General features: G+C 38.1%; 19 protein-coding genes and 1 long non-coding RNA gene across 53 annotated transcripts; 14 read left to right on the forward strand and 6 right to left on the reverse strand.

The window, feature by feature from the left end:
* Window positions 1-4,650: 4,650 nt before the first annotated feature.
* On the forward strand, window positions 4,651-36,984 carry lamb2 (laminin, beta 2 (laminin S)). Of its 3 annotated transcripts, none has more exons than XM_083569983.1 (35): window positions 4,651-4,788; window positions 4,908-4,988; window positions 14,082-14,251; window positions 14,363-14,498; window positions 20,363-20,436; window positions 20,525-20,713; window positions 20,837-20,900; window positions 22,609-22,811; window positions 22,975-23,095; window positions 23,273-23,461; window positions 23,540-23,719; window positions 24,461-24,573; window positions 24,890-24,969; window positions 25,050-25,185; window positions 25,314-25,472; window positions 25,557-25,684; window positions 25,837-25,966; window positions 26,047-26,239; window positions 26,344-26,487; window positions 26,564-26,795; window positions 29,669-29,832; window positions 30,073-30,108; window positions 31,713-31,937; window positions 32,158-32,375; window positions 32,465-32,561; window positions 32,729-33,101; window positions 33,233-33,417; window positions 33,602-33,843; window positions 33,917-34,117; window positions 34,885-35,029; window positions 35,122-35,329; window positions 35,463-35,604; window positions 35,684-35,860; window positions 35,942-36,101; window positions 36,705-36,984. In XM_083569983.1, exons 2-35 carry the CDS (start codon window positions 4,958-4,960, stop codon window positions 36,839-36,841), a joined length of 5,382 nt encoding a protein of 1,793 aa, XP_083426109.1. In that variant the 5' UTR covers window positions 4,651-4,788; window positions 4,908-4,957; the 3' UTR covers window positions 36,842-36,984. The 3 variants fall into 3 exon arrangements, with proteins under 3 accessions (XP_083426109.1, XP_083426110.1, XP_083426111.1); XM_083569984.1 differs by having other exon boundaries at window positions 4,927-4,988; XM_083569985.1 differs by lacking the exon at window positions 30,073-30,108.
* A 3,698-nt stretch (window positions 36,985-40,682) lies between these two features.
* On the forward strand, window positions 40,683-65,355 carry usp19 (ubiquitin specific peptidase 19). 15 transcript variants are annotated; one of them, XM_083570003.1, is made up of 27 exons: window positions 40,683-40,792; window positions 40,876-40,946; window positions 42,996-43,315; window positions 47,701-47,829; window positions 47,975-48,111; window positions 48,211-48,711; window positions 48,841-49,195; window positions 49,552-49,708; window positions 50,986-51,057; window positions 51,165-51,280; window positions 54,895-55,118; window positions 55,650-55,842; window positions 56,012-56,145; window positions 56,290-56,448; window positions 56,646-56,756; window positions 57,007-57,117; window positions 57,214-57,315; window positions 57,836-57,976; window positions 58,069-58,187; window positions 58,283-58,426; window positions 58,523-58,845; window positions 58,945-59,055; window positions 59,148-59,364; window positions 59,494-59,646; window positions 59,755-59,921; window positions 60,148-60,323; window positions 64,607-65,355. In XM_083570003.1, the coding sequence occupies exons 3-27, from the start codon at window positions 43,150-43,152 to the stop codon at window positions 64,745-64,747; spliced, it is 4,359 nt and encodes a 1,452-aa protein (XP_083426129.1). In that variant the 5' UTR covers window positions 40,683-40,792; window positions 40,876-40,946; window positions 42,996-43,149; the 3' UTR covers window positions 64,748-65,355. The 15 variants fall into 15 exon arrangements, with proteins under 15 accessions (XP_083426129.1, XP_083426117.1, XP_083426120.1 ...); XM_083569991.1 differs by having other exon boundaries at window positions 40,692-40,792; window positions 58,948-59,055; XM_083569994.1 differs by having other exon boundaries at window positions 40,692-40,792; window positions 54,901-55,118.
* A 4,888-nt stretch (window positions 65,356-70,243) lies between these two features.
* Window positions 70,244-73,761, forward strand: LOC310741780 (uncharacterized protein). Its single transcript, XM_083570029.1, has 6 exons — window positions 70,244-70,857; window positions 71,110-71,504; window positions 71,590-71,750; window positions 72,087-72,219; window positions 72,314-73,579; window positions 73,661-73,761. The coding sequence occupies exons 1-5, from the start codon at window positions 70,593-70,595 to the stop codon at window positions 72,488-72,490; spliced, it is 1,131 nt and encodes a 376-aa protein (XP_083426155.1). The 5' UTR covers window positions 70,244-70,592; the 3' UTR covers window positions 72,491-73,579; window positions 73,661-73,761.
* Window positions 73,762-74,981: 1,220 nt separating this feature from the next.
* lrrc23 (leucine rich repeat containing 23) lies at window positions 74,982-78,374 on the forward strand. Of its 2 annotated transcripts, none has more exons than XM_083570027.1 (8): window positions 74,982-75,035; window positions 75,174-75,316; window positions 76,470-76,579; window positions 76,686-76,948; window positions 77,296-77,426; window positions 77,505-77,641; window positions 77,921-78,125; window positions 78,246-78,374. In XM_083570027.1, exons 2-8 carry the CDS (start codon window positions 75,206-75,208, stop codon window positions 78,273-78,275), a joined length of 987 nt encoding a protein of 328 aa, XP_083426153.1. In that variant the 5' UTR covers window positions 74,982-75,035; window positions 75,174-75,205; the 3' UTR covers window positions 78,276-78,374. The 2 variants fall into 2 exon arrangements, with proteins under 2 accessions (XP_083426153.1, XP_083426154.1); XM_083570028.1 differs by having other exon boundaries at window positions 75,001-75,073.
* Window positions 78,375-79,736: 1,362 nt separating this feature from the next.
* Window positions 79,737-87,600, forward strand: tktb (transketolase b). Its single transcript, XM_083570019.1, has 14 exons — window positions 79,737-79,974; window positions 81,779-81,896; window positions 82,050-82,163; window positions 82,303-82,400; window positions 82,484-82,675; window positions 83,131-83,258; window positions 83,357-83,553; window positions 83,643-83,807; window positions 84,137-84,293; window positions 84,432-84,562; window positions 84,950-85,033; window positions 86,260-86,356; window positions 86,533-86,652; window positions 86,785-87,600. The coding sequence occupies exons 1-14, from the start codon at window positions 79,868-79,870 to the stop codon at window positions 86,955-86,957; spliced, it is 1,881 nt and encodes a 626-aa protein (XP_083426145.1). The 5' UTR covers window positions 79,737-79,867; the 3' UTR covers window positions 86,958-87,600.
* On the reverse strand, window positions 87,257-90,535 carry tnnc1b (troponin C type 1b (slow)). The gene is made up of 6 exons (XM_083570031.1): window positions 90,373-90,535; window positions 89,001-89,031; window positions 88,703-88,849; window positions 88,391-88,505; window positions 88,180-88,316; window positions 87,257-88,075 (listed from the first exon to the last, which is right to left on the reverse strand). The coding sequence occupies exons 1-6, from the start codon at window positions 90,394-90,396 to the stop codon at window positions 88,044-88,046; spliced, it is 486 nt and encodes a 161-aa protein (XP_083426157.1). The 5' UTR covers window positions 90,397-90,535; the 3' UTR covers window positions 87,257-88,043.
* Window positions 90,536-93,912: 3,377 nt separating this feature from the next.
* Window positions 93,913-106,629, forward strand: LOC310714809 (extracellular matrix protein 2). 2 transcript variants are annotated; one of them, XM_083520729.1, is made up of 9 exons: window positions 93,913-94,162; window positions 96,119-96,171; window positions 96,531-97,020; window positions 97,144-97,259; window positions 98,058-98,190; window positions 98,640-98,797; window positions 98,893-99,032; window positions 104,445-104,771; window positions 106,113-106,629. In XM_083520729.1, the coding sequence occupies exons 1-9, from the start codon at window positions 94,003-94,005 to the stop codon at window positions 106,288-106,290; spliced, it is 1,755 nt and encodes a 584-aa protein (XP_083376855.1). In that variant the 5' UTR covers window positions 93,913-94,002; the 3' UTR covers window positions 106,291-106,629. The 2 variants fall into 2 exon arrangements, with proteins under 2 accessions (XP_083376855.1, XP_083376856.1); XM_083520730.1 differs by having other exon boundaries at window positions 93,919-94,162; window positions 96,534-97,020.
* Window positions 106,630-113,033: 6,404 nt separating this feature from the next.
* Window positions 113,034-128,627, forward strand: bgnb (biglycan b). Of its 3 annotated transcripts, XM_083569577.1 has the most exons (9): window positions 114,908-115,100; window positions 120,813-120,882; window positions 121,952-122,241; window positions 125,365-125,477; window positions 126,185-126,398; window positions 126,535-126,645; window positions 126,855-126,948; window positions 127,292-127,430; window positions 127,667-128,627. In XM_083569577.1, the coding sequence occupies exons 3-9, from the start codon at window positions 121,992-121,994 to the stop codon at window positions 127,862-127,864; spliced, it is 1,119 nt and encodes a 372-aa protein (XP_083425703.1). In that variant the 5' UTR covers window positions 114,908-115,100; window positions 120,813-120,882; window positions 121,952-121,991; the 3' UTR covers window positions 127,865-128,627. The 3 variants fall into 3 exon arrangements, with proteins under 3 accessions (XP_083425704.1, XP_083425702.1, XP_083425703.1); XM_083569578.1 differs by lacking the exons at window positions 114,908-115,100; window positions 120,813-120,882 and adding an exon at window positions 113,034-113,054; XM_083569576.1 differs by lacking the exon at window positions 120,813-120,882 and having other exon boundaries at window positions 114,828-115,100.
* Window positions 128,628-131,010: 2,383 nt separating this feature from the next.
* Window positions 131,011-138,133, forward strand: b4galt3 (UDP-Gal:betaGlcNAc beta 1,4- galactosyltransferase, polypeptide 3). Its single transcript, XM_083570051.1, has 9 exons — window positions 131,011-131,378; window positions 131,477-131,602; window positions 131,813-131,885; window positions 132,243-132,514; window positions 132,600-132,835; window positions 132,954-133,144; window positions 133,223-133,345; window positions 135,066-135,170; window positions 135,599-138,133. Exons 4-9 carry the CDS (start codon window positions 132,250-132,252, stop codon window positions 135,918-135,920), a joined length of 1,242 nt encoding a protein of 413 aa, XP_083426177.1. The 5' UTR covers window positions 131,011-131,378; window positions 131,477-131,602; window positions 131,813-131,885; window positions 132,243-132,249; the 3' UTR covers window positions 135,921-138,133.
* LOC310741801 lies at window positions 133,874-134,121 on the forward strand. The gene is made up of 2 exons (XR_014538061.1): window positions 133,874-133,996; window positions 134,050-134,121. It is a non-coding gene; the product is annotated as an uncharacterized lncRNA (long non-coding RNA).
* Window positions 136,816-140,506, reverse strand: cfap126 (cilia and flagella associated protein 126). The gene is made up of 5 exons (XM_083570060.1): window positions 140,217-140,506; window positions 140,030-140,092; window positions 139,555-139,626; window positions 138,758-138,955; window positions 136,816-138,662 (listed from the first exon to the last, which is right to left on the reverse strand). Exons 1-5 carry the CDS (start codon window positions 140,241-140,243, stop codon window positions 138,429-138,431), a joined length of 594 nt encoding a protein of 197 aa, XP_083426186.1. The 5' UTR covers window positions 140,244-140,506; the 3' UTR covers window positions 136,816-138,428.
* Window positions 140,507-140,649: 143 nt separating this feature from the next.
* On the forward strand, window positions 140,650-149,780 carry ccnq (cyclin Q). Of its 3 annotated transcripts, none has more exons than XM_083570056.1 (6): window positions 140,650-140,667; window positions 141,251-141,390; window positions 143,093-143,276; window positions 143,965-144,097; window positions 144,223-144,441; window positions 147,167-147,372. In XM_083570056.1, the coding sequence occupies exons 2-6, from the start codon at window positions 141,270-141,272 to the stop codon at window positions 147,254-147,256; spliced, it is 747 nt and encodes a 248-aa protein (XP_083426182.1). In that variant the 5' UTR covers window positions 140,650-140,667; window positions 141,251-141,269; the 3' UTR covers window positions 147,257-147,372. The 3 variants fall into 3 exon arrangements, with proteins under 3 accessions (XP_083426182.1, XP_083426183.1, XP_083426184.1); XM_083570057.1 differs by lacking the exon at window positions 140,650-140,667 and adding an exon at window positions 141,095-141,113; XM_083570058.1 differs by lacking the exon at window positions 140,650-140,667 and having other exon boundaries at window positions 141,121-141,390; window positions 147,167-147,283; window positions 147,331-149,780.
* Window positions 149,781-155,323: 5,543 nt separating this feature from the next.
* Window positions 155,324-197,803, forward strand: atp2b3b (ATPase plasma membrane Ca2+ transporting 3b). Of its 7 annotated transcripts, XM_083570046.1 has the most exons (23): window positions 155,324-155,926; window positions 164,978-165,661; window positions 170,719-170,916; window positions 171,139-171,396; window positions 171,524-171,649; window positions 172,023-172,148; window positions 174,581-174,622; window positions 175,202-175,366; window positions 175,724-175,938; window positions 176,074-176,316; window positions 176,909-177,150; window positions 177,367-177,601; window positions 178,294-178,473; window positions 179,168-179,255; window positions 179,432-179,538; window positions 180,896-181,087; window positions 181,481-181,694; window positions 181,973-182,184; window positions 182,334-182,441; window positions 183,851-184,033; window positions 188,343-188,496; window positions 191,693-191,710; window positions 193,812-195,017. In XM_083570046.1, the coding sequence occupies exons 2-23, from the start codon at window positions 165,436-165,438 to the stop codon at window positions 193,835-193,837; spliced, it is 3,558 nt and encodes a 1,185-aa protein (XP_083426172.1). In that variant the 5' UTR covers window positions 155,324-155,926; window positions 164,978-165,435; the 3' UTR covers window positions 193,838-195,017. The 7 variants fall into 7 exon arrangements, with proteins under 7 accessions (XP_083426172.1, XP_083426173.1, XP_083426176.1 ...); XM_083570047.1 differs by lacking the exon at window positions 191,693-191,710 and having other exon boundaries at window positions 193,812-197,803; XM_083570050.1 differs by lacking the exon at window positions 191,693-191,710 and having other exon boundaries at window positions 188,343-188,429.
* Window positions 197,804-199,674: 1,871 nt separating this feature from the next.
* Window positions 199,675-204,245, forward strand: haus7 (HAUS augmin-like complex, subunit 7). Its single transcript, XM_083570052.1, has 10 exons — window positions 199,675-199,810; window positions 200,154-200,269; window positions 200,360-200,427; window positions 200,509-200,570; window positions 200,780-200,859; window positions 201,988-202,179; window positions 203,060-203,168; window positions 203,290-203,505; window positions 203,672-203,783; window positions 204,020-204,245. Exons 1-10 carry the CDS (start codon window positions 199,754-199,756, stop codon window positions 204,076-204,078), a joined length of 1,071 nt encoding a protein of 356 aa, XP_083426178.1. The 5' UTR covers window positions 199,675-199,753; the 3' UTR covers window positions 204,079-204,245.
* A 1,865-nt stretch (window positions 204,246-206,110) lies between these two features.
* emd (emerin) lies at window positions 206,111-211,020 on the reverse strand. Of its 3 annotated transcripts, none has more exons than XM_083570061.1 (7): window positions 210,567-210,897; window positions 210,367-210,438; window positions 208,843-208,931; window positions 207,485-207,577; window positions 207,345-207,379; window positions 207,231-207,256; window positions 206,111-206,731 (listed from the first exon to the last, which is right to left on the reverse strand). In XM_083570061.1, exons 3-7 carry the CDS (start codon window positions 208,922-208,924, stop codon window positions 206,485-206,487), a joined length of 483 nt encoding a protein of 160 aa, XP_083426187.1. In that variant the 5' UTR covers window positions 208,925-208,931; window positions 210,367-210,438; window positions 210,567-210,897; the 3' UTR covers window positions 206,111-206,484. The 3 variants fall into 3 exon arrangements, with proteins under 3 accessions (XP_083426187.1, XP_083426188.1, XP_083426189.1); XM_083570062.1 differs by having other exon boundaries at window positions 210,361-210,438; window positions 210,567-210,707; XM_083570063.1 differs by lacking the exon at window positions 210,367-210,438 and having other exon boundaries at window positions 210,567-211,020.
* A 2,489-nt stretch (window positions 211,021-213,509) lies between these two features.
* Window positions 213,510-242,347, reverse strand: flna (filamin A, alpha (actin binding protein 280)). Of its 4 annotated transcripts, XM_083570040.1 has the most exons (47): window positions 241,993-242,347; window positions 238,297-238,769; window positions 230,761-231,012; window positions 230,302-230,399; window positions 229,501-229,648; window positions 229,185-229,381; window positions 228,931-229,093; window positions 228,578-228,778; window positions 227,757-227,894; window positions 227,544-227,670; window positions 227,283-227,419; window positions 226,980-227,176; window positions 226,774-226,887; window positions 226,553-226,696; window positions 226,312-226,435; window positions 226,056-226,216; window positions 225,887-225,977; window positions 225,631-225,800; window positions 225,403-225,520; window positions 225,022-225,284; window positions 224,601-224,919; window positions 224,268-224,441; window positions 223,983-224,145; window positions 223,743-223,903; window positions 223,461-223,628; window positions 223,258-223,381; window positions 222,799-222,955; window positions 222,528-222,717; window positions 221,888-221,911; window positions 220,822-221,069; window positions 220,375-220,461; window positions 219,533-219,632; window positions 219,294-219,434; window positions 219,082-219,210; window positions 218,830-219,003; window positions 218,567-218,728; window positions 218,187-218,390; window positions 217,939-218,091; window positions 217,720-217,842; window positions 217,191-217,457; window positions 216,640-216,777; window positions 216,371-216,486; window positions 215,486-215,618; window positions 215,039-215,215; window positions 214,727-214,945; window positions 214,354-214,560; window positions 213,510-214,241 (listed from the first exon to the last, which is right to left on the reverse strand). In XM_083570040.1, exons 2-47 carry the CDS (start codon window positions 238,670-238,672, stop codon window positions 214,057-214,059), a joined length of 7,662 nt encoding a protein of 2,553 aa, XP_083426166.1. In that variant the 5' UTR covers window positions 238,673-238,769; window positions 241,993-242,347; the 3' UTR covers window positions 213,510-214,056. The 4 variants fall into 4 exon arrangements, with proteins under 4 accessions (XP_083426166.1, XP_083426167.1, XP_083426168.1 ...); XM_083570041.1 differs by lacking the exon at window positions 221,888-221,911; XM_083570042.1 differs by lacking the exon at window positions 220,375-220,461.
* Window positions 242,348-264,214: 21,867 nt separating this feature from the next.
* rpl10 (ribosomal protein L10) lies at window positions 264,215-266,423 on the forward strand. The gene is made up of 6 exons (XM_083570059.1): window positions 264,215-264,379; window positions 264,757-264,815; window positions 265,290-265,397; window positions 265,512-265,650; window positions 265,886-266,048; window positions 266,197-266,423. Exons 1-6 carry the CDS (start codon window positions 264,357-264,359, stop codon window positions 266,350-266,352), a joined length of 648 nt encoding a protein of 215 aa, XP_083426185.1. The 5' UTR covers window positions 264,215-264,356; the 3' UTR covers window positions 266,353-266,423.
* A 153-nt stretch (window positions 266,424-266,576) lies between these two features.
* Window positions 266,577-274,461, reverse strand: dnase1l1 (deoxyribonuclease I-like 1). The gene is made up of 9 exons (XM_083570053.1): window positions 274,323-274,461; window positions 271,183-271,332; window positions 270,815-270,903; window positions 270,503-270,592; window positions 270,262-270,374; window positions 269,620-269,732; window positions 269,382-269,536; window positions 267,822-267,918; window positions 266,577-267,541 (listed from the first exon to the last, which is right to left on the reverse strand). The coding sequence occupies exons 2-9, from the start codon at window positions 271,324-271,326 to the stop codon at window positions 267,416-267,418; spliced, it is 927 nt and encodes a 308-aa protein (XP_083426179.1). The 5' UTR covers window positions 271,327-271,332; window positions 274,323-274,461; the 3' UTR covers window positions 266,577-267,415.
* A 4,575-nt stretch (window positions 274,462-279,036) lies between these two features.
* On the forward strand, window positions 279,037-282,910 carry ognb (osteoglycin, paralog b). The gene is made up of 6 exons (XM_083570055.1): window positions 279,037-279,261; window positions 279,657-279,738; window positions 279,831-279,995; window positions 280,289-280,491; window positions 280,598-280,690; window positions 282,306-282,910. Exons 1-6 carry the CDS (start codon window positions 279,109-279,111, stop codon window positions 282,474-282,476), a joined length of 867 nt encoding a protein of 288 aa, XP_083426181.1. The 5' UTR covers window positions 279,037-279,108; the 3' UTR covers window positions 282,477-282,910.
* A 112-nt stretch (window positions 282,911-283,022) lies between these two features.
* uqcc5 (ubiquinol-cytochrome c reductase complex assembly factor 5) lies at window positions 283,023-283,616 on the reverse strand. The gene is made up of 2 exons (XM_083570064.1): window positions 283,337-283,616; window positions 283,023-283,133 (listed from the first exon to the last, which is right to left on the reverse strand). Exons 1-2 carry the CDS (start codon window positions 283,488-283,490, stop codon window positions 283,075-283,077), a joined length of 213 nt encoding a protein of 70 aa, XP_083426190.1. The 5' UTR covers window positions 283,491-283,616; the 3' UTR covers window positions 283,023-283,074.
* Between the last annotated feature and the right edge of the window lie 2,518 nt (window positions 283,617-286,134).

Genomic DNA, 286,134 nt, shown 5'->3' on the forward strand with positions numbered 1-286,134 from the left:
TTTATAATTCTTATGTTACTTATATCTGGAAATGTTTCTCCAAACCCTGGTCCATTTAATGATTGTGATCCTACTTTTAAAGTTCCGGCTGATTTTAGATCTAGATCAGGCCTGGGTTTTATTCATATGAATGTGAGAAGTCTGCTCCCCAAGTTGGATATGGTGCGTATTTGGGCAATGAATACAAGCCCTGATGTTTTGGTAATATCTGAAACCTGGCTCAATAGGACGGTTTCAGATAAAATCATAGGTATAGATGGTTATACTGTTTATAGGGCTGATAGACCAAAGAGGGGAGGGGGGGGTGGCAGTTTATGTTAAGGATAGATTTGAAGTCTCACTGTTGAGTCAGTAGTAAACACATACGAATTTTTTGCTTTAAATCTTATTGTTTCTAAAACCTTGCATCTTACTATAGTTGGATGTTATAGACCTCCATCAGCTAGTAATGATGCTATTGCCTCCTTAATGCATACATTGGCTTCTTTGAATTATAAGGAGTTAGTACTTATGGGTGATTTTAATGTGAACTGGTTACAGCCGGCATCTGATAGTTTCAAAACAATCTGTGATACTTTGAATCTCTTTCAGTTAGTAGAGACTCCTACCAGACCAAATTTGAAGGATCCTAAAAAGTCCACATTAATTGATCTAATTTTTAGCAACACTCCCCATAAGTACTCTTTGGCCTCAGTATTTGCTAATGATGTTAGTGACCATTGCATCATTGCTACAGTTAGGGATACAAAGTTACCGAAGTATAAGCCTCGTATTATTACAAGGCGATGTTTGGGGCATTTTACTGAGCAAGGTTTTCTCTTTGATATAGCACTGTATGACTGGGACAGGATTTTCCTTATTCCCGATGTTGAGTCTGCTTGGAATTTTTTTTATGAAGGTTTAATATCGTCTATCAATAAGCACGCCCCGTTTAAAAAATTCAGAGTTAAAGGTAGAAATAACCTTTGGTTTTCTGAAACTCTATCTGCTCTTATTCGTGAGCGTGATGTTGCGTGGGCAATAGCTAGACAATCCAATTAATGCTCAGATTGGATCTGTTTCAGGCAGCTTCGAAATCGATGTACAGCTGCTATTAGAAAAGCTAAGGCTGATTATTTTATTGCAAATACTGCTAACTCAAATAATCCAAAGAAATTTTGGCAGAATATAAAACAGCTTAGAGGAAGTAAGATTAGCTCTAGTTTTCCTACATGTATAAATATGGATTCCTCTAGTATTTCAGATAAAGAGCAGATGCTCAATTGTTTTAACAATCATTTTGTTGTATCTGGTGCTTTGTTTGACAAAATATTACATGTCTGGATTGTAATTTAGACTTTAGGAATGCAGAAAGTCATTTAAAAAAGGAGGAGTTCAGGTTTAAACAAATCAAGAACTCAGATGTTTAAAAAGCACTCAGATCACTGGACACAAATAAGTCACCAGGCCCTGATCATGTGGATCCCTTATATCTGAAATTAGCTGCAGATATTATTACTTCCCCATTAACTTACATTTTTAATCTCTCACTAAATACTGGTGTTGTTCCGGAAATATGGAAATCAGCTTTTGTATTACCTCTGTTAAAAGGGGGAGATCCTGTGGAGATAGATAACTACAGACCAATTTCAAAGCTTTGTGTTTTAACTAAGATTTTAGACCGTTTTGTTAGTGAACAGCTTACTTGTTATTTGAATACAAACAAAGTGTTGTCTATAAATCAATCTGGATTCCGCAAAAATCATAGTACCACTACAGCTGTTTTGAAAGTTTTAAATTACATAGTGGGGTCAATTGATAAAGATAATTTCTGTGCCTCTCTTTTTATTGATTTATCTAAGGCTTTTGACACGGTGGACCATGACATACTGTTGCATAGATTGAAAAGTGTTGGTTTATCAAGTTACGTAATTTCTTGGTTTAAAAATTATTTAAGTCGAAGAACTCAATGTGTCCAATTTGAAAGATGTTTATCTAGTTCATTAGTTACTGCTAAAGGTGTTCCCCAAGGATCTGTGTTGGGGCCCCTTTTATTCACTATTTATATTAACAGTCTTGATCATGCAATACAAGATGTTAATCTCCATTTTTATGCAGACGACACTGTCCTGTACTGTAGTGCTTCCTCTGTGCAGTTAGCTTTTAATGTCATTCAGTCACGGCTTTCTAATTTAAAGCTTGTTTTAAATAGTGATAAAAGTAAATATATGGTGTTCTCGGGTTCAAAGAAACTCGAAGGTAATTTGATTTCTCTTCAGACACTACAAGGTTCAATGATTAAATTAGTCAAAGAGTACAAATACCTTGGCATCATTGTCGATGATGCTTTTTCATTTGGCTCTCATATTACTCAACTGAAGAAAAAATAAAAAATTAGGCTTGGGTTTTATTTTAGGAACAAGTTTTGTTGGTCATTTAATGCGTGAAAGAAATTGATTTCTGCTACTTTTTTTTATCTGTACTTGATTATGGTGATGTAGTATATCAGTTTCAATCTCTATTCTCTCTACCTTAGATGCTGTTTATCATGGTGCCCTAAGGTTTATATTAAATTGTAAATCTTCTGTGCATCATTGTACCTTGTATAAAAGCGTGGGCTGGCCCTCTCTGTTCAGTAGGAGAAAAATTCACTGGTACATAATTATTTATAAAGCTATCTTGGGGATGTTACCTTCGTACCTTTGCAGTTTAACGCAACAGAAATCTGTTACGAAATACTCTTTACGCTCTCAAAATTGCTATACGCTGTCAGTTCCTTTTGCTAGAACTGAACTGGGTAAGAAATCTTTTGTGTATGCAGCACCGTTTGACTGGAATCTTATCCAATCGAAATTGAAGTTGCAAAATCTTCTCTCCATGGACCAGTTCAAAGTAGCTGTTTGGCAACTGGAAGACGACTTTGTGAAATGTAACTGTTTTTAAACTTTGTTTGTGAAATGTAATTGTTTTAACTGTATTTGTGATGTGTAAGTCTGTAACTGAATGTATTGCTGCTCATCTTGGCCAGGTCATTCATGTGAATGAGATTTTTAATCTCAGTGAGTTTCTACCTGGTTAAATAAAGGTAATATAACATCCTTAAACTGAGTTACAGTACAGTGGCCAATGTTATACAGAGGTTTTCCAAGACAGGTTCCACTCAGAACAGGCCCCGCAAGAGTCAATCATAGAATTCAAGTCCTTGTGCTGTGCGTTAGGTGCAGAAGCTGGCTTCAAAAAACCGACGCATAAGTAATGCCAGCATTGCTTTGGAATGGATGGTTCCTTGTCAGTGCTCAGACCATATGCCACACACTGCAACAAGTTGGTTTGCATGGCCGTCATCCCAGAAGGAAGCCTCTTCTGAATCTGGTTTACAAGAAAGCCTGCAAACAGTTTGCTGAAGAGAACCTGTCCAAAAGCATAAAACCATGTTCTGTAGTCTGAAGAGACTAAGATAAACTTGTTTGGCTCAGATGGTGCCAGCATGTGTGGCGATGCCAAGAAAATTGTGTCTTGCCTACAGTCAAGCATGGTGGTGGTAGCATCATGGTCTGGGTCTGCATGAGTGCTGCTGGTACTGGGGATCTGCGGTTTATTGAGGGAAACATGTATTCCAACATGTACTGTGACATTCTGAAGAAGAAGGCCAAGTATGTCTCCAGACCTGAACCCTATAGAGCACCTGTGGGGCATCCTCAAGCAGAAGGTGGAGAAGCACCATGTGTCTAACATCCAGCAGCTCTGCTATGTCATTATGTAGAAGTGAAAGAGGATTCCAGCAGCAACATGTGAAGCTCTGCTGAATTCCATGCCCAGGAGGATTTAGGAATAACAATAGTGCTCACACAAAATATCAACACTTTGACATATTGGGTCTTGGTCTTGATCTTGGGACTGGGTCTTGGTATGCCAATGTGGCTTCTCAGTGAGGAGTATTACCACCTCATGGTCCCTGTTTCAGTCCTGAGTCCCATGTTTTCCTCTTGTCCATGTGGATTTGTGTTCAGGTTTAATGGTTTCCCCATATACCTCCAAAAAAGTATACGTTTGAAATTGTTCATACGCTCAATTATGCACAGTCTAACGTTCAGTTAATTGCTTTTAAGGACTGCGCGTTACATAAACAAGCTAACCAGTGTAAATAATATAGCTTAGATTAACAACAATATGGGTGAGTTGGTTATTCTAAATTCTAAGAGTGCAAAGGAGCATGTTTTAGGGTACTGCATGTGTGCATGGTGCTCTGTGTGTGTGTGTGTGTGGGGGGGGGGGGGGGGGGGGGTACTGGGTGTTCAATAATGAATGATTTGCCTCTTTCAATGTGAAATATAATTGATTTCCTCTCCTAGAGACAGGAAAGGGAAAGTTCGACACTCTTTTCCTCAGAGAGTAAATATTTCAGCTTCATCACGCACCAATGAGGCTGTTTAAAGACCACACGCTGCCTCTGACAGCGCACGCGAACGCTTTCAAATAGGCTCGCGCAGGGTTTTTTTTTCTTTTTTTTTTCTTTTTTCAAATGCGCGCGCCCGACAGTTTAGAAGTCCCAAAAACACTGAAGCTGACTTCACTCAGCATGTATTAGGAGCCTTGTTTTTTTCTTTCTTTCTTTCTTTCTTTCTTTTCATTTTTGTCACACTCCAGCGTTGATAATTGTGGCTCAGGAACAGGAAGACTCCAAATCCACTGCGTGTTTTTGCTGACACATTTCGAGGCTTCTTCAGAAAGTCAGAGCTGTGGTCAGTCGGGTTTGTGGGGAAGACTGGTGAACCTCAGCTGCTTCAGCCTGCGGTAGTGAGTAACGCTGTAAGTATCCTATTCGCAACCGACTGAATGAGATTTTCTCACATGATTTTGTCTTAAATCGTGTCAGACTTGATTTTTTAGACCAATATTTATCAGTAACGGTATATATGTGCCATTAATCCTCTTTCCGACGCGCAGGGAAGTAAAACAAGTAAAGCATCTTCCCAAAATGTGCACTTTGCTCCTGCTGTTATTCTCTGGTAAGTCCAAACTTCCTTCCTTCCTTATATTATACTGTATTTATAACATTCTAACATTGTTATACTCTTTACTTAACTTATACTTAACTCCCAATGCCTGAATTTACACTGAATGATCCAAGTATTTCTACTATAAGCCATCACAAGGTCACAAGGTATAGACAAGACACGGTCCTCAAAGTTTTTTTACCTGAATTTCTTGGCTTGTGATTTATGGGTCTGATCCTGGTTCCTATAAAACTTGTTAAAATCACTAGAGGTCTACAAAAATTTCTGGTTAAATGCATGTAGGGCAACCGGGGTGCCCTGTAATGACCCTTCTTTGGTCTGAATATTGTGTACCCTGTAGGATGTCTTTATTTTCTATAATATCCTAAATCCTATTTTTAAAAGAAAGTAAGGCAGTCGAGTTTTCATGTAGGCCAAATGTGCTCAAGGGAGTTACAGTGTTTCTGCTTGATTCAAAGGGAGTTTTAATAATATATATATATATATATATATATATATATATATATATATATATATATATATATATATATATATATCATTTTTTTTTGTTGTTGTTCCTTGGAACAGTCACTTTGTCTCATTGGTCCTGACCATTGAAGTCGGAGCTCATACTTGCCTGGGTTGTGTGTGTGAAAGAGAGAAAGTGTGTGATGTGTCTATTTGTTCAAGTTGAAAATAGTTAGTTTATAACTAACTAATAGTTAGTTGTAGCATCATAATAATAATGTCAACGAAATCGTTCTCACAAGGATGTGTGTGTAAGAGAGAGACAGTGAGAATGGCGAAAACATTAAAAGGCCCACATAAATCTCTGTTCATTTTTTTTTTTATCTCAGTCCAAATTCTTTTGCCTTATTAGATCTCTATTATACACATCTTCTCTTTTCCCCTAAACTGAAGCAGAATAAATAGTATATTCTCTTTATAGGTGCGTTCTATTCCATGTATGCATGTGCCATCCAAAATATTCGGTCACACACGTTTGTAAACCGTGTCAGTTGAATCCTGGTCAGTGTAACTGGACAATTTTTATTACCTAGCACAGCACACCTGATAACCAACCTCATTTCTGACAGACACTCATTCCTTTCATAGCCGTAGCCTGAATGTCACCAGCGTAGACTGTCAACCAGCCTATCATGTTATTCATAACAACTGAAATACATTTATTGCGGTGCTAATCAGGAAGGAAGATCTCCAAGTGTCTTTTAGTGACTATATTGGGTAAAACCTGGCAATGGCCTTCTTCAGAATTGCCAATACTGTATAACACATAGTTTTTAACATAGTCAGGACAAAGAAGTGAAGTAACAGAAATATATTTCCAGTTGAAGAAAAAAATATAATGATATAATATCATATAATAATTGAACATTAGGGCTTGGACATAAAGTGAATGTAAAACAAGAGTGTTATAATAATAAGTGAACAAGTAGTTGACTGATAATTTGACACATTGCATGATTTATCATGATTAATGATAGATTTGCTTAGTGTTTTAATTGTGCTTTCTTGTAGTTGCGGGAAAATTCTAACTAAATTCTTGTTGAGCTTATGGCGCAAATGCAAAAGATAGTTTTAGGTACATTTTATGATGAAAATAGGCTGATGTATTCCTAGCATTAGATATAAGTTTGAGGTAAGAGGTGTTATTGTAAAGGTTACATTATGATCTGATGTATCCATATCCATATATAGAGCATAGAACATCAATCATTTTATGTGCTTTTCTTAATTTGCCATGGTACAGTGTTAGGGCCCAGTATCCTTCTTTTCTTTTTTTGTCTCTTTATTCTCTGTTTAGTGTTCCTCTATAAGTGATGGGATAGAGGGGGTCTCTGTGTGAGCTGTATGATAAAACTGTGAATTGAGAGAATGTGATGAGATGAGGTGAGGAGGAGGAGGAGGAGGGATAGGATGGGATGGCGGTGTTATTTTTGGCCAAGCAGAGCTCTAATGAACATAGTGGGAGGTGAAGTGTGGCAGTCAGCAGATGCCGAGACATGTTTAGTTCCAGACATATTTACTGCCTGATGTCTAGCTGTGTCATTTTGCAGTATTTGAACCAAATAGACTTGTCATTTACATCTGGTTGTGATGGTGTGTGATTGTGTGATGGGTTGTGATTGTCTTTGGGTGATTTGGGCTTTGATTACTGCAGTGACATGCAGTGGTGTGATGTTAAAATGTATCTAAAAAACGCATGTCCCAAAGTGTATAATTAATCTTATACCACAGCTGGTTTCCATTGTTGTTTTTTGAAAGTTAGATGATTTAATAATTGCACAATATACTTGCTGATTATCATGGTTGCAATGAATGTAGCAGAATGTCCATTAAAGTTAGTTATAACTTGTCATCAATCCTGTTATTAATTATAACAGTCTATCTGGTGTAAGACTGGCTTCTCTTGAAGTTAATAAGACAAAAATGCAGTCCCATGACTCCTCTGCCCTGAAGACCTTTCTGGCTGTCGAAAATGTAAAAGAACAGAAACTTTAACTGTAATGCAGCTAAACAGAAAGTAGAGATCAATGTTTAATAGATGCCTCTATAAAAACCCCTTAATTATAGCTATAGCAGTATCACTTGTCTTCTTCTGTTGTTACACTTAGAAATGGAGTCCATCATACAAGTATTTACAAGTTACTATAGAAACAATAACAAATTAGAGCAAGTGCGTTAACATAGTGCTGTGATTTGTATGGCACTACTGGTAGACCTGTTAGAATAAAAAACTGATCTTCTGACCAATCGAGAATTTAAACAGTGTTGTGTTTAAATTAACATTTTTCATCTTTCATCATTTGGTTTATAAATCTTTACATCATATCAATGTGCAGTTCATCAAAATACCCTCAGAACCCGCAGATTCTTTAAGATTTTTTTTTGTAAGTGAGTTTTTTCTTTTGCCTCTCACCACAGTAGTTTTTTATACTATAAATATACTGCAGAGTGGTGTTTCAAGAGGAAAGTGAACAGGTGAATAGCTGGAGCAGTCCAGAGTGTGATCCACAGAGACCCTGGCTGGAATGCCCCTCCGGAACTGCACTCGGCAGAACAATGAGCCAAAGTCTTTAATAGGACTATGTGGGGGCAGCGGTGAGGGGCAGTGAAATGAAAAGACAGTTTTTAGGGCAGACATAATTGTGTTCATAAGAATGAATAGTTTTGAATTAGGTTTCTTCCTTGGGGTCGGGATTTGGCTTTATGTACTGTGAGGAGAAATAGATCTAGAGTGTGAGGTGTTATGTGCTGTTACAAGGAGTTGTGAAAATCATTTGTTCATGTCTGTTATTGTTTAAGACTGCATAATGACCTTCCACACATTAACTTGTCTCAGTATGTCTCTGTCTTATGTTGGCTGGTTTCTGGGTGCAGGACTTATGATTAACTTCAGCCTGGCTACCTTGCTCCCTGTTTCCTGAACAGAGCCTTGGCTGCAATTCAAAGTGCTGTTAATAATGACTGGTTGTCAGCTTTAAGCTACGGTTGTGTATTACTGAAGAGCGCAGACAGCTTGCAGTTCACTTTAAACTTGATACCCAGTTCAAGATGAATCATTGCCGTCCACCACATGAGAAGTTAAGAAATGCATTTGAAAAACCCACAATGAACCTTTGTGCCTTTTTGAATACTTAATACTGTATGCCTGTTGTTGTTGTTGTTGTTGTTTTTTCACATGTAAGCAACTATTTTACTCTTGTGTTTTTCCACTGTGCATCCAAGATGAAGCATGAAAACAACAAAATCTACTCAACTGTTATTCTTACTCAGAGTAAAGCTCTTTTCTCTTTCCTCTCCTATATACATGAGCTCACAGACAACCAACTGGCTACTGTTGTTGTGATTGACAGGGGAGTGAGAGTATTCCATTACTCCTACCCAGTTTTATCAGGATTTGAACTTGCACTCTCCAGGCAACAGGCCAAATGCTTTCTGTTGTGCCACTCAGGACATGATTGTGTCATTTTTCAAAGCATTTCAACAGCCAGGGACAGACAGAACAAAATTTGATAAAATGTAAATGCTATATAGCTCAGCATCTCGCTTTCCAGCACGCAGTTTATGAAAGCTAACTCTTCTACATTAAGGCTGCTTTGCCCCTCACATAGTGCCCTGTTTCATTACAGTGTAATAGACAAAACATCATCACCCTCTTTCCAGGCAGACTTGCAGCACTAACTGCTTGCTAAAACCCCTTTGACTTCTTAACAGGAGCCATGTGAGGGGGAATCCCTTTTAGATGAGCCTGGAACCAGAGGGACAGGATCACAGAATATTTAGCTATGTTTTTAATATGCACAGGCCAGTAGAAAAAACAAGAGAAACAGGTGCACTCATAAAGTGCTTGGATATTGAAACTAAACAAAGGTGTAGTTAATTTTAGATTGACGGATTTATATATATATATATATATATATATATATATATATATATATATATATATATATATATATATATATATATATATATATATATATATAATTTTTTTTTTTTACTTTATATTATTCAGACAGAGTTTACATTGGTGTGTGTCTGGTAAAGCACTTTACACAAACCTGATGCATCCCAGACACTGTTTGTTTATATTTCCTTTAGGACTATGCCATATGTGTGTGTGTGTGTGTGTGTGTGTGTGTGTGTGTGTGTGTGTGTGTGTGTGTGTGTGTGTGTGTGCGTGTGTGTGTGTGTGTGTGTGTGTGTGTGTGTGTGTGTGTAGACATGCGTTTGTGTAGACACATGTGCTATGTGTTCCTGCAGCAGCTGCATTTACCAGCTCACGATAAATGTGTCTAAGTAAAAATGCTGATTATTTGTTTTCCAAATGGCTAAAAGAAAAAATAGTTTAATACTGTAAGAGGAAAATGGCTGTGAGTGTTTTACTTTACTTCACATTGTGCATAATAATATTTCCTTAAATCTTAATAAGACTGTTTTTTAATCATTAATATTTGAGCAAATTAGCAAGTTTTAATTGAGAAAGTTGAAATAACTTAATTCCAAAATACAGCATTTTTGATTTGATTGTTAATGATTTTTGTAAGGCATTTTAGACAAAGGTTATAAAAATTATAGATACAGATTATAGATGATGTACCCTTTGACCTCACATACATACTGTAGCAAAGACTGTGTAGCAAAGACTGTGACCGAATGAAGGAAAGGAAAGATGAAAAAGGCACGAGTGAGCTATAAATATAAAGTAAGCACCCACTTGCAGTGAATATCAACAAATAAATTTGTCCAGTCCAGCCAAATAAATATTTTATATTTTATATAATGTTACATGTGCTATTATTTAATCTAACAGCATACAAAATAAAATGAATGACTGATTTAATGATTTAACCAGATTATTATATTATTGTTTATTTTATTATTATTATTATTATTATTATAATTATTATTATTATTATTATTATTACTGCCATAATGACATTATTATTATAGCCCAATAGTATGGCCAAAACGTTATAACAAATAGAAGCTATTTTCACTGAGATATTTACTGTAACAGTATGAATGGCACAATACTTGAGACATTTAGAATGCAGAAAATCATTAATAATTAGTGTTGTATCCAGAAAGTGAAGTTGTGTAATACACAGCTGAAGTGCACATCTCTCTGCTGACCTTAAAGTTAGAAGTAACGCAATGTTCAGTCATACTAATCGAGGACAATATTTAGGAATAGAGGGAACTAGCTGGAGATGGTGTCAGAACTGGATTAAGGGCTGAAAATAGCAATGGGGTTAAAAGGAATAGGAGACACTGAGACTGGACTGTGGGCTGGAATTAGCAGTCAGCTCATATTATACAACTCAGATGGTTAAAAGTGTAGTGAAGGTGTGGATATCAAATGAAAATCTATACATCTTTGCTTTGCATAGTAATCAGTAGATGACTGAGGTATTACCATAGCAGCATAACATCCCTATTATGCTTCACCTGAAATTCACAAACAAACATGGAGCAGGTGGTTTTATTCATATTGACTTGATGTCTGGCTTCCATCCATCTTACCTCCCCCAGAGATTCATAATTCAAGATACACATTCCCAAAATTCCTCCTGCTGCTCTCACATGGCAGAAAAGACGACTGGTTGAAGAAATGCATTAACGGGGAAATGCTCATTAGAGAGAAGGATTCAAGGACAAAACAGTATTTACCTTGGTCTATTATCAGCTCAGTGATAATTCCAGCTGTATCCCACAACACTTACAATCATTACGCACATCTGACATTAGTGTGGCAAGTTTGTGAGGGATGCTGGATACTGGATGTGAACAGTTTGGAAAGTGCTCGGCTGTTCCCAGTTTTTTTTATTTTTTTTTCAGCAGGTGGAGAATGTATTGTCTAAGTGTCACATTTCCCCCCGTGTCTGTAGACTGAGCACTGTGTCGCCATGAGGACTCGTCTCTGGAATCACAGACCGGCATAAAGAGAGAAATTCTCTGTTCTTGCTGTACACTGTGGGACAACTGTTCACCCTTGAAAATTGAGACAGATAGAGTTTGAGGAAAATGAAAGGACTCACTGGAGGCCAGCTTTGTTACAAAGCAGACCAGCCCAGCAGCGATTTAGCCCCACCTTGAACATAGTGCCAAGCCATGCCTAAGCTACAGGAAGTGAAGATGGAAAAGCACAACACATGCCTTAGAGTGAACGGAGGTGATCTGAGATGGATTAAAAAAAAAAAATGCAGAGGAATAAAGGATTTAGTATGGCAGCTGACAGATAGAGGGACAGGAAGAGACAAAATCCCTGTATTTGTCCTGTCTTCCAGTTGATGTCAGGGATTAGCAAGGACGAGGCAGATGTGAAGCCAGAAAGCACAATGGAAAATGTCCAGTCCTAACTCATTACACTTGTGTTTCAAAGTAATAGTGACAAGAATTACTCCAGAGCTGTCACTGTAAAGCAAGATAAGTATCTTTCCGGGTTGTGTACACATTCTGCACAGTGCTCATTTGCTATGGTCAATGTGTTTTGGCTGCATGTGTTTTAGTGAAACAGTTGACAGAGGGCCTCTGGTTGTAAGTTGTGTGCTTTGGTAATGGGGCAGTATTCTTCCACTGCCAGCTGTCTTCTAACATTCCTGAGCCTCTTGTCCATGTAAGGCGAGAGTACCAGTGGAGCTGGGGGTTAGCCAGCCTGCTTGACCCGAACCTCCTGACTTTAGGATATTTGATTGAGAAGCAGCTAGCTTCAGTAACTATATATAAATTAACACTTGTAGTATTAAATAGTGTTCTTTACATTAGCGGTATAATCGCAGCATTATCTGAGTGCAGGTACTAAGAAAAGGTAATAATTGTAACTATATAGTAAAACTATCAAAAACCCTCAAGTGAAATAGAAAACCTAATAGAACCCTGAGAAGATAAATATAGCTTCTATTTTCCATGAGTGATGAGAAAGGGGTTTCAGGTCTATAAAGAATAGTGATAGATCCTGCGTATCATCAGCCACACATCATAGCTCGCAATTCAAATCTAAACCCTGCTATATTTACGTGAAGCAAAATAAAATGTATGTAAACAATTACATATGAATATACAGCCAAACAACATACAACAAAAAGTACATACACGTAAGTGAAAATATCCTGAATATAATCACATTTATCCATCAATTCCTGTTAAAAGATTACAGTAAACCAAGAAGCGGCTTATTTCCAGGCATTTTGTCCTATAGTTTCAAACGTATCTTATTGTTTTGTTCTTTTGACTGATAATTTTTTTGTTATTATGAACACAAACTTTCAAAAAAGGAGCATAATTTTGCTTAAAAAAATATCTTAATAACAGGCGAAATAGTTCATAGTTTATTCATAATAATCTCATAATAAGAATAATCTATATAATAATCGTATAATATAGGGAAATTTATGTTCTATTTCTATTACTTGTATACACGATATCGCATTTAAAGTTTATGATATAAAAAAAAAAAAAGAATGACATTAACAATAATTACATCCTCTTAATTTCTGGATTGTGTGTAAGCATAGTGCTTTCTTTCTGTTATTATCTTTCCATATGTTAATCTTGTCTTTTATGCAAAATTAAAGGAAAAGACAATGGGCTTGTGTTCCTTTGAAACTTGTTGTTCCCTTTATTGTATTTCTCCATTCTCTGTCTTTCGTGCTTTAGTTTGCTGTTAAAGAGATCAGATTGATTTCCCAAGGTGAAATTTGCCATTGTGCAGGAGTTTAATTAGTCATAACTGGTATTTTCTACTGGGAGTTACAGTGAATACAGGAAGGGTATGAGATATGTTCTCCTTTTCTTAGCAATCCTGCATATATTATATATTTTCCCAGCACTGTCAGTCAGTATATGTGCGATGGATAAGTGTTTACCGTTTGTGAGTTTGTATGTTGTATGTGAAAACATGCTTTGTCTACAGTGTATGTGTTTGTGTGTGTGTGTGTACAGTTTGTGTGTGAAGTGCTGAAGCTGGCAACAGTGTGAGAGGTGGTGTGGTGCCAAACAAACACAGCTGTCTTGTTTGAAGAATGAGACATGTCTCCATTCATAGTGTCTGTGAATTCCCCTCTGCAGAATCTTTCCCAGGCTTTTTAAAATCTACTCATAAATAACTATGAGTATTGTAATAATGCATATACTCATGTTGGGGTAATTACCATAATTTGTGTAATTACCATATTTTAATTAGTTGGTAGATTGCAAAATGTTTTGGACGGAATTTATCTAATAAGGTTTAGGGTGTTTGTGTGTTTGTGCATTATTCATGTACAAGTATTCATGAAAGTTATTTTACAATGTTTCATTACTGTTGTGTTGTCTAGCTTTCTAAATGTGTCTTCACTTTGCTGTAGGCTTTTTATGTTCACCCCAGAAGGATAATGAAGAAACTTCATATTTTAAGTTTTATCTTTTTAAGGCTTATTTGAATAGGGATCAAATAAGGTCAGTTGTGCATAAAAGTAAAAAAAAAAAAAAAGTCTAAAAGATACTGCTTTAGAACAGGAATGTTTGTAGATTTAAATTTGACCGGACTTTTTTCTTTTACTCTGTATCTCTATTGATTGTTGCTCCATCTCTGTGATTTAGGCTTGGTAACCACGCTTGCACAAGAACCTGACCACCCCCATGGATGTACTCATGGAAGTTGTTACCCAGCAACTGGTGACCTCCTGGTCGGTCGAGAGAAGAACCTGAAAGCGTCATCTACCTGTGGCCTTACAAAGAGAGAACCCTACTGCATTGTTAGTCACCTACAGGTAAAGCCTCCACCACTTAATGTTTGCACTCCCAATATTCCGGCCAGTGTAACCACATGGAGCTTGTAGACCTTTTAACACTTAAAGTTTCCAATATATGACCTTATTTAGGAGGAAAAGAAATGTTTCCAGTGTGATTCCCGCAGACCGTTCAATTCTGTCTACAACACCATCAGTCACCGTATCGAGAATGTCATCACCAGCTTTAAACCTGACCACAAGAAACGCTGGTGGCAGTCTGAGAACGGTGAGATCTTTGGTGGTTTTATTCTTAGAATAGACATACATGACTGGGCAGTACCTGAAGATTTAGAGATGCTTTCATGCAGAGAATAAAGTGCGTTATGAAGCGATTTGGTGTACTTGTGAATAAATCTCTCAGCTGCCACTGGGATTGACTCAGCCATTAACTGCAATAGATGCAGCTGTCTCGCAGGCTTCCACAGTGACACTTAGAGATGTATTATTAGAACAGTAATGTTACTTATTAGAGAGGTCAATAAGGTGTTTAATATGGAAAATATATGGAAGAATGAAACAAATATATAAAAATATATTTAAAAATAATGTAGTTATTGTTAGAATTAGGCAGAGTGGAGAAGGTATAGAAACAATCCCCAGAGTTATGGCTTATTTGGGCTCTGTTTAAACCCTCTAGTTTTTTATTTATTTTACTTAAAAGTATCATGTGTAATTTCGCTTTCTATATTATTTTATTATTATTTGGTTTAGGATTCGGACAGAAACAATATCTTTAGAAAACTTTAGAAAAATTTTTTCTATACAAGTTGAAAAATTGATACAGTTTATATTGGATCAGTTTATTAAGCCTATTGTGGTGCTGTATTCTAGTAAAAATTAATTATTCATCATTCATTCATTTTCTCCCGCTTATCCGTAATTCGGGTCGCGGGGGCAGCAGTCTAAGCAGGCCCCCGCCTTCGACTGCTGCCCAATCCTCACAGCACCGTCCCTTACGGTCCCTCCCACGGGAAGGCGGCCCCACGTCACGGACCTTAAAATTTCCCCCGCAAGGGACCCCCGGAGCATAGAGGGTTAAGGGCCTTGCTCAAGGGCCCAAGAGTGGCAGCTTGGCGATACCGGGGCTCGAACCCCAGACCTTCCGATCGGCAACCCAGCGCCTTAACCGCTGGAGCCACCACTCCCCCAAAAATAAATTAATTAAATAAAAATAAAAAACGCTTTAATAAGGTTTTAATTGGGGGATTTCCATAAAACTGCATGTGCAACAGTTGGTTTGCAATAAACGATTTTGCACTTAAGATTTTAATGCTTTAAGCTGTAAAATGATAGTTTGTGGCGAGGCAGTTTATAAAATTACACCAAAAGAGTATTTGCCTTGTTGATTTAGGTCTGATCATATGCACAAAGGCATCTTCCACTTTATAAATTATACACAATTCCCATATAGACATCCTCCCAAAAAAGGTTTTGTTCATAGCATTTTTGTCTCGATGAGCTGAGTTATGGTACGGGAAACATTTAAAGGAACATGGAAAATCAGGAGCTAACAGGAAATGGTGGCTATTTTTGCATGAAGTCACCATAGTGTCAGTGACACTGCAGTGTGTATGCAATTTATTGAACAGTGGGCCATTTGTCCAGTGCATGCACACTCATCCAAGTGTAAAGAGAAAAACAGCTTCTGACAGAGCAAATGAGTGAAAAACCCAACAACTTTCTTTCTTGTCTTTAGCCACTTTGTCAGGTGCTTAGCCATATTGATTGAGTTTTGCCTCTGCATTGAATCCTCCAGGTTAAAATGTCTCTCCCCTATAACTAAACACAGAAGTTATTCAGTCATTTTATTATCTTTCACGCTAGCCTTTACTCCCACCGGCTTCATTACACCCCACCTCTCCTTTCCCTTTCCTTTTCCTTCCTATTTTGCTGCCAGTTGTGAGACAGATTTGGTGAGATTTAGCAGACCTATGGACTCCTGCAGAACAGGGATAAGAGATAAGGTTAAAGTGCTGTTACAGTAATAGAATATGACGCACACAACTCGCTGCCTTTCTTGTTCACCACCTCTCACTAACTTTATAAATAGAAAGAGAGGTGTCAGCGAGCTGATGTACAGTAGAGATAAAAAATAAATAAATCCACATGGTAACAGCAGCTTTACTTTCCTACACTTTATATAGCACCTCTGTTTGACATCTCCTCATTTATGATCAAACTTTCAGAATATAAAGTATTTAAGCTATTTAGTTCCTTATGCTTAAGATTGTTGAATATCTTTACTATGCCTTACTTACAGTACTGGAGACTTTAATATGGACACTGTCAGGGATTCACCCTGCCACGCCCCCCTCTGTAGCTGTCAGGGATTCACCCTGCCACGCCCCCGTCTGTGGCTGTCAGAGATCCACCCTGCCACGCCCCCCTCGATAGCAGTCACGCTGCTTCCCAAGATTACCGACAGCTGTGGCTCATGAAAGATCAGACTACATAAACTCATGTTCTTGAGTCACAGGCTGTCGGTCGTTGTATTGTCATGCAGGTAAATCGCGTGGCTGCTCAAACGCCGGGATTCACCGCTGGCTATTTCTCCGAACTCCATTTCCTTATTGAAGTACTCGTTGCCGAAAGCTTTACTTGCATTGGGATTAGGCATTTGACATTCGCGCTCATAGTGGATACTTCGTTACGAGCGGATGTCTGGGTTTGCTTTTGTTTTCATTGGTGTATGAGTGTTTTGTTTTTTGCACCTCAATAAAGAACATGATTGGACTTTATCTGCTTCCGCGTCTGCAGCCTGACAGAACGACCGACCTATACCGAACGCGGATTCGCCATTCCGCGATTCCGACCGCGACGGATCGGCAGCTGAACCCGGCTTCGGATTTCCTCCGGAAGCTCAGTGCCGCTCCTCGCGGATCAGATCCACAGAAGCCGGATCATGAGAGCGCGGCTGCGCCACGCCCCTCAGAGAGCGCGAGGGGATTACCGGCTCGTTACTCGGGGAAAAAAGACGAATTAGGCGGATTTCTGCAAGGCATCGGCGAGTATGTGGCTGTTAACATTTCCCGGTTTCCTTCCGAACGAGCCAAGATTGCCCTCTGTATTTCCCTCCTGTCTGGTGAAGTTCTTGCCAAAGCCAGCTCACTATGGAGCGCCAAAGGGGGCAAATTCGGCTCACTCGCCGAATTCAGCGGGCTGCTTCTGGGGAAGTTGGGGATAGAGGTGGTGGATCTCCACTACAGTTCCCTTGAGGAGGAATGTGCTCCATTCCAAGGTTCTCAAGAGCACGTGGCTCCGTGCCGGATTTCCCATGAGCCTGCAGCTCAGCCCCAATGTTTTAATAAAAGGGCTGCTTCATCTCAGGATCTCTACCAGCGTGCTGCTGTGTTCCGGGGTTCTCGTGGACGCAGCACACCATCTCCGAGCGTCGGCGAGCACACCATGCCGTCACAGAGCTTCTACAGGCGTGCCGCTGTGTTCCGGGGTTCTCGTGGACGCACCACACCATCTCCGAGCGTCGGCGAGCACACCATGCCGTCACAGAGTCTTCACGAGAGCGCCGCGCCGCCACAGAGTCTTCACGAGAGCGCCGCGCCGCCACAGAGTCTTCACGAGAGCGCCGCGCCGCCACAGAGTCTTCACGAGAGCGCCGCGCCGCCACAGAGTCTTCACGAGAGCGCCGCGCCGCCACCTCCGGTCACAGAAGGCGAAGTGACTCCTCCGAGTCCCTCTCCAGACGACGCCACATCCCAGAGCCCCTTCCAAGGCGACATGCCCACAAAAAGCTCGGCTCCGCCTCAGGATCTCCAAGAGAGCTCCGCCCAGCTCCAGGTCCCTCCAGAGAGCTCCGCCCAGCTCCAGGTCCCTCCAGAGAGCTCCGCCCAGCTCCAGGTCCCTCCAGAGAGCTCCGCCCAGCTCCTGGCTCCTCCAGAGAGCTCCGCCCAGCTCCTGGCTCCTCCAGAGAGCTCCGCCCAGCTCCTGGCTCCTCCAGAGGGCACGACTCCGCTCCAGGCTCCTCCCGAGAGCTCGTCTCCGCCTCCGAGCGACCCCACGAGCTCGTCTTTGCTTCAGTGTCCCAAAGAGAGCTCCACTGATGTCGTGGACCTCCAGGCGAGCCCTTCTCCGCTCGTGGATCTCCAGGCAGGCTTCACCTCATTTCCAGGCTGCTCAGTGGGCTCCGATCTGCTCCTAAGGGTCCCAAGGAGCGCCCCTACGCCCAGGGGTTTCCTTGTGCACTCACCCCGGCTCCAGGACTGCAAAAGGGAAGTTGAACCGCTGCCCCCGGGTTCCACCGACGGCGACGGCTCGTCTCCAGCGCCCGCAGAAGGCGACGGCACGTCTCCAGCGCCCGCAGAAGGCGACGGCTCGTCTCCAGCGCCCGCAGAAGGCGACGGCTCGTCTCCAGCGCCCGCAGAAGGCGACGGCTCGTCTCCAGCGCCCGCAGAAGGCGACGGCTCGTCTCCAGCGCCCGCAGAAGGCGACGGCTCGCCCCCGGGCTCCACAGAAGGCGACGTCTCGCCCCCGGGCTCCACAGAAGGCGACGTCTCGCCCCCGGGCTCCACAGAAGGCGACGTCTCGCCCCGGGCTCCACAGAAGGCGACGTCTCGCCCCCGGGCTACACAGAAGGCGACGGATCGCCCCCGGGCTCCACAGAAGGCGAAGGATCGCCCCCGGGTCCTCTTCAGGGCGAAGGATCGCATCCAGGCTCCACGCAGGGCGACGTCTCGCCCCCAGGTCCTCTTCAGGACGACGGATCGCCCACAGGATCCCCGCACGGCGACGTCGGTCCTCCAGGTCCCTCTGACGGCGACGTCGGTCCTCCAGGTCCCTCTGACGGCGACGGCGGTCCTCCAGGTCCCTCTGACGGCGACGTCGGTCCTCCAGGTCTCTCTGACGGCGACGTCGGTCCTCCAGGTCCCTCTGACGGCGACGTCGGTCCTCCAGGTCCCTCTGACGGCGACGTCGGTCCTCCAGGTCCCTCTGACGGCGACGTCGGTCCTCCAGGTCCCTCAGAGGGTGGTACGACGTTCCTGGTCTCCGCCCGGGATGTCCTCCACTCCCCGGTCATTGTCATGGTTGGCGTCCAGTTCCGGTTCCCCGCCATGGAGATCGCTCCGGCTTCAATCCCCGCCAGGGGCTTTACTCAGCCTCCCGTCAGCACCGAGGGCGTGGCTCCGTTCCATGCCGGCTCTCCGCAGAGGATGCTCACCAGGCCTCCGTTGCTCCCAGGCGTCTAAGGAGGCCTTCCTCGGAGTGCCCAGGCCCGCCTGGCATAGGTGGGTTTTGGGGTGTCAGGTGTCGCCCCTGGATGGGGGGGTACTGTCAGGGATTCACCCTGCCACGCCCCCCTCTGTAGCTGTCAGGGATTCACCCTGCCACGCCCCCGTCTGTGGCTGTCAGAGATCCACCCTGCCACGCCCCCCTCGATAGCAGTCACGCTGCTTCCCAAGATTACCGACAGCTGTGGCTCATGAAAGATCAGACTACATAAACTCACGTTCTTGAGTCACAGGCTGTCGGTCGTTGTATTGTCATGCAGGTAAATCGCGTGGCTGCTCAAACGCCGGGATTCACCGCTGGCTATTTCTCCGAACTCCATTTCCTTATTGAAGTACTCATTGCCGAAAGCTTTACTTGCATTGGGATTAGGCGTTTGACATTCGCGCTCATAGTGGATACTTCGTTACGAGCGGATGTCTGGGTTTGCTTTTGTTTTCATTGGTGTATGAGTGTTTTGTTTTTTGCACCTCAATAAAGAACATGATTGGACTTTATCTGCTTCCGCGTCTGCAGCCTGACAGACACTGATACCTTTTATAATTTATACATTTACCTTTGATACCTTTCATAAATCGTATGTCAGCAATACACTTAAAAAAAAATTTATAATAAATAATAATTATGCAAATTATAAAGAGCTTCAGGTAGTGTTCACAAAATTAACCAAAGGAAGAAAAGGTCTGTGCTCTCGTAATTTTTTCTTATTGTCAATGATAATATGGAATGATACACAAGAGCAAAATAGGATGTATCATTAAGTATCTGTTTTTTTTACAAAGTGTAAATATTGCATGCTGTATATAGTATTTAATTGGCTAAAGTTACTGACTGCAATTTCTTCCTCAGGAAAGTCTGATGTTTATATTCAGTTGGATCTTGAAGCAGAGTTTCACTTCACTCACCTCATCATGACATTTAAGGTATGATTAGATTTACATTGCTATTTTTTTGTCTTCTGTTTACCATTGAGAATTGCCAGGTGCACTTTTTTATTTAAACTGTTTGCAGACATTTCGCCCTGCAGCCATGTTAATTGAGCGATCTGCAGATTTTGGACGTACCTGGCAGGCGTACCGTTACTTTGCCCATGACTGTGCATCAGTTTATCCTGGAATTGCTCAGGGACCTCTCCGCAACGTTGATGATCTTATCTGTGAGTCACGATATTCAGACATCGAGCCATCGACTGAAGGAGAGGTAAGAATATGATGGGCTGTCCTCGCTGACAATTCAGTCAGCCAGTAAATTAGATTTTGAAAAAAGAAATTATTGTTGCCTTTATTCTGCTATGTTTTGTCACTACCATTTTCTTTTCTAAAGGTGATCTTTAGAGTTCTGGACCCTGCTATACGAATCGAAGATCCCTACAGTGCTCGCATTCAAAGTGAGTCAACTTCATAAATGTCAAATTACAGCCAAAAAAGTTTTGTTTATTTCTTTTAATTCGGTTAAAACACATTGAAATGTTCGGTCCATTCATGTGCAGAGCTCCATTCACACACCCCATGCTGTCCACTACAGTCATTCACTAAATGTATTACAGGGGCAACATAATATAGGGGTGCCAACGAGAAAAGCAGCTGTTTCCTCCCACTCAATTTGTTCCTTGTTATTTCAACTGGCCTAACTGAACAGGGTTCCTTACATGAGAAAAATGTTCCATTTTGTGGTAGAGGTGTGTTCTCTTCATTAGAAAAGCTGATCTACAGAATTCTGAGCATTTTTTTTTATTAAAAACAGCAATATTCAGATAAGTATGAATTGATGCAAAAGGTGCAGTAGTGTATAAGTTGGTATATTTGGGTAAAAAAGTTAAGTTTGGACTTTTCTACAGGAAAACAGTATATGTTTAAAAAAAGTTGAGGTGCTTTCAGATGTCAGGGTTTTTGGTAAACATCATTTTGCAATTTATCATATGTATATAGTATTTTAAATAGGGGAAATGTTTTGAAGGACAGGTTGATCTCCTTAATAGGTGATATCTCTGATACCACCAACACAATGTAACATGCATTATGAAGAGTCTTGTTTTTATTACTACTGGTCTATAGATCATGCAGTTTGCCATGTGAATATATTATTCTCAGCTAACCATGTACACTGACAGAACCAGCTTTTCTCCATCTGTTTTTACCCATTGTATTTTTAAACATCTGATTTTTTTGGCAATCCCTTAAACATTTTAACTGATTCTTCCTCATGCTCATTTAATCTGTCTGCAAATTGTGTTGATGGCCAATATGATAAGTTCATATCTGGTCATTTATGGTAAAAGAGTGTCCCCCAGTAATGTCCAGGAATAGTGAGATGCTTTTGTGTCACTTAACAAGTTGATGAGTAACAGCTTGGTTGAAACAGCAGTTCTTTCCTGTACTGCATATCTTAATTAATATGTGAGAAGGGAATGGGAGTATGAAGGCTGATGCATCTCACATGCTGTCTTCCTGAATGGAAAGAACATGCTGTGAACATTAGCTGGAATAGCAACTCTCTCAATTATTAACCTCCATCTGCAGTCCCTAATGCAAAACACACATGCCTTGCAGCTCAAATCTTCAATATACTCCCTCACGAGTACAGCTCCTTCAGGTGAGAAGTAATCACGTGATGCCCTATTTCTGAGCCTGTCACAGAGCTGCAGCACTGAACATTTGGTAGATGTAACCAGTCACCATACTATGGAATACATGAGAAATGTATGAGGGTCAGATTTCATTTATGCATTGAGAATAAGTATGAAAAAAGTCAGAAAACATATAGCTAAAAAAATATAAAGCTATAAATATAAAAACTATAAATATGCAAATGTAAAGAAATATAATGCAGGGTTTTAAAGCTTTGTGTAACTAATGAACCACAATAACGCTCGGCTGCCCAAGACTCCAAACCACCAGGGAAGTGTGTAAAAAAGCAAAGGGCTTGGAGGTTAGGACAGAGGGTCAGAGGTCAGGGGTTAATAGGGGATTTACATGGCTAGAAGATGTGGGATTCCTATGTGGGATTGTGTGCTTTAATAAAAGTTGATCCAAAAGTATTACACAGGATACAGCCATTACATGAACAAAACTATCTGTCTATTTTGTCTCAAACAGACCAGCTGAAAATCACCAACTTGCGTGTAACTTTTACAAAGCTGCACACACTGGGAGATAATCTACTGGACTCACGGGTAGAGATCAAGGAGAAGTACTACTATGCCATGTACGAGCTCGTCGTCAGGGGCAACTGCTTCTGCTATGGCCATGCTTCTAAATGTGCGCCTATTGATGGGATAAGGGACGACATTGAAGGCATGGTAAGCTGTTTAGATAAGGAAAGTTTAATAAATGGTAAATCTTTTAAGGATAATAATTTCCCTTATTTATTTATTTATTTATTTGTTTGTTTGTTTGTTTGTTTGTTTGTTTTTATCTATTTTTAAATTACTTCATGCCTTTACTGCCTTTGTGTGTTGCTAGGTGCATGGGAGGTGTGTGTGCAAGCACAATACTAAAGGGTTGAACTGTGAGCAGTGTGATGATTATCATAACGATTTGCCCTGGAAACCAGCTGAGGGTCGCAACTCCAATGCCTGCAAGAGTAATTACAACTTCTTAAAATTTTAAGCTTCAGATCTATAGTGTATTTATTCAATTAAATTAAATTCAGTTCCATTTGGAAAGCAATTTTTACAGAGGACATTGTCACAAAGAAGCTTAACAGAAATAAATACATTTTGTAATTAACATGTTATTTTTTGTTTTGTTTTTGTCACAGAATGCAACTGTAATGGCCATTCCAACAGGTGTCACTTTGAAATGGCAGTGTATCTGGCCACAGGGAACATCAGTGGAGGGGTGTGTGATGACTGTCTTCATAACACCATGGGCCGCAATTGTGAAACCTGCAAACCCTTCTTTTACCAGGACCCATCGAGAGATATCCGAGACCCCCGCATCTGTGTAGGTCAGTGCGAATGACATTTAGCAAAATGAAAATAGGACTCAAAAGTTGTCTATTATTCACACTTTTCTGACTTTTCAGCTTGTAACTGTAACCCAGATGGTTCTGTAAATGGTGGTATGTGCGATGGGCATGAAGACCCCACTCTGGGCATGATTGCTGGTCACTGCCGCTGTAAGGAGAATGTTGAAGGCCCTCACTGTGACAGATGCAAGTCTGGATTCTTTGGCCTGAGTGCTAATGATCCACAAGGCTGCCAACGTGAGTACACACAGATGTCTGCATAATTTTTCCATGCTTTTAGTTTAAAAGCATAAACCGTACATTTAAAACAATCATCATATGAGACAGAAGATTTATCCTACGAGATGCGAATATCAATTTAGCTTTAACATATCAATTATCACAAGAAATTTTAACATGGTTCTATGACTTGGCAAAGGAAAGGATTGGATCTCTACTTGAAAAATTAATGGAAGCCCAAGTCTAATGGTAAAAATAATTATGAGACGATGATGTTTCCAAGCTGTACTTGTGTAGCTGTGTTCAACATTTAAACACTTGAGCAATGTAATAATTAGTAATTGTTATAACTGGTTTGTCATATACAGAATATGCAGAATCAGACATTGATAACACATGAATATTGGTATACTCTGGTTATGTATGTTGATGACACATAATTACATTGTAATTAGCAATAAATTGGATATATATTAGAAATATTTGAAAGGACAAATTATTTAATGTGATCAAATTGCTGCTAAACTTTTTCTTCATACTAGAAATGTTTCCATTGAAATGCTTAGAAACATCGAAATGTTTCCATGTTTCCATTTCCTTGTACATAGTAATTATATGCTAACTAGAGATTGTGTTTAAAAATAGCTGAAGCGTCTCCTTAAAGTGTATTCAGTTTTCCAAATTTTGTGTATTTTAGTGGTATGGATCATTAATGCACTTCCCTGCTCTGAATTCTCAATATTTTTTTTTACCTGTCAGCATGTAGGTGTGACCCCAGAGGAACAGTTTCTCGTAGTCCCCAGTGTGACCCTGTGAGAGGAGACTGCTTCTGCAAGCGCATGGTCACTGGACGCACCTGCAACCAATGCTTGGTAAATACATTAGAGTTTAGTCACACAGCAGAGAAATGTATGAATGCACTGGGACCACTGTACTGAAAAATGTTCTGATTCTGATTTCTGTTCAATAACAGTACAGAAATGCATTCTAAATTAGGAGAAGTATCAGGTCCCTTCCAAATGCCTTTCATTCTTATTAGAATCTATTTAATCTGTGTGCCTGATTTACCTAATTGACATCATTTTAGGACACGAGTTTTGACAGAGCTATAAATGAAATAGATTCTGGCTTGTATTTAGACATTCCTGCAATCCTCATTGTCTTTTATTGTCTGTGAATGTACCCCAGCCAGACCACTGGGCCTTAAGCCATGATGCCAATGGCTGCAGAGCATGTGAATGTGATGTAGGTGGAGCTATAGATAATCAGTAAGTGATTCGTTTACATTTCTAATTAAGCTCTTCAGTTATGTTTTATGAGAATAACACTTTATCTCGATTTTTATCAGGTGCTCAATGGAATCAGGCCAGTGTCACTGTCGCAATCACTTGATGGGTCGCCAGTGCAACCAGGTGGAGTCTGCGTACTTCTTCATGGCCCTGGACTACTATATCTACGAGGCTGAACTTGCTAAACTTGGTCAGGTATGAATATACTTAAAACCTAAAGAACCAGGAGAACTTAAATGCGTATTAGACTGCCATACAAACTTAATAAACACAATTAATTATTGTAAGCTTTATAAGTAACACTGAGGTATGTGCATTTGCAGGGATGCACTGTTGAGCAAAGGGAGTGGCAGACAGGTCAACCAGTTTCTTGGACTGGCACTGGGTTTACACAAGTTTCTGAAGGTAGCACTCTGGAGTTTTTCATCAACAACATTCCTTATTCCATGGAGTATGATGTTCTTATCCGTTATGAGCCTCAGGTAACATAATGGTAATGCTATACAATGTATATGTGTATAAACCTATATGCATATATCCAGTACATGTCCGTGTGTGCTTTATAGATGCCACAAGACTGGGAGGAGGTGCAAATAAAAGTTATTAGGCCCGGTTCAATTCCCACCAGCAGCCCATGTGGAAACACCATCCCTGCAGATGATCTACTGACTGTCTCTCTGCCCTCTGGTTCCAGGTTTACACACATATACATCTTCAAGTCAGCTAGGACAATCTTTTGTTCCTCTTCTGCTCCCTACTACTGTATTTCTAATCCTAAGATTGATAAGCAGTGATTTTTTACTATAATTCTGACTTGGTTCCAATGGCTTATACATTGTTCTGCAGGTTCATTGTTCTGCCCCGGTCTGTATGTTTGGAAAAAGGCGTGAGCTATACACTCCACCTGGAGTTCATCAGCTATGCAGACAAAAATAACATTCCTGGCTTTAGCAATGCAAACATCCTAATAGACTCTGTAAGTAAAATGTATTTTGTATGTACTAATTTAAATAAAGAGCATAAAATTTTCCTTTATTCTAATTGTTTCTCATCCAGATTGCACTGCTACCTCGGTACAATTCCCTGGACATGTTTGTAGTGGGTGACCCCGCCTCTACCCAACGAAAGCAACTTTATGAGCGTTACCGATGCCATGAAAGTGCTAAGAGTGTGTCCCGCCCAGCCATGAGTGAAGTGTGTGCCAAACTTATCTTTAGCATTTCAGCCATCATTAACGGCGGAGCTCTGCGTGAGTTAAATCACTAAAAAGCAGGAAAAAGCCAAAACAAAACCATAATTCCACTTTTGAAATATATCAATTGACATGTCTCTTACTGTTTTTACTCCACTTAGCTTGCCAGTGTGACCCCCAGGGTTCAGTCAGTTCTCAGTGTGAAGTGCGTGGAGGTCAGTGTCCCTGTAGGCCTAATATAATTGGCCGGCGCTGTGATCAGTGTGCTCCAGGAAGCTATGGCTTTGGACCGTCTGGATGCAGAGGTAAGATTTACACTCTGCAAAAACATATTTTTCTACAATTAATGTGATCATTTATGCCACTCATTTTTTTTTTCAGCATGTGAATGTAGTCCAAAGGGCTCTCGCAGTCAGTTCTGTGATCAGCACACAGGACAGTGCTCATGCCTGCCAGGAGCATTCAGCCAGCGCTGTGATAGCTGCCAGGCTGGACACTGGGGTTTTCCCAACTGCAGGCTGTGTCAGTGTAATGGACACACAGGGGAATGCCACCAAAGAACTGGTGTCTGTCTCAACTGCAGGGACAACACGGCTGGGGACAAGTGTGAAAAGTAAGCAAAGATGGCATGGAACATATCTCACATCTGAATATCCAGAGCCCCATTTATACTTTAGACCAGGGGTCACCAACCTTTTTGAAACTGAGAGCTACTTCTTGGGTACCGATTAATGTGAAGGGCTACCAGTTTGATAAACACTTCTGAAATAACAGATTTGCTCAATTTACCTTTAATTATATGTTATTATTAATAATTAATGATATTCATCTATGTGAAGACACTGATCATGTTAATGATTTCTCACAATAATTATCAACAATGATTTAACAAAGTAGGAAACAGATCAATATCAATATGCAAAATCTTATTTATATAACTTATATAACTATATATAACTTTATACCAATTAAAAAAAGAATAGCAACAAAGAATAAATTAGATGCAGCTCACTTGTAAGTGGCGCTATGGTGAGCTATTTTTAGGAAAGGCCCGCGGGGGACTCATGTGGTCCTTGCGGGCGACCTGGTGCCTGCGGGCACCATGTTGGTGACCCCTGCTTTAGACATTAAACATTAGAATATTTGTACTTTTTTCACCAACATCTGTCAACATTTACATTCTATGTGTCAACATTCCATCTGTAAACATTTATGTTTTATTTTGTGTTTTGTTTCTTTGTGTGTTTTAATGTTGTACATTTGCACTATAATTGCATTTTCTGTAACTGTATCCGCTTCATAATATATTTGGGCTGTCAAGCGATTAAAATATTTATAATATTACATTTTTATCTGTTCTAAATATACCCAGAATTGATACTTTTCAAGTTTTTAATACTTTAATCAACATGGGCATGGACAAATATTGATGCTTTATGCAAATGTATGTTTATTATTAGTGAAACCAGACTCAAAATAGAGCATGAGGACAAAATATTCTTTACAATTTTTAAAAGTAAATTAAGTTGATGGGCAAGAGTTTTGCCTTAATTTTAGAGACATCATATACACTCGCAATCCAAAATATTCAACCCCCTAACCTCAATAGACAATACAGTGATGTTGATGAAAGATAATGAAAATAAATGGGAAAAAAAAAACTTGTGAAATAACAAACAATATTTATTGATAAATATTTGAGTTATTTTGACAACAGAAGTTGACTTAACTTTGAAGTTCAAATGAAAATTGGAAGTCTTGTAACACATGAGCATGTGCAGTATTATTCAACCCCCAGCTTCAGTACCTTGTGGAGCACCCTTTAGTTTTTATAACTTCTAACAAGCATTTTCGATAAGTGTTGACAAGCTTCTTACACCTCTCGATTGGAATCTTTGCCCATGCTTCACGAGCAAAAGCCTCTAACTCAGTGATGTTTGACGGCTTCCGTGCTGCAACTGCCTTCTTCAAATCCCACCAAAGATTTTCAATTGGATTTAAATCTGGTGACTGAGAAGGCCACTCCCGGACACTCCAGCATCTTTTCCCCAACCAAGCTTTGTTTGATTTGGAGGTGTGCTTGGGATCATTGTCTTGCTGGAAGATCCAATGATCACCAAGGTTTAATTTGTCAACAGAAGGCATCACGTTCTTCTTCAAAATGACCTGGTATTTCTGGGAATCCATGATGCCAGGTACACAATCAAGATTGCCAGTTCCTGCCGCAGAAAAACAGCCCCACATCATTATTGACCCACCTCCATGCTTGACCGTGGGAATGGTATTCTTCTGGTCATAAGCCTGACCTTTTGCACGCCAGACATACCGCTGGTCTGTATGTCCAAAAAGTTCCAGTTTGGTTACATCAGTCCATAGAACTGTCTCCCAGAACCCTGTAGTTTTATCCAAATTCCTCCTGGCATATTCTAGTCGACTCCTGATGTTCCTTGAGGTCAAGAGTGGAGTGCGTCTTGGGGTCCGGCCATGAAGTCCTTGATTATTCAGTGCACGTCTTATAGTTGCCACTGAAGCACTGAACCTTCATCATGTCATCCTGTAGCTGTCTTGCAGCCACACGAGGGTTTTTCTTAGCTGTCCTGACTAAGTTGCTAAGGGCCCTTGATGAAATTGTGAGCTTTCTTCCACATCCAGGCAGGTTTGCAGCTGTTCCATAAGTTTTAAACTTCCTTATAATGCTCCCAATGGTGTCTCTTGGAATGTTAAATCTTTTGGAAATCTTCTTATACCCAAGGCCCTTCAGATGTGATGAAATAATCTCCTCTCTCAGCTTTTGTGGAAGCTACTTTGTCTTTCCCATGATTGCAACTCACCTTAAACACCTTCATGGTCGGGGTTTATATATGCATCACAGCTGAAGCAAATGAAGGATCGTTATAGAGTTCCCAAAGGCTTAATGATGTTTCAGCTCCACTTCAGGCCATAAAAACTGTCAGAAAGCTTTGAAAACAACAATATTATATAGGGGTTGAATAATTGTGACATGGCGATCTTAACCAAATATACTGTTACACACAAATACTACATCATACATTTTCTGTGTTGATTTTATGTATCACTAAACTAATTAAGAAGCCACCCAAAGCAGAATCCTGCACTTTAAAAAGATTTTTATTTATAAATCCTTAAAACTCTTTAGGGGTTAAATATTTCTGATTGCAAGTGTACAATACAGATAAAATAAACAGACAATTACTTATAAAAAATGGCAGTTTGTGTCCAATGCACTGAATTAATCTACAGGAGAGTATGATGTACCCTGTCATTGATAAAACACAAGTTTAGTTCTTGAAAACAGATATTTGTTAAAGATATTTGCTGTAATCCAATGTTCAAAGGGCACACAAGTTAGTTGTAGATGATTTGAGTGGGAGCTGACAAATAAAAAATTATATATAGATAAAAGGCAGTAATCTACATGAAGTCATGTATTGCTGTAAACTGCATTTTTTTTTATTATTATTTCAGGTGTGCTAATGGTTATTATGGAAACCCAGTGTTGGGTTCAGGAAGCAGGTGTCAGCCATGCCCTTGTCCAGATGGACCTGATAGTGGACGTCAATTTGCTGCCTCCTGTTACCAAGACAACCATAGAAGACAGGTGATCTGCAACTGCAAACAGGGCTACACAGGTGCGTTCACCCATTCCTAAGAACTAAAAATAAGAGTGTATTTGTGATTGTTATAAAACATATGCATCAGAGGTGTTTGTTATAAGATGCACAGGTGGTGCTTCATGAATGAATAAAACATCTCCTGGATTCAACTGCATTTACATTTGTCAGGGTGCAATGATCACAACTCTTGTTTTGGCTTTAGGCAAAGTAAAATTATTCTGTTATTTTTCCGTCACCTTTCTTGATTGTACACAGGAATTGTTAAGCGCTCAGGAGGGACTGTCCTCAAGCGTGAGTAGCTCTGGAAAAAAAAAAAAAAAAAAATACCCCATCCTCACCTATGCTACCCAACTCCCACAATTCTCTCTCTCCTTCATGTGCATGGCTTCAGCGCCCAACCCTTTCTATGGTGATGTGCCTCTTTACATGCAGTTTAATTACACAGTCCCAAAGATTGATCCTATAGCAGCATCATTGACTCACTAGCCAAACATAAGTGTGCCTTAAGAGAATTATAGCAACCTCACCTGAATCAATGTTTGAGTTAGTGAAGCTGTCACTTGCAATTGCTGACATGCTTGTGTTGTCTGGCTGTGAGGCACTTAGTAGACATGTGATTATTTTTACAACTCTACTTCAAACACTGACGTGGCTTAAACTGGGCATTGTTTTACTCATGTAGGTTCTATATTCGCTTTTCATTTTTGTCTTTATATATCTAATAGTTGCATTGGGTGGGATGGCACTGTAAAAGTTTCTTTTCGGCTTCTCCCGTTAGGGGTCGCCACAGCGGATCCTCCGCACGTTTGATTTGGCACATGTTTTACGCTGGATGCCCTTCCTAACGCAACCCTCCCCAATTTATCCGGGCTTGGGACCGGCACTAAGAGTGGCTGGGGATGGTTCCCTGACCGGGAATCGAACCCGGGTCGCAGCGGTGGGAGCGCTGCATCTTAACCACTAGACCACCAGGGGACCTTAAACGGTCTTTTCGGCTTCTCCCGTTAGGGGTCGCCACAGCGGATCCTCCGCACGTTTGAATTGGCACATGTTTTACGCTGGATGCCCTTCCTAACGCAACCCTCCCCAATTTATCCGGGCTTGGGACCGGCACTAAGAGTGGCTGGGGATGGTTCCCTGACCGGGAATCGAACCCGGGTCGCAGCGGTGGGAGCGCTGCATCTTAACCACTAGACCACCAGGGGACCCGGTGGGATGGCACTGTACACTGTATAAATAAATCTGATAACTACTGGACATGTTTAATGTTTTAGAACACTAAAGTTGCAATCATAAAATATCCTCTCCCTATTTAGTTTAGACTTCTAATGCATTTTAAATGAAGCAAATAATTACAACTCATTTTCTGTCAAATCCTGTCAACCAACAGCCCCTTTTATCCTTCATCAGAGAGAAATTCCTGAAATGTCTTCCCATCTTATGAAGCTTTTTTGCTATGTTCTATATAAAAGTTATGCCTTCAATGTATCTGCCAAAAAAGACTACAAAGGAGCTTTGGTGTTTAGGTGAATAAACAGTTGCTTTAATAATCCGATCTATGCTAATCTTTGCTGGTGGAGAAGTGTAGGATTTGGTTCAGGAAGATTTCCTGCATGGACTTCATTTTGTATATGCATTTGTTCACATTTTTCCCTTTAATTTGGTAAGATCTATTTGACTTTTAAATGTAAAACATCGTTGACCTAAAGAAAGTAAATGCTCTCTTTTATTGTATAAACAGGATATGTAAATAACAAGTAGCTTACCCATCAATATTTACTACTAAAAGGTTGTTCACTTGAGAGAAAAAACTGTTCTCCATGTGTCTCACTCTAGCATTAACCTGTTCCTCATGTCAGCGTTCATTTCTTCTAAAGTAACTCTGTTTCCACCAGGTGCACGCTGTGAGGAATGTGCCCCTGGTTACTATGGCAATCCCTCTCAACCTGGTGGCCGCTGCCAGCCGTGTCGCTGTAGTAACAACATTGACCTATCAGATCCCGAGTCATGTGACAGGCGGACTGGGGAGTGTCTCAAATGTCTCTACAACACAGAGGGACCTGAGTGTGGAGTGTGCAAGAGCAGTTACTATGGGGATGCTTCTCTTCGCAACTGTAGGAGTGAGTAAAGTAGTGAAGAATATTTTGAATATGTATCTGAAGGATGGTATTAGATGTTATTTTCCATTACAGTTCAAATGAGCAATGTAGAAATACACCTACTTTACAACTACAATGTGTAAAATGATGACAAAGGGTTTGATTTAAAATTAACAACTTCCTATAACAATCTCATTACATGGACACCTGCTTGTGCTACTTTTTGTTCTTTACTTTTTAGAGTGTACCTGCAGCTTTCTTGGTACAGAGCACAGTCAGTGTCTATCCCGAGACGATTGCCTGTGCCAGCGTGGAACAGGACAGTGCCAGTGTCTGCCTCATGTCATCGGACTTACCTGTGACCACTGCGCTCCAAACTACTGGAACCTGGCCAGTGGCCATGGGTGTGAACCCTGCAACTGTGAACCTAACAATGCCTACACATCCAGCTGTAACGAGGTTCTTGTCTCTCCCTACTACAGTTACAATTTTACTGTTTTGGGACACATCATATTTTTTGAGAATTAAGCATGACCAACATTCCACAGTTCACAGGCCAGTGTCAATGTCGTGATGGTTTTGGGGGAAAGACTTGCAGGGACTGCCAGGAGAACTTCTGGGGTGATCCTCGAATCCTCTGCAGAGGTACATTTCTCAAACTGAATTAATGTAAATGCAATATAAAAGCTTCTATTTCTTTTTTGTGCTACTGCGAGCTATTTCTTTTATAACACATACCATAATACTGGATTTTTATGTATAAAAAAAAAATAAAAAAAAAAAGGCTAATTTTATAAAATTTCCGTCTGCAGCTTGTGATTGTGACTCTCGGGGCATCGAGACCTCCCAGTGTGACCGATTAACAGGCCACTGTGCTTGTCAGCAGGGTGTATCAGGTGTACGTTGTGATCAGTGTGCCCGTGGCTTCTCAGGCACTTTTCCAGCGTGCCAGCCTTGCCATCAGTGTTTTGGGGACTGGGATCGCATTGTCCAAGACCTAGCCGCTAGGACTAAAGCCCTCGTAGCCCGAGCTCAGGAGATCCAGAACACAGGCCTGACTGGTGCCTATGTGAAGCATTTTAGGGAGCTGGAAGAGAAGCTGGCACAAGCACAGAACATTGTTAATGCACGTAATGCCACTGCTGAAGCTGTGACAAATCTAATGGGCATGATAGAGTACCTGAGGTACAATATGCATGTTATATAACTGGCCAAAATTATTCTGGTTGTGTTGCATGGTTTCACAAAAACTAGAACTACAGACATCTTTTTAAAATGATTTACCTGTCCTTTAATTCGAGTTTTTAATTTTCTAGATCTCGCATTGGTGACACAACAGACACCCTAACCCAGCTGGAGGGAGACCTAACTGCAGTGCAGGATGGCAACTATGAGGCTAGCAATCAGCTAAACTCATTGGAGAGAAAGGCCAGAGAACTTAACCTCAGCTCTGAGAGGTTTAACAACCAGCTTGACATCCTCAAAAATTCCAACTTTTTGGGTGAGTTATTGGATTATACAAGTGTCCGTTAGATTTAGCTTAGTTTAGCTTGATTATTTTATATATTTATATTGCCTGAAGTCCGGCTATTTAGAACATTAGTCAAACCTGGTACAATAAAAACAAATCTCAAATGTTCGTTTAAAAACATGCAGATACTCACTACATTCAACCTGCTTTATAGGTGCCTACGATAGCATCCGTGCCTCTTACAACAAGTCACGTGACGCAGAGCAACGCACAAACAAGTCCACTATTGACATTCCAAGTACTGTGAGCCAATCAGCAGACACCCGCAAGAAAACAGAGAGGCTAATGGCATCAAATAAAGATGACTTCAACCGGAAGAACGCTGCAAACAAGCGAGCCCTGACCGACCTGAATGCAAAAGTCCAGAATTTGGATATAAAGAAGGTCAATGAGAAGGTGAGCAGATAACTTTGGTGCAGTGTCTGTGCGCATGAACTTAAATAATTCAATGCTTGTGTTAATCACTCAGGTATGTGGAGCTCCGGGTGATGTCCCATGCTCAGAGAGCCCTTGTGGTGGTGTTGATTGTCGTGATGATGAGCACAGACACTGCGGAGGACTGAACTGTAACGGCGCTGCTGCTGTGGCTGGCACTGCACTGGAGAGATCCAAGCATGCTGAAAAAGAGCTCATTAAAGCCATGGGAGAAGTGGAGGACCTCTTCAAGCAGGTGCTTTGAGTAGATACAAAACTATTTGGTTATTTTGTATGATCAGTTGTAGGTATGGTGGTGCAGCCAGTGGCATTGGCACAGTGGCATTAGAGCTTCAGGGTTTGATCGTGAACACAGGTTGCTGCATAATTATTGTTCTACGTGTTCTTCCTATGTCTGTTTCGGGTACCTTCAGGTTCCGTTCGGTGGTTTGGTTATACAGTAATTCCCCATCAATCGCAGTGGTTACATTCCAAAACCACCCGCGAAAAACGAAATAACACGATAAATGGATACCACCCCCAAAAAATTTTTTTTGTGCCGTAAATCATCCTCCTACAAACTTTAAACACACACAGAAAACATTTGCAAGAATACAGTAATTATATTTTTATTAATAAATTTTATTATTTCAACATAAAACTCCCTATAATTCCCTATAAATTTTTTGGTCTATCAACAACGGGAAAATCATTGAAACAAATTAGTTATGTGGCAAATGCAATTCCGCAATTGTAACCGCGGTAAATCGGCGAATTACTGTACTTAATTGCCCTAGTGAATGTGTATGTGTGGGGCACCTTGTGATGTAGTGGTATCCCATGCAGGGTTTATTAAAGTTTGCAACCAGGGTACTCAGGATAGGCCCACCTGTAAGGTAAAGCAATTACTACAGACAAATGAAAGAAAGAATAAATAATTATTCTTGTTTGCACCTAAAAATGACCATTATCAATGTATCAGATAAAACAACAAATTTTGTTCAAACATTTTGGTTTATTCAGGTGGCAGATGCCAAAACAAAGGCTCAGGAGGCCAAGGATAAAGCCCAGTCTGCCCTGTTGAAAGCCAGCGATACTAAGAATAAAGTGGAGCGATCTAACAATGACTTGCGTGACCTAATCAAACAGATTCGTGCCTTCCTTATGCGTAAGTCTTTGTAGTTATGCCAGTTTTAAGTCAAATTACCTTTAACAAATATTTAATTTGATTTCTAAATGGAATGCATGTTTGATTTACAGAAGAGGGAGCTGACCCAGACAGCATTGAGGCAGTGGCAAATCAGGTCCTTGCTCTGTCCATTCCAGCCTCACCCCAGCAAATTAGACACCTAGCTAACGAGATAAAAGACCGCGTCAGAAGTTTATCCAACGTCGACGCTATTCTTGACCAGACCCAGAATGATGTGCGCAAAGCAGAACAACTTCTTATGAAAGCCAGAAATGCCAAGTATGTGTGTGTGTGTGTGTGTGTGTGTGTGTGTGTGTGTGTGTGTGTGTGTGTGTGTGTGTGTTGTGTGTGTGTGTCTTTGTGTGTGTAGTTTTAGCTTCAATGTTAAAACTGATTTAATTTGTTTCTGTAGGAATAAAGCAGACAAAGTGAAGCACACAGCAGACAGTGTGAAAGAGGCACTTAATGATGCTCGTAAAGCCCAGGCAGCTGCTGAGAAAGCTATACAGAGAGCCAGGGATGACATTGGCATGACTGAGAACCGACTGGCACAGGTACAACTTCTTAAGAGTTCTGTTTCGGTTTACATCATCTATAAGCTAAGACTAAAACAGAAACTTTCTCGATCCAAAGATTCAGTCTGAGACATCAGCTAATGAGAAGGACCTGAATGATGCCATGAATAAGCTGGGGCATCTGGGACAGCAGATAGAAGCCTTAAAGGCCAAACATGCCAGTAATAGCATGGTTGCAGCTCAAGCTAAAGACACAGCAACCATGGCACAAAACAAAGCTAATGCAGCAAAACAGGCATGTTTATGTACTTCACTTTATTGATGTTTTGTGTGCCAGACATTCTCTCATACTAAACTTGTCTACTCTCATGTTCAGGATCTAGATGGCGAACTTTCTGATAAATACCGCAGTGTTCAAGATCTAGTTGGCAGGAAGGCGAACTCAGTGCAGAATGCCAAGAACAAAGCAGAGCGACTAAGAGATGAAGCAAAGCAGCTGCTCAAGGATGCCCAAGACAAACTGCATAGACTGGCAGGTAAGTAAAAAAGCGAATTAGGGTAATTCTATTTTAACAGACTTTTAACAGACTTTTGACAGGTCATTACCATCTTTTCTCAGCTTGGGTTGTATATATTGTCTTCCAGAGATGGAAAAAGATTTAGAATCTGATTTCAGTTTTATGCTTTGGTCAACCAAAAGGCCAAAGGTTTCAAACTACCTATAGGTCTGAGATATACCGGATATACGTAGTTCTTCTTTAGATCTAATGCAACCACCACAAAGGCAAGGACATTGTTCAGCTCTCCCAAATTGGATGTGGTGATATTTGTTTGAAAAACAAAGAACATCAAATTAACTTAATACAGGCTGCTTTATAAGTATTTACATTATTATATTGATGAATTTGTCAGACATGTTTTATCCAAACTCAATCAAGGCAGGACACATTCCAAACTGCTTTTATGGCCATCATCCTTTTATTGGTACTTGATTCCATCAAATAATACAGTAAATAATTACAATTAGAAGAAAGTGAGGTTTAGGGTGATTTGCTGTCACCCTCCTTTGGATCTACTTGGATAACAAATATTAACTTACTGCAACCTACAAACTAACTTTATTTTTCTGTGTTTTGTAGAACTTGAAAAAGACTATGAGGAGAATCAGAAGACTTTGCAGGCTAAAGCAAGGCAGCTTGATGGCCTAGAAGACAAAATGAAGATGATTCTGAATGCTATCAACAAGCAAATCCAGATCTACAATACCTGCCAGTAAACTGCCTGCCAGGCACTGCAAGATCAGAAGACACATAACAGACTCCAGTCAAGACTTTAACTGTGTAATGGACAAACATTACTACTTCTACAACTACTGCTACTATAATAATAATAATAATTATTATTATTATTATTATTATTATTATTGCTGTTGTTATTCATAGTAGTAGCAGTAATGTGTTTAATTAGAGACTAGCAATGATGTTCTGATACTGGACACTATAACATACAGGACAAATCACTTGATGTACCTTCATTTACATTTACAGCATTGGGCAGATGCCTTTAGCCAAAGTGGCTTAGGATTTTCTACCTTATACAGCTGAGCAGATAAGAGTTAAAGGCCTTGGCCTGGTCCTGAGTCAATTCTCCAGTAGGATTCTGGGGGGATGGTGGCTACAGGGGATATGTCCATGCCAGATAAATTGAAGTAAATAATAGTGCCTTGGGTAATTAAATATATATATATATATATATATATATATATATATATATATATATATATATATATATATATATATATATATATATATATATACAGTTGTACTCAAATGTTTGCATACCAAAACAAATTTATTTTATTTCTAATAAAATACTCAAGTTCATATGTAAGGCATAACAGAATTGCAGAATTATCAACAAAACATGACAATAAAGAAAATGAGGAAATAATCCCTGTTTAAAAATTTGCATACCTTTAGTTTTTAAACATTGTATTGCCAGTATTTTTTTTTTTATAACATGCTGCATTGATTTTGCTATCAATTTTGACTAACTTCCCTGTGCCACTGGAGCTCCCACAGACCCAAAACAGATCCACCACCATGCTTTACAGTGCACTTTTCAATGTAGGCCTTGTTGACTCCTCTCCAAACATTGCGTTTATGGTTCATCACTCCAAATGAGTCTGCTCCAGAAGCTGTGAGGCTTGTCTAGGTGCTGTCTGGCGTACTGAAAGCGGACTTTTTTGTATCATGGGTGCAGTAACGGATTTCTCATGGCAACTTGACCATGCAGGTCATTTGTGTTCAAATACCCTTTTATTGTGCTCCTTGAACCAACACCAGAGCTGCCTGTATTAATCTCAAAGTTGTTTGTGTGTTTTTCTTTGCATCCCAAACAATAATTTTGTCAGTAGTGGGTGAAATCTTTCTTGGTGTACCTGATCATGGCTTAGTATCAACAGAATTATTTCTTATTTTTCTCTTATTTCCCACCTTTTTATTAGATTAGATTAGATTAGATTAGATTCAACTTTATTGTCATTGTGCGGGGTACATGTACAGAGCCAATGAAATGCAGTTATCAGAGTTTGAACAGTATTGTCTGGTGTTGAGAAAGAAGTGTTGAGATATACTTCGTATTCTTTTCCTCATTTTTAACTACCTTATTAACTAGGCCCAATGACAGTTATTTTGTCTTCCCCATAGTGCAGTATGCAGACAAATCAATACATGAGCTCATGAGCTGGGAAACTCACTGACGCACTAATTACAATTACAATTAACTAACTAATTACAAGTCACAGGTGTGGAAACTTTCCTTTAATAGGCATTTAAACCTCTGCGTGTCAACCTGTGAGATTATAATGTGGCCAAAAAATTCAAGGAAATGTAAACTTTTGTTTTGATCAGGGATGTTTGGGTGATTTCAATTATCATTCAGTTTTAAAAAAGGACCCAAACAACTACATGATTATTATTGATTTTACATGACCACTATCCATTAAATAAAATATAAAAATCCTTTGCATTTTTCATATTTTCCAAATAAATTGCCATGTTTAACAATTTCTTTTAGAAAACTTTTGAGCACAACTTTATATATATATATATATATATATATATATATATATATATATATATATATATATATATATATATATATATATATTCTTAGTCTTCTACACCACAATACCACGATAAAGCAGTTATTGCAGATGACTGAATTGAGTGTTTATACCCTGCTTCCGGAAAATCCGCGACCCGAAAAAAAATCCGCGACCCGAATTCCGGATAAGCGGGAGAAAATGAATGAATGAATGAAAGATAAAGTGTTTTATATATTTCAAAAACACAAATGTATCCAAAAAGAAATTTGGCCCAGAACGAGTTAATCTACAATGCTCAATATACATACTACATACATATCATAGGATTGCAGATCCCTGAGTGTGCATGTCAGGCTGTGTGTGTGTGTGTGTGTGTGTGCCTCTCTCTCTCTCTCTTTCTCTCTCTCTTACTTACTCCCTCTCTCTCACACACTCTCTCTTTTTTTTATTTAAGAGAGAGAGAGAGAGAGAGAGAGAGAGTAAGAGAGAAAAAGAGTGAGTAAATGAGAGAGAGAGAGAGAGAGAGAGAGAGAGAGAGAAAGAGTGAGTAAATGAGAGAGAGAGAGAGAGAGAGAGAGAGAGAAAAAGAGTGAGTAAATGAGAAAGAGAGAGAGAGAGAGTGAGAGAGAGAGAGAGAGAGAGAACACATTTGATGACAGGGAGACTCCATCCAGAGCCAAACTGCTTACATTCAACTTTTCTTTTACCAAAAATATAAAGCAATAGGAAGTAGGAACAGGTAAGTTAATAAAATAATAAGTTAATGAGAATAATATTTTTCTTCCATGGGTTTCTTTACAGACTTCATAATCAACCAAAAATAATTGCTAACTTGAATAACGCTCTTCAAATTGATCCTATCACATCAGTGACAGCCTCTTTGAGGTCAGTCGAGTATGTTTATTTGCCTGTGTAACCATTGCTAGTAAAAAGACACAAAACCAGTTGATTTCTGAGATTTTATTTCCTAGAATACAAGTAAAATTGTGCTTCTCAACACATTCACCAAGATCAACACAACAGCCTCTTCAACATGCCAGAATGAAACAAAGATCAAACAAGTCGGTCAAAAAAGAAGTAAAGAAATCTTTCAGAAAGGTATCTTTAATAAACAAATAAAATTACAGTATCATGTCACAAAGTAAAAGAACCATTAGTATTCAATCAACAAATAAAATGTAAGTCAATCATTTTAAATCAAGTAAACCAAATATTCAGAGCAGACTAACATATTGTAAAATGTAATAGGTAACAGTCATTGTCAAACAAAATATAGTGGAGTAAAAACTGCATATGATGAATCATAAATTCATTTGAGTAAAGAGTAACAGTTGATAAAATCTTTAAGTACACTAATAAAGTACATTTACTCATCTTCACATTACTGTTAAATAGTCAAGTAAGGGTGCAGCCCTTAGAAATATGCCCCAAAGTTTAGAGCAACATTTTGAGAGACTAGAGTTCGAAACAAATTGAAACAAAAAGTAACACTCCAAATAAATAAAACCAGTTACATCCTAAATGAATGAAACTTCAAATAAACAGCACGTGGCTTAATTGATTCGCCTCTAGAGGCCGCACTCGTGCTGTATAACGCAACTCGGAAAAACTATCGGTATGAATTTTTTGCAGATAGCAAATATCGGTGCCAATTAATCTGCAAAACCTCTATAATTTACTGAACATAGATATTTATAGAGAGATCTACTAATTTACCTTACCTCTCTATCAGATTGGTGTATATATATGGCCACTTATATGTAGGAGTTAAGATTGTTAGATCGTACATCTGAGTGAGCGTTTACGGGTTCCGTCCGTCAAAGTTATTTTTTTCCCCAAATAACATTCGTGGTCCTGGACAGTGAGACAGTGAAGTGACCTTACATAGTCAGATAAAATCGGAATTTAAATAGTCACCGTTTAACAACAAACTAACAAAGCTTACCAGCCAGCGTTAATAAAGCGATTACTGAAATCTGTCGGCCTCCATCTAAGCTCCGCCCACAAAAACCGTCATAGTGTTTACTAACAAAAAAGGGTCTGTTAGACTGCGTCGTCATTTTCAGCTCTCAATCTGAACGTGTCAACATTTTATTAAAGAAGAAAATCATATCAAAGGTAGCTTTTGGTTAGTTTTATGTTAAAGCGCATTGCATGCTATGTTTTTGGTTTCTTACAAACGTCTTTTTCTTTGCTAACAGGCGCTAACCTCGTGCATGAGAAGCAGAGAGCGCAGGATTCAAGATTTAGTCTCTGTTGCTGATTTATAAAGGTATGTTCCACCCGGTGTCTGTTCTTTACTTTTTATACTGATTGTACTGCTTGCAGAACAGAATTAGTTTCGGTGTAATGTCGTTTTCGACTCTGTTCTGCTATTGGCTTTAATAAAAAATCCAAATTAAAAAGACAAATGAATCGGTTCTTCCCTTTCAACTTCCACTCTACAAGTGTGTGCGCGCGCATCAATGTTGCCTAGTAACGAACGTGCTCGCAGCGGGATCGCGTCGTTTACCCGGAAACAACAAATTCTCATTTCTGATTCGCTGTTAGGCGGCATTTAATTTTGTATAACTTGAGACATCATCCGTCTCCATATTACCCTGTCCTCTACATCTGCCTCTTTCAAACAAACTAACCTGAATGTCTTCCTTCACCACATCCTTTAACCTCCTCCTTTGCCTTCCTCTTTTACTCCTTTCTGGCGGCTCCATCATCAGCATTCCCCTACCGATTTACCCCCATGTTCCTCCTCTGCACATGTACAAACCATCATTGCACTGTGGATACATGAGAGGTAAATTATACATTATAATGAATACGCATTTCTGCTACTTGTGGGAGAGGTTGCCAAGGTTGTCAACTTAATTGCAATCGGTCGCACGAGCAGTTAGATGGCGCTGTACATTAAATAAATAAATAAACAAACAAGCTGTTTCTGTGTACACCGACTCGTAGTGTACTCTACTGCCCCCTGCTGGTTGATGAATAGAACGCTGAGCCGCCTTTGCCCGGAAGTCGAAGCGGGTAGTGCGGCAGGTTTACCCGTGTGATTTCCCAGTCGTCTCCGGTTTGTTTTCTGTACCAACTTCCGAGCTGTTAGCCGGGACCTGCCGATCAGGTCGCGGAAACACCGGGAGATATTTTCTCTCCTGTTTGTCTCCGCTTTTAGTCCCTTAGCAGCATGGGCCCTGGATAGAATCTTCTGGAAAGAGCGGCGCTTTTAGTTTCGAGGTAACTGCGGCGGCCCACTCGCTGCTTTATTTGTCCCGAGACCGGGGTTTGGTGTGACGCCCCGCATTCCCGACTTAACGCCAAGCGCGATCATGAGACGCGTCTACAGTGATTCATAAATAATTGCAGCTTCATTGCTGGAGTATTGTGCTGGTTTATCGGCTGCTCCATTCGGCTTCGCCACGAGCTAGCTAGTTAGCTAACTAACAAACCGGTATGTACGCCTTTGTAAGCTGAGCTTAGCCAGTGCGCTCGGTACCGCGGCTCTCGGCTCCCGCTTTTCACTGTCTAAGACAGCTGTCCAAAACGCGTTAGAGTCCTTTCTTTCGGGTTTCTTATTCTCAAATTCAGATTTTGTTTGGTTAATATTCACAAAATGCCCTTTAAATCCCGTGTTCTGGATCACCAGTGTGAAATAAAGCCGTTTCGGATAGTTTCATCTATCGAGTCTCACTGCCTCTAAACCGCCTCGAAACTAGCTAACTTTCAAAACGTCTGGTAATTATTTATAGCCAAATATTTACGAAAAGTTCGTATTTTTATTCGAACTGTATTGAATTTCGAACATGTTCGTGTCCTATAGCCGGTGACTGCGGGCAAATTCGGCTCCTCTCGCTCACGTTACCGGCGGCACTGAGGATTTCTAAGCGCGGTCTTCAAAGACTGTTTTTTTTTTTCTAGTCATTTCTTCAGCAGTAAAAATGCAGCGCCTAATTTCTTATGTAACTGACCTATTTAATGTTTGTTTGGAATGGCGTGTGTATATTGAGTGCTCGCGAGGAAGTATGAGGACAACCTTGGGCTCTTAGCCGAGCTAGCATGAGTGTGTGTGTGTGTGTGTGTGTGTGTTGGTCCCAAATTCTTTGACACGAGTTTATGAAGATGTACTGCAGCGTATAAAATAAACAACAACAAAAATTTTTTGTAAATAAATAAAAACCCAGGTATCAGCTGGAGTGGATGGTGTACGGTGTCACCGTGACACTGCAGCTTAGCATTAAGACAGCATTAATGTTTGTTTTGGTGTGTTTGTATTTTATCATACACCCATTACTGTTTATATTCATTTCATTTTGATATTCATCTTTAGTACAACCCGATTCTGTTCTGGGAGCAGCAACGCCGCCAAAATAGCCGGCCCGACCAGGAAGCGGTGCAGCTCGGACTCAGAACCCAGTGAAAGCGGCTCGGCCGGCTGCAGCGAGGTGAGAAACAGCCGCCCCTTCAGCGGCAAGTGGCTGAAGATGGCTAGCAGCAGCAGCTCAGCATCGGGAGAGGTGAGCCGCAGGCGAGCGCAGAGAGGAGCCGAGGAGCGCAGCAGCAGCAAAAAGAAGCAAAAGGATCGAGCGAACCAGGAGAGCCGAGAGGCCAAGCGTGTAGCAGCCGCGGCTAATCAGGACACTAGGAAAGGTGAGCCTTGAGAGCCATGATGCAGCTCAAGTTCAAGGGCATGCCTGGTCCCTTGGACCATTTTATTTTGGTACTTGGAACAGCATGACTCTATTTGGGATTAGCAATATCGCAGCTTTTCTTTTGGATCCTATATTTATATGTGCAGCCCTATAATCTGACTAATCTGCTCAGAACTATTGCGAATTGATTTTTGTTTTGTTTTTACGCTCCTTTGAGTAATAACCATGTAAGTTAACTTTTGTATCTGATTATCAACCGATTCTGTAGGTGTTTAATTTATGATGCACTGGGTGTGCAGGTCCTCTCAGAAAACCGCTCATTTTATACATGTGAATCTAGTTCAAAAATATGTTTTAATTGGCATGAAACACACATTTTGCTGAAAATCTGGGACACGACAGGGCCTTATTAAAATTAGAAATTGGTCAGGTATTAGGTGAGGATGCACAGCATGAAGAAGAAGAAAAAAGAAATCTATAGCTGTATGCAAGTGTTCTCAGACAGTGGCTTTCAGTGTTGGTGACATTAGAGGAAAGGCATTGTACTGATAAATAATGTGAGCATTTTATGTTATTGTGAACAAGCAGAGTGTCCTTTCTTCTGAATTTCATGCAAATTGGAACCGTGGAGTCACAAACTCTTCTAATGCGTAATGACAATGTTTTGCTGTTAAATCGTTTCAAACCATGCAATGCAAGTAAAAATGAATGTACTGACTAGATGCATATCAATGTAGTTTGTCTAAACTAATTTGTCTATTAAAAATAAACATTTCTTAGAGACATGGAAAATGTCTTTTGACATTCATGACATCCCCAAATGCTTTTAAAGACATCTTATAGAACTTAGGCTTTAAGCCAGTCACTATTGTACTTTTATGTTTTGAATAAATGGGCGACAGAAGCTTGTAGAAATACTAATTTGTTAAAAGAAATGCCAGTATCTGTATCTCCAAGCTGTGGCATTTATATCGTAACTAAATTAATATGAAATTTTTCCTAAAAATTATTTTCACCATGACTTTTATGTCTCTGGTTTTCAGGTTTCATTTCCCCTAGCAGGTTTATGCTATGACTTTAACATCGACACTGATCATATTTCGTTGTGCGAGTGTGAGCTTGTGACTGGATTTGTTCCTTGCCATGTTTGTGTGTAAGGAAGCAAAAGAAAGCAGAAGTATCCGATCCCCTTGAAATGCATAGAAATGTTCGTTCCACCATTACACTCTGTGTGTTTTTTTTTTTTTTTATTGATGTCTTATATATATATATATATATATATATATATATATATATATATATATATATCTCTGTGTCTTTTTACCCGATCAAAACCTAAATTTCTATGCCTTTTTTTTCCTAAGTATGGTGAGATCAATTGTCTTATAATCCCCAAATAAACCCAATTCTAAAATGTATCATGTGTCTATAGAAAAGAATCAATTACAATAATGTTCTATTTGATTTGGCAGTATTAGAAATATAAAAAATTCTTAGTGTGCTTCTATTATGCTCATCTTAAAGCAACCAGCAGGTGGACTGCATTGCACAACACAAAACTCACTGGAGAGATTTCTGCATCGGTTTTATCGTGGTTTTTTTCGTTAGTGGCGCTGTAATTTATTATCTTAATGCAGAACAAATGCTACAACACATCCTGCTGTCGAATATTGAGATTTTCTAATCCAGTGTGACATCTGAAAAATCCAGTTAAACCACCCAGTGTAAAACAAGCTTCAGAATTTTGAAGGAAAGATGATTGCATCTCCCAATACCCTATATATATATATATATATACACGAGGAAAAACAATGAGGAAGTTAAGAAAAGCGTCCTACATTCTAGTAGGTGCCATTTAACGTATGATAATCCTTGTTTATAATTACAAGGCAGGGCAGCCAAGTGCAGAACAGTGCGTGCACTTATAACAACTTCTATTCAAATGAAACGTGTATGAACGGAGACAAAGGCTTGACAGTGAACCTCTCTGCTAAAGTTGGCAAAGACAAAGGGCCGTGTTATATGACTTTTTCTTTTATTTATATATTTTTACAGGAGAAGTGTTTGTTATTAAGGTGAAACAACATTGGAACTTAAAAGATGAAAAGATAAAAGATGGACTGTGCAGCTGGATTTGTAGGCAAAACCAAGCAGCTGTATTATTCCTTTGGAAACGCTATAATAATGCAGATTAAAGCACAAGTTAAATTTTTTAGTGTTGCCTGTTCTTTCGTTCTTACTTCTTTAGAGTGAGTATATTAGTATTGTTGTATCTGTCCAGCCGGGTTTAGTTATTATTTGGAGAAACCATCACGCATCCACTTTGATTTGGTTTTCTTTTCATAAAGAACCTCTGGAGGACAGGTTCATTATCCAGAACCCCTTAATATTCATTGTAAATATCCCAGTTTTTGCTTTTTGTTATATGCTCTGCATTATTTCTCCTGTTTGCTAAATTTGCAAAACATGTTTTGTCTACCTAACTGTCTGTTCAGTGCTTTTTAAATAATGATAAATTGGCTTCTTTCCACACCCTCTCTCTCTCTCACACACACACACACACACACAATTTTAGACACTCAAACATGCGATTCGTATATATATGGGCATGTCCATTTTCCTGTTTTGAGCTTCACAGGGCATTAGACCTTTGGACTTGTCAGTTTGTTGCTTTAAGGCCATACAGTACTGTGTTTGTTTGTGTTGTAGTGCGTGTTTGTGTGTGTGCTCTCTTGCCTACTGAATGCTGAAGAGTTGTTGTAATCCAACTCTGTGAGAGGCTGCTTGAGTAAAGCAGGTCTTTGTCAAGGTCATGAGAGCAGCTCTACCCTGCACCAGCTCTCAGTCCAGCGCACACAGGCACCTCTTCAGCATGCTGCACTCACACTCCACCAATTAGCACTACGTTGTGGCTCAAGTGCTTTGTCCAGCTACAAATATTCTCTAGACAGGCTAGCCCTTACTGGTTTACTTTTCATTCAGGAAGGAACTCAGTAATATGGAAAGTCGTCATTCTGTTTTTGGATGCTTTTATGCAGAATGAACTTTGAGCTTTGTGCTGCTTCAGTTGCCTAGGGTTCTCACAAAGTGTTGGAATTGATTCTGGTGTTTTGGATTATTTCTTATTTCTCCAGCTTTTGATTGATCCTTATTTAAGTATATGACTCAATTAAGTCTATTACTTTCTCTGTTCGCAGATTTCACTAAACCTCTACTAACCAGCCACGACTGACTGTAGCTAAGCAACTGTAACCATGTAATCTCAGAGGTGTAGGCTGTGAATTAAACATTATGGAAGACTGCATTAGCAGTTTAAGCCTGTCAGACATCACAGAACACCCGAGAAACATCAATTGTTCTTCTAAGATTAGCATAATCATACAATTGTGTACTCTGCAGTACACGATCAGTGCTTCTTCATCAAGATGGACTACTAATAGATCAGACCATGTGCCTAGATCATAGGTAATCTACATCATGTGCACAATAAAAACAAGCAATGAATGTGCACATCTTTCAGTAAAATATGCAGCTGTGATTGTTTCTGTTCATCTAATATGACAGTGTAAGAATCTAACTGTATTTCAAAAACAATCAATGCTTTCCCAAAGTATGGATTTTATATATAATTTTTTAATTAATAAAGTTAGACATTTCACCAGTTTACTGGTTTCTGGGTTTTCTACATGGCAGATCTGAGGAGGGGAAAAAGGAATAAAGAAGAATGTGTGTGCCTTGTCCAGTTTTTGAACCTTTTAGGAATTTAAAAGTCTTTGTGCACATTTTGAGTTTGAGTTGGTTTTAAATCTGCCAACGGCGTTTCGAGACTTCATTCTCTGCATTTATTTTTGAAAGAGAAAGTTGCTTATGAAAGTTGCTTATTTTATAAGTTTTGTATGAAAGAGAAAACCTCTTGCTTTCATAACTTCCCAGCAGCAGTTGCACCTAGAAAGAAATAAAGAAACAAGCAAAAAGAAATTGTGCACAAATAATCTACATATTTGGTGAGAATAGTCCAGTCCTATCATCCCCCTTACACATGTTCTCTTTTTCACTTGACCCCCCTATGTCTCATCACTTCTAATACAAAAATGATTTGCAGTTTAGATTTTTAGCAATGTACTTATAGTAATATAAATGTTATTGTAATATTAAATGATGCTAAGTTTAAAAAGTATTCTTATTACTGCAAAGTATTGTTACTCTGGCATCAAAGGTTGACATCACCATGGTTTTATTAACTTGAAAACATTTTGGGTTTATTTAAAAAATATATAATCAGCTGTGAGAGTTACTTTTACTACAAATGTCCAGGTTCTGACAGGACAACATTAATGCGTGTGTGTGTGTGTGTGTGTGTGTGTGTGTGTTTTGCATGTCCAGATGTATTTCTAGACTGGAAGCAGAACGCAGATGAGGTGATAGTCAGGCTGCGACGTGGAGAGGGAGTGCTGAAGATGGAGGATGTTGAAACTGCCTTTTCAGATACGGCCTGCCAAGTCCGCTTTCCAGGTAAACACAATGTGCAGCGTTGTTTGCCTTTATATATATATATATCATTGAACTTAAAACTCAGTGCTATTATTTAATTATTCTTTGTTTTATTGTATGTATTAGTATATTGTGTGCCTGTAAGAATTGTGTGCTGTGATCTCAGATGGGCGTGAGTGGAGCTGTCACCTACATGCTGAGATCGAGAGCTCCTGCAGTAAAGTGCTGCATAAGGAGAAAGGCAGCATTTTGCAACTCGTCATGCACAAGAAGATCCCCTTGAACAACTGGCCCACACTTATGGTATGACAAGCTATTATGACAAGCTCAGGAAAGGAAAGTTTTCTTCTACAGTAGTGCATTTTCACCTTTATTCATTGTTTTGCTTTATTCCTCCCACAGAATAATAAAGTAAATGACCCAGTAAACATATTAAAGGAGAATGGATGCAGTCAAAAGTTGTCTGAAAAAGCCAGCTTGTTCTCTGAAAAGCTCCTAACCTCGCACAGACCGGAAGAGCAGGTCTCATCAACAGATAAGAAATTTAGCAGACCTGACCGGGGTGTCAAACGAGGGATAAAAAACAAACAGGCAGAGAACCCTGACAGTGCAGGTGTCATTGTTCCTGAGACCAAGCCAGGCAATAAAGGAGACCAGACACCTGGACCCACTGCCAAGAAAATTGTCCGTCCTTCGAAAAGCACACCGGAGTCCACTGTCGCATCTAGCCCTGCACAAGAGCATCAGCCCAAACCAGTTGTCAACGGCAAACCCAAAACATGCTGTGGCTCTGCCGCTGTCTCTTCTATAACCCAAGAAAGCAAATCAGATTCCCACATGAAAACACATCCTGGGTCACAAAAAGAGACAGAGATTAAAAAAAAGACAGACAGGTGCACTCAGGTGAGGTATAATCAGATTGTCTGTTATATTTCTGACAAACGTTTACATTCTTTGTAAATTGATCAGCTACGTGCAAAAAAAAAAAAAAAAAAACTATTTTACAACTTTATGTAATGTTATGCCTTTTAGGATGAATCGGGTCAAAATAGAAATCATGTTACTGTTCCTGAGCCAAAGCCTGAGCCCCACGAGCCTTCTGATTTTGGAGTAATTTCAACATCTCTCGGAGAAACATTGAAGCTTGAGGAGACCAGCAGAGAAGGAACTGCTCCAGAGGACAGAGAGCAAAACAAAGATCTAGGGAGTACTGATGGTGCTGTGCAGGACCAAAGACAAACAGATGTGCCGGCCCACCATCTGGAATCTGAAGAAGCTGCTTCACCAATTAACCCCAAGCAACAAGAGTTAAAAAATACAGAGGAGGAGAAGAGGGACAGATCTAAAGAGGAGCCATGTGAGAAGATCCTTGAGAACAAAGGCGGAGGTCAGTCCAGTTTTTCGCTCGATTAGACCCCAAGTTAATTTGCCATGTTTTAACTTGAGGTGTGTGTGTGTGTGTGTGTGTGTGTGTGTGTGTGTGTGTGTGTGTGTGTGTGTGTGTGTGTGTGTGTGTGTGTGATGCGTAAATGTGTTGCTGTGCTGCAGCTGTGTGTAGTTCTCCAGAGCATGGCATCTGATATAGTCATGTGAAGTGGCAAGTGGGTAGTGTGCTCTGTTACAAAATGTCCTGGCCATGACGGTATCAGGGGGACTATTGTTTAAAACTGAATTAACTAAAGACACCAGAAGGCTGAAGACGCCAATGTTTTGAAATAATTTCATTTATGTTTTTATTTCTAGGCCCAGAGCCAATGGTGAACGTGTCTTATGTTAAGAATGACTCGTATGAAAAAGGGACAGACTTGATGGTTGTCAATGTCTACTTGAAGGAAATCTGTAGGGAGATTTCCAAGGTGCTCTTCAGGGAACAAGACTTTACCCTTATCTTCCAGACCAGGTGAGTGGATGTTTATACTTGACTAGGAGCAATGCTCAGGAATATGAGCGACATTGTAAAATCACTCTATTGCTTATTTATTTAAAAAAAAAAGTTTTGTCACTGAACCTCTATGCAATGCGACGTGTGGGGATTATATATTAAGCTTTAAAAAATACTTTTATAAAGTATATTAGGGCTGTAGCTGTCTTATTTTAATAATCAAGTATTCTACTGATTATTGTCGTTTAATCGCGTTTTTTAAAAATTAAATAGCAATACTAAATATACAGAAGAAAATAGAGTCTCTTAAAATGAGCAAGTAATTTTTCTATATAGAAAAAAAAATATTTTATTGTTGAAATTGCATGCAAGGATATCTGTAAAAAATTTTGAGTGAAACCCATTTAGTGCATTTAATTTCCATATTACATCAAAAATATATAAATAAAAAAATCATAAAAATATTTTTTTTTAAATCTGATTACTCTTGGAAAAAAAATTATAAAAAAAGAGTGATTTTTATTTTTATTTTTTATTGTGTTTTCTTTGTTTTAGATTGAAATGATCCCAAACTTTTAAAACTGTCTTTTTTTTTTTTTTTGGCCTGAATCTATGGAAGCTTGTTTCTGCCACATAAAAAAAAAAGGTTTTCCTAATTCCTGATCTCCTCGAATTTTCTTTTTCTCATACACATCCAACATTTCTGGTGCATCCACCAGTAACCATGTCGGTCTGAGGTTTGAAGCAGATGGTTTATGAATGAGGCCTCTTCTGCTTAATCTGTCTTGTTCCATCTCCTCCACAGCTGGTTATTAGACAGAGGTCTCTCCAGGGACCGGAGGCTTAATTTGATACCATGTGATTCTACTGATTGTTGCCCATTTTTAATTTTTAATGTGTAAAGCTTTCTGGCAGGAGGTGACGATGCCCGATAGGCAAACCTTTTTTTTTTCTTTATGTGGTAGAAACTTGCTTCTATATGAATCTTCTCCTCACCCCGGTTTTTTTTTTCCCCCGTTCTTCCATTTTTGTCATTCTGCAGCGTCTTCTGTGTTTACCTGTCCAGGGCGCTCCAGAGTTTAGAGGGTGGTGCGTCAGTAATAAAGGTCTGCGGTGAAACAATGCCCCGTGTGTAGTTAAACAGACTAAACGAAACATCGAGGCAAATAATTTGCCTCGATGTTTTCCTTTTTTTACTCGAGTTACTCGAGGAATCGTTTCAGACCTAAAGTAATTGCAGTAGAGTTTTTACGTGGATAAAACTCTATCAGTTACTATTTAATTTTTTCTTTCAGTGATGCTAATTTTTTACGTCAACATCCAGACTGTGGACCAAACACTGTCTTTAAGTGGCAAGTCAGACTCAGGTAAGAGCTTCTGCCTGGTTCTTGGTGTTATTATTGCATCTGTCCTCAGTTTTTTCAGCATGTGTTTAATCTGGATTTTTTTTTTAATTTATTTGGTAATATTTCAGGAACCTGATTCAACCGGAACAGTGTAGTTTTTCCTTTACTCCATCACGGATAGACATCACCTTGAGGAAGAGACACAGTCAGCGATGGGGGTGTTTGGAAGCCCAAGTTCCACAAGGTCTGTTGCCTGGCTTCTACTTGCTTCTGCCAGAGAATTACACACACCTGCAATCAGTTTGTTTGTGAACCATTCTCATCATAGAAGTGCCATTAACACAATGGCATATGTAACTCTGGGCACAGAATATCAGGCAAAACAGCATTGTTTGAATATTTCCATAAACCTTACAGTTACCGATGGGTTGAGACTAGTTTGCCAACCCAGAATTTCCAGGAGACAGGATTTTAGCTAATTCCCCACATCCTGAGAATTCAAGAACTCGCTCTCATTCTTATTTCTGTAAGTAAATAGCTAACTAGCTCATTAGGCTTTGGGGAATTATATGTGCTACTACTCTTTTAGATAAAGGGCCAAACATCCCCTGGACTAGCTTAAAAATATTTATTTGCCCACTCATTTTAACAATGCAGGAGGAATGTGTGTCTAAAGATACAAATGCAGGAACAGCCCTGATTGGTTGCCGCAACTAGCTCCTTCAGAAATTGCAAGTACAGTGGTACCTTGACATACGAGTGCCCTAACATACGAGTTTTTTGAGATACGAGCGGTCACTCTGTCGATTTTTTTGCTTTGATACGCGAGCAAAAACTTGACATACGAGCTCGAGACGCCGCTGCAAGATGGCGAATCAAAGCCAGAAAGCGAAGGTTGTGACGAAAATTAAGATAGTGTTGCATTAGAGGGAAAATGAGAGCTGTTTCTTTAAGGCTACTATGGGTATTGAAGTCCAGAGTAAAATGCATTATGGGTAGTGTAGTGCGGGAAAGAAGTGTGCGGGCTGGATGTTTTTCCCGTGTGCGATTTATATGATTTGTGTTCTGCAGTGCGGTCGGTTAATCCAAGTTTATCCACCTTGGAGTTATATTATACTGTAACCCTGCGAATCTATCTTCATAAAAACAAGTAAAGTGGTATGCATCGGCTAATGTTGTCCATCTCATCATTCCACGAGCATGAACTAATGAGTTGTTACGCTGCCGCCGGGAAAAGTTCAAGCGGATAAGTAACAATAAGCAAAGAAGAAAAAGTAAAAAATTTAAAGTTTAGGGATACATAGTGTGCAGGAGTGATTAGTAAAAAACGAGTTTTCCCTCTGCGTTTTCCTTTCATTTCAATTAATTTCAATAGGAAAATTAGCTTTGAAATACGAGCAATTTGACGTACGAGCAAGGTTACGGAACGAATTAAACTCGTATGTCGACTGTACCTGATAACACCTTGCTGTGTTGTGTAGCATACCATAGCAACTAGCTGGCAAAAGGTAAGGCATTTGTATAAGCTTTGATTTGTTGTAGGTGGAGCTGTAGACATGTGTTTACATGTGCACGAGTGCACCATTCAGTGAAGGAGTGTGTAAGCAGTGAATAATCTAGTAACTCAATACAGACATACTCGCAAACATGCCCTTGTCTCTCTGCCAGTCTCCCAGTTAAGACACTTGTCTAATAACAAGTAGTAATGCACTCATGGCAGTAGTTTTGCACTTAATATTACCCTGTTTTAACTTCCGTTTGGAACTAAAACAGACTTGTATGCTGATGAAATGCAAATTTGAGCAATTTCATTGTATATCATCTTAAAAGTCCAGGGTTCTCTTTCTAAAATTTGTTCAGTATTTCACCATGGTAAAACCACAGTTCTGACCAATTGCAGAAGCACCAATTACACAACTTCTACCCAAATATATACTCTTGCTGTTTTAGCATTTGTTGCATGGGAAAATGGAGCGTTTCACGGTTACTCAGAAGATTCATACATTTTCGACCTTAGCAGTCCGCTTGCTTTATTTAATGCCTTCATGGTGTAAGACTAAGCTTTAAGAAGAGATCTGCATGATCCCCACACATCCTGCAGAGTGTTTCAGAGCTGTGGGTGGAATATGGGCTTAGCAGGAGAAGTATTATGCAGCCATAATGCCTCTGAATTCTTTAAAAAAGAAAAAGCAGATTCTTAGATCTGTCTGTCGGCAACTTGTAGAAGAAGAAGGGAGAGGTGTTCAAGGTTTGCCTTCCCAGCAAGCCGCAAGTTTGGCCTTATCAGCCAAACTGGCCGAACTTCTTGCTTCTTCGCTGCCACAACAGTCATGACCCCACAGCTAAAGACCAGAAAATAAAGGTTAAAAATGCTGACACTCAGAATGTTGTCTGTTTATTAGTCAAGGAGACACTTTTGCATCGGTGGTTCTCAAAGAAATGAAAAATATCTGATTTGCAAATGCAAAAGTTCCCTTCTGCCTTTTCCTAGGTCCAAGGGTATTCAGCGAAAGTAAAGCAGGCACTATGACGCTAAAATAATACAGGGTTCAGAATCACTGTTTATCTCGATGATCAACTCGTATGTGTATGGATTTTAATATAAATGTAATTAAGGTGCTTGACCACCTCACAGGAGATAGACTAAACCCTTTTTCTGTCCGAAGAGCTAATCGAAAGGTTTTTGCAGTGGCATCTCCCTTTTTCGGCAAGGGAGATTGGTCTCAGTCCAGAGATGTGTCCGGCTGGTGGGTGTGATGGCCTCAACAGTAGCTGTACATCCCCTAAAATTACTGTGAATTAAAAAAATTGAGCACCGGTCAGTATCGCAAGATATTCGCTTAAAGAATTATCTCAGTTGCAGAGTTCCAGTCTCACCAGAATGCATAAGGACTCCTTATTGGAATCGAAATATTCTAACAACTTTATGCTTGGTAGACCCGGTTTTAACGAGGAAAGTGGTTCGACACATAAAGAAGCTTTTCTCGCAGGCTGGAGAGCAGTGTTCAAGAGCAAAACAGTAGTAGTCTAATCCATCAATTGGTTAGAGTTATTAAGTGTTTTCAAGCTCTGAATCATTTTGTCCTTTTCTTTTTTCTTTTTTCAAAACCATTTATGAGGTAGTATCAAAAAGTTTCAAGATCTAGGGTTTATTTACTATCACCTTCAAAATAGTCCCCTTGCACAGCAATACAGTTCTCCCAGTGTTCATGCCACTTTTGGAATGTGCTCCTAAAGTCTTCTTTTCAAAGTGTAAAGCACCTTCTGCTATTCTCGCTGGATCCCCGCAATAGTGTAAAAACAGCGACGTTTGAGCTGGAGCTTCATTTTCGGTCTGCAGAAGCCAAATCTGACAAGTAGGGGTAGTTCGGAATTGAGATCATGTTGTTTCCGGCAAGAAACCTGCATGAGGAGTGCTCTGTGACAGAGTGCACATGCGGTTAGAATAGCAGACGTGGTAAAGCACGTGATTGGGATAGATAGCACCGGTTGCACAGGTCCTGATGTACACAGGATGACCTCTTTTGGTATACTGACTTATAAAGGTTGGAGTCACATGGAGGGCTGTATTGGCCAGACAGATTATAGTTATAGATTGCTATCGTATATATAAACATTGCCCTTCTTGCCATTTACACAAGAGCAGAAATTCGCTGAGAATAATATGCTGGCAAACAGCAAGAGCTTATTTTTAGGGAGGTGGAACTCTGACCATTGCAGCAATTAGTCTGTAATACAGGCAATGTGGAGTAATTGGTGAATACCTCTCGTTAGCAGAGAACTGGCCATAGCTTTGCAGCTGGCATTTTATTTTTACCTTTGATTTCTAACCACAAGCTCTATTCTCCTCTGTTTAAGGTGCAGTGGGGGGTGCGAAGGTTGCTGTACCGTCCACGCCTACCTCCCTTGACAAGAGTCAGCCAGGCAGCAGCCAGCATGCTTTGCCTGCAAAGGAGGAACCTCGGGCAGTGGAGGAGAAGCCCAAGTCCTCCCGAGCTCCAGAGGATGCTACTTTAGATACCGTGGTCCCACGCTCAGTCTCTGATCATGTTCCTATCAAACAAGAGCCAGCCATTACCACGGTATAACAGATTTTTTGTTTGTGTATGTGTGTTTGTGTTCGGAAACATACTGAAAGAGTTTAGGACTTCGCCTGTGCACAAAATGCCACACCTATGGCATCATATTACTTTGATAACAGCTTTTCTGTTGATCATCAGTCTTATATCAAGAAATCCGACTGTATGTAACTGACATGAATATTTGTGTGCAATAAAAACTTTTTGTTTAAATTAAAAAAAAAAAAATTCTTTTTAGACATCAATCCTTTTTATGTTTACATTTAGTTTCATGTTGTTTAAGCTGGTAAATCTGTCAGCAGTTCAGACAAAGACACATTTTAAGCTCTTTTTTATTATGGACTTTGTAACGTGGTGCACTTTATACAGACAAATTATACAGACTTTTCCTGGCATATTTCTTACTGTAACAGTTTTCGATGGTGAAAAATGAATTGAAAATATCAGCTCTTGTGTAGTGGAAAAGCATAATCAGTTCTTCTTGGATGCATTTGCACTCAATCAATGTAAAACCTGTTGTTCCCTCACCCTTAGCCAAAGCCCACATGCATGGTGCAACCGATGACGCATGCTCCACCATCAGGCAGTGAGCGATCTGAGGAAGAAGAGGAGAAGAAGGTGTGTCTCCCTGGCTTTACAGGATTGGTCAACCTTGGAAACACCTGCTTTATGAACAGCGTGATCCAGTCTCTCTCTAACACACGGGAACTAAGAGATTATTTCCATGGTAAGAGGGTTTTCAGTAATAATTCATTAAAAACATTACCATTTATTAAAGCTATATATATATATATAATACCTTGACAGTAATAACTGACTTTTGCTGGGTATAAATCTATTATTTAATGATTTTTTATTATTATTCATGTTAACCTTGGCATTTCCCTTGATTTTAGATCGGGCATTTGAGACAGAGCTCAACTGTAATAACCCCCTGGGAACCGGTGGAAGATTGGCCATTGGTTTTGCGGTGCTACTGCGGGCTTTATGGAAGGGCACTCACCATGCCTTTCAGCCCTCCAAATTAAAGGTATCACTATTTTTACATTCTTGCAGCTTATAGCTGTAATTTATAGTCTCTCCAGAGTTCTACATAGGCTCTGCTTTTTATTTATTTTTATTTTTTAACAGCTCATTTCAACCAGTTGTAAATGTCCTCTGTCTCTCCTTGTAGGCAATAGTGGCCAGTAAGGCCAGTCAGTTTACAGGTTATGCTCAACATGATGCCCAAGAATTCATGGCCTTCCTCTTGGATGGGTTGCACGAGGACCTGAACCGTATCCAAAACAAACCGTACACAGAGACCGTGGACTCAGATGGCCGCCAGGATGAGGTGCCTCTCCTGCCTCCTATTTTCAGTATAGCGCAGATCTTGTTGCACTACTAACAAGACCTCTACTAACATGCCCTAATGAGTTTTACTTTCACAGGAAGAACGCTTATAATCTGCATTTGTGTAGTGAACAATATATAAATACTTAAGTGTATGCTTTTGTTTAAATGTTTGTATGTGCAATTATGATTTGACAGGTTGTAGCAGAAGAAGCATGGCAAAGACACAAGATGAGGAATGATTCATTCATTGTTGATTTATTTCAAGGCCAGTATAAGTCGAAGCTTGTGTGCCCAATGTGCTCCAAGGTAATTAAATGTCCCTCTTGTTTCTATCATATACAATATATGGTGCTATACATGTATACGAGCATATACAATCAAATGATGGTAAATTAGTTAGATTGCTTTAGAGTGCCCCTCTGTGGTTAGTGTCATTAGAGTAATGCAGCTTGGGTTTAAGGCTTCATGTAAAACAGATGAACTAACAAGTTGTTTGAAACCAAAGTTGTAGTGTTTCACTGTTTTCTTATCTTATATGCTCTTATTCTTCTTTTAGGTTTCTATTACCTTTGACCCCTTCCTATACCTACCTGTCCCTCTACCTCAGAAACAAAAGGTGCTTACTGTCTTCTTTTTTGCTAGAGAGCCCCACAAGAAACCAGTCAAGGTAAAATGCAACAAGTATTTGCTCTTATGCACATGTCCATTACATTAATTTAATATTCCTGTATTTACTATGCTAAATATATTTGTCTTAATATAGTTTTTGGTGAGTGTTAGTAAAGAGAACTCAAGCACAGTGGAAGTGTTGGAGTCTATTTCCCGGAGTGTGAGAGTCAAGCCAGAGAACCTAAGATTGGCAGAGGTATAAAAAGTTTGTCCTGTATTTTTATTACACTGCTCAAAAGATGTAGGTTAACACTTAATCATCACAGTATAACACCAAGTCGTTTAAACTTCAGGGATATCGCTTTCCCCAGTTAGGATTAGTGATTGTGAATCAATTACACTAGATTTTTTTTTTTTTTTTTTGGAAAGTGGTATGAGGGCCTGGCATTCTGTTCTCAGATCAGGATCTCACACAAACATTGTCATGAGTGCATACAGGCACCTCATCAGCCTGTAATATAAATGTTCTACTTCTGATTTTGGGATTATATTAAATTCAGCCCTGGTTTCCATTGACCACTGTCACATCATTTTGATTTCAGTGAATTACAAAATGTTAAGTTTGGATTTCCACCTTGAATATATTGTTCAAGATCTCATGTGTGGTTTGTGTTATCTTAATTTTTTGAGCAGTCTATTTGAGTATTTGACAAATTGTTTTCATTCAGTTAAGCAGTTCAGCCCTATAAGGTTTTAAAATGGCCTTTTCTCCCCAGGTGGTGAAAAGTCGTTTCCATCGGATTTTCCTGCCATCTCATTCCCTTGATACTGTTTCTTCCGCTGACATGCTCTTCTGCTTTGAGGTGCTGTCCAAAGAGCTGACCAAGGAGAAAGTGGTGCTGCTTAGGGTCCATCAGGTCTCAGCTTTGTTACAGAGGTGTTAAGCAGAGAAAGTTTTATATGAAATGGTTTTAGTTTTTTTACTTATTTTTTTTATCTACATGTGCAGAGGCTTCAGGTTCCCAGTATTCCTATAGCAAAGTGTGCTGCCTGCCAGAAACCACCTTTGTCAGATGACGAGAAACTGAGGCGCTGTACACGCTGCTATCGTGTGGGCTACTGCAACCAGTGAGTGATTCTGTTCCTGGATGTGTCTGTTGATTGGGTTTTAAGCCTACTTGGCATTATTCCAAAAGTTAAAAACACATTGTTCTCTGATCTAGGGCTTGCCAGAAGAACCATTGGCCCAACCATAAATCTCTATGCTGGCCCAACTCTGAGAATGTGGGCCTGCCATTTTTGATAAGCGTGCCCGAGTCAAGGCTCACTTACAACCGCCTCACTCAGCTTCTTGAAGGGTATTCCAGGTATGCTGGGCAGATGCCTGCAGATATCCGTTATTTGGATGTCTCGCATTGTTTGGTCTGGCAATCCCTCTCAGACTCTCTCCCTTTCATGTGTAGGTATTCGGTGAACGTTTTCCGTCCTCCATGCCAGTCTGGTCAAACGACATCTGATTCTTGTGGTGATCATTCTCAAATCACCGGTTTATTTGCTGAGGGACTTGGGCCAGAGGAGATAGAATGTAAAGTTGATGGGGATGCTCAGGTGCAAGATAAAAGTGCTGTTGAAACTCCTGAAGTGTCAACAGCACAGGCATCTGCTCAATCAGCAGAGGACCTGAACTTGCTTCCCACTCGCACCACAGACACTGAGCTTCTGTCTAGCTCCCAGGATTCTTTTGGAGAGAAAGAAACATCATGTGAAAAGGCTGTGAAACCAGAAGGTAATTTTACCATAGGATTAATTGTAAAAAAATATATATATATATATTTTATTTTAGATGTTTTTTGGCTAAATTTGTGTTTGCGTGTGCACACTTCAGCAGCTGTCACAGGGTACCAGCAACCCTCAGACTGTAGTTACAGGAGTGGGTCTCAATTCTACATCTCGCTACAAGATGCCAACAACAAGGAACTAAAACTTGAAGACAATGGTTTTACCATTATTTTTGTTCACTCCTACTTTGTTTGCTCAAAGTCTGTCATAACCTTAATTACACATGCTGATTCATTCTCTGTTACATAGGCGATGGAGTACTAGATGTGTCTGAAGACTGCACTTTGGAACTGGTATGGAAGAATAATGAGCGTCTTAAAGAGCATGTGCTGGTGCGCTCCAAAGATCTAGAGTTTAATGAGGACCCAGGCTCTGCCAGCGAGACCGCCAGGGCGGGACACTTCACACTGGAGCAGTGCCTCAACCTCTTCACCAAGCCCGAGGTCCTAGCACCCGAGGAAGCATGGTAGGAAATGAAAAAAACAATGGCTTTCACTGTCTTAAGAGTGCAGTATGTTTTAAATATGGAAAGGGGGTATTTTTTATTAATCTCAGTACAGGTTTTCTACACAATAATGTTTCTTGTGCTGTTTAGGTACTGTCCAAAGTGTCAGCAGCACAGGGAAGCCTCCAAGCAGCTTCTACTTTGGCGTCTGCCGAATGTGCTTATCATACAACTTAAACGATTTTCCTTCCGGAGCTTCATCTGGAGAGACAAAATCAATGACATGGTGGACTTTCCTGTGAGGTGTGCAGATGCTCCTATCTCTAGTCTTTTGGTGTGCTAATTGTATTTAAATTATGATAAAAAAAAATTTGTATATATTTTTTATCTTCAAACCGGTTTTTAAAACAGGAACTTGGACTTGAGCAAATTCTGTATTGGCCAGAAGGAAGATGTTCAGCAGCCTCCTATTTATGACCTATATGCTGTTATAAACCACTATGGCGGGATGATTGGCGGTCACTACACAGCCTATGCTCGTCTACCCAATGACAAAAACAGTCAGCGCAGTGATGTTGGTAGGTGCAGCACTTTCTTCATCATAAATTCCTTATAATGTGAAACTGTGCACGTATGTGTTTATTGCAAGTATTTTGATTTCATTCCAAAAATAAAACACATGGTACTCTGCTAGGTCAGCAATCTCTGTTCGGTCTTATGCAGGGCATTTAAATAATTATTGGCATGGAAGTCATTTCTAAAACTAAATCAGAAACTGTATCAAATCTTCTATTTCTTGTTCAGGCTGGCGTCTGTTTGATGATAGCACCGTGACTACTGTAGAAGAGAGTCAGGTGGTGACACGCTATGCCTACGTGTTGTTCTACCGCCGTCGAAACTCTCCTGTTGATCGGCCGCCTCGTTTGCTCGACCCAATGGGAGCCGAATCTCCTGCTGCAGCTGGAGCTGCTGCCAGTCAGGTGAGCTGATTCCACTCTTTACCATGTAACATTGCAGTCTTCTCTACACTGGATGCCTGAGCTTCAACTCAAATACTTGAGGATCACACAAACTTTCTGGTGGTTTTGTGAAAGCCACATCAAATAGCTTTAGAGTTATCTATTTAAAAAGTTTGCTGGCCTAAATAATTGTTTATTTTAGAAGCTATTGCTGTACCCTACAGGTGAGAAATGTAAATAATTTGTACTATAGATTAAACACCTGAGGCCAGCTGGGGTTAATTTTCATTTTATTTTTACTTTTTAATTCATTGGAACGTTTAACACTAAGCCTTAAGCTCAATAAGGGTATTTCATTCTTATTTTGTTGTACATGTATGAGAATGTGTTAAATTCATCTTCAAGAGTCATATGCATATACACTGTATAGACAAAAATTTGTGGACACTTGACCAGTAGGTTTCTGATGTGCATTTTGAATATCCCATTCCACAGTTAGTTCATTTGCACATTTGCTGTTATAACAACATCCACTCATCTGGGAAGATGTTCCACTAGATTTTAGTGTGGTTGTGTATATTTGTGCTCATTTAGCCACAAGGGCATTAGTAAAGTCAGGTACAAATGTAGCATGAAAAGGCCTGAGGGTGCAGTCTGTGCTTCAGTTCATAACAAAAGGTGGCGTTGGGGATGAGGTCAGAGCTCTATAGTGCTACTCAAGATCTTCCACCCTAAACCATGTAAACCATATCTTCATGGGGCTCTCCCTGAACAGGTTCATGTCTCCTAGTTCACGTGAAAGGAATAATAAATGCTACCACATCCAAAGACATCCTATACAATTGTGTGCCTCTCGCTTTGTTGTACCAGTTTGGGAAAAGCCACATATGGCTGAAAAAGTCAGGCGTCTCAATACGTTTGTTGTAGTGCATGTGTTATTTATTCATGCGTTTGATTCCTTCTAAAATGTTATATGTTTGTTTTACTGCCCATTTATTATTTCACCTAATCTGTTATGATCAGGGGAATAATTAGTTATGTACATAATGGAATTAGGATTTGCTTTTTATATAAGGTCCTATATAGTGTATAACTCTGAAAGTGCCGACATGGTACCCGACATGTCATTAATATTCAAAACCATCATTTAAATTAACAAGACAATCGTGCTTAGTTATTGTATAGGTTATTGGGGTCATAAAGGCATAATTGAATGTATGACACATTGAAACTGTCATACCTGGCGTTGTGACTATGGTGTGGAAATGAACACGTATATGATAAAGTTGTGGTTATGATTGTAAACCGCCGACAAACGTTGTTTGTTTATGTTCCACTATAAATGATACTTATGCTAAATAAGTATCTAGGCTTTAGCTTGATTATTATAAGGATATTCTGATATATTCTTACTGGTGAGTGAAAGGACTTTGTCTGATGTTTGAATACTAATTTTACCTGCTGTGCACTACACCTAGATGTCAAAGCAGAACCGCATATTCTGACATCCAATCAATTGAAGGAATTGTTCACTCTATTTGTAAAGAGCACAGTTCATTTTGCTGTCTGTAGTCTTGTTGAGATTATCTACTGTAGCAAGGGTGAGGCTTCAGCATAAATAGTTTGGGGAAAGGACAGATGTTTCAGGTCAATGTGGAAATACTCAAGATTTTTACTTTCTGAATAAAATCTGTTAAGGAAAAAAAAGGAAGGTTTATGAAGGTTAATTCATTACCATGTTGGTATCTATTGGCAAGTCACAATTGATTGTCCTCTGGGGAACTCACTGTGTCTCAAATCTACCTTAAGGCATGTCTGTACAAAGACCTAATGACAGGCTTTGGCTAGACTACTGTACACAAAGTAATTTTGCCTTCATTATTTAATTACAAAGAACAAAAGTTCTGAAGTTTACAGAAGCCTACAGTTTACTTTACTATACATATTTGCAGTCGGTGTCTCAGACATTCAAATAAAAAAAGACGATTAAAATAGCATGTATGCCGTGTAATAAGCAGTACATGCAAATGCTTTGTTTGTTTTTGCTTAGATTGAGAAGAGGATAACACGAGACTGTTATACTTTTTTCCAAACATTAGTATCTTAAATGCTTGTCAGAGTGCATTTAGCTGATATGACTTACTTTTCATTACTGACATGGCAGTCGATGTGTTCAAAGTTAATTATTCAGCTACATTTACCAAAGAAGTCTTGGCAATATTTTGTTGATGCTCAGTTCAGGTGGTGGTAATCGGGCCTTAATAGTGGGAATATGGTTGAGCAGGGGTATTGCTATGGCTATAATTTGGTGCTTTTGAGGCATGGCCATGTCGCAGAAGCTGACACAGGTTTCCGCCAATCGCAGGCGTCTCTGATATGGCAGGAACTCGAGGAAGAAGCAGAAGGGCAGCAACGTGCTCCCTCCTGGAGCCTCTTCCGGCCCAGACTCCGACAGAGAAGACCCAGGACAGGGCTGCAGGAAGAAGATGGCAACCATGGAGGGCTCGCAAGACACAGACAGGAACGTGTTTCTGATCATTTTGATGATGACCGCACCAAATATTTCCTCCTGGGTACTATGGCTGCGGTTTTTGCATTGCTGCTCAACATCATTTATCCCCTGATATACAAGTCTCATTGGGGATGAATTCGAAAATGTCACACATGTCGAGTGTATATATGTACTGGGTGTTTCTGTACACTTGCGCACACATGTAATGCGTATCGAAATGCGAATCAGAATGTAAACGCGATAGAGCTACTTTAACCAGATTTTTTTTATTTATTGTGCCGTTGAGGTTCAGAGCCTCTTTGTGACTTCTATATGAAAATTAAATGATCACCTTTTAAATATCTGTATCTATTTCTTTAATTTTAAATGCCATAGTGTATCAAACGAATTAATAATTTGTATTGTACAGGAGAATAATTTAAACTATTTAAACAGCGTCTTAAAGCAACTCGATTAAAGGGCAAACTCAGGGAATCCTAAAACCTTTAGCAATATTTCCTCTTATTTTCTTTTATTTATTATTGGCATTGGCTCAATCATGTAAAAGCCTTCAGATTTAGTTTTTTATTTTTTAATTTTATTAATAAATATATAGCAATTTTATCATAATGTTTAGTAAAAAATTGTATATACTATTATAATAGTAAAAGTCTTTTTATCCACCTGCCTAAAACACTAGTTAGTCCACAATTATTCTTAAGCTGTGTACAAAATAATATATATAAATATATAATATATATGGTCCAGCTCGAAGATGTTTTATGTGGTCAAGCCATGTTTCTTAAGATTTCAGAATGTTCTGCAAATTCTGCTGTTGTATTTGTCTTCTATTATGATCAGAAAGTTTTCTCTTGTAATATGAATTTCTGGGTTTTTTTTGTTTTCCCCCCTTGCTAAAGCTGACCTTGTATTACAATTAAGTGTGTGTGCTGGACTATGTTTTGTGTTTGTTTGTTTTTGGTTTGTTTTTTTCCATTCCTGCACACTCCCACAAAAGGTTGGCAGCTGCTGCCTTTTAACATCGTTATTGGTTTGGTGTCTTTTATTTATTTATATATATATATATATATATATATATATATATATATATATATATATATATATATATATAAAAATCCAAAACCTCTCATGGCCTTTGTTAGCGTATATCTTGTTGGTGATCTTGTTGGTCCCGATGCACAACTCTAGGTTCATTATTATATAAGACAGTGATGTGTAGTTGGGCCTTCACTTTGTAAGGGAATGTGGCCGTGGCCTCAGGGATGTAATTCTGTAATATTGACTGAAGCCAATTATAACTGCATTGTGTCTAATTCACATTTTAAATTTCATAATTGAGTCTTGTATATGATGAGGCATGTTTGCACTCACTCTGAAACAATGACATTTTTTTTTAACAAATCCACATATCTAATAACATTTTGAAGCTTTTAGTTTAAACCATTTCTATGATGTAATTACATTAAAGCTTATCTTTTTGTCTTGTGCATACTGTATAAAATGTTAGATTTACAACATTTTATTTTAATTGTAATTTATTATTCAGGAGTATGTGCTATTGTTGCAGCCATATTTAGGGCAAAATACAGTACAAGAGCTAATTGTAATTCTATACTTCTGTAAATAAAATGACAGTCTTCAATTGATCATGTGTATCACTGCAAAATTTCTTTTTAACCTTTATAATTGTGACAAGTTCTGCATCTCTTCTTTGCTTTAGTTATGGAGTGTGCAACCTTGTGCGCCAGACGAGGCGTGAAATCCCCCCTTATAACCATGGTTTATTTTACAGGCTTCTAGCAAGGCACTTTTTGGGACAGACCTGGACCCTGAAGGACCCCCTCAGTTGGGTACAGAAGTGACGTCTGACCTTTTTGTGCGGTCTGCAGAATGCTCTGGCTCATCCTACACCAACATGGAAGAGGTGGACTAAGCTCAACACCTACAGCTCTGGCACAGGCCAGCATACAGCAGCCCTCACCTCAGGGAGATTTCTTCCTTGAACGAGACTTCAGCTCTCAACAGCTGATTGGTGGATCTAAATGTAAAAAATCATTTGGAAAAAAATGAATTAATGTGGAACATTTGTTAACCCCAGCAGTTTGGTGCCCTCATATTAATTAAAACAGTGGACAGTCTTGTATTCACACTCATATTTACAACCCAAAGTGGACTGACATGTTGGAGTGTTTTTCTTTGTATCTTTTTGGAGTGTCACTTGTTTATTTGTAATAATTTCTTGAGTTATGAACTTTTTCCCCCCTCCTCGCTCTCTCCCTTTTACATGCAACACACTGTGGAAATGTCGGCATTATGTGCGAAACCCTAACTTACAGTTGTGCATGTTGAGAAACTGTAGTACCATGTTAGTCATTTACACTTTTCCTTATTTTTCCTGTCTGGTTTTCATGCCCTTTTTTTGTTTGTGTTAGGCTGCATAGTAAGCAGAAGCTGAGGGTTTGATCGTAAGAATGCTGCTGTGAATAAAAGATATTAAATGGCTAATATAAATAAAAACTTTCAGTAAGTTAACCAAAAAAATCTATTTGATAGTTGTCTCCTTATCACAAAAAAAAAAAATCTAAATGTTCAGCTAAATCTGAGCAATTAGCAAGATGCCTGTAGTCAGATCAGTGTTCATGGTAGTCCAGGGTAAAAAAATACAATGTTTAATTTAGTCCAATAACAGGACTAACTTGCTTCTTCAATGTCAGTCATTTAGACTTTTTGCCATTTATAATGTCAAGCTACGCTCTGCCAGATTATTCCATAGATATATCTATTAGTTTTGATTTTATTATTAGTCATGTTCATTGTAAAATTGCTTGCTGTCTGCACTGCGACCTCATAGAAAAATAGGTTACGATTGGAGAATTGCTCTCTTCCTTATGTAGGTTTTTAAAAGAGTTGAATTTTGTAAAGGAAAATAAGATTTAAGGATGGGTTTGTCATAAGTCTGGCAGACGTTATGAATTTTTTCCCCTTTTCATTTTCCTAGGTTAATTTTGGGGAAAGGGGTGAAAAGGTGAACATTACATCACAATTCATATTTCGAAAGTGTTTTACATACACCACTCTACTCTAGCTCCTGTCTTGTACTTTTCTAATCCTGGTTCATATATATGTGTGTGTGTGTTATATATAAAATTCCATGATGGCACTAACAAATACATGTAAATACAAAACAAACTTTTAAAGAACCTTTTATTTGCCATCCACATATATATATATATATATATATATATATACATACATACATACATACATACACACACACACACACTAAATCTAGTTTTCTCAGATATGATTTGCTGGACTCCAGATTGTACATGTTCAGGTCAATCAAAACAACAATAAACCTGTCTCATTACCTGTTTAATTGTTCAACACTTTTGCACATTGTATCTGTTTTCTTTTTCAAACTATTACATTTTGCCTGACATTTTTTACTTTTTGGAATTTTTTTTTTTTTAAATAAGAATGTATACATTATGAAATAACGTGTGAAGTAAATAACTACCTCTTCACCACGTCACCTGTTAATGGGTTGTGATATATTAGGCAGCAAGTGAACCTTTTGGCCTCAAAGTTGTGTTAGAAGCAGGAAAAATGGGCATGCGTAAGGATTAGAGCGAGTTTGACAAGGGCCAAATTCCGGGCCGAACATATCCAAAACCAGAGCTACAGTGGGATGTTCCTGGTCTGCAGTGGTCAAAATCTATAAAAAAAAAAACTGCTGCAGGGAAAGAACAGTGGTGAACCGGCGATAGGGTCAAGGGTCGCCTAGGCTCCCCTTAGTTTATGGAAAAAGCCTGTAATGTTACTCTTAGCACACAAATCTATTAATAGAATGATAGTCAAATCAATAATTGATATCTATTACAATTCTCTTGTGTCCAAAACCTTCTTTTCAACTACTTAAAAAAATAATGCAAATGAGGCCACGGGTGTTGTGCAGGAGTTAGGAATTTTCTCCACCATTTATTACTCTTAAATTGTTACGTTTGTTGTTGAACTGACACTGAACTATATATTTGCGTACTAAGTAGATCCAAGCGGCAATCAAAACAAATTTGTATCCATTCATAAATAAAAACGTACGACTAATTGCATTAAATGTAGTTAAATAAAAAAAGTACGATATTCTTTGAAATGTAATGAAGTTAAAGTCTCCCCAAATGGAAAAACTTCAGTAAAGTACAGATACTCAGTGTTCAACTCTAGACTGAAAACACATTTATTTTGTCGGTAGGTCTTCCTTTAGCCTTAGATCTTTCTCACAACCTGATCACATTGTATAGTGTCCCTAAACAGTTAAATGATGAGAATGTTAACAGTCTTTATTTCAGTCACCCCTCGTTCTATCTTTCTCTGTTGAGTAAACATGCCCCTGAGGTTCCAGTGACCAGTGTTCCTGTCATTTTATTTCTTCAAATCTGCCTGGTTCACGCCGACGTCCTACCTCTGGATGCAGTCCTCCTCAATGGAGACCACTCTGTGCAGCTGGGGATTATTCCACTATTACGGCCTAAAGATCAATGAAGTCACTGAGCACCCCAAGAACTTTGAGGATTGTTTCGGACTGTAATTAATATCAACAGTCTCCAACAATGGCTCAGGATCACAGGTTGCATGAATAGTTCTGCATTTATGCACCCATTACTGCATACCTCAACAATGGAACTGCAATGAATAGACATTCAGTGCCACCCAGATGAGGATTAATTCCCTTTTGAGTCTGGTTATTCTCAAGGTTTCTTCCTCATGCCATCTCAGGGAATTTTTCCTTGCCACAGTCGCCACTGGCTTTTTAATCAGGGATAAACAATTATTAGGAACTACCTTCCCTTAAATAAACTTACACATTCTTTTATATAACCTTATTACCGCTTTATCTCTGTAAAGCTGCTATGTGACAATGCCCACTGTGAAAAGTGCTATACAAATAAAATTACATTTAAGATATGCAGAAAAGCTAGTACAGTCACAAACTTTATTTACATCCTTACTGTCCACCACTGATATACAGTGGCGTAATAACATGCACAGTCAGGAAACAGATATTTTAGTTAGGCAACATGTGACAAGTTATCAAATATCAAAACTCAACCGAAGTGTTCATTCCATCGACTTTGTCCACTTGTGACCTGCACAATGATGCAGTCATCTAGTCATGTGTCAGTAGTGCATTGCAAACAATCATGCAGAAATGGGTCAAGAGCTTCACATACCGATGTTCACACTGAATATCAGAATACAGATCAAGGGTGATCTATGTGACTCTGACTGAAAGGATTTTCTGCTCACCACAGTTGTAAAGAGTGTTCATTTAAGTGTGTATTCATGGACACCTAAATAAGAATGGAGGCTATTATAAGTGCGAAGGAGGAATCAACTTCATATTAATTGGTTTTTAGATAGACACTTCGTGCACTTGCCAGTATAAATAAAGAACCTTTATTTATTATTTATTTATAACCTTTGTGTTAGCAGTAATTCTTTAGGAGCTGGAGTAGGGCGTGTATGTAAAACACCTTCATTGCATTATTTAAAACATGAATTGTGATGCAATGCCTTGTTAGCAGCAATTGGTACTTTCTGTTCACTAAATGTACTGTATATTGCACAACATCTGCCTTCTGTACAATACTCAGCAGGATTTCTGCTTGACACAATTGATTGTAGCATTTCTGAACTAGACATCTTTGAATTCATCTCCTGACCGCCTTAAATTGTTTATTGTTTACTGTTGTTTACTGTTTACTGTTTTACTGCCATAAGCATTTTTTTTGTATATACATCTTTTTCTCTCACATATATATCTATCTTTATATCTTATATATTCTTATATTTTATTTTATATAGTTTTTATACTTTATTTATCAGTCTTCTTTTTCTTTGTATAATTTTTCTTCCCATCCTATTCCCTTATGCTGGACCGTCATAATAAGCATTTCGCTGCATGTCAAAACCTGTATGTATGTTTATGTGACAAATAAAATTTAATTTGATTTGACTGCCTAAATAGACTGCTATCAGCATCTTCATACGTCACAACAATATTGAGCACTGAAATTCTGACCTGTTTTGTAGCAGCAGTCATGACTGATATTAACTTTGTCACACTGTTAATAGAGTTTCAGTCCATGAGTTCTTTATCTATTGGATTCGACATGAGACATCTGTCTTGTAATGTTTGTTGTTAGTTACACGTGGAGAAGCTTTAAGCAGAAGAAGGGTCATGTGTAAATACACTGTCCACTACGTACAATCCAATGTCAGTGTCAATGCAATTATAATTCAATAATTCAATCGCAGTAATATTTACTTAATATTTATAGATTTTTTTTTGTTTTGTTTGCTGTATATTGATTAACAGAGATGACACAGACAGCATAGCTACCAAGTTTGCATGTGTGTGTGTATGTATGGGTGTGTGTAAAGGATAAAAAAATTGCTAATAGATATTAGTTATTCACTAACTACTTCATTATTCATAGGTTACATATATATATATATATATATATATATATATATATATATATATATATATATATATATATATATATATATATATATATAAATTTATTTTAAGCAGGTACTAAGATAATTTATATATATATATATATAAATTATCTTAGTACCTGCTTAAAATAAATTAGAATAGATTTAAAATCATGAAATGTATTAACCTCTAAGTATTTTAGTCGTTTAATGAAAAAAGACTAAATCTAGAATATTAAGTCATAGTCATACTATGCTTTATTATTGTTAGTAGTAGTAGTAGAAGTAGAAGTAGTAGTTATTATTATTATTATAACCCATACTTATACATAATTTATAATAATCTATGAATGATTCACTAAATGAAAACCAAAAAGACCAGACTGTATGCAGGTGTTAAATTTTTATCACTTGTTACTGCGGGATGCTAAAGTGTAAAAGTTTACTTTACTAATGGAAATAATAGTTCTTGATTAAAATTGTTATTAAAAGACATTTCCAAAATCTGTGGCTAGATGAATATACAGTATGAGGGTTGGAAGGATTGTTTAGTAAAACCTAAGGTTCAAAATAATCATAATTATGATTTAATGCTTTTATTCTACAATAAATTAAGGGTGTATATGAATGATCACTCACGTGGAGTTTGTCTACTGAAAGCTTTTTTGGACTGTTTGAGGGGTTGTTAAAAATCCTTTCAAATCACGTGGCCAGCCGAACAGGATATAATCTTGTGAAATATTGCATATAGTATATATAATGTATGTTATGTAATAATCATTTATATATTTTTTACATTTTACATAATACTGTAATAAATGTTCATTTCATTGTAGCGTTGTAACATGTGACGTACGCGCGTGCGCGCCTGCCACCCTTGCGCTCATTTCAAACCGCGCAAGCGCACCGCAGAGCTGCCAGGGTCACGTGACCGTGCGTCAGCGTCGGGCATGAACGCGGAAGTGTTTTCAGTATCACACTGTTGTAAATGCCGGTGTGTGAGAGGGCGCTGTGTTTATTAAGAGCGTCGGGGATGAATAATTCATAATGAATATAAACAACAAGCGTAAACGAGGCGAGTAAAGAAAGAGATTTGGTGATATCCGTTATATTTACGTTGCTGATATATCTTTAACTTTACTGCACTTCTTGCTATGGTAGTTATGCTAGGTTACAATTTTTACTTGTGCGGCTAATCGGGTTTGACAATGAAGATCTGCTCCGTTTAGCCCAGCTGTCATTATTCAGGGAGGAAAGAAAGACCTTGTTACAGCATGTCTGACTCACAAAACCTTTGTGATACGCCTAAAACCATCAATGGTTGCAGAACTAGTGGAAGTCTATCACAGGAGAATCCAGACAGTGTTGAACGTCCATCTTTATCAGCTACAACGTTACTGTCAGTTAGAAAAAAGAAAATTGTTCTTCACATTGATCTAAACAACACCATCCTGGTATCCGATGCTGTTACAAAACAAGGCACTGTTGCTGCTCTTGAGTATTTTCTGTCCACTGTGACCTGGGGACGGATGGCAAAGGGTGAGAATGGCATGAGTTCTTCACATCTTGTTAAACATATATCACAATATGTTGATACATTCACGTTGTGATCAATTGTTACCATTCACTTTTCTGTGTTGCTGAAATAAAGTCTCTGAGTTACAATTTTTTGATATTATCTTTAAAATAATTTTTCTACATCTTCTACGTATCTATATGTTTTCAGCTTGCAAACATACCATCTGAGTATTTTATAGTTATCAGACTGTTTTATTTTTTTTTGCGTCACAGGAAAATGGGAGTGGATGTGTGAGTCTCCCTCTCTGCACCCCCCATGCGATGGTGCTGTAAGTTACTACTCTCAGTTTGGTCGAGTTGTAGATTTCACCACAGCTGGACCAGGCAAGTGTTTCCGGAGAGTTCTTAAGGAGCATCTCGAACTGCTTCGTTGGCCTTCTGACCTGCCTGCGCACAAGGATCTCTCCGTCAAAGGGGAGGATGGAAAGTTGTACCACTGGATCCTGCCCTCGTTTTTCCATCTGTTGCAGGATCTGGTCTCACAAAAGATTGAGTTTTCCATCTTCTTTCGAACGTTTGGTACAGACCTTCCTCGTCTCTTGATGGTCGTTCAACAAGTCCTTGAGCAAGGCACTCATCCGCTGTTCCCTATGCTTCCAGAACTGAAGGTAGATACATTCAAATATAAAAACCTCAGTACATAATTTGTTCTTAAATTTAAACTCAGGAGGACTATTTTTTTCCCACTTGTAGCTAAGTGTGGACACAACACCTGGTCAGATCAGATGCAACACTAAGGGCGTGATTCTGGTTCGTGGAGAGGAGCGAGTATCAACACAGGATGGGGAACGAAGTCTGTACAACTGCTTAAGCTTGTCACATGGTCTGGGTGGCTTCCAGGACCACTTCAACTGGTAAGAATCCAATTATATGTGACCTTAGAGCCATCCTTTTTAGATACATTCAATGTGGTTAAGATTTTCCAACATAAATCGAAACTGGGAAAAAAAAGCTTTAGCATGTATGTACAGTCTCCTGAGAAGGTATTAAAAGAGCAAGGTCAGTTCTGTTCTTTTGTCTTTCTATAGTTTGTGTTTAAGATTAAAACAATGAATGACAATAAATCAGAATTTTAACTTTCCTTGTAATGTATCTACATTTGGTTAGAACGCTAGGGCATAAGTAGATCCTTCTGGTAAATAATGTGTGTACAAGGTCTAAAATGCACATAATTGTCTTCATCTAAACAGGTGGGCACGCAACACATACACCATTATGGGAGGAAAGCCACTGTGGGTTGACCCATTCGACTCCACGATCCAACACATCTTTATTGATGACAATATCCGTCAAAACAATGATGACACTATCGTGCATCCCAAGGTGAGTGGAAAAACCATGATCTTTGTTTTCTCACTAAATGCCCACATTATAATGCAGCTAAAGCAGCTGCTTGTAATCCATCTTGCCTCTATAGGTATTTCTGGATCCCATTGGCTCTGAGACCCGCACAGCCTCCACTTCAGAGCTGTATGACCTGTGTTTGATTCAAACTGATCTCCTCAGAGCCATTTCTGATCCCAGCTACTTCACCCAGCGCATTCAGATCTGCATGGAGAACTATGAGAGGAACCTTAGGCAGCAACTCTGCTAGATTCCACATGCCTACTTTCAGGAGAATCAACACAGACGTCACTTTAATATACTGCATTTAACGATTTCAGAAGAATCATGCATTTCTGAGTCATGCATTTGAGGCGATTTTTCATTATTAAAAAGGTCTGTAGGATCCTATATTGGTCAAATATGTGTTCATATCTGCTCACAAGAGAATTCAAGAGTATTAGGACCTTTGTGCATCACCTTAAAAGTGCAGTATGTGTAGTAGTTTCTCAGGTTCAGTTCACATTTTTATATACTGCATTCCTAAGTGGAATCCACCATTTTTCCATAAATGGCAGCTCACAACACAAACAGTTTTTAGCAGTGTACATCCAATCATATGGACTATTTTTTTTTTATAAATCTAAGCTGCATTTAGCTGCATTAGGCATGCATAAAAACAGAAGTAAACAGCAATCCTAATATTTTCTTGGTTTTAATGAAACAGTAAAATACACCTTAAACGGTTACACAGTGTTGTGCATAGATTATGCAGTAGACTGCATACATTCTGATTGCTACCTTCTCATATCTCAAGTTAAAAAAAAAAAACTAGTCAGACTACTGCAAGAGAATACAGTAGAGATATTAGCTGCTCCAAGTACCAAATAAATAATAGATATTAGATAGGCACAATATAGAAACTTAAACGTCAATAGACAACAATTCTACTAGTACTGTAATCTTTAGTTCTATGCAATTAACACAGAACTTCTCACTTATGATGAGCCGAGATGTTTCTTTAAAGAAGCGTTTCCTGACACCTGACAATTACTCAGGGACTGTATTTTTGTAGGAGTATGTTATTATTTACATACTTATTTTTTTGGGGCTGTTTTGGAAAGGGTATGGGACATATAGTTTCAAATGTGGTTATGAAATTGTACATCTTGTTATTTTGAGCATCAACATTGTTCAAAAATGAACACATTTGTTTTTTTCATTTGAAAAGTACAATATATGGGTAAAATAATATTTGTGAAGAGTACATTATGCTACTGAAGTCTGACACTGTGTCAAAACCTATTTATTGATGCATTTATTTATTTTTTTGTTTTGGGTGATATAAATGATATTTTGGGTGGTTTTTTTGTTTTGTTTTGTGTTTTTTTTTTTTTTCATTTTTTTTTTTTTTTTTTTGGAAGGGGGGGGTGGTGGATAGGATGTGTTTTCTTTTTCTTTTAAGCATTTTTGCTATGTTGTTTACTTCTCCCCAGTTTTTAAAATAAATTGAATAACTAGTCTCTGACTCTGGAGTTAAAACACATTATATTTGTATGACCTTTGTTGGGGTATGAAATAGATTATTTTCTAAGAATTTAAAATATCAAGAGGATCTCTATGATGTGCACCAAAAACAGAAGAGAATGGTATTATATTAACCCCAGTGATTCTTTTATTTTTATACTGAGGTAGTCAAAAGATGCTAGTTCTTCCAAATCCCAAATATCCCATACAATCCCATTGTGCATAATGTACAATTATAAAAGCGATTAAAATATATCTTCAATCTCGATCATTCCAAAAGATGTGAAAAGATATTGTGTGCCACTAACCGTAATAATATTTTGCTCTTGTTATAATAAGATTGATATGATTTATTAATTCGGGATGCATTTGCATAGCTTTTAACCAAGTAGTATGTCCAACTTTTTTCTCTTCCAAACCCCATATATCCCATGTAAAAAATACTTTACAGGTATAAGGGAGAATACTAACCTAGATATGTAAACTATATCATGCCAAAAGATGTTATGATATATAATGTGTAGCTAACTTATTATAGAATAAAATATAGAGGATTTCATGATGCAGCTTCATACTGTAGCTCTAGACCAAATGTTATGTCCTGTTATTTCCTCTCACTCAATCAATTTTAGAAACTATTTTATCACGCTAATGGACTAGTTGGATCTGGAGCCTATCCAAGGAATACTGCACACGGGGGTGGAAGCTTTTCCAGTTCACCACAGCGACATGGTCTGAATGAGTGAAATCCATAATTAATGCAATCAATGTGTTTAATATCAATGCCCAATAACTAAATAACATGAGAATTCATGTCAAATCATGGCACATCATGAGTCAGTAGGTATTACCATTACTCAGCATGTTCATTTATAACATGACCAAACTGTCATGACTGATATATTTCACATATCACATATTCTATACATGTGTATCACTTTAAGGATGTCCCATATTACTAAACACATTTTGATAAAAAGGGGTTTCTTTGGGTTTATAGACTATAACTGAGAGGAATTATGAATGATGAAAATACATTTAGTGATGGTTTAGTGTGGAAATGACTTAATTCTGTTGCTGCTGTATTTAGTTTTATTAATGCGTGACATTTCTTTACTGTCCCATTAATATCTGAAATCACTTTACTATGTACGTGTTAGTGTACAAAGTAAAGTAGTAGCGGTGCAGAATGCCGGAAGAGGCGTGGCTAACGAATGACTTTGTTACCATAGTAACCACTGTCCACAACGTGACTTGCAAAACAGTAGTGCCAACCTGAATATTTACGGGTAAACACCAGCACAGAATGAAAACAATTTAATAAAACGTGATAACGTTTTTTCCTCTTTTTTAATTACCGAGCTCAGTGAATTGGTAAAAGCCGAGACGGTTTTTAAAATAACAGTCTTTCTTTTTGGTGTTTTCAGTAACCGGATCGTTGGTGTTTTAATGAAGAAAAATGTCATTTAGTGATGAAGATGAAAATGTTTTACTCGACGATTCTGATGAAATGCAGGAGGAAGATGACTCAGAAGACGCCGAGCCCAAAAAGAAGGAGGTAAAACCAAAGGTTCGTCCTGGTGATAATCATGTTTCCTGTTAATGTTTATAAAAGTTGACTGGCACCATGTGGCTCTTACACTCTTACATTATTGGAAAGGGTTGTGGGAAAAGTATTTGTGGTGTAGATCTTTATTTTAAATAAAGAAAACTTTAATAAAACACTATTTTATTTATTTAAGACTTTTTAACTACCTCCATTTGTCACAGTGGAACACAGTGAGATCTTTGCAAAAGCTTAGCTGTTATTTATCCATTTTACTGTGAATATGGATCTATGATTTAGATAATTGTCCTGATGCAAGGGCCAATAACAATTCAGTTTTAGACCCAGACACCACTAAACAGTGTAGTTTCTACAATATAGAAATCCTTCTCTTTTATGGCAAACACACCTTTAGGTTTTGTTGCGAAAAAAGTTCTACTTTTGTTTCATTTACTCACAAAAACCAGTTCCAGTCAGAGGTCTGGTTACGATCTCCAAGAACTTTTGTTTGTGGGTAGATAAAGAATGTTTTGGCACATCTTACAGATAGTTTGTTGGCAAGAAGGTAGCATGTAACTGAAGTTGTGGAGGCTTGTTGAAAATACTACAATCTATTCTTTCTCAGTGTGCACATGGATAAATTGTTTTCAATTTCATAATTTTTGGGCATTAAATGGGGCATTTTCAGGTGTGTAGCAATTAGCTGTTTGTTCAGCTGTTGACTGACTGATGGAGGTCAACACACAAAATCTTCATTGTGTTGATGGATAACAGAATTTGAATTTAAGTCCAAGAAACAGGAAGTGGACAATAAGACTTCCTAAACACACACAAACTATAAATGGGGGCAAAGGACAGTAATTGTGAATCAAATAAAGTTATTACAGAAAAAATCCTAATGTAGGATAACTTGTAAATAGCTTTATTTGAAATAAATGTTTTTTACCAATGTATGCTCTATTAGAGAAAGCTAATTAATAACAAAGACTTTTTGTAATTGCCATTTTATTTTACTTTTTGTTTTTGAAATCTCTACTTACCAATGGTGGCAATAACACTGGTGCTGAATGTATGCAGTTAAAAGATTGTGTATATATTTTTTATGGGTATTCCTTGAATTGACTATAAAAAAATGTCAACCTATTGCTGCTTTTTATTGTTTTTTTTATGTTGTCAGATTGAGCCCTGTTCATTAACACAGGATATGATTGGACAGAACCTTTCCACTCTGTGCCGGACAGGTGATGGACTTTCTCATGCGTTTATCAGACTTGACCTAAAAAACAGGTTTGTTTTTCTTTCTTACAGAGTAAGCAAAATGAAAAGTGAATGTTCTTATGTTTTATAGACTAACAAATATAGTTAACTCTCTATTGTCATCATTGTTAATCAGGAATCTGGTGGATATTGTCATTTTGAGTTCGTTTGTCCATCTACGTTTCCTGGACATCTCCTCCAACTACTTGACAGACCTCTCACCACTGGCTACACTGACTGAGCTGCTTTGGATAAAGGCTGATTCCAATCAGGTTCAGAGTCTTCAAGAGCAGTTATTTGACCAGCTTTCTTATCTGCAGTGGTTCAGCCTCATGTCCAATCGTTTGAGTGATATAAAGGGCCTTAAGGTACCTGCACTGGAAAGCCTTAATCTTACAGGTTAGTGAAACATCTTTAGTCTGTACAAAAGTCTACTTTTCATTTACATTTCATTGAGTAAAGATTATAGAATTCGCACTTACTTATACTTTTGAGGCTATGCTAAACACAGTTTCATAATGTTGCTTTAAATATGCTGTACAATTTTTTTTATCTAAGGTAGCCAGTCAATATTTTATAAAAAAAAATTATAAAAAAAATAAATATTAGAATGTACAGTTAGTTATCTTACAGTTGCTTGGCTGAGAATAATCTGCCAGAATTTCCAAATTTGTTGCATTACAGAGAGATTATTAGGAACAATAGTTATTTTGCCATCAGTCATTATTTCCCCTTTTCCTCCACAGATAATAGCATTCAGACACTGTCTGGCCTTGATTGTAACAAGCTGACCAATCTAATTACTCTGGAGCTAAGAGGAAACCATTTAGAAACTACAGATGGTATTTTTCTCCCCAACCTGCGACGTCTCTACCTGGTGAGATGGTCATATTTCGATGTTTGGTGCATGTAGGAAATGTACAATTATCGATCAACTTTCTATGTTCTATTCTAGGCCAATAATAAAATAAAACGGTTAGAAGGACTGGACAAACTGGAGCACCTAACAATCCTTCAACTTAGAGACAACCAGCTAGAGTCACTTGATGGAATCAGTCCCCGTATGAAATCTCTGCAGTATCTTAATGTCAGGTACTTGAATGGCTGTGCTGTAGTGATGTGCAAGGGTTTGTTGTAATTTAAAGTGAATTCAGTGATTCTTTTTGTAACTGTTTAGGATTTAATACATTTGAGGGAAGAATTTTTACAAGATGGTTAATAGCCAGACTAACTAATACTTCAATCCTAAATGAGAGATCTATAATTTTCTGCTTTACTTTAATATGTCTCCAGAGAAACTTATTTAGTCTGCACACTCTATCAAACTCACTCTCTCTCTCTCTTTTTATTCCTTCACAATTTCATGCAAAGAGGAAACAAGTTATCTTCTCTGCATGCATTACAAAGCCTGATGGGTGTTGCACAGACTCTGCAGACCCTTGTGTTGGCAGACAATCCTCTATCAGAGATGGAGAATTACCGGCTCATTGTTGTCGCACGCCTTTCTTTCCTTCAAAGACTAGACAAGGGTACTGTCTCCATTGTGGAGCAGGCAGAAGCTCAAGAAAGAATCAAGGTATAAACCTTTTCTACTAGATTAGTAATGCCTTATGTTTATTTTCATACTAAAGTAGTGCACTGATATATGAATATGATAAGTAACTAATAATCTCATCATTGTGTCTTTTTGTTTTAGGAATTCCCAGATTTCACAGAGGACCATTAAACATGACTAGAAAGCTAAAATGGATTCATTTGTCCTGTTGCATTGAAAAGTTGTCAATGGTTCATTATATAAGTGCCAAATAAAATCAATAGTTTTAAAGTGTGTGTTTGTGTTTTAACAAGTCCACGTTACATTTTCTAACTGACTTGTACATTTTTTTTATAATGCAAGATTATGAAAGATGATTCATACATTCTGTTAAGTATAATGATCTATTGAAGGTGATTGATTACTTTAGGTCTTTTTTTTCTTTCTTTTTCTATTACGCTTTAAAGTAAGTGAATGTCATCATGTAAATATCTGAAAATAACTTGAAATCTGTGTTTTTAACTTCTGAAAGGGTGATTTCTATAAAAGTAATGAATGTGTCAGAAGAATGGATGGTCAGGGCTTGAGGTGGTTGTTAGAGGGTCATGGATGGGCCACGGCCTGGACCACAAATAGGTCACGTTACTTTAAAAAAAAAATTATTTAGGAGTATCAGTAAAATTAGGTTTAACTTTACACATGCCATATGTCTATTAGATTTTTACAGTGCATGTCTTATGCTGTACGTAAATGAAATGTTTCTCGTAGTGTTTTTTGTCTAAAATGAATAGCCTTATTTGTCACATAAACATTACAGCACAGTGAAATTTGTTCTTCGCATATCCCAGCTTGCTTGGAAGCTGGGGTCAGAGCTACGGGCGGCCATGATATGGTGCCCCTGGAGCACAGAGGGTTAAGGGCCTTGCTCAAGGGCCCAAGAGTGGCAGCTTGGCAATACTGGGGCTTGAACCCCTGACCTTCCGATCAGTAACCCAGAGCCTCAACCACCGAGCCACAGATTCCAAATAATATAAAATATTTTACAAAATAAACATCTAACAGACAGTATTTTCGAATTAAAAGGTGTTTTGTGATGATGTAAATGCTTATAATGGATACAGAGCTTGTATTCACTGTATTCCGGCTTATTCATACATTTATTAATGCATCTTTCTTTTTTCTAACCCAATTTAAAGATTTGTGTTGGAATAATCTGTACTATGATGATACTACACCGACGCAGGCGATTTTCCTTAAGGAAGGATGAGAAAGCAAAATTCACCTTCCTTGTTGACTCATGCTGCGTCCACAGTCTGTTCTCTTTTAAAGTGACATATTCATGTCACATTAAATCTATTTAATCGGGGTTTTTTTTATTTGTTTGTTTGTTTTTAGATATATAACTAACCCACAATCAAGTGCACGCGCATATGAATAAGTATAATAAATTAATAAACGAAATTTTTTTGCTCCCAAAACCAGTCCAGAATTTTCTTTTAAAGACTATAAGAAAAGATTAAAATTCCTCACACCATTAACAAGTTTGCTTTGTGTCCTTACCATGTGCTCAGTTTTTTTTTTTTCCCCTACCTGGTTTATTTAGTCATAAAGAATTCATTGAGCTGAAAAATTGAGCGGCATCTATGACGTCGGGCTTCGTGGGCGGAGCCAGTGTCAAGACTCATTTATAAGCTTCAGAACCACTCACTGCACTCTCTCAGTAGCGTTCTAAAACTTCCACATCCGTTAGTTCTGTCGCTTTTCTAAGCAAAACCTCCTCAGTCATGGAGAGTTACCACAAACCCGACGAGAAAACTCTGCAGGGCCTGAAGAATATCGCTAACAAGCTTAGAATCCACTCCATCAAGGCGACATGCGCCTCAAATTCAGGGTAAGTTTGGTGGATCTAGCTAGCTAACAGGCGAATCAAATATTGCTTGGTCATTCAGTGGAGGGATGGTTTACCTTCGACGGGATAAGAGTTATAACTCGAAGTGTCGTTGGTGGAGCTAAAGCACTTGGGCTAGTTTGCAGTGCGTGCTTTTTTTATTTTCATATTTTATATTCATTCATTTAGTACGTTTTCAGCGGGCTACAGTCGCTAGCTTGGTGAGCACAGTGGTAGCCGCACCTCTACCTGTGTTCGAAGTTCTCGCGTATTATTTTGGCAGCCATAACTCAGGCCGGCCATATGGCGGGTGGAAAATTGGTTTAGCAAAACCTCAGCAAGTAGCTAATGCGAGATGCGTGTCAAATCTCACGTCTTCGAAGACATATCCGCTAGAACAGGCGTCTGATATGGAGCGCGTGTTCAAGTTCATATTCTGAGTTTCTCTATAGAGGCGGCGCGCGCACTCGGCCGCATCACGTGCAGCCCTGGAGGTCTTCATCTTTTTGTGATTTGGAGCTGAAGTTCCAGATCATCCATTGCAAATTTAGGATACGTTCCTAGCAGATATGCAGATAACCTGGTCAATACTGAACCAGAAATCTGCTCCGATTAGCGCAATTTGCTTGGAAAGCAGAACTGCAAACAGTGCTCTTGTCATATCTGATACTTGTTGATACTGGCCATTAGATGATTAGATAACATAGGGATTTCGGGGTCGTGATTTTAAAGGTGAAGGATTATTACATTATATTAAAGTCAGGATGAAATTTGAATATAATGAACAATGGTAATTCCTGGAAATCTCTTCTTGAGAAATGTGGTAAATGACAGGATATGTGGAAATAATCCCTAGACATACATAAGTGACTGTAAGCTTGCCTTTCCTTTTTTGCTTTTGTTTCCTCATTCCTTTTTTGTCATTGCATTGTGCTTCCCCCCCTTTTTTTCTTACTGTAAACCACCTACAGGTGACTGAAAGGAAGCATTTTCATCTACTCCAAGAGACCTGTGATTTCCCTTCATTTTTTTTATTTCTTTTTTGTATTTCAGCTTAATAAAGATCTGTAGGACCCAGATGGTAATAAGTTGCTTTGCGGTTGTACATTTGGACTATATTGTGTGAAAGCATGCACATTGTGTCTGGCAATAACTACTGAATGAGCTTTACAATTAAGAAATGTCATGATATTTTCCCCTTGCCCTATTTTGTAATATGCAAACACAAATTTGCAGACTAAAGACACAGGGTTGGCGATTATTTAACTGTTGTCTTTGAGGGAGTCATTTGCTAACATGCACTTTGTGTGACCTTAATGTTTGACCTGAAGTGTTGGGGGGGGGGGTTGTCTGTCTGTGATTTCTAATTGGCTTGTACAATTGGGCCCCATCAGTTCCTCATGAGTGCACAAAGTGCAGTCAGATTGTCGCATGAACTTTGGCCTTTCCAGTGCTATATTGTTGACTCCTAAATTGTGGCATTGTACACCTAACTTTAGGTCTATCAATCATAATACATCCAACTACTAACTTTTAAGATGTCTGATTCAGCTGTGTACAGACTAGAAATACATTGACATCAAAGTCACATGTAATGTTTGATCTTTGTATACATTCCAAATGCAACAGAAAACAGGAGGGTGTTTTGATTACTAAAACCCTGTAATGCCTTATACTATTGTCCCTTTTGACTAATTTAATATCTTAATAACCTGCATGTATGTATCTTTTTTTTAATAATAGCTATAATCAAGCATTTTAAGAATGACCTAAAATCAGTTCTGATAAAGTTTTTTTCCATGTGCAGACACCCCACCTCGTGCTGCAGTGCTGCGGAGATCATGTCTGTGCTGTTCTTTCACACCATGCGCTACAAAGCAGACGACCCCCGTAATGCCTGCAATGACCGCTTCGTCATGTCTAAAGTAAGCTTTGGACAGTAGGCTTTTCTCTTTTCAACAATCTTTCATTTTATCATTTTTTTTTTTGTGTGTGTGTGTGTGAGAATAGTTGTATTTTATAGGGTTTGAAGCTGTGTGAAGCATTTTTCCCCTCATTCTTTCCCCCCTCCTTTTCAGGGACATGCTGCTCCCATTCTCTATGCTTCATGGGTAGAGGCTGGTTATGTGAAAGAGTCTGAACTGCTTAACTTGCGCAAGATTAACTGTGACCTTGAGGGCCATCCTACACCAGTGAGTGGCTGCATATTTCAGTACATGTACTGAGCAATACAAAGATTATTTGGTGACCTGTTAAGTGTTGCACAATTTTAGCGCTTCACTTAAATTAGCGGTCAGTAGCTTTATTATACCTAAAATTTATTTCTTCCAGAAATTAGCCTTTGTGGATGTGGCTACAGGCTCCCTGGGTCAAGGTTTGGGAGCTGCATGTGGGATGGCATACACAGCAAAGTATTTTGACAAATCCAGGTAAAGCTGCAGAACATTAAAACCTGCACAGTGGTCCAATAATGAGTGACTTTCCACTTACTTACAGTAATTTTATTGTGTAGCTACCGTGTGTACTGCCTGTTGGGAGATGGTGAGTGTTCTGAGGGAGCAGTGTGGGAGGCCATGGCTTTTGCTTCCTATTATGGCCTGGACAACCTTGTAGCCATTCTGGATGTGAATCGTCTGGGGCAGAGTGAGGCTGCACCTCTGAAGCATGACATGGCTACCTACCAGGAGCGTTGCAAGGCTTTTGGGTAAGGATTACAAGCATGTTTAGCAAAGCACATAAACTACATTACACACAGTCTCCACTAACAATCTCCGCTGTGTCATTTTCTTTGTAATGCAATGTCTCCTTACACATTTATTTATCCAGTCTATATGACCACATCAAATAGAAACCATAAAGCTCAATTAGAAACCATAGATATCAGTTTTTCTTTCCGTTTTGCTCTTCAGACAGTGTCTGAAGTCAGTTTTTGTTTTAATTTGAGGGCTGAGTCAAAGTTCAACTAGAGTCTGTTTGATTGGGCCAAGGAAATGGTTGCTTGCATACTTCTGCATTTTATTTTTCACTATTTCCTGAAAATAGTGGAAAAAAAGTTTCAAAATAAGCATATGGCCAAAGATCCTGATTTCTCAATTTCACAAAATACATGTCCAATGAGTTCACAATTTCAGTATGCAATGTATCTCTGTTGCTCTTCAGCTGGAACACGTGTGTGGTCGATGGCCATGATGTGGAAGAGCTTTGTAAGGAACTGTGGCAAGCAGAACGTTTCAAAGGGAAGCCTACTGCCATTGTTGCCAAAACCTTCAAGGGCAAAGGGCTCAAAGGTGAGGAAGTCACTTAATTCTGGTAAACCTGTCCTAAACCTTAGTATAGCTGCTAATGCTGCATTTGATTGCTACATGTTATGTGCTCTGGTCTTTAGGCATTGAGGACATGGATAATTGGCATGGCAAGCCCATTCCTAAGGACCGTGTGGATGAGTTGATTGCTCATCTTGAGAACCAGATCCAGGCTACTAGTAAACCCCTCCAGGCTGCACTGCCTAATGAGGATGCAGCTCCTGTACACACGAGTCCCATCTATTTACTGTCTCCTCCAGAATACAAGTCTGGAGACAAGGTGAGCATTATAGAGACTTAATTTAATTAGCAACAAGACAATGTGTTTTTGCACCTTTTCTTAATAGCCTTTTTCATGTCTGTGTGCAGGTCTCTACCCGAAAAGCCTATGGTGTTGCCCTAAAGAAGATGGGAGATGCCAGTCAGCGTATAGTGGCTCTGGATGGAGATACTAAAAATTCTACTTTCTCTGAGACCTTCAAGAAAGCCCATCCTGACCGTTTCATAGAGTGTTTCATTGCTGAGCAGAATATGGTATGTGGGTTTTTTTTTTATAATTATGTAGCATATCCAAAGCATCAGTTGTAGTTGTGATCAGCAGTGGTGTTTACTCTCTCTAGTGAGATTTGAAGTCTGAAATCTCTTATTTACTCATTCTTATCACATTGTTTATTCGGGAGGTGTGACCTAACACACCTGCTTGTAATACGTTATCTCCAGTGGTGATTAAAAATAAACGAAGTCATTATTAAATTAGGGCACTTTTAATATTCAGTTAAATACAAATTCACTTTTGTACAAGTGAACTACAATAATTAGTCTTTTTTACTTTTTTTTTTTTTTTGTGTGTGTGCGCTTTGTAGGTGAGCGTGGCAATTGGTTGTGCCACTCGCGATCGCACAATTTCATTTGCCAGCACTTTCGCTGCTTTCTTATCACGTGCCTATGACCAGATCCGCATGGCTGCAATTTCCCAGTCTAATGTTAACCTGGTCGGGTCCCACTGTGGGGTCTCTATCGGTAAGCCTAACCTGTCCTCTCTAAACTGCATTATTGCGCTTTGTTTAAAAAAAAATATATATATATATATATATTTGCTTCTTTGATTATGATCTTTGTGTGCGCAAGTTTAAACAAAAAAAATAATTTCTTGCTCAGGTGAGGACGGCCCCTCACAGATGGCTTTGGAGGACCTTGCCATGTTCCGTGCTATTCCAACATGCACTGTGTTTTACCCAAGTGATGGTGTGTCCACTGAGAGAGCAGTAGAGTTGGCAGCAAATACAAAGGTAGTCATCACTACTTAAATTTAGAAATCTACCTTTACACAGACCTTTTAGCACCAAATACATTTATTCTGTAATCTGATCTGAAACTTGTTTGCAATCAGAATATGCTATGCTGTGTTGAGAATAGTTTTAACACTTGTCTTGTGGTTAATAAATGTAAGTTGTGTTTATATATACAAGGTATGGCTCATTTTGGTACTATATGAAAATTAAGAATAAACATGACACAAAAAAGTACTTGGATTCATATGTGCCACAACAAGAAGGCAAAGTATTGTTTCCAGACTTCGATCTTATGATGGAAATAAATAAACGTTAATGTCAGAGTTTAAATTAATAGGCGTGTGTTGCGTTCTAGTGTCTTACTGCTGTCTAACTTGTTTTCAGGGTGTCTGTTTCATAAGGACAAGCCGACCTGACACAGCAATCTTGTATGAGGCAGATGAGAAATTTGAAATTGGTAAAGCTAAGGTAAGGTTTTAAAGCAGAGTTTTTGTTTATTCGGCATACAAATGTACTCCCTCAGATTTTTCTTTTTATATATACAGTGGAACCCGGTTATCTCGCCCTCGGTTACCTCGACAACCTTAAGTCGACGTTTTTGAAGTGGAACCGCCAAATTCTCGCTTTTTCTAAGCATTTTTTATCGGTTATGTCGAATAAAAAATTCTCGCTTTTTTTATGTTGCCGAACCCTGATATCTCGAGCACAAGAGGGGAAAAGCGGCGCGGCTTTGGGAAGAAATGCGCAGCCGGTGAGACAGTGCCGGTGGGAAGACACGTACCGGGATACACATGAGCGATAACAACGACCGCCGTGAACCAACATTTACCAACAATAACGGACAGTGAGAGTGTGGAAGTTTAAATAGGAGCTGGTGATGATGATAAACGAGCACCATATGTGCGTGATTAAAGCCGGGAGCTTCAGAGAAAGTGGCTGAGAAAACACCTGACACGCTGAAGGGGGCGTGGCAGGTGGATTCCTGACAGATAAACATGTACTGTATGTATTTTTATAGCATGCCTTCATCAAACAAATCGCGGCAACGCTGTTGTGTAAAAAAAACCCTTCAAAACACGTGCATGCACATTCTCATTTATTAACGCACATCATGTACATAAAGAAATTTCAAGCACGTTAATATATTGCCGACATTTTGATTTTCGTTTATCTCGATCATCGGTTACCTCGATGCTTTTTGGCGACCCCCTAGGACATCGACATAACCGTGTGTGTGTGTGTGATTTTTTTTTTTTATATATATATATATATATATATATATATATATATATATATATATATATATATATATATATATATATAATAAATAAACACACACACGCACACGCAAACACTTTCTGCTAAATAGATCTAGATGAATTTGTTTGCGTTCTACTATATGGCCTTGACTAATTGGAACACTAATGAGACAGATGATCATTCAGGCCTCGGTATAGTTTAACAATCAAATGGAAAAATGTTTAGACCAACAAAGTTCCAGGCAGTTCCACATTGGGATTCTTAAAAAATGTATTTTTATGTAGTACTTATTTCTCAGATTATAATGTTTATATTTATATAATGTTTATAATTTAAATATTTAAACATGAATGATTCTTAAAAATTCTCACTGCTTTAAATGCGTTTTAAATGATTTAAGTGCTTTTAGTGTAATTTTATTTTTTACCCTGTAGGTGGTGCGTCAGACTAACAGTGATCAAGTGACTGTGATTGGAGCTGGAGTCACACTGCATGAGGCTCTTGCTGCACATGACACTTTGGCTAAAGAAGGTTAGAGTGCCCCCTGGTGATCACAACTCAAAAGACTAGTTTGTGACAGATGGGTTTTGTCCTGGGAATTTTTTTGTGACCAAATTTAGCAACAGTTGTAGCATGCTGATAAATATGCAACTCACCAGGTCTGGGTGCTTGGCCCTAATACTGACTAATTTTAATCTTCTTTTCAGGTGTAAACATCCGTGTAATTGACCCATTCACTATTAAACCCCTGGATGCTGGTACAATTGTGGCTAGTGCTCGTGCCACTCAAGGCAGGGTGATCACAGTTGAGGATCATTACAAAGAGGGTATGCATCTTGGTGCAACTATGCCACGATAAATTTTTACTTGACTCGTGTATATATTCCCCACCCATTGTTCTTCTGTAAGGAGGTATTAGTGATTCATGATTGTGTAATAATGTCCTGCTTTGTGTGCAGGTGGTCTGGGTGAGGCTGTCTTGGCAGCAGTGGGAGAGGAACCAGGCATCGTGGTCCATCGACTAGCTGTGAGCCGAGTGCCCCAAAGTGGCAAACCCCAGGAGCTGCTGGACATGTTTGGCATCAGTGCCAAGTGTATTGTGGCTGCAGTTAGACACACTTTTGCCAACTGAATACTTGAATTTCACTTAGCCTTTCCTTCTTCCGAGCTACTACTAAAACAATTGGCTTCAAATTCCTTCCCTGAGTGGAGCACTGCAATTCAGCTTAAAGGAAAATATCTGAAACGGTTCTTTTTTTTCTTTGTCTTGATGCTTTAAATGTGGCAGCTTTGCAAAGGTTTTGAGTAACATCTCTCATGTCCAGGTTATGTTACACTTTTTTTTTTTTTTTTTTCCTTACAGATGATACAGAAGTGACGATCATGGTTATTCATGTATTTTAAACCATTTACTAAATCATGATACATTGCTTATGATGCATCACTTCTTTTACTCTTTTGCCATTCCGTTCTTACATTCCTCTTACAGTTGTGTCAAGCTTGACACATGGTTCTATTTCAGTATGAACATTACCTTCAGTATAAAATATTTACTGTTGTGGATGGTAAATTATGGTTGTGTTGCTTGTAACATGTCATCTGTAGTGTCTCAGATCTCCCATTTCCAAACTATTGTGCATTTGCTTTATTAACAGCTAATCTTGTAACAAAGTGTGATGTTACCTGTTCATGTACTGACCTACCCAGCTGATTATTGGTTGTGTGACTTGTTCACTCTGCCTTTAATAAACAGTAATAAAATCAACTGTTCACCAGTATTTGTCTTTTTAAAATTAGCTGTTAAATATAAGACTTAAACACACACAAAACACATTTTAAAAGTTAAGTCCAGTCCTTAATTTTATTCCAGACAACATGGGTGCTTTAAAAAAAAATGTTTACACAATACTAGGAAAAAACAGATTTTTTTTTTTTTTTTCCCCTCCCTACAAAGTTGCTGTTTTGATGAGGCCAAGTTTAAAGAGATTTGTTTTTTTTTTTGTTTTGCATTCAGAATAATACATGATTGGTAATAATGCAACTTATTTACATGTCTTGCAAGCATTATTGTTTTCCAACATTTTTGAGGATTTGTTGCATGCCTGCCAGATTAAAGATGATGTTCCTGTGGTGACGTCCCAGCTACAGGACAGGGAATGATGACGTGATCCATAGGGCTGTTGAATCTGCACTGGGGTCTTCAGCTATGAAAGGGTTTTTATTCCACACCCTTCATAAAGTCCAGAAATTCTGTAGGGTTAAAAGAATTTGTACAATAAATTAATTCTGTGTAACATCAAATGTGTTTTGTAGAGGTCTCAACTGTTAGGTTTTCACGACAAGTTGAAACTTACCATCGTAATCAATTTTGCCATCGTTGTTTTTGTCTCCATCCTTCATGAGTTCCTCAATATCATCTTCAGTAATGGCCTCGCCTGTCGATTCTAGCATGTTCTTTAGCTCGTCTAGGTCAATGTAACCGTCTCCGTTTCTTTGTGAGAGAAACAATCATTTGATGTAGTAGGTTACAAATGAACAAGTTACAACTTTGATTAATTTCCTTACTTGTCAAACATGCGGAAGACTTCGGCTAGTTCCTCCTCAGATTTTCCTTTGTTTTCCTCTTTCATGCAGCGCACCATCATGACCAAGAACTCATCAAAATCCACTGTCCCGCTTCCTACACAAAATACACAGCCACTGTATTTAAACAACGTTAAAAGAATACGGCTTTGCTTGAGGTTTTTTTTCTTGGAAGAGCTGAATACAATTTTGGAACATGTTTGATCCTTTAATTACAGAGCCTAAAAATTGTGGTGTACCCTGAATATGTTTAACACATAAAATGGACCCAAAATATGTCAGTGGCCAGCATACCATCCTCGTCGACTTCGTCCACCATCTCCTGCAGCTCCTCTTGTGTGGGATTCTGCCCCAGCATCCTCATCACCTTCCCCAACTCCTTGGTGCTAATGCAGCCATCCTCTGCGTCCTGCACGAAGATGTCAAAAGCAGCACGGAACTCTGCCAGAGACACGTTAACACATAGGCACATGACTTCGTACAGCTCACACAGCCTGATAGCACTTTAGAGTGGGGTTGTCCAGACAACAACAGAGCAAAACAGAACAAGGCCTATTTCGTGAACAAAAGAGAATAACTAATAATGTCTTACCATTTTTTTGTTCCTCTGTTAAATTCTCCACCTGTTACATAAAACAAATAAACAGGTGCTGGCTCAGTAGCTACACAGTAATCCGATGTAGTGAATCATGACAAAGATATCATTCTTCAGATACTGATCATGTTCTATTCTTTACACACACACAAGTCATGATTTTATTTTTGACATCTAAGCTAACACCTAGACACTGGACACCATACACAGCTCACTGTTAATCTCAGTAATGTTACCCCCCTGACCCTCCACTCATTCCCCAGCTATAGTATATTTTTAACTTCTGTATTATGTTTTATGCAACCCTGATTTTATGCTGTTATTAAAGCTTAATTGGTTGAAGTGAGGCTCAGGCCAGAGGCTTTCAATGCACACTGAACTGTCTGTTCTATGTTATCAAAATTGCCTAAAAAAATAATATATATATATTTTAGGGAGATGTTCTATGGTTGCATTATACATAGGAGGTTCTTCCAAGAGTATAAACCTTTTAGGACCAAGATTCCCCACCCTGATCCTAGAGTGCCCCATGTCCTGCATATGTTAATGTTTTCTCAGCCTCCAACACAGCTGATTCAATTACTCAGCTAATTAGTACCCCTTCCTGTGTCAGAGCAGTCAAAACTTTAAAATGTGAACTACAGGGGGTTCTCCAGGACCAGAGTCTGGAATCTGTTATTCAGGATATTAGGGTTATTGTTCAATTAGTGTTTATTTATCTATTTTACATTATATTAATATTTTATTCCGCTTATATAACCCATGTGTGTGGTGTGTGTGTGTGTGTGTGTGTGTGTGTGTGTGTATATAAATATATATATATATATATATATATATATATATATATATATATATATATATATATATATATATATACACACTTTTTATCATACAATGTTGTTTTCTCTCTTTATTAAAGACTCATGGTAGCTTCTGTTTTTTCTGCTGTTAGAAGTTTGTCTATACAGCTCCAGTAGCTGCTATTTCCAGTTAAAAATTTAACATAAAATAGAATAATTATAATTTCTCTTCATGATGTCCATTGTACCGTTGTGTTAACCTTGACTGTGAAAATTGCAAAATAACATTTAAAAGACTGTTGACCAGATTTACTCCTGACCCCAAATGTTGGTTTAACCTTGAGTGCTTATACAGTGTCAGATTTCGCTTAGGCCATTCATGAGAATATACACTACAGAAAACCTTTGTTAAATGATAGATCCCAGAATATCAATGGTTAACACAGTTTTTAAACTAATTTTTCAGAACTTTACATCATCAAGGTTTGTGTTGCTCAGACGTTTCCATTTTCTTTTTTCGTTTAAAATAAAAAAGAACATAGATTCCTTAACCCATAACAATCGCTTACCGCTGCTTTATATACATCATCCATTGTTGTCCTGAGTTCTGATTCTTTTTCTCAGCCTGGGTAGTTCTCTGTGATGGTCCCTCTCAGGTAATCCAGCACTCCTTACAGCACTGTGAACAAAGGACAAAGAGTCCCAGGGCCACCTTCACTTGCCTTTATCCCTGGAATGGGTGTCTCAGAAAAGACAAAAGTCTGCTGTCACTCCCCCTTTCCTATCTGAGAAAGAGAGAGAGATGAATAGAAAAAGAAATGGGGCAAGAGAGAATGGGCTTAGGGATGGCATAGGTTATAAATAGAGTAGGAATGTCAGAGACAACAGGCAGGAGAACGTCAGTTATGACAATAAGTCCTTGGTGCTGCTCCCTGTAGCTGTCTGTCCTGCAGGCCCCTATCGTATCTAAACTTAACCTCTGGTCACCTGCATTTGCCAATCACTGAGGGAAGAGCACTAGGCCTTCAGTAGAAGACAACTGAGCAAGGGGAAATGGCCATAAAATACCAGGCCTTTGTCAAACTGCTATGCCATATTTATTTTCACACCTGTTGTTGTTAATGCAGTCTATAAATTCTCTGTCCAAGATAACATATGGATGCACTGAACAGTAAGACGAAACACAGTGTTGGTAACTCAGAATCTATAATGGTCTTGTGTTATCACATACAGTTATGTATACTAGTTTGTGGTTTTAAATGCAGGCAGTATAGCTGTGTTAGGGGTGGACTGGTGAGGGTCGCAGCGCTAACGTCATCACCCACGCAGCTGCTCTGATGCCCTTTGGCCTTAACAAGCTGTTCTATCTCTGAACCTTGAGTGCTAAAACAAATGCATTGTAAACTCTTATTGTAAATTTGCTACTAATTATTTTTCCATACATTTTACATAATCTGTCATTATATGATCTCAGTCTTAAGCATTCATGTGTCCTTTGCATTGCTGTTTTGTTAAATGTTGAGCTGGTAACCTGTGCTGCTCAGCATTTGAACATGTCCATGTGTTTTTAACCACACCCTGCCTGTACCAGCCACCTTCCTCACATCTGCGAGATTAAACGGTTTTCAGCTCATCAACTGTTAAAAATTAACAAACAAAATTAAATTCTACAATTCACTAAATGCACAAGCTAAATGCCATAGCTTTAAACCTTTATATGTACCAACCCAGGCATTTTTTAGGGTAATACCGGAAACATCCAGGGCATGCTGGCACATCCAGACTTTAATTTTTTTCTCTTATATTGTATTTTGCTCTTGTAATATTTTTATTAGTTTTTTTTACTTGTCGAAAACATTTTTTTAAACGAATTTAGAGTACTGATATGTACAAATTATTGATATGTATTAAAGTGAGTAATTAGATTAAAAAGATTATTAAAAAGATAAAATTAAATTAAAAAAAATACGTGGGTTAACCACAGCACAGAATTCAGGGGTGTTTACATATCTGGCAACACTGACCTTTTGGTAAGAACAAGTCAAGCTAAGGGCCCTGGAGGAGGGGAGCAGGTGGAAAGGGCTATTTCAATACGGATACACACACACACACACACACACACACACACACACACACAAACACACACACACACACACACACACACACACACACACACACACACACACACGTACGTTAGTGAGTGAAATGGAGTCTGTGTGGCTTTGTTAGATTAAAATTACAAGGTTTGTACTTGTTCTAGGCTGTGTTTGTTTGAAGACGGAAAACTGAGACTAAAAATCCATCTCAGACTTACATGCTTCCTACTGGAAACTTGTACTTTCTCACCACAACTAATTCAAGAAAAAAAATGTTCTCCCACGGAATTTTAATATTTACACAAGAACTTAAATTAAGCACAGTTATAAACCATAATTTTCAGCAAACCTAAGGGGTGAGGCCTGTTATTGTAAATAATTAAGTTGGCCACACAGTCAGCTTGGTGGTTGTGTGCAGTTGTTTGTTGGCTGTCCAGTTGTTTGAACAGATTCCCTTCTCCCGCTGCAACTCTCTAACTTACATGGTTTCTGACGTTAGCACTGAACCCTTATGGCAGGTTATTAAACGGTGAAAAAAAAAACAGCATGAAGAGGTTGGGATCATCGTGTACTCGCTATATAAACAATATATAGTTGAAATTCATGTTGTAGCCCCTGTCTGTCTTAGCAAACATTAATGGAGTCACTGGGCTATCTCTCACTCTACAGTGATACTTTGTGGTCAGCATTCCCCCATGCAGTCACCCCCTGTGTGTGTCTGTGTGTAAGAGAGACCTTACAATCAACCTGTCATAAACTTTTAATCTTTAAGCTTACATGCGTTTACTTTACATTTAATTTATCATATTATTTTTTTGCAGCAAACCCCCTGCTGCCTAAAAATATCAATTTAGCCTCTAATGATCTTACAGGATATGGAATAAAATCAGACTATGAGCATTAACCATTAACTAACAATCGAGCACACTGAGTAAATTTCTGCTGTCAAATTTATTTACGGAAGCCAATAAATAAATTTTTTTTTCCAGAACTTTCTTCAGACAGAATCCAAATAAAAACCTATAAGCATTATATTAAGTAAGAATTAATACATAATACAAATTATTGAACTCTAAGTCAACGTGACATGAAGTTGGGGCCCACAAAGGTAATTATTTTTTAACACATAATACTTTTAACCATATGCAGTCACATTTCATTTTGTGGAACACAAAAAATATATTTCAATGAGTGCATTAGTACAAATTTGTCAGAGCCAAGCTGAAAACTAACCAACACCTTTAGACCAATCAGATTTGAGAGAATCCAAAAGCAGTTTGGTTCTTAAATGGTCAACATTGAGTTTTGTCTATTTTTCAATATTTTTTTGATTTATGTAAAGAAATTGCTAAATAATGGTTAGTAAAAGATGCTTTACAAATGGAATAAAAACAATTACAAATAGCACTAAAAGCGAAAACCTGTTTCAATTGTGAGTGGAAGCCAGATACTATTCCATAATTGTGTCTGTCCCACTCTTATTATTTTCTGGATTATTCAGCAATGCTTTTTTCAGTTTTTATTATTAGCCCATGTCTTTTTCCTTTTCAGACGTACATGCCATTGGCCATGGGCCATACAGAGCTGGAGACAGACATGGAAGGGTCAGTCAGCCCACACCCTGTTCTCACACTTGTTTTCTTATTTTCCCAATTTGTCTATCATAAGTGTTACAAAGTGTGAAGCTATGTCACTCTGGCTGGCTTGACATGGCTAATACCACTGTCTGCCTTTCTCCCTGTCCTGCTGTGTCCCTGCTCTCTCTCTCTCTCTCTCTCTCTCTCTCTCTCTCTCTCTCTCTCTCTCTCTCTCTCTCTCTCTCTCTCTCGCTCTCTCGCACTCTATATATATTTTGCCAGATTGCCCCCCCTCATTCTAAAAAGGTTTCAATGCACAAACACAGCTTAACCACTGAATGCGTAAATGAGATGATGAGGTTTCAGAAAAAGGGAGGGTTCCAGGCAAGGATGTTCCTTGTACATGATTAACCCCCTCCGAAGGGCTCTCCGCTTCCTCAGGCTGACTTTATAAGAGGGCAGCCATCAAGTTTGCACTGAGTGAGACAGTCACGCAGAGTGTTAGAGCACAAAGTAAATCAGCACCATGCAGTCAGTGTGGATATTATGTATTTGTTTAGGTGTATGTGTAGGAGCTTTGGCTGTGGAAGCAGATCCTTCAAATGCACTGGAGAAGACTACTGGGAATGAGACAAACACTGACATTACAAACACTGCAGAAGTGGAGGCAGCTGTGGAATATTCAAGTAAGTTATGCTATAATGATGCTCTGATGTGCAGGTGTATGCCTTTATACACTGACAGGTTTAGACTACAATATACACATTTTTGTTCCAATGTTTTTTTTCCCAATGGTATTTTTATTGTAATTCTTATTTCAGTTTGCATTTTGTTAAATCAAATCCATCACTGTGTTTTATGAACATGTGTTTCAATGAAAGGATGCAAGACACTTGGAGAAATCTGACCTTTTGTACAATGGAATTCAATAATGACCAAGAAATTTGCAGATATATTGAATATTCAATATATTGTACAATTACTTTCATTGTTTGAAATGTTTTAAATTCTGAATCTTTCAGTTTAATTCCAGTTGTAAATGGAAAAAAACCCTGATTTTTAATGTGGAATAAACCGTCTATTTATTATGTACAGATACAGGCTTCAGTTAATATTCACAGAAATGTGTACTCTGTGACTTCTGAATATGTGAGTATTTAGATAGATAGATAGATAGATAGATAGATAGATAGATAGATAGATAGATAGATAGATAGATAGATAGATAGAAAGAAAGAAAGAAAGAAAGAAAGAAAGAAAGAAAGAAAGAAAGAAAGAAAGAAGACTTTATTGATCCAAAAGGAAATTTACAAAATGTAAGAAATTGTTAATATTTTCACAGGTACAAATAATGTGATAATATAAGATAATGTGTGCTGAGGGTCTGCAGGTTGAAGTACCTTGTTGATGAGAGAAATCCAAGTCCATCTGAGACCAGAAACCAGACTGATCTGAGCAGCCCAGACATCTACAGCCTAATTAGGCACACTTTACAACTGTCGTGAGCAGAAAAGCATTTCAGAACAAGCAGCAGATCAAACTTTGAGGTAGATGGGACACAACTATAGTAGAAAACTACATATGATTCTGCTTTTGTCAGTCAAGAACAAGACTCATTGAAACCAGACAGTTAAAAAATTTATTGTAGTTAGTCTGTGCATAGGATTTCCTCCGATTCCTGCTCTTGTAGTGGAATCAACGTGGTTCTGTTCATCGTGGTTGTAAAGAGTGATACTTTGAATTACTATATACTTCCTGGCAGCCAAATTCGGTCTGGCCATTTTTCTCTGACCTCTCTTATCAACAAGGCATTTCCACCTACAGAACTGTCACTCACTCAATGCTTTGTGTTTTTCACACCATTCTGTCTAAATTCTAGAGACTGTTGTGTGTGAAAATTCCAGAAGATCAGCAGATTCTAAAATACCCAAACCAGCCCACCAATAACTATAGCACAAATGCCACAAACATTTTTTTAATTATTATTCTGATGTTTGATGTGAAAAGAATTAGAATTTTTTTTTGCATTGCACTTTTACCACATTATTTAATGATTAACTGCATGAACAGTCATTCCAAATAAAAGGATTTGTGCTATTCAAAGCAGAATGAACCAAATGTTGAAAGTTAAAGCAAATATTTTTTCAAGTCAAAAAAAATATTGAATATGGTGTCCTCCAATTTTCTCTTTTTGGTCCTATATAGTCTCAAGAAAAAAGAATAAGAAAATAACAGGTTTAGGTTTGAAGGGTTTCAGGTTAATTAACGTGTATAATTGTAGGATTCACTTTCTCTAAATGCCATATTCATGGCTTATTACAGTCAGTACCACAATCATGAGCACCTTTGGTAAATATCAGTCACAAGAAAAAAGAGAAGAAGAGAGAAGGATCTGAAGAGCAATGAGGAGCAATCTCAGATTCCCTACTCTATATATAAAACTTTTTATATTTGCTTAGAATACAATTATTTCAGATGTGTTAAAAAAATCATTGTGAGAATAAACTAATTAAACAAACACATTGTTAATAAAAGTTTACAAACAATTTAATAATTTACAAATAATTATGGAGCTGATGATCTATTCACAATTTAGTTATCATTTAGCTGTATTGTGTATTCATTTATGTATATGTTCCCAGGGGAGAAGATAGGAGTCGAGAAACCAAAAAAAGGCATAGCTAAAGACACACAGGTGAGTCTGGGTACATAAAAAACTTTGGGGACCAACAAACAATTTTTTTTACTTTTTAAACTATGATTAAATAAGAAGAAATAGCAAAACCCAAATGTTTTGAATACTTTACTGTACGCCTACATGCAATTACATGTACATTAAACGCCTCTGTTTGCGGCCAGCGCAGTAGGTGTGCCCCTGGTATAATGATGTGCTGACTATTTTTATATTCTACTGTAGTTTTTCATCTCACAAATTGGCACTGCTATTTTTCTGGCTCTTTAGTTTATCCACTGCATTTAGTCTTTTTATGTTTGTGCCAAACACACTCATTTCTATATATTTATGTCTAATGATGGGCTCCACATTTCTGTCAGCAGCCAGATCTGGGGCGAACCCTGGCAGCGTGGGTGGAGCTAAACTCCATCTTGAAAATGAGAGACGGAATTTCAGGTAAACTAAATACGATACTGCGTGAACTCGGTTATGAAAAGAGGCGCCTTCTTGGCCAGGGCAATGAGCCAGCAACAAAGAAAAAGAAAGAAGATGATACAGATGAGGAGGAGGAAGAAGATGATGATGAAGAGGAAGAAGAGGAAGAAGAGGAGGAAGAAGAAGAAGGAGGAGAAGGAGGAGAAGGAGGAGAAGGAGGAGAAGAAGGAGAAGGAGGAGAAGAAGGAGAAGAAGGTGAAGAAGAGGAAAATGAAGGCGGAGAAGAAGAGGAGAACGAGGCAGCTGGTAACAGCACTGCAGAACTTCTACCAGAAGGTTGCCAACTGAATGGAACTGAGATTTCCTGTGCAGATGCTGGCATTGCTGAATTTCCCATCATCACAGACTTAAACATCACTGTACTTGACTTAGCTGGTAAGTTTAAAGAAGGAATGCAGAAGAACTGTGTCATGAGATCTTGAAATATAACAACAAATTTCAACAAATTTCAAACATATATTTTAAATTACATTTTTTCATTTTTTGTCTCTGTCGTAGGAAACAACTTCACCGCATTAACGCCTGGGTTTTTGTCTGGTCTGCCTAACCTGGAATTGATCGACTTGAGCAGGAACTTTCTGGATGACTTATCTATCAGCCCCGACCTCTTCATGGTGGTTTATACATTCTTATCATATTATAACATTTTATCTCATGCCAATGAATGTACAATCAATATTAGGGATAGAATGTGGCTTGTGTTACAGCAAATCGCCTTTTGCCAAAAAATTTATAATTTAATCAATCAGTTGATGCCACAACTTTAGGCACCACTTGAATATTAAAAATTGACATACCAATAGCAAAATGTCAAGACTATTCTGAGTGTAAGACAGTTAAGCAGCACAAATGATGCTATAAAATGTTTTGAAATGCAGCGCATCCAGAAATGCATTTCTTGAGCTTGATCTACAGTATCTCAGCTAAGGATGGCCACCATTATTTCTCAATAGAGCACATTTTTTCCACTGAATAATTATTTGTTTTTATTCAAGACTTTAAATAGTTAAATGTTACAGTAAGCCGATGAGCCACATTGAGTAAATACCTTTAGCCATCAAAAATTTCAGCATTCTACAGAGTTCTGTCTCCGTATACCATCTGTGTAATTACCTTGAATAGCAAATTCTCCTAAAGAGGAAGGAAATGTTTTAAAGTATTCACTTCTGATGTGCCACCAATAACAAGAGTTAGGTGATTGATAGCTTTATTCGGACAGGGTGCTATTGGGCTCTACTGAATACAGGGTTTAAAAAGGAGGCTTGTGGCTTAAAATATCTTAACACTACATTGGTTTCTGAACAAAGAGTACTCATTGCTGGATTTCCTGGAACCAGGATACTTTAGAACATTGAACCCACAGTTATGCTCTGCGGTTATTCACAAATGTCTGTACTCTTTATCCTTAACAGAATCTGACAAACCTAAAAAGGCTGACTCTTGATGGCAACGGTCTAGAAGCAATCCCACTCGTGCCAGGATCTCTGGAGGAGCTGAGAATCAATGACAACAAGATAAACCAAGTGCTTGCTCACAACTTTGAAGGTTTGTCTGAATTTCAAATATGCAGTCAATTTCAAAATGGTATGACTAAAACAAAGTGTGCATCTTAAAATAAAACAATATATGTGGATTGTCTTGTTACTGCAAAACATTAAAAGCCATTCTGAAGGCTTTTCTTTGTAAAAAAAAATGCTGGCAATGCAGAAACTCCTTTCAAAAATGCTTAATAAAACATCAAATTTATGTGAAGATTCCAACATACAAATCCTTGTACAAGTTATTGCTCTCGGAAATGTAATGCGTTATCATAGATCTTGCAGCAAGAACTTCTGTCTAACATGTGCTGTCTAGCGTGTACAGTCTGACAAGCACCAGGGCATCTTTTTTTATAATCTAAAGAAAAAACTGTCAAATGAAGATCACAATTTTAGATACATCTAAACGATCATTTAAGGGTTTTGTCTCAGAATGTCATTTACATTTTTCTGTAGGTTTATCCAACTTGCTCCACTTAGAGCTGGTAGGAAACATACTGTGGGAGGGCAGCGTTGAGCTCCAGGCCTTGCAACATCTCACTGCACTCAAACACTTGAGACTAGACAACAACCGCTTTACCTCCATTCCATTTGGACTGCCTGCATCTCTAGTGGTCAGCTTTATAGTCTTTTTAAACAATACATATATTATGCATATTTTATAGCGTTTAATTTTCTAAAATGTGTGTGTATGTATTTCTTTTTACAGGATTTGAGCATGTCACATAATCAGTTAGTAGAGGTGCAGGAAAATGTTCTGAATCACTCCATACACTTGACAGCCCTGGATTTAAGTCACAACCTTCTGAGTGACAGCAGTTTCTACCCTGAAGCCTGGATTGATCTGCCGTAAGTGATGCACATATACTATTTACTTCTTTATTACATTTTTTTAATAGTAGGAAGAAGTATTCATTCAAATGTATTTCTCGTATACAGTTCGGAAAAATTATTTGTTTTTATATATACAGTAATAGGGCTGGGGGTATTCCTTCATCCCTCCTGAGCTCAGGCTACTGTCTGTGTGAAGTTTGTGCATGTTTTCCTGTGTGTCGGTCTGGGTTTCCTCTGTGTAATTTATTTATTTACTTATTTTTCACTTCTTTCAAAAATACTCCAGTAGGTAATTTACTACTCAAAATTGTCCATAGGCATGAATGTGTGATTGTGTGTGATTGTGTGTGTGTGTGATTGTGTGTGTGTGTGTGTGTGTGTGTGTGTGTGTGTGTGTGTGTGTGTGTGTGTGTGTGTGTGTGTGTGTGTGTGTGTGTGTCCTTTTATAGACTGATATTTCCTCTGTTGGGTTATGCTAATAAATATCCAATAATAGACCACATGGAAAGATCCATATATATTTACACAAACACATTTAACATTGTTGATTCTTTGAAGAAATACATACACACTGTATATTTATCCTTCTAAAGTGGTAACATACTTAGGAAAGTACAGTGGTTAGTGGGGTAGCATTTCCACCTCACAGCTCCAGCCTCTCCCAGTTCAACCCTGGATTTAGGTGTTTGTGTGTGTGTGTGTGTGTGTGTGTGTGTGTGTGTGTGTGTGTGTGTGTGTGTGTGTGTGTGTGTGTGTGTGTGTGTGTGTGTGCCCCAGAGTTCCCTGCAATATGCTGTGGTTCCATCAAGATTGTATTTTTCCCTCGTGCACAGTGTTCCCAAAATAGGCTCCAGGTTTACCATGATCCTTACAAGAATAAAGCAGTGATTTAAGATGTATAAATGAAGGAAAATAGCAACATTTGCATGCATTTTTTCTTACATTACACTAGATGGCGCATATGAACTTAATACACTACAATGACAAAAGTAGTCGCCTGACTATATGATGGTTTTTGACGTACTGTTGCCACAAAATTTTTAAAACACACAAACATCTAGAATTTGCAGAATTCTGTGCTGCTGTGCACAAAGCTCGATCCACAAAGACGTGGGTTGCAAGACATAAATTGGAAAAACTCAAGTGGCCTGTGCAGAGCTCTGTCCTGCACCCCACTGAACACCACTGGGATGAACTGGAACACCAATTTCACTATAGGCCTTTTTGCCAAACCTTTTGTGGGTGAATGTGCAGCATCCCCACAGTCTAAGTAAAAATCTATTGGAAAGACTTGGAGTCCACATGCTTTTGTTAATATAGCACCATCACCGAATAAAAACAAAGCATGGAGAGAGTGTGCAATAATCAACATTTTATTTTTCTTAGTAAATAAATGAACTAGTGAGCATCCTTTGTCCTGGTCCAGATATCTACCATCATCATATATACTAAGTCAAGCCTATTTATGCATTTTGTTTTACAATACACTAGATGGCGCACATCAACCAGGTATCACCATGACTAAAAAAATTTAGAATTAAATAATCACTTTATTTTTGCTTAGTTATTGATTGAAAAAGTGCGCATCTTAAACCCTCACAGCCAAAAGTCTCCAGGCTCTGCTCAGACCTAGTGGCTCTACCTTACATGTGTATCTCACCAGGATCAGTCACACTGTACAAATAACTCCAATGGCTACAATGAGCTGAACCTGGAACAGTGTTCACTGCTGTTCTTTAATCATCTGCCAAATAGATGGAGTGTTTCTGATAAGACAGAAAGCACATAATTGTGACCTACACCCAGTGACTTGCTGATATTCATTGAGTGATTTAGAAAGTAGAGGTGATGAAGTCATTGATAAGAGCTATTTTATTATTAAGTAATGGAATTTAATTAAGCACTGCCAGTTGTATATTGTGACTTAAAAAATATCACAATACCGCAAGGTGATTACTAAAATGATTATATGTATTAAATCCTTCTGTCAATAAAATAGACTTATAATGGGGATTGTGAAATATAAAGAGGTTCTTCCCAGCAAAAATCTTGCAAACCCCAAAATAGACGAATAATATGGTAAAAAATCCATCAATAATATTGTACAGGCAGTACTGGCATACACAATCATGTTACTATTCTTCCTGAAAAGATAAACATAAGATAGAAAAAAAGAAGGAGAAGAAGAAGAGGGTAACAATGGGAAGAAGAGTGGGTAGTTATAATCATTGTACTGTAATTTATGTTGTTGCACACATTTTCGCCAGCAGCTTTTTATGTGTCTTATGTGGCACTCAGGGCATGTTAATTATCTTTACAATCATATTCACTTAACATCAAAACTCTAACCTATGCCAATTTAATCTTTTTGATGCTTCTGTATGTGTCAGATCTACCAGACTTTTACAACACTGTGCTATAATCTATGTGTAAATGTGAGCCCAATTCAGACTCATTGCTTTCATCTACTCTCTGTTTGCCTGTCAGTCCAAATAGACATCCTAATGCTGCTCTCTGGAGCCTGTCTAATTACCAGCACCAACCTTTACATGTTTCCTCATTAGGAGCTCTGCCAGCTTTTAGTTCTTTAGAGCAGTCAAAACTGTTCTCTTTATAATCCAGTGAAGAAAAACATAAGAAATTGTCTTTATCCAAATGCACGCTTAGAAAATAGTGTCACACATATACAGTCTGTCATCTTGCTTATAAATTCTCATATTAGTTTAAGGTTTGAACCAGCTTTTGCAGTAGGTCTATGTGCTGCTGTCCTTTTTATAATATTAGAGAACAGCTGCACAGAAATGTAAAATTTCTGTTACCAATGACCCATTTATGATTTTAAAGGAATTTTGCAGCTTTTGGTAACCTTATTTCTATTCACTGCATTTGTATTTGTAATTTTAAAAGAAATGTAAAAAGTAAAATAATTTTTTAATTATAGAAGAACTGTGGAACCAACCTATAATAGAAGTCTAAGACCAAATTTTCTCTAAGAGCAAATTTACAATGCAAATACAACCATCATGGTCTAATGATATATGTCTAGGGATGAGACAGACATGCAACAACTTTCAAGTTGTTCTCTTTAATTAGGTTTCCATCAAATGTGCAATTGAGCAAGTTTTCTGCTATGTATTCACAGCTATGTTGGTAACTGCAGGTTCTGCCTTTTGCAAAAGTAGTCCCTAGAAGAATAAATTACCAGATGTAGCACATATACTTTCTAAAACCTTGACAAAATTGATATAGAAAATATGTATTTTGCATAACCTTCTATTAATTGTCCCAACAGCTGTAATGTGGATTTCAATTTCAAATTCAAGGTAAACAAAAGGTGCCAAAATGTTTGTCCAAAGTAAAAGCCCATACACAACAGATGCAGTGGATAGACATTAAAAATGGCTGGAAGATTTTTGTAATATGTTGTTGCCCTACTCCTTGGTTTAAAACTGTGGAATTTAGAGCAGCTTGAGGGTGAAAGACCCACCGGAATCTGCAGGGGTGACATTTTGTTTGTACGTGCTGAGCGCACTTAAATGTGTGCTTGTTAGTGTTTGGTTATGAGAAACAATAAGGGGAACTCCAGGAGAGATCCATTTGTTTCTGATTAGCTCTGAGCTAGGAACAGAGTGTAAGGGGGGTTGATGGATACTAAGGGTTGTAGCACTATAATGTATGGAGCGAAAGATCCTTACTCTGGCTGACAATTGAGAATTACAGTGGGTGTATTTATTTATTTATTCATTCATATTTATTAGGAATTAACTAAAGAATATGCAATGATAGTGCTTAAAACACACATTAACCTTTGTAAAGAGCATATAATATAATTTTAACACAATTTACCTGATGTACACCTGGGTAGAAAAAAAAGGTATTTATAATAGAAAAAGTTAATCTCTAATCATCATTTTGCACTGATAGAATGCAACACCTTTTTGTTGCAACACCATATCTGTGTCATACATCCAGAAAATAAGGAAGCAAACAGGGCCAGGATAAAGCCTTCTGCATGAGTGCACAGTATTTGTCCTGGCCAGTGTTCAGTGTTGCATAAGCTATGTTGTATAACTGGTGAGCATCTGCATATCTGGTGGCAATCGCCAACACTTCTGCTTCTCAGTAAAAGTGCCTCTGATTTCTTTTGGCTGAAAACACATTTCTGGTGCCAGAATATCCATGTCAAGACGCACCCTTTATTTCTAATAAACAAACTCAGTTTTGCAATGTGTCACTCCTTGGAGCATTATATTAATGCTTAATTTTTATTATTTATATTATTCTGCACAGGTATAAATTTGGCGAATTTATTTTAGGCTTAAACATGTTTACATCTTCTAGTAAAGAAGGTGGTAATTTTAACTTCTAATCAGTACACATAGGGGTAACATATAAATATATAGGATAATAAAATATTAACTATAGGCAATAAAAACATTTGTTCTGTGTTCTTTTAGCAGTCACAGATCTATTGAAATAAAAACAGCTAAATAATGTTTAGAGAATACAATTTTGTTATGAAGATAATTTGGTGGCAGGGTTTGGCTATATATACAGTATGCAATTAGAGCACAGATAACCATTCTGACTGGTCAGCCGGATAGGATGTTTTTAATGTTATGCTTCTATTCTGATGTAAATAATCTCATCCCACAAGACCCCAGTGACCTTTGTATTCACCTAGATCTCGAAAACAACACTGTCATCACCAACAAATCATGCATATGAAGAATATAATTTAGAAATATGGGTTTTATCCCTCCAAGAGAATCTATTTTATGGTGCATTTCAGCTCTTGTGGCAGTTTAACATCTTACTACAACTACACATGACCCTTACCCGACCTATGAGTTTTTCTTTTGTATACTTTTTATTAATTTTTTTTTCACATTGAAAAAGATACAAAAGACAAAGGAAAAAAATTCACCAAAAGGAAATCAATGCATTATTATGGGTAGCATTTCTATGTCTATGAACACAAACTATAATTTCCCTTAAATTATTGAGAAAACAACTTTAAGTGTTTTAAATGCCCGTGACTTTCATTTATCCACCCCATCTACATCTACATCTGCTTTACACAAGTCATGGTCATGATAGATTCAGCACTTATCCCTGGAACACTGTGCATGAAGCAGGGACACACCCTGGCCATTGCAGGACAACTTGCACATACACATTTGCTCATTTTGGAGTAGCAAATTTACCTTCAGGCATGTTTTTGGGAGGTGGGGGAAAACCAGAGAGCTCAGAGGAGGCCCAAACAAACATGCTGAGAACATAAAACATGGCACAAACAGTAAATAGATGATTTAGTAAAGCTTCAATAATACATGTTTACAGTTGTTATAATTACTGGTTACTTTGTTAAAAATTGTTTCAGTGCATATCGTATAGTAAATCTATTTTTTTTCTTTTTACACATAGAAAACTGAACACTCTGGACCTGTCTTATAACCAGCTGCACATGGTACCTGCTCACCTGCCCAGAGTTTTGCGACAACTCTCCCTGCAGCACAACTTCATCCAGTCTATCCCGCCTGACACTCTGACCCACATGCGACCAGGTCTTCAGTCACTGCGCCTCTCTCACAACCAGCTACTATTGCAGGGGCTACTAGGAAAGGCCTTCCGTGGAGCTTACAAATCTCTAGAGGAGCTCCTCCTGGATAACAACAGGTTGGAGAGGGTTCCACCAAACATTCGTTACTTCAAGAACCTGCATCAGTTGCGGCTTGATCACAATCTTATCAGGTGAGTGTGAGGAAAGTACGATGCCAACTCATGGCAACTCATCCACCGTGAACACATCCCCATACTGCTGATGTGGGACCCATAATCACAATCCTGTAGTTAAGAGTCTCATGCTATACCAACTGAGTAGCTGGGTGTACAACCTTTAATCAAGCTTATATCGGAAAGATATTGATAGTAAACCAACTAAAGCTGTGCAGATTCTTCATTTGTTGATATAAATGCTCCTCACAGCTGTAAATCTAAGCATGCAATCACTGGAAAAACAATCATCAAATCACAAATAATTTAACAAACTACCATTACCATACCATGCTATAGGTAATGCTGAGGTAACCTTACTTCAGCAATACCAATATCATCAATTTAGTTCAAGTGTAACATTCAAATCTTGTTAAAATTCCAATATTCTATTAAATATTGGCCTCCATTGAATCTACAAAGCTAATAAAGCTTACAAAAAATAGATGTAATATGTCTCAGAAATATGTCTCTAAATTACAAAGATTATTCATATATTATATTTTTTATATATGTTGTTTATAAGAATGTTGACACAAAACCCTTTGGAAATGTAATACTTTCCACATAGCTTTAAACTAAAATGAAAGGCATGAGCTAAGACCTTGTAGGCAAAAAGACTAAATATATTTACATATATAAACATATTTTTTTATGATTCATAATAAACATTTTTTTTTTTTTTTTTTTTTTTGGTGGTGAAATTGACTTAAATTAGTTTCTAAGAACATTGGCCACATACCTACTACTAATAAAAATAAATATATATTTTATGTCCGTTCAACTACATTTGGGGTGAATTAATGATTTCATAAATTTGACCTTATCATTTGACTATTCCTTTTAGGAATTATCGTATAATACTAGATTTGAAAGACAATATCCCTTAAACCCAAAACTAAGATTATGAAATATCGAGGTCCCATTTATTTTCAGTCGTTCCCTCTCTTGCAAAATTTAATCATCAGGCATGTTTTTTAGAACCTCATTTCAGCAGCTGGCTTGAATTTAAAAACCAGCTTGTCTCCATGTTTAGGTTATTCTACTTTGTCATTTCAACCATACCTACTTAAATCACTGAAAACTCCAGGCTAGTTTAAAAAAAAAGTCTTTCCTTTGGCTGCTTGCCAGTAATTGTTTGGATTCAAATATAGAGGTCATAACTCACAGTGTTTTACACAGTGTTATAACTCCCTGTAGTTTATAGCCATGCTGAACCATTCAGCTCAATACACTATTAAAAATGTTGATGTATAATATTTGACATATTTGTCAGAGATATATGTGTATGTAACTCTGTACATAACTGCTCTGTTCTAGTGCTGTTCCAGTGAAGTCTGTGTGTAAAATCGGTCTCACTAACTCGTCACCTCTATTGGTCCTTCACCTGGAGAACAACTACATTGATGTGAACAGAATCCCAAGAAAGGCTCTGTCCTGCATCCCGGACCATCAGGGTGTCATCCTGGAACCGCAGGCTAATAATGAGATTGTGTAAAAGCTCTGCACCTTTCAAATCTTGTCTTCTTGCTGTTAATTTTTAAAAGCATACACTAATTTGAATCATTTATTTAACTATTTAATTCAAAGGCGTGATTCAGGGAATTTATCTAGTTCTTAAGACGTGGTTTGGCGCTATTTTCGGTGTATTTTTTGTCTGCTTATTCTCGTGTTTATGCCACTTTACTATCTTCACTTTAAATAATAAAGTGACTTTACTTTTTGGAAGAGATATTGGTGCAGTGCTCAAATATTGTTCATACTAATACTTATAAAGCATCTCTTTGGCTAAATGTTTTCATGTCTGTGAAGGGTCCTAAATACAAATTTGCATTTACATGATTATGATTATGTCTTTCATCTGGGAAACAAGACAAACTACATGTAGGATTGTTATAATTATAAATCTAGCAGTCTATACTCTCCCTAAGTGGAGCAACACTGTATGAGCAGTAACACCAAGAGGGTACACAATGTGTGTGTGTGTGTGTGTGTGTGTGTGTGTGTGTGTGTGTGTGTGTGTGTGTGTGTGTGTGTGTGTGGTGTATATGTTGAGGGTGATTATTTGGCTTTCGAAAATTAAAAAGAAAAAAAAAAAACTTGCTTTTTCTATCCAAACAGCTGCTCCACTGGCAGAAAACAATACCTATGTTCTTACAGCCACTCCACTCCCTGAGCAGCAGGGGAGAAATAGAGGAACAAATTCTGTAACAGAAATGAAGTCCAGACATTGAGCTCTGGAAAGCTGGGGACCTTTCTGGGATCCTCTTTAGCATATACAGCCCTGATGCCTGGCCAGCTGCATTCATTATGCAATCACTGTGTTCAGCATTCTCTCACTTGCCATTAGCTTAAATCTCTCGCTCTGTGTAATGTCCAAATCGATTCTTTTATGCCTTAATCTTCGTGCTTGTGCCAGTTTGACTTTAATTCCTCCTGCATACAATGTTTTTCTTGTTTGCTTGTCCTGCCTCCTCTGTCCCTCTGACTTTACACAATCTGACAAAAACCAAAGCCAGCAAAATTTTTACAAGAACACTTATCTGTGAGGCTTGCTCATTCCTCTATTTATGTGTTTACCACACATTAGATCAATTGCCCAGGCTTTCTGACCATACTGACCATTGCAGACTGCACATACACAAACAAAACACCAATTTATTACAATAAACATTTGATATAATTCAGTTTTTCATAACCAAAGCAACTGAGGCCTACTTTTTAAAACTCCACCGAACATGCTGGTTTTTATTCATTCTCTCTCCAGTCTGTGTACTTTTCCATTAATCATAATTTCAGTATTTACCTGTCTGACCCAGTGGTTGCTATTCACCAAAACCCCATAAAGATGTTCAAACCTATTTAAAAGTATAAACAGCCCAACTCAAAAATTATATATTTAAAGGTATTTGACTCAACACTTGACATGGGACAGAAAGCCCAAAAAAGCTTGTTATTTGTAGTTTTATTTTTTATTTTTGCCAACTCAGACAGTTCAACAAAAGTCCCCATAACAGAGATGACATTGTGCCTCACATGAATGTTGGCTTAATCTGCATTCAATCAGTTTTTGTTCCAAAGAGATGATGTCTAACTAATATTGTCAGGCCTTTATTTATAGCTCAAACACTGCTTAAGTTATTCTGCACAATGGACCACATTTATCAATCTTTTTCAGTAAAGTGTGTAAATGTATGAGAGTCGAACTGAAAATTTCACTCCAGGTTTACAAAGGTTTTAGAAACAGCTCATTTGCATCTAATGAAGCCCAACAATCCAAAAAGGTTTCAGTGCACAGAAGGATAGAAACACACAAGGACTATAAATGGTTATAGAAAAGACAGAGAGACTAAAGTGAAAGTTATTTTGACTCTTCAGTAAAAAAATACAGTGTAACAACGCCTGAAAATGTTTGTGTACATTTGACAGTACAAGATTAGTTAATTGAGGTAAAAATAAATGATGTGATATGAAATGGGTGAGAGTAAAAAAAAACTGTTTTAAGGTGATCATGTACACCAAGCACATCATACAATTTTCATTTTCAATTTTCTGTGTCTTTGCCAAGCACTGGGTCTATATACGGTTCCCTCAGTGTTAAAATCTAATTTCTGGATGCATAATTAAGAGTGTAAAGCACAGCTGTGAGGAATGAACCACCCTCTTAACCCTGTTACAGTATGTAGAGGACAGCAGCTTGTTTTTTTGCCAAACATGTAATCACATGTTACCTTTCTAAACTCCCCCGCTGCCTGTGTGCGGTTTTCTCCAATCCACATAATTGTACAGTTTTATTGAGAGGGTGGCTGCCTCAGAAAGCACCCATTTTAGGCATGCTTTTGCTCTGCACACTGGGAAGCATTTGGTCTCAGTTCTTTTTAGAAAATGTCATATTAAATGTCATAGGTCAGCAGCAGTGTCTTACGCTGTACTCCTTGTGCTGTTTTCTAACTGTTGCTGACTATCTTCTAAAGGACAGTAACTTTTATAGTATTCTAATACACAAGCAACAGTGTTGTCAGCTCTTGAATTGCCCTGCTATCCTCCTCCAACTGTGACTTGTCTGAATTCATTAAAATAAGAACACTAAAGATCTATGGCCAGTGTTTTTAACATGCCACGATTCTAAAAATCTATTCCAGTATTTTTACTGACCCAATTCAGACTATTTTTTGCATGTGGCAAGTGGTATGTTAAAATTCAACAGCTGCTAAAAGATAAGGTTTGAAATTAAAGGTGATCTGTTTGAGCACAAACACACAAGACACACCTCATATTTCATTCATTGTTAAAAACCTGAATTTTAATATAAAAGTCACAATTCACATTCATTTGTGATTTCAATCAGGTGCTATCAATATTACAATAAACAGGTATTTCATAGATTTTTCAAAAGAGCTAAACAGTTCAATTGTTAAAAAGTGATGCATCCACTTTACAATTTAAATATGTATACACAATCAACAATCATGCTAATAGTATTTTTTTTTCCACCCTTCATATCAATAATGTAAATCTATTAAATGTAATGTAACAAATCTAATGTCTGGCACAAATATAGGCAGGATCTTAAATTCTTCCTAAAACTTTTTTTTTTTTTTTGTCAGGGACTATATCCCACTCCAAAAACCATCCCAGCACTGGGTATGAAGCAGGTGCAATACCCATTTTCTGTGTAGAATAAGTAATATAGCATGAAAACAGCTTTTTAGGATGATGTACTTTATTTAATACAGTTTTCTTTGGTGATGTATTTATCCTGGTCAAAACTATGGTTGATCCATAGGCTAGCTAAAAACACTAAGTGTGAGGCTTGAATACAAACTTGATGGTATGCTCATACTTAGGGGCAATTTAGAGTAGGCAAACCAACTACTTGTGTTTTAGGGAGAAACTCAGTTAACACAGTTAACACAGAGTAACCCCACAAAGAAACAGAGAAAACTCAGTAGCTTTAAGTCAACATCTTAACAACACAACCCACTGCAACACTGAGCTGCTAAAAATCTAAAATAAAACTAAACTACATGTCTAGAATGGGTAATAGATATGATTTTTAAATTAATGTTTTAAAGAAATGAGAATTATAGATTAAACTGAACTGTGCTGATTTTAATTTATTTCCCTGAAATGAACAAATGTTTATTTTGTCTCATATGTCAGCTCTTGATCAGCAGTAGGAGCTTCCTGTGTTTATTATTTTAGGGGATGGAGATGGTGCAGATGTCGACAATCCCCCTGTGGTCAGTTCACACATGGAACAGAACAACACAAACCCAGACACAGCATTTCACAATTACACTGTGTATGAAAGAGGGACAAATGACATCTGTGGAAATTACAGGATGTGTGGTGAATAGATGAATCTGCAGTTAACATGACATGTGCCTAAATCTGTTAAAATGTACATAACATATTGCTTCTTAGTCACATGTTATGAATATTTGGCACAACTTTTAAGATGTTTTCAAATATTAATCCAGGTAAAACTATTGTATTAAAAAAGACATCCACTTGGTTCAAGGCTGCTTATTCTTATTCCAGATTAAAAGTTCTTTCTGTTTTCTTTCTGTGTTCTTTTCAGCCAGTTATATTCAGAGAGTGTGTAAAAAGCATCTACAAATGAAAAACCTGATTTGTCAGACAGGAGCTTTGGCATGTACATTAATATAATTAAATAATTGTAGCACCAAAAAGTGAGTAGAAGAACAGAACAGCAGGAGATCGATAGAGACACAAGGCAAGACCATATTAAAAAGAAAGTGGTTGATTTATCATATATTTATAATGTCTTAACATCATGATACATTCAATGATATTGATGAGTGCCCTATTTGCACTGAGAGCAGAGGAGGATAAACAGACTGGTCTTAGATGAAAGGAAGTCTATAGTATTTCAAACAAGCATTTTTTACAACCTTGTGGTACCTTGTGTGGTGAGCAGAAAAGCATTTCATAATGCAAAGGACATCAGATGAATAGCAGAAGACCATATCAGACTTTACAGCTAAAGATTGGAACATGGTGACAGTTTTCTTGATTTAATCCCTAATCTTTGCTTATACATGCAATAATTGAGAGTGATTTTGCACAAAGTGTTGTATAACTTGTATATTTTTAATATAGTGTGCAAATATGTTTTTCCCTATCATTTATTTTTTTCCCTTTGTTCATGGATATCAGTGTTGGATGAATTAAACAAAGCTATTACTTAAGCAAAAATAGAGATACAGTAGGTAAAATATTACTTCAGTAATAGTGCTTCCTTTAGACTTTCACTTGAGTAAAAGTACAAAAATTATTTGCCTTCAAATGTACATAAGTATCTAAGTATTATGTTTTATTATGGCTATAATGTCTTATTATCATTTTTATCAGACTGTTGCTTAATTGACGTAGTTTATGTGAAAAGACTCTAATGTTACTCTTAGCACATCAATCTATTAATAGAATGATATTAATAAGTTAAACACTGATTGATATCTAATAAATTATCAAGGCCACAGGTGTTGTGGCAAGTTAAAGTCATTGGTTTCTTCCATCATTTATTACTCTTAAAATGTTCTGCTTGCTGTTGAAATGATGCTGAACTGTATGTTCGTGCTAAGAAGATACCACCAAGAGGCAATGGTGGGTCTAGTTAGAATGACGCTGTAGGTGAACCACGCCATGACCTACCATCTTCCCCCTTGAATAGTTTTAGGTTTGAAATTCTGTGCTTCAGCTACCGTCACTGGATGAGTAAGACATATACTCAAAGCGGTCCACAAATTTGAATACATTTCTGAGAGCTCCATTTCATGTATAAATATTGCCCTAAATGCATTCATTGCACAATTAAATACACATGACATTATGCAAAATTGATCAAACTTTCAAAACCAAGGACTATACAACTCCTTGGCTAAATGTAGCCACAAGATACATACAACATCTATATAAGATGCGATGTTTTGATCTATATAAGATACAATGTTTCCGATGATACAGCAGCAAAGAAAAAGAAAATAATTTGCAAATATTTTAAGTAGAGACATAGTTTAAATATATACATCACAGTGTATAAATACAAAAGATTAAGAAACAAACAATACAGAAGTTACACATTCAAACAAATTGTGCTAGGAAATATTGCACAGTTTAAAATGGTGTTATTGCACAGTTGTTATTGCACAAAACTTATTTTTATTGCACAGTAAAAAAAAACAAACGTGTTAACAGTGTGTATTATGATGACTGGTTCATTAGGAGCAGCTCTGATTGTAGAGTCTAATAGCAGCAGGGAGAAAAGACCTTCAATATCGCTCCATTTAGACACTTGTAATGTGGATGTAACAGTCTGTCACTGAAGAAGCTGCTCAGAGACTAAACTGTTTCATACACGGGTGAGAGTCGTTCTCCAGCAATGATGATAGTTTAGCTCCCATTCTCCTTTCTCTCACCTCCTGTATAGTGTCCAGCGGAATTCCCAGTACTGAGCTGGACTTCCTTATCAGCGTGTCAAATATCCTTATAATATATGTATTTTAAATGAGCCTTTTAATCTGCACTGGAGATTCCCCTTACTGAACTCAGTTCAGAACCTATTCAGTACAACCACAGAAAACCCTAATGAGATCACTTCAATTAAAGGTAACCAAATCAGAAAGTGTTAAATCAGAAAGTGCAATCCAATTAAACTAGTTAGGCTGTAATTGTTTTGTTGCAAGCTACATACATTATATTAAGCTACATACTATACATTATAATGTTATGCAAGTTGAAAGAAATATAATAAAAAGAAGAAAATTCAACTAAGTGATATACAGATTATAGCCTATTTCATTAAATGCATTAGCATATACTATCCTCATAGCTAGATGAGTAATGGAGCTGCATACACACCTTTATCTTGTGCACGTTTCTCCCCTACTTCTTTTCTATTTTTTTTTATTTTTTTAATTAGACTCCTATTGGTTTAGGCCTTTTTTGTCAGGCCTTTTTTGTCTTCAGCGCTCTTTACTGACGTGACGTCACCCAAACCCCGCCTCTTCTTTCTGAGCGTGTGAGTGAGGGAACTTCTCCGGGCGGTGGTACACACTGCGAGTCCCGACCAGGTTCATTGAACGTGACATAATATAATAAATGACGCGACCGTACAAATGAGGGGCCAAAAAAACAAAACCAAAACATTTTTTTCTAATGTCGCCTATGCCTAAATCCGCCACTGCCAAGCGGCAATCAAAACAAGTTTAAAACAGAGCGCGCGCTCTACCCTGATTGGTGAGTTGCGCGTGATTGACCTGTTAAGATTTTATCCATTGATAAATAAAAAGAGAAGACTGATTTTGCTAAATGTAGTTGAGTAAAATGTAAGATATTTCACTTTGAAATGTAGTGAAATAGTAGATATATTTTCCCAAACGGAAATACTTGAGTAAAACACAGAAACGCGAAAAAACTATTTAAGTACATTAACGAATTACATTTACTTCGTTACTGTAATATCTAGGTGTCAGTGATATCTGAGTAAATATGCAATGAAAATATGCAGTGGAAGTATATTTAAAAAAGAACTACTATTATCAGTAAGTACATGGATTGATATTTGCTTTTGGAAAATACAGGTGGAAAAACTTACCTTTATTTCAAATACAATCAAAAACTGTAAATAAAGTGCACACTGCTTATATCTTAATTTGTCATGACTAAGTGAATGCTAGCACAAGAAGGACTTCATCAAATCTAAACTGAAAAACAGCAAGTGCTGCCAATGGGAAATAAGAAGCAGGCTGTATAAATAAATCAGTATTATGCTCTGCACAAGGCTGATTCGCTACGTCAGCTTATGAATGAATTGCATGCACATAATAAATCCTGGAGATCATGTTTTTATTGGTCATCTGTAATTCATTCTTTGCTCTATTAATGTATGGGTTTAAGTAACACATCTGCACGTGCGTATGTGTGTGTGTGTGTGTGTGTGTGTGTGTGTGTGTGTGTGTGTGTGTGTGTGTGTTTGTTTGTGTGTGTGTTTTTATGTTTGTCTTAGCTAAGGTTCCTAATTAACACTACCAGAACAGGTTCTAGAAATAATACAATGAGAAACACACTTTATACTGTTTTTCTTTATACTGTTTTTCATTTTGTTACTGTTTCACATGAAAGTCTGATGGACACTAATCACTGCAGTTTACTAGCAGCTGGTAGTGCATTTGTCTCGTATCAAACTCACTGTATAATAACCTGATTCATTCTTGTGGTTCGAGCCCACAGCTACTGTATGATTAATGTTGAAGAGTGCAGCAATTCATTGTGGTACTTCTTCCCTATTTTTGGCATGTTTGATGGTTTCCTGACCAGAGACACCATAGAAGACTAAATGCATTGGCAGGAAGCTACAAAAACTAAATGTTGTGGGTCTCGTTGAGTGTGTATTCTTCGACCGGTTATATATTGTGTAGCTAACACAAGAATGATTTAGATTCCAATAATTGTTAAAGTCTAGGTGTACTGTAGGGAAATGTTTATACTGATTTAGAACCCACAATATCTTAAATAACTGATTTGGATCATTTTAAATTAACGTTTTAAAGCACTGGGATCCTACAGCTTTTGATTGATTGATTGATTGATTGATTGATTGATTGATTGATTGATTAATAGGAGGAGCTTCAAATACACCTGTACCATGAAGATTCTTTCTTTGTATGAAAACAAAGTAAACCCCCCCACCAACCCAAACACCCACCCACCACCATCACCACCCGGCGCCCGGAAATTGAATCAGGAAACAAGCAAAATGAAATCTGATCATAACAGTTAATAAGCATAGAAATATCCAAAAACCTTTTTTAAATAATACCAATAGTTTCACAAAAGTCATTAAGCTACACAGTCAGGTGTAGAAACAATTAACCATTAGCGGGTATTAAATTATCTATATGCATATAATCATAATCAGGCTGATACAGCATACAATGAGTGCAAGCTCAGTACTTTATAATGTATAAACGCGTTTTATATAGCAATCATAGTCTATATTACAGGCTGTGTGGACTTCCTGAGCATCCTGTGTGGGAGAGGTTGGTAGAAGTTCTGGGCTGAGCTTTCCCCAGGCTCCTCTGTTTCGTGCTGAGTTTGTGAAGGATTTGCAGTCCTCCACACTGCCGCACAATACAGACCTGATAACCGGGAAAAAACAGACCTAGCTCCGTTTACTTTCTATTTAACTTTCTATTTATTTTTATGCAACTGAATTTAGACTAGTTCAAGTGAAAGGGACTGTTGACTCAGAGAGGATTTGGCGATATTGCTGTTTAACCAAAGGTAAGTTAGTTTCTCTTTTCTGTACTTTAAAAAAAAAAAAATTTTTAAGTTAACCATATACCTATATGTTTGTTGATAACTTGGTATAATTGCGACTGCTGTTCAATGCTGCTGACCGAATAAAATCAGTTTAGTTAAAAGTTTAGCTCATAAACTGTAACATTAATCTAAAGCAGTATTGAAGAAGTATTGCTGTCTCCTGGTTCTCTTCAGCGCTTGGGTCAAACGGTCTCCCATGCGAGGTGCACTGATATAAAGTTGTTTTGTGGTAATGTGTATTAGTGTCTTTAGATGTCGCTCCAGGGTGTAAAAAGAGACTCGCATGATTTTAAAGGAATCATTCACAGAAACAAACAAAAAAAGTTGAAAGTTAATACAGGTAAAACACATTTTATGCTTAGAACCATTGGCATTCTGCCAAGATCATCACACATGTCTTACTAAGCCAATTTGCTTAAGATTAGGAAGAAGGACTCTCATGCAGGATTCTGTGATCTGATTCAGGATTATTATGTTTAAAACATTAAACATTCTCTTAGTGTAATATCTCAGGAATCTACATGAACAGTCTTATTATAGGTTATTTGAGTCAAATGTGACTATTGATGCATGTAAAAAATTCAGCTAACCTACAGATTATGATTGTGAGTGGAAGATACACATGCATATAACATGCATACATATATTTTTGTCTTCATTGCTTTGCATCTGAAGTGTAAAGAAAGCAATGAATCCAATCAGATGATTAGATTTTAGTGTAATAATGATTTAAAAGACCTAAATATTGCAAAGGTATTCACCCCATTGTTGTGAAATTCATTGCTTTCTTTACAATTCAGATGCAAAGCAATGAAGACAAGCAATGAAGACAAGCAATGAAGATATTTAGTGTTTCTAGGGAGTTAGTGTGCAGTCATTTGCCACCAGAAGTTTCAAGATTAGTTGAAGGAAGTTGACCTTAGTGTGCCATGCAATCTTTTTAAATGCTCTGATTGCAAATGCTCTCTTATTAAATCTCCATGACAGTGACTCAAAGATGTTTTGTGTCTGTAAAATGGTCTAATAGTCATGTTTTAATAGTCTTTAAGCTTCATTATATTTTATTTGGTGTGCTGTACAAATATTTTTATATTAATAATACCCTTACATTAACAAATTAAGTTCAGGGGAAATATTAGTATTAGCTTGAAAACATGACCATAAACAAAATGAAGCCATGTCTGGACACATTTGTAAAAATGTTGGGCCTCCTTGAGAAAAATCTTACATAAGACCTCATCCCAACTCCACTTTAACAGGAGCATGCGCTTACTTCACATGTTCTATAGCCCCTGTATTCTTCTGGACCCCAAAATGCTTCCTGGCCCAGCCCAAAGGGAAGGAAGCATGGCGCCATCTATTGTACACTTCAGCCCTTGGCATTAGGACGTAGAAGTAAAGCTTGAAGCCTGAGAACTCTAAATCTGCAACTTTCACAAGAATGCACCCCTTTTAGAAAATTTACTGTTACAACCTGCAAATGAATTAGACATTAAAAAGGACTATATAAATTATATAAATATAGTTTCAAATATAGTTTGCTAATAAATGGATAAATCAAATATTACATACATGATCAAGCCATTAATGAAACCCTTACATTTGTTTTGGTGCAACTCTGTGGCCTTTCAAAAACAGGTGTATTTATATTAAGATTGCAAGGCACACTAATTGCACACAATTGCAAACTAATCTGGTGGCAAATAGTTGCAACAAAATTCCCTAGAAGCACAGAATATTGGGGGTTTCACAACAATGCACTGTAAGTATGTACTTGTTAGGCTCACAGTGTTTGAGCCATGCTTTTAGCTAATAACGTTTTCGCTAATAATTAGAAAAGGCAACTTATTTCTCTCCAATTTATATCTCCCCTCACCTTGCCACTCAACCTTTATCCTTTAAAGTTTTATTTGTATTTACACAATATTACTATGCAGACATACAGTATCACCAACAATGCCTAACATTTTTTATTAGATTATTAGGCTGTGTGGATTGGTTTCAATGTCAATAGGTCTACATTTGCATACGTTTTCTGCTTATTCGACTAACTTGTGCCGTTTCAAGTCAGACACCACATCCAAAGTGTGGTGTCACACACTTTACCAAGAAGGGGCTTTTTTAGGAACCAAGTCACCAAATTACAGCTGAGAGTGTAATTAATTCCAGCCAAGCATTCATATATAGGAACCACCCAATAGTTAGTAAGGGAACAGAAAAGTGAATGAACTTCACAAAAGGAAGAGGGCATTTTTTTCAATGAGAGTAAAAATGCCCTACATTAAATAATTGTCTGTTTTAACAATTGATGTCACTCATATGGGTCAACGACACAGAAAGTCTTTGGAAAATGTTGCCCTGCTGGTAACTAAGGTTACATAAAGTTTGTCAGTTCATTGTCTTTTATAGTGACAAAACTAATAAGTGCATGTTTTATCCCTCCTAAATTTGGCATGGCACTGACAGAAACTCTGTGATTAATCTAAATGTATGTTGCTTTTTAGTCATTACTGGACATTTACCAGTACTTTCCATAATCAAATACCTTAACTATTTTTATCTATCGAAATGAATATGTTTTCATTTTTGTGGATGTCTGACAGAAGTGTAGGAATACTAAATTATTCTAAATTGAAGCCCTAGTTTTAGCATTATTTATTTTAGAAAATTAAAAATGTCCTCTAGCAAGGTTGTTATTAACGAACACTGTTTTTTTTCATTCATTGCTCCCACTGTGCCACCAATCTGATGACACATTTGTACTTGCGTAGAGTTACACTTATGAATATGACTTGGACCCTAGACTTTAGAACCTTTTTTCTTGCAAAACCCTGACTTTTTATAATTATTGTGATGATGCTGGCAATCATTATTAGCATTGTTAGCTAGGGTTTCAACTTTTGAAAGTGTCCCATTCAGACACACTATTGCTGTTTTACTGTAGTACTCAGACATGCTTAGCTACCTAGAGGGGGATTATTTGCTGGCTGCTCTATATGTCAATGTAAGAATCAAATATAATCAAAATGAGTCCTAATGAATGGTTTTTACATTTATGTTTGAAGTCCTCAGACTAGGTGGAGGCTATAACAGACGTATAATAACTGTAAACTTTTATGAGGATTGACGCACAAGCTTGAAAGTTAAAACCTTTCTTGTTTCAGAGTCCTAATGTGAACACGTTGTCTTCATTGTGTATGAGGTTATTAAAACTTGTGTGTCTGCATTGCTTTTATACCATTTGCATGTTCAATGTCTTTTGAATCAGCTCTCTGTCTATAGTTCCCATCACAGTGCACTCTATTATTCTTTTAGTCTGTGTCCATTTTCATTCTCTTACACACACCACTGCACCACTAAGACTAACACAGTGGCTGTATGGGTAACAGAAATAGTTTCCTGTATTCCCTGAAGAAGGGGAATGTGGTCAAGTAAGAGAAACTATTCTTTGGTGTAACACTTGTTCATCTGTGGCTCAGGCCTTTTAGCTTTAAAAATGTTTGTGTGCATTTGCACAATACAGACATTTTTGAGAAACTTTATTCAGATCTTTCCGTTACAATTCACAGTTTAGCCAGTCTCTGTGTATCTGAAATCAGCTGACATCGCCTGCTGATCAGATTCTTGATTAAAATCTGTCCACATCATAAAATACCATTGAAGCTTGCTGTTTGTTGTATCTGAATAAAATGTATTTTTAAAAACGGTGTATAATATCTCAGTTTTAGAATAAAATATATACTTATTTGCAATGCAGTGCTATAGTGCTATAACATATTTTGTAGACTGCAGGACAAGCAAGATACAGAGACCAGTGGGTTAGTTTTTCTTGGTCCCAGCATTCCTCCTCAAGCCGAACTGGGTGTATGGTATAATTTAGCTGCTATTTTTACAAATAGGAACAAACTGTATAAAGATTCTTATTTAAGTCAACAGCATGAGAGAAATGCCCGCTATAGTTTTCGGTTTTTGAACAAAGATGTGAGACTTTCATGGGATTGATTTTAATGCTGATTGTAATTCATACCCAGTAAGGCAGTGAGACTGTGAATCATATATTTGGTGAATATTCCTGACTCCCTTTCCTTTGGTGGGCTGTTCAGGGGACAGATCAAAGGTCCTGCCCTTGCATAGTCCAGCTGTATTTATTTTCTCAGCAGTAAAAAGAATGTTGTAACATCATACTTGAATAGTGAGGTTAAGATTTAAGAAGAATGGTGATTGTATTAAAACATATAGTAATTTTTTTATGGGTTTACTGGACCAATAACTTTTAAAACCTTTCTTATATTTAACCACTAGCTGTGCAAATAATGCAAAAATCTTACCAGATTTAAGCTACACACAGGGTTCAGGTCATGGTGCTTTTTGATCATTTAGTCTGGAAGTTTGCTGGGTAACTAATACAAAACACAAAAACTTCTGAGCTATGGTTTTTGGATAGTGTTCTTATATATGTCCTTGTTGGCCAAGTTTGTTACTTTCTCAGCCACTTGATTATTATTTTTTCTTTTTTGTGGATAAAAGCATTTTTGGTATGCTGACCTTCTTCACCCACTCATCTAAATTCTTCCTTTTGTTTGTTTGTCTTGTATCTATTTTTGCCACTGACCCGGATTGTCTTCACCTCGATTTTTATTATATAAATCCTTGTTGCATGGCATGACTTTGGGATTGAGTGGAGGTGTATGCTCTACAGACCTCAGTGTCCTTGCAAGGCCAGCTGCTTGCAAACCATAAACATTGACCCACTTCTTTGTTCTTCACTATCTTTGAGCAGGAATGCTGAGAAGTGTTCAGTCACCTGGAAATTGGCAAGAATTCTGGAGAAAGTTTTCAATATAAACCAAGGTCAACAATCGGTTGTTGACTTTGATCTTTCTTTTCGTACAGTTGTCAGGATTTGATAATTGAAAATGTTTTCTGTTTCTACTATTACCATGAAAATCAGAAGTGAGGGGAAGAGCACCTTCATTACTAATACTGGTCAGATTGAATATCTGGGTGTGGCATTTGGGCCGGTTAATGCTTTCAACTCACTGAATTAAGGTGAAATACCTTCTTAGTATTATCCATAGTGGATAGTACAACTGGAATGCCTGAAGAAGATCTTGTAATTAAGATATTGCTGGTATACTGTAGGAATACTGACTGAAAAAGGTTAACCACTGTTCACGTTCAGGGATCAACACATAGGAAGGCAGTGAAAGCCTTAATTAAACTTGGTTTAAAATTAATTTGTATTTTTGTAGTATCAGCAGTGTTCTGGCAGTTTCAACTCCTTTGCCACAGAGTGAACTGTTAGCTCATCTTAATTCCTGTCACATTGAGACACAATCACCCTCAACTGGAACATGTTCAGGCATGACATCATGAACTTTCTGTCCACTCTCCCAGACACGAACATACGGCCTGAATGACAGAAATAGCCCCACCTTCTCTTTCCTGTCTAATGAATAGCTTGTGTGTTTGTAAAGGCCTGTTAGACTTTTCCACAGCCACCACAAACTGTATAATCAGTCCTGACCCAGACACACATATGCACACAAGTTGTCTCATATTTTTCTCTATTCTGCTTGAATTTCTTTTACAAGTATTAGTATTCAAAATGCGTTTCTGAATATAAAATAGTATTTGGCAATGATTAAATTAACACATTGACATGTTATTCAGTGGATCCTCTGAGTTCCCACATGGGGCAGGCCTGGGACTCCTTACCAATGTTCCGATGACAGCGGAAAAGGTTTTTTATATATTCTTTTTCTTATAATAAGATGCTGTATATTTCATATGTATGGCTGCAAAGTTCACCTTAAACTTGTCTATACTTTGGTGCCAAGACAGAAACCATCTTAAGCACTGCATCTATTAAAAAAATGATTTGTTTGTTTGTTTGTTCTCCACTATTATGTGTGATTTAGAAAGGGCAAGGCACCAACTAATTATTTCTCTAAGTGTACAGCGTTTCTTCTGTTCAACTTGTCTTCTTTAGCTGTTCATACAGTGTCAAAGCTTAACAAACTTAAAGAAAATGGTAATTACCCTCTTTTGTATTCAGTGTCTCTTTGACAGTCAGCGGCATCAGTTTTAGCCTTAGCCAGAATTTGAACTCTCAGTCATCTAACAACAGAGTAAAAGCTTTTCTTTTGACTTGGGAAACAGAAACTATGTTTATGTGCTGTAAAAGAGGGGATAAATAAAAATATTTCATATTAACTATATTCCTGTACTAAATAATGTAATGAAGCTATAATTCAAAAATTGCATATGGTTTATAATATTATTGTATATAGTTTATATGACAGCATTGAAATGTGGAGATCAGATAGTTACTGGATTACCATGGTGTAATATATTTTTCCAGTGCAGCTTTAGGGATTGTCACCCTGGTAAATGTATGCATGGCATACTTGGCTATTTATTCAAAGGTTTCTCTTGAAATAATGCTAAACAGATGTGCTGACTTTGCTAATATATGAGAAAAAAAATGTTGTTGAAGAGAAGCTGGTCTGAATTTATGTAATACAGTAGGCCCATTATTGCATTGCTCTCTGTTGGTGTGTAATTACTTTTTCTGTGCATTTGTAAGCATATTTCAAAATATTTTTTTCTGTCTGTCCAGTTTGGAAGTACATAATAGTAGTAGAACACCCTTTAATTAAACCACTGTTTTACCAAAACTTTTAGAATAGACCTAGTACACTCAAAAAACAATTAATCAAAATATAAATATTAATGTGAATGCTAAATGTTTTTGTTATTTAACAGGTTTACTTCATTAATTTCTATCTATGTCTGGTTCCTTCTTGCAGGTCTGAGCATAGGTGGTTGTGCTCTATCAATATCTCAGTGATGTTATCCTATTTCTCTCTCCTGCTACTGCTGAGAGTGACCAGTGTCACCTCGCTCTCACTTGCACTGCCCTTTGAGCAGAGGGGCTTTTGGGACTTTGGCATTGATGGCGACGAGGGTGGTCTGACAGTAATGATGAGAGATGAAGAGGATGGCTCGGCTACAGAACCCCCAGATGTTATATCTCAGATTCCTATGTGTCCATTTGGGTGCCAGTGTCAGCTAAAAGTGGTACAGTGCTCTGACCTGGGTAAGTAATATGGGTTTGTGTGTGTGTGTGTGTGTGTGTGTGTGTGTCTGTGTGTGTGTGTGTGTGTGTGTGTGTGTGTTCATAAAGGAGAAGAAAAAACAAGAGAGCCACACATCTATAAACAAGCAAATACATAATTTCAAGGATAAGTGAAAATTAAAAAGATATCCTCAACCCTTCTATCTCAGGCAGCAGCAAAAAGTGACATTCTTAGTAGTTAGTCCAAGAGGGAGACTTTGAAAAAAATACAGATATTCATAAGGGATTTACCCAAATAGCCTGGAGAAATTGTGGCCTTTGATGGCAAACGAGATCTTTCTGTGTAACTTCCTTGCAAGTATCAAGATGGAATTCCATGTTGTTCTTGGGACAGACACAGGATATTTGACCAAAATTAAAAGGAAATTGTGTGACGTCCTGCAGACATACATGTTGAAATGCTTAATTTGGAAAATTTGGATTTTGCCTGCAAATTTAGGACAAAATGGATGATTTGTTTATCTCCTGAGCTTTTAGATGTTGGGAACGTAGTCCTTATTAAATGGAGCATGCCAAAAAGTGATATCTGTTGGCGTTTTTCCACCCTGTGTTTCCCACTGCTAACAAGAAATATGCTGTTTTACAGGAAACTGTTTAAAATTGTCATTACTGCATTGTCATTATTCAAGTCTCGCCAAAAAACTATTAATAACACATGCGGTGTGAAGAGAAAAGAGAGGGGGAGTGCACAAAATTTTATTTGTGTAGTTAAAATGTCTTTTGCTTCATAATAAAGACATTGTTAGACAAAAATTATCCATCTAGCATCCTCAAAAGTTTTATTGTTTGTTTCTCTGGCAATGCATTAAAGAATCTACAACACAGGGTTTAAGCTCAAGTAAAACACATTTAAAAACCATTAACCATCCAAAGTTAGACTAATATGCTCTTTTACTCATTTACCTTTTAAACCATTGGATTTGAGTTGAAGCAGCTCAAAGGTGCAGCTGGTAGAGATAGCAACTCACAGTTTCAGGTCCCTGGTACCATCCTGTCTCTGAATACTATTAGTGTGGGTTTGATTTGGATTCCCTGTACCTCCTAAAAAACATATCAGTATCTTGCTTGTGTTACATTAACTCTTGCAGCGAGCAAGCTTATGAATGAGTTTGTGCACGATCCCCTGCACAGAAAGACAAAGCGCTGCATTAAAGACTCATGCAGTGAGAATAAATGCTATTAATAAAGCAAGATACCTAATGAACACAATTCAACAAGTTTTCTTGCTGCTGGTTGTGTGTCCGACTAATGCGCTGTCTGACCATCCAATCAAAGGCCCGCGATGTTCATTTCTGGCAGATATGTGTGGGTGGGATATATTGGCCAGCAGGTAAACATTTAGTCTTCACAGTTGCTGTGTTAAAAGCAGAAAAAATGGGCAAGTGTATTTTGATTAAGTTTGACAAGTGCCAAATTGAAATGTCTAGGTGACTGGGTCTGGGCATCAAGGGTTTCCAGTCTGCAGTGGTCAGTATCAATCAAAAGTGGTCCAAGGAAGGAAGGCTCATTGATGCACGTAGGGAGTGAAGGCTGGCTTGTGTGTTCCGATCCAGCAGACGGGCAACTGTACCTCAAATTGCTAAAGAAGTTAATGCTGTTAATGTGCGACGGGTCAGGACTGTTTTGGCAGCAAAAAGTGGACCAACATAATATTAGGCAGGTGGCCATAAAGTTATGTATATGTATATATGTGCTTAAAACAGATGTTAAATATGTTAAAGCAGAAGGTTAAAGAAAAAGCCAATTATGGATCTGATTTTTTTTTTTAAATGTAAGACAGCATTTGGAGTGCAGATTTGTGGGACATTGTGGTTGGTTTGTAGTAGGGGTATAATTTAGTTTTTGGTTGTGGTTGGAGCCCAGCTGGATTGTGGGGTTTGTTGGATATTCATAAAACACTGTGAAACTAGGTTGGTTTAATTTTTATTTTCTGGAGTAGCAGGTGGGAAACAAGCTAGGAAACAAATAAAGATGCTTGCAAATAATATCCAGATCCTCCCAATATTTTCAACCAGCACAGAAGACTATCTCAGTTTAATGAATTAACTATGCCTAATGAGGCTTAGCATATATAGAACAAACCAAAAAATGGTTGTTTTGCAGTTTTATGATTCAGACACACAGCCAGTCAATTACTAGGCGAGCATTTCCTCCAGCTAGTGCATAATTATGTCTTACTTTTTACTTTTTATGACTGTTCTTTAATAATATGAATGATATTAAATTTTTCTGGTGGGTATTTCTGACCCACTCCAAGCCATAAGCATAATGTAACATTTACAGCACTGGAAAAGACTGCTATTAAACAGAGGCTGAGAGTCTGTTATAATTCATTCCACTCTACTTGGGGTCATGAATATCCTGCTGCAGGTTTTATGTCATTGAACAACTGCAACATATACATTCACATTTAACCATCAGATGTTATTAGCACAAAGTATTGTTATAGTTACCTCTTAGTTTATGTGACTAGTGTTTATGCTCATAAAGTTTCTCTGTTGCCTATAAAACAGCTTCATTGTTCATGGATCATCCTAAACAACAATTAAGCTTTAATTTACAATAAATACTTCATATCTCAGCACTGTGGCAGTGGCTGTTAGAGTTAGGCTGTTACGTTTCATTTTTATTTATTTGCTGTTGCATGCTGACAGAAGAGGCACTGGCCTAGGAGCTTCTGTTTATCTAAATCAGCTGGAGAGCATATGGTCAGCTATGGTGTATAAGCATCTGCATATTGTGGTGGGGAACAAATAAAAAAAAATTTTTACACAAAGGATAGCTGATAGTTTTATCCTTGTTGTGACATTTGGCTGGTAACAAAAAATTTTTAATTGCGTGAAGGTTTCATTTTGGAAACTGACATTAAGGTAAGGGGTCAGGTTTAATTAGCATCAATAACTGAGTCAGTTGAAGGTCCTCATTAGAATGGCGTTTGTGTGTGTCTGCATGGTTGCAAATTTGAATAAAGCTTTTTGTCTGTTTGCTATGTTTATAGGTTCTGTCATACACACACTTACATAGAATTATACTTATGTATAAAACTGCTGTAAAATATAATTTTTACAATGTGTTTTTGTTCAGGCTTGTCCTCAGTCCCTGCAAACATCCCCACTGACACTAAGTTGCTTGACCTGCAGAACAACCACATTACAGAGCTGAAGGAGAATGACTTCAAAGGACTCAGTAACCTTTATGTAAGTAAGGTTGAAAGACAGATCATAATGAGGCATTTTCCAAGGACCAATTTTATTGGGGGGTCAAAGGCCTGATGGACAGATACATAGATGACAAGAAAATATGTGGGAGGAAAGATGACAAACCAATTCCGCAGGATGTTGAAACAGACCATGTTGTCTTTCAGCAGAATGCCCCTGCTGTTCTGAGAGGGTGGGTTTTTGCCAAACTGAATATTTTAGTTCCGTCCCAATACACAGCCAAGCACTTTTTTCCCCTTCTCAGTTATTTAGAGCCCCAAACTCAATATTTGACATGCCAAATCCATTAAATGAGAATATACTATAAATGAAATTAATGTAAAACACCATATAAATATGGTTATTCAAAGGTACTTTTTTTAAGGGTTTGAGCTTTCTATTGAAGTTTTACTTGGAAACATTTCTGACAGGGAAACCATTTTGATTTCTCCCAGTGGATCGAAAGGTCCCAGGTCATGGTACTATGGTGCTCTATTCCAGGCAAGGACCACAATACCTATAAAGTACATTTCATGCACAAATGTAATCTTTTATTTATGCCTATTATTTAAAGGTTGAACTTTAATATCACCTGTTATATTATCAGCTGAACTAAATATAAAAAATATAATTTGGAGTACCACTAATTACTTGCTCAGCTTGGATTGTAATGTTTGATATGTTTTTGTTCCTCTCTATCCTTGCAGGCTTTGTCATTGGTCAACAATCATATCAATAAAGTTCATCCAAGGGCTTTCACACCATTAAAGCATCTACAGAAGCTTTATTTTTCCAGGAACCTGCTGACAGCGGTGCCCAAAAACATGCCACCTTCGCTGGTGGAGCTGCGCATCCATGAAAATCGTATTAAGAAGGTGCCTGCAGGAGCCTTCGCTGGCCTCGGCAAGATGAACTGCATAGGTCTGGAGCTCCCTGACTATTATGTGTAGCAGTGACTGCACTTTGTGTCAACTATTCCCTTTTTAGATGGAGACTGTTGGTTTTGTGGTGGATGCTCAGACAAATTTTTGAACATCCTTCGAAATTTTCCTTTCAGAGATGGGTGGGAACCCCATTCAGAATGGTGGCTTTGAGCCTGGAGCTTTCAATGGTCTCAAACTCAACTACCTGCGCATCTCAGAAGCCAGGCTAACCGGTGTGCCTAAAGGTGATTAGCTAAACCAGATATTTATCAGATATTTAAATGATTAACCGGACACTTGAAGATTTACTGGTGCATATTTGTCTTCCGGAATGGATGAATATGCATGCTTACGGATGAAGTTAGCGCATGCAATCTCTGATTTTCTTTTAGTTGCTCACAATACAAAACACGTGCCTGGTTTGATTGTATTGTATTAATCACTCTTCTCTCAGATCTCCCAGACAGCCTCCATGAGCTCCATTTGGACCATAACCAGATCCAAGCAATTGAGCTGGAAGACCTGAAGCGCTACAAGCAACTATATAGGTCAGTCACACTCTAAACTTCCCAACTTTGTCAGCGTTGTTATGAAATGGGCTTCCTTGTGCAACACTGCCATCTAACGTTCAGATCCAGATACCTACACAGGGAAATTTAAGAATTTTGTATTTATTGCACTTTGAATAAAAAAAACAACAACCAGGATTTGACCAAGGACCTGTTGTCAATGGGTTTCAAAGATTTACTCTTTTGTATCTGATTAACCTAAACATTTATTTGGGATATGTGATTTCCATGTCAGTGTGTTGCTTTTTTTAATCATATTCTGTATTGCATTCTGTACTGTTTCTCACAAGAATATATTTTTGTACAATTTTACTGTTGCCAGACTGGGACTGGGCTTTAACAGCATTCGCAATATTGAGAGCGGCAGTCTGTCCTATTTGCCCAACCTGAGAGAACTGCATTTAGAAAACAACCACATGACCCATGTCCCCAAAGGCCTGGCTGACATGAAGTATCTGCAGGTGAGTGGACATGGAACAGGCAGTGAGTAGAGCACAGTGAATAAGCTTGGCAAGGTCGCATCTGCAATAGGTCAGATCTGCCAGTGAAGATGGAACGGAACAGGTTTGTGAACAGTTCAGTGCTGCGAGTAATGAGACAGGACCAGAAAGCTGTCTCAAGAAAAGCTAGCCTATTACACAAATGTACAAGAAGTAACAAATCTAATCTTAATCCTGAACTAAATTCAATCTTTCAGGTGGTGTACCTTCATTCGAACAACATAACCAAAGTAGGTGTGGATGACTTCTGCCCTCGGAGTTATCACACGAAGAAGAGCTTCTACAATGGCATTAGTCTTTATGAAAATCCAGTCCAGTATTGGGAAGTTCAGCCTGCAACTTTTCGCTGTGTTAGTGACCGCTATGCCATTCATTTTGGAAACTACAAAAAATAGATGCACCCAGTCAAAGAGAGAAAAAAGGAGTGATGAATATTGAACAATATCAAAATAAACTTGAAGAGAGAAAAGAATTTGAGAGGACTAGGAAGGGGGATACAATGTACAGGGGGTTTAGATTAAAGTGGTCTTGATGTAGAAGAGGCTTAATAGCATTTTAATATAGAATGGGGTCTTGTAATATTATAACTGGACAGCCTGAGATCCCAGCCTGGCTACATACCAAGATATACAGTATTCACTCAACCATTCAATGAGCTGACATACAAAAAGTGCCTTTCAGTTTTTATAACTGTTATTGTTTACCAGATATGTTTAGTAGTAATTCATCACGACATGTATTAATATTATTATTATTATTATTATTATTATTATTATTATTATAACAGAGAAATTATATAGAGATTTTAATGATAAGGTCTACATGCTCTTTATGTGTAGACTTGCCTATATGATTGTCTTAACAGTCGCTGTCTTGCTTCTTGTGCTTTTGTTATCTCTTCCTGAGGAGGTGTAGTAACTGTGTACTGTATATGATGGGGAGACTACTTGTCCTATATGCAGTTTGTCAGACCTCCAGGGCCTATATGTTCATTCAGTGTCTTTACTGAGCCTACAGTTGATCTATTATGAAGTACTGTTTTGCACATTGCCTCTTTATATTACAGATGGTAGTTCTGGATAGGTTGAACCTGTCCCATGCTTGTACTCTGCTCCTCTTATGCATTTCGAGAGTAAAATTAAAATCTGTATGACTTGATCATGGTCTGAAATATGTGCATATATGCTTATGCTGCACACACACACATGCAAACACTACATCTGATCGAAAACACTGTCTGTCTGTCTGTCTGTCTGTCTGTCTGTCTGTCTGTCTGTCTGTCTGTCTGTCTGTCTGTCTGTCTGTCTGTGTGTGTGTGTGTGTGTGTGTGTGTGTGTGTGTGTGTGTGTCTCATAGGTTAGTACATTAATAAATACTATTATGTAATTAATAAATAGGTTATTATTAGATATTAACTAAGCTAGAGAATAAACTGAGTTCAATCAGGAAAAATAATAGACAAGTATTTGTGGACTGTGTAAAGGAGGGTTAATAAATTGGGCATAGTATCAAAACGATAACAGTATAGATACCTACAGTATATTATATATATGTGACCAAAATAAAATGGTCAGATATAAAAGGGAGCATATGATGTCACCTGATTATGACCCTGGAGGCTGAATCTCATAAACTCTCAGACTAAATATGTGTCATCTTTGCTGGGGTGAATAAAATATATGGCCTTCAGTTGTTACCAAGCCATAAATGTAGCCTGAAGTGCACTTTAAACATCCTGAAATATGAGATTTATTTCATATCAGGTCATTTGCACAGCTAATTCACAAGAGCTGACCTTTTCTTCTCCCACGTGGCTGACTGACATTTTTTCCTCCAAGAGTTTGTAATATTATGATTATGATTAAGTTTTCCCTTAGCCTTACCTTAAATTGTTTTGAACAAACTTACTTCTAATTTATAATATAACATTAAATTGCATTTATAAAATTTTGCATTTTTACATAAATATGCCACTACAAATAGGAATGAAAATTTAGAATTAAGATGCATTACAATTAATACTGTACATTGACTACATTACTGTAACTCTTCAACAATGCAGAAGATGAAATGCTTGAAATGCTGCTTTATATACACAACATACCATTCACACTAACATACAGGCCAGGCATTGCAAAGAAGGGGGACAGATATACTATAGTGCCACAAAGTATTCACTCACCCAATCCAAATAATGGAATTCAGGTGTTCTAATCACTTCAATGGTTACAGGTGTATAAAATCAAGCACCTGGGCATTGAGACCGCTTCTACAAACATTTGTGAAAGAATGGGTCACTCTCGAGAGCTCAGTGAATTCCAGCGTGGTACCGTGATTGGATGCCACCTGTGCAATAAGTCCAATCGTAAAATTTCCTCGCTACTAAATATTCCACAGTCAACTATTAGTTGTAATATAACAAAATGGAAGCGATTGGGAATGACAGCAACTCAGCCACGAAGTGTTCGGCCACGTAAAATCACAGAGCGGGTCAACGGATGCAGAGACGCATAGTGCACAGAGGTCGCCAACTTTCTGCAGAGTCAATAGCTACAGACCTCCAAACTTTATGTGGCCTTCTAATTAGCTCTAGAACGGTGTGTAAAGAGCTTCATAAAATGGGTTTACATGGTCGAGCAGCGGCATCCAAGCATTACATCACCAAGTGCAATGCAAAGCATCGAATGCAGTGGTGTAAAGCACTTTGCCACTGGACTCAAGAGCAGGGGAGACATGTTCTCTGGAGTGACGAATCACGCTTCACTGTCTGGCAATCCGATGGACAAATCTGGGTTTGGAGGTTGCTAGGAGAATGGTAGTTGTCTGACTGCATTGTGCCAAGTGTAAAGATTGAAAGTTTCACTGAAGTCCAGTGAAAGAAACTCTTAATGCTTTAGCATACCAAGACATTTTGGACAATTTCATGCTTCCAACTTTGTGGGAACAGTTTGGGGACGGCCCTTTCCCGTTCCAACATGACTGCACACCAGTGCACAAAGCAAGGTCCTGATAGAACACCTTTGGGATTAATTAGAGCGGAGACTGCAATCCAGGCCTTCTTGTCCAACATTGGTGTCTGACTTTACAAATGCACTTCTGGAAGAATGGTCAAAAATTCCCACTAACACACTCCTAAACCTTGTGGAAAACCTTCACATTCGAGTTGAAGCTGTTCATATATTATATCACATCATAATAAACCCTATGGATAAAGAATCGGATGTTATTTGAGTTTGTTTGCATGTGAAGGCAGAGGAGCGAATACTTTTGGCAATATAGTGTATTTAACATGCTATGTACTGCATGGCTACTGATGAGGGGTCTTGACAGATTTAGGTTTTGCAGTGTTGCTATTTGTTTCTCTATGTTCTATGTGGACTACCTGGGATCCCTGTGAAATGGGTAGTACACAAGTGCTTGTATCTGGAGGCTCAATTAAATGTGTAATCTCTTAGAGCAGGGCCCAGTGCTCAACTCATATGATGAAAATAAAGTAGTAAAATTGTGTTCTTATATTTCACCACTGGGGTCGCCAAATCGCACCATCACACACCTGCTGCAAACGCATAGTGGAGCCTACTCGTGATGCCGCTCACGTTTCCACATCAAAGCTGTTTCTGATCAAGCCAGATGTGTGCGTTGAAGATGTACTCACGTGCATACATTAGATTGGAAAACAGTGACGTAATACAATGCAATTAACAATGCGCGTGTATGTGTTCAATTCACAAAACGCCTGCACTCCTCCAGTCCGGTGATGAGGAAACGCGAAACTGATTCACCTGCAAGCTTTTGAGCTGTGTCAGTTCAAGTGGAAAAAACATTACTGTAAGGCGATCGCCTTCTATCTGCTGCTGCTGCTGCTTTTTCTCGTGCATGCAACACCACTGACTGAGCTGTTGCTTCTTGGTGAGTAAGAATGAAGGCGCGTCACTGCGCTGGTGTCTCAACATGGCCGTCTGCACGCAGGACATAGACGCCTGATCAGCCACGCTTTCATTTGCTAGGATGTGTCGAATGGAGTCTGCGCGCATACGGCCTTGTTTTAGCCTCGACATGATAACCGATAAAATCACAACCTCCAGTGATTTGGTCTGAAGGCCGGTACAGGAGCCTCGGACTGGATTTGAAAGGTGAGCTCAGGAACATCATTTCCATTTTATATTAAAACACCAATCAGATTATTATAATTTTTTTTACATTAAATATTTACTTCTACTATTTATTACTATTCTGCTTTATTATTATGTAATGATGGTTTGTTGTTATTGATTGTTAGTATTATTTATTGATTGTAAGTTATTCTTAAAAACAAGTGTAAAATTCTCATTGTGATTGTACAGGGTGTACAATGGTTAGTTGTGTACCAGAGGAAGAGGAGGCTGAGCACTCTGCTTAATGTGGATGAGCACACAGGTAATGGGTCATTCCTTACTACTACTGTCATCTGTTATCATTCATGCTTTATACACCATGGTATTTTCTTTTTTTACACTTTACAATTAACAAAAAATGTACCTTCCTTATATATTAGCACAGTGCTCGGTGCATATCAGAAATTATTTTATCAGCGTGAACAATATTCTTTTTCCCCTAACTTTTTTCTTAAATCTATTTTGTCCCTTCCTAGCTCCCTTTGTTAAAGAGATGTCTTTAACATCTCCTTTACCACCCACCCTTCTCATGCTCATGACCTGACTAGGCTTTCTCCGTCAGTGCACGTCTCCTTCTACCTTTTTTGTCTGTACCTAATCACTACTTTTTTGTGCTCAGTGCCGTGATGCTGTGCTGTGGCCGAGCTCTGGACTCTCCTTGCACTCTAGCTCTGTTGGTGGGCTTCCAGTTTGCATTTGTGCTCTATTTCTCCTTGGGAGGCTTTCGTGGGCTTGTCTCTGTGCTGGTGCACTCCTCAGAACCCGAGTTTGACTACTCTCGACCGCATGATGTCTACACCAATCTTAGCCAGCTCAGTGCCCTGCTGCCCCCTCATCCCAGCGGAGCACCACAGCAGGTCAGGGGCTGCTTGCTGCCATCACCACTGCTTGGTGAGTCCCTGTTTTTACAGACATCAGAATGGTTCAGGTTGTGCAGTTAATGGATTTAATAGTTCTTTCTGTTGCTTTGTGTTAGTGGGTCCTGTGTCTGTGCGCCTGTCCTCCCCTCTATCCCTGGAGGAGATAAAAGAGAAGAACCCTCTGGTGACCCCAGGAGGCCATTATCATCCTCCTGACTGTGAACCGAGGCACCACACAGCTATCGTGGTCCCCTACCGGAACAGGCAGAGCCACCTACGGACTCTTCTGTACCATCTGCACCCATTTCTTCAGAGGCAGCAGATACACTATGGCATCTACATTGTACACCAGGTATCTTCATTACATTCACATTTACTGTGAATCTATAATGTCTTCGAGAAATGAAAACCTTTGGTAACTGTTTAGTGAGATCTCTCTACAAGGTCCCATGCTTCTTTTTTTTTATCAGTCAGGAAACTCAACATTTAACCGTGCAAAACTTCTGAATGTGGGAGTGCGGGAAGCTTTGAAGGAGGTGGACTGGGGTTGCATCTTCCTTCATGATGTAGATTTGCTTCCAGAAAATGATCACAACACCTACACTTGCCACCCACAGTACCCCACTCACCTCTCTGTGGCCATGGACAAGTTCAGATACAGGTAGCACCATTTAGACAGCTTGCCAGAGGACATCAGCACCAGTAAGAGAATGCTATAAAAAGTGTTTCTCCCCTGTAGGCTTCCATACCCTCAGTACTTTGGAGGAGTGTCTGCTGTCACTCCAGACCAGTTCCTCAAGATGAATGGTTTCCCAAATCAGTATTGGGGCTGGGGAGGGGAGGATGATGACATTGCTGCTCGGTGAGGACCAAGAATTATGAGCATGCAGTCACCAGCCATATGCAAAATGCATCTTGTGAAACAAGCGTGAATGTGCTGCATGTTGTGTCTGTCTTTTACCTCTTTTTCTGCATTCTGCTCTCACTGACCCTCATATTACCATGCCCTCTTCTACTGCATCTCTTCACACCTCCATGATCACTCCTGTATAGCCACTCGAAGGGTCAGTAAGTACATGCATGTATGACTAGCACTGATGTTCCAGGCTTCAACTTTTGCTTTTTCCTACCACTGAATGTAGAATGGAGTGGGTTTTAACTATTTTGGTGTTGAATGGAATGTATTCAAAAATTGAAGCTTTGGATATTAAGGTTTGTTTTTAGTTTTTGGAAGTGAAATTTTCTTGAATTTGGTGCTGCAAATTTTGCTTATTTTTTCCATTATTACACACTTTATTAGGAACACCATACTGATACTGGGCAGGACCTGACCTTGCTCTCAAAACAACCTTGATTCATTCTTGCAGGAATTTTACTTATTTTACTATTTTATTAAAAAATACCTGTTTGGGATGCTAGTGCATGTTGTTTTTTTAACCAGGTTGAGACAACCAACCATTAAAAGATACATTAAAGCTATAAAATGATGCAAATGGCCATGCAGTGGCAGGCAGTTCCTTATACCCTTAACCACCACCAGAGCCTAAACAGTTGACATAAGAAAAGATTAATGGTTTTGTGCATTCTTGATGATGGTGCTAAATTCTGCCTCAAATATCTGCATACTGTGGTGAAAAACCCCAATTATCAGACCATAGTTTATGAATCTTTAGTTTAGAGTGAGCTTGTTTTTGCTGTCATTTCTGATTCCTGTTCAGAAAGGATTTTTCAACATCTTGTATATGCAGAAGACACAATGATATAGTGAATGGTTATTTGGATTACTGAAACCTTCCTGTCAGCTTTATACTGTGGCAATTCTCCTCGAAATGCTTATAGAACTATCACTAGGTTATAATTATTATTTTTTTATTCTAGACAAACAAGATGGAATTTAGATTATTCCTATTCGATTACATTCGGAAATCGAATAAGAATCTCTGAAATACCGAAACCGTGAAGGTCAACAAGATCACATTTTTGCCCATTCTGCTGTTTCATGTAAACATTAACAAAAGTTCCAGGCTTTAATTCACATGAATTGTTGCTCCCACATGAAAGCCTATTTGGATAACTGAATGAAACGGCAGATATCTAGGTGTTCCTAATAAAGTAGTAGTGTGTCTAAAATATCGAGCGGTATGGATCTGCTCTAAAGCCCTGATAGTATCTAGCTTGCTAGTGTATAGATGCTTATTTTTGGTAATGATATTGGACCCAGATCACTCTGAAAGAATATAGAGGCAAGTAAACCTTTTGCTTTGGTCTTGATTTTAGAGTTAATGAATACAAATAAATCCCAAATACCCACAGAAAAAAAAAAAATAATTTGTCCTCTAATGACATAAAATAGCAACCATTTATTAGTTACATGGCTTTGTGGCATAGGTTTGGGTAGGTTTTGATAGTCTCTTCATTCTTGTTTATCCTGTTTTAAGCTACAATTTCTCCACACATAAAAACTTTGCTTTAGCTCTATTTGTTTTTATTACCACATCCTTCATTTCATGACATAATTTCTTCTTCAGTCCACTTGCTTCTGCATTGGTGCTTTTGTACTTATTTATGATCTGTCTTCTCAGAGTTCGTCTATCTGGGATGAAGATTGTGCGCCCTCCTGTGGTTGTGGGTCATTATAAGATGATTAAGCATAAGGGAGACAAGGGTAATGAGCAGAACCCCAGAAGGTAATCATGCATTTAACACAGAGCTGTGTATCTAGCCGTGGATGATCTGGAAACAAAAAATGTGTGTGGTTTTGACTTTTACACAAGTGCAGCAGGTGCTTATTGTATATGTGAAACTCAAGAGGTTCATTAGCATGGGCGTGAATTCATGTTCAGATTGTTTAAAGCATAGAGTGCTTTATATTAACTTTTTTATTCTTGCTGGAATTCCAAACACTTTGGGAAACAGAACTCACTAAGATTTTAGCAAGAACTACAGTAATAGTTATAAGTGGTTGGGGTTTCTTCGGTCCTGCACACACCTCTACATGGACATGTTTCTACCGATCATGTATCTTGATTAGATTCAAATATCACGGTGCTATTTGTTTCTGCTTTTCAAGTGCTTCTCATAATGTCCTCATCTCTCTTCTTTTATTTATTCTCAGGTTTGACTTGTTAAAGCACACCAGGTTAAATTGGAGATCAGATGGACTCAACTCTCTCACGTATGAGCTCCTGTCCAAAGAGTTAGAGCCGCTATACACCAACCTGAGTGTCAACATTGGGGAAGATCCTCACCCCCAACTCAAAAAGTCTGCACTCCCTAAAAATGATTCATATTCTGCAGCAAGACCCAAAGAAAATGAGAAGGGAACACTGGGAAGACAGTCCACTCAAGCTGCCAAATTAAAGGACGGTCACTTAAGAGTAACCAACTGGAGTTCAGGCGTTAGTCAGAAAGCTGGCGTGAATCAGGAAATTGTTTGATGATCCATAAGTCCATAAAGCATCGGCACTAGAAGCGGATTTGTGCTGCACTTTTTTCGTATCCTCTTTAATATCATTGATTTTTGCACTGAGGTGAGCTTGTGGTAAGTCGAATTATTGCACTGAATGTCTTAATTGGCATGGTGTCATTTGCACAGACCTTTGTTTGAAGCATTACCTGACGATCTCCTTGCCACGGAACTCATCTGATCGTGAACCGAGCTAAGCATTCATGAGAACTACGTGCTCATGTGTAATTGTGCTGTAGCGACATTTGCACCAGTGCTAGTCCTGTGTGCGTATCCAGCCAGCCTGCGTCTAACTGCTAAATATTCACACCAACGTGTGGGTTTTGTCTCTATGTGCCTTTTCTCACTCTAGAACCAGTTTCTGTCAGCATTTTATTACACATGTTCTTAATCACAAAAGACAAGCATATTAGTGCACACTTGTGAAACAGAGTAATAGGCTACTAAATGCTCTGAGTTGCTGCTGCTCTTATTTCTGGTCACCACGCAACTTTGATCTTGTGCTTGAGCAGATTTGTTAACACTGTGTACTATTTTTTGGTCTTGCTAGGAAAATGTGCATCTTATGTTTGAACAGGTTTGTATTTGTTTTAGACCTTGCTTATCTAAAAGTACTTTTCTTTGCTGTCCTAATGACACTTTTTTTCCATTTGAATTACTCTAGGATTATCCGTTATTGCCAGGTGTCTCTCTTAGTTAGGCAATCATAGGGATAAGGTTAAACAGCTGTCAAATCAGTCATTTAACAAATTCCTGTCTTTAAAATCTTTTTATTAATTTTTTTTTTTTTACATTTCTCATAACAATCGTGAGTTAGATTTTTAAAGATATTTAATAGATTTGTTAAAGTATCACAGTTATCACAGTTTGGTGCATCAATTTATTGCAGTTCTCATAGAAAGTGTTGAAGCATTATAATTATTGCTATAATCTTTGTACGTAAGCTATAGTTATTCTATAAAAATGGCCAAGCAAACACAAAAAGATAGTTTTAAAAATATCATTACATGCATACAAGGACAGGATTTCAAATATTGAATCTATTGAATGTATTTATTTCTAACTCTACCAGTGCTGTAAGATGATGTTTTAATTGTGTCCTCTCCTCATATAGCACTTTTTCTATTTTTCTTGTATCAGGCAATATCAGAACGTGGTTATTTGAATGTACTTCATTCCAACTATTTTGGTAATGTTCCCTCTGTCTCTCTTCATTTGAAACTGCCATATTGATTTCTATTTGGCAGGATTTAAATATAAAGTAATGTAACAAAGACCTGCATAAACTTGCATAATTTAATAATTGCATTAACATTTTTATTTTTTTTTTTGTAATTACACCTTTATTAGAGTAAAGCTAATTAGGCACTTTGACTTTACAGCATAGGTATTTAAAGACGAATGTGAAAAAAAGCTAATAATTATTTATCACCACAATCTATTAAACAGTTGATCTATTTAAACGATATTACCGATATTATCTTAATCTTTGTGTATAAATGTGTACACACAGCTTGGCTTGTAAGCATGTGTCCCGAAAACCTATTTCTTTATATTGTATTCGCAAGACACTAATATATTTAATACAGTAGTTTTGTATGAAATGTAGAGTACTAGGTAGAAGATACTGGAAAAGCTTAGAATATCATAGTCTGAATTAATTTCACTGTTGCTTAAAGTTGTAGTCATTATTATATTCGTAATTTAAAGAGTTTGGTTTATTTTTTTATTCAATCTGTATCTGAGTCCACTCCATCTGGAACAATGTTAAATTCTGTCTACATCTTCACAAAAGCAACCTCAATAATAGTTTATTGAATGTCCAGAAGCAGCCAAGATTTAATCAGACTCACTGCTGCTTTAGAGTAAAATACAGGTGTTCAAATACAGAGCACATTATAATAGTGTAAATCAACAGTTTGATTGTACTCTAATCAGGAGATTGCTGGATTGAAGTTTTGAAATGATCCTTGAGTACTGCTACTTAGAAGAACTTTCAGCACATATGTTCTGATAGGTTATTATAGCTACTTACATCACGGGCTTCTGGGCATTGAAGCGTTTTACCGATGACTAGTGAAATTAGTTGATGCTCTGAGGGACTACAGGTGTGCTAATGCTTCTTGTAATACATTTCCATTCACCATATTAATTATATAGATAAATAAATTATGCTAAAATGACTGACTCTGGCAATGATTATAATAGTCGTAAGCTATTACAGGTCTGGAATTTATACAGGTGACAACAAACATGCACATATGCACATTTGATTATGCAGAATGTGACTGCCTATATAAAATCAGATTTACACCAGTAACCTTTTACACTTTTTGCACTAAAATGTTTGCACTGTTAAACTTCAAAAGACTCCAGCAAAGACTGGAGATCCGAAATTTCCTCTAAGTCATCATACTATCATTAAACTGGTTTGTTGCTATTTTTTTAATACAGGGCTGCTCTTGGCTGCTGTACTGAACTAATATTGGCTAGCTTGTGTTAGTGGTCTAGACTCAGCCTGGCTTTCAGGAGAGGCTGGTTGAGACTCGGCATGGCTTTGCTGAGTAGCTGCTCTAAACTGATCTTGGCTTTGCGGAGTTGTTGGTCTAAACTGAGCTTCACTGGCCTGTGATCTGGTCCTTTCCAGTTCCGGTCCATCTGAGGCAAGAGTTCTTTCAAAAATTTCCTCATTCTGACCATCAACACTAGTGCCCTAAAAAAAAAAAAAAAAAAAAGCATGATTTTTCCGTTTAATATTCAATTTCACACTGGCAACAGGTGTATAACTTAACGGTGAAAGATATTTACTTCACACTGTGGTGTCCTGTTGTGTCCACTGGTTTTATTTAATTTGCCTGTGGCTGATGGAACCAGGCACTGCACCTTCCCCCAAGTGCTGAGACGCTGCTGGCCCTCCTGTGAGCGTGCTGTAGGGTTAATGTGAACTGGTGGAATATATCTTGGTAAGTCCCATGTCCCCTGGAATGAGGTCCTAGGACATCCACGCTGACCAAAAAAAACCCACATTTAATAGAAACAAGAGTGTATACAAGCTGAAAGGATAAACATTTTGTTGCAAAAAAAAATAATAATAATCAAATGTGATCATATTTATTTATGCATTCATCTTCAGTAACTGCTTTATATTACTAAGGGTCAAAGGAAAAACCTGCCATAAAAATGAAGTACACCCTGGATGGGATGCCAGTCCTCATTCTCAAACTCACTCTAGCCTAGGGCAAATTTGGGGAAGCCAAATGTTTTTTTTTAAGGGGAGGGAAGAAATAAGAAAATCTAGAGATACCCTACATGGGCACAGGGAGAACAAACAACTCTCCACACAGATTGTAACCTGAGTTTGTGCTTAAACCCTGGAGCTATGAAGCAGCAGTGATAATACTATAGTACAGAATAATGTGTGAGATCATCAGTTTTATTCCTGGAAGGCCAGGATTCAGCACAGACTGATGGGTTCCTGGTAATTAAAGTCAATTAAATCAGGTATTTAAGCAGAGAAATCAGAAAACTGTCAAAGCCCTCCAGCAGTAGAACTAATATCCTCTCTTCTACGTGGTGTGTTTATTTAATTAAAGTATATTTCAAACCTTCACACCAGGAAGCAGGTGTCCTCGGTCTGTAGCTATAAATACAGTGTGGCCCTCTGCTGGTGATGGTGTCTAGAATAAAACCACAACATATTTCAGACAGAAAAAGCAGATAAATATGCAAATGTATGTACAGCATGTAATACATAGATGTACAGCAAATAAATATAAGGGCTCTGAGCAGTGTAAACATGTGAAGGATGTAGCGAGCAAGTACACTAATAATATATATGAGCATGTATATGAAGTTATATTAGTGCAGGATGTGTGTAGAGAATGTGAAATATATAAATTATTACAATATGGAATATGTGCATTTTATGTACAACTGTACAAGGCCATACACAGTGTATATACAGATGATATACATATATAAGGATAGGGGGACATACTTATATATTGAGATATATAAATAAAAAGAAGCATTTAAATTTTTATTTGAAGTTATGCAATTTATCCATGTAAGTGAACGCACTTTTTTGTACTGTTTTGGTACCGTCCAGTTCTGGAGGTTTTTCGCACTGAAAGCGCTTTCATACTGCCATGCAAGAAAAATACAATAAAAAAAGTTAGACGTTAAAAAAAAAAAAAAATAAGCAAAATTACCTTCATAAAGATATATTTAATCATCACCATATTATATTTATAAAAAATTTTACTACCTGATTTGCGGAATAATTCGACGACATCTCTGATCGCGCCGACGGCCTGCCGTCTCTTAGCAACGAGACTAACACACAGCAACCAATCAAATCGTTCGATACTGGCGGGTTCTAATAAACTTTTTTGTTTTGTTTGGATATTCAACAACAGACCAATTGAGTAACAATTGGATTAAAAAAAACAATAGTTAAGAACAGTAAATAATCTAATTGTATTGATTTTTTTTATTTTTATCTCTCTCTAACGTATCTTTAAAAAATTCAACACTCCTTACAGCAGATGGCGCTATACACAAACCAACTCGCACATGCAAGAATTCTTATTTTAACCGAATAAGAAAACGGTTGACGTCGTGCTGTCTTGACTTGTGTTGCCAGATACGCAGTTATTTTGTATTAAAAATTTTTTTTACCGCAATAGGGAATTTTGCGAAATTGTATCACTAAAATTGTGAGTACAGCAAAAGGCACAGGCTACACGTGTATCTGCTGTTTTAAAATGAGTGACAAAAATGTAATTGCTGTCACAAAAATATTGATTTTAATATACTTTCATTATATTAATGTTCATAATTTGCGCCTGATAACCGATTTATATATTGTCATACTTATTCTAATATGATACTGTATATAATTATTAAATTTTAGTGAAGAAATAGGGGAATGTTTGTTTTTTAATACTTCTTCGATACATGTGAACTTACGTAATATATAAGTGCTTGTGATGCTGTAGAAAATGTGGGTGTTCTTTATTAACACAGACCTGGCAACCCAGTCTTTTTCTTTAAACCCCATACGTAAGGGAGTATTTCTTATCTCATACTATTAGTAACACAAGTAAAATAAGAATCCGGGATTTACATAGTTTTTTGTGTGGATTTTTTATTTATTTTTTTGGTTAAAGTTGATCGCATATATCACCCCATTTAAAGAATTTCACGACGTCTGATTTCAGTCCAGCGAGCTGCATACGGAGCTCCATACAGATGAATGATGTAGTTTGTGATTGAAACGTGGTCTTTTCTCCTGGATAGATCCTGTCTCCAGTCAACCATGCAGGCGTCACGCTTTGCACGCGTGTCTGGGAGCATGGAGCATAATATCACAGCTGCGGGAGACTCGAGTCATGAAACCAAAACACACTTCCGAGTCTGTCGTTTCATCATCAAGACGGGTATCTGAATTAGCTTTTCGAAATTCAGATCATTAACGTGCCAAGAACAAAGTACAATTTCGATTTCTTTTATACCACGGCGATTTCCACCCGTTACACTGTATATTGATGTTTATCCGTTTATAGTTACATGTTCTGGATCCACAAGTGGGTTGTGAGATGGAGGAGAAAGAAAAATTCTAGAGTAAATTAGATGAAGTACCTAGGAATGAAAGTGGTGATTGGGGCAGAATTTAATGGGCATGTAGGTAAGGGGGAACAGAGGTGATGAGGAGGTGATGTTCTTAAGGAGAGGAATATGGAAGGGTAGATGGTGGTAGATTTTGCTAAAAGGATGAAAATGGCAGTGGTGAACACTTATTTTTAGAAGAAGGAGGAGCATTGGGTGACGTATAAGAGTGGAGAAAGGTGCACACTGGTGGACTATATTCTATGTAGGAGATGCAAACTGAAGGAGATTGGAGACTGTATCATCGGATGATGGTCTGTAGGATGGTTTTGGAGGTGAATAAGAAGAGGAGGAGAGTGAGGGCTGAAAGAAGAATAGGATGGTGGAAACAGAAGGAGGAAGACTCTAGTGTAAGGTTCAGGGAAGAGGTCAGACAGGTTGGACTGCTTCAAGGATCGGCTCTGAGCCCTTTCCTGTTTGCAGTGGTGATGGACAGGTTGGTCAGACAGGAGTTTCCGTGGACTATTATGTTTGCGGATGATATTGTGATTTGTGGTGAGAGTAGGGAGCAGGTTGAGAAGAGCCTGGAGAGGTGGAGGTATGCGCTGGAGAGAAGGGGAATTAAAGTCAGTAGGAGTAAGACAGAGTACATGTGTGTGAATGAGAGGGAGGGCAGTGGAGGGGTGCGGTTGCAGGGAGAAAAGGTGGAGGATTTCAGGTACCTGGGGTCAACAGTGCAAAGTAATGGAGAGTGTGTTAGAGAAGTGAAGAAAAGTGTGCAGGCAGGGTGGAGTGGGGGGAGAAGAGTGATAGCAGGAGTGATTTGTGATTGAAGGCTATCTGCAAGAGTGAAAGGGAAAGTTCACTGTGAGACTGGGGAGACCTGTGATGTTGTATAGTTTAGCGACAGTGCCATTGAGTAAAAGACAGGAGGTGGAGCTGGAGGTAGCAGAGCTGAAGATGTTGAGATTTTCATTGAGAGTGACGAGGATGGACAGGATTAGAAATGAGTTTATTAGAGGAACAGAGCCTGTAGGATGTTTTGGAGACATGGTGAGGGAGGTGTGATTGAGATGGTTTGGACAAGTGCAAAGAAGGCACGGGGTATATCAGTAGAAGAATGCTGAGGATGGAGCCGCCAGGAAGGAGGAAAAGAGGAAGGCCAAAGAGGAGGTTTATGGATGTGGTGAGGGAAGACATGCAGGTAGTTCTTTTGAAAGAGGCAGATATAGATGACACAAGTCTCTTTTTTGTAATCTTTTGTTTGAAATAAAATAAAACAGAGTGCCATAGATAAAAACAGTCTTGAAGACTTTCCCTTTGGTGGAAAACTTACTGATTGTTCAGAGCATTGACACCCAGACTCCTTCCATCAATGTTAAATTAAATGTGCCTTAACAAAATTACATTTTTCTTTGGTAAATACCAACATGGATTTTTTTTATTTTATTATTCTTGTTAGGTAATGTGAAGGGGTAGGGGGGAAAACAAAAATGTTTGCTCTATATTATAAACTTTTGTTGTTGGTTGCAGGAGTCAAGTTGGGAATGCGGTCTGTTCCTGTAGCCACAGCGTGTTCACTCTACCACAAGTTCTTTCAGACTGCTAGTTTACAGGTCTACGAGCCATACTTAGTAGCCATGTCCTGCATATACCTTGCGGGCAAAGTTGAAGAACAGCATCTTAGGACAAGGGACATCATCAACGTCTGTCACAGGTATATGCAAATCCTGGGCAAGAGGTAAAATCTCATCCCAGGGACAGCTATTGCACCAGCATATAAGAGGGCACCATGCACACACACATTATTCATATTTAGAGAAATTTCATTTCAAGTATACTTGTCTGTTTGTTTGGTGGAAGAAACTCATTCAAACATAGCAGAACTTTAATGAAAACATTAGCAATGGGAGGAAAAATGTGGTAATGCATGCTTACTCCTATTTAGCTGTTAGCACATATATCCTACATTATTAGTAGATTACTTTAGAAAAAAAACATACACCAAAGGAATAACATATTGTTTGAATTTGATTTCCTGAGGCTCAGAGATATTCGTTAATTTAGATTTTCACTTCGGTTACTATACTTGACCACCATTTAGATCTTCACAAGGTCTACATCTTAGGGTCTGATGGCTGATATATTTTATGTGAAGCCACCAAGTCTTTTCTAGCTGGGTAATTTTGGCTGTGCCCCTATGGCCATAACCTGTGCCCCAGTTAGTTTAGTCTAATTCTGTGTTTTGTGTTACTTTTTGTTAATTTGTGTTGTCTTTAGGTAGCACCTTGGTCCTGGGGTGTCTGTGTTTTGTTTCACTGTGTACTGTACGTGGTTGAAATGAAATCATGGCACTTGCATCCAAGAAACTTCCATGTATCCGTTTACATTTATGCCTCCTGTAGATATTTTCACCCAGGAAGTGATCCATTGGAATTGAATGAGAAGTTCTGGGAGCTGCGAGATAGTGTAGTACAATGTGAACTCCTCATTCTCAGACAGCTCAACTTCCATGTGTCATTCGAGCATCCTCATAAGGTAATGCATTTCACTGAAAATGTTGCTACATTATTTTTTCTCCAAGAATGACTGATATTTCTCCAAACAATTTTAAAGTGACTCATACTTTTTTTTATATTAATTAAGTACAAATCTGCTTCCAGTATCTTCTTCACTACCTACTCTCTGTGAGGAGTTTGATGAACCGTCATGCTTGGTCTCGGACACCTATTGCTGAAACAGCATGGGCCCTGCTTAAAGACAGTTACCATGGGCCGGTATGTGTGTGGCATCAGCCTCAGCACCTCGCACTTACAGCACTCTACCTCGCTCTTCACACTTATGGAGTCCAGGTGCCTACAGGAGAAAAGGAATGGTGGCAGGTGAGGGCAATCAACAGTTCTACAGGTTTGGGATTTAATGACACAGTGGGGCAGATGGCATCTACAGTCAACTGCTCTAACTAACCTTTACCACAGAATGGAAAAGCTGTAATAGTTTAATAAAAGTCAACATTGTGCTTGCTTGCCCATTTCACTTTGGTGTTGGCCAGTTGCAATTAAGTTTCGGCAGAAAAATTCACATTTGTTCGCAACACACAATGCTAAATAACCGGGATAAAACAAAGATGTCAAAGTAGTTTACAACTGATAAACGATAGTGCAGTATAAAAATTTGTTTTTACAGCAACCGTTGTAAAATCCCATAAGAAATTAATTCCCCAAATGTATCTCAAAGAGATTGTTTCTTTCTTAAAAAAGACTTTTAATTAAGTGTTGTGAAATTTATACATTTGTTTGGTTACTATGACCTAGAAGGATTACATGGATTATGATTATATAGTATTTTTCCATAGGCCTGTGTAACACCATGTTAAATAGACGTTAGATCATGATGTCATTTTGTAATGTAATAATCCACATTGTTCCACAAAACTTTCATTTCTTACACCTCCATCTACAGGTAAAGTAGTTCAATACCTTGTGCACACATGCCATATCTTTTATCCTTAGAACTGTACAACTGGGTACATACTGAGTGTGTGTACGTAATTACCAGTTATACTGCAGTAATTTCAAAATTGCTTTTTCTGTGTCTGCCTCAGTGCATGCATTTCCAGTCTCTAATGAGATATCTACTTCCCAATGCTTTCTGAGAACTGGAACATCATATGCAAGTGAAATTATGCTTATGTGTTTTACTCAACAGTGTGGGCCAATTTGCTCAAAACTGATTGGTCAGAAGGTGTATATTTTTGTATTATGTTCAGATAACGGACATTGTAGTTCCAGCTGTGAGAAGAAATATGGGTTAAAAGTAATGTGCTTGTACTCATCTGTTTATTGTTTTGATTACAACAGCACTGCTCATAAGATTAATGATGATTTTACTTGAATTCATAAACATTAACAAATTATTTAATTTAATCACTGATGTGGTGAATTTTTGTTCGTTTGCAGTAATTTATTTAACACTTATGGAAGAAGTCTCAGTTGTAAGCACTCCCAGTCTTGGGTTACACTTTCTGTGTACTCTGTTTTCTCTGTGAAATGTGTGAGCGAAAAAGTCAATGAGGGAGCAATCAGACAGACAGACAGACAGAAAGGGTGAGAGAGAAATACAGGGAGAGACTGGTGTGTGAATAACTGTTTATTGATGGTATTTATAGTTAAAATGTAGGTGAGAACAGAAACTAAATTGGTTCTCAGATGTTGCAAAACATTAAAATTTTCAAATCCACAATGCTATTCATTAATAAAGGTAACATTCTAATCACTGACAGAGCACTGTCGATGACACACTCCAGACATTGTGTGTGTGTGTGTGTGTGTGTGTGTGTGTGTGTGTGTGTGTGTGTGTGTGTGTGTGTGTGTGTGTGTGTGTGCGTGCCATGCATTGAAGTTCTCTTTTCCTGCAGACTTTTACACAAGTCTCCTTTCTAAATGCCTGCATGTCTGCCTGGATCTGTACTGCCCCAGATACTACGGAGCAAGACACATAGCATTTTATCATACCTAGCAGTATAAAATTGGAAATGTGTATTTTTAGCTAAGTGTGTATACAGTATATATAAGTATTATATAAGTATTAACTGTGTCACATTAAAATTATCAATAGGAGAAGCTCTTGAAAAAACCTATTTTATTGTAACTCCTTTCAAATTAATGATGGAAAGTTATGGTCTAAGTCTAGACCAGTGGTTCTTAACCTTGTTGGAGGTACTGACCCCCACGTTTTATATGCGCATCCACCGAACCCTTCTTAATCAGGGCGTGTCATCACGAATCATATGAGTAGGGTGTATGTCTTGACCTCCGCCGAATCGCTGAGACTGACTCACCGAACCCCTGGGGTTCGATCGAACCCAGGTTAAGAACCACTGGTCTAGATTATAGCATAAAATGTTTTAGAAAAGAATATGTAGATGGGTAATTAATGTAGGAATATAGTATATTCAACTTAAACTTCATGTTCCATCAGATTGCAGGTTTTCTATCTTCTATCTTTGTCTTTATCTTTTTCTATCTTTGTCATTCAGTATAGCATATTTATTAAAGCAAGGAGTTCTTCAGTGTTTTAGAAACATGTATATTCCCTCATTGTCCTTTTTTTTGGATGACGGTGCATGACGGTGCACTTATTAATGAACCATTCATGTGGCAGCAGCATAATGCATAAAAAAACAGGTCACATACTGCAGTTAATGTTCACATCAAAGGTGCCAAAAACAAAGAATAGCCAATAAATGGTAATTCTTCCAGCATTGATGAGAGAGTTAGGACTGGCTGTAGTTGACAGGAAGGCTAACTCAAATAAGCATACTTTATACCTGTGGCCAGCAGGGAAACATCTCAGTATTTACAACATATGGCTTTTCCCCCATATTCCTCCAGTCCAATTTTTGATTTTCTTTTTATCTTTCACTATTCCTGGTTAATTTCAGAGACTGTTTTATCGAATTCCCAGGAGATCAGCAGTTCACACCAGAATCAACAACCATCCATGCTCTGAAGTCACCTAATTCTGTGTGTTTTTGTATTTTGCTGTTTTAACAGTGTAGATCTTGTAAATCCATAGTATATAATTGCTTTTTTTGTCTAATTTTAGGTTCTGTGTGAAGACATTACCAAAGCCCAGATTGAGGCCATAATAACTGAACTGCTGCAGCTCTATGACATGGAAGCCAAATGCACCTGAGAGGGAAGAGAATGTGAAACAAACTCTGTAAAGACTTTTTATCCTTCAAGAACATCTTCAACCTCTGAGACCAGAGACAGTCTGGATCATGGACCAAATTACAGAAATGTATAGATTATATTCCCCCCCCCCCCCCTTTTTTTTTTTTTTTTGTGTGTGATCTGAAATTATACAGCTGTATTTTTTTCACAGCTAAGGAAATTGTCAAACGTCCAATGCCCACACTAATGTGAAGTACTGTAGGGTAATGAGGACTGAGTGTGTGAGACACCAGGTGACAGTCAGAAAAACAGGCTTTAGCCACGGCACATCAGTTTTCAAGCTCATGCCCTACTTTAATTTTTTCTTCTCTTGTTCCAGTTTCTCTGGGAAGAGAAGATGGAATTCAAGAAAAAGAGGAAAGTGTGTATGTTTTGTTTGTGTGTAGGGGCATTAAAGAAGAAATCTCAAATGCCAGACTATACTCAGAACTATCTTTTACTGGAGGCAAAGCAGCTAAATATCAGATGCTAATTTATAAACTTTGTCCTTTAGAACATATTCCTAAATTTCCATGAAGTTTAATTACAGTATATTATGCAGTACAGTGCATTTTTTCTGTATAAGACAGTTTTATTTACTCAACTGTTGCATTTTTCTGTTATAAAAGTGGAAATGTCAATATTTGTAATAACTTTAAATAAGAGCTTTAATGTATTATCGGTTTACTACAGCATGCACAAGCTTGCTTGTCCCACATCAGGGGAAAAATAAATGAAGCACAAGTAAAGCGGGGTGGAAAGTTAACATGAATGAACCCTACATTTTAGCATGTATTATCATTCTTAAAGCTGTTAAAGCTTTATAGAGAAAATGAAACCCTTATTCTCTTAATAACTCTACACTACTTTAACATGTTAAATTGCAGGGGATAATAAATGTATATTACGTTTTATTACATTCTGAAATTATAATCAATCCAAATCGGACTTTTATTGTATTAAATCACTTTTGGTAGTACATAAAAACAAACATTTTCCATCTTTCTGCAAGCGGGCCCTGATGCTAGACGTTATGAATTATGAAGAGGGTACATGTGCAGACGGAATCTCTTCCATAAATAAAACATTAGCATGGCTCTTGCTATGGCATAAAGTGCTTGGAATAGGAAGGATGGGATTGATTGAGACTATACCCCCAGCACTTTTCCTGTTCTGCCTTCCTTCCTTAAGTCCTCCATTTTCTGCCAAATAATCACTATCCTCTGTTGTTGTCCATATTGTATGCCGGCAAACACAAACATTCCTCCTTGTAGCTGTATCTGATACATGCTTCTTATTGTCTCCTGGGGTGTCTTTTTCTCCATAACTTTTTCCTGACTGTATCTTGCTCTCACTCTCTGTCTTACAGTTTAAATCCTTCCAAAAACTAAAAATCTAAATCTTTTTCATTTAACCTTTAAAACTCTCTAGTCCCACTTCTTTTATTCTTTATTTGTTATAAATAACGACACTTTGAACATATTAAAAATTATTTCAAACATGTGGCTATACTATCAACACACAAGATTAATAAGAAGTGTCCACTTTTCCAGAGTATGTTCACTGGAACAAAGTGTGCTAAATTGAGGAAAGAGAATCATTGTGCATACAGCAGTAAGGTCAAAGCATTGTTTTTCAGGCACAATGTGTCATTCACTCACACACAGCCAGTCTATCATCATGACAGGTGTAACATGCACAGTGATGGGAAGGAGGGAATTGATATGTAATGTGTGCCAGTGAGGCACAGATTGTCTGCTCAGGCTTCAGTGGAGGCCTTCTAAAACCTTCACTGCCTGCTGAGCTAATGCGCAGCTGCTCCCCAAGGAAGTGGCATCTCCATTCCAAGCCTTTAAGTCTGAATTATAAATACCCAACTCAGCAGAAATTTTGCTCCACCACACCTTACAAATGTGTCTGAAGAAGGGTTGTGGTAGAAAATTGCATATGTGTATGCAGAGCAAAAACTGTCACTACTGAATAGCACATTAATTAAAAATGCAGTGATGGTATGTATAGAGCAGTTCCAATGGGCAACATTTTAGAAGAAAATAACATTTTTTTTTTGGCCTTTTGTGTATTTGTGCTCTGATCCATTTAAGGTAACTTGCACAAGAGCTTCATAAGTGTGTGGCGTTGTACAGTGGTAAACAGTTTCTACAAGACACTCTTAAGCAGACGTCTTCTTGGCTCGAAAGCCCTCCTGCATTCATTTTCTTTTGGCTGCTCCCGTTAGGGGTCGCCACAGCGGATCATCCGTCTTCATACTACTCTGTTCTCTACATCTGCCTCTTTCAAACCGACTACCTGCATGTCTTCCCTCACCACATCCATTAACCTCTTCCTTTGCCTTTCTCTTTTCCTCCTTCCTGGCAGCATTTTCTTACCAATATACCCCATGTCCCTCCTCTGCACATGTACAAACCTTCTCACTCCTTTTAATTTGTCTCCAAAATGTCCTACATGTGTGATCCCTCTAATAAACTCGTTCCTAATCCTGCCCATCCTCATCTCTTTCAATGAAAATCTCGGAATCTTTAACTCTGCCACCTCCAGCTTTCCCATGTCTCTAAACCATACAACACTGCAGGCCTCACCACAGTCCTAAAAACTTTCCCTTTCACTCTTACAGATACCCTTCTGTCGACAATCACCCCTTCACTCTTCTCCACCCACTCCACCTTGCCTGCACTCTTTCTTCACTTCTCTAACACACTTTCCATTACTTTGCACTGTTAAAAACTCAACTGCCATCTCTCCTAAACATCTCTATGGTCTAATCGACTTTCCACTCCTCATACTCTTGATAGCTGCTCTCACTTCCTGCTTACTAATCCTATTCACTTCCTGCTTCACCATCTCCACATCATCCAACCTTCTTTCTCTCTCATTTTCCTCATTCATCAGCCGAGGCAAGATCTCACCTCGTGGGGTCTCAATTATCCTAAGGAAGGTGAGAAATCAGCCCAGAACTACACGGGAGGAGCTGGTCAATGACCTGAAAAGAGCTGGGACCACCGTTTCCAAGGTTACTGTTGGTAATACACTAAGACGTCATGGTTTGAAATCATGCATGGCACAGAAGGTTCCCCTGCTTAAACCAGCACATGTCCAGGCACGTCTTAAGTTTGCCAATGACCATTTGGATGATCCAGAGGAGTCATGGGAGAAATTCATGTGGTCAGATGAGACCAAAATAGAACTTTTGGGTCATAATTCCACTAAACGTGTTTGGAGGAAGAAGAATGATGAGTACCATCCCAAGAACACCATCCCTACTGTGAAGCATGGGGGTGGTAGCATCATGCTTTGGGGGTGTTTTTCTGCACATGGGACAGGGCGACTGCACTGTATTAAGGAGAGAATGACCGGGGCCATGTATTGCGAGATTTTGGGGAACAACCTCCTTCCCTCAGTTAGAGCATTGAAGATGGGTCGAGGCTGGGTCTTCCAACATGACAATGGCCCGAAGCACACAGCCAGGATAACCAAGGAGTGGCTCTGTAAGAAGCATATCAAGGTTCTGGCGTGGCCTAGCCAGTCTCCAGACCTAAACCCAATAAAGAATCTTTGGAGGGAGCTCAAACTCCGTGTTTCTCAGTGACAGGCCAGAAACCTGACTGATCTAGAGAAGATCTGTGTGGAGGAGTGGGCCAAAATCCCTCCTGCAGTGTGTGCAAACCTGGTGAAAAACTACAGGAAACATTTGACCTCTGTAATTGCAAACAAAGGCTACTGTACCAAATATTAACATTGACTTTCTCAGGTGTTCAAATACTTATTTGTATCATACAAATAAATAGTTAAAAAATCATCCATTGTGATTTCTGGATTTTTCTTTTTAGATTATGGCTCTCACAGTGGACATGAACCTACGATGACAATTTTAGACCTCTCCATGATTTCTAAGTGGGAGAACTTGCAAAATAGCAGGGTGTTCAAATACTTATTTTCCTCACTCTATATATATATATATATATATATATATATATATATATATATATATATATATATATATATATATATATATATATATATATAAAAAATGTTTTCCCCCGAATATCTTTGTGGAACAATTATTATCACCTCCATGAGTTCATATAAGTAAAATATATTTGAAGTATATTCCTACTGATACTTAAAAAAAAATTTGTAGACCTGGGTGACTAGGAACAGGACATTAATAAATGAGGACTTCCTGTTTCACAGGGATATAAATATGAGGTAACACATAGATCAGATTCCTTTAGTCATTCATCACAAAAGGTAAGATGCCTGCCACGAAGTGGTTTGTTCAGATGATTGAAGAGGAAGAAGCCACTGGGTGTGAAGTCGGGGTAGTAGAGGGGATAAGGCAGAATGTCATACCCCAAATCGCCTGCAAATTTTACCGTTTTAACAGGGTGATTACCGAGGTGAAACTTTTCCTGAAGAGCCAAAAAGAAGGCTGCTTCAAAGATGGTCTCCACCAGCTCATCCATCGTTTGGAAAAGTGTGTTGCAATAAGAAAAGCATCGCCAGTGTATGTGCAAAACCAAGGAAGGTTGCGATGTCCTAAAAGCCCGACACTGGCCATGCTGGCTTAATCATTCCTCTTGTACAGGGCTGCTTTGATAGAGTAAGGCTATGCAGGGATGATTAGCATAATTCTGGCAGGTTGGATTGAGCCCCACATGCCTGACATCAAGCACAAACTTTGTCAAAGAGTCACCCAGATGCCCCATCTTCAGTAAACTGTTATGAAGCTTCTTTATCAAGCTAAGTAATACTTATAGCTTTGTCAACACATCTATATTTGGGGCTTTGGGACAGTATATCTTACATTGTATTTTATCTGGGTAAACCACATGCCGTGTATAAACAGTAGGCATATGCTCATTGTCACCCTGTGTAGTTTTAAACTGAGTGTGGTGACTCAGATGGTATGTCATCATCAGAATAAGTGGCTACTAAAATATAAACAGGGCAATTCTGAGGAATTGGAGCCTCTAAGATCTCAGCTCCTGTATCAGTCTCTATCAGCAGAGCCATGTCTGATGCCAAGTTGTAAATTTGTCTAGAGACCAACTTAGACTGCTTTTCTGGGCCTCTTGTAGGACTTATTGTTTGTCACTGGGCCTAGGCGTTTGCAAACAACATGCTGCTTGGACTAATGAGTTTGGGCTACATCTCTGTGCCAGGATTCAAATGTTCCAGCTGTACATGTGTTTACTGGGATTGCAGTATCAAGTGCAGGAGTCATCTGAGTCAAACACAGTGCTTATGAGATAGTAACAGTGGGGACAGGTTCCATTGAGGAAAAACGTCCAAAGTACAAATTGAAAAATGCAAATAGAACAGTAGATCATGCAAGGAATAAAATAATTAAATGCTAATGGATGCTATGACTCTCAGTAGTGTTTTAAAATACTACTCATAATATAAGAACAAGCTCATTAAATTAGAATTAGGAAATAAGAGGAGGGTATGAACAGCTGTACAGGATACCTGTAACTCCAATAATAGTCACGTACATGCATGCAGACAAGAAAAAAACACTGTGTAATATTGTTATTATTGTTTGTTTCGATTGGCTTTTGGGAGCTTCAAATCAGCAATCATAATAAAAACAATATATTTATTCATATGATTCAGCAGTAATTGACTTTACTAACCCATGGGGAGTGCAAATATAGAAATATGAACTATTTGATTACATTTTTATATAGTGCATTTAGCAATGGACTGACAATTAACATGTTTAAGCACTACATTTAACATTTTAGTTAAGTACACTTTCTTCTTTAAATTTTAAATGAAGTTTGTGTTGTCTGCATAGCATATAAGTCAGGTATTAACATTACTAACATTAAAATCTCAGCGCTGATTTCTTTAGCACAATCTTTTGATAAAACAATTACTATTATATTAATATATTCTACATCTATATATCATATGGATATAATGTATATACACAAAATATTACTTTTGTACAATTGTTCATATAATCTACATATCTCGCCTTTCTCTCTCTCTCTCTCTCTCTCTCTCTCTCTCTCTCTCTCTCTCTCTCTCTCTCTCTCTCTCTCTCTCTCTCTCTTTCTCTGTTTTTAATACGCTAATCAACATAGGCATATACACATACAGCATGGATGCTTTATGCAAATTTATGTTTATTATGAAACCATACTCAGCATAGAGCATAAATACAAAATATTCTCACAAATGTAAAAAAAAAAAAAAAAGGTAAGTTTTAAATTACGTAAGTCATCAGGACACCAAACTGATTTTTTGCTTTGTTTCCACATGGACGGATTTAATTGCCAGATGTGTGCATCATGGCAGATATTGGTGCTTGATTTGACTTGGTGCATCAGTAAAAAGAATGTTTATATCTGAGTAAAGAAAGGTCAGCGTAAATAAATGTGTTGCGTTGAACGTTTTAATTTTGCCTCTTTAATATTTATTTATTAATATTTGTAAAGAAAAAAGGTTAAACGGAAATGCAAGCTGCATTGCTCGCATGTTAATAAAATAAGTGACGTTAAAATTAATTTGTGTTACGTGCTTACACACATCCGGCTTCCATTTTCTCTATATTTTCTTTCTCCTATAAATCAGTGGGTATGTATATCTACAGTTGGTAATAAAAATATACCGTACACATACCATTATAAAATAAACAAAAATGTGTTTTTTTTTATATAAAGACATAAATAATAATAAAAAAATTCAGACTTGGTACATCTTTAAGGCCACATAGTGTGACATAGTAACTGTATGTAACATGTAATTTAAAGAACTATACATGTTTTGTGTAAGATAACTTTATTCATTGTCTCCTTCACCTTTTTCAGTCGCATGGTAGGTGCACATTCCAGTGTGACTGGTATTTGTTACTTTTGGTGTCTTTGGGGAGAAAAACTTGTCCAAGTTTGTTGGACTAGTAGCCGACACTTTGTTTGTAAAGGATTGCATAAGTTTTCTTTTGTTTGTTTTGTTTTGTACTTTGTTTTTTCCCCCTTCTCTTTGGAACATGTTGGATGATACCTGTTCCACTGTCTGGTGCATGCCCTGAGAAGAAAAATTTAAATACCTCTCAAGAGGAGAGAGTTTTGTACTAATTTTGCTGCCTACTTTGTCACTATCAGGTAACACCATATCCAACTAACAGAAATCCAAAGATAATTTTTAAGGGAATATTTTAAATACAATAAACTACCAGAGCTTGAGTGCATAAGTCTAAACACCCCCTTCCAAATAATTTTTTGTGGAAGCATCGTAAGCATTTATATAAGTCTTTATTAACTACACACATCTAGACTTTTGGAATGTTATCCCACTCTTTCTTGCAAAAAAGTTAAAGTTCCAAATTGTTAATTTTGTGAGAGGATGGCCTGTGCAGGGCTCCTTTTTGGTCATTCCATAGATTCTCCATGAGATTAAATTCTAGAAAATGGGTTGGCTATTACCTTTTAGAATTATGGCCAAAAGGTTCAACATTTGACTCATCAGACCATAACACATATTCCCTCATGGTTTTGACATAGTTCAGCCAGGCGTGCATATTCTTCTTTGTAAGAAACGGCTTCCATTCTGCACAGTCCACACTTGTGCAGAATATACAGTAGGAGATGGTAGTCACATGCAATGAGTGACCAGTACCTGCCAGAAATTCTTGTAGTTCCTTTAATGTTGCCGTTGGCCTCTTGGTAGCGTTCCTGATAAGTTTTCTCCTTTTTGAGTTTTGGAGGGTTGTCCTGATCTTTGTCTCTGTAGTGCCACATTTTCTACACTAATTAATGATGTATTTGAGTTGTTTCATGGAACATTCAATGACTGATATTATTTTGCATTACTTTCCTAATTGGACCATCCATCCATCAATCCATACATCTATCCATCCTCACCAGGGAGAAGAGGAAACGAGGGAAAAGAGGCGTGCTCTACTCGCTGATGTCATCTTACTGTCTGAAAGCGGAGTGGGTGTGGTTTGAGGAATGGTGTGTGGGCTGGGCTAGAAAGAGAGAGAGAGAGAGAGAGAGAGAGAGAGAGAGAGAGAGAGAGAGAGAGAGAGAGAGAGAGAGAGAGAAAGTGAGAGATTAAGAGGAGAGAGAGAGAGAGAGAGAGAGAGAGAGAGAGAGAGAGAGAGAGAGAGAGAGAGAGAGAGAGAAAGTAAGAGAAGTAGAGCGCCCCCCTCTCTTTTCCCGCCCTCTCCATCCGCGCGCATAGCAGCAGCCCGCGTGGATGCTGCGTCTGGGGTCCTCAGCGCGCAGCTCAGTGAGGGGGGGCTCTCATCCCATCGCATCCAAATCCCAAATATCACTTCTTTTCATTTACACTTTCAAGAAGATCAACGGCGTATATTTCTATCACCGGTAAACAAGCAGCCTGTGGCTGGTCGGTACATGGTGTTCGGCGCAAGCATCCTAACGTGATGTCTTCATCATCCTTCGTGTTTTCCTCTGCGGAACCTCAGCCTAACCAGGCAACGACTGCACTATTTTAGGATCCAAAATTGGCATCAAGAGTAAAATCCCAGAAAGAAACAGTCTGGTTTAAAAGGAGCGCGCGGCATTTCATTCGCCGTCGATTCGTATATTTTCTTGGTTTTATTCCGGGGCAGAATTCGGGAATCCAAACCGCGTCGATGTCCTTGGAACATGGCCTGGTGAGTCGAAGCGTTCGGTATTTACACCAGTCAAGAAGGTGTCGAATTGTCTCTTTAGATCCTGAACTATTTTATCATCAAAAGTCGATTCGTATGTCTTTACCTCAACATTTTCCTTTTATAGATCTGCCGATTTAACCAAAAAAAATAATTATGGTCACCTTTTCCAAGGAATCAGCCACAGCTGCCAAGCTCGTAAAACTGCTGCATTGAAGCTCTGCACGCAAAAAAAACACCACTCTGTCAAATGTGGTGCATCATTAATGATTATTATTCGGCAAAGACAAATAAAAACACATTGGTGTTTGTCCTTCTAAACAGATGTCATGTTGTTCCAGGGCTAACTGTTAGCAGTGAATATTCTCATTAATAGACTGTAATTGTATTTCATCTCTGCATGGTTGTGTAATGCCATGTTTACAGGGATGCGCTTCTTCAGAGCCCGGCTCTAGGCACAGAGATGTCCTGTCACCTGCGTGTGCACGTCTTTGCTTTTGTGTGGCTTTTATGCGGATTAAGGGGAATGAGATGGAGGCAGGGGGAGGAGATGCGAGCGGAACCGGTACTCACACACCGGTAACCTTGCGGAGGGGGCACTGCGCCTGTGCCGGACGCTCCTGGCGCGCGAGCACACATGTACACACACTGTCACACACACACACACACACACACACACACACACACACACACACACACACACACACACACACACACACACACACACACACACACACACTCGGGTCCGTCGCTCAATTCTCTCGCATCATGCGGCTCAACATGACCAATTTATTTCACAGCTTTGTGTTTTGCTGGTCGAAGAAGAAGAAAAAGCGACGTGTGCCGGAGTGCTTTTTATTTATTTATTTATTTATTTATTTATTTATTTATTTATTTATTTATTTATTTATTTATTTATTTATTTACATAAATAGCGAGGAAGAGCTCGCGCTCTGAAGGTGACCAGTAGAGGTCATTTTATTATTTTCGAAAAGCACTGCGTCGCAACGACGAGGTGAAACCATGCGCGCGCGTGTCCTCGGTGTCAGTGACGACAGATCCGCCGCATTCACTTCAGCCGTCCCGGAGCGCGCGCGCGCCTCGCTTCGCTTTCGTTTTGCCGGAGAGCGCGAGGACTTTTTTTTTTCGTCTTTTTTGTCTCCCTCTCTCAATCACTGCAAGATGTGTGTGCGCGCGCGTATTTGCATGTGCGCGTGTATGAGTGTGTGTTCACGCCAGGCGGGGCGGGGTGGTGCTTGAGCCGTTTGGGCGACTGCATATCGAGTCCATATGCGAAGTCCGTTACTTGGCTCTGATTGGTCATTTATGTCTGATCGTCAGGTGTTAATCCTGTTGCTATTGGTTTACATCGCTTCTGATGGATTTAGCAGGCTGTTAGGTGGGGTGTCGGAGATTTCGAGCATCTAATTATTATTAATGCTTCAAAAACAGGCATTCATATAAATTGATTGAATTCTCAAATACAAACTGTAAAGCGGTCTGCAACCATGTGTGCAAAATTATGTAACCTATATTGGCACTCTATTAATGCATTAGAAGAAAATAAAAGATTTATTTAAATAGTCCATATATTGAAAAATCATCAACGCTGTCAAGGACAGCTCTGTAGCCCACATTGCTTTCCTTTTAGAAAAGGTTGAACTCCTTTTTAAGTGGTAGCTCATTGGTTAAGGCTCCGGGTTATTGATCAGAAGGTTAAGGGGTTTAAGGCCCAGTATTGCTAAGCAGCCACTCTTGGGCCCCTGAGCAAGGTCCTTAACCCACTGTGCTCCAGGGGTGCTGTATCACGGCGAACCCTGCGATCTGACCACAGCTTTCTAACATTTCTGGGATACAAGAAGAAAGACTGTGCTGTAAATGTTTATGTGACAAGTAAAAAGACTCCTTCTTTCTTTTTTTTTTCCTTCGGCTCGTTAGTTAAATCTCCAAAGAACCATAAATTACCCTATTTGTGAGTTAATGCAAACATGATTCAGCCATATACATGAGCAGATTTGCATCCAGATCACAACCTTTTAAGTCTGTTTAGCTTATTTTAGATCTTCCCTTTATTTCTGAATCATGAGGCATGCCATAAACTGTGTAAAAAAGTGTGGCTGCCCCAGTTCTCTTTCTAGAATGCCCTAGTTTGAGTGCTTCCGAGGCAGAGATAGATTAAAGAAACCAAGGGGTTTTTAATATAGCTGCTTATATTCTTAGGAATTAATATTTTAATTTGGTTATTAAATTAATGAGCAAAATATTCTATTGCATTATTATGATAATAACTTACCAATTAAGGATCCTGCTAATTAATCATACATATGCTGAACAAGTGTGACTGGAGCATTTATGATTCATAAATTGTTGTTGAGAGACTGTTCATCATGTTTAGTGGCAGTATATTGTCAGTGAGGTCGGTGTTATTGTCCAAACAATGAAATACCCACTGGATTTGAGTAGTAAAATCTGTGGTAATTGCATTTCTAGTAATTATATTACTTAAAAAATTACTGTAATACTGTAATCAAACTACGAATTATCGAATATTATTGTTTAGCAAATTATTTCTAAATAATTAATTGTGTCCATGTAATGGGTAAAAAAAGCTTTGGGTGATATTTTTGGATAAAACTGAACAATGGTCAATGAACCCTTGAATGTTGCGGCATTGTTGGGTGTGTCTCTTGCTATCAATTACATTAAATCAGATAAAACTTGCACTTCATTTCTGTGCTTACTCAGTCAAAGGAATAGCCTTGGTCCTATATGGTCCTAGCAAAAGCTTTGGCTTCTTTCCCCGGTCAGGGAACCATCCCCAGCCACTCTCAGTGCCGGTCCCAAGCCCGGATAAATTGGGGAGGGTTGCGTTAGTAAGGGCATCCAACGTAAAAACTTGTGCCAAATCAAACGTGCGGAGGATCCGCTGTGGCGACCCCTAACGGGAGAAGCCGAAAGAAAGTTACAAGCTTTGGCTTCTTAAGGATGAGGAGCTTGTGTTACTCCCTATAGACTCATACGCCAATGCAGTCCACCAGTTCACTGCTTGAACAGCAATGCCTGGTTTAAAGGGATAAAGACCACTGCAGTGAGAGTAGCTGGAAGGAATTGGAGTGTAGAACATAAGTAGAGTATAACTGAGGAAAGAAAGAGATGGATAAGGAAATGAATTTTTTTTTTTTTTTTTAACCATACTAGATAACTGTTTGATTGCTTCTCTGTAGAATATGTACATGTGATATGTGATGATATGGTCCACTTTTTGCATTTTAGTCTGTTGTTATATATATATATTTGTGGATAAAACTGAAATAGCTTAAAAGTTTTAATTTTTTTAATGAAATTGAATATTTTCACACCTGCTATATCACATCATCACGTACAGAACTAATATTAGCCAGAATGCTATAGACTGCTAATTACTTTATTCACAGCTGGTGAAAATCATGTGCAAATTCTAAACAAAGAAATCGAGATTATTTCCAATTGTTTTTATTTTTATACACATTTTGTTTTACACATATGCAAAGTTTTACACATATTTTATATACATTACTGCAAACACATATACTGCATATATAAGTGAAGGATTGTGGATACTGTACTTGACCATCACACCCGGCATTTAAGTCCTCCCCAAATTTGGAAGTGCACTATTGTATACGATGTTGTTGTATGCTGTATGATTACATTTTCCATTTATTGGAACCAAAGAGCTCAAACATGTTCTAGCATGATTACATGGAAAGCGAACTCCATGAACGCATGATTCACAAGGTTTGTATTGGAAGAACTCAAGTGGCCTGCACAAGGCCCTGACCTGTACCTCAATAAATACCTGACATTAATGGGACCATAATATGTAAAGCATTTTATTTTTGCACTTTTTGCTTTCACATATGCTTTAAAATGTTTCTTACCAAATAGTATTTGAGCAGAGGCAAGTAAACAAAAAATAGATTTTCAAGAGTTCAACCAAAAACCAAACAAATCCCCAAATGTCATAAATTATCATAATTTAATAATAAGTGCATTTTTAAACATAGAGCATGATTACAATTGAAAGCTCTTTGCTGCCTGCAGCTGTCGTTTTTGCTACTGCTTTGTTCTGCTTGAAAAAATCCACTAAACAACCTTTACTGTATGTGTCCAAGTGCATGACAGTGCCTTCATTACTGCCTGCAAGAAGCTGCTCTCTTTTTAAACCTTAGACCTCCATGCTGGCTGCTGACATCATGAACGAAAATGAAGAAGTAACTCATGGGAACTTAATTGTATAACTGCCATTTAGAATATTATAAACATGACAAAGGATCTGGTGTTGTCTTTTTTTGTGAACTGTCTTAAAGATGCCCTTTCTGCAGAAATAACTTCAATGATGTTTAACTACACACATCAAAGCTGCAAAAGAATTGTCTGGGCTTTTTCATTTCTCTCTGCATCATTTCTCTTTGTTCCATTTTTGGAAACAGAACATCAGGAAGCTGCTTCAGAGCAGGAGGATTTTTCATGGTAAAGAAATGCAGACTGACAATGAGTTATAGTTATAAATCTAATTCCATAAGATCCCTAATGTCTTCTAGGATTTCATTTGTGGGAAGAGAACAAAAGCCCCCTGAAAGCTTGTTTTATCCGCAGGTCTAATTTAAGCTTTTAGTTGTCCTTACGGGTCTTCTGATTGTGACAAAGACATTTAGAATATACATATGTATTTTGATTTAACGTTATGGTTGTGGCAGTAATAAAGCTCTAATATGGAAATCACTAAAATTTACTAGGTTTATTATGGCGCAGTAAAAACTAGGGCTATTAACCATGGACTTTTCCACATTTTGTGGTGATATCATCAGTAATTTAAATGGACTGAATTTAAACATTTGATTTACATACATTGTTACATGCATCTGCAGAAATTTGCCCATTCTTTTTTAAAACCTGCTAATGCGCTGTCATATCAAATGGGGTCTATTGAAGGGCTGTTCTGGTTTTTGACTAAGCCATTCGAGTACATTCACGTTTTTGAGTTTTAACCACTTCCATATGTCTTAGTGTCACTGTCCTGTTGAATGGTAAACCTCTACCTTAGTCTACAGTCAACTGCAGACTAGGTTAGATTTTTTTTCAAGGATTGCCATTTATTTGCATTTATTTCTTATTCCATGACTATTTTCTCGATTTCTGCTGATGAAAAGCATAATTAGAGCATGGTGCAAGCAACATCATGATTTAGTGTAAGGATTCGTGTGAAATATATTGCATTGTACAGGGCAAGAAATTTTAATTGCAGATCCATAAAAACAGATAACCTTTTACACATGGATGATTTTTTCATGTTTTTAAATGGATTTGGTCCAGCTTTCAGCCCAGTTTTGTGAAGTGTCTGGCCTATGGTTGCTTTATGAACAGCTTCCCCTGGCTGAACTTCTGGGCTCTTTTAAAGTTATCCTTGGCCTCTTGATTGCTTCTCTGACTAATGCACTTGCCTAGTCACTGAATTTGTGAAAATGTCCTCATCTAGGCAGAGTAGCAGTTAATTAATTTTTTTAATTGATTTAATGGTTTTTCATAGGATGTTTAAAGCTTGTGTCTTTTTTTATAACTGAATCCTTTTTGGGTTCATAACCTTTATGATAAGTTTTGTTCTGCAGTAATGGGTGCATTTATATAAAGCTTATATAAAGAGTTTGGCAACCAGTTTAGGCTTTGTAAAATGTAGGCTTTCACAAACAAATGACGTTTGTGACATAGAAATGGAGTGTACAAACTGTATCGATAGCCTCCCCCACCCAATTTAATAATAATAATAATAATAATAATAATAATAATAATAATAATAATAATAATAATAATAATAATAATAATAATATGCTGTGCATTTTAAGGGTACTAATAAGATTCATAAAATTGAGTAGTAATTAGTAGTATGTTTGTGGTGTATAAAAGCTACTGTGTAAGTGGTTACTTTGGCAATTAATTAATTTATATATTTATATTTTTGGAGCTATCAATTTTATTATTTATTTATTTATTTTATGATTTATTTATTTATGTTTACTCTTTAATCAAATTTAAGTGCCCATCATTAAACTACTTGCTCTTTTAATAAGGTTTCATTTAATAAAAAAGGTACTTTGTCTTGATGCTTTGGCTGATCCTATGAAACACCAATACTAAGATGAGGCCTTTTTTTTAATTCATTTTTTATTTTACTGAATTGCACAAATGTTTTTAGTCATATGTCTTATCTGCAATTCAGGCCGTGATTTGTTAAATTCTAAACAGTAAAATTCATGATAAAGTCAAAGTAAATATGCACTGGGTTGTCTCACTGATTGAAACACTCAGATGCTGAATTCACTTTGGCTGTTGTGTGTGTACAGTTTTTGTGCAAATCATACAATGGGTGGAAACAACTCCAGAACTTTGGGGTTTGCTTTAAGTTTTCAATACATACAATCAATTAACTCTTCTTTGGTAAGTTGTTGCCAGGACTGCATAATACACATGTGTATTTGACACAGAATTGTAGAACAGACATTTATGTTGCCATACAAAGTGCAGATTTTTTTTTTTGGCAAATAGCACAAGTATTTTCTGATAGAGCATGATCAATATGACCATAAATATAGTATAGCAATAGAAAACCAGAAAAAGTAGGTCAACATAAGATATACATATTGGATAACACATTGGTTTAACCAGGGACCCCAGTGTTTCTTATAGTTCCAAAACAATGTATTAGATATAGATATATCACATGGAAACACAAGTTTTGTCAGTAAACTGTTCAAATTCTTTAGAGGACTTCACTGTTTTCTTTTTGTGGCACCATTACCATGAAATGTGCTTTAGTCTAAATGAATTAGCATTGCTTATTAATTCTAACTAATGCAAGTCACTGGCAACTCTTTTTCATTTAATTTGATTGAATTTGTGTCTTAGTTTGAATATATAATAGCAGCACTATTAAACATTTTATACACTTAGTTGTACTTCAATAGCAATGACAAGGTTTTTACCAGAATAGAAAATAAATAAATAAAAACAGTAACATGCAAAAGCCTTATCAAATCTAAGCATTGTTTCGTTCAGCGGTTGGTATGTGCATTAGTGCTCTGTGAATGTTCAGTCTCTGTAATTAGAATAAAGTGAGCAGCACACTGACTCATTCCCCAGCACTTCTTTTTTCTTTTCTCTTTTCACTTTCCCTTTTTTAACACTGTTGCTTATGATATTGAATTCAGGCTTTCAGTGATCCAGTCAGCAGTGTCACTTCCTGCAGTTTTTGTGTCAGATGAAGTCTTCCACTATCATGTGCTGTTGGATAAGAAAACCAAGTAGACTGGTAAAAGCTCATCCAAATCATCATTCTGTTGCATAAAACGTGCAGAATATTCCCACACTATTCTAAACTGTTTGTCAGATAGTGGTTGGTTTTATATGTTTTTTAATGCAGTGGCTTGTTTTGTCACTGTTAGGTGCTGGTTACTTTATGTACAAAGCTGGACAATTTTATGTAACACTAACCTATATATTATTTTCTATGTTTTTTGATTTTCCTTTTACTTGAGTATATTGTGTTTTGAATCAGCAGAATAGTTTAAAGTGGGTAGACCTGGGGTTTATTCGCTATTAGCAGATTTTCAACACTATATCACCTAATGGGACTCTAGCACACTCTTGGAAAGGTTCTGGAAAACAGATCAATATGAAAACTCAGCATAATCTTTAGCCATCTGCCTCCTGCACACAAAACACAGCTGTAGTGCTGTTTAACTGTGGCACACTGATGGGAAATAGATCTGCTCCCATAGACTGGATAGAATAGTGTTCCCCAATTGGCTATTACCCCAAAGAGGCACACACACAAACCCATACACACCGATATTTCATGATTTGAGGTGTGACTTCTAATACATATTCATCTGATTTCCAAACCCCTGATGATCGATGGTCAGCACTGCACCACTCTTAACCTTCCCGCTGTCCATGGTTGCGACATTGCAGAGGCGCATGAAAGTCAGAGAGAGGAGGTGAATTAGAAGCAAGAGGAGAGGGGAGTAAGGACAGGAGAAAAGATTGAAAGAAGAGATGAGATGAGATGAGATGAGATGAGATGAGATGAGATGAGATGAGATGAGATGAGATGAGAGGAGAGGAGATGAAAGGAGGAGTTTTGGGTTGCTGAGGGTGACAGGGTTAGTGAGTCAGCATGAAGCAGTGATGACTCTGTCACTACTGCACATTCCCAGCTCTGTCAGCCTACACGGACAGAGCTCACACATGCACTCACACTCCTTTGAACGAAGTGAGACTGATGAGATATGTCATATATGAGTGGGCAATAGAATATCAGCAGCACCAAGTGAGAGAGCAAATGCTGTGATAAAATGTACATGTGCTCACATGCAAGAGAAAGAGTGAGTGAGAGCAAGGTAAAGGAAATTATTGTGCGACTGTGTGTGTGTGTGTGTGTGTGTGTGTGTGTGTGTGTGTGTGTGTGTGTGTGTGTGTGTGTGTGTGAGTGTGTGTGTGTTTGTGTGTGTGTGTTTGTGTGTGTGGGTATATCGAGAATGAAGGCTCTTTGGAGGAATCAGAGGCATCTGTAGGTTTCCACGGCAACCATGGGACAATGCAGTTGTCTCACTCTCTTGAGATAGACTTTATAAATTATTCGCATCACTGACTGAGTGAATTTACATAGTCCATGATATATGTCCAAATATTTTAGTCTTCTTTTGAACTCGCCTACTGGGGAGCACATTTCTCGGTGGATGAACTCACAGGAGGGGGCCAGAAATAACAATAGGGAAAAGACAAAGAAAGAAAAAAAATTCTGAAAAAATTCTGAATAGGTCAAATACAATAAGAAGCTGACTGACCTTTTAATTAAAATAATTGGGTTCACTCTCTGCTTATATGTGGTAACATCAATATATATCGCTGTTATTTAAATGAATCAGAGTAGCAGCCACTTTTATCTCTTTTTGGAGGTTTTAACTAAGATTTTGGAAATTTCAATATTTTTCACCTATTCTTTTTTTTTCTTTATAGACAAGCATCCCTACTTCACTGTGCTGCATCTTCTGAAATCTGACCTCTTCACACATCACGCCTGTGTCTTCTTAAGGCTTACCCTATTCCTTCTTTGTCTCCATTCCTAATGGATTGGGAATGCTGGTATCCCTCGTTCTGTTGACCCTCTGAGGGGGTAGAGTGGAGCGGGCAAGTTTTAGTTTTTCTTACATTCAGAAAGCTTTCTTCCCTTACTGTTAATTGGTCCTGTCCCTGTAACTGTTTTCTCTTTCAATGGAGAGTTAGACGGCCGGGTGCTATTTTGGGAGGGAGAGGAAAGGGCCCAAAATATTGAGCCACACCAAAAACAAAACACATTTAGAACAAAACAACATCACAATTGAACCCCTCTTATCAACTACTGAGACAGAGTCTCAGGGTGTTCTACAAATCTGGAAAAGAAGATACACGTGTCTTCATAATCCGAAGAGTTGGCAATGTCAACTACAGCTACCATAGGCGACATGGCAAACAGTGCGGTGGAGTTCTATCCAAAGCGAAGTGGAGGAATGGAGGCCAACCACTCAGAAAACTTTGGGGTAACCATGGATGAGTTGAGATCTCTAATGGAGCTGAGAGGAGCAGAAGCCCTGCAGAAGATCCAGGAAACCTATGGAGACACTGAGGCCCTCTGCCATCGACTCAAGTCTTCCACCACAGAGGGTAAGATCATTATTCTCCCTATTTTGTTTTTTTTCTCACTCTTACTCCTTCTCATGGTCTATTTTTAATCTTTTTCTTGTCTTCTAACACACAGTCTAAATGATTATATCGCTCAGTGATTATCGATCTTTACCACTATTTTCACTTTTTGGGTCATTCACTCTGTATTTCTCACCTTTAATATTTTTACTGTAATGCAACTGAAACCCTCCTTCTAGTGTAGTTTATTTAGCTTTGAGTCAGTGAAGTACAGAAGCTTAAGGGTATGAATATGCTTTAAAACGCAAAGCCATCTAGTAATTTTTCTCTGTTATGGCCATCTGTCCATCCATCCATCCATCCATCCATCCATCCATCCATCCATCCATCCATCCATCCATCCATCCATATACATCCATCCATCCATCCATCCATGCATACATCCATCCATCCATCCATCCATCCATCCATCCATCCATCCATCCATCCAGCCATCCATCCAGCCATCCATCCTTTATCTATATGTCTATCCATTTGTCCAACTATCTATCTAACTATCCATCCATTCCCCCCCCCCTTTTCCCACTACTCCCCCTCACTGCCCCCCTAAACCCCATCTTGCCACTCATCCAGCATTTCTCACTGTTTCACTCAGCCAGCTTCCCACTCTGGGTGCATGCGTTTGTGCCAGGTTGCTAGGCTACAGCGCTGTCGGTGGCAAGGTGGGTGTAGGGAGAGGAGGTTACTGGGTAAACAGTGTTGAAGAGACTTGCTCATTCACACATGTATTGGAAGGGCTTCAGTCTGTGAGTGTTAGAGGCTCTGTAATTTTGTCAAGGGGTCCACTTGAATCTGTGGGTATGTGTAGAGACCTGTTGATATGTGAATATATGAGAATTGGAATATTTTGTTTCTTGCTTGTAAGCCTCTCAGCTCTGTGCCCTTTATGTGACTGTGTAGTCTCTGTTTAGACCCACCTGTTTATGATACTATGGGCAATTTAAAAATGTTCTCATGTTTACCCCATGACTATAAGCTAAGTACAAATAAAAATCTTTATGCCCAAATAAACCAGGCTTTGTTTGGAAACAATGGATATGGTAGCAGAGTTGTTCAGGTTGGAGTTTTGCAGCAGCTTTGTGCATAAAACAGGTACTAAGTGAAAAGTAAAACAAGCTTTTTGGTGGCAAATACATATCACCCATGTTGGTGTACATAACTTTCTTTAGGTACTTCTATGAGACTCTTAGACAATTGTTTTGCACACTAGTCATTCAAAAGGATATGATATGGACTGTAAGGTTTTCCTCTGACATTTTTATATGAAATAATACAGATTAAGATCATGCAGAAGTGAGAATCCTTGATTCATTAAATGTCACTGATTTCCACTGTTCCTATTAGTTTGAAAATGTATAATTGATTGCCAGAGGCTGCACATTGCACTATATGCATATGGAAAGATAATGAGAGATAAAGAAAGGAGAGTAGGAGGGAGGTGTAAATGTGTTTGTGAGTAGCACCGCCATTGTAATGATGAGCCTCTGAAAGCTGAGGTACATTAGTGCATCCCTCTTCCTGGCCAACACTTTTCAGCATTGCAGAATGAGGCCATTGCATTTCTAAAGTCCAGACAGTGTGTACCTCTGTTGGCTCCTGTAACACTATATTCAATACTGCCAGCCTAACAGCAGCATTGGATGAAACCTATCCCAGCTGGCCAGGTTGGGTTGGGTTGGAGCAAGGGAGAAAGAGAAGGAGGGAGGGAAGAAGAGAGCTGAAAGCTAGTACAGCTTGCCGCATTGTCAAGGACATACCAAGGGGAGATGGAGGGGGTGAGAGAGAGAGAGAGAGAGAGAGAGAGAGAGAGAGAGAGAGAGAGAGAGAGAGAGCAAAAGCAAGCTGTGTGAAAAGCTTTATCAAAAGAATTGTGTGTAGTCATGATTACTCAGCAGTTCTAAACCACTCTATCAAGTAATACAGACTTCTTCATATCTCCTATCATCAACCCTTCCTATCTTTAATTCGTGCACTCATTCACAAACACACACACACACACACACACACACACACACATTGTTTGAACATTGGGTGTAGTCTATTATCATGCATACTGTAGTGGGAGTTAAAGGGCTGAGTATACAGAGTGGGAGATAATGTGTATACATAATGTGTGAGAGCAGTTAGCCACACACCAGTTTTCCCTGTGTGTGGAAGCACATAGATATAGCACAATGGACTCTGGAATGCTGACAGGCTGTAATTTTTGACAGGTCATAGCCTTAACATAATTTCTGTCTGGCTTGCCTGTCCTTAGATCATTATGTAAATGTCACATATATGGTGACCATTGCAGCTCAGAAGCTGTGCAGTCTTTTCTAGACAGAGTCTGCAGTGGAGCTGCCATCAGAGCAGACCAATCAGAAATCTATTCTTGTGCCTCTCTGATGCAGTGACATCATCTGTAGCCAGGCGAAAAGGTGTCCAAAGACAGGAAGTTGAAAGCAGAGTGAGATTTGCTTGATGCTTTCATTGCCATGGAAACTACATCCATGCATGAAAAAAGAAAGAAAGAAAGAAAGAAAGAAAGAAAGAAAGAAAGAAAGAAAGAAAGAAAGAAAGAAAGAAAGAAAGAAAGAAAGAAAGAAAGAAAGAAAAAGTCATCTGAAAGATCCAATTAAGAATGTGAGAGTGGGCACATTATGGGCAGGCTTAGTGATCATGTGTAATTTAATATTCACTGTTGGTAGGTATTCAATTTGTACCTCTGTTCGTTTCAGTGACTTAATAGTCTTTAATATTCCACTGCCAATGCGTGGGAAATAAACAATGAATAATTAATATCTAAAATGTAAGGGTTTAAATGACTGCAAATGTGAACAATTCACAGCAAAAGGTTTCAGCCACTCATAAAACTCATAAAACTTTCCTTGATTTGGTCAGTGAATCAGTTCAATTACAGGTGATAACTATAATAACATTCAAAGATGTCAAATTCAAATTCAAGTTAAAAATTTTATTTGTCACATACACATAAAATTTTACATCTTTGAATGTTATATATAGTTATCACATGTAATTAAATGTCAAAGATACTCTTTTTCTTTTTCTTTCGGCTTCTCCCATTAGGGGTCACAGCGTATCATCCGTCTCCAAACTCCCCATAAATCTCTTCTTTGGCCTTTCTCTTTTCCTCCCTCCTGGTGGCTCCATCCTCAGCATTCTCCCACCTACGTAATGTCCCTCCTCTGCACATGTCCAAACCATCTTAATCTCGCCTTCCTCACCTTGTCTCCAAAACGTCCTACATGCACTGTCCCTCTAATAAACTAATTTCTAATCCTGTCCATCGTCGTCACTCCCAATAAAAACCTCAACATCTTCAGCTCTGCTACCTCCACCTCCACCTCCTGTCTTTTACTCAATGCCCCTGTCTCTAAACCATACATCATCGCAGGTCTCACCACAGTCCTATAAACTTTCCCTTTCACTCTGGCAGATACTCTTCTATCACAAATCACTTCTGCCACTCTTCTCCACCCACTCCACACTGCCTTCACTCTTTTCTTTACTTCTCTAACACACTCTTCATTACTTTTTCACTGTCGAACCTAGGTACCTCAACTCCTCCTCCTTCACCACCTCTTCTCCCTGCAACTGCAGAACTCCACTGCCCTCCCTCTCATTTCCACACATGTATTCTGTCTTTCTCCTACTGACTATCATTCCCCTTCTCTCTACCGTGTACCTCCACCTCTACAGGCTTTTCTCAACCTGCTTCCTACTCTTACCACAAATAACAATATCATCCGCAAACATCATAGTCAATGGGGACTCCTGTCTGAACTCGTCCGTCAACCTGTCCATCAACACTGCAAACAGGAAAGGGCCTCAGAGCCGATCCTTGATGCAGTCCAACCTCCACCTTGAACCAGTCTGTCGTTCCTACTGCACACTTCACTGCTGTCACACTGTCCTCATACATGTTCTGCACCACCCTCACATACTTCTCTGACACACCTGACTTCTTTATACAATACCACAGCTCCTTTTTCGGCACCTTGTCGTATGCTTTCTCTAAATCCACAAACACAAAATACAACTCCTTCTGACCTTTTCTATACTTCTCTATTAACATTCTTATAAACATCTCCATGACCGGTATGTCATCTGGTCCAACTGACTTTTCACTCTCCATCCTCTTATTCGCTGCTCTCACTTCCTCCTTACTAATCCTATCCACTTCCTGCTTCACTATCTCCACACCATCCAACCTTCTCTCTCTCTCTCTCTCTCTCTCTCTCTCTCTCTCTCTCTCTCTCTCTCTCTCTCTCTCTCTCTCTCTCTCTCTCTCTCTCACTCTCTCTCTCTTTCTTTCTCATTTTCCTCCTTAATCAGCTGCTCAAAATACTCCCTCCATCTTTTCAACACACTCTTCTCACTAGTCAACACATTTCCATCTCCATCCTTTATTGCTCTAACTTGCAGCACATCATTCCCAGCTCGATCCCTCTGCCTGGCCAATTGGTATAAATCCTTTTCTCCATTCTTAGTGTCCAACTTCACATACAGCTCATCCTATGCCTTTTTCTTTGCTTTAGCCACAATCCTCTTTCCCTGCTGCCGCATCTCCTTGTACTCCTGCCTACTTTTCTCATCACCCTGTCGATCCCAATTCTGTTTTGTCAACCTCTTTCTCCTTTTGCTCGAATGTCAAAGATACTATAATATGAAATCATTTAGAATATTGCTTATTGCCTTTTCACTGCATAGATGTAATGATGGACAACTATTACAGTATGGTTATTAACAATGTGAACATTTTTCATTCATAAGAATGCCATTTAATAAAATAATACTTTCACAGTTTATAAGTGAACATAATGCAGTGCAGACAGTCCTGCTCTAGGGTACACAATAGGTTTTTAAAATTTGAAATGAAAGACTTGATTTTGTAACCGGTTGACTTTAACCTTTTCCAGGAGAACTTTGTTTTTTCTCTTTTTAAAAATCTGGTTTAAATTTGTCTGTTTTAATTCTTTATATGCAGCTTCTGATGTGTGCTTTGCTCATTTCAGGTTTGTCTGATAACCCGGTGGACTTGGAGAAAAGAGCGCAGACATTTGGACAAAACTTAATTCCCCCAAAGAAGCCCAAGACCTTTTTACAGCTGGTGTGGGAGGCACTGCAGGATGTCACCCTCATCATCTTGGAGATAGCAGCCATAATTTCTCTTGGCCTGTCCTTCTACCAGCCCCCGGGGGAGGAGAGTGAGGGTGAGAAAGTGACCTGGGAAAATTAGAAATTTAACAGATCTCAGAAAACTGAGTCAGAGGGGTGAAATAAATATGAAAATGGAGATGTGGTGTGGTGTGGGGCAGAACATCAGATGGATGAAGTGTTGAGTGACAGAGAAAAGAAACTGAGTGTTGAATGCAAGATAAAAATGCAAGTTTGTCTAGTTCTTCTAAGTTGATCTTTAACCTCTTGTCATACAGCCTGTGGGAACGTGTCAGGTGGTGCAGAGGATGAGGGTGAAGCCGAGGCGGGCTGGATTGAGGGTGCCGCCATCTTACTCTCGGTCATCTGTGTAGTGTTGGTGACGGCCTTCAATGACTGGAGCAAGGAGAAGCAGTTCCGTGGGCTGCAGAGCCGCATTGAGCAGGAGCAGCGCTTTGCTGTGGTGCGCAACGGGAATGTCATCCAGATCCCTGTGGCTGACATGGTGGTGGGCGATGTGGCCCAGGTCAAATATGGTCAGTCCCTACTCTCCGTTGACTCTCTACTCATAGAAAGAGTAAGCTTAATATGTTTCCAGGAAGTTGTGAGAATAGTGTGTGTCTTTTATTAGGTGATGATATTTATCGTGTTATGTGCATTTAGGTGATCTGCTGCCTACTGATGGCATTCTGATTCAGGGCAATGATCTGAAGATTGACGAGAGTTCGCTAACCGGAGAGTCCGATCATGTACGCAAGTCAGTGGATAAGGACCCTATGCTTCTCTCTGGTTAGTATGTGTGTATTTATTTTTATTGACCTGGTTGACAGCATGTGTCATGTGACTGAGAGGCTGCAGAGGAATCCAGATGTTTTTAATCAGATCAGTGCATCTCTGGTTCCTGCTGCTGATCTCTGGTGTGTGGCCTCACTCTCCTGCCTGTTGCTATTCTTAGGGTCCACCACTGTAACTCCATTCACTTTATTAGGCTTTCATGACATGCTGAGGACATTATTCAATAATAGCATAATGATATTTAACTAAAGATGTATGAAGTCATTGGTTAGATCATTTTGAGCCATGTAGGGCAGACTGATGCAAGACCAAATATTATTTAACAAGGCAAATCTCTTCTTTATTACTCAATCTTTTCTTCTCTCAGGCACCCATGTGATGGAAGGATCAGGGAGGATGTTAGTGACAGCAGTGGGAGTAAACTCTCAGTCTGGAATCATTTTCACTCTGCTAGGAGCTGGAGATGGAGAAGAAGAGAAGAAAGAAAAAAAAGGTATGTTTGAAACAAAATATGCTTATATGTTCAGACACACATACAATGAAGGCAAAGGGCAAAAATAAAAAAGCTTGTCTGAAATTTTAGCACATCTTGTCCTACCTCTCACTCTCACAAATGTAGAAAGGAAACAGTTCAGTCAATAGGAAAGAAAGATGTTCAACATACACATACTTTATCAATAGATAAGTAGATATCTGCACCATGGTGGAAATCAGAAACTCAGGATTTATTAGAATAATATCAAAAATGTATTTTAACAAAAACTGGTTCTGCAAATTGAATCTGGGGCAACCACTATGTAAACCATAGCAACACAGTTTATTTTTCCTGTATACTCTTTGCTTTAAACTTGCAAGGATGCATGTAATGCATTTTTTAAGATTCTTTAGTCTTCTTATTCTTTTTTTAATACTTCATATGAGTTGCTAGGAGCAGAAAAATCACTGACAGGCAGCATGAATAATATGAATTGATTATCTTATTACAATGGCACTTGTAAATGGTAGTATATATTAGGCAACAAGTGAACAATCAGTCCTCAAATTTGAAGTGTTAAAAGCCAGAAAAATGGGCTAGGGTAATGAACTGAGTGACTGAGTGACTGAGGGACACATTCGTAATGACTACAGTCTTGAATCAAAGCATCTTCAACACACTAGGTCTTGTAAAGTTTTATCGTTTTGCAGTCATTAGTATCTACCAAAGTGGCCCAAGAAAAGACTGGTGATTGTTCATGGGTGACCAAGGTTCACTGATGCGTATGGGGAGTGAAGTTAGACCATCTAGAACTACAGAAGCACAAATTGCTGAAAAGGTTAATGCTGTTTATGAAAAGAAGGTATCAGAAGACACAAAAGATCACAGATTGCTGTATGACACAGACCTGTCAGAGTGCCCATGCTATCTACTGTTCATACGCAAAAGTTGTTCATGGGATGGCCTGAGAAGCAAGTCAAACGGGTTGATTTGGAGAAATTCCCCAGATCTTACTCTGAAAATCATATGTGGGATGTGCTGGACAATCCCACCTTGAAACCTACATGACTTAAAGAATTCTGCTAATGTTTTGGTGCCAGATACCACTGCACACCTTTAAAAATCTTGTGGGGTTATAATCCTGCCCATCTTGGCACAAGGAAGACTATATCATTTTAAGCAGGTGGTTTTAAGGTTTTGGCTGATCAGTGCAAATGATAATGGGACTGGTTTGCGTTTATCTTTAGTAGGACACACTGCACTCCTGGAGCATTAATATGATTAAAATTTTATATACAAAATTGTTTTTGTTTTTGCTCAGGATTTCTACTACTGCAGAACAGATGTGACAGTATATCAGTCATTTGAAATTCAGATGAGCTGTTATTCACATATGCTAGAAGAATTAAGCTACCACAGTGTTCTACAAAATGCAAAAATGTAACAGATATAAGTATTTCCTTATATAAATATATTCTTTTGTTCTTATGAAGTGCCAATCTTTACTCTCTTTCATAAAATCCAGAACAAAAAAGTATAGAGAAAAAAGAGAAAACAAGAAACTTCAGTTGCAATCCCATCGATTATCTCTTATAGAGAGGTCAGCAATTGTATATAATAAATCTGACAGCTGACTGACAAATAATAATTAGTTCTCAATTTGCATAGATCTTCAAAACTGCTCTCTAAGCAATAATAATGTTATTCCACCACATCCGAAGACTACTCATTCCTCGCTCCCTGCCATACCTTCACATGTCTGACATTATTATAAATGTTTTTTTTTGTTGGTCTCTTACCTCCACCCAATCCTAAAACCTCCTATAATCCCTCTTCCACACCCACATAACTCAACACCTGCCCCCTTATGCACCCTAATCAGAAGACAGTATTTACTCACTGTCTACTGAAGCCAAATAAAGCCACATCACCGATGGTATGTATTGTTATAGACAGAACATTTATGACCAATATACGAGAATTAGGTGCATGTACAGTACAAGTTAAACTGTACACATGTGTTTAGTGAAACCTGGCCCACTACACAATAACCACATTACAATGTGTCAATGAAACTAAGGTAACCATTTACAAATGTAATTGTTAATTTGGTTTGTTTGACTGTTTATGTATGTGTATATGCATGTGGTGCATGTATGTGTGTGCTTGGTCATCTTTTTTCATAGTTCTGTGCTCTCTTGTTTTCTTCCACTCAAGAACATTGTGTGCTCTGTCTCTCATTTTGTCTCTGTCTGTCACTTTTTATTCCCCTGTTACTCTTTCTCTTTCTACTCCTCTTTGCTGCTTTTATCTTTCTATTTTCTACCATCTGTCCATTTTCTTCCAACCTTTCTCTTTTCTACCTTTCTTTCTCTCCATCTCTCTCTCTCTCTCTCTCTCTCTCTCTCTTACTCTCTCTCTCTCTCTCTCTCTCTCTCTCTCTCTCACAGGCAAGCAGCCAGAGGCCACAGTGGAGACCAATCAAAATAAAGGTACCAGAGAGATGGTAGAGTAGATGAATGAGAGGCACTGAGGGGTTAATTATTTTATTGCAGTGGAAAGGTTTTACCCAGTAGGTCACCTAATGTGTTATGGAATGGGAATCATTACTGTTTAGATGTGGTAATGTCATATATGTGTTATGTTATTGCATCAATAAAGATGCATACATGAGAGCCAGGACTTCACCAGAGTATTTGTTCAGTATTTTAATATGATCTTTTATACCTTGTATTCTGTGTGAAGGGATATTTTAAAGACACTCTCCAGATAAAATGTTGCATTTGTTTCAGGGGTCAAAACAGACGAAACATTTTTCTGTAAGAGTAGATGCTGTGTTTCCAATGTGCCATCAGTGATTGTGTTTGCATTCATCACGTTTTTTACTTGCCATATGTCAATACGTAGCACAAGCCCATAGTAAAGGTCCACACTGCGATGTGTTTTGTTATGTATACAGTAACTGAATGGTTCTTGTTGGTGGTACATATTGCTCACAGTAGTTCCTAGCTGTGCCAGGACAGATTTGTTGTCCGTATGTAATAGCCCTCAAATTCTGTCCCGCCCATCAGCCAAGAAACAGGATGGAGCCGTCGCCATGGAAATGCAGCCACTGAAGAGTGCAGAAGGTGGAGAGGTAGAGGAGAGGGAGAAGAAGAAAGCTAATGTGCCGAAGAAAGAGAAATCCGTTCTACAGGGCAAACTAACCAAACTGGCTGTGCAGATTGGCAAAGCAGGTGAGTGACTACTTCTAAGAGAATAATTGACTAGCAGATCTTGTTTGGTGACTCCACTTCTAATTTATTAAAAGCATTTTGCAGTCACCGATGAAGTTCTCTCTTATGTAAAAATTATTATAAAACTTTGTTTTTACCTTATATAATTTGTATTATAAAATATCTGCTCTGATTTCTATGATGCATCAGACACTGTAAATTAGAAAAAAAATAAATAAATTATTTGCACCACCAACATGCAACCAATCAACACAACAAATCTTCCCTACATGCCTCTCAATCATAGCAACAGTGGGTCAGTTTGCCAATGTTTTTTTTTTCTGCAGTTCTGCAAACAGCCTGTTGTTTTCCCTACAGGTCTGGTAATGTCAGCTATCACAGTGATTATTTTGGTGCTCTACTTCGTAATTGAGACATTCGTGGTTGAAGGGCAGACCTGGCTCCCTGAGTGCACACCAATCTATGTGCAGTACTTTGTCAAGTTCTTCATCATCGGTGTTACTGTGTTGGTGGTGGCTGTGCCTGAGGGTCTCCCCCTCGCTGTGACCATCTCTCTAGCTTACTCAGTGAAGGTAACATAAATGAATAACATAACAAACATGTCATAAATTGTTAGCCACTTAAAATATTTATTTGGAACTCTAGTGTTAAGATTTACTACAAAATTTACTCAATTTTTACTGCTATTTTTTTTAACGTCTTTACAGAAAATGATGAAGGACAATAACCTGGTACGCCATTTGGATGCCTGTGAGACAATGGGAAATGCCACTGCCATCTGCTCAGACAAGACTGGCACTCTGACTACCAACCGAATGACTGTGGTGCAGTCCTATTTGAACGACCAGCACTTCCGCGATATCCCTGAACCTAATCAGATCAGCTCCAACACCCTGGATATGATTGTCAATGCCATTTCTATCAACAGCGCCTACACCTCCAAGATCTTGGTAAGAGGATGTGTCTCCATATAGAACTGTGATCATTATAAAAGCACCCAGAGATTCTCTAAACTTGGTTGCAAAGATTGAGTCACACACAATCTGACATTTACTGATCTAGCTCATATTGTTGGCACTTCTGTCATCAACCACATGGCTAATGTGACTTTTGAGTAGTCCTGGCCAACCCAGCTGGTGCTTACAATTATTAAAGAATATGATTGATATGAAGTGTATTTCTACAAACCAGATGGTAAAAATTATTATCACATTAAACATTTAATTTAGATAAAAGGTTCAGTTTTAATAAATAAATAACAAACAACGAATGATGGGAAACTGTTATTTCTATATTATGTCTGTTGGATATATTGCATTCTGTTATTAAACATTGCAAGTATGGGTAAAGCATGTTGCAAGAGTGCATGCCCATTAAAAAGTGCACATGTGTAAATTCATAGTAATAATTAGCAGGGGGTTGCCATCAATATAGAAATGCAGTGCCCATATTACAAAGAGCATAGAACACAGTAATATAAGACTAATAAAAGCACCTGCATCTGCACATAATCTTTTTCCCTACTCTTTTGGTTTCATACAGCCCCCTGATGTGGAAGGTGGGCTACCTAAACAGGTGGGAAATAAGACCGAGTGTGGCTTGCTGGGCTTTGTGCTGGACCTGAAGAGAGACTATGTACCCATTCGTGAACAGATACCAGAAGAGAAAATCTACAAGGTCTACACATTTAATTCTGTCCGTAAATCCATGAGCACCGTGGTAAAGCTTCCAGATGGCAGCTTCCGTCTCTATAGCAAAGGAGCCTCAGAAATCCTCCTGAAAAAGTGAGTTCTTCTGGATTGTCACTGTTGTAATCACATTGCTTTGTCATTCTTTTTTATATCTGTTGTTCTGACTCTGATGCCTGAACAAATAGTTGTACACTTACAAATTATTTGCCCAAATTCAATTATCTATATTTATATTGTGTGGGAGTCAGAGTTGTAATAACCTTTCTTTTATGTTAATATGCTTTATCTCCTTTTTGTTTGATTTTCCAGGTGTTCATCCATTATAGGAGTAGGGGGTGAAGAGAGAAGCTTCAGGCCAAGGGACCGGGATGAAATGGTGAAGAAAGTCATCGAGCCAATGGCATGTGAGGGCCTGCGCACTATCTGCATTGCCTACCGTGACCTCACTGGTGACCCTGAACCTGACTGGGAGAGTGAGGCTGATATTGTTGCTGACCTTACATGCATTGCTGTAGTTGGAATTGAGGACCCTGTGAGGCCTGAGGTATGCAAACAGCAAATAAAAATGGGGTTTTGAAATAATCAATTTTAATCTCTATTTAGATTGGAATAGCTTCTATGGTGAGGTGGGGTAATTTTATTATTCCCAGAGTGTGTCTGGTATATTAGTCCTTCTGGTATATTAGTCCTGTCCAAATACATCTTGTCAAAATGTTTTACATATGACATTTCTGGAATGATTCTGCTATATTTTTTCTCTTAAAGATTAACAAAAATTAACAAGTATTATTAACCCCACAATTGTGAATTGTGTTGGTAAACATATACCCTTTCTATTGTTTCCGAATGAAAACAAATCCAAACCAGGTATTGGTAAAAAAATGTATAATATAGAACAAAAATAGTTTGTAATAAAAAGGACTTGTCAGCAAAAGTCTGTGCATGGCCACCAATCCTAAAACAAGCAGTTATAATTGAAATCTAAACAATGTGTTTGTAGTATTGTGATCACATGTATATGAAGTAAAGACATTCCCATATGTGGGATTTATGTGAATCAATCATAATTGCAGCTTGGCAACGATAATCAGCAGACATATATCTGGAAATAGAAATCCATCAGAATAATAATTTATATGAATTGTGCTTTTAACAGTGTCACTATTTTGTCGTGTATGGAATTACATTACCATGTAAGTCTGTAGGAATAGTGACATCTGTGATCTTTTCTTTAAGGTCCCTGAGGCCATCCGGAAATGCCAGAGAGCAGGTATCACTGTGCGCATGGTCACTGGTGACAATATCAACACGGCACGTGCCATTGCTGCTAAATGTGGCATCATCCAGCCTGGCGATGACTTCTTGTGTATAGATGGAAAGGAATTTAATCGGCGAATTAGGAATGAGAAAGGAGAGGTGAATAATTTTTATGCATTTTTAAAACAGCAGATCAAAATTAAGTTCAGAGGGGGGGAGTCCTAAAGCTTGTTCAGGGGGTTACTAAAATGACAATTTTTTTTTTTTATAAACAAAACAGACAATAAATAGCATGAGCTTTAATTTGATGGATTTTTTCAGTGATATGTTCTATAAGAAGTTCTTTGATTATTGTAAATGGCTAGAAGATTATTGTATGCATTTAATTAATGTGTTAATTATGCTAATGAAATTAGTCTGTGTTAAGGAGGTCTTTAAAATGTATTATAGTATTTGAAAGGAGTCCAAAATGCATTCAATATGGAATTGTTTTGTATTGACTATCTGTGTAATAATAACTAGAGGTATAACATTGTAGTAATTTTGCAAGTTCATAAAAAATCTCTGCATCTTTTTGAAGTATTATACTTATTAAATGTAAAGAAAAGAAGGGTCAAGTAACAGTGATATAATGCTAATGCTTTATTTAAAAAAAAAAGAAATTGGAATACAGATTTATATATATATATATATATATATATATATATATATATATATATATATATATATATATATATATATATATATATATATATATATATATATACTGGCTTTCATAGCCTTACTATGAGCCTGTCATAAAATGACATTAAGGTAATATCAAAGTTTTGCTTGGGTGGTTTGTATGTTTCAGATTGAGCAGGAGAGAATTGATAAGATCTGGCCTAAGCTGAGAGTCCTGGCTCGCTCGTCACCCACTGATAAACACACTCTGGTTAAAGGTTAGAAGCTTTATTCCTTCTCAGTAAAAACAGCTTCATCATGCTAAGCCGTATATGCCATACAATATGAAATAAGGGAGAAATATGTATCTGTTTCATACAACTTTACTACAATATGAGTTAGGTATATTAGTTGGTTTTAGATTAAGTGATGAAACTTTGCTGATAATGTGCAGGCATAATTGACAGCACTGTGATGGAGCAGAGGCAGGTGGTGGCTGTGACTGGTGATGGGACCAATGATGGACCAGCTCTCAAGAAAGCTGATGTCGGCTTTGCCATGGTGAGTGCAGCTATTTTACAATTCATTTTTATTTATTTAACATTACACTCTTTTTGTCCTGCCACCCTTTATGCACCTTCACACATATCTCTCATTGCTCTTTTTAAACATGGTCCTCTGTGTTTTGTGACTAATTATACCAGAGAAAATCCATGTCTACTACTGTACTGTGTTAATGATCTCCCAGCAGGCTCTACTGCACCAAAACTACTTCTCTATGCTTTTTTTCTTTAAATGTTCTTTTTTTTTTTTTTTTATACATAAACACTCTATGTCCAACATCTGGCAATAAGTAATTCATAAATATTGTTTTGACCAAATAAGATGACTAAACAGTATATATTTTGGGTAACACTTTACAATAACTACATAAATAAACATGTACTAATATGTGAACTAAATGTTATTTTATTATGAACTAATGATGAATTAATTCATATACTAATCAAGAACTAACCTTAACTACACCATGAGTCACATGAATTCATGTGTGAACAACAGCTACCTTAATTATTGGGAAGTAACGTCTGCTTCATGAATACATGTTAGTGTGGTACTTCACCCATGAGGACAATGGAGCAGTGCCTCTGGGCCCAGGCCACTGTAACCACTCATGGTGGGTAGATTTTAAGAGTTAGGTATGAATAATCAGGTGAAAACAGGTGTTTATTGTTGTGCTTTTGTGCATTCCATGAGGAGGATAATTCAGTACCATCCAATGGTGTTTGTAATGTATTTTAAATAGTGCACATTCATATTATTTAGTAGTAACATTTAGTTTACATTAGTACATGCTTATTTATGTACTGTTATTGTAAAGTGTTACCATATTTTGTTTTTATTAATGGTCACAATAGTTATTTTTGGGCTTGCAGTAGCTTGTAGTCTAATGAAAAGCAATGCATCAGTACAGTTACTGGTATCAAAAACCTTGCTCACTACCTCACACTTGCTCTGATACTATCATCCAATAATACACACCACTAATATAGTTACTGTTTGCAGGTGCTAAAAAAAAGGCAGTTTTTTTTTTTTTTTTTTTTTTTTTTAACATATTTCATGATTAATGACAGCAAAGTACCCTAATACTGTAACCTGAAGAACATCTTATGGTTTTAAAATGATATCTGTAATAGAGAGCATGAGGGTGGCTGATCTGAGTGCACAGAGCAGTATCAGTGAGTGTGATCATTATAAATGTGTGCAAAGTCCAAGCCCTTTGCACTCAGAGCTTAATAGAATCAGTGTAGGGAAAAAAGAAAAATATTGATGCAAAAATATTTAAAAAAAGATTTCCTTTGACTTTCTCTCTGTCTGTCTCTTTTTCTTATTGTCTCTTTCTGACTCTCATTCTCAGGGCATAGCTGGAACTGATGTAGCTAAAGAGGCCTCAGATATCATCCTGACTGATGATAATTTCAGTAGCATTGTGAAGGCAGTAATGTGGGGGCGTAATGTCTATGACAGCATCTCAAAATTCCTGCAGTTTCAGCTTACTGTCAATGTGGTGGCTGTCATAGTGGCCTTTACTGGAGCCTGTATTACACAGGTAATGCACAAACCTATACAGACTTTAAAATTTGTACACACATGCACACAAGCTTACAAACGCTCAAATCTTTTGAATCTTTTCAAACTAAAGTTAAAAGCATTGATTGCTATGGTAATCGCATGTAGTGTAGAGAGTCTGCGCTAGATCAGTATTTACCATTGTAGCAGGTTAGTAGAACCTACTGCATTGCACCTCGCTGGCAGGCAAGGGATTGTGGGAAAGGAATGTTCCACTTAGTCTGTGTGCTGATCCCCCTGCTGGAAGTTGTTAGTATTGTGCATTAAACCAATAATTTCCAATTATTGCATATTGAAATTCCAATACATCATACAACAATCATTTAAACTATTGTTTTTGAGATGGTCACCAATTGTTTATGTTGTTATGCAGGACTCCCCGCTGAAAGCGGTGCAGATGCTATGGGTGAACTTGATCATGGACACTTTTGCGTCACTTGCCCTGGCCACTGAGCCGCCCACTGAAGCCTTGCTTTTGAGAAAACCATATGGCCGTAACAATCCCCTCATCTCTCTCACCATGATGAAGAACATCCTGGGCCATGGTGCCTATCAGCTTGTTATCATCTTCACTCTGCTGTTTGTTGGTAAGATATAAGTATAGAGATGCAGTATAATTGAACTTTAAAATACAATTATCTTATATTACTATACAGGTTATAAGGAATTTAAACGATATTTATGAAAATATACAGTCTTAAACCTATAAATATGAAGAATATTCAAACATGTATGTGATATTCACTGTTAATATTATACCTTTATTTTAAAAAGGGTCAATTTAATTTGCAGTCGCTTTAGATTAGGTTTCAGATTTTTGTCTCAACTTTGACACTATCTCCTGTACCCCTCTCATGTTGCACAGGAGAAAAGATCTTTAACATCGACAGCGGACGTAATGCTCCACTGCACTCACCTCCCTCCGAGCACTACACAATCATCTTCAACACCTTCGTCCTCATGCAGCTCTTCAATGAGATCAATGCTCGCAAGATCCACGGAGAGAGGAATGTGTTTGATGGCATTTTTGGCAACCCTATCTTCTGCAGCATTGTTCTGGGCACTTTCGGCGTGCAGGTCTCACACTTAGCATCCTTAAAACAATTTAAATTAAAATGTAGGCTTTGATTGTACCTTTTTTGTGAAATATATGTAGGAAGAAGTTACTAGTAAGCTTTCATTATTAATGATTTGTGACCTGCCATTTGTGTGTGTTCTCTTTCCAGATCGTTATAGTGCAGTTTGGAGGAAAGCCCTTTAGCTGTGCCCCTCTCAATTTGGAGCAGTGGCTGTGGTGCCTCTTTGTTGGAGTCGGAGAGCTCCTTTGGGGTCAGGTGAGGCAAGGAAGGATCAGAAAATCAAGTATGAACTGCTTTATTATGCATCATGCCCTCAAAAGCAGGTTCTATGAACAGACAGAGCCAAGAGACAGCAAAACACAACAGATAGGATCCAAAAGTCAAGGTTTCACTTTCTGTATGTAAAATAATTATATAGAAAGCTTTTGTCTATTTTAAGAAATTAAAATAAAAAATTACAATTATATTTTAAATCTTAATTTATTGTTTAAAGTTAAAATTTGTATTCAATTAAATTTTATTTGTATAGCATGTATAACAACGGACATTGGCCCAAAGCAGCTTTACAGAGATAAATGGGATAGAAAATAAGAATTCTAATGTTTGTGCCTATAGCTTTAGTGCCTAAACGTTGATAACCCTTATAAGTTTATCCCTTAAGAGCAAACCAGTGTTAACAGTGGCAAAAAAAAAAACCCTCCCTGAGATAGTATGAGGAAGAAGCCTCGAGAGGAGCCAAACTCTGTGTAATGTGTATTCATTATAGTTCCATCATTGTTATGGTTGTGCTGCTTTCTAATTGAACTCAGCCACTTTCTTAGCTGCAGGCTAGAGTTCATATGTGGTGTCTATAAAATCACTCAAGTTCAAATATGTCAGCAGAATTGGCAGAATTCGCTGTTTTGCTGCTTCTTTTTTGACACATATAGACAAAACCACAGTAAAATTCAAGGTTCATTCTTGGGGAAGAAACTCACTATCTGCCTCTTTCAAATGCTCAAGGACATTAGTTCTTCTTGTTCGGCCAGCTTATTTAATTTATGTATTAAAATAGTTTAATAAAGCTACTCTAAATAGTATAAACTATTTCATATTTGACTCAAATCTAAATAATTTAAAGAAAAGTGTCATATCTACAGTCTATGTGTTCAAGGTTGACACATGTTTTAAGAATTATTCAATAATGCAACTCATTCTTCAGACAAAACAACTACTTAGTAAATATATTAAGGATGTAATTAGCAATTAGTAATTACTTTTTTTAAAGTCACTGACTCAATGCTGCATATACACTCACTTGGTATTTTTTTACACTGAACGGTGACTTCAAAATCCGAAGCAATAATACTGTATATCTTTATTAACATTTTGTTATACTTTCTATTAGAATGGAAAAAAATTAAAATAAATAAATAAATAAATAAATAAATAAATATATATATATATATATATATATATATATATATATATATATATATATATATATATATATATATATATAAATATTAATAAATATTTTTTTTAATAAATATTATTTAAATTATAAGGTATCCACTAAAGAAGAATTATTAGAGTACTGCTAATTGATAAATGTATTATTTAAACATACAGTCATCTTTCTGCACCTATTTCTAATGTTTGTCGGCATCTTCTCTGTGTTCTAGGTCATTGCAACAGTGCCCACCAGTCACCTGAAGTGTCTGAAAGAGGCAGGTACAGGGCCAGGCACAGATGAGATGACTGAGGATGAGCTGGCTGAGGACGAGGAGGAGATTGACCATGCTGAAAGAGAGCTGCGCAGAGGCCAGATCCTTTGGTTCAGAGGCCTGAACCGCATCCAGACTCAGGTGCTGTGTGTGTGCCATAGCCCTACTTCCCTGACCCCTTTCTCTAGAAGTAGTTTTAGTAGTTTAAGCTGCTGGATGAAAAAAGAATTTCATCTTTGTCAAAGTATGTTGTTTTATTTTATTTTGCTTTGTCTACCTCTATCCTTTCTCTCTAGATGCTTTCTAAGAATCAGCAAAACATCAGCTCATCCTTTTCTCTGTTTGCCTTTGCTCTGTTTTCTTCGAGATCCTGTACTAAAAATGAGTATAGATTTCTATAACAGTAATCTATAAACCTCCTCTCCTGTTCAGATCTGTGTTACTCTATTATGTAAAAGAAGTCCCTTATAGGCATTTTTTTTCCCTTAGATTTATTCTTGCCTCTGTGTACAGGTTTCGTCCAGTTGGGGTTTTTGGACCGCTCTTTGTACTGCTTTATAATTCTGACACTAAGGGCTTTTATCTTCATATAATTTAAGTGTTTTACATTTGAACACCTATCATGGATTAAGTGTGTATGGGGAACAGTAAACAATACTAACATTTTAGAAAGGCTTACAATGCTTGTAAACATGAGTCATGATGATTTATAAGAGGTTATCTTTTCTTCCGTCTTTTTTCTTTTTTAATTTACCTACCTGCTTTCGATTTACATTCACTGTAATCAATCATATTCACACTCTTTTTAAACTAAATGAAATAATGTTTCTTATTTTGGGAGTTTTTTTAGTAAAAAACAGAGCAATATTTCTTAATCTTAATGTCAGACAGGTCCAATGTGACCAATGCTAACTGACTGATGCTTAATTAATGCTTGATTGTCATTTTGAATGTCCAGGTTCTCTCTGGTGTGACAGATGTTTATGTATATGCAGGAGTGTGTGTGTGTGTGTGTGTGTGTGTGTGTGTGTGTGTGTGTGTGTGTGTGTGTGTGTGTGTGTGTGTGTGTGTGTGTGTGTGTTGAAGGAATGCTTTTTTTCCTTCACTCTGTCTCATAAACCAGTAATAGAACAGGTAGGAAAACGACAACTGAGCTGAGATTTAAAGAGCTCTGTTTGTCCCTCTTAAGACACTCTGAGATGTGTAATGATGTGCGTGGGCTCTTAGCTAGGACTTTGCTAGAGCAAGGTTGTTAAATTGGTGTCCATGAATGCAGTGTGTGGTTTACCAGACCTGAATAATACGCTGAGTGAAGGATAGAAAGTGAGCTGGTGTGACTGCTGATAGAGAAATCCAAAAAGAATGCATACACTGCACCACTGAGAGTGCTTTTTAAGTATTCAAATACTGCAGCTCAGAAGGGAAGTGCAGACTCAGGGAGGATGAACTGTGAGGTCCAATGGTATGAGTACATTAATTCCTTTAAGTCCCTTATTGTTCAATAATTCATCACAAAGCATATTATTCTGTACTTACTATGAATTATTTAGTAACTACAGTGCAACTAGCAGTTCCAAGCCTGAGCACTGTAAGTGTTGACCTCCTGGTGATGTGTCTTTTCCATTTATGGGGGGGTTGAAGCAATGAATGTTTATTTATATTGATTCCCATTAACATGAAAATACTTGTGCATTGCAGTTTGAAATGACAGTGATTTGTCACCAAACTAAAAAGAAAAAAATGTATGTCACATAAATGGTAATATGATATTCTTACCCCAGTTTACCACAAAAAAATATTTTCCAAATAAGATTAAACCCTTTTATTTGTTTAAGTAAATACAAGTATGTATATCCTGTAGGGCTTAATTTGCTTTATTGTTTCATTATATGTTTTTTTCAAATGGAAATATGCAGTGTCCAGTAAAATTGGTTATGCTCTTGAACTTTTTCACATTTTGTAACAATATATGTGAACTAAAAATGCATTTATTTGGGATTATATATATCATGAATCTACACAAAGTACACAAAGAAATTCAAAGTGGAAGGGAAAATTAATATAGTTAAAAAAATTTATAAAGAATTAAACTACAGATGTTGTGATTGCATCAATATTGCTGTGAAACGCAAAAATTAATTGTGGTTCCACAATGTGGCTGTTAGAAGTCAAACTTTAATTAGGTGCACAGAGTAAATATTTTTGTAAATAAAGTGCTATTTGATCTCAATATAAATACACCTGTCCTGGAAGGCCCTAGCGTTTGTCAAAAGCTTACCCAGACAAACAGCATCATTGGCACAAAATGTTACACTTGGCAGAAACTAGACATGGTTCAGTTCTCTGAGAACACTTTCTCCATGGTTGAGCTTGGTTGTAACACCATCATATTGTAGGAGTGTTTTTCTTTGAAAAAAAAAAAAAAAACAGTTTCCCAGTCCCTTGTAAAACAAAATTAATACTTTGCTTTTAAACCTTTTATGTTAATGTACTTAATTTTTTGCCTCTTTCATTGGTAATCATGTTTGTATAAAACAAATGGTAAAAATCCCAGTTAATGTTCAAGGGCAGGTCAATACTTATTCAGGGTGCTATATATGTTTCCTACAAACACACTTGATGACGTGAACACTTAGAGTCAGCTAGATGATCCTCTTTACATCAGTCTTGTTTAAAGTGCAGTTACAATCATATTAGTATACTTGTTTTATTTTCCCAAATGTACTAGCCATATATTGATAAGTGTGGTGATTTGCAACACTGTATATATATATATATATATATATATATATATATATATATATATATATATATATATATATATATATATATATATATATATATATATATACAATAAATATATATTGTATTAAGATATACAATTTTAACCACCCTAGCTATGTGTGTGATGGACCCCTTCTAATCCATTGACACTTCTAGGAAGGCCGTGATTTTAAAGTACAGGTCTGAGAGTCCCAGCATAACTCAGAAGTTGTGAAGTCCCAGCATTACTGAGAAAAAAAAGTCTGAGAGAGACAGGGACTTTCAGAAAGACACATATTCACACTTAAAGACAAGCCCAGTATTTGGGGATTGCTTACACTTACACTGACACACATTTATTGCTGTACTTACTAGAATTCACATATAGATGAATATGATGGATGAACACAGCAGGATGTAACATAGGGGTGGCATCCACAGAAGTGCTAACAAAGCCACTTACAAGATTTGAATCGATCCTCTCTTCGCCCGACAAAGAGTTGGCAAAACACGACACACATTACAGCAGCAACACTCATATCATTAGTCAGCTGAATTTGATCAAGCCTTTAATTCGAGGGTGGCTCTAGCAAAGAGTGTTCGCTCCAGCAGTCATCACTCCACTTCTGAAATAGATAATCAGATTAATCGAGCCCTGATTCCCCTGCAGGTGTACAAGAGGTCTTCCTGGCTTTGTTTATTTAAAAGGTGGATTGACAATTGTTGTAGTCCAAAAGTCATTAATTAGGTCAATTTGTTTTGTAAGGCTAGGGTGTATGTGTTAGATGTGTGCTTTATGCGTTTACTGGCACTGGTCTTTAATAGACAAGCATTCAGTGAACACTTTCTAATACTGTACTGTTTTAAAGCAACACTAGATGCCCACACACAGCCTCTGCAGGTTTGTAGATAATACAGTAGGTTTTTACTGCATTGATGTGTAATTTGTTAAATGCTCCAAATATCCAAATCTATTTTTATTATTTTCTTTATTAAATATACTCAATATATTTAATTTTATAATTGCTCTTAATCCTGCTTGCAGGATAAATTTTTTTGTTTGTACCCACAGTGTTATTTTTTTAATTTACTTAGTTCTGTTTGGCAAAATGCAAACAAACTTATTGAAACCAAAATGAAGCTGATCAAGCAGTTACTAAAAAGAACAAATAAACATTGTAAATTAATTATGCAGTACCTAATGTTAATGTTAAAGTGAAAGAGGCCTTTGTCATGGAAAATTCATCCCATTCATCAATGCTTGCTTGGCCCCTTGTGAAAGTAAACACTTTGTGCAAATTTTATTTGTTTATTATAACCTGTGTGATTCCAGTCCTGAATTAACCAGATACCCAAAACTGTACTTATACTTATACTTATACTTATACTTATTTAAAACTGTATTTAGCTTGTTTAGAGCAGAATTGATTGACAGTTGCCGCATATACCCGGATGGACCTGAAGCGTGTTCTGATGCTTATACTAAAGAATGTTCGTGCCTGTTATTTTTAAGCTGCTTTGTTGTGAATTTCCAAATGGCTAAGACCAGTAATAATTTTATTTGCCAACTTTCACTTGGTACAGTGTTACCACAAATACATTCTCCACCTGGATCTCTCCTCTTGCTCTGTCCTATTCTCTTTTCTGAAGTATTTGTGTGTGTTATGGTTCTCTCTCTCTCCTGCAGATGGAGGTAGTGAGTACATTCAAGAGGAGTGGTTCGTTTCAGGGCGCAGTGAGACGGCGCTCCTCTGTGCTCAGCCAGCTCCATGACGTAACCAATATTTCTACCCCCACTCATGTAGTTCTCTCCACTGCCAATGCAAGCGCCGCCCCTGGGAGTGAGTCCCCCGCTTTCCCTGTGACAGACATAACACACACTTTATACATAGAAACATCGAGACAATATCTACAGAGACAGACGCACACATCTCACACCTTTAACTGTTGCCAGAGTTACACTGGCACACACACACACAATAAATGTTTCAGAAACACTCTGCAGCACTGCTTGCCCACATACACACATTGCACTTGTGCAGTGTATATCATGTACTGTATATCTACTGGTTTTTTGTATTTATTTTTCATTGAGAAGTGGTTATTGTGGTTTCTGTGAGTGGTTCTTTGCAAGCTGGGCTTTGTAAGTGTGGAGTGCTGTTTGCGTGTCCCTCCCATCCCTCCGTCTTGCTGTGTTGGTCCTCTCCTCACTTGCTGTTTGGTTTTCCTTGTTTGTTGGGCTTGGTTTTGTTTTCTGTATCTTCTGGATGGGCCAAGTAAGCCATTTTCTCTCTCTCTTTCTCTCTCCCTCTCTTACACACACACACACACACACACACACACACACACAGTCTGTCTTTTTGCTTTCATTCGATCAGAGCACTTAACAGCATAAATGCACTCTGTTATATGCCTAGTTGGCTCCTCTGATGTGGAGATGTTTGCAGTTTAGAGTTTCCCTCAAGGGTTGGGTTACATGCAGATTCCTGCATCCACTTCAGAGCTAGATGTAATCGGTGATATTGGAATAGCTCAAGTAGCCATCCCAATCTATACTTTCCCAAAGTTTTCAGTACATTGGCGCATATATTTCTGCCTCTCGAACCATGGTGCATGCAAATGGAATACTGGTGTTCTCTGATCATGTAGCACAACCACTGTTCCTGATCTCAGAGGAGAAAATGATATATTAACGATTTGAGGAAAGAAATGCAGAGAGAACATGGCAGCCCCTTCTTCTTAATTTTCTTCTTTTTATCCTGGGAGGTTTCTGTTGTCAAGCGTGGTTTTCTGTGGCAAAAATCTAAATCCCAAAAGCTTTTTCTGGAAATGAATAAAATAACAAAAGTATGGTGAGTTGCTCCAGCCCTACTTTAGGGGTAAACCTTCGAGTATAAGCCCTATAAGGTTCTGATCTCTCTCTCTCTCTCTCTCTCTCTCTCTCTCTTTCTCTCTCTCTCTCTCTCTCTCTCTCTCTCTCTCTCTCTCTCTTTTCTCACGTTTATTTTAAATAATGCAGGTTATGGTTCATCAGTATGAGATTTTGTGAAAGTGTTCCCTAATGTTTCTGTACTTCTTACTTCCACAGATCCATTCATCAGCTCTTAATCTCTCTCTCTCTCTCTCTCTCTCTCTCTCTCTCTCTCTCTCTCTCTCTCTCTCTCTCTCTCTCTCTCTCTGTGTACCATTAGTTCATTGCTCTTTTATAATTGTTCTTTTTCCTGGTTGTTCTTTTTCCTGTCTTCTACTTTTCTCTAGGATACTTGTTCTACTCTACTCTTTCAGGAATATTAGGATGATATTTTTTTTATATATAAATATTTTTTTAGTTAGTGAATGTTATGCCAAAGATTTCATTTCATGAGTTACATTATAGTATTAAAATGAATTCAGAAAGCTTCTCAAACAACGAGGTGCTTTTAGCGCTTTTTTTCATATTTATTTAAGCTTTCTCCCTCCATCTTTCCTTTGTTTGCACGTCTTGGTTAGAACTTTTTCTATACCTCATACACCAAAGCTATCTGTTCCACATGTTACTACATGCTATATCACTTTAGGCTGTATGCGTTTCCCATGCCATTTCATCTTGATTTGCGAGTGTGATTGAGTGAGTGTCCTCTCATTTCTACAATTCAGTGCAAGACTCCCATAATCATGTGCAAAGTGCCTGGCACTTAAGTCATCTAGGTCACTCACCTGTTTTTTTTTTTTTTCTTTTGGCAACATAACAAATTGGGAAGTAGATATCCCTATATGCTAACAATTTTTTTTTTAGCCCCTATCCGCACATAGAAAAGCAATAGATCAGTAATAAATGTGAGAAATTTTCTACCGTGCTAAGATGTAATACAAATGTTACGTTAAAAGCATGACAGTTATCTTATACAGTTGTTCTTATAGTACATTTTACAGATCCCTAAATCGTGTTGATATTTTTTGTAATACATGCTTACACTGTGAACCAGAGGCTGAAAAGGACACTTCCACTGATGGATATTCATGTTTACTTTTTGCCTGTTAGCATTCTTATTTGTTCAAAACATTTACCGTGTATGGTAACAGTCCACTGCCAAATGCACATACACTCTGTCAATCACTGTGCGTGTGCTGAAAAAGGTTTTCATTGGGAAATGTTTATAACTGAACATGAGTTATAAAAGCTTTTCCTGTTGCTTGAAGCTTTGGTTACTTGCAGTAAAATCTGGCCTTTTCATTTTTGTCTTAACAGGATTAATAAAAGTGAAAATTATTAGCAAGTTACTTTTTATTCAATTTATATCCTCATGGTCACAATCATGTGGATTTCATGCATGACGAATTTTTTAACGTTCATTGGCTCACCGATGAAGTAAAAGGTTGACTAACAATGACTTGACTCAGGAGTTTAGCTGGATTTGACATAAATATATAAGATCATCAGGATGTGAGGTCATTTTATTAAAAAGGATATCCTCGTTAACCCTCAGTTTTCATCACAGCTTCTTTAAGCATTTCTTCTCCTCTGCTTCTATTCACTCTGGTTTTGCTTCAGTGATCCTTATTTAGCTGCAAATGATTTGTAGAACATCATTGTAAAAGAAAAAAAATTGAATTGAGCATAATTTTTATTTGTTTTTATTTTTTTTAACGATCAAGTTTTTCCATCAAGCATTTTTTTTTTGAAGGACAGCGTGGGGAGACAGTGGACTCTAATCTGGCATGCTAACATCCAGATCAAAGACAAACTATCATTTAACACAATTATTTTTTGCTTTCCTCCATTCCTCTACTGTGGGCATTATACTCGAACGTTTACCTGTATCCATGCGAAAAATAAAAGAACACAAAAGCAAAGAGCAAAAAAGAAAACAACAAAAATGAGAACAATATTCAAATTGTTCCAGATTTGCAGGAGGTCTTTTGTTTTTCTTGCTAACAAACAGGCTCTTTGGAAAAACAGATAAGCACTTAACCAAATGCTTGACCTTTTCTTCCTGTTTGGTTGTTTGGTTGTGGTTTTCTGTTGTTTGAATCTTTGTTTCTTTCTGATTCATTTAGCCTCTTTTCCTTTGCTGGGTGAGTTTCTGACTGGGGAAGAGGGGTGGGAGAGGTGCGCTGCACCAGCCGCTGGCCACAGCAAAGGAATGTGCTCTTAAAACTTCTCATCTTTAAACGTTATATACATCAGCAGTGCGTGTGTATATGTCCTACCGCTTTATTTTATTTGTCCTTACAGCATGAGACTGGCTGCCTATCATCATGCACTCTCTTGCCTTTGGTTTTCTTTTATGCACTTTTCTTTGCTTTTGTAACAGAATGGGACAGCTGCACTGGACTAAGCACGTCACTGTGTGTGTGTGTGTGTGTGTGTGTGTGTGTGTGTGTGTGTGTGTGTGTGTGTGTGTGTGTGTGTGTTTCAGTTTCATATTGGCTCCTGTAGCTCCACTCTTCTCCTGATTATTCAGCTTGCAGTGAAATCCTTTTGCACTTCATCCTTTTGCACTTGTTCGGCACTGCTGCATGTCAAAAGATGCACTGCTCTCTTTTCTCTTTCTCTTTCTCAGATCCTCTTCCTGAATGAACCACTCCACACCACCATGCAAAATGATCCACTACTTCTAAACATGTTTTAGAATGACTCCAAGTCCTGAACTATAGCAATTATGTTGCTTACAAAGACAGCCATATTATACAGTAGCACGTCAGTAGTCTGTTGGTGCTGATCCAGAGGCTTAGATACTACTTAAGCATTTGGAGTCTTATCCACCAAGCTAATGTTTATTTAGCCCATCCTGAGTTTTTCAGCATGACAGCGCTCCTGTCAAGGCAGTTAGTTTCAAGCACAAGGATTGGCCAAAAAAAAATTACACTACAGTGAAAATCTTTTAGAATGGATTTTTTCTTTTTACATTATTCAGGGTAGCCAATAACATACACTTTAACATACACAGATTAGTCTGCAAGACACCATGTTGCTTATATAGTTCACAAAGCCTACTCGTAGCACTTACCAAGAAAGAAATGCTAATAATATTAAGTTCTGAACAGACTATAAACACATAAAAGCTGCATAAATGCATTTATCTTTTCTTCAATGACACTTGACATTAACATTCGTTGAATGATGGCTTCGTTAAGTTATGCATGCTGCAACATTATGCCACAGTAACCAAAGAGCTTTTGCTTTATTTTCTATGTCTGATGCATCTGCACCCCTGATTATCTGATAGACTAAATGAGGCATCAGTCATACTTCCTTTTGACTGTGGGTGCAGCGTGGGTGTATCCTCCCTTCATCCCACCGGCTGGGACCCCAGTCACTTGTCTGTTTTCCTTCTCATCTCTAATGCTCCACTCAGAACTCTGTATCAGATTCTAACCCACGGTCTCGTCCTATGGCTTTGTGTCTATGTGTGTATTAAGGCATCCCTTTGTCATTTCTTTGTTCTTTGTTTCTCACAATCTGCTTGTGTGTATCACTCATTTAGTTTATTTTACACATATTGCAAGCATTCATTTTGTGTTGGCTGCATTTGTCCTTGTGTGTCAAGCCCGATGTGGTCCATTTTATGTTCATGAGAATGAACATCCATCGTTTTTACTGATTGACAGTGTTTAACTGACTGAATGAGTCTATTTCCTGCTACCTCACATATAGTTTTTATTTTGTTTGACATTTCTCCTTCTTTGAGAAACTCTTAAGATCTTGTTGCGCAAAATATGTCTAATATGACAAAAGATAAACCGTAACTGTGTAATTTTAGCTTGAATCTAAGATACTGATGTATGGAATAATTTATTTGATTTAGTCATTTTAATGTAGTAGTAATTTAAAATGAAGTATTTTTAAACAAATTGTACATACACCCATACATTAAAATGGTTAGCTTTTAATTTCTGTTGCAGCAACTTGATCTTGAGCTGTCTATGCATTTTAAGGCATGTCCAGAAAAGGCTCTGACTACCAGGTACAAACTGAAAGATATCTTTGCTTCTACCCCGTCTCCAAACACACCCTTTTGTCTTTTCTTCCTTTTTCCACTCCACCTTTTTCTTGCCTCTTCTTCTTCCTGTTCTCCTTCTTGTCATTTTCTTTCTTGATCCCTACATATTACACTCTTTTTTTTCTTTTTCTCCCTTATCTGGTCCCTTCTCCATATCCCATCCTCTCACTCAGATGCGGGTGGTGAAAGCGTTCCGTAGCTCCCTCTATGATGGCATCGAGAAGCCTGAGTCCAGAAACTCCATCCACAACTTCATGGCACATCCCGAGTTTCTCATCAACGACTTCATGCACAACATCCCGCTGATCGATGACACAGATATCGACGATGAGTCTGAGCTGTCCAAGCACAACCACCACCACCTGCACCCGGCCTTCCGCAAACCACCTCCACCTCCGGTCCAGCGATCCCGTCCTCCACCACGTCCTTACCGCCAGTACAGCCTCCCAGCTACCCCCAACCTTAATAACAATGCTAATCAGAGCAGCCTGCATCACCTGACCCAGCCCACAGAACTCACCGCACACTGGACCACCCATTCCCGACAGATGTGCCCCCTTCTCAGCCTGGAGACTTCACTCTGACTGCCTGCACTCCAGAGAAAGGGCACTCGATGGACTTTGGATACAGAGCAGTGAGAAGATAATCATTGCTTTCTATGCATTTCTGTGATATGATGGGGGAACTTCTGTGGATACAGTATTCGTCTGCTCACCCTTGCTCAACCAAACAACTCAAAAACACACAAAGTCTAGCTATTCTCTCTTACCACCACAAACCACTGTCCCAAAATATTTTACAGCTTCACACATGCACTGCCTCCTCTCAATGTACTGAGAGGAGGTCAATGTATGGTGCATCTGTGATAATTAAAACCAGGGCTAAGAAGGTGAGCAACACAGAAATTGTTTATTTTCATGTAAAAAAATGCAGAAATGTTAAGATGAAAGGATAGATAGGATGCTGAGGGCAAATGGTGAATGGTAAAATCACATCTGTGACTTGACTTTCCAGAGTGCAAAGGCATTACATGCAAACAGAGTAAGAGGTCAAATCACACCACTTTTTATTGATGTTATTAACATCATTATTATTGTTATTATTATTATTATTATCATAACTAGTTCTACAGTCTATTATCATCATTAGTGTTCAGATTGTCATCACTATATTTGAAAATACAAATTTTATTACAGTATAACTAATGGTTTATGGAGTAGCTTTAACACATATATTTATTTATTTAATTATTTAATTATTTATTTATTTATTGTCTGCGCGATGTTTTTTTCAGTCTCGCTTTGTCTATTTCTGTGTGTGTATGTGTTGTGTCTGTCCTAAAAAAAAACAAAAAACAAAACTAGAAAAACAAAACAAAAATAAGTACTAACATTACAAAGATACAATAAATTAAAGTTATGAGCAATTACATTTTAAAGAGTCTACAAATAGCAAAACAAAACTAAACATTACTGCCATTCATTCTTCCATTAAATAAAATTATATTCATGAAAAAATGTAAGCAAATTATACTGGCTGCCTATTGTTAAGAACAATTGATTAATCTTTCACTGGACATAAGATTTGTTTAAATGCAAAGCCATTCTTTTGCTACAGGGTAGAAGATTTGGGCAAAATACCCACAGAATATCCACTGATTTGACTTGACTTCCAGTCACATCATTACAGGCCTGAGGATCACTTAGGTGATCACAATGGCAGATATATTAAATATTACACTGGATGAGGACTTGCCCAGTATCAGCATTCCATTGCATATTTAGGACTGTTCATTTAGTTTCCTTTTACTTGTTTTGCAAATCTCGCCAACAAAATGCATTTACCCTTTAAAGCATTGTGAAGTACTATGATTCACTCATAACCAACGCTTTCTGGCCCTTTAAATTCATTCATAGTCACTTTTGCTTTTTGGTTAATATTTTCCTTTATTTAACATTGTCAAGTAGTGCTAAATGTCTGTGATCAAGTCCAAAATCTGACTGCAGATTGTGGTTTCAGGATCTGAACCAGACTAGAAAATGCTCATCTTATACTGCCACGATTTTCATCATGTGCTTAAAAATATCATAAAAACAAACGATGGACAATCTGTGAGACTGGCATCACCTTTGCACATGATCAGAGCTCACTGGTTTGGTTTAATAGTTAAGTATATCTGTGGTCACCAGTGGACTCTGACAAAATGCAAATGCACTTTTCTTTGCTATAGAGGTTTTGGTATCAGACAAAAATGTGATACCAAAAAATTCAAATGCCATAACATACCATCACAAGCATGACACCGACACCATGAAACATAATAAAAATGCTAGATCTGAGTACATTCCATTAACGTTCCATTGATCTGAGTGCCAGGTGGTACAAAATCCATTGTACCTCTTCAAATTCCGGGTTGGCACAACAAAGATCACATTGCTCCTAGCCAATGCATTGCAATGCAATACAATCATCTGGGAAATAGGACCGGCACTTATGCAACAGACTGCCCTGTCTACAGCTTTGTGAAATAAGCTTGATAATGTGTACATAGGCCTCTCAGAAATCCTTTATCTGTATAGAATACTTTTCTAGAGTGCCCAGTTGTCAGTGACTGGAAAATGTTGACAGTGTATAATGCAAGCATGAATGCTGATGGCTCATGTTGTTGCATTGCTCAGCGGTGTCTGTTCACAGCATGTGTTGAATATCATAGCACACCTTGCCATCATTGTTTAACTTCACATTTGTCTGTGGATGGTCCATTTTCAATGCTAACCTTTTTAGTGTCTCTTCAGCAGTAGGTCAGACATACATTTCTCCTTAGCCATTGGTGTGCTGTTGACTGCAAATGTTCTTCTCCAGTTCTGCTTCCCTTTTCCTCTTATAGCCACAGAGCTCAAAACTGGAGTGATGGCTCATATTACCTCTTACATGTCACTGAATACAAAGATTGAAATGGGTGGCGTGTCCACTTGTGAATAGAGCTGAATGGTGTTCAGATTTTAGCATAAACAGAAGGACTAATAGAACATAGTGTGACATGTGAACTCTCCACCCATTTTAAATACTTCAAGGGAAAAAATTGTATCCCTTTTTACATGTGTCTAAACCATTGGATTGGTCCATGTTACTAACAGTACCAGTGGAGTCTCATGAATTGAGAGCGCTGGTAGGTTTTGAGGAAGCGTGGACCCATGTCAATGCACTGACTCAGTCAGCTCACTGAAACCATGGCCAGTAGAGGCAGAAATGATCGCTTTACTGCATAACTCATGACTATGATATATACTTTGCCTAACCTTATCTAGCAAAGCTTAACTGCATCAGAATAGTCTTAAAATCTAAAATTGTCTTTGAAGGATGTCAGTTCTAAATATCTAAGTTGTAGCCCCAAATTTCATTTAACTTCTTTGACAGATAAATTATATTTGATCATTTGAAGTATGTCCACCTGCACCAAGTCAACTATTCTCAGATGAAAATTCAAAAGTGTTGAACGAATATTTAAAGGAAAACAAAAACTCGCATTGTCTGCCTTTTTCCATTTTGTTGTAGGAGGTTCACTCAAGGTAAGGTGAAATAATGTGAAAAGAGTATATAATATATGAAATATTAAAATTATAAAATATTGTACAACTGCACCAATGCTGTACATTTTTTGCCAAAATGTGCACGTGCATCTTTTGTTTACAATTTAAGCACATAGTTTTTTTTCTTATCTTTTTTGTCTCTTCCCCTCTTTATTTTAGTTTTTTTTGTTTTGCTTTTTTGTAAAATACTGAAATGAAACATCTTGTACATTATTATGATGATGATTATTATTATGATTATATAATTATCATTGTTTTTCCAGCAGTGCTCTTTTAACTGATGGGAAAAACAGACAGTTGCACATTCTCCTGAGCATACAATTACTGCGCTAAAATGAACAAAAAAAAAAAAAAGACAAAAAAAGAAGATAAAAAAAATCCAGACTATTAAATATATTAATAATTACCTGCCTGTTACTTAAGAGAAAAAGTATCTATATATGATGAAAGAACACACCTGTATACTGTAGACTAAACTGTATGGAAATCTAAGAATTTACTGGGAAAATAAGTCAACACTTTTTGTCTGTATAAAAAAAACAAAGTATTGTACAATAATAACTTTGACCAGTGTCTGTGGTTGTGTTTCATTGTGTGGCTGTGCTTATTCCTTTAAAATTTGTGAACACACATGCATGAAATAAGAATCACACATATGTGCCATACTCAGAAGCAATAACATTCTTGAAAAATAAATTCTAATGTCAGAGTGGTTAATTATTTTACACTATTCTTTAACTAAACCATAGATTTTAGTGAATACAGTAATAATAACTGGCCATAAAGTAGGATTTTCAGGTGTGTATTGTGTGTAAAGCGTGTGTATCTGTTGGGATTAGATAGTCTATTGGTCTGATTTGTTATGTATGCTACTGTAAATGTTTCAAAGGGTCCACTGCCCTCTAGAGTTTAGAGCTTTGCAATAGCCACAGTAAAGCAAGAAGGTGTGGTGCATACTTACAACAAGAACATACATTAGTCAAGTTTTGAATGGGTATTGTCATGTGTGCTGTAGCCACGAAGTACTAATGCCTTCAACATTTGAGACTTGTATTTTATACTCACTTATTGCATATGTTCTATTCTGGACTATTATTAAGTATTAACACTAACACATCCAAACATGACATGTGGCCTTTTTAACAGCTCACAACAACAATTAGGACCACTGGAGAAAGTTTTTAGGAGAAACAAATCTGAATTTGGGTTTCATTTCCGTGTGCATACTTATAATCCTTATACATCACAGGTTGACAACTCACATGGAAATGGATAGGTATATACATCATTAACAGCCAATCATGTGTCATTATCTCGTTACAGTGGCACCTATCAAGACTAAGGGTATATTAGGCAACAAATGAACAGTTCTAGGAAGTGATGTGTGCAAAGCAGGAAAAATTAGCAAGCAAAAGGTTCAGAGTGACTTTAACAGAGCCAACGTTAGGTCTAAATAAAAGGGGTCATGACTTGTAGAGTGTTCAGTATGGACAGTGGTTTGTACCTACCAAAAGTGGTGGGACAACTGTTGAAGTGGCAAAAGGGTGTGAGGAGTGAAGGCCCTCAGCAAAGAGAAATTAGCCAAAGAGAGTTGCTGAAGCACAAATCATCCTAAAATGTAAAGTATGGCGGTAATAAAAACTTGCTGCAAATAGTACATCGTAAATACAAACATGTATAGACAGCTCACTGTAATCAACCCAGGGGGAAATTTTATTTACTTATTTATTTTTTTATAGATATAAAAATGCAGTCCTTGACCCCAATCACCTTGATAGTGTCTTTTACATTTGTGTAACAATGAGGATACATAATAATACTTATTTCTCTCTCCCTATCACCCCCTCTCTCTCTTTCTCTCTCTCGCTCTCTCTCTCTCTCTCTCTCTCTCTCTCTCTCTCTCCCTCTCTCTCTCTCTATCTATCTATCTATCTATCTATCTATCTATCTATCTATCTATCTATCTATCTATCTATCTATCTATCTATCTATCTATCTTTTGTTAAACATACTTCTGTGGTACCAGTGACCAGTGATCCTGCCCTATTCTTTATTCCGGATCTGCCTAATTCATCCTGACATCCAACCTCTGGATGGGGTTCTCTTCAATTTGAGACCACATGGTTCAGCTCAGGAAGGTTCCACATAAGCATTCTAAAGTTCCATAAAGTTACTGAGCAACTCAAGAACTACGAGGATAGATTTTGACTGTAATTTATATCTACAGTCTACTTCAGTGTCTCTGGACTGCAGTTTGCATAAATTAATATTTTATAACCTATTCAAAGCTGCTATGGGACAATATACATAAAAAAAATGTTAAACTATAGAAATAAAATAGAATTAAATTGAATGTATGCATGTATGGAAATTATATATATGTTTTCACATCAAACCTCAGAACTTTAGGATACAATATTTATATTACCTCAATTTTTCTTTTTCTTTTTCTCTGATAAGCGATACTGCCCCTAGTGGACACGTGTGAGTATGAAAAGTTCGCAAAATACACAGACTAAGACATCATGGCGGGCAATTCAAAAGAACAACGGGTCTCTCTGCGTGTTTATAGCAGCCTTCTGGTAATGTAAACTTTTATAATAATATATATTTAACACAAACCTGAGGTCACATGTATCACATTGCAAAATTGTAGCTATAGTGGCTACAGTAACCTTAAACTATGATACTTATAACCGAGTTAGCTTGCTAGCAGTGTAAATAACAGTTTATAGTGCTGGGAAAATATAACCGTTGCATTGGGCCACCATAACTGTTATTTAGTTTCCATTTACGCCTGGTTTTAGTGTCTATATGATGCTTTTACGGTAATATAACTCAGCATTACTCGTAAGCAGCTATGTGATGCTAGTTAGCTAGCTGCTGTAATGAGCCGGCTGAATGCGGTGGTTCTGTTGTGTGCAGAGACTCTCCTGTCCCTCGGTGGACGGTCTTTACCTGAGAGAGGCGGACAGCATGCAGGAGCTCCTCTGCACTCCTTCATTACACCGCATGGACATACTGAAATGGATTTGTACCAGGTATGTTTAACACACAATAACACATCGAACATGCTGACCAGTTGTTCTGGCAATGTATCTGAGATCAAACTGTTTTTGTGTGTTGTGAAGAATTTGCCCATCCCTGAAAGACAAATTCTCAACTATCAAATCGGCAGAAACTGAGGAAGTGGCAAAAGGTAAAATAGTCACTTTGTGCCTATAAAAGTGTCAAGTTTGTGGTTCTTTCTGTTTGTTTATTCATTCGTTCAACCAAACAGAGATTACACGGTTTGGCCATGAAATGCTGTTGTGTAAAGCTGATGACCACGAGTTAGTCAAGGTACGTTTTACTTTATCACTTTATATCAAATTTCCTCTTAAAATATTGCTACAAAGTCACGTCAGAAAACATTTTCAATTGTTTAAATGTCACCTGTTGGTGTCTTACAGCTTGAAAATATTACACTAATGAAGATTTTACACTACTTAGTTGTACAGACTGTTGGTTTAGTTCCTAGTTGACTGCTCTGTTGATGTGTCTGAGCACAGGGTTTTGCCACACCATTACGGCAGCTGTTGTTTTTGGAGCAGCTTTTAATGATTGCTGAACAGCAGGACACATCATCCAAGTGAGTGTTTATTTCAGGTTTGTTTTTTTTCAGTGTTTTTTTATGTGTATTGTTTCTGGGATTGTCGAATAGCTTTCGGTTTCTGTTTTCTAAAACAGAAACAAACAAAACCATTTACTGTCAATAAAATTGTATTAAATATGTAAACAAATAAAGGTTTTAAATATTGATGTGGCAAACAGGACATTCTGAATTGTATAGATGACTGTAGCCAGTACACTCTTGCACTGCAGAGGGATGTGTGCAGTGCATCAGGGCCAGTGGTGGACAAAGAACACAAACTGTGTATTTAAGTTAAAGCAGGGATACACTAGGTAAAATTTTACTCCAGTAAAATTAAAAGTGCTCCCATTAAACTTTCACTTGAGTAAAAGTGCAAAAGTATTTGCCTTCAAATGTATTTAAGAATCCAAAGTGCAATGATTTATTATGGCTATAATGTTCCTATTATCATTTTTGTCGAAACACTCTCGCTTAATCAACTCAGTTTATGTGAAAAGACTGTTACTCTAAACAGTCTATTGCTAAAAATATATTAATTAGTCAAGCAAAACCCAAAACCTTCTTTTCAAATACTAAACCAAATAAGGCCACAGGCAAGTTATAGTCACAGGTTTTTTTCCATCATTTATTCCTCTCAAAATGTTTTGCTTGCTGTTATACTAATGCTGAACTGTATGTGTATGCTAAGTAGATACCACCAAGCAGCAATCAAAACAAGTTCAAAACAGAGCACACACTCTACCCTGATTGGTGACATGCTGAATTTTTAGCCATTTTTAAGCACTCATGAATGACTGACTTTGCAAAATGTCGTTGAGAAAAGTTATTAGACTTTGAAATGTAGTGAAGTTAAAGTCTTCCCAAATGGAAATACTTCAGTAAAGTACAGATACGTGAAAAAGCTACTCAAGTACAGTAACTAATTAAATTTTCTTAGTTATTGTCCACCGCAAATCAAGACCATAGCACATGTTAACAGTCAATATTATATTTTGGACTGAAAAAAAGATGTGTGGTAAGACAATGTAACCACTGCTGTATATATTACTTTAAAAAATAAACATAAACAATTGCTTTCTTTGTTGACTGTTATTAAAAGAACTTTCACTTCTGTTCGTTCTCCAGTAAAATGGACATGCAGTCCTGCGGAGGTGGCAGCATGAAAAATGATGATGTGCTGAAGGAGCTGATGTCACCTGACCACCTAAATGATCTGACTCTGCTAATGAATCCTGTGTGCAATCCCTGGTCTACACACATCCAGGAATTTCTCAAAGCCACACAGGCGAATCGGACTAAGAGCATTAAAACTGATGAGTATGTTTACATCCACCCATGAATTTAACAATTACCAGATTATAGAAAGTATATTGTAAAAACATTCTAAGAATTCAGTATATTCGTGGAACGCTGTGTCAAAGATGTGCTGTTTAAGCCATTTTGAAATAGCGCAAAGAAACCACAGTTTTGAGGTCCATAGATGCAGTGGTCAGCCAAGTGGATGAAAGACGCATCATGCTTACTTCCCTTTGACATTGGAAGATGTCCAGCAGTGACATGAGCAAAAACTGGCAGAAACCAGTGGGACCCAGGTATACCCATTGACTGTCTGGAGAAAGCTGGCCAGAAGTAAACTTTGTGATAGAATTTGCAGCCAAAAAGCCATACCTCTGATTTGATGAACTGGAGTGCAGAAAAATGGCAGCCGGTGCTCTGGACTGACAAGTCAAAATCTGAAATATCTGTCCTAAGGGCTGGACAATGGTATAATAACGAGTGCCTGCAGACAACAGTGAAGCATGATTTGAGGTTCCTTGCTGCATGTTTTGGGCTGCATTTCTGCAAATGGAGTTGGAGGTTTGGTGGAGGTTAATGGTGTCCTCAATGCTGAGAAATATAGGCAGATATTTATCCATCATGCAGTACCATCAGAGAGGAATCTGATTGGATTTGCTGTAAGGACTATACAAATGTTATTTGCTTAGAATTACTTTAAAGAATTTTTGATAGATATGTCATGATTTTGTAGATGTACTATTGGCTCAGTATACACTACAGGCAATTCTGTTTGAGGGTTTTGTTTTCTGTCTCTCCTCTACCTCTTTCCAACTGTGAATGAACCTCCATATTACGCTTATCTCTACATGAATGTGCACTGGACAAGACATAATCTTTATTTATTTTTCTGTTGTTGAAGGGGTCGTGCTCATGATTCAGCATGTGTTAAACTTAGTAATGACAGCATAGCTGAAGCTACTGCTCTGCTGCAGTCTACTCTGTGTACAATGGAGGAGCTACGTAAAGAGGTGAGCTTTCAGGAAAACTTCAGTTTCAAGATTGCGTTTCAAATATATGTTAATAATGCACTTTTTACCTCATCACTTTTTGCCATTCTTCTCTTAAACACTTGCTAATCTCTCTCTTCAGTGCGAGTTCCTGCAGTTGGAACAATCAGGCCCTGCAGCCTCTCTGGCACCCTGTGCTTTGAAATTGGCCATATCAGACATGGCTCAGCTTATGACTGCCTTCAGTCAGGTCTACAACACAGACTTCAGGGGCTACTGCCAGAGAGCACCACCTGTCCTCAATTCAAACGCATATGTCTTTCAATATGTACATAAGCTCCTGCACCAATGCAACATGGTAATACTCCATATATCATAGCACTAAGATTTTCCAGTATGATAAAAAAAAAAAAAAAAAAAACTCACACAACCAGTATTTTTTTAATTTATTTTTTTATAATTTTTAGAAAGAGTACATAAATGAGATTTGATTTTAAGATGGTCAAAATATCTTTGTTATGCAGGAAATAGAAGCGTTGCAGCAGCTGTCCAAAACCTCATCCACAATGACTGAGATTGTGAAACAAGTACAGACAGACAAGCGATTTTGGGCCAATGGAGAGAAACACACACTACGTGAGTACTACTAATTTCTATGTCTGGAATTTGCATAAATTTGACTGCATTAATGAAGATAACAATATTAAATATGAAAAAAGATGAAGAATTGTATTGTATAAGATTATTCTTCATATTTATTTAAGGAAGATTGTGGTTTTACTATTTACTTTCCCAAATAAATAAGTTTCTTGTTTTGTGCACTTCTATCTGTGTTGCCTGACACTTTTTTTGTAATTGCTGCTTCTTTTCAGCCAACCAACTGGAGGCCCTGAAAAATAGATTCACTGCTTTCTTGTCTCTTCACCAGTAATAATATATTTGATGCTTCATTGTAAGCGTGGGTTTCTTAGTGAAAATCTGTTTCCCCCAAAGTGTTTCCTTTATGTAAATATTTTGTATAAACTAGGTCACCTTGTTATAGGTAAAATGCTTCAATTATGATGTGAATAAAAATAAATCATTTATCCTTATCACTGATTATTATTTTGTTTTTGTTTGAATGTCCACATTATGTCACCACTCTGTTCATGTTCATAGGTGGGTGTGGTGGTGGGAGGGACAAATAACAGCAAGTTGGTTGAACTTAATAGACTAGGTTAGGCAGCAGACTATTACTCTTGGACAAATTAATCCTGAAAGTGCTCTCAATGATATGGAGAGAGAAAGGAAAATTCCCAATGCATCAGAAATATCTTTAAACACTGCATTTACATTTGGTGTGTTAGCTAATGCTGGTAACTATTTTTAACTACCATTTAAAAGTTTATACTGGCAATTATAATGAATAGTTTTTAGTTATTTAGTTACTTTTAAATGTTCAAGGCTTTTTGAGCAATATTCTTTCTTTTTACAACCAGGAAAAAAGTTAAATGTAATGTTTAAGTATAGAGTGTTCAACATCAAAGGGAAGTTTATTCTATACATACAAAATTTTTGTATTAAAAGTACAATTCTTATCTTAATTTATTGAAATATTACACTATACCAAGTTTGTCCTTGGCTGTTTGTGATCCATTGACCTATTTTTGGTAGTAGTTTTTCCCTAGTGGGATACTGTGCAAAAATGTCACTGTTGTGATAGTATTGTTCTATTGAAAAGGTTCTTTCTGGTAAAATACCAGCATTCTCTTGTTTCATTTGGTTTCTTTTTTGTTTTGTTTTTGTTATTATGTCTGTAATTATTTCTATTCATTTAAAACACACTTTCTTAACTTAACTGTATGGCAAAGTATGTGGACACCTAATCAGTCACGAATATATGTTCTTTTATTGAGCATCTCATTCCTGATTTAGCTTAAGGCTTGATTACCAATTCCATCTCATTGTACTCATCAGTCTGTCCATCATACCCCAGGTCATTGTTGGCCTCCTGATCTTCATTGGTAGGTTTACAATGGAGAAAATATTTTTGTATTTAAGTATATGATATATTTTGTTTTTTGGAAAAGTTTTTTTTTCTTTTTTCTACTCCTTAGTGAAACATAACCTGGATGATTAAAGGAAGCAGCCTAAACCGAACACATTGAACATTATTGCTACAGTTTTTGTCTTCATTACTTCCTTCACCAATGTCATCATCACAGTCCTGGGTCATGATTCTGGTTGGTAATGGTCTACAATTTGATGTTTTTAGACCAAATTGTGTTCTTATTACTTTGTTTCATATTAAGGTAAATTATGCACATTTGTTTTATTTTTTAAAAAGTAGATATTTTAGAACAGGGGTCACCAACCTTTTTGAAACTGAGAGCTACTTCTTGGGTACCGATTAATGTGAAGGGCTACCAGTTTGATACACGCAGTTTTCAGTTTGATCTGAAATAACAAATTTGCTCAATTTACCTTTTATTAGATGTTATTAATAATTAATGAGATTCATCTATGTGAAGACACTGATCATGTTAATGATTTCTCATAATAATTATCAACAATGATTTAACAAAGTAGGAAACAGCTACTTTTAGAAAAGGCCTGCGGGCTACTCATGTGGTCCTTGTTGGTGACCCGTTTTAGAAATTACAACGTAGGACATAATGCTCATAAACTAAAAGCAAGTTCTGATTATCTATTGTAGATTATTGGCAGTCTTTTAATTATTTTATTATTTAGCCATGTTACCGTTGTTAACTTTCAGGAGTTATTTGATAATGGATGCTGCCACTCTAAGAATGGATTTTCCTGGCAAGGATTAAATTACGTTTCATGCTGTTGGTTGGAAAGGCAGTGGTCATTTAGACGTACATAGTATCATAAATGTTATAAAAAGGGAATAAAAATCTACTTTCAACAGACCCAAAAATGTTAAATGGTTCTTTAGACAATGTTCAAGGACAAACAAATTATTACATTTTGGACAATTTATTTTATAATGGCATTTAAAATTTATTTTATTTTTATTCAACAAAATATTCTTACATTCACCAATTTTATGCTTAATATATAAAATAAAATGAATTAATATGTTGAACAACCAGCATATAATTTATGATTTAGTTAAAAAGGCAAACAAATCCTTTTTACACAACACAGCCATGTTAATGTAAAAGTGTTCATGAGCCAAGTACAGTTAATACAAAATAAGCAAATATATAAAGTTCCTTTTAGAAAAAAACAATTGTGCTTGTAATGTTATAATGAACACTGGAATAGATCACCTCAATGGGAAAATTAGAATTTTTGGTATATCTTTATATGTAAGCAATAAAGGATTCATTACTTAAGCATCAATCTTGTTAAAAGGGTTTTCATCTGCTGACTCCATATTTGAGTACACATAGTAAAGAAACACCGCAATGATAATGAAAATCAACACACGCAGCCACCCTGGTATACCACCAGATTTACTTCCATCAGATTTGACTGTTCCTGGACTAGCATCCTGCAGGATCGACGTGCTTGTGTAGGCTGTTGATCTAGCCCGGGGTGCACTCCGGTGGGCAGTTTGAGTGTAGCTGACGATAGGCCTTGTGTTTCATAGATAAGTTTTTCCAAAATTGGATTCAAATATATATATATAAAAAAAAAGGCATGTGAAAATAGGAGAGAGGGATGAAGATGAGATGAGTGACTATACTACTTCTTTGGCTTTAACAATAGGATACATTATTTTATTTCTTCTTATGAAAAAACTTAATCAGAACTCCCCTTTAATTCATTAAGGAATGAATAATAAAATACATGGACAAAATTTGTGATTCTTGGAAAACTTGCATTATTTTTTAAACATATCTTGTTTCCTGGGATACAAATTTGATGTGTATACATGTAAAATCTCTTTGGGTGTGTCTGAATACAGAATACTTTGTACTAAAGCTATATTGGGAAGTGGCCAATTTGTGAAGGCAGCATGCATATATAACTGTACAACATATCAATAGCATGGTAACAAATAAACATGCTTTCAATTAATGCATCAAACCATGCAAATGTATATACTGTATAAAATATACCTAATGAACTTACACATCTCCAGATTTTTCCTGTTGCACCTGTAATTGACAATATGGTACAGATTACACTTAGACAAATCATTGGAAGCAATACAAGTGTACTCAATACATTGCTACATAAACTTACTGGTGGGTGATAGCTAACATATGTGATTTCCTCCTCTGTAAAAAATAAAAATAAAAATAAGATCAAGTAGGTCAGATTAAGTTTCAAAAATTAGAATTATGGTGCGTCAATAATGTATATTTAATAACTTAAGTTGTTACCTTCTTCTCTGTAGTACGTCTTGTCAGAAGACCGGTTTGTTTTTTTGGCCATGGCATCTGACAGCTTCTTCTCATAAAGCTTCCGGGTAGAGTCTAGAAAATGCAAGTTATATATGAAACAGCACTCTATTAATAATTTTAAAAATTAACAATTAAAAGCCAGGGACAGTGAATGTGGTAAGAGGCTAAAGGATATGTTACTATCATATTAATAGTCTCTGTTTACCCAGAGTCTTACAGCAGGCATTATTATAAGCACTGTTCAATAAGAGTACAGTCAGAGTCCTACAGCCAGAAATTACTTTGAGTTAAAGTTGTGAATAGTGGAGCCCACATGGAATAAAAACACCCAAAAAAGTAGCTGAACGCTCTATTACGCTTTGATAGTCTTGAGATGCTAGAATGAGTGAGAACTAAAAAAAAAAGGAACAATTGGGTGGAGTAAATAAGAGGTTATCAGAATGAAGCAAACTCTAGCCTGGAATCAAACACACCAGTTTAACCACAGGCCTACTGGTCTGAGAGCAAATGATAAGACTAAGTGCATGTTTAGAGGGCGATTCTTTCCAGAAGGAAGAAGGAACATGTGTGGAGGGACACCCCACTCCACCCTAGTATATAATGGTTCTGGGGCTCATGTGTTTTGGCTAATGGCTCAAACTCAGTGTGCAGTCAAGACCCAATGGAATAGCTGTGATGGGATGCAGGTCTTGTAGACTATGCCAAAGCACAGTGGGAGCCCCAACTTAGTGGAGATACTCAACTTTGACCCCTGTATAAGTGCTAGACGAGGGCTATAATGAGTAGCAGTATTCTTTTTAGCTAAGTCATAGACTGAACACATAATAATGGAATAGCCAGAATAGAATAGACTTTATTTGTCACATATACATTACAGCACAGTGAAATGTTGTTCTTCGCATATCCCAGCTTGCTTGGAAGCTGGGGTCAGAGCGCAGGGTCGGCCATGATACGGCGCCCCTGGAGCACACAGAGGGTTAAGGGCCTTGCTCAAGGGCCCAAGAGTGGCAGCTTGGCAATACCAGGGCTTGAACCCCCGACCTTCCGATCAGTAATCCAGTGCCTTAACCACTGGAGCCACCACTCCCCACATCCAAAGCTAATACACAGATAGCTCCAACTTTTATGAGACACAAAGGATAGAAGGAAACATTGGCAATATATGAAATACTTTGACACTTGTTAGTTAATGGTGGTGGTATATGCACACAAAAAAGTGCCCAGGTGACATTCACTGTCCCGTGCGAATAAAATTTTATACTATTTTCAAATAGTATAAAAGGTATTTTGTTAAACTCTTGTTGCATTTATTTTATTATAATATAAATTTTACTTACCCACAATGGGCCCATGGTTAATCCCATATTCATCCAAAAGTTTACAGAGCTCATCAGAGGACTTGAAGCTTAATGAGGCCATGACTGTGCTACAAATCACACAAAAATTAAACACAAAAGTGAGCAGTTGCAAAAGTTTGAGACAAAAATAGTTATTATAATAATTATTTTCAATAAATAAAAATATATACTGCCAAAATTAAAATAAAGCTATGTTAGTTTCAAAGTATATTCCTGATAAGCCTGTTTAAATCTGATTTGAGCCTATTTCAACACCTAATAGATACATCAACAATGTTAGGAAGTTTTCCTATCTAGCTTGAAGGACCATATAAGGATTTTCACTATCTGGTTTGCGCTGATTGTACTCGCAAATTTCCAATTTAGCAAAATAGGTTGAAACCCACTGATTTAAACAGATATCAATTATTTAATTTCTAAATTATAGCAGAGAATGACCAGTGGAATGATTCCAAGGCCCATTAAGTTCATTAATGTCTACCAATGACAAGTAATGATGTCAAAGTAAATGACTCCTGCAACATAATCACATTAGAAGTTAAATATTTTTAGGAAAACTTTAATGAGGGTACATTGTTTATCATGTCTAAGATGTTAAAAATGTGACATTTTAGGCAGAGCTCCTACCGAAATGTGTCTTGCTTTGTGTTTTTATTTACATTTGCCAGTTGAACTAACCAAAAATCTGCACCCTCCTGTTAAAAAATAAAAACAAGTGGCAAAATATGAAACTTTGAATGGTCCAGGAAAGTACCAAGAATTAATCAAATAAATGCAGTGATGTTGAATGAGGTGTTTTTCCCCTTTTGATTTCTATAAACATGTAAGCCTTGTGGGTGGAAAAAGGAGGCAATATTGTGCCATTCAGTGTCCATTCAATGTGTTTTGTTTTAACAGTCACTGAGTTGCTAAAACCATTATTATGATTGTACCTTTGTGTACAAGAAGACTAAGGGTATTTTCTCCAACCAGTTGCAAAACAAAATAAGTACATGGTGGCCCTTCAGCACCCAGGAAGGCTTTTATTTCATTCTTGCACATTTGTCTTGGACAGGGGTATAAGCTAGTGTGAAATAAATATATCTGAAAACTATATAATGGCTCATTTTGTCCAGGTAGTCCAAACTAAATAAGTTCAGGCTGACTCCATCTTTATTCAATATTTACTGCGGTGGAGGAAAAAGGAAAAAAAAACACAAATAATAGGAAGTGTTCTTGCAGTATTTAGTAAAAATGTCCAATGATTATAAGAACACTGGATTTGCATGCAAACATTTGATCTTGGGTGAAAGCAGAGACAGAAATAAAACTCATTACAGCCTGTTAAATCTGGAAACCTCTTCCTACACATGCGCGAGACGCACCGCTGTATTAGCATCTGGAGGGACAGTGTCTACATGTCCATTGCTGATGTAGAAAACGTTGTTGTTAGTTGTATTGACCCTAGACGACTTTATAAGACATTCTGACCATTTGCAGCATAATAAAACAGCCCACCTTTACCTAAGCTGGGAATGTCTGTGTCCGCTGGCTCCCTAGCTAGTAATGGTGAGCTAGCTGGCTACCTGGAGTGCTCTGCGACACCAAAGCAAAAAAAAAAAAAAAGAAAAGCTTAAAAAGAGGTTTAAAAAAACAATTTATGCGGATATATCGGATCATACTTGTTAAATTTCAAATTATAATGTATAAATATTTGCACTCACCTGTAGGTGCGTTTGTCCTGGGAGCGCTAACTTTCCTAGCAAGAAGCTAGCCTGGGCTGGGCGGCTCCCTCATCCGCGACAGGACGAAATGGGAGTGTAAGACTCGGGTTTGGAAATGGGAGTCGACCCTCTATTTCGCGCTTTCATTTCATTCACTGCCTGCCATTTTATTTGGATCATTGTAAAGCCCTGGTTCAGGAAGTTGCATCAGTGTTATAAAACTCAGCCTGCTCTGTTAAGGGTTTTTTTCTGTATGAAATGATGCACACATTATTACATCCAGATCCCTGTAACAGCTCGGGTTAATCCAGCAACACCGGGTTCTGCCCTCAGAGTGGGGAATCTAAATATTGGGGACGTGATACTTTGAGAAAATTCGGATTTGTTGTTCTGAAGTTCGAAAAATAAACCAATGTGTGAAATAATATTGAAACTGGGTGTTAGTCAGATATCTGAGGACAACGAGTCGCCAGCTGTATCTATAAAGCAGACACCTCTACTGTAGAGGTGAACATCTCATATTCTTTAGTGTTTTAATTGTGAAGGTAAAAATCAAAATCTCCCATAGTCTGGTGGTGTTCTTTTAGCTTCAGATCTGGTGACTACTGTAAAGACCATACCATGCTTTTTAGAGTTATTGATATCACATTAAGATGTTGAAAGCTCTTGACATGATTTTATACACTGCTGCTGACAGCATGATAATTTCATGTAATAGCTGATGGACACTGGTGAGGCACTAGTAAACAGTGATACTGTCCCTTTCTTCTCTTCTGATTCACCTGATTCATCCAGATGCCCTACCTCTGGATGGAGTTCTCTTCAATTGGAGACCATTCTTCTAGCCAAGGATGGTTTCACATGAACAGCCTAGAGATCCATGAAGTTACGAAGCAACTCAGAAACTATGAGGATTAATTTGGACTGTAATTAATATAATGTGGCTTAGGACTGCAGTTTGCATGAATAGTTCTGCATTTAAGCACCCATCACTGAAAAGTAAACCTCAACAATGATAAAACTATAAAGGATGGACAGTCAGTGCCACTCAGATGAGGATGGGTTCCATTTTGAGTCTGGTTCCTCTCAAGGTTTCTTACTTGTACCATTCCAGGGAGTTGTTCCTTCCACTGTCCCCACTGGCTTGCTCATTAGGGATAAACTTATAAAATAACTTAATAGGCATTCTCCATTCAGTTGCGTTGGGACAAAAGCCACTGTTAAAAGCACTTTACAAATAAAACTGTATTAAAAGTTTACATATTTATTACATAATCATAAATTCATTATATATTTATTTTTTGGCATGTCATGAAGCGACAGAGGAACAGGTGTACATATAACCATTTATTCCATATTCTTAAATTCCTTATATAGTCCTTTTTTTTGGCATGTCATGAAATCCAATGTTTTTCTATGACATATATACAATATTAATTCTTCTATTTATCAGTTCCTCTGGTGTTACTGATCAGTCTATACACATTGCAAAATGCTTTTTGAGTTCTGATAAGTTTAATAGTGGAGCCCAAGGAAGAAAAAACACATTATCGAAGAATCATGCTAATTAAGCTAAATTTCAACTACAAACACCACATTGTATTGTTTGTTTTAGTTCTAATTAAATTAAAACAGTAGTAAGATAAATTGAAAAAGAAAAAAAAAACATTTATTTTAATATTTAGGCATAAAAAGAAAGCTGGAAAATTGACCAGCAATCTGGGGGAAAAAAAAAAAAAAAAAAAGTCACCACCTGGACTTTAACTACTGTAAGCAAATAGGTAAGAGCCTCCCATTGAATAATTACAGAATAGCCGATCATGTTTCAGCTGGCAACAAGCTATTTAACCTGAACTGTATTCATACATATTCTTAAACAACCATGTCGGACAACGATGGGCACATCAGGGTAAGAAAAAGGCGGGTGAACTGATGCACTCATCATGCCTAGTGCCTACCAGACAAGCCTATGGGGCAGTGCTATGATCTGGGGTTGCTGAAGTTGGTCAGGTTTTGGTTTAGCAACTTTATGTGCCCAAAGAATGAGTTTAGCTGACTTCCTGAATGACCAGAATGTCAATCAGCAGATTTTTTCTTCACTGATGGCACAGGCATATTCCAAGATGACAATGCCAGAATTCACCAGGCTAAAATTGCGAGCGTGTCCAGGGAGCAGAAGACATCATTGTCACACATGGATTGGCCACCATACTCCAGACCTTAACCCCAATGAAAATCTTTGGGATGTGCTGGAGAAGACTTTCAAAATCATCAATACAAGATATTTTTGGAAAAAATTACTGCATTTCTGGATGGGAATAAATGTTGACATTGCAGAAGCTTTTCGAAACAATGCCACGGTGAATGCATGCTGTAATCAAAGCTAAAAGCGGTCCAAAGGAAATAATGACCTTTAACGGGCAGTATATATTGTCAAACTTTTGCTCAAAGTCAGTATTTTTTTTTTTAAAGTAGTATAATATTAACCATTTACATATGCAAGCCAAATACAAGTAGCTACAGGTAACATTTTGTTCACCCCACTCCTTCATACAACAAACAAAATCTGGAGATGATGTACTTATGTTTGTAGGTCTGACAGAGAAATGTCTAAAGCAAGACAAGCTACAAGTTTGGATTGACAAAAATACTTAGGACAAATCTTTATTGATTATCAAAATACTGTAACAGTCTTAAAACATTGATTTTTTTTTCTTTTTATTTATGCAATACTGGTTATACAAGGACAAAAAAAAAAAAAAAAGTCAGATGAGTGAGAGCAAGTGCAACTGGGAGGACTCTTTCCAACTATTTGCATTTATAAATTCAGATTATTCCTGACAAAAATCCTTGTCCCTTTTAATTTGTCTCTGGCCCAATTAATCCAAAGGAAAATCCCTCTTATTTACTTAATTATTGGCACAAATGTCCTAAAACGCAGTCTGTTGTTTCAAGGTTTTTAATCATTGAAAGGTGACAGTGCTCAGCTCTACAAAGTGCAATGGAAAATAGAAATCACACACCAAAGAAAATGGGTAAAATCACAAAACTGGCACCGGATGTGAACCTGTTGTGTAAAAGGCACAAGCGGTATTATGAAGTACGATTATCCTGTCACCCATTGGCAAGCCAACCTGTGCTCTTTCAAAAGATGCAACACCTTATCCCTTCTGCTGCTAATCACAGTTTAGCCCTTATTTTAAATGTCACTGCTGCATTGTTTGTTTAAGTCCAATCAGTAACTCACAGGTGTAAACCTTGACGAATATGAGCTACCATAACCTGCACCAGCTTAAACAGTACAGCTGAATGTAAAGGTGGAGGAAACACATCCAGATTTGCTAAAAGTATGGAATCAGTCAAGTTGTGGGGGTATGGGTACAAACTAAAGGAAAAAATAATGAGACAGCAAAAGAACATTCAGTGTTTATGTATCATTGGGATGCAGGATTCTTGCAGTGGCTGGCTGCTAATACTTGAGGCACTGTCATTAGACAGTGATGTGGTATGGGCTCCCCGGAATATGCTCATCACCCCATTTCACCACCAGGATGTACTCGCCCTTCTCTTTCAGCTGGTAGGACACATTATAGAGCCTGTTGCCAAGGTGCTTAACCAGAATCTCTTCACAGGGTACTTTAGGACCATCCACACCAACCAGAAGCATGTTTCGTCCTGTCAAATAAGGAAACATGCAGTAAATCAGAAATGTTTGTAACGATTGTACAAGTTAATCTTGACATAATCCATTACTGTAGGCGAACCTGACAGTCATACAAAAACATACCTGCTTTGCTACAGTCCACACTGAAGCTATTTTTCTGGTTGATAAAGCCCTTTGTGAGCCCCAAGCCTTTAGCTACCACACGGCTGGCATCGGAGCTACTCCAGCCTGGTGCTGCCGCCTGCTGGGTGGCTGTCATGCTGCGGGCCACAGGATCAACCAATACTGAAGAGGTCTCATGCATGCTGTGACTAGTGACCAGACGGGAACCTGAGAAGTCAGTGAGAAGCGAATGGTCATTCCATATCCAGTAGCCATAAAAGCAAAACCAATGCTACATATCCAGCAAGACAATTTACAAAAAGATGTTTGCTCTGTTTTAAAGGAAAGCACATTACTGGAAAATGTAACAGATTAAGAAAATCATATTTCTCACCAGTGATTTTGGCTTTGAAAGGGCTGCCAACAATGTGGTAGGGTCCACCATATTTAATAGAAATTAGGTAGTTTCCAGGAGCCATCGGTGTGTAGGTGACCTTGTACCCTTCTGGGCATTCCTGACAGTCCATCTTCACCTTTGAGGGGCCATCAATGGTCACAGCCAGTGCTCCAGGACCAGCTGAGCTTGTGTTCACAATGAATTCACATGGTGATCCTGTAGGAGGTACAAGAGAATTTTACACTGTTACAAATATCAAACTAGAATTGCAGGCTTCTTACGACACAGACATAGCATGAATAAACATACCAGTGGTGCCTCCTTCTAGACCAGCCCCATAAGCAGACACCATGCCTGGGTCTCCGGCCTGGCCGGTCTCTCCCACACGGATCTTGAAGGGGCTTCCAGGGATGTGAGAGCCATTGAATTTCACATCAATTAGGTACAAACCATTTTCTCTGGGAATAAACCTAACTGCATATTTATCTACGAGATCAAAGAAGAAAAATATTACTAAGGAAAATGGAGATCTGTTGCGTACTTATTAGTAAAGCATTTTTTGTACAGCATTTTTGCTGTATCTTTGATACAAAATTAAATACGATTTACCCCACGTTTTTCAAAATACTTTATGCATTTTTTGCATAGTACAGATAATTTTGCCAAGTCCTACAGACAAGTGTTTCTTTACTAAAAAAATTGTGTTCACATAAAAAAAATAATAATAATAAAAAAAAGACTACTGAGAAGGATTACCTTCATCAATCTCAGTGACACAGCACTCTTCCAATGCCCCAGATGGGCTGTGAACTTTAGCATCTATGACACCTTTTGCACCATTCAGACTCACAGCAAAAGAAGCAGGCTGGTTCACCTTTAAACCGGACTCCTGTATTCACAGAACACTTCACAAATCAAATCGACATAAAATACACAGCACACCATTTTGGGGTTAATAAAAGCACTTAAATACTTCATAAAAAACTGGGATAAATATTTTATTGCAGTCTGACCAACATTGCTTACCTTTAGGCTAAGAGAGTTAAAGAGAGGCTAAATGAGAATGTTCATGAGAAAGTCCAAATAAAGACCATCATTGCATAAGCAAAACAGACATATAAATACACTAAGAAAAAGAGCTCTCTTTAACTCTTTAGCCCTTGGCTTCCATCCCTGCAGGCCATGTAGGGAGGGAGTAAGACTGTTGAGAGCCTTTAGGACAAGGAACGAGAAATACAAACAGTCCTGCAGTATCCCACAAACCCAATCAACCCTCAGCACTGCAGCAGAACATTCTCTTAAACTTAGATTTATATCTTCACTAAATTACCATCAACATCAGAGTGACACTAAACATCCAAACGGGTTTTATTATGATCCCATCTTGCTACTTGCATGTTAATCTGTCCTATTTTTCATGTGGCTATGCAAAAAAATAAAATAAAAAACCCTAGAATTCTATGATCTCTTTTTTAATACAAAGATCAAGTGTCTGCTAATAGCAAAATAAATCTTAAAATGCTTCACCATCCTCTTCATGGTTTTACTACAAGCACTGTGCCTGAGACTTTGTGCTGCTGTGCTGAGAGTCGCCTGGGATTTGTTTGGGTGGACAAATGTCTGTCTTTCTCGAAGCCTCACCTGAAGACTGGCAACAGTAAGGCGACGGGCATCATCGGAGGGTGACGCAACAGGCACCACAAAGGGACTGTCAGGGATGTTCTCATCGTTGAACTTGATAGACACCTCATAATCCCCTGGAAAGCAAGTCCAAAAACTGTAAGCTATATACATAATTAACAGTCATTATATTGCTTGCCATGAAGAAAAAAAAAACCCAAAAAAAACAGAACTGCAAGGCAAACAGATTTAAGACTAAGATTAGATTTAAGATTTTGCCACTCTCTCACCAGGCTCCTGGACAATGTAGGAGACTCCGCTGGAGCCATCCTTACGGTCTTCAAAAGCAATTTCTGCTTTGCTAGGTCCCTCAACAGCAATGGATAAACCTCCAGCTCCAGCCTCACGAGTCCATATGCTGAACTCGGCTGAAGAAAGCAGGGTGAGAAAATAATTTCTCTGCCGTCACAAATATAGCAAAATGTACCAGAGTGCACTCTGATGCATGTTAAAAACGTGCAATACAGCATGTTCCAAAAGGTCGACTATTTTTCAGATACATTAAGTAACTATTAATTGTTTGAGGTGAATATTGTCAATAAAAAGTGAACCGAAAATAAAGTTAAGGCCATGATGTTAAAACATGAAGGCAAGACAAATTTGTTTTATTAAAAGACCATTTTCTCTTAGTAAACACATTAGCTAAAAACAAGAATATTTAGAATTTGATCATTATTAATTCACCTAGCATGACCTGGTTTATTTAATTCAGTAACTGGATTCAGATATGCTAGTAATTTGTTGTCCCCTAACTTTCTGCTAATTACATTTGCCCACCAACCTGGAACTCCTGCCTCTGCTCTCTCCAACCCAGGGCCTCCTGCACGGACCTTGTGAGCCCCTCCTTCTCCCAGAGGACCTACAGTGAACTGGAATGGTGATCCTGGTACATGCTGTCCCTGGTACTTAACGCTAACTGTGTGAACACCCATCTCAGTTGGAACAAAACGAATGCAGTACGTATTGTTCTCTCCTTCCATGATCTCTGCCTTATGTACTTTCCCAGATGGGCTAGTCACCTGAGCAGTCATGTCAGCAATGCTGATCTCTACAAGACAGAGAATAAAAAAGTCAGAAGTATACTAGAGGCTTAGTGATTAAAGCTCTGAGCTGCTAATATTTAACAGTCACCTAAATAATTGTATTTCGCTTAGGATAAGTGTCTGTAAATGGAGGTTATAAAATATATATATATTTTATAACATCCATTTACAGACATATCCTTAGCAAAATACAATTGTACAACTGAAAAATCCTCAGTTAAATCCTCATCTATATATAGTTTTAAGGCAGTTTAATGATCTTTTTACCTGGAATCTTCAGACTCAGGTCACACTGGCTGCCAATATTAGCAACAGATGCAGCTGTTCTCTTACGAGTGATGCTCTCCTTCATCCTGCCTTCTCCAGTTACCTTCACTGTGAAAGCACTGCCTGTGTAGCCAGGAAGAAAAAAAGGGTTAGAAGTACCAGTTTAATTTAATACATTAACACACGCGCGCACACACACACACACACACACACACATACCTGGAACATGCTGGTCGGCAAACTTAATATTAATGATGTAATTTCCTGGCTCAGTGGGGCAATATGTGACTTTACAGGTCCCATCCTCTAGATCCTCAGTGTTAATGTCCACCTTACTTGGTCCTTCTATGGACAGGCTAAGGCCTCCATACCCTAAGCAGATAGAGATGCTCATCTGTCAATTCTTGTTCAAGATTTCAGTCAGCCTAAGCACATATTACCTAAAGTATTTTTCAAATAGATTTTACCTGCATCTCTAGCATCAATGATAAATTCAGCTGGCTCAAATGTGCGAGCTTCGCTAAGACCCTGGCCAGATACACATACACGACTTGCATCAGCGATCTCAGACTGCTTGATCATGACAGAAATGGGGCTGCTGGGAATGTGGCGTCCATTTTTCTTAATGTTCACAAGGTGCTCTCCTATTTCTTTGGGAACAAAGGAGACACCTGGAAAAGGGAAATGATAAAACAATAAAATTAGTGCATTTAAAGTTACATTATTATAATTATTATTATTTACCACCACCACCTACTGTCCACCTAATCCAAGGATTTTTACTACATTAAAATATGCAATGGGTGACACCTTGAGTGAAGTTAACCCGGGTTATTAGCACACTTACCAACATGTCCATTACGGAGCATCTTGAGCAGACATGGCTCCTCACGACCAGACGGAGTGGTGAGAGAGGCAGTTAGCTGGCTCAGGTCCAGTTCTCCAATGTCCAATGGGATATCAGCTGCAGAGCCCACCTTTAGATGTGACATGCGCATCGAGTCGTCACCTGGGGGGGGAAGAAAGAAGGAAAAAAAAAATCGGATCGGCATCAATTACATTACTATGAAGATAGGGATTACAATTCTACCATTTAGTAAAGTTACTCACCTGTGATCTTTGCCACATAAGGACTACCAGGGATGTGCTTATCATTATACTTGACAAGAATGTTGTAGTCTCCAGGCAGAACAGGGAGGTAAGACACCGTGCAAGTTCCATCCTGGTTGTCAGTGCAACTGATGTCTGCCTTTGATGGTCCCTCAATGGCCAGAGAAAGGCCACCTAATAAGAAATACAATCTTATTTGCAAACTCTGTTCAAACAGCTCCATTTGAATGTAAAACAAAACTACTACTGTACCTTCTCCAGCATCCTTGGTGTTAACAGTGAAAACTGAAGGCTTATTGACCATGCCATGAATGAGTCCAGGACCATAAGCAGTCACATGACCACTGTTTACATAATCTACATAGAACTGCAGTGGACTTCCTTTAAATGGAAATAAAACAAATTGGGGTTAGATCAAATTTTTTCTTAATAGATTTTCAAAAAAGTTTATATGAATGCCATACCTGGAATGTGTATGCCATCATATTTGATGTCCATCTCATGCAGCCCAGCCTCAGTTGGAGCATACTTCACTGTGACTGTGCCGTCTTTATTATCAGCAATGTCTGGTTTGGCCACTTTTCCAGATGGCATCCTCACTTCACCTGAAGATGATCAGGTTAAATAATTTAAAAGTATCTTCAGAAGTATCTCTTACATGCTGAAATCCAAAAAAGTGAATATAATACTTTAGAAGATCTACCTGTGATCTCTCCCTTCTGAATGGTAAATGGAATGACCAAGTCAAAGGGTCTCAGTCCAGCCACATCCAGTCCATTCATTCCCATAGCTCTATCTGTTGCCTGGGAGGCAGAGAAGAGAGATAAATCTTAGCTTTGAAATCTTAGATCTAAAATGTTGCTCAACTGCATAGTCAGTATCTAACAATTTTTAGCAAGAAATAATAGCTTCCAGATAAAAATACAAATATCACCTAACTCAATATTTAATATTTAATAAATATATATATTTAATATATATTAGATTTGTTCAAAATGTTTAGAGTGGGAATTCATCCTCCCCCAAAAGAAAAAGATGGTAATGATGACAAGGATGTTGTAGCCACCAACATTGACACTGTGTGAAAACGAGGACATCGTGAGAGGAGAATAAAGGCTCAAGTCATACATGTGATTCACAAGTCTGGACAATAGAAGTGAAAGCCAAGCAGACAGGACATACGTGTCTAATGGAATACACACCAAAGAAAAGAACCAATCATCTGAACAAAGCCCACATTACAATCAGCAAATAGCAGCACCCAACAAACAACATTAACCTCTGACATACATCCAGCCATTTTGTTAAATGTGGACGTCCACATTTATTGTATTCAAAATGGCTGAAACTATTTGAATGGCAACAAAATAGGAGTTAGATGAAACAGGGTAGGGCCTGCACCCACAGGACAAGAATGGACATGGAGCTGGAGAATGGAAATGAAAGAGAATGTTGAGGGACAAATGAGTGTGGACATGATGGATAAGATGGGGGGGGGGGGGGGGGGTTGAAGAGGAGGATTGGAGGTGGGGGGAGTGTCAGTACCCATGGCTGGCCCCTGTTGGGCGCGTAGGCGTACTGCGGGACCTGCGTCTGCTGCATAAGTTGTTCAGGGGAGGCACCTTCCAAAGCCTGAGACAGGATGACACAATCAAGAGTGAAATAATCCTAACACTTAGGCATTATACTGGTAAAGATCAGGTCTGGGAAGTTGATAATTAAGTCTTAACCTAGTTTGCAATGTTAAAGAAGTCTCAGACAGCAGAATACCACAAAGCTGAAACTATCTGAACCCATTCTTTTAAAGCCATTCTATAGAATGGCAATAAAAAAATATAAAAAAAAAGAAAAGAAAGAGGTTCATAAAATTAAAGACTTTTGTGAGTGTATAAGCTGATTTATGTTTAGACAAGGCAAGTATTCTTTTAAAAGTTAGATGCGACAGGTAATACAAGCCATGTCTGCATATATGTTCTTAAAATGCCTACTTACCATGACCTGGAAGGGGCTGTTGGGAATATGTTCGCCTCCAAAGCGCACACAGATGACGTACTTCCCAGGTTGAGGTGCCGTATAAAAGATATCAAAGGTTCCATCCTCATTCTCAACCACATCCACATCCACCTCGGCCCCATCTGGAGTGCACACTGTGCAGGTCACTTTCCCCTTCCCTGCAGCCTTTGCATCCACAGTGATGACTGTCTGTTCCCCAATCTGTATAGTAGGACCAACACCTGCACCTGGTACACAAACCACAATTTATTTTAAATTTTTTTTTATAGATATATCCACTTCCTTTTAAGCTTAAATCTAACAATCTATCGTGATTTTCATTCCACCATGCATTCTGCCTCAGCATAAACCTACGACACTGTGGCAACAGACAGAGGAGGATGTGAATGGTAAAAAGTTCCAATTTAGACTGGCTGAATGTTTTGTGGTGGCATTTGTAATTACACATCCAGAACGCCTCAGATTACACAATCTTAAAATGTATTAAACTAAAATTTGAAAGATATGCAAATGCCAAAAGCAGCCTTTATTTGTGATTAACAACAATACATCTGCTTTTACACAATTGTGCAGCCTGTTGACAACCAATTATTACTGAGAATTGGCATTTCATTTGTCTGTTACCTCAGTTGTCTAACCAGTAAAGGCGGATTATAAAAAGGTCATTAATACAGAATTTCTGTCAGGAACAAAACAAGTTTATTTATATAACCTTAATGGCACATTCCACCATAGGAAAGTCAGGCTAAAGTTAGTCATTAGTCATTTCTTTACTAATGGGACATGCTGTCTTATGCTATTAAAAAAAAGGGAAGAGACAAAGAGGATGGACCAAGTCCCTGACCCAAGAACAGCTGTATTTAAAGTATGTTAAAATGTATAAAATACTTATAAACATTCCTTTTAAATTAAAGACTTCAGCAAAGTCGAGAACGCAAAACTAGGTTCATAAAAACAGGGTTGTACGCGGCCAGAGAGCATTACGACGCCATTCTGCATGCAAAAAGGGTAGAGTCTGGAGCAAGACATTTATCAAAGCGCTTACCCAAACCGTGACCTCCGATTGAGACTGTGAGCCCGTGAGAAGCAGAGTGAAAAAGTGAAAAAGGTCAGAACAAAATACAATAAAATGTGCTCAAAACAAACAAACAAAAAAAAAAAAATGTTGCAACCAAGTGATGAATAAGAGTGTGCTGGGAATGTGAGCAGCTCTGCACAAAAGGTGACGTGTCCAAGTGGATGACAGGACTGGGAGCCACACACAAAAAGGGGGAAAAGCAAAAAACAAAAAACTAACACCAAATTAATTTGTTTATAATAGGTTAAACTGCCCCACATAAAGACTAAGCCAAACCTCAAATTTTTCAGGGGGGGAAAAAAAAGCAACAAATTAATTTACTTCCAATAGCTCTCTTATTGGTAGAACAAAGAGCTATTGTACTCCAAGTATTTAAAAAATTATCAAACATGGTTGAAAGACCTTTAGTTCTGTTTTAGAAAATGAATAAACTGTTTAGTCTAGAGATCATGTAATATTTATAATTAACCCATTCTGTATAACTGACTACAGCACAATCCCATTAAACCACGAAAATGTGCATTACTTATATACATGAAACTATTACAAAAATAATAATGAAACCCTAAGTGGATTGGAGGTTCATGATGTAAGAAAAAGGGCCTACCTGTGACCGTGCATTTGCTGGCATCTCCTGTAGGGAGAGCTCTAATGCGGTATGGGGAATATGGGATTTCATCACCGCCATATTTAATAAGGATAGTGTAGCGGCCAGTCATATCTGGCACATAGGAGACAAGATAAGTTCCATCCTGGTTATCACGAATGTTTGCCTTCTTGGGCTTTCCTTCTGGGTCCTGCAACAATTAGGGATTAAAACAAGAATTATAAACAGCCATTTTGAGTTTAGTACAATTCAAAACATTTCTTGCACTTACAGTAATTTGGACAGCCAAAAGTCCCTCTCCTGCATCCTTGGCATCAATAGTAAACTCCACTGGCAGGCTGGCAGGTACCCCAGTAGTGTTAAGGCCAGGGCCACTGGCACGTACCTTACTGGCATCATGTGTGGGCAGGACTTTCAACTTATATGGGCTAAAACAAAGAGGGGAAATTGTGTAGAAGGGATAATTTACACTACATTTACATAGACTAACAATTGCTAACAATTTCTCATTTAATACTAGCAAACATGTTTTCTTAGTTGCAGAACTGCTTAGCAGTCCATGCAGCATGAGTTATCACTACTTTGCAATATCTTTCACCTCTACTTTACTACCTTTGACAAATGAGTATCTTTAATCAGTATCTGACTCGGTTCCCACTGATGACACAACTTTACAAACTCAGACATTAAAGTGTTTAGTCTAGACAGACTACTGAATCACTATGTGTACCTGCGTGGGATTTCCTCATCAGCATACAGCACATTAATGGAATATGGCCCTTCTTTGGTTGGCACATAGCTTACAGTGTGAGTTTGATCTCCATTATCCACCACCTCATATGGCTCCACAACACCTGTGCAAAGCACATTAAAAATAAGCATAATCCATGTAAATGGTTATTCATATAATGACGGCATAAAGCGCTATCACACCTTTGGGCCCTTGCACTCGGACTTGTAGAGGCGCTACTCCTGCCTTGCTGGCATCTACAGTGAAGACCTGTGGTACATTAGCTCGTACATTGGTCCCAAGACCCTGGCCTTGGCATTTGACCTTAGTGGGATCAACAGAATCATGAACAGGCACAGAGAACGGGCTTCCTATAAGAGCAAACAGTGGAAGAATCAGGTTCCTAATCTTCAAATATAGCATAGAGAACATTTGAGAAAATGGATAAGAGGAAAAAAACGAAAAACACAAAAACACGCACTAACCAGTAACAGGTTTTCCACCATAGGTGATATTAAGGTTGTATGTCCCTGGCTCATATGGGATGTACTCTACAGAGCAGCTGCCATCTTTATTATCAGTGCAGGACATCTTGGCTTCTGAAGGTCCCTCCATAGCCAGGCCAAGGCCTCCTGTGCCAGCCCCACTAAAGAGAATCAATGGGAAGGTAAATACCAGACTAAAAACAAACCAAAATCTCCTGGTGATACTACTTAAACACCAACCGGGTCTCCACAGTGAATTTGTTGGGTTTGTTTGTGATGCCAGCTTGCAGTCCTGGGCCATGCACACGCACACGTGCAGGATCACAACCCTCAGTTACGGGCACACGGAATGGACTTTTGGGCACTGGTGAATTATCATAAGAAACCTCTACACTATGTGGACCTGCCAAGAGAAAATGTTTATTAGGCCAACATTAAACTTAGGGGGAAAAAAAAAAAATAAATTACTCGAAATAAATTCAACTTGAATTCTCTTTACATGTACGCGAAAGACCAAACCTTTACCTTCTTCATAGGGAGTATACTCTACTTTGTAGGTACCATCTCCCAAGTCTCTAATAACAGTCTCAGTGCAGTTACCAGATGGGTTGTTGATGCAGGCCTTAATGTGATGGCCACCAGTTTTTGTTAGGGCACGAGCATCAACAGTGAAATCTGTGGTAGCCTCTCTGAAAACCCCTTTGAGACAACAATACCAAAGATTTTTAAAAAACATCTTTGAAAGGTTAATATTTTATCATACATTTCACAATTCAACCAAATTTACAATCATCATGCTTAAATGGCCAAATTAATTCCAAAAATGTTGATGAACCTCATTCAAATTCAGAGAGCTACCTTTGCCTTCAACTCCAGGTCCAAAGACTTTTACACCACTTGTTTCAACAGCTGGCTCCACATTTAGTCTTGATGGGAAGTTTGGTACATCCTGCCCACCATAGCGGATGGTAAGAGTGTACGCGCCAGGGTACAAGGGGATGTAGGTAATGGTATAAGTTCCATCTCCATTATCCTGGATGTGCACCTCTGCCTCAGTTCCATTATCAGAAATGATCTCAATGGTTAATTCAGCAGGGCCAGCATTGGTGCAGTCGACTACAAACTGACCTGTCTCACCAACCTTAGCTCGCTCCAAACCTGGACCAGAGCAACGTACCTGCAGACAGAAACATTAAAATAGTCAGGGGAAAAAAAACAAATTATAAAAAAATACAAAAAAAATCAAATTCTGAGTATGTCAAATGCAATACTGCCCCACCTTAGATGGGTCAGTATGAGCTACAGCCTCCACAGGGAAGGGACTTCCTGGAATGGGAGCACCATCATACATGAGTTCAACCTCATAGGGTCCCTTGTCTCTGGGAATGAAGCGAACTTGGCTGGTTTCTGGGCTCAACCCTGGTTCTACCTTGCAGGGTACCGATTTACTACCAGGTCCAGTCACCTTTGCAGCAACCTTACCTTGCCCACCTGCACCTTTTGATTTTACTGTAATCTCCTGGTCTTTTCCAACAGTCATCTCTGAATTGAAAAAAAAAAGAACTTGTCAACTTAAAAGCACAAAAGAAAAAACAGTTCTAAAAAAATAAAAAATTATATATATAAAAGATCAAAAGTAAACCGGGCTGTCATGACATACTGTCGCCAATGCCTGCAACGTTAATCTTGCTCAGATCAAGGGAAGGAGCTACAGGCACAGTAAAGGGTGTTTTGGGAATGGAATCACCACCATAAGTCACATTCACACCCAAATTGCCCTAAATTAAGAAAGGTTAAAAAAAGAAAAGAATCATGAGGGCCAATGTTTACCAAATTGTTATTAACTAAATTTTTTATTCAATGTTCAACCACAAAATTTTGAACTTACCTGTTGCACTGGAGTGTATTTGACAGTGTGTGTGTTGTCATGGTTGTTGATTATATCAAAGTCCCGCACTGCCTCACCCTTGTTGGGGCCAGTAAACTGAGCATCCAGCTTGGCTTTGCCTGCACCCTTTGTATTCACAGTGAAATGAGTGGGTTTGTTCAGTTCCACACCTTAAAAAAAAAAAAAAAAAAGGTAGCTTGTTAAACCTCTGTATAAATTTTTGATTGTTTAGACACTTCCCTATGTGATATGTCACCTGTGCGGTTAAGACCAGGGCCTTCTGCTTTGACTTTGCTGGCATCATGAGAGGGATCAACTTTGATTCTGATTGGTGACATTGGAATAGGCTGACAAAACAAAACGTACATCAGAGATTAGAAACACCAATCTGTATGCATGCCAATACACACCAACACACTTCTTACCTGATCAGCAAACAGCACCATGATCGTGTAGCTGCCAGCACCTGGGGGGGTGTATTTAACTGTGAAGGTGTCATTATCGTTTCTGATTATGTCAAATTCAATGTCAGACTCAGCTGGTCCCACAACACCAGGAGCACATTTAATCCCAATGCTGATGTCACCTAAAAAGACGAATTTTGCATCTTAGATATTATAGAGATAAAGTAATTGAATTTGATGAATCAAAAGTTATGTATTAAACTTCATATAACCATACCCTGGCCAGCCTCTGAACAGTCCACAGTGAAGTATGTTGGTTCAAAAGCCTTCAGACCAGTCTTTGCAACACCAGGTCCAGAAACCTTCACTTTATTAGGATGGCATCCAGCTCCAATAGTCATCTACAGGTTTAAAATGAGGAATCCCGCATCATTATCAGCAACAGTAATAAAAACATTTGTAAAAGTCTATCTATGCAAATATTTAAAAGGCCTTTGCAGATTTTCACATTTACTGACCCTGAATGGGCTTTCTGGGATGTTGACTCCACCCCAGGACACCATGACTGTGTGTTTAATGGGTTTGCGTGGTGTGTAGCTGCAGCTGTATGTCCCATTACCATTATCCTTAACCTGCACATCGACTGGGTTTCCATCTCGGTCCTAAGAATGAAATAAATGGAATCATGACCAATCCATTTCAAATTGTTTTAAAACCAAATAGGGATGCAGATATATACCTGGGCCTGGATTTTTAGAGGTGCTTTGCCACCCAGTTTGGCATCCACTGTAAACTCTGCTGGCTTCCCAACAGCCAGACCAGAGCTCTGCAGTCCTGGGCCATAAGCCTTTACCTGAAACACAGATAAGCAAGATAATTAGTGCAAAACTCTCCTCCTCTACCCCAGTAAATAATTTGGGTAGCAGACAAAGCACAGCTCTGTACCTTGTCAGGGTAAAAGTCTTTGTCAGGTGCTGGTATGATCTCAGCCATGAAGGGGCTGTGTTGGATGTCATCATTTTTACACAGCACATGCACTGCATACTCGCCTGGCTCAGTGGGCCAGTAGCGTACATTGCAGGAGCCATCACCCTTATCATCACACTCAATTTTAGCAGGAGATGGGCCCTCCACAGAGAAACCTGAACAGGAAGTGAAGCCTTATATCTGAATTGGGTTTATATGCTCCAGTTTACAGTTTACACAGCAACTTAAGAATCACAAAAACCAAGTACTGGTAAAACTCACCCAAAGTGCCAACATCATCTCCAACTGCCTCTACCACAAAGTCAGCAGACTTGCCAACAATGCCACCTTCCAAGCCTGGACCCCATGCCCGCACCTGCTGTGGCCCAGCCTCACTGCTTATTTTCACCTCAAATGGACTGAATTAGTAAAAACCATAGGGATAAAAAGGGAGACAAAGAAAAGACAGGATTTAGATTATTATCCTGTTTTTGAAATCGTGGAATGGGCTAGATAAACAATGCAATTATCAATCATTTATACCTGCGAGGGATATGTTGGCCACCCCAGGTAATGGTAATGATGTAGGTTCCAGGTGTGCTGGGGTAATACTCAAAGCTGTAGGCTCCATCTCCCAAGTCTTTCTTCTTGCAGGGCTCCTCCAGACCCTCTGTAAGATACACATGCCAAAATTATAATCAATATAATTGAAAATGATCAGAAATGGCTGTGACTCAGAAATTGTGCTTTACTTACTTGGCCCTTTGATTGTGACCTTTAAGTCTCCAGTGCCAGCTCCTTTGGTATAGACCTTAAACTCTGCAGTCTCCTTGATCCTCAGGCCTTTGGGCTGCAAACCACGTCCTTTGGCTCTGCACAGACTGGGGTTGCATGCTGCAAAGGGATAGAGAATGTAGTTGAATTATCACATTTTAAACATAGACAAAGTTAATGCTCTGAATGGTTGGGCTTTCGGAAATGGTCAGGAAACTCCAAGCATGGTTCAGTGAAGATAAGGAATGTGAAGTGATACAGCTATATATCTGTACCAAGCATGGTCATGTGTGGTTAAATCAGCAGCATCATGTATTAGTAAAGGAAATGGGAGTGTCATAATGAGTGACAAATTGTTTTTATTTATAATCTGTAAAATAACTGTTTAAATTGTCAGAGTCAGTGGGGTGCCTCGACAGTTTCCAAGCAATTAATAAAATAATATGAATGTCAGTCTTCAAAGTAGACTTTATGGATGAGTCACATGAAAACATGCAGCAGTTCAACAGCAAGCAAAGTACCCAAAAGATCCAAGGCGACGCGAAAGCACGTCAGAGCTCAAGAGGCTGATCCAAAAGAAAAACAGAAGAAAGACCAGCAACAGGTCACAGTTGTCCTTCAGGAGGGAAATAGAATAATCAGGGAAGAAATTAACAGCCCATGAAATATAAGAAAAAAAGAAAAAGAAAACAGCACAAAGATGGGGCAAGTGCACCAAGACATAAATGCATTTTCTAAAATTTTTCTTTTCTCATTAAACCCAAACGCTTGCTAGTTTCAAGTTTTTCATACTGGATCCTCACCTTCTCCAACACTGACAGTATAGGGGCTCTTGGAAATCTGCCCTCCAGCAAATGTTATGTGAATTGTATGCTGGCCCTCCTGGGTCGGTTTGTAGGTACAACGGTAGCTGCTGTTGCCTTTATCCTCAATCTGGCACTCTACGGTGTCCTTCTTGCCACTGGGGTCAACAATGACCACCTCAACTTCTCCCACTCCAGCACCTAATTAAAAAGTTTTACCATTAATGTGCAATAAAAATGTATTCTTGTTAAATTCTAAATAGGACAACCCAAAACAAGATTATTTTGATTCATTACAAAAAGAGTCTGGCACAAATGACCTGAAATGCTTAAATCTGTATTTCATTAATTACCAGCAGTGTATACATCAAAGTAGGTGGTTTTGTTGGCAATGTTGCCCACAGCCTCAAGCCCTGGTCCTTGGGCAGTAACCTTGCTGGAGTCACCCTGAGCCATCCCCACCTCAACCTCAAATGGGCTCTTTGAAATATGCAGTCCTGCAAACAGCACTGTTACCTAGAATACAAGATAAAATGTACAGGTTAAATATCTATGTACTATACAATGACTAATATGTCTCTATTATATTAAAATAAGACCCAATTACCTTATGTAGCCCAGTTACTTTAGGAACATAAACTACTGAGTAAGTGCGATTCTTGTCATTGTTGGGAGTGACTTTAGCCTCCTCACGATGGCCTGCAGGATCTTCTACATAAACCAGCACTTCTCCCTGGCCTGCGCTGATCGTCTCCACAGTGAACAAAGCTTTTTTCATCACTACATTTCCAGTGGGCTCAATGCCTGAACAGAAGAAAAGAGGTGATTAACATGCAATGCCTATGTATTTATTTAAAATGACAACCGTTGATCTTACCGAGCTGTACACTGGGAAAAATATGATTTGACAAATGTTAGCATACCTGGTCCATAAGCACGTGCTTTCTTGGGGTTGAGTTTGGGGCGGAGTGGGGCACCAGGCTTCAGCTTTGCCTTTGGGAACTGTGACAAGTATGTCATAACTGAGTGTTCATCGACATTGGGATCAACAATTTCCTCTGGAGTGATGACCTGATAGAGAGAAACAAGCATAAGCAGATGAAGAGATACCGCTGCCCCAAAAATAAAAATAAAAAACAAAAAACCCATGGAAGTACAAATGAGTCATAACATAGACTGTCACCTTGGAGACAGTCACATTAGAGACCACATGCCAGGCTGTGGCATTATTTGGCAGTCACGAAACACGACAGCAGGAAACTTATAACCACATTTGTAACTGACAGCACGCAATACACCAGACTTGGTTAAAAAAGAGGAAAAAAAAGCAGCTTACTTTAAAACCTCATTGAACAGTTTCATTTTTCCATGTAGCAAAAATCAGTTTCACTAATCTCTCAGTTTTACTGAATTCTGCATTGTGTTTTTTTTTTTTGTTTTAATAGTCTTTTAATAGTTACATTTAAAACCACCCAATCAAAATTAATTTGAAATTACTTGCTTTTTCCTGGCAATATAAGAGTTTAAATAAGTGACTATAAAAGAGAAGCATACAAATGTTACCTACACTTTTCTGTATAAAGAGTGCTTCATGTAACAGTAGTAGTAGTAGATAAAGCATGCCATTGTAAAGACCACATGGATATATACACTATTAACCAATTCAATAATTTTAGCTCTAGTGATTAAGAGGATTAACCTCAGACAGTGAAGAAATTTCTCACCTGAGGAACACCAAGCCATTCGTCAGCCTGCTGCATTGCCTCTCGTGCATTGTCCACAGGCTTTGTCTGATCCCAGGAGTCCCAGTCCGGACACAGACCTGAAGAGTTACCAAATTATTATTTATTATTTTTACGCTTGTTTCAAATCATTGAGAATTAATGTTTACTTAAATGCAAAACATTCAATTAAAAAAAGTTAACTAATGCTTCACTGGATTGCTGTGTTTGCTGTCTCTGTTCCCTGCTTTTGAAGGGATCTGTAATTGCTGTATATTTAATTCACCCTATACCTTCAACTCAAATTGAAGTTAAATTAATCACCCATGCAAACTATCTAAAAAAATAGGTCATGCCAGTAGTTGATTGAAGTGTCTAATAGCCAGTTGACTGAACCAAGACCGCTTTTATTTCTTCCAATTCCCCCCCCCCCCCACACCACCACCCACTTTAGCAACCTACCTGGGGCACAACTGTCCACCAATGCACCCAGAGCTTTGCCTGACTGCCAGTCACGGCTGAAGTTGGTTATAGGCAGCTCCGGCAGCTTGTTCTGGATCCAGCCCAGGAGCCTTTGCTTTGGTGTTTTCTGCTTGGCATCATCAGTGTCTTCTTCCTCATCCCACATGGGCATGGAGATGGAATAGTGCAGAATGAGAGTCCAGATCAACCCTAGAATGAGCTTCAGGTTCCCATCCACAATGGCTTTACTGTCTGGGGAAGGTAGTAAGTGTGATAGAGAGGGCAAAGAAAGAGAAATGATTAGTAGATGCAATCAAAAATAAATTGTAAAACAACCAAGCTATATGCCCTTTTCTCTCATGGTGTTTTTCCACAAATCAAAACTGTTTGATATATATTTTTAATAGCAGAAAGAAATCTTAAACAAGTCTTGGCCATTGGCACAATATTTCTCTTAAATAACCAATTAAGGTTATTGTAGTTAGTATAAAATGTCCCACAGATTGCTTTAAGACAAAAATGCCTCTTTTACTTTGAAGTGGACCTTCTTAAAGACTGACAGCAGAGGAATCAGGATAGTCGCCACAAGCAAGGTCAGCAGTTGTACCAACAGAAAAGCAAAACTTGTTGCTGTTCTCCACCCAGTTTTAAAATAAACAGACAATGATCTGCACCGAGCAAGTACTGGTCATGACAACTATTAGTCATGCTTAGTACTCACACTTCTCTTTTTCTCTGAAAAAATTAAGCACACACCCTTCCTACTTAAGTCTGAAGTACAAATACGAAAGATTATGAGCATCATCATAAGCTCCTACTGAGAAAGATACAAATAACCCAAGATTTTGATTGCCAAATTTAAGAAGTCATATTTTTGGAGTGGGCAGAGAACTTGAGAATAGCTTGAGAATACAAATCTATTTGGGAGGGGAGCAGATAGGCACAAACTGTTAAAAAAAAATTAAGAAATACAAAATAAATAAAAGCGTTAAATAGAAACCCAAATACACGTATATTTTAAGATTGTGAATTTCATCTTCTTAACTTATCAAACACTCCTGTTGCCATGTTAAATGACATCTGAAATTATTTGCCTTTTCCAAAGTGTGGTCTCCAAACCACAGTAACCTCTCCTAGTTTGCTGGAATTTAGCTTGGTTTCTGGCAAACTAGACTACAAACAAGACTACTACCAATCCATTTTCTTTCAGGGTAAAAAATTAAACAGAATTTAGGGTCCCAAGAATGAAGCTCCATACATCCATTATTCACAGAGCCCTGGGGAATTGTGGTTAAGGGAATGGGGCCCATTTCTAGTTTAACATTTCCAAAAGGTATGACCATGCACACAAGAAGCAGAACTTTGGACAGCTTAGTCTCACTTTAATGTACATAAGATAGTCAGGGGGAAAAAGTGAGACAGCATAGTCAAGCTCTTATGACCATGAAAACCTTTCATGTGATTACACTTTGGGACAGATATGGAGACAGACATAAGCATGTGTGTGGAAATAGAGAGACCTGTTTGTGTTAAACAGGTCAGAACTTGTCTGAGGAATCAGAGTAAATCATATGAACTGTTGAGTACAGAGGGTGTGGCAGCAGTCATTGCACATGTAAAAATAATTTTTTTTTTTTTTTTAAATCAAGCTGGCCATGCAGAAATAAGGCGAATATGCAAAAACAACAGACAACAACCCATTGTCAGGATTGTACTTAAAGACCCTGGAGCTATGAAGATGCTATGCTTCCCTCTGTGCTACCATGCGTGGTTAAGCCAGAGCTGGCCAAACACAGTCTTTTATCTCTCTATTCAATTTAGCAACAGCCCAAATGTAAAGGTATGATATTGGCATTAGTTTTGTAAATCACCAGGTTTCTAGGGGTATACATGGAAACTTCTCTTCCTCTTATTTACCAGCTAGACTGCTCATTTTGAATTATCCTGGGAACCACTTTAAGGCACTTTGATGAGTGCATGCTACCCAGTGTGTCACTGGCTCTACAACCCTTATGCCAAAACCAATCATGAACTAGCAAATATATAAAACATGACAGGAATCTGCAACAACCTCTCTACTGCACTCAGACCTTTTTTGGACATGATTGGGGCTAGCCATGAAATTCCCAAACCAGGCATTTTATTGCTGAGTAAACACCAAGTTGAATACATGTGAGAACAGGGAAAAATTCAGATAGACAGACAAGGCAAGAACCCAGGGAGATATTTATGAATGTAGGTGGAGTAATTGGGGCATAATAAACAAATTATTTCAGAAGGCCAAGCTATCTGTTTGGGATATGAGCGCAGATATTCCACCACACAACACATTCCCATGACTCACCATCTCTTTGGGTTCAATAAACACCAGCACATGACATCAGCACTCCCCTCTGACCAGACACCCAGACCTCTGATACATCATGACATGTACCACCACTGCAGACAAACTAAAAGTCTATTAATCCTGTTGGAATGACTCATCAACCAAGACCAGTTAAGGGCAAAAAATGCATTAAAACCCATACAGGTCCCAGTCAAGGTGAACATGGTCTATCTTTCATCATTCAATCCTAACTTAAACTTAGTGAGGGGGCAAAAACTGCAACAGCATGGCAGCAGGAGGGATTCAAATGTAGGAAACTGCACACATTCCAGAAAGTCTTATCACAAAGTCTTGACCTGAAATCTGAAGAAACACCCACAAGGATATTTAATGAGTCATATGAATACTCAGTGGTTTTACCATTCAGACCCAATTCCAGGTGTTGGGGTCTGAAGGGTAAAACCACTGAGTATTCATTGCACTGGTTGGTGTTGCTGAACCACTTGAGTTTTTTAATCAAAGCTGTTGATGCAACAGTTTTTGGAGTTTCTAACTAACTCCAAACAACTGTTGCATCAACAGCTCTGATTAAAAAACTCAAGTGGTTCAGCAACACCAACCAGTGCAATGTTGCCACATATAGGAAAGCTTACTGAAACAAACGGCATATACAGTATACATTCTTAAGAACATGAACATGAGCAAACTTCCTCTCTTTCATTTCTGCTGCTTCCAAAAGGTCCCTCCTTCTTAGACTGCTTCCATCCCTCCCTCTCTTTTGGAAATGTTCCCCCTGGTTTTTTAGCCTTAAAAGGGCAGAAGCAAACTTGATCCTGGCAGGCCACCCATTTCCCTGTACAGCGGTTTCTGATTACAAGGAGGGAGGGAACTGGGGGAGGAGGAAAGAAGAGATGGAATGGCATGGCGCAAATAGGCTTGAACAGAGAAAACTGCTGTGTTCAGACTTTTGTAAAACCCCATATTGACAGAGCTGGATTGTCATTTGGCTCATCTTGTTTTGTGGTTAACTGTTTTATGCCAAACTCCATCACTCTATCCTCAAATATCTCGCTCACTCACACAAACTTTTTTTCCTTCCTTCTCTCACTCACACACACACACACAATGATGTTTTCTGTGGTCTTCAAGTTAAAACAAGGCAACTAAAAGGACATGAGGTACAATTGTCCAGAGATTAATAGCCTAACTATTTCTGAGGAGTTTCCAGCTATAGCTGTCTGAAAGCTGATGCTCATTTTTGGTGCCTAGTAGCACAGAACATGACAACATGCCATAAAACCCAAGGGTACCCCAGTCATTCCATTGCATCTCAAGTACATATGGAGGCAATTGAACACACCCCTCATAAAAGAATGTTATCATTTACTAATTCTTGAACATTACTTGGAGACATTTTATCCACTCATTTATTCTTTTAGGCAACACGTTCATCCCAGAACATACTTTCATTCCCCTGCTCTTAAGTTGCACCTCTCCTTCACTGACCCTCCACCTCAACCTCACTCAAACTGTGCAAAGGGAAGGAAAATTGCAGTCAGGAGGCTTTGCAAAAGCATACCATCCCTAACCACTATTTTAAGAAGGGCCAGAGCACACCATGTTATCTGCCGAGATGGATCACCAAAGAAATGAATCACAGAGGTCCCAGAAGAACAGAGGAAGACAATAATCAAGTGTTCTTTTGTTTGTCTTAAAGCCACCTCACATCCTGTCCCTGTATATGTGCATACACACACTTTTTACTAAATCGGAGGTTTGAAGATCCACATTCTTTTTAAAGCTTTTCAGAAAAATGAAAAGGATTGCAGTCTTCATGTGGTTATGCAGCTGCTGTCTTGGTGAAACACAGTGTCCTTAAAAAGACCTTAAAAAGGTTTCACCTAAAAATTACCATTGCTGAATTTGAGTCACCATGGAAGACATTCTTGCCAAATCTGTCTAGTACCAAATATTTAAATGACTACATCAAAAACAGTCTGGAGTTTCTGAAGCCATCTTCGGAAAATGGAAAATTATTGAGCACCACTTACTGTGTAGTTAGTACAGGGTGGCATGCACTTGCACAATAATCTAAAAGCACACCACTTATTTTAACCACTACACAGCAGACTCATTTGGCTCTCACTGCAACTTACTTACACCAACCCTTCCTTTTACAACTTCATCAGTTCTGTTGTGAATAAGCAGGAAATCCTGGCATTAGCAAGGGGCCTCCAGGAGAATCCATAGTCTGCACCCTAAAGGCATTAAGTATCATGGGAGAGGTTTGTACACAAGTTAAACAAAACAACTTTGAAACAATCCTCAGATTTATAGTGATGAAACAAAAGCAAGAAAGGAATTAATTAATATAAAAAAAGGAATGTAACTGATCAAATACATTAATCAAATTGATCACTCAAAAGCAAACATCCATACAAAGGCAAACCACAATAACTCAAACACTGTACATGTCTCCAAAGCTTTCAATGTTCCATTTCCTAACAAGAGTATTTTAGGCATATTTTTTCAGCATATTCTTCCCTGAAACAAACAGTTTGTACATGGCCACTGTTAAATCACACATTTCAGTCATAACTTAAATTTGACTTAAACTGTACATGCATAACCAGAATGGTACAAATCTTTTATTTATGTATTAATTTTTTTTTTTTTAGGTAGAAACAATTGCGTTTTTCTACTTGAGTAGAAAACCTAATAAGAAACATCTACATACTTGGGCACCAAAAATGCACATACACAACATTTTTCTGAGTATATTGATATACACTAGTTTAAACCGTTAGAAGTAAACCAACTTTAAAATATAAATAATTCTAAACGCATTTATCATTGCTTTAACAGCTGCTTCTAGTGATGGCAGGTCCATTTAATTATTATGAAAGGCTGTTCTTTGAGATAAGCATGCCTTACAAGTCCAGTCCTGACTGTTATGGATTGGGCCTTGTGGATGAGCGTTAAGCAATACAATTTAAAAACAGCACATCAAGCAGAACCACACCCAAGATTCATGTCCTCATGTCTTTTAAGACCTGACCTCCATCTATGCTACATCTGTAAGAGCAACCTCAAATGAAACCACCCATGCAGAAAGATCACACCCACCTCCTCTTTAACTACATCGCCAAAATTGCGCCAAAACAAAAACCCATAGCATAAGATGGCCAAATTCTTGCACTCCAGTGGTAACCCAAGGAACATTGCTCTAGTTATCATTATAGATGTTCTGGATGCACTTGTGTATAATATATACCACTCACACAGAGGTGTATGCAGAACCTCCGCGATAAGGATTAATGTTATATTTAAAGGAAATCACATCAAATGGTATATAGCCAAACCTCTATTCCTCAAATCTAAGGAAAATATTGGTGGAATCAATCCAGTATCGAGCTGATTAAAATAAACTACCTTGAACTGCAATTCTTACCGGGATAAGTAAAAACAGATGAAAAAATGTTGCACTATCACCTGAGGCTTTCGTACCCAATTTCTTTGTACTCCCTGGCAACACCTCAATAAATATGCTACATTCATCCCTTTAGGGCTTTTTGAGAAACACTGCCATGCACAGGCATATCCTTTTAGATTCCTTTCTCAAGTAGAAGGAGTGCATGTCTAATTACCAGCAATGCAGACCACAAACATTTTATGTACTGAACATTCAAGTACATTCTGTCAATAGACCTGTGTCTATGCAAGTGTCACTGTTAACCAGGAGGTGGTGTAATACAGTGCAGAGCAGTTCTGGCCCTTGGGCAATTTAATATTTCATCTGTTAAAACATGCCTAGCCCAGCCTTGTTTATCAGTTAATGAGATGAGTGTGTTTTGGGCAGGAGACGCAAAAAAACTAATCTGGGTGATCTTAGTAATATATACAAATATTGTGTGTAGATTGTGTCTAGGTGGTTTTCATAAAAGGGGATCTGGATAAAAGGCAACTGGCCAACATCTTATCAAATGAAAATATTTAGAGCTGAATCAAATAAAATCCAAAAGACATGAGCTTAAATTTCTCTGAATAGGAAATCCAATTAATTCTCCATTTTTTTTTGTGTGTGTGTGTGTGTGTGTGTGTGTGTGTGTGTCTCGGGTGTTATAGAAAAGCAAATGTGCACATTCATGTAGCACACCATTAGAAAATCACTCCCTTATAACCAGGAACACAACAGGATAGATCAGTCAGTGGATTCGTCAGCATGCTCTCTGCACACACTTGCCAATTTGCTTTGAAGGTGTGCACTAGACCTATTGCTATGAATTAAATAAACAATAATAAATAAACAAATAAGTCAGTCTTCCCTTCTCCAAGTTATTAATAATGGGCAAATTTGCACAATGATGTTTTGGATATGACTGTTAAGGCAGGGCTTGAATCAGGCCATATAGGATTGATTGTTTTTTATTGGAGTTGACCATCATCACACCCACACATGCCCAAAATCATCTTATGTAGACAAGGCTTTGCACGGATTAAAACTGGGCTGTACACTAGGATTGCCCTAAAGCTGCATGGATTACTTTGAGATGATGCCAACAGTATTAAGTTCCACACCCTCGACACTACAAATAACAAATCCTACTTGTTACGCCTAAATATTTCCAAAGATCCGGTTCTTAAAAAGATCCTCTCCAACGTGGATTCTCGGAGTTTTTTTTTTTTTTTTTTTTTTTTTAAGAATCAGCCCGTCAGTAATAAAGAAAGCGGACACAAGGCCAAGATGAGTTGCTCAAAACTTTACTCGGAAGGAAAACCGGGAACGAAGAAAGAATGTGTTTAAACTGTTTCAACACACATTGCTGTTTAAATATCAAATGCTTTTTTGCTACACATAGTATGAGATTCCAGCAAGGCCCAAATTTAGCTACAATATCCACTTTCCCGTTATTTTGTGGCCTACACTGTTTGATGCCTAAGGAATATAGGCTGTTATTAAAAGTGAATCAAGTTTTGAAGCGAAATAGAAGACCGAGGACAACAGTTTTATTTTGAACTGTAGACTTTCATTGATAAACATTGTTTGTTAGAGAGAAACAAAGTCAAAAACACCGGAGTAACAGTTTAAACAGACAGTGAAAGCAGACTGGAGACTTCAGGATTTCGCTGCGGGAAAAACTTTGGGAAAGTTAGCGGGCAATGCAAAAAGATACGGTGGTAGAGTGAATTGGAAAAGGAAAAGCGCATACCTATGGACACGAGTTTAATATTCTCCCGGTCGAGAAACTCCAGAGCCACTGACACGTTCTCCAACTGCATCTGCCTGAAGGTGGGCCGCTGGTTGTATTTGCGGAACATCTTCTTCTGGCTAAGCACCTCGAGAAGCCCGATAAGGCGCAGACCATCGCTCAGGTCGGTCTGCAGGTTTGCGATGCGCTTGTTCACGCACTTCAGATGCTCGTTGCACCAACGGGTGAACGTGTTCTGCTGGATCTTCTTCCATGGTGCGTCCTCGGCCAGATCTTTCTCCGTGGCTGGCATGTCGGCGTCCTTGTCCGGTGCGAGAGAGGCGTTGGATGCGGCTGAGGCAGCGCTCGACTGGTGCAGGCGTGGGTGTTGACTCATTCTTATGCTCTCCGCTCGGCCTCGCTACGATTCACACTTTTTTTTTTAGGGTGGAGTCTTGGGGAGAGCTTTGAGCTCTTGTGCTGAGTTCTTTCAACTACAAGAGAAGAAAATACGATAAAGAAAAAGACTGTCTTGGTAGCGTAAAATAGAAGGTGAAACTTTTTTCTTTGTTATTTTCGGACTGCACTACAATACTTTAGATTGTTGCATGAGTGACAGGAGAATCTGAGATTTTAACAAAGGACACTGGAGTGTGACGTCAATCGGCGAGAAAATCGTGATGAACAAAATCGAAATCTGTGTTTTGGACAGAGCCTATAAATGAACTTATGTACACGATGACAAAAATAAAAAAAAGTAATGTTTTATCTTCTTCTCAGAGCATGTTGGCTTTACCAACATGGTAAACCAGGATATTTAGCTAAACAGAACGAAAAACGGCCTCTTATGATGTAGATAATGTAGATAATAACACAAACCTGATTCCCTCGAAGTTTGCAAGTTTTGTAAATAGACGCATCGAGTGGTGTCTTTAAAAACGATGACGTCAACGCACAAAAAAATATAATGGATGAGGTGAAGCTTCATGAAACATGAAACTCATAACCTGGGTGTTTCATTGATATTCAAGTAAACTGAAGTTAGCACTTGGTTTGCCTGAAGACATTCATCATGCATTTCACTGTGAATCGGATGTGAATCATTCTGTAGAGACATTTTACAGGGTACTTGCTAAAAGTAACATTCATATCTTGATGTGATTTCATTAGGATGATGAATACATTGCAGAAGGGAGTGTGAGCAGATATAGACACCCATTCTCTTAGAGAAACAATACACAATGAATCAGTAGGGGACTTGTAAATTATGTTCAGTTGGATACACAAAGCATATTTTTCATAAAATCCCTGGCCTGGCAAGTTTATGATCATTATTGTATTAATAATTGGGTCAATTTAGCAAACAATAGGCCATTGAATTAAGCCAGACTTCTAACTAAATGTGGCCAAAACGGTGGTAGAGCTTGTTAAAGAATGTTTCCATTTGGTCTTTTTTCCAGAGCTTTTCGTTCTAAGAGAATCTGAGGAATGCCTTCCATCCAACTACTGATGCCCCCTGACCTCCCCAACACACACACACACACACACACACACACACACACACACACACACACACACACACACACACACACCCACACACACACCACCACCACCACCTCTAACAACATTAAACAGATTTGCTCCCCTTTTTTATTCATTTTGTCCATGTGTCTACCCATTTTAATAATGCTAACAATCATTGTTCAAAAATTTAATACTCTAACTTGTAGTAAATTAATTAAACACCAGGTATATAAAAGCTATACCACAGCACAGTTCCACTGATTGTAAATGTTTTAAACTCCAAGAATAAAATGTGACCCAAAGTTCTACAGAACGTTCAAGAAACAAGCATGTCCTGCCCGTTATCATACAATCTCATTTTGTACTTTGGCGCCATCTACAGGACTTAACAGTATTCACATGAACCAAAGAATTTCTTACCGCGTGTCAGAATGTTTGTCACAGTTACAGTAATTATAGATGTAACTCAGATTAATAAATACACACGTGTTTGTAAACACTACCATATGTAATCTGTTTCCAATATGAAAACAAAAATGGGAGAAATAACTTCGAAAACCTTTCTAATTGTCTTGATCGACAGGTGATAAAGATAGTTTAAAAAGTCCCTATGCGTTGCATGTACAAAAACAACAGGATGTAGCAGAAGTGCCTGGCACGCACATTGGGCACAGAGCATGCGCATCACCACCAGTCGCCGGAGCCCCTGTGGTTAACCCACATATAACAGGAGGTGTCAGCCGCAGAGCACGCTATCTTCAGCAGACGAATGAAAAACACAGATTACAGCACCAAAGTAACTTGGTTACTTCAAGAATGTACAAGATGTCTCTTAGGAACCGGGAAAAAAGTTAACTAACTTGAGCACTAAATATACTATTGTACGTGAACTTAGGAGACGTCTTAAAAAAAATATTAAACCTGTTCAAGAAGTTATTTTAGCATACAAAGATAAAAAAATAAAAAAGTTAGAAAAGCATGTCTTCCAAGACCACAAGATTGAAGTGTAACTGTGCGATCTTTATCATTAGGAGTGTAGAGTCCGCTCAGGTGAGTTTTCCCAGTGTACACCGCGCTGTGAGCAGAGGGGGGCGCACGCTTCCATCAAACTTACACAGTGATGTACAGGGCGAGAAAGCAAGCAGCCCGCCGTAGTTTTCCATAGTTTGCCTTATTTGGTGAGGAGGGCTTAATTAGGTTACGACATGTTTAAACCCCCGTGAAGAGCCGCAGGGTTTTGTGTATGTCGACGCATCAGCTAAAGTTATGCATAAGTGGAAGAAAGAGAGAGAGAGGGAGAGAGAGAGAAAGAGAGAGAGAGAAAGAAGAAGGAGAGAGAGAGAGAGAGAGAGAGAGAGAGAGAGAGAGAGAGAGAGAGAGAGAGAGAGAGAGAGAGAAAGAAAGAAAGAACGAAGAGAAAGAGAGAGAGAGAGAGAGAGAGAGAGAGAGAGAGAGAGAGAGAGAGAGAAAGAAAGAGAGAGAGAGAGGGAAAGAAAGAAAGAGAGAGAGAGAGAGAGAGAGAGAGAGAGAGAGAGAGAGAGAGAGAGAGAGAGAGAGAGAGAGAGAGAGAGAGTAATGGGAGGTGATACAGAACAGGGTAAAGAAGAGCACGAGATCATCTACAGCGGTGATCACTCGGCCCTGTCCTGACACGCCTTACTGTCATGTGGGACCCGCATTTTATTATATGGCATTTTAACAGTCCGGTGTTGTAGGTCGCATGCACATATTTCACAAAATCACGAAATCACAAAACGTGAGGTTTTTGCGACCAATTGTGTGTGTGTGTGTGTCTGTCTATCTATCTATCTATCTATCTATCTATCTATCTATCTATCTATCTATCTATCTATCTATCTATATATATATATATATAGAGAGAGAGAGAGAGAGAGAGAGAGAGAGAGAGAGAAAGAGAGAGAGAGAAAGAGAGAGAGAGAGAGAGAGAGAGAGAGAGAGATGCAACAAATGATGCAGCCTCACACTACTACTATAAACTCCTCACACTACTTTTAACATTGATCCATTTGCGCCATCCTCTGCATTTGCGCATATGCATCTGCATTGTACTGTACCGTTCCAGGCAACATCTATGTGCACATTTACACATTACAATTTACTTCGCATACAGCATGCACAAGTACAAGTTGCACGACCTCTTATGTCCGTGAAATGAAAAAGTTTCTGACTTACGCGTTTGGCGCTGTTTTCCAACTGGCTTTAAGATGATCCTTTCAGTGCGCTGGAGAAAAGTGCGCTATCTCTGTGTCCCTCCCTGCCGGACTGAAGTCTCCCTAAGGGGAAAGCGCGAGCTCGGTGAACTCCAGAAAAGAACGCGTGTGACACCCTCTTGCTCTTTTCTATCTCCTTTTCTCCTCTCCTAACACGAGATCCTTAATTGGTAAAGTATCAAAGAGGTGGAAAAGAAGGAGGAGGGCAAGCCTTTTCTATCTAAGAGACTCTCAGGGAGAAAGAGCTGACGTTATACGGCGATGGGACCGCGCCTTCGGATTTTAAAGGTATGATGTCACCCTGGTTGCGCGCGCCCGTATCCGCTCCGCGTTAGTGTGTGTGTGTGTGTGTGTGTGTGCGTGGGCGCGCGTGTATTGTTAAATCTCAGGTCGTAGAGCCTTCCTGAGTAGAACATTTCCAAAGTCTAATTAACTACGTCCCAATTAAACCACATTTTATACAAGGCCATAGGTTCGTCACCACAGGTAGGGTACTCCATTTCAGCATATGGTTTAGTAGGTTACAGTAGTATTTATATTTAAGTGGTTTTATTACGGACTGCACTACATCTTGCTACACCAAAAGCATGTCCCATAAACTGTAAATGCTTTGAAGATCTATGTACAGTCCTCTAGTAACTGACTCTAATCTATGGCCTAGTTGTGTAGGTTGACAGGATTAGAAGGCTACTTACAGATTCACTGACTGAAAACATGCCCCAAATAGCTGTCCTAAAATCCTAAAAACTTGTTTCACATATACCATGTATATATTTCTTTTTTCAAGAACCTGCTTAATAAAGAAGAAAAGGATAATATTATAAATGACTAAAATCCTCCACACTGATTACATCAATTGGGCTACATTTTGTGTGTGTGTGTGTGTGTGTGTGTGTGTGTGTGTGTGTGTGTGTGTGTGTGTGTGTATGTGCTTGTTACTTATAGTGGAAGAATGAAAAGAAAAAAAATCTAAATTACACTATGTAGAACTGTTCAAAGTCAGTTTTATATTATTGATACCCTTTTCATTCTGAAAACATTGTTTTATTCATTATTCTCCTGCACCAATACATTTCTAAAAGTATTAATGTATTTTATGAGGTATTTGCATACTTTCTTTGAACAGAAGAGCAGTGCCGGATAACTAAGAGTACAGCAGCTGTTTACAGCGGTGTTTAGTGCTCTCAGCAGACATATAAAAGCCGAAACTGCTGTGTATTAACTGTTAACCTTTTGTTTCACTTTGTGTTAAGTACCTGACTAACAAGATAATGTTACAAAGCTTGACATCACCAAGAACAGGACATCCCTCTAATATCTATAAAAGGACAAGGCAAAAAACAGGGAGGCTTCCAAAACACCTACACAAACAATAATGTATGTCTGGCAAATTGGGTATGGTGACAAGACACATACCTTTTTTTTCACAAAAAATGTAAACTCAAATCACATCAAACCATGTAACAAAAATGTTATGGTCTGAAGAGACCAATTTAAAAAGCACCTCACCAAAAGAATGCATTACCCACAGTGCAGCATGGTGGTGGCAGCATTATGCTTTAGGGCAGACAGAACTGGCACTTTTTTCAAGGTGGAGGGAATTATATAGAGCTACAAATACCAGCAGACTTTACTGCAAAGCCTTCAGGTGACTGCTAGAAAGCTTCAAATTTTTATGGCTTAACCGCCTAACCAAAAGAAGATAAAAGTTTGACTTTACCAGAGCCTAGACCTGAACCAAAATCAAAATCTGTGAGAAGATCTGCTGTGCACAAGAGATGCCCTTACATTTTGATCAATCTATGTTTTTGCTAGAGTGGGAAAACATTGCCAAGTCAAGATGTGACATGCTAATAGACTCTTATAGTGGTGCATTAAAATCAACAGGTGCTTCAACTACAGAAAATTAGTTTGTGTGTGTTTAATATTTAAAGGCTTTTTTAACCCCTAATAATATTCCTGCTGGTTTTCACTAAAATTTGATACATTCTAATTTAAATGAAAAAGCCTAAGGGTGGAAAAAGTTCTGATATGATTTATCTTGGTTATATTTTCTGCATTTATTTCACAGAAACCTACTATTTTAAGAGGGCTGTGTAAGATTTTTTATATTAAATACAGCACTGTTCAAAACTTGCCCTTAGCTGTGTACAAATGCTTTAAATTAAAAGTGTTAGTTTATTTTTTATATCTTAAAAAAACTTTTTAAAACTTAATAAACTTTTATATAATTATTATGTAATGAATGTTAATGAAAAGATAAGAAATCCAATTTAAATCAAATAATTGTTTGGTGAAACCATCAGATTCTTTTAGGTACAATTGCACAAAGTATTTGAAGGAACTTGACAGGTAGGTTGTTTCAAACCTCTTGGAGAACAAACCACAGATCTTCTGTGGATGTAGAATTCCTCTAATCTTTCTGTCTCTTGTCTGTAATCCCAGACAAACTTGATGATGTTGAGATCAGGGCCATGTGGGGACAAAAACTATTACTTCCATGACTCCTTGTTCTTCTCTACACTGAAGATATTTCTGAATTACACTGGCTGTATGTTTGGGGTCGTAGTCCTGCTGCCTCTCTGGTGCTATTGCATAATGGATAATTATCTGCCTGTGCATTGAGGACACATTAATCCTTAACAAGTTTTCAACTCTATATACAGAAATGAAACCCCAAACTTGCAAGGACCCTCCACCATGCTTCACTTTTGCCTTCAGGCACTCATTATTGTTTTGGTCTCCAGCTCTTAGGCAAACAATTTACATCCTGCTACAGCAAGTTATCTTACATTTTGATTAATTAACCCAGTGAACCAGCTGCCATTTCTCTCCACCCTAGTTTCGGTGTTATCATGCGTAGTTGAGTCACTTAGCCTTGTTCCCACATTGAACGTATGGCTTTTTGGCTGCAATTCTTACATGAAGACCACTTCTGGACAGACATCTCTAAAACAGTAAATTGGTATACCTGTGTCCCAATGAGTGTACCCATGTTACATTGTTTTTCGTTAGGTCTTTGCTGATGGCACTGCTGGATAAACTGAGTTAAGCATAATGTGTCTTTCATCTGCTACATTAAGGTTCCTTGGCCAATCACTACATCTCCAGGCCTCAAATTATTTTGTGCTTTTTAAAATACTTTGAACAGGACTTCTTAAAACCCATGTCTGCTTTGAAATCTTTGCTGATACAATATAACCACCTTGTGTCTTGTTTCTGTGCTTAGACTTGCCATTTTGTATGACCTATACCATGTCAAGTTTATCAAGTCAAGTCAAGTTTATTTGTATAGCGCTTTTCACAACAGACATTGTCTCAAAGCAGCTTTACAGAAAACAACAGTGAAGGTGAATGGTGTGCGTTTGTCCCTGATGAGCAGCCGTGGCGACAGTGGCAAGGAAAAACTCCCTTAGATGATATGAGGAAGAAACCTTGAGAGGAACCAGACTCAAAGGGGAACCCATCCTCATATGGGTGACATCAAAAGTTTGGTCATAAATCTTTCAACAATACAGAACAATTTGTGATCATCATAGATCCAGCATCAGCTTCTCCATGCCAGGGCCTTTAAACACTCGGCATCTACTTCTCCATGATCATCCATAGGTCCATAATCTTCACGAGGTGGGACGTGACTGGAGCTGGCCAAACCTCAGGATGCCTTGGGATGGGGAGAGAAAGAGAAGCAGTGGAGAGGAATTAGCGTAGCTGCTGTTCATGATATTAACAGCACAAGTTGATAATGTGCATGTGATCAGATGTTCTGGAGCACAAGGTTGTGATGTGATGTGTGTGATGTGTGTTATGTGTAGGCTTTGCTAAAAAAGATATGTTTTTAATCTGCACTTAAACTGGGAGAGTGTATCTGAACCCCGAACACTGTCAGGAAGACTATTCCAGAGTTTAGGAGCTAAATGTGAAAATGCTCTACCGCCTTTAGTGGACTTTGCTATTCTAGGAACTACTAGAAGCCCAGAGTTTTGAGATCTCAGGGAGCGTGACGGATTGTAGCGTGTTAAGAGACTGGATAGATACATGGGAGCCAAACCATTTAGTGCTTTATAAGTGAGTAGCAGTAGTTTGTAGTCTATTCGAAACTTAATAGGAAGCCAGTGTAGGGACGATAAGATTGGGGTTATATGATCGTATTTTCTTGACCTAGTAAGAACTCTTGCTGCTGCATTCTGAACTAACTGAAGCTTGTTTATTAATGATGCAGGACATCCACCTAGTAATGCATTACAGAAGTCTATTCTAGAGGTCATAAACGCATGGACGAGCTTCTCTGCATCAGATATAGATAACATATTTCTTAGCTTAGAAATATTTCTAAGGTGAAAGAAGGCTGTTTTTGTAACTTGATTGATGTGATTTTTAAAAGATAAGTTGCTGTCTAAAATAACTCCCAGGTCTTTTACCGTTGAACTAGTAGTTACAGAACAACCGTCTAAATGCAGGCTGAGATGCTGGAGCTTCTGTGTACTATTTTTTGGGCCGATGAGCAAAATCTCCGTTTTATCAGAATTTAATAGCAGAAAGTTATGGGTCATCCAATCTCTTATTTCTTCAACACACTCAGTTATGCGAGCTAATTGAGCTGTATCGCCTGGTTTGGATGAAATATATAGCTGGGTATCATCAGCATAACAATGGAAGCTAATTCCATGCCTTCTAATAATATTTCCTAATGGAAGCATGTATATTGTAAAAAGCAGGGGTCCCAGAACTGACCCTTGTGGCACGCCATAATTTACTAGCATTATCCTGGATAGCTCTCCATTTAAATCTACGAAATGGTAACGATTGGACAGGTAGGATTTAAACCAGCTTAATGCCTGTCCCTGAATACCGATGTAATTCTGTAAGCGATCGAGGAGAAGATCATGATCTATAGTGTCGAACGCAGCACTAAGATCTAGTAAAACTAATAGGGAGATGTAGCCTTGGTCTGAAGCTAAAAACAGGTCGTTAGTGATTTTAAAACCATGAAACCTCCATAACTTTACCTTACAAGCAGAGTTTGATTGTTCCTCACCCAGGTGTAAGAATTCTATACAGCTATTTAATTGAATGACTGTGCTTTAATCTACATATGAAATTGATCATTATTAGCACCTGCTTGGTATCACTGGTGAATCACACATCTGACTCTGATCCTACAAAATTGCTGACTTTACTCGAAAGTCAACGAGTAATCACAGCAACTACTGATTTGATTTAGATTTTCTTCTGTTTGCTCACTTTGCATTTTGTAAATTGATAAAAAATAAACAATTCTAAATCTATAATTTCGAAAACATTCTTACTTTAAAGCATTTCATCACACATGCCTAAAACCTTTGCACAGTACTGCATGTTTTAAGGAAAAACCTATAATTGCCATACTATTATTATTATGTTTTTTAAATATGTGACTAGAGCCAAAAGTATAAAAGTCAGTTAAATAGCTATTATTTATTTAAGATATTTGAAAATGTAGACACAATCTCCTTCAGCAGACTGTTCAACCTTCCTAAAATTGTACATTCATATAACAACAAAACATTGCCATATTGCCATACAGTAAAGCTTGAGAAGGATATATTAATACCTCTTAAAGAAATAGTGTTTCCTGGAGGTTTTATTGTTCAGTTGTACAATTGTCTACTAGCTGTTGATGGTGGTCTGGGCAGGGCTGTCATATATTTCCATTGGCATGGCATGTATTTTTCTGGTTTATTTTACATGTTGCCATAATGTTTCTGTATGTTTCTGTGCCAGTTTGCACAGATCAAGACGAGACAAGTATGACCAAATTTCCCATTTGTTAGAAAAGACCCAAGGAGGAGGAAAACTTAATGCAATAAAAAAGAGAGCAAATAAGGACAGATCTAACCACTGCCAACCTGATGCCTGACAGGGTGGCAACAAGTCGTCAGTCTAAACATACAGCTACAAACAAATGCAGTTTCAGAGAACCCATAAAATTAGAGCAGAGCCAGCTGTTTTACCAGAGAAGTTTACAATCATATATAGAAAGCCCTATAGTAAAAAATTAGAGATAGTTTTCACAATGTTTACATGTATTATAGATTGCCTTTGCTTTAGAAGAGAAGACACACTTCTTACAATTAAATTAACTATACAGGTAAATGTTAATTAAAAATGGGCTGAAAGCACTGTTTTTATGTTATTTAAAAAAATATAGAATAACAGCGTTGTGCACACATACATGCATTAGTGTTAGAAAATGCATTATTAAAAGAGGACCAAATTATTGCAGAATGAATAAGAATCAATGTGTCCTGTAGTGCTGCATTTTAAAATATAAATTTGCTTTATTTTACACTCATTAATGCACACTATGTTTTTACCAATAGAACAAAAGAAGCTACAGAGAAGAGAATGTCACCATTACTGAGTATATATCTAGATTCAGTAATCCAATATCGAGATGTGTTTATGACCAGTTAAAACAAACCATAGAAGAAAAACAAATGTGAAAAGGAGGAGGAAAAATAAACAAGACGGATCTTGCTTTTGTGCAGACAGAAAAATGTTTAATAAGATCTTAATCAAATCTTCACAATGCTAGAAAAATCATATCCTCTGTCTGGAGCACATTTCTTTTTACTATAGAGTAAATATTTCACAAATTATGCCAATATAAGATCCAAGTATTTATTTATTTATGGTCAGACTGGAAAATAGAAAATGACAACAAAAAAAAGGAAAGAAAATGTAAAATGTGAAAGAATAGCCTTTAGCACCCCTGATTGCAAGTAATATGACAGAAGAGACAGAGGAGAGCTTGTTAGTGAGAGTGAAATTGGTACATTAATGAATTGAAGTGAATATTAATTCCTAAATCATCATGTACTTGGCTCCAAATGAATTTGGCCTAATGTATGGAAACAATCTATACAAATATATATTTAAATTAACACAACTGCACAATTCACAAAACCTCAACTTTAGGCAAAAGCTGATTCTTCTTCAAGAATCCATTCAATGTCAGAAACAACATAAAACAAATGTGTTTTGAATGAACAACATAACATGTTAAACAACACAATTCAGGTGAAGTGGCTACATGGACCTTTTTATTTGTAAAGAGGTTGGACAGGGAGATTTGTCACCAATTGTCTACACATTTCTAAATATCACTTTAATGGTGTGATAATACTTTAGCAAATGACTAAAACAATAAACAGAATAAATTATTTATTTGTTAACATTTTTGTTTCAGAGGATTTAAAGAGATGTTGTTAAGTGCAAAAAAAGAAAAACACACAAGGAGGTTTGTCAGTGGGAGAGGTACTGAATGTGACTCATCTGTTTTGGGATGTTCTACTTTTCGACAGGAAGCCCTGGTGACAGATATAGCACATTTTTCCACAGTAACATCAATGCTGTATAACAGAAGAGAAGGCATTAATGGCCATTGTCAGATCACAATGTTGAAACCCCAAAATGAGCCAAAGGTCCCACTTTTGTGAAACCTAAGTTTCACAAGAGTACAAAGTTACACACAACATAATGAATCAGAAATTCTCGAAACACTTTCTATATCACTTCAAGATAACAAGTATGTTTGACTTCCAAAAAAATGCTAATCACCACTATTTATTTTAGATACTCTTCTTAAGGTTTGTCTGCTTGGTTATTTCTGATGACGATGCGTTTGAGAAAGAATATTGAGCTTGTAACTTATCCTGAATATTGGCTGGTGTCTTCTTCCAACTTTGCCTACTTTGGACTTAGCCTTAATAGCTAGGTTGGACAATAAACTAAGCACTGTGTGAAGGGCTGACAGGTTTATTGGCATAATTGTTCATATTTTTATAATTATTTATAAGCAGACATACACAACACAATAACATTTATAAACGTATACATTTTAAATTTATAAATGTTTTAATTAAAGTACTGTCCACAAATTGCAACACATATACTCTGTATAACTGTAACTAATACCTAGGCAGTGAGTCCTGTAAAATGTGTGGAAAGCTAAAAACAAAAAAAAAGAGATTTAAAGATTAGAAAATTCAATAAAATGTCTATGTCTGTACTATAAACAACAGTAAGGAATAAAAACTGAATCAGTGTGGATGGAATTCTATTCAAAGACTTTGACTGCATTACTTACTTTGGTCTCTAAAATTGTCTTTTACTATTATTAGGTTAACTTAAAATGAGGTTAACTTTGAGAACAGACTTTAACGCTGGAATATGACAGTGGTTACATATCCATTTATTCTGTGAGACAGGGGACAGCTAGGCATTCCTGCGGAATTAAGTGTGTTTTTTTTCAAGGCCTTAGTTGATAAAGTCTACTAGAGTTGTTAGCAAAGGTTTAGGAACTGTCTGAGATGCAGAGATGGACAGCAAGAACCTTATAGATATGAAGCATCAAGAAAGAACAATCATAAGAATGAACTTAAGATAAGTAATTTCTCTTTTCCCAATTAGTTTACCACCCAAATCCAGTTCCCATCTATTATACAATATAGTGTAAATGTTAACAACTGCCCTCTCCAAGACCCATGGAGACAGATACCTGTAACATCTATCCAAACTGCTGTTCAGACTGTATCACAATGTACTGTGACACATTTGTATGAAAGTACTTTTCTGCCCTCTTCCACATACATAGGGTCACAAATGTGCATGATTGACAAGTGACATTATGATTGATAGGGTAATATGCCAGGGCAAAATACCATGCTTTCCACTCAGACGGCACGATCATTTATTGCTGCCATTATTTGGTTCCCTCACAGGGATGGCTTTTGCATCATTGGGATTCAAAATGGCAAACTCCTGATGTTAGGACAACTAGTAAGATGTTCCTTCCTACTGTATGTGAGGGCATTTACACACTGCACATTACCACATGGTGTGTGGGCAAACTATGCCCACACACACTCACTTAGAGGAAATAAGCAAGTATGTATCATCTGTTGAATTGTAAGTGGATATTATATGAGTCAGAGTCTGTAATGTGATGTTTAAGATCAGAGTAATCTTTCCCAAATACAGGAGAGAACCAGAGGATACAATGAAGCAAAGCACACGATGGGATTCAGTGCTGTTTTTAAGATTTTTTAAGCAGGTCGCACATTTTTTAAATGGTTTTAAATGTTGTATTACAAATTAAATTATAGCAGCATTACTAAGTGATACGATTTGCTGTTGTAACTCGAAGAGTGTCAAATTGACTTTTGCTTAAAAAACAGCCTGGTGAGATTCCAGAAAACTACTCAGTTATGAGTTCAGATTTAGTGTAACTATAATGTCACAGACTTTGCCATGTTAATTCCTTTTTGCTTAAACCCATACAGAAAAATAATGTTTCAAAGCAATTAAAGTAACTTTACAAGCACCTACAGAAAATAGTACAAAAAAATTTTTTTTTTCTTTTTTTACTTAGTTTCAGTGGCATTTCATGTGCCAGTTGATAATTAAAACTCTTTTATTTTATTTTTTTTTTAACTTTTTTTGTATTAAGGTAGACACATGTGAAGTTATAATTTGCATGATTGTGACTGCAATCTATTTTCTATTACCACAGGATGAATTTTGTCCTAGCATGTGTTGTAGGTTTTATATGTTTAGAATATGTTTATATGTTTAACAGCTCAATAGACAGGCAAGTTAGGCAAAACTAGTAAATGTTAGGCAAGAAACCTGGAGCAGCATTACTGCTTTATATTTATGATTGCAGTATCTACAAGGATGATAAAATCCTAAGATTGTCACAGATGCTTACCTCACATCAATTTAGAAAAGTGCTAGAAAAATGAAGCTATGATTCTGTTACAGTAACAGAAGGAGGCTGCAATCCACGTGCTATTTTAAGACGGTTGTGGTTACATTTGCCAGACGTAATTCTCTCCAAACACTGGAGAGAACATGTGCACGCTAAATCCCCACAAATCTAGGCACATTTCAACAATGCATAAGAGTTCTAGCTTTGTCTCACATACTCACAAACACTGATGACGTCTGACTGAGTGGAAGTGTTTAGTTGGGGCCACTTAGACAAAGCAGAGTTTTATGAATCGTTGACATGTTCCACACCTGATAAGTCACTGATTATTTTATTTGCTTTGGTTTGTTAGGTTTGTAATTCAGTATTTGTCCTTGAGTCTCCACATTTGTGAGGGGGTGCTGTTTGCAAGAAGGATTTTTGCCTTTGTGCTGCTCTCTCAGAGGGAATTTTTCAGACATTTGCCCAACATGTAATAGAATTCTGCTAGCTGAGATATTGTAAACCTTGGCGAATTATAATGTATGATGTATAATGTATTATAATAGTATGTCACAAAGAATTTATTTTGCCCACTCTCTCTTTCTTTAATGCAGACATGTTTATAAGATGCAAAGCTAGTTTTCTTTCTTTGTGCTAAATTTGAGTTAGATTACATTTTATGTTACTAAACAACTAAATATATTAGCTAGCATCTATGACTAGCATATCTGTAGTTTGTCTTTAAATGGCCAGACAAATTAAAGGGCTGTTTATATGTTTTATATGTTTGTGTTTCGGGTAAATCACTGAAAGAAGGCATTGTGGCAGTGTTGTATGGTCATTCCTATTATCATTTTAGAGAAGTTTTAGTCTTAGACTGTGCATCTCTTTACTGTGTGTGTGTGTGTGTGTGTGTGTGTGTGTGTGTGAGAGAGAGAGAGAGAGAGAGAGAGAGTGTGTGTGTGTGTGTGTGTGTGTGTGTGTGTGTGTGTGTGTGTGTGTGTGTGTGTCCACCCTACCTGGTTTAGATGTTTTATTAAACCCTTTTAAAGGTAATCTTACTGCACGTCTGAGAGTTAATGAGAGCCAAATAATCTCTTTGCTGCTAATGGGCAGTATTGCCGGGAAATCTCTTACTCCCTCACTTTCTCTTTCCCTTTCTGTATTCCCTCCAGCAGCACACAATCAAAGAAAGATCAACACCCAAATAAACTAACTTTATAATCATGTGATGTTTTTGATTATCTTTTTTGTTGTGGAGTCTTAGTAATGAAGGACAAACACACATACGACAGAGAACAGGCATACTTTCATAGATTCAGAATCCGACACACAGACAAACAGATACATACACATGCACTCACTCACACACTTGCCCTTTCCCTCTCTACAAACACAACCATTTATGGTAGGCTTTCTCTCTCTCTATCTCATTCTTTCTCCTGAAGAGAGAGAGAGAGAGAGAGAGAGAGAGAGAGAGAGAGAGAGAGAGAGAGAGAGAGAGAGAGAGAAGAGAGAGAGAGACAGACAGACAGACAGACAGACAGACAGACAGACAGTGAGAAGGGGGATCACTGATCTCGATGCAATGCTCTTAATCCAGAAAAATTCAGCTTGCATAGATTGCTTTAAGTGTTACTAAATGGAAACTTGAGCACAAAGCTGGTTGCTTCCTGTAAACCATCTGTGGGCTTTTTTTATATCTGTTGTCTATATGCACCAAATACATGCCGTCCTGCTGTAAATTATCCATGGGTACTTCTGACATCTGATGTATTATAGGGTAAATTAGACAGCAGTGAAGTGGGGACAGAGCTCCAACGCACTCAACATAGCAAAGCAACAGAACCTCATCTTATGTTGTTAAAGGATTTGACTAGCTTTAATCTAATCAGAATATCCTACACACACACACACACACACACACACACACACACACACACACACACACACACGCAGCTGCATTGTTCAGAAGACACTGTAAAAGCATGAGAATTTTATCTAGTTGCCAACACACACACACACACACACAGAGTTGCTGTCTCTCCCCTAATACACAGACAAAACAAAAAAGAATGGCAAAAAAGAATCAGAACAAAACAAAACCTATGGGCAAAACTTACATATGTACATTTCTCCATAATAACATTTTTCCCCACCAAGCAAGAAAAGTCAAAATGTACACATACAAACACACACACACACACGCGCACGCGCGCACACACACACACACACACACACACACACACACAGACACACACACAAACAATATTACAGATGAAACAGTAAAATACACAATGAGGATTTGAAGATGTATGCTTAGCTATAAGATACATTCAAAACAAACCCTTATTCTTCTGTTGTTTGCCCCATATAATTGTTGATTTCACTTACATTACTTTAATTCAGTCCTTGAAGTGCTTTATGTGCTGAAAACTGTGCACTCAATTAAATTCCAGGACTCTAAAACATTTAAAGCCACTAAAATGTGCCCTTTTCTAATGTTTTGAACCTTTATTTAAAGTGAACATGTACTTTTAAAACTAATCTGACCTTCCTAAGAAAATCTACTTGTAGTTTAACTAGGGAGTTGGCACAGTTGCCAGTTGTATTCCACTTAATGTATTTCGATCAGGATCTAATTGTTATAATGGTTTCAAAGAGTCCACTTATTGATTCAAGTAAATCGCATACAATCAGAAGGCCATTAAATGAGTCTTAATATAGTTTTCTATTAAATGCTACATACTATATAACCGCTATATGATGAATCAGCATTTCTTGTTTCTTTTTCCTGTCCTGAAAACAACTTAAAGTGCAAAAACATTATAAATGTCAATATCACGGAAGAATATTTGCAATATTTTACCATTAAATCACAGATTAGCAATCAGAGACAGGACTGATGTCATGGAAGACAATAAGTTTGTTCATTTGTTTGTTCCTTAGTTCATTTATCGTTAAGAATCCAGAGTGATTCTTCAAGGTCAAGAAGCTTTACTGTCATTTCAACCATATATATATATATATATATATATATATATATATATATATATATATATATATATATGGGACAAAACTCTGGTGCTACATCACACAACATAGAGCTACATACAGAACACAGAGCTAAGGACTTAAGTGAGTTGTCCTATCCAAATAAAGTGCATGATGTCCAAACTAGTGGAAACCTACTGCAAGACAGAAGACAGTGCAAAGAGACATTACAAGACAGTGTAAGACAGATACACAAAAACACAAATTATAATAATATAATATAATATGGGTGGTGCTGTGGACATGGATGTGTATGGAATTGAAATGAGTATTGAGTGTCTGTTTAAGTTCAGGTTTGTAACAGTTCACAGCTGTAATCCATCCATCCATCCATCCATCCATCTATCCATCTATCTATCTATCCATCTATCTATCTATCTATCTATCTATCTATCTATCTATCTATCTATCTATCTATCTATCTATCTATCTATCTATCTATCTATCTATCTGTGTTTTACACATCACTGTAATGACCATTTATCAAATAGCAGTATACCAGCAGGTTTGTAACAGTTCAGTAACACAGTTGAGTGAGTGTGTGTGAGTTTCAGTTTGATTTTCAGTTTAAAGACAATCATGCACACATGCACATGTAATTGCAATTTATCCATCCTGCTTGCTGCTGTGCTGAAAGTTCAAACTAAGGGTCCTAAATATCCATCCATCCATCCATCCATCTATCTATCTATCCATCTATCCATCTATCCATCTATCTATCTATCTATCTGTGTGTTTTACACATCACTGTAATGACCATTTATCAAATAGCAGTATACCAGAAACCATGAATCATTACCTTATTTTAGTAGGTCTATTGCTGTATTTGACATTGGAAGATTAAAAAAGAACTGCAAAACAGCTTGTTTATCTTGGTCAAAGTTTTATCCTACATATAGCAATGATATTCAGTCAGCCTTCCTCTAACCTCTACTGCATATAACCCCAAGACTGATTGTTATTTCAGATCAGCAAACTGGAGCCATGGCCTCCTCTGAGCACCTCACATCAATACTAATGCCTTCCTGGACTCAGATAGACTGCAGCACCATTCTCCCTGGTGCATCCAATATCAGCGCCCAACCATAACACCATCTGTATATAAGCCCCGGGACAGAGAAAGCCAACACAATAACATTGGCTTCAATTAAACAAGCAAACTGCAGTCGACAAATGAAGGCAGCGCTAAAATGTAATGAGAAATATCTTGTTAGTTGAATATACCAGCACACACTTATAAAAATAATAAAATGAGCCAATAAATATATAAATCTAAGTTACTCTCTCTCAAACAGGGGGATTGAGTTGGAGAGAGAGAGAGAGAGATCCAGTATTTTTCTCCTTATTTGGGAGGAGGAATGTGGAGGGGTTGATAGCAGTGCAGCTATGAATGACTGACCCCTTTCTGTAAAATAACTATCTCTCACTCTATTAAACAAACCAAACCACACACACTGATGCAAACAGGAATGCGGATAAATCTCTTTGGATGACAAAGCAGAAATAAGTTTTTGAGAAACGCTAAGGAAATGTGAAAAGTAATGATGATGTTTTGTTTGGATGTTTAGTGTAACTGTTAATAACTAAAACAATAAATTATTAATAATAACAAGCAGTTCAAAGGCGGATCTCATTGTCACGCTATCAAATGGTCCATTCACTGTAATAAGTGGAATGGAACAGGTAGTGGCACCTGCTGTCAGGCTGCAGACGCGGAAGCAGATAAAGTCCAATCATGTTCTTTATTGAGGTGCAAAAAACAAAACTCATACACCAATGAAAACAAAAGCAAACCCAGACATCCGCTCGTAACGAAGTATCCACTATGAGCGCGAATGTCAAACGCCTAATCCCAATGCAAGTAAAGCTTTCGGCAATGAGTACTTCAATAAGGAAATGGAGTTCGGAGAAATAGCCAGCGGTGAATCCCGGCGTTTGAGCAGCCACGCGATTTACCTGCATGACAATACAACGACCGACAGCCTGTGACTCAAGAACGTGAGTTTATGTAGTCTGATCTTTCATGAGCCACAGCTGTCGGTAATCTTGGGAAGCAGCGTGACTGCTATCGAGGGGGGCGTGGCAGGGTGGATCTCTGACAGCCACAGACGGGGGCGTGGCAGGGTGAATCCCTGACAGCTACAGAGGGGGGCGTGGCAGGGTGAATCCCTGACAGTACCCCCCCATCCAGGGGCGACACCTGACGCCCCAAAACCCACCTATGCCAGGCGGGCCAGGGCACTCCGAGAAAGGCCTCCTTAGACGCCTGGGAGCAACGGAGGCCTGGTGAGCATCCTCTGCGGAGAGCCGGCATGGAACACCTTGCAGGAGGATCCGGAACGGAGCCACGCCCTCGGTGCTGACGGGAGGCTGAGTAAAGCCCCTGGCGGGGATTGAAGCCGGAGCGATCTCCATGGCGGGGAACCGGAACTGGACGCCAACCATGACAATGACCGGGGAGTGGAGGACGTCCCGGGCGGAGACCAGGAACGTCGTACCACCCTCTGAGGGACCTCTCGGGAAGACTCTGTGGCGGCGCGGCGCTCTCGGGAAGACTCTGTGGCGGCGCGGCGCTCTCGGGAAGACTCTGTGGCGGCGCGGCGCTCTCGGGAAGACTCTGTGGCGGCGCGGCGCTCTCGGGAAGACTCTGTGGCGGCGCGGCGCTCTCGGGAAGACTCTGTGGCGGCGCGGCGCTCTCGGGAAGACTCTGTGGCGGCGCGGCGCTCTCGGGAAGACTCTGTGGCGGCGCGGCGCTCTCGGGAAGACTCTGTGGCGGCGCGGCGCTCTCGGGAAGACTCTGTGGCGGCGCGGCGCTCTCGGGAAGACTCTGTGGCGGCGCGGCGCTCTCGGGAAGACTCTGTGGCGGCGCGGCGCTCTCGGGAAGACTCTGTGGCGGCGCGGCGCTCTCGGGAAGACTCTGTCGCGGCGCGGCGCTCTCGGGAAGACTCTGTGGCGGCGCGGCGCTCTCGGGAAGACTCTGTGGCGGCGCGGCGCTCTCGGGAAGACTCTGTGGCGGCGCGGCGCTCTCGGGAAGACTCTGTGGCGGCGCGGCGCTCTCGGGAAGACTCTGTGGCGGCGCGGCGCTCTCGGGAAGACTCTGTGGCGGCGCGGCGCTCTCGGGAAGACTCTGTGGCGGCGCGGCGCTCTCGGGAAGACTCTGTGGCGGCGCGGCGCTCTCGGGAAGACTCTGTGGCGGCGCGGCGCTCTCGGGAAGACTCTGTGGCGGCGCGGCGCTCTCGGGAAGACTCTGTGGCGGCGCGGCGCTCTCGGGAAGACTCTGTGGCGGCGCGGCGCTCTCGTGAAGACTCTGTGGCGGCGCGGCGCTCTCGTGAAGACTCTGTGGCGGGAAAGCACGCTCCTGGAGACACTGTAGCGGCGTGGCACGCCCACGGGAACCTCGGAACAGAGCGGCACGCCTGTAGAAGCTCTGTGACGGCATGGTGTGCTCGCCGACGCTCGGAGATGGTGTGGTGCGTCCACGAGAACCCCGGAACACAGCGGCATGCCTGTAGAAGCTCTGTGACGGCATGGTGTGCTCGCCGACGCTCGGAGATGGTGTGCTGCGTCCACGAGAACCCCGGAACACAGCAGCACGCTGGTAGAGATCCTGAGATGAAGCAGCCCTTTCATTAAAACATTGGGGCTGAGCTGCAGGCTCATGGGAAATCCGGCACGGAGCCACGTGCTCTTGAGAACCTTGGAATGGAGCACATTCCTCCTCAAGGGAACTGTAGTGGAGATCCACCACCTCTATCCCCAACTTCCCCAAAAGCAGCCCGCTGAATTCGGCGAGTGAGCCGAATTTGCCCCCTTTGGCGCTCCATAGTGAGCTGGCTTTGGCAAGAACTTCACCAGACAGGAGGGAAATACAGAGGGCAATCTTGGCTCGTTCGGAAGGAAACCGGGAAATGTTAACAGCCACATACTCGCCGATGCCTTGCAGAAATCCGCCTAATTCGTCTTTTTTCCCCGAGTAACGAGCCGGTAATCCCCTCGCGCTCTCTGAGGGGCGTGGCGCAGCCGCGCTCTCATGATCCGGCTTCTGTGGATCTGATCCGCGAGGAGCGTCACTGAGCTTCCGGAGGAAATCCGAAGCCGGGTTCAGCTGCCGATCCGTCGCAGTCGGAATCGCGGAATGGCGAATCCGCGTTCGGTATAGGTCGGTCGTTCTGTCAGGCTGCAGACGCGGAAGCAGATAAAGTCCAATCATGTTCTTTATTGAGGTGCAAAAAACAAAACACTCATACACCAATGAAAACAAAAGCAAACCCAGACATCCGCTCGTAACGAAGTATCCACTATGAGCGCGAATGTCAAACGCCTAATCCCAATGCAAGTAAAGCTTTCGGCAATGAGTACTTCAATAAGGAAATGGAGTTCGGAGAAATAGCCAGCGGTGAATCCCGGCGTTTGAGCAGCCACGCGATTTACCTGCATGACAATACAACGACCGACAGCCTGTGACTCAAGAACGTGAGTTTATGTAGTCTGATCTTTCATGAGCCACAGCTGTCGGTAATCTTGGGAAGCAGCGTGACTGCTATCGAGGGGGGCGTGGCAGGGTGGATCTCTGACAGCCACAGACGGGGGCGTGGCAGGGTGAATCCCTGACAGCTACAGAGGGGGGCGTGGCAGGGTGAATCCCTGACACCTGCATCCAGAATGCTTCAGTGAAAACAGATGTTTGATTAAAACATTGACGTCACACTGTATGACAGTGCATCCTAACACTTGTTTATCTGGTGTACCATATGCACACCTCATCACAAATGATCCAAGTGCTCCAGGCAAGCCTACACGCACAATCAGCAGTTGTGTGTATGTGACGAGATTCATTCACGTACGTTATGAGAGATATAACCACTCTATAGTGACTAATAGCCTACATTATTTGTAACACAAAACTGTCATTTGCTATTACAGTGACCTCATAAGGTATTCCAGACAGATAATTAGCTTCACACTAGATCAGAACCTCTGTTACACCAGCACACACAAAAAGCCACAATTGTGTAAGAGGGTATTGGTTGAGAATAAAAAAAGTTGTCTAGCATGAATGCAGACATGGCACAAAAAATGAATATCATATAAATGATAGCATAAAAATTTTTCTAGCGCTGTTAAGTTTTTTCTTTTCCGTATAAAGCTTTGATAGGGAATTGTTTTGAAACACACAAACACACACACACACACAAACACACACACACGCATGGAATGCAGTGCATATCAATGTATGTGCTTGCTAGTGAACCTGAATGACATCATATGATCTCATGTCTGAGGCAGTCAGCTCTGAAGCACAAACTTGTGCTGACAAGCTGCCCCTCCTCACGTCTCACATCGTAACACACACAGAGAGAGAGAGAGAGAGAGAGAGAGAGAGAGAGAGAGAGAGAGAGAGAGAGAGAGAGAGAGAGAGAGAGAGAGGGGGAGGGGGGGGAGAAAACACAAAGGAAGTCATGGCATAACACTTCTTAGTAATAGTTTATAGGAATTTTGTTAAGCGTTATGTGTCATCTGCCCAAGTTCTACATATATTTCTGTTTACAAAGCTGGCACCAATTGCCAGGGCGACAAGTACACATTTGTTTCCTGTTATTTAGCCAGATTACTATATACAAGAGGATTTTGCGTACTCTGTGTTTTTTTTTAGGGAAGAAGTAACCACTAGGTGATCTGAAGCAAAATATTAGTACCATTATAGTTATTTTTCAAGGTTTAATGTTTTAAATTACAATTGTATTTTTTTGTATTTAATTAAACCTTCGTGATTCAAAATATATGAAATAATCTTACCCTCTCGACTCCATGTTTAATCCTTGATTAGAAGCAAGATGTGTTTGTGGAAAGCCATCATCCAACTTCATTATGAATATTTGTCATGATCACTCAATGACCAATTATATCTTTATTTGTTATCTTGTAACGTTGTGCTTTGTTGTGATTTACACAAGCAACAAAGTTAGGTCACGAACACAAATATATAATTTACTGGTTTTTGTTTGTTTTTTACCTGTTGCTTTAAAAAAATATATTTCTTGCATTCCATTCATTCTTTATACAAAGAGATTATCAATCAGAGTAACAGTGAATGCAAGCTTGCGAATACACCCTCTATGTATGTAGTTCTCTCACCAACCAAGATGTGAATATGTATATGAATTTTTCATTCTTACAGAATTGTCTGGATAAAAATGCATCATAGTTTAACTTCTTAGTTTTGTTGTTGTTGTTGTTTTTGCTTTAACCTCTTTGCCCATCAGTCATTTTTTTTATGGCTCTTATCATAGACCTGTGTTTATAAGTTAACCACTTTGTGACCTCTGCCTTTCCATATTCATATGTCGAGTTGATTTCTACAATACTCTCTGAGAGCACATGTCCTCTCCTATCTACACACAAAATTGATTTAAAAAAAGACAGTGTTGCATATACTTAAATGTGCATGCTAAGTGCATTTTTCGTGTCATGAACCTTGGACTGCAGAAGTGCTAATGCACAGGGTGGAACTGTTCACTACGCTTTCACGCAATGTGTGATTGGGTGTGGTGCAAACTGTGGCTAACAAATGAAGCTAAAACCACGATCAAGTCAGAAGATTAGCAAAATAATGTTGCATATGTTGTTTGTATATGAAATTACAATTCAAACATGACCACAGAGGAAACCTTTCAACCATACTGAGAACTGAATTGGGCGGTGCCTTATCTTGTGCATAAAATGTGTCGTATGAGAAAAAATTTTAGAAAAATGGAAAGGGACTGGGTATCATATATATTTAGAAACCGGCTAAATATTGATACAGAAAATAAAAAAAGTTTTTAAATAAATGTTTTTTTTTTTTTTTACAGACTACATAAATAAAGAAATTCATCTCATTATAGCTCCACAAAATGTTCTACTGGACTGTGTAACAAATGCAAAGTCATAAACTTCTAAAGAATATCTCTGAAACAAAGACTGAATTCTCAACATATATTAACACAATTCATGTTTTAGTTAGTGGAATAAGAGGTATAAGAATAATATGTATGGGAGTAAAAGCTGTTGCTAACCTGAGCACAGTCCCATCTAAGGCAAGGAATATTTGTTTGCCCCACTTAGGTCAGGAATGCAGCAGGAGGAGGCAAGATGAATAGTTTGTATTGCTTAAAGAGTTTTGGTTATATATTTCTAGTAAAGTTTGAATAATTACATTGCCTTTCAATAGTATTTGTTTCCTTGTACTTTTGTTAACCATATTTTGCTAATGAAATTTAAAAAAAGATCCAGGATGTAACACTAAAGAATGTGGTAAAGGTTCAATGCCAGTTCTTTATAAACTGAGTTCCCTTAGAAAAATAATCAAGTTTTCTTTGTCCTGTCTCTCTTTATTGTAAACAAATTTGTCTTGTTGACTTTTTATTGTTATCCTTCGTGGTTATTGTTATTTTAGATTCCACAGACTGCACAATTGACTTTAGAGTTGCACCATCAAAGGTGGATCAGAGGAAATGTTTGTGCAGTCATGTCATATCTGCATTGCTCAAGAACAAATGTTAGTGATAGCAAAAAAGAAAATCCAAAGGCCACCCCAACATTTGTTCTTCATTATCCAGAGTTTAGACATGTGAGGTCATGCCTCTTGAAAATTAAGAGAAGAAAGGGGATTTTTTTTTTATCAGCGTGCTGTATTACTGAAACAACAGAGTCATCTTTTGGTAGGAACAGGAAGTAACTGGTTTAAGGATAAAATAATTTAAACCGTCTTTGTCGCCCTCTTGTGTGTGTTCAGTGTTCTACAGAATGTGGACCAAATAACAACTTATTTTATACAAATATAGAACCGTTGTTTGACTCAGTAATCAGTAGACAAACAATCTGTGTCTTCTACACCATCTGGTGTCTTTAGGAAGCATCTGAATTGGAAGTGCATTAAGCTAATAATGTACAAAGATAATTATAGCTTTTTTGTGCTGTTTCTTGTATTTTATCATTTGATAAATGTAAGGATCGAATGAACTATTTTCTTTGACAAACAAAGAAATGCAATACTTGAAGTGAGTGCCATCTGGTGGTTAGATACTAAACTACAGCTTGTCATCTTACTTTTCAAAAATGTTATGTTTCCCCCTTTTCTTTCATTTTTTCTTACTTTCCCATTCTTTCTTTCCTCTTACTTTAACCTTATCTCTTTAATATTGAATTTGGTGTGTTTAGCAGTTTTTCTGATGAAAGCATGACATTTGTGTTAGCCAGTCTGCAATCGACTGTGTCGATTGAGACATTCTTAGGGAAAACTTGACTCAGCCATCTGGCTGGACAAAAAAGAAAATCTGTTTGTAGATAACTTTTTTTTTTATTTCCCTTCGCAATTGGTGCCCATAATACTAGCTTGAAATGAGCAAATGTCTTTCATCTAGTAGCCTACAGTGATAGCAGAGAGGACCTGAGTGCTGTTAATCCCATGAGCAAAATGAAGAAAACCAGCACTAAATAGTAACTATGAATGTTGGCTGCCCTATGAGCAAGCCAGAGCAGCTGGTTCAAATAAACCACCCTTTTTATTTTGCAGATTGCTTCTGTAAGACATAGGAAAAGATGCACTATTCCTAATCAGCTAGCTGAGGTAAACATTTACATTTAAGGCATTTGGCAGATGCCCTTATACAGTGTCACTTACAATTATTTATACAACCAAGCAGTTAAGGTTAGGGGCCATGCTTAAAAGCCCAGCAGTGGCACCTTAATGGTGGTGGGATTTGAAGTCACAGCCTTCTGATCAGAACTCCAAAGTCTTAACCACTGAGCTACTCCTTTTAAAGGTAGTAGCATCTGCCTTCCTGAACGAAAACCAACCATATATACCCTTTAAAATTTCTTTAGAGTCCAGTACCACAACAGTAGCACAAATATTTGTTGACACATTAGCCTCAGCCTTTTAGAATCAAAGTAAAATTTATGGTAAATCTAAGCACATTTTTTTTTAAAATAATATTAACAAAGAACCAACACAGCTGTAGACTGCAGACGTTTTTTAATTACCTTCATTTAATTAGATAAAATAAGCTATAATGAAATATACAGATTTTTGTTTGATGGATAGTGTATTTACTGTATATTGACATTAAAATAGATAGAAGGAAAGCATTTCTCCTTTTCTGTTTGTAATTACACACATTTGCACAACAGTATTGCAATGAAAATGTTTATTTCTCCTTGTAAATGGCTTTGTACAAATGTAATTTTTCTTTTTTGCTTCATTTTAGTATTAAAAAACACGTGTGGATAAGGATTCATTTTGGACTTTGTTGTATAAATGTTTTGTTTCTGTTCAGAGGGCGAATCCGCCTATGCGGGCGGATGTGACGTTTTCTTCGTGATATGACGCGGCGGAAATGTGAGCTACTTCCTTTCCGCCATTAGGTGAGTGCGTGGACGGACGGGGCTGAGTGGTGTTCTTGAGAAAACTGGTTAAAATTGTATTAGAGTATACGTTTCCGCGGCTTTTGCCTTCATAAAATTAACGGTGTTTGTGTTTATTTCAGGTCGCAGCCATGGGCCGCCGTCCAGCCCGTTGGTATGTTTTGTTTTATCCGCTGTTGTGTGTAAAGAGCGGGGAGCTAAAAAAAAAAATGGCAGGACGCGCTAACCATGTGCGGCTTCTGGCCTGGCTTTAGCCGCCTGCTAACTAGTAGCAGTGGGTTCGCCTGTGACTGTTTAGATTGAAAACCAGCACAGGAGCACTAGTAAAATCGGCTAATCTTTTTTAAAATGTCATTAATGACATTAGATATACCTGCAGTTAGATGATTATCCTTAATGCCTAATAGATTTACTTCGACAGACTGCTTCAGATCACGCTTTTCTGCAGTGAATAAATTCTCCGTATTTTCTTTTTATATCTATAATCATTAAAACAGGTGAATTATTTCTGATAATTTCTTTTACCTCCAGTTACAGATACTGCAAGAACAAGCCTTACCCCAAGTCCCGTTTCTGTCGGGGTGTGCCTGGTAAGAACATGCACTGGTTTAATTGGAAATAATTTAAACTGGGTGATCAAATGTCGACAGTCTAAAGTTTGCCTAGTTGTACACACTTTATTACAATCTAATACAAAAAAGTTAGTTGCACAGTATTAAAGGCATTCACAAAAAAAGGCGGAGATGGCTTACCTATTCTTTTTTTTTTTATATATATATATATGACGTCACCGATCTTTAGTTTTGCTTTGAATCAAACCTGGGACATTTATAGTTCATTTCTGTAAATTTAATGAGGTGAATTTCAGGAAGGTACATTATTAAACAAGATAATAGTGATGCACATTAGACTATAGCCTTTATTTCACACTCGATTGCTAATTTACAAAGGTGCATGTTAATGCAGCACTGCTGTTTGCTTCAGAAAAGAATTAAACTGTGTCCTGAACAGGGGTGGTGCAAACTGAGCTGATGTAAATGTGCTCTTTTCTCTGCTTTACTCAGATCCCAAGATCAGGATCTTTGACTTGGGCAGAAAGAAGGCTAAGGTGGATGAATTCCCCTTGTGTGGTCATATGGTGTCTGATGAGTATGAACAGCTGTCCTCTGAGGGTAAGTGAGGAGTTAAGATATCCAGGCATGCTCAAAGTTGTCAAGAGCTTAAGACTGCCAGATTATTTTGCTTTTTCTTTACTAGTGTAAAATTTTATATTTGGCGTTGTGTAGCTCTTGAGGCCGCCCGTATCTGTGCCAACAAATACATGGTGAAGACATGTGGCAAAGATGGCTTCCACATCCGTGTGCGCCTGCACCCATTCCATGTCATCCGCATCAACAAAATGTTATCCTGTGCTGGAGCTGATAGGTGAGTTTGGTCAGGGATAAAACTACACCTGCAGCTTATTAAGCCGACCAGCTTGGTTGTTTGTACTGCTCTGGTGTGCAAAAGCTGCAGACATTGAATCTTTGGTTGTGTATGAGCCCAGCCTGTGAAGTGCTGGGTCCTTTAAGGGACCATTGAAACAAAATCTCCAGGTATTTAAAGGTCTTACTTGGTACATTTTTGTACACAAGTTTTACTTTGTATTGTTTCTTTCCAGGCTCCAGACTGGAATGCGTGGTGCCTTCGGGAAACCACAGGGCACAGTGGCCCGTGTGAACATCGGACAGGTCATCATGTCTGTGCGCACAAAGGCCCAGAACAAGGAACATATCATTGAGGCTTTGAGGAGAGCCAAGTTCAAGTTCCCTGGGCGTCAGAAGGTATGTCACATGCCACGGTGTTAATGCATTTACATATTTGTTTTTGATTCAGATGGGAATGTTATTGTATTGTTTGGGACTGTTGGGACAATTTCTGTTACGGACTTTAAGCTCAGCTTTACAATTGCCTCCTGTTTTTCCTCTTCAGATCCACATCTCTAAGAAGTATGGCTTTACCAAGTTTAATGCCTGTGACTTTGATGACCTGCTGCAGGAGAAGCGTGTGATCCCTGATGGTTGTGGAGTCAAATACGTCCCCAGCCATGGGCCTCTGAACCGCTGGAAGGCACTGCATGCCAACTAAGCACTTCACACTTACCATACTATTGGTTCTGTGAAACTAAACGCTCAGTAGTTAATAAAATCAAACTGTTTTGATTATGAATTGTTTCAGTTTTTTGTCTATGTAATGTCTTGTGTTTAAAAGATTAGGTTAGGCAAAACCAATGTTGGTTTAATTGGGTTATGTTGCCCCACTTCACTCTGCTTTTAAAACATTTACACTAATCTAGTGGTTTGAAGCTAAGATTATGCTTGGTTTATTTATTTTAATGTTTGAGTGAATATAAATCCTACACATCTTAAACCATTTCAAGTTATACTATTGCCATAGGTGGATTTGGGGGAGATGGTAACTTAATGGTTGAGGCCATTGGCCTTTGTATCCAAAGGTTGTCAAATCCTAGTGACACTAGGCTGCCACCCCTGGGTAAGGCCCATAACCACATAACTGCTCTCAGAATAAAAGAGAAATGCAAATTTTTATGAAAAAAGGGCCTCTGCCAAATGCATTACAACTTGAGTAGAACCTTAAATTTGATTTGTGTTTTGTACATCACACAAAACATTTGTCATTATAGAATGCTAACTAACATTGAAGCGCTTCTGGGATTCTTAAAATTGGCTATTTATAAACAATATTCAAATCACATAAATGGCAAGAGATGATTCATTGATGTCCAGTTACCTTAAATGTTCTTTTGAACCAAGAAGTCCTGTAACTGCAGAGAAATTTTATCATGGAGACAAAAAGATCTCAGTATGTCTCCATACATGGAGGAAATTCACTTTAGCAAAATGTTTTCAAAAATGTCAGTTTAAATATAGACTACCTTCTAAAAATGCCTGAGAAAATAAGAAATTAAAATTATTTACAAACATCACTAACATAGTTCCATATGTATGGAGACTTGCAGGACACTTTGTACTTGCAAATTTCTTGAGCCAAAGAGCATGAAAATGTGTTTTGCATTGTTGTGAAGAAACCCGTTTCATTTATGCAGCTTTGGCGCAATGATATTTAAGCATTATTGCAGTGCATAATTCACTCTTCTGTACTGACTAAAAATAGTCCACATTCACTGACATTATTTCAGTTGGAGTAGCAAGGGAAGGCCAACAGTTATTTGGAAGAAAACTATGCATCCCTGCTCACTTCCTGACTTGGTCTTCAGGTCCACCTCTATAGGATAGTGGTCACTCACACGTAAAGCCTGTAATGAAAAGATTTACTGCTCTGTGAGTTGTTTTGAACAAGGAAAGACTAGATATACAGGTTAATGTGCTACCATAGCTCTAATTCAAAAGTGTGCAAAATGGATGACTAACTCACTTTGTTTAAAGTTTAGCTACAGTCACTTGTATTGCATTTTTGAGCAAGTATCTGCTTGACTGTTTATAAGTGAAATCCGAGAAAATACAGGTCCACCAGAAGGAACCATATAATTAAGAATGTTTGTATGAATATTTATGTAGGTGTTTAAAAGCACTTACCTCTTCCTCCGTGATCTGGTATGTGGAGGCAAAGTTAAATGGTTGTGCTGAGAAGGGCACTATAGCTCGAAGCAAGGTATCTCCATGCACGACTATCCTGTGGCATCAAAAATCAACAGACAATAAGTTACCAAACCTGGATTACACAATGGACCTCTTAAAAAAACAACCCAAATTTCAAAAAAAGTTGTGAGACTGTGTAAAATGTAAATAATAACAAAATGCAATGATTTGTAAATTAAATAAACCCATATTCCATTCACAATAAACAAAAAACATATCAAATGTAAATTTAGAATATCAAAAGAAAATAAGGTTATTTACATTCACATTCGATGCCTACAAAAGGTCTAAAAAATGTTGGGACAGGGCCATGTATAGCATCACATCTTCTGTTCATATACTGTACACCTGGGGACTGAGGAGGCCAGTTTATGTTGTTTTCGGAGGAGTTTTGTCCCATATGTGTCTGATACAAGATTCTACTTGCTCAATAGTACTGACTGTCCTTTGTTGTATTTTTCATTTAATTATGCTCAAATTTTTTGGACTGCGGGCAGGTCAGATCAGCACCCGGACTCTTCTACAATAAAGTCATGCTATTGTAATAGATTCAGTATGCAGTTAGCATTGTCTTGCTCAAATATAGCCATCCCAAAAAAAATGCATTGATGGAGCATTGATGGAGAATTTCCAAACTTACAATCTGCCCATTCCACAGCAAATAATGCACTCCTATACCAACAGTGATGCGGCTTTTTGAAATGACAGCTGATAAAACGCTAGATGTTTCCTCTCCTTTTTAGTCTGGAGAACGTGGTGTCAATGGTTTCCAAAAAATAAATAAACATTTTAATTTGTCTGACCACAGAACATTTCTCCACACAGAACAGTATATTTTAAATTAGTTTTGGCTCAGAGAGGATAGCGGCGTTTTTGGATCATGTTCACGTATGCCTTCTTCTTTGCATGATAGAGATTTAACCAGCATTTTCTGGATGACATGTCATGCAAACTTTGTTTATAGACATTGATTTCTGGAGGCGTTAATGAGCCCATGCATTGATTTCCATTAAAGAATCATAACTCTTTAAATGCAGTGCCACCTGAGGGCACCAAGATCACAGACATTCAATATTGATTTTCGCCCTTTTCCCTTGTGCACATAAATTTCTCCACATTCTTTGAAACCTGCAAATGATGAGATATTAAATTGTTTTGCAAGTTAATGTTGGACATTATTCTGAAATTGTTTCACAGATTGGTGCAGCTCTGCCCATCTTTAATTCTGAGAGACTCTAAGATACACAATTTATACCCATTCATCTTACCAACCTGTTGTGAATTAACCTAATTAGTTGCAAAACTGTTTAATCTTAATAACAATTACTTATTCCAGACTTTTGTTGCCCCTTCCTTTTACCTTATTTTTTCATTACCTCAGTTGAAACCTTTAATAGGTTTTCTATGTTCTATTGTGAAATAAAATATGGATTTATGAGATTTCCAAATCATTGCATTCTGTTTTTTATGAAATTGGGGTTGTAGAAAAAGGCGTACCTGTCATATGCACAGTCTGTGGTTCCTCTTACTGTAGTGTCCTGTTTATCATCAATCAACCAGACAAAAGGGTTGGAATACAGCCTTATTTTCTTCCTGTTTTTCTTAGCCACATATCCACAAGCTGCATTGAAGTCACCAAGGAACATTATGTCCTTATAAGAATAGTGGTGATAAGAAAAACATTTCAAAAACTATTAATAAGTAGCTTTTATGTGCTTTATGAACTGTAGCTCACCTCAGTCAACCATCTCTGTCTAACATCCTCAAAAACATCATAGAGTTCATCGATCTCTTTGGTGGCATTACTAGGGGAGGTGTGCATTGGGATCAAAACAAACTCACCAATCACTAAAAAACAATGCAAAAATGTAGTAATTACCATAAAAACATACAGTATGCTGTCAACAATACTTCATTAGAAGTTTACGGATCCTCAGTCATAAAAGTAACTTAAAGAAATCACACAAACAGATTATAGTCATTAGAGTCAATCTAGTCTCTCTGATGTCTAATGTGTGTTTTTATATTTCTGGGTGTTTTGTTTGTTTGTTTAAACAAATGTACTTTTCTCTTTTTCTAAATAGCCTAATGTAAAGCACCATGACTCAAGCTAGAACAGGAACAAATCACCATGATTTTTGCTTGTCTCTCTATTTTCATATTTGAAAACCTTTTGTTGTTATCCCAGTCCTGATGTAGAAACACTAGTCTCAATCATGTCAAGCATCCTAAAACACAACTAAACAAACAAATTAAAAAACAAATAACATACCTACTATTTGTATCTGTATTTACACCCAGTTTGAGCACATTATTGTTTGATTCTTAAACATTTTCACAATCAGTGACAAACATACCATAGAGAATAAAATTTTACCTGTTTTAGGTGCGCTGAAGCGGACTACAAAAGGCTCCCTGGCAAAAGCATCCTCGTCTCCTTTCTGTGTGTCTGGGTACTGATACTGGTCTAGTAGCCTGGCTGAGTCAGTCCTGTAGCAGAGAAGAAGGAGATAATGAAAACCATGCTTGGTTAAAAAAATCAATTTATAAAAAACTACTGATAATGCATACAAGCCCATACAGTACTCACAATCTGTAGTCAAAATTAAATATCCTACCTGTATACAAAGACATACTGCTCTTGATAGGTTTGTGTCCTGCCAAGACGCTCACTGGACACATAGTCATACTGCTGACCCCTTTTATAGCTGAAATAGAGACAATATGGTATTGATTACTTTTGAAATTTGGTGATTCATAGCTAAAATAAGAGGGATCAAATCACATTCTTTGTGTTTGAGTAGCCATTTGCTTGTCTTTATTATTTTCCAAAAAAATCCTTTGTGTGTATGATATGCAGATAACAATATGTTACGTCACATATGTGCCGAGTTATTTGAATGACTGAAAGTGTAATGAGATAATGTTACTCATTGAGTCTATCAAGCAGACGTGGAATGGCTGTTTTCTTCTGATCTCTGACTTCTTGAAGTAAACACACATCACAGCGTGACACAATCTACCAAAAATAAAATCAAAATTAACATTTTAATCTAAATATGGCAACTGGCTTTTTAACCTCACTGGCACTATATTCACACATTACAAAAGCAGATATTTTACTTGCAATCTATATCCATATATAAAAGTACATTACAAGCTTAAACTACATAACTCCATTGACTTTGTGCTTATCTTATTGTTATTTGGTATTTATCTTTTTAACTACTCACTGTTGTTATACTTTAAAGCATTAAACAGCCATGTTGTACATCACACGCTGTAAAGTACACCTTACCCGTGTTAGGATGTACAAAATCTTGCCATCTGTTGTTTTCGAGTCTCCAAAACTTTGAACATTGAAGGCACATATCTTGAATGCATGGCAGGCCAGTGGTCCAATGAGGGAGAATAAAAAGAGCAGGGATTGTGAAAAAATCATAGTGACCTTCAAAGAGAGAGAGAAAGAAAATGAGAGAGACAGAAAGAGAGCGAGACAGAAAGAGAGAAGTTCCATCTTTGCTGTTATTGTCCTTAATAGAACTCAGAGATTGGTCATTTGCCTTATGTTTGTGGTTACAGTGGAATCCATTGCTCTCCAGTTTCCTCATGTCTTAAAATGATGCATGTAGGTTAACTTCTACACTACTTACCAACATTTACTCACAAGCAGCCCTGCCGCAATGGGAGCACAAGCCAGATGGAAACTCAGAAGTCATATCTAATATGAAAGTCATATTTGATCAGCAATAAAATTCAAATCATTGGCAGGTGAAATCAATAGCATTGAATATCTCATTACTAGGGGTGACCGCAAAGATTCAAAGCTTTGATAGGAGGAGCCTGATTTCACTACCAGTCTCGCAGTTAAATATTTACAGAGGTGGTATGAAACAAGGATCATGCCATTTTGCTTATATGGGGGTGCTAATCATCTGATTTCACCTACAACTACCGGTTTTCCCAAAAAAGTTATACAGTTATACAGCCTATTATGATAATGCTGAAAATAATAATGTGAAAAGAAAAAAGCTTGTAATAAATATTTTTTAGTGAGCATGAATAAATCCAACTACCCCGTGACAGATTTAAGTTTAGCTTTCCATGATCCATGACCGACACATGCTTGGCAGCATGGATTTAAATATTGAACAATATCTGGGATATTCTGTAAAGGTTATGTATATCTTGTTCTAATTTTATTCTTTAAAATAATCTTGTATTGTTTTTTGATGCATTGATGTTGTGCTGTAGTTAGAGTGTGCGCACACAGGCAATTTAGATTTAATTTTATTTGCCAACATGTGAAATGCATGCTCTTCTTTATTTTTTCATGTGATGTTATGAGGAATCACACACACACACACACACACACACACACACACACACACAATTCTACTATCAGTTGACTATAGGCAAGACTTGACAATGCTGATTCCACTATGTCAGGGGTCGGCAACCTTCACCACACAAAGAGCCATTTGGACCTGTTTCCCACAGAAAAGAAAACACTGGGAGCCACAAAACCCTTTTGACATTTCAATTGAAATAACACTACATGTAACGTTTTTTTTTTTTTTTGCCTTTATGCTATGTATAATCAAACCATAATGTGTTGCATTTATGAAATCAATGAACTGCAGAGAGAATGAAATTACATTTCTGCATGCAACAAAAAAATTTTGAACTCCTTAAAAAAAAAGACATTGGGTTGAAGGTTACTTTCAAGTAAAATACTCAGTCTATTTGAGTCCTTCTTGTATTTATGAAAAGAACGCCGAACATAAATTATCCACCGGCAGCAAACCAAAAATGCCGTCCTCTTCTGTGTGCCGTCAACCAAAGTTTAAGAAGTCGCGTGCCGGTGGGTGTCGCACATTAGCGGTTGTGACGCATATGAAAAGCGACAAAAAAACTTTAACACGTTTTATTTAGATTTTACAAGATCACCAAAATCTTTAAATTTAGAATACCATTTTAAAAACTAACGAACTAAAATAAAATTACATTTTAATTAAATACTCATTATTTATTTTCCAAAGCCACAGGGAGCCGCAGAAGATGGATGAAAGAGCCGCGGGTTGCCGATCCCTGCACTATGTAAATCCTTAATCAGTGACACCCCTACTCATGGCACCTGTCAGGGGTGGGATATATTGGGCATCAGGTGAACAGCCAGTTCAGAAAGCAGAAATATATGAGAGACTTCGACAAGGGCTAAATATTGATGGCTAGACAACTGGATCAGAGTATCTCCAAAGCAACAGCAGTATACCTTAATGGCTGTGGCATCTTTTAGCAGGATAATGCACACCCTGTCACAGTGCTAAAAATGAAGGTGTTTGAGAAGCAATTTCAAAGTGTTGACTTGGCTTTCACATTTCAAAATTTAATGGATCTGTTTTAAATGTCTTAGTTCCAAATACTATGGCACTTGAGAGGTTTAGGAGTCCTTCCCTAGATGGTTCAGAGCTGTTTTGTTGGCACAAGGATTGCCTACACAATTCTTTGCTTTTAATGTTATAGGTTACTCGTGTATTTTTTAAGCAATAACTCAGAAGCAAGAGTTAACAAGAAATTAATAACATGACAGCAATTTTGTAGAACCACACAACTGGTAATGCAAATTACTTTCATACAACAGTTATATAAACAAAATACATAATATTGCGTGACATTTTTTCCTTTACTAGTGGAAAAAAAAGGGTTATGAAAAAGCTACTCATTTTATAACACTTTTTACTAGATCAGCAACATTCTTGTGAATGGCGTTCCTTCTTCCTCTTTAACTTACAAGCTTTCATATTGATTGCCTAAAGTTATATTCCTGGAAATGATTGCTTGCCCTGTTCATTGACGACGTTACCAAAACTACTGTTACAATTGTATAAACAAGAAAGTGTAATGTTACTTACAATAGCGGTCCCTAAAAGATTTTTTGTGCACCACAATCATTTGCATATTATATTACAATTATACATATTAAATGATTTAATTATTAATGTCGATATTACATAAATAATACAAATGTAACTCATCACACCATTATGGAGAATCAGTGGGAGCTTCATATCCAAATACAGAACAAATATATTATCGATATATAGAACAAAAACTGCGACTGAAACAATTGCGGGCACAGGAGGAAGTGGTCGTCTTTCGAAATATGCGAAAATCAATAAAACAGAGATAAAATACGAATTAAAGTGTTTTATTTTCTTTCTCTGCGGCCCAGTGGTTGGAGACCCTTGTCTTATAAAATCCAGACGATATCTCAGTGTGGTTATAAGAAGTATAGACAATGCTGGACCGGCGTTTAATGTTGTTCAATACAACATGACATTTGTGATTTAAAACTAAGTTCCAAAGTTTTTATCACCCCCTCACTTCATTAAGACATCTCTGAAAGTATCGGATATGGCAGAAGCAAAACTATACCTGACAGCTGAATGGTTTTTAGCGGTTCTGATGAATTGGAAGCTTGACTTCCTGAGAAGCTGTTTTGTTTTTAAAACGGTGACCGATTCAGCGAAAGAGGATCCACCCATTGGGCTTGAGATCCAGAGGGAGGAGCACTGCTTCTAAAACCAGCACTGGCTGTACAACTGTTGCTTCTACTTATTAGAAACATATGCACTCAATCCAATCGCCTCCCAGTGCAAACAGTAATGCATTTTTGTAGCGACACAGACGTCTATTGGGCAATTTGTTGGAGTGAATTTTGAAGCTAATAACCTTATTTTCCTAATACACTATATTTGTGGTTTGGGTAGGGAGGAGGTTGAGAAGAGCCTGGAGAGCTGGAGATATGTGCTGGAGAGAAGGCAAATGAAAGTTAGGAGTAAGACTAATACATGTGTGTGAATGAGAGCGAGGGCAGTGGAGTGGTGTGGTTTCAGGTAGAATAGGTGGAGAAGGTGGAGGAGTTCAGGTACCTGGAGTCAACAGTGCAAAGTGTGTTAGATAAGTGAAAAAAAAAGTGCAGACAGGGTAGAGTGGGTGGAGAAGAGTGGCAGGAGTGATGTGTGATAGAAGGGTATCTGTAAGAGTGAAAGAAAAAGTTTTTTTTAGGACTTGAGTAAAAGACAGGAGGTGGAGCTGGAGGTAGCAGAGCTGAAGGGTTTTCGTTGGGAGTGACGACGATGGACAGGATTAGAAATGAGTTTATTAGTGAGCATGTAGGACTTTTTGGAGACAAGTTGAGGGAGTCAAGATTGAGATGGTTTGGACATGTGCAGATAAGGAACATGGGGTATAGCAGTAGAGGAATGCTGAGAAAAAAAACAACCAGGAAGGAGGAAAAGAGGAAGGCCAAGGAGGAGCTTTATGGATGTGATGAGGGAAGACATGCAGGTAGTTGGTTTGAAAGAGGCAGATATAGAGGACAGGGGGGAATGGAGACGGATGATTCGCTGTGGCGACCCCCTAATGGGATACACTCTTTGTACCGCTGTCCAGCTGTTTGTCAAATTACTTGATTTTTGCTAAAGATCATCACTCCAGAGCACCTGCTGCCATAGTTGACTTAGCCTTGTTTCCATGCCGGAGGTATGTTTTTTTGGCCACAATTTTTTCATGAAGACCACTTTTGGAGAGACATCTCCAGACAGTAGATGGGTATACCTGTGTCCCACTGGTTTCCGTGAGTTCTTTGATGACGGCACTGCTGGACATCTTCCAATGCTGAAAGGACGTAAACATGATGGTGTCTTTCATTTGTTACATTAGTTTTCCTGGCCAACCACTTCGTCTACACCCGCGAGTGTGATTTTACATTGGAGGTTCTATGTAATCCGATTTAAGCCATCAAATCACGTTTCTGGGGTCAAAGGTATCTGTTTGCAATAAGGCCTTTAAAGTTATTTAATAGCTGTTTTTTATTCCATAGTGCTCTATAGTATTAATGGTTACTATAACAATGGCGTCATAATGATGGTATGATAATGTGGATTGACTCAGGTAGGACACGACTGAAAGCCTAGGTGTGAGATGCACAGCCTGCCAATGACAAGGAGGGACTTTGTTCAGACTTGTTACTCTCAGACCTGGTAATCACACTGTATTCACAGCTACATAAGTTGCCTCAAATCCTGGTCCTTTGTTTAGTTAATAAGATACTATTCTTACAGAATTCCTCTGGTAAGTCTTTTATTCTGAACAGTAACCAGTGTTTTCCCTGACTTTATTCCAACACCCCTGATTACTTTTTTTATTATTTTTTTTATTTTTATTTTTTTACAGGTGCTGCTTTTAAGCATTTTTGTTATTTTCTGGTTGATTTGTAATATAGCTGATAATATAACTCTTTACCGCTGCTAATTCTTTCACCAGTTTGCTCAGGATATCCAGCTCTCGTACTAAAGTTCAGTTTCATCACTTCAGCTTTTTTACCTGCAGGAGTCGCTATTTGGTACATGACGACCTAATCACTGTGTTTTCCACCTTTGCTAGACATTCACGTTTCTACAAGTTGTTAAATTACATGTGTTATCGTTATACAGATTAGTTAGGCTTCTTGGCCTCATAAAGGAGCTGTACATGAAACCTTTTTTAAAAGTAAAGGGGCTTTAAACCAAAAGGAACAGACCAAAGCAGGATCTTTGAATGTATTTTGTCTTTTTAAAATCAGGTTGGAGATGATTAGTTGCAAAACTAGACAGTGTAGATCTGAGATGTGGGAGTAAGACTAAAACCTTTTGTAACAAAAGCCAGTATTTGTAGAGAACTCTCTGGAAATGGAAGCTAGCTCAGTGGCCGTAACTACCTAAACAAACAATAATAAAGTGTATAGACGGACAGTATGTAACGCTGGTACCATTCTTCATAGCTAGATAACCAAAACCAACTTATCATCGTTTTGTAGGCATGCAATGAACAATAAAACAATTATGGATGCTTAAAAAAAAATTATATCTGTAATGGGCATTAGCTGTTTACATAAGACAATTCAGTTTTGTGAGTACTGAATACTAATACAGTTGAGAATGCAGGTTCAATATATAGCATTGCACTTCTATTTTATATGACCATGTTAACTGATACTACTTTGCAGCCACCTTTATGTTCTCAAATAAGAAACAGATTAATGGCCAAACCAACTTAAAACACAATACTCAGCATTTGCAACATGACAGCAACCAGCATAAACAGAACTTAATAAAATGCTTGTGTTAAGTGTGATTGCTTAATAATAAGTAGGTTACTTATTTTTTGTATAAGTATGGTATCTAAACACATGTACTCATTTTTATATAAAAACAAAAATTGTACCCTTTGTCTCTATTCTTTCTATTGGCTTTCCACTAATTTCTTGCAGAGGGTGTGGCTACAGATGTTTGTGCAGGAACCACAAAATGGACTCCGCTAGGCAAAGCTGCCTGTGCTATTGGCATTACAGAGGTAATATTGGTAAAATGGACATTGTTAAAATTGGACTCGTTTGTGTTCTGCACAAGTCCTCAACACCTGCTTTAAATATTGTTCTAACAGATGTTGAAGTGAGAATTAAACAATCAAAGTTTTTAAAGGGCTTTAATATGATGTACAGCTTGGGCTAATTACCTGTGCAGCACATTGTACCTGTAATCTTGACATTTTCATGTAAATGCAATCCCTTGTTTAGAACATAAATGTTTCTAAAGGCTCAAAGGCTAAAGCCTTGATATATCCCTTTCTGTTTCATGCAATGTCAAATCTACATCAGAAACCCGCAGCCCATTTTGCTTTTCAATTCAGATGCATTTTTGCAATTTGATTTGTATAAATATGCATTATGTATGTCAGAATAATAAAATGTTTCATTTTTGTAATTAATTTTATTATTAATTTTAGATTAAGAACTGCTTTTTATCATTTGGATTTTTAGCTAAGTAGCCACTTAACCAACAATAATGATTGATAGGTTCACTACGATGCAGGCTGAGTCAGCCAGACTTTCCTTTATAACTTTCACATCTGTTCATGAGTTCTCAGTTCCCATGATGCAGGTACTGCAAGGAGAAAAATATCTGGACCAAAGGTTTCTGGGTCTGGGACAGCTTGTATCACTTGCCTCCTGTTACTTTTTCTTGAATCCTCCCATTAAGTTATATAACAAGACCCAGGAGCAGAAAAAGAAGAATCATTTTAAAGTCTATTGGGTTTTTTTTAATACTAAGTAATCTTTCATTTTTTATTTCTTTGTTTGCTGTGACTTGATCTGCTGAATCTATCAGATTTGTGGATCAGCAGAGGATTGAAGGAAATGGTGTCTAAAAAAAATACGTTTAAAATGTAGACTTTCTCCAAAAGCATTGTGTAGCAAGGAATTCAGTGGCTTATGAACTTTATATTAATAAAATATTGTTTAAAATTAGATTTTCCTTCTAAAGCACAAGACATTACCTCCCTTTTACTCTTTTCAGTGACATTTACAAATAAACTGCTGTTGCAAAAAGGAACCAGGTGTTTTTAGTCACAAAGTGTATGGCCATTAAATTATTATTGCCACTGCACTCAATCCAAAGAGTCACTATTTTCATGTACAATGTTTTCTAAGCCTTAAATTCCACTGCATTTGAATCACTTCAGGCCAAGATTCCTGATTTAAAAGTAATTTCCTGATGAACTCAAGGTATTTTATTTCCACTGTGAGAGTTCTGTTTCTTCAACAGATTTCTTTTTAAACAAAGTTATTTTCTTAAAAAAACAAACACCAATTCATTCACTGCTCTCTATTAAAAGAAACAATACATTTTTCTCTTGGATTTTCCCTCCATTATGACAATCAATAGGCTTTCATTTCTGATTCATTGCTGGATAATCTGTGTCTAGATCCTAAGAACATTCACAGATAAATCAGTCTATTGTAATTTCCTGAGAGCATCTGGTGTTTGCTTTATACATACCGTATAAAGCAAACACCATATACATTTATACATACAGTATATATATATATATATATATATATATATATATATATATATATATATATATATATATATATATATATATATATATATATATATAATATCCTTTATAACTCAGGATTCATGTTAAAAACAGGACATGTTTGAGAATGTCTGTACCTGACATGCCACAGAGCAGCACACAGTGAGTTAAGGTTTGTCTCACAGACTCTTTAGCTCATAGGCAGGGCCTCCACAAAATTACTTTAAAGGCTCTAATTTCAGACACAGTGCAACACAGTCATTGTCTCTTCAGCACTACGTCTGAACTGTACAAAATGGACCTGAGGATGTTGTTTTGTTGTTTTTTCTCCTTTCTGATTGTACCATGGATATTATGTGCAACAGCACAAAATGATCAAATGGAATTTAAAAACAAGGAATTTCTTGTGCAGCCACATACCAGCTTGGTGGACATGGAAGATTATAAGGTAAGAAGCCTAACAAAGGTTAACTGATTTTAAACAGAAGTTTTTAAATAGATGCATTTGGCTACTCTGGAAAGATTACAGATTGTGCCTAAAGAAGAAAAGATTATATGATCTTATGTCTTTAAACTATTTTCCTCAATAATTCACATGCTGATTTAGAAATAAAACTGCATCAAGACAATATGAATCTTGGTCTAAACAATTGTATGCAGTAGACAGTGCAACCTACATACCTATTCTAAAACAAACAATCTGTTGCAATGTATTGTTATAAGCATACTAGAACTGAGCAAAAAAACAAATAAATGGTTGAAACTCTATGCATATTAAATGAAGGATATACAAGAAAATTCCTCTATATTCTTTTATTAATTCTTGTTTGGACTTCATTCAAGGAAATGGTCAATACAGTCCCAGATTATGAAAGTGTTGATAATGGAAACGATGAAGGTTCAGCATTAGAGAAAAAAGAAGCAGGTGATTGATCAATTCACATTTAAAACACCTAAATAAGTATTAATATTTACGTTAAAGAAGTATTTATGATTAATTCAATGATTTTCCCCTAGATCTTCCTACTTGCTTGCTGTGTGTCTGTTTGTCTGGATCTGTGTATTGTGAAGAGGTCACTCCAGAGATGACAGCAATACCAGCTTTGCCAAAGGAAACCACATACCTTTATGCACGCTTCAACAAAATAAAAAAAATCACCAACAAAGACTTTGCTGATGTTGGTAAGGAGAAATACAAGGGGGTGGGGGGTTTGGGGGGGCTGATTCAGTATAGTCAGAATAATGATTGAAATATAATTTCCAAGAAGTGATATCTGAAGCCAGCACACAGCTCTTGCTAATATATCTATTTTAAGATAGATTAAAGCTTCCAGTCTTTAGCCAGATGTCTAATTCACTCAGTATGTACTGCAAAAAGTCACTACACCTTTCTAGCAGAACCTTGGAGAGCAAAAGTATATTTTCAGCATTATATTAAAAATGATTTTGATTGTTTATATGTAAATGTATTCTAGGCACGCTGAAAAGGATTGATCTGACTGGCAATTTCATTACGGAAATTGAGGATGGAGCCTTCTCCAAACTGGAACAACTGGAAGAACTAACACTAGCTGAGAACAAACTAATTAAACTACCAATGCTTCCCCCAAAGCTTATCTCACTCAATGCCAATCACAATCGTCTTAAAACAAAAGGCATCAGATCAACTGTTTTGAAGGTGGCAAAAATTTGATAAATATGTGCAAGTATTCTACAAATAAATATCACCTTTATAACCTTTTAACATTTTGCATATAATTTATTGTTTGCATTTGCAATTACAGAAACTCAGAAAACTGGCATACCTCTACCTTGGCGACAATGAATTGGAGGCTATTCCACCACTTCCTGAGAGTCTGCATGTTGTGCATCTTCATGTTCGTTCAATTTTCACCACATAATCATACATAAATATGCTTAATCATTGTTCAGCAGTAATATGATCTGAACTAGATTACTTGTTTGAATTTAAAAATCTAGATTTCTTTGCAGAATAAATATATCTATATGACAAATCTTAAGGTGACAGTAGCAAGGGAAATCAATTAGAATGTCGACATTGATACGCACCAATTTAGCATGTGGATATTAATTCTTTGAAGCACAAAGTCCTTGTCATACAGTGCCTTACACAATTATTCAATTAATCTCTATCTTGAACTTTTTCTTATTTTGTAATTTCACAACCCAGAACTAAAATAAAATTAAATAGGAAAATATGCTATGAATCGAGACCATTATACAATATTATAAGTAAAAACCAACAGTTTTCAAAACAGTAAAATTATTTATAGATAAGTATTCATCCCCAGTGTTGTGAAAGCGAATTTTTGAAGGATCTAAAGAGATCCACAGGTCAGATGGGAGTAACTTAGCCTGGACAGTCCACATGGCAGGGTTTTATGGAAAACTAAAATTTGCCAAAAGGCATACTAAAGAATCAGCAAACATGTGGGAAAGGTTTCTTCAGTCCAGTAAAATCAAGGCTGATATTCTTGTCACTACTTTTTTGCCAGAAAGCCTGCAACATTTCGCATAACAATCTGCACAATGAAACCCGGTGGTGGTAGTATTGTGTGGTCTGGATGCTTTTTTTTTATGTGCAGAGACTCTAGTCTGAGTTTAGAGCAAGGTAAATGGGTAAAATACAGCATAATGACAAAAGAAAACAATTCCCAGTCTACAGGACAACCACCCTCAGCATATCAAAAAGCTAAATTTTACTGGTCCCAAACCAAGAAACTGAAGGTCTTAGAATGGTCCAGCCAAAGATTTGACCCCTCAATGCCACTGAGAATCTGAGACAGGACCAAGAAATTGCTTGTCACATCCAACCCAAGCACAAACTGGCAAAAAATCAGGACCCAAGTATGCACAGACGATAGAGACTTAGATGTTTTGCACCTTGAAGTGTTCCACACAAACAAGAAAAAGAAATCTACCCTAAATTGTAATTTTACAAAATGTAAAAAACTTTGTGAGGGTGAATACTTATAGAAACACTGTATATGATAGCTGAAACTATGCATGCACTACAACATGGCTGTTCAGTCTTATCCAGAAAGAGCCAGTGTGGAAATGGATTTTCATTCCAACCAGCAGAAGACATGCCTGAGTTTACTGAAAACACAGATTAATTTATTAAACAGGAGGCATCAGGTGTAACTCCTGCTCGATTAAAACAAAAACCTGCAACCAAATATGCTCTGAAGATAGAAAACTTAAATTTAAGTGTATTTGCTATTTATAAAAAGACTTACATATAATATAATATTCTAATACAAGTAATCAGTGGAACACAAATAATTACAGAAACTCAAAAAAGGTGAATGATTTTATAGTAAAATTAAATTAAAATCCATTTTAATAATTACAATTAAATACATTACATTGTATTTTTCTATTATAGCCATGGGTTGAAATATTATATGACATCAAACAAATAAGGTTTTACCCATTAAGAAAAGAATGCTCTTTTATTTCTTCATGCAGAATAACAACATAACCACCTTGACGGATGAAACTTTCTGCAAGGGCAATGACACACATTACATCAGGTACAACATGGCAGAGGTGCGACTTGATGGGAACCCGCTGATACTTGCCCAGCATCCAAACAGCTTTATCTGTCTAAGATCTCTTCCAATTGGTCTCTACAAGTAAGCTAAAGATCCAGAAGAACTGTAGAGAGAGGACTCCTTCTGCAGTTCTAACTGGCACTTGGGGATAATATGACCATATTTGGTTATTATTCCAAGCACCTTTATGTCTGAAAAAGGCTTTCAAAGCTTTGTCCTGACTTTGCTTTGTGTTTAGAAAATATCTAAATCATCAAACTACTGTATTAAGTAGTGTTAGAAGAGTAAACCATCTGTGCTATATGTATCAGGCAATATTTTAAAAGCATGTGGTGCATGAAAAAAGAAAATAGCACAGGTAAAAATTAGTGCATGGAAAGATGCAATACCTGTAAACCACTGATTTCATGAATTTGGTAAAGTTGTGGATAAATGACATTTAAAAATGATTATGCCAAACTGATGTGCTATAAATCAGATTATGTAAAATTTTATTAAATACATGTTGGGGAAAAAAAACTTTCTTCTGGCCTTTTGAAAAGCAGTACAATGCAGTTCACTTTTAGTACTCATAAATCCATTTGGCTATGGTCTTGCTGCATGTTGGTATCGCTCAACTCGAATGCACATATTTGGAGGAGTGAAAGTGTTTATTTTGGTTCTGATTCAGGAAGTACAATTATTCAATCTTCAATTTTCTGTTGGTACTCCCTCTCAGAGCGCTTTCTCCTGTAGACATCATCTGAACAGAAAAACAAACATCTGATTAGTTCTGAGTACAATTTCTGGGGTTCATTAATGTGACTTTTAGACCAAATTTGCAGCAAACAGACCTCTTGATCTTTATTATACAGACACACAAACACACAGCCCAAATCCTTTCCTTTTGCAGTGGAGGTTCTAAGGTTCACATGTTAAGAGATTTAAGCCAACACAATTACTTACAAAATGTCTCTCGTCCTATTCGCACGTTGATCATGACCCACTCCATGACTCCTCCGATGCAGAAGAAAATGGGCAAAAACCGGTAAATTCCAAAGCGTCGTTTCCCTGGAAAAAGACTTAAAATATACTTAACGTTTTTGTTCTTTTTAAACATGTTGCCTCCTTAAACGTCAGATCGGAGTAAACACATGTGCTTCAAAAACTCTGCGCTGTTATTGAGTCCAAATGTGACATTTGACTCGTCCTTCCCTCGTTTTGTAATATCATGCATGTTACTGTAGGCTGACATGACAGGACAACATGGCGGGGTCGTTCACGGCATTGCGCATGCTCATAAGCTATTTAAAACGATTGTACCAAGTGGAACTTTTAGAGAGGGGGCAAATCAAGCTGGGTCAAACCAAATCAACAGAAAACCCTGGATAAGAGCTTTTGTGCTGTATGTACACGCGTGGCCATATTATTAGGTACACCTGCGTTGTACGGACAATGGGCATTTTAATCCGGTGCTCCCATAATATAGAGGTGCACGTTATTTCAATACAGTTACCGACTGTAGCCTGATAATCCTTTCACCTGGTACAGCAATACAAAATATCAGTTATGCCTGGTTGGTATTTACACAATCAAACCCCAGAGAAAAGAGCTGTTTGCTGTATGTACACCTGCTCTGTACCTACAGGCACTGGCCTTTTTGATTTAGGTGCGTCCATAATATACAGGTGCACATTATTTCAACATAGTTATTAAATGTAGGCCAAAAATCATTTTACCTGGCCCAGCAGGTACTGCAGATCTGTAAAAAGTACAGCTGTGCAGTTAGATAACGATCTACTTTATTCTAGTCGAGGTCTCAGTGTGGATCCAGATCCTATTTTTTTGGAAGCGAGCCTAGGATACACCCTGGATGTGCAAATTCAGGCTATTTCTTATAGCCAATCCACTTACCCCAGTATGTTTCAGAGAGAAAACTGGAGTACCCAGAGGAAACATACATGCACGCTAGAGAACACACAGAAAATGGACACAAGCTCAGAATAAAACTAAAAACCATGAAGCTGCTGTTCCATTATGCTACTTTTTTTTTCTACAGGCAATATTTGTCCACTGTTGTTTAGTTATTTACAGTGAGGAAAATAAGTATTTAAACACCCTGCTATTTTGAAAGTTCTCCCACTTAGAAATCATGGAGGGGTCTGAAATTGTCATCGTAGGTGCATGTCCACTGTGAGAGACATAATCTAAAAAAAAAAAATCCAGAAATCACAATATATGATTTTTACACTATTTATTTGTGTGATACAGCTGCAAATAAGTATTTGAACACCTGTCTATCAGCTAGAATTCTGACCCTCAAAGACCTGTTAGTCTGCCTTTAAAATGTCCACCTCCACTACATTTATTATTATAAAATTGAAGGTGCACCTGTTTGAGGTCGTTAGCTGCATAAAGACACCTGTCCACCCCATACAATCAGTAAGAATCCAACTACTAACATGGCCAAGACCAAAGAGCTGTCCAAAGACACTAGAGACAAAGTTGTACACCTCCATAAGGCTGGAAAGGGCTACAGGGAAATTGCCAAGCAGCTTGGTGAAAAAGGTCCACTGTTGGAGCAATCATTAGAAAATGGAAGAAGCTAAACATGACTGTCAATCTCCCTCGGACTGGGGCTCCATGCAAGATCTCACCTCGTGGGGTCTCAATGATCCTAAGGAGGGTGAGAAATCAGCCGAGAACTACATGGGAGGAGCTGGTCAATGACCTGAAAAGAGCTGGGACCACCGTTTCCAAGATTACTGTTGGTAATACACTAAGACGTCATGGTTTGAAATCAAGCATGGCACGGAAGTTTCCCCTGCTTAAACCAGCACATGTCCAGGCACGTCTTAAGTTTGCCAATGACCATTTGGATGATCCAGAGGAGTCATGGGAGAAAGTCATGTGGTCAGATGAGACCAAAATAGAACTTTTGGGTCATAATTCCACTAAACGTGTTTGGAGGAAGAAGAATGATGAGTACCATCCCAAGAACACCATCCCCACTGTAAAGCATGGGGGTGGTAGCTTCATGCTTTGGGGGTGTTTTTCTGCCCATGGGACAGGGCGACTGCACTGTATTAAGGAGAGGATGACCGGGGCCATGTATTGCGAGATTTTGGGGAACAACCTTCTTCCCTCAGTTAGAGCATTAAAGATGGGTCGAGGCTGGGTCTTCCAACATGACAATGACCCGAAGCACACAGCCAGGATAACCAAGGAGTTGCTCTGTAAGAAGCATATCAAGGTTCTGGCATGGCCTAGCCAGTCTCCAGACCTAAACCTAATAGAGAATCTTTAGAGGGAGCTCAAACTCCGTGTTTCTCAGCGACAGGCCAGAAACCTGACTGATCTAGAGAAGATCTGTGTGGAGGAGTGGGCCAAAATCCCTCCTGCAGTGTGTGCAAACCTGGTGAAAAACTACAGGAAACGTTTGACCTCTGTAATTGCAAACAAAGGCTACTGTACCAAATATTAACATTGACTTTCTCAGGTGTTCAAATACTTATTTGCAGCTGTATCATACAAATAAATAGTTAAAAAAAAAAAATAATACATTGTGATTTCTGGATTTTTTTTTTTTTAGATTATGTCTCTCACAGTGGACATGCACCTACGATGACAATTTCAGACCCCTCCATGATTTCTAAGTGGGAGAACTTGCAAAATAGCAGGGTGTTCAAATACTTATTTTCCTCACTGTATGTCAAATGAGATTTTTTGTGATAATATAGTAAAAGCATTTAGCAACATTGTCA

The sequence above is a fragment of the Silurus aristotelis genome (assembly GCF_946808225.1).
Source record: "Silurus aristotelis genome assembly, chromosome: 19".
In the NCBI taxonomy this organism is placed as follows: Eukaryota; Metazoa; Chordata; class Actinopteri; order Siluriformes; family Siluridae; genus Silurus; species Silurus aristotelis.

Coding starts and splice junctions, on each gene's coding strand:
- lamb2 (XM_083569983.1), top strand. CDS start 4,958: ATGTGCACTTTGCTCCTGCTGTTATTCTCTG. Junction 34,118..34,884: donor TGGAGGACCTCTTCAAGCAG/GTGCTTTGAGTA, acceptor TGGTTTATTCAG/GTGGCAGATGCCAAAACAAA. Junction 35,330..35,462: donor ATGAAAGCCAGAAATGCCAA/GTATGTGTGTGT, acceptor TTGTTTCTGTAG/GAATAAAGCAGACAAAGTGA.
- usp19 (XM_083569997.1), top strand. CDS start 43,150: ATGGCTAGCAGCAGCAGCTCAGCATCGGGAGAGGTGAGCCGCAGGCGA. Junction 49,709..50,985: donor ACCCTTATCTTCCAGACCAG/GTGAGTGGATGT, acceptor TTTTTCTTTCAG/TGATGCTAATTTTTTACGTC. Junction 57,977..58,068: donor TGCTGCTTAGGGTCCATCAG/GTCTCAGCTTTG, acceptor CTACATGTGCAG/AGGCTTCAGGTTCCCAGTAT.
- LOC310741780 (XM_083570029.1), top strand. CDS start 70,593: ATGTCTGACTCACAAAACCTTTGTGATACGCCTAAAACCATCAATGGT. Junction 70,858..71,109: donor CTGGGGACGGATGGCAAAGG/GTGAGAATGGCA, acceptor TTTGCGTCACAG/GAAAATGGGAGTGGATGTGT. Junction 71,505..71,589: donor CTATGCTTCCAGAACTGAAG/GTAGATACATTC, acceptor TCCCACTTGTAG/CTAAGTGTGGACACAACACC.
- lrrc23 (XM_083570027.1), top strand. CDS start 75,206: ATGTCATTTAGTGATGAAGATGAAAATGTTTTACTCGACGATTCTGAT. Junction 76,580..76,685: donor AGACTTGACCTAAAAAACAG/GTTTGTTTTTCT, acceptor ATTGTTAATCAG/GAATCTGGTGGATATTGTCA. Junction 77,642..77,920: donor CTGCAGTATCTTAATGTCAG/GTACTTGAATGG, acceptor TTTCATGCAAAG/AGGAAACAAGTTATCTTCTC.
- tktb (XM_083570019.1), top strand. CDS start 79,868: ATGGAGAGTTACCACAAACCCGACGAGAAAACTCTGCAGGGCCTGAAG. Junction 79,975..81,778: donor ACATGCGCCTCAAATTCAGG/GTAAGTTTGGTG, acceptor TTCCATGTGCAG/ACACCCCACCTCGTGCTGCA. Junction 82,676..83,130: donor GAGCGTTGCAAGGCTTTTGG/GTAAGGATTACA, acceptor GTTGCTCTTCAG/CTGGAACACGTGTGTGGTCG.
- tnnc1b (XM_083570031.1), bottom strand. CDS start 90,396: ATGGATGATGTATATAAAGCAGCG. Junction 88,506..88,702: donor GGACGAAGTCGACGAGGATG/GTATGCTGGCCA, acceptor TATTTTGTGTAG/GAAGCGGGACAGTGGATTTT. Junction 88,076..88,179: donor TGGCAAAATTGATTACGATG/GTAAGTTTCAAC, acceptor TTAACCCTACAG/AATTTCTGGACTTTATGAAG.
- LOC310714809 (XM_083520729.1), top strand. CDS start 94,003: ATGCAGTCAGTGTGGATATTATGTATTTGTTTAGGTGTATGTGTAGGA. Junction 98,798..98,892: donor GACTGCCTGCATCTCTAGTG/GTCAGCTTTATA, acceptor TTCTTTTTACAG/GATTTGAGCATGTCACATAA. Junction 99,033..104,444: donor GAAGCCTGGATTGATCTGCC/GTAAGTGATGCA, acceptor TTTTACACATAG/AAAACTGAACACTCTGGACC.
- bgnb (XM_083569578.1), top strand. CDS start 121,992: ATGTTATCCTATTTCTCTCTCCTGCTACTGCTGAGAGTGACCAGTGTC. Junction 122,242..125,364: donor GGTACAGTGCTCTGACCTGG/GTAAGTAATATG, acceptor GTTTTTGTTCAG/GCTTGTCCTCAGTCCCTGCA. Junction 126,646..126,854: donor GCTAACCGGTGTGCCTAAAG/GTGATTAGCTAA, acceptor CTCTTCTCTCAG/ATCTCCCAGACAGCCTCCAT.
- b4galt3 (XM_083570051.1), top strand. CDS start 132,250: ATGCTGTGCTGTGGCCGAGCTCTGGACTCTCCTTGCACTCTAGCTCTG. Junction 132,836..132,953: donor GCATCTACATTGTACACCAG/GTATCTTCATTA, acceptor TTTTTTTATCAG/TCAGGAAACTCAACATTTAA. Junction 135,171..135,598: donor AATGAGCAGAACCCCAGAAG/GTAATCATGCAT, acceptor ATTTATTCTCAG/GTTTGACTTGTTAAAGCACA.
- cfap126 (XM_083570060.1), bottom strand. CDS start 140,243: ATGTCGTCGAATTATTCCGCAAATCAG. Junction 140,093..140,216: donor CGAATTATTCCGCAAATCAG/GTAGTAAAATTT, acceptor CTTGCATGGCAG/TATGAAAGCGCTTTCAGTGC. Junction 139,627..140,029: donor TACCAAAACAGTACAAAAAA/GTGCGTTCACTT, acceptor GTTTTATTCTAG/ACACCATCACCAGCAGAGGG.
- ccnq (XM_083570056.1), top strand. CDS start 141,270: ATGCAGGCGTCACGCTTTGCACGCGTGTCTGGGAGCATGGAGCATAAT. Junction 143,277..143,964: donor ATCATCAACGTCTGTCACAG/GTATATGCAAAT, acceptor TGCCTCCTGTAG/ATATTTTCACCCAGGAAGTG. Junction 144,098..144,222: donor CATTCGAGCATCCTCATAAG/GTAATGCATTTC, acceptor ATCTGCTTCCAG/TATCTTCTTCACTACCTACT.
- atp2b3b (XM_083570050.1), top strand. CDS start 165,436: ATGTCAACTACAGCTACCATAGGCGACATGGCAAACAGTGCGGTGGAG. Junction 178,474..179,167: donor TTAGGAATGAGAAAGGAGAG/GTGAATAATTTT, acceptor TGTATGTTTCAG/ATTGAGCAGGAGAGAATTGA. Junction 182,442..183,850: donor GAGAGCTCCTTTGGGGTCAG/GTGAGGCAAGGA, acceptor TCTGTGTTCTAG/GTCATTGCAACAGTGCCCAC.
- haus7 (XM_083570052.1), top strand. CDS start 199,754: ATGGCGGGCAATTCAAAAGAACAACGGGTCTCTCTGCGTGTTTATAGC. Junction 200,571..200,779: donor ATGACCACGAGTTAGTCAAG/GTACGTTTTACT, acceptor GTCTGAGCACAG/GGTTTTGCCACACCATTACG. Junction 203,506..203,671: donor TCCTGCACCAATGCAACATG/GTAATACTCCAT, acceptor TTTGTTATGCAG/GAAATAGAAGCGTTGCAGCA.
- emd (XM_083570063.1), bottom strand. CDS start 208,924: ATGGCCTCATTAAGCTTCAAGTCCTCTGATGAGCTCTGTAAACTTTTG. Junction 207,578..208,842: donor TAACCATGGGCCCATTGTGG/GTAAGTAAAATT, acceptor TGCATTTTCTAG/ACTCTACCCGGAAGCTTTAT. Junction 206,732..207,230: donor CAGGAAAAATCTGGAGATGT/GTAAGTTCATTA, acceptor ATGAAACACAAG/GCCTATCGTCAGCTACACTC.
- flna (XM_083570040.1), bottom strand. CDS start 238,672: ATGAGTCAACACCCACGCCTGCACCAGTCGAGCGCTGCCTCAGCCGCA. Junction 227,420..227,543: donor GGCCAACATATCCCTCGCAG/GTATAAATGATT, acceptor TTACTAATTCAG/TCCATTTGAGGTGAAAATAA. Junction 219,633..220,374: donor CCAACAGGGGCCAGCCATGG/GTACTGACACTC, acceptor TCTGCCTCCCAG/GCAACAGATAGAGCTATGGG.
- rpl10 (XM_083570059.1), top strand. CDS start 264,357: ATGGGCCGCCGTCCAGCCCGTTG. Junction 264,380..264,756: donor GGCCGCCGTCCAGCCCGTTG/GTATGTTTTGTT, acceptor TTTTACCTCCAG/TTACAGATACTGCAAGAACA. Junction 266,049..266,196: donor AGTTCCCTGGGCGTCAGAAG/GTATGTCACATG, acceptor TTTCCTCTTCAG/ATCCACATCTCTAAGAAGTA.
- dnase1l1 (XM_083570053.1), bottom strand. CDS start 271,326: ATGATTTTTTCACAATCCCTGCTCTTTTTATTCTCCCTCATTGGACCA. Junction 270,375..270,502: donor CAGTATGTCTTTGTATACAG/GTAGGATATTTA, acceptor TCTCTGCTACAG/GACTGACTCAGCCAGGCTAC. Junction 269,537..269,619: donor GACAGAGATGGTTGACTGAG/GTGAGCTACAGT, acceptor TATTCTTATAAG/GACATAATGTTCCTTGGTGA.
- ognb (XM_083570055.1), top strand. CDS start 279,109: ATGGACCTGAGGATGTTGTTTTGTTGTTTTTTCTCCTTTCTGATTGTA. Junction 279,739..279,830: donor ATTAGAGAAAAAAGAAGCAG/GTGATTGATCAA, acceptor ATTTTCCCCTAG/ATCTTCCTACTTGCTTGCTG. Junction 280,691..282,305: donor TGCATGTTGTGCATCTTCAT/GTTCGTTCAATT, acceptor TTCTTCATGCAG/AATAACAACATAACCACCTT.
- uqcc5 (XM_083570064.1), bottom strand. CDS start 283,490: ATGTTTAAAAAGAACAAAAACGTTAAGTATATTTTAAGTCTTTTTCCA. Junction 283,134..283,336: donor AATAGGACGAGAGACATTTT/GTAAGTAATTGT, acceptor TTTTCTGTTCAG/ATGATGTCTACAGGAGAAAG.